Genomic DNA, 212,413 nt, shown 5'->3' on the forward strand with positions numbered 1-212,413 from the left:
CATTTTGCTGTATTACTTCCAATTACTTTCTTCTCAGAGGACAATAATTCAGGAAATATCTTACATCATCAATATCAAAGAACTTTTCAGCATAAAATACTTATTTTTAAGTAGACTATTTCATTGGTTCAGTCTAGCTTCCCACATACCTGTGATGAAAATGTTCCTGATGAGAACAGGCTTTAGCATTTTCGTACCCATTGAAAAGCCTGTTGTTCGCCAGTACAAAACATTATTTCCACGATTCAACTGTACCTGTGGAGAAAAAAAATTACCATTACAACACTTGGAAAGAATAGCAGCACAACTCTGAGGAAGTAAAAGCACAAGATTTATGCAGGTCAGATGGTAACAGGATGGATATTGCAATTTAAGAACTCTGCACAGGTGCAGATTTATCAATACATTGGTAAACTTTCAACCTCAGTTTGGATCAGCCTTCGATTATGAAAAATACAAATTTTGTTCCAATGCCACTTCTACTCTTACAAGTAAAATGAAAGTTAATCATGTAGATTAAAAGGATGCATTTAGTCCTGAGGCATGCTGTAAATTTGTTGTGGCTTTGTAGCAATGTTAAATTTACAGTGAAAGTCCGTGATGCGAAGGCTAACCCAATGTAGGAGCAGAGTGAAGTGATATTCCCTGTAGGCAGTAATTGCACAATAATTCAGTATGGCATTACATGGAGTGCAAATCTACTGAGATGGCAAAATTACTTTGCAATATGCTTAAATTCTTTTGACACCTGGGCTCTTTCTGACCTATATGATTCAAAAGTTCGCAGAAAAATCCTTCCCTTCCTAGTCTCTAATGTGTACCATCCTTGTATTAAATAGTGGCACTCTTGCATCTGGGTCACGAGGTTCTGAATTCATATCCCATATGAACTTGAGCACAAAAGCATCAAGGCTGACAGTCCAGTGCAGCACAGAGAGAGTGCTGCATTGTTGAAGTTGCTGTTTTTTGGGATGAGTTGCTATGCTTGCTCAGATGTATGTAAATTATCTTGTGGTACTACTTTGAAGAATTATTGGGGAACAATCCTCAGTGAACCGACTCGTAATTATTCTTCAACTGGATTTACTATATTCCTCCTGGCTGTGTGCAAATTAGCTGCTGCATTGCCCCTAGTCCTACAGTGTTAATTGGCTGTAAAATGTTTTAAGATATCTGATGGTTGTGAAAAGTGTTACATGATGAAGTCATTTTCTGCACATGCAGATATCCTGACAAACACAAAACTCACTCAGAAACAGGACAAATTAAGCTCCAGTCCCGAAAGAAATGACAGCAGATATAGTAATTCAGTCAATCACACTTGGGAAGGTCCTTCAGCTTCAACTGCTTACTCTAAACCCATTTCCCATTTGTTGTTAAGTCAACAAAAAATTTAAATTAACAAAAGGAGAAAGTGTAAAAAACAACAGATTCTGAAGTTAATCATTCAAAAGGAGATGTTGATGTAGCAGTAATGTTATCTGATTAATAATGCAGAGCCCAAGATAATACTCCCATTTAAAATCCCACCATGCCATAACATAAATTCAACTAATGAATCTGGTTTTGAAAGCTAGCTAATCATGAAATGATAGCTATAATCAATTGCTGTTCAAAAACCTATCTGGTTCATTATTGCCTGATTTGGGAAATAAATCTATTGTCCAGATCTGGTTTGGCTTGCCTCTGAAATGGACAAACAGGCCATTCTGTTCAAGGCCAATTAGAGATGACCATCAAATCCCCATGAATGAATATAAAAAAGGAATTTGTGCTTTTGTGCAAATGTGTTCTGACAATGACATATCTTTTTCAAGATTAAAACTAACTGTAAATAGGGAAATGGTTGTTGGAGGGCAGTCTTATAGTACCTCTATTGTTGTCCATGGATGAGATGGGGCCAGGAGTTGACATATCAGCCTTAAGATGCTGAAATGTGTTGGGTTTCCAGGTATATAAACACAAATCATGACAAGCGCAATAGTTCAGTCATTCCTTTTTGCTGCATTACTTTGCACACTATCACTTAATGATGCAACAGTAATACAATAATTATCACAAGCACAGCTTGGCAGTGGAATGGCAGCTGCCTGGATCAAAGATGGAGGCTGGCTATGTAAGCCTGGTGCACTGTGGGATCAAAGTCCTGAGCACCAGTTCACAGCAATCAATGGAGGTTTCATCTCCTGCCTCGACGACCATTGAAAACGCTTGATATAAAGTTTAAAACTTTGAAAAAGGTTCTTTCAATGTAGTTTGTGCCAAAAACATCTCCTGATTTGACTGAGGCTTTTTCAGGTGTCCCCGTCTGGAGATACAGAGTGGAAAGAATCTGTTTTCACACCACTAGCTGCTCATGTGAATGATCTCTTGTCAGATGGGTTTCCAAGGTCTGCGTGTTGAATAAAATATTTCCTGTCCAAAATGTCCCTGATCAAATTCAATATGCAAAAGGAACCTCCAAAAGGAAAAAAAACCTTCATAATACATGGAAAATCACCATAAACCCCAACAGACTTCCAAAAAGAAAACACCATGAGGAATATAATGGGCTGTCTGAGTCACTGGATGTGGGACACTTTTTTAATAGAAGGAAAACTCATCACTGCAACAGATAGGTCAACGACCTGTGCAGTGTACATATTTGTGCAAATGCATCCAAGCAAAGAAGGCTGCATCACAGTGAAATGATGTAACTGGCACTGCCAAATCAGCCATTTTGATGTTCAGAGTAATTCTTTTGGTTTCTCTGAACTCAAAGTGTATTAATAATGCCAATTAAAAGATCAATGCTTGATTAGATTAGATTCCCTACAGTAGGGAAACAAGTCCTTTGGCCCAACAAGTCCACACTAACCCTCCGAAGAGCAATCCACCCAGATAAGCCTCTACATTTATCCCTGACTAATGTACCTAACACTATAGGCAATTTAGCATGGCTAATTCACCTAACATTTCACTGGCTTCATCCAAACTTTGTCCCTCATTCCCATTACAGATTCTGACTTGAGCTTGATCATTGAAATCAATAGGTAAAGTAAAACCAAAAAAGCTGCCATCCTGAACTACACTCATTCCCTTCCTTGTGAAGGACTAAACAAGCCATATTCTCAGAGGTCAGTCTCCCCCTAGGCTTTATAAATTAGAAAACGGCTCATTACTTTAAAAAAAAAGGGAAAACAAATTCTAATAAATGAACTGGAAATAAAGTGAGGTCATGTGCAACATATATAAATTCTCTATCTTGGGATGTTTTCCAAAAATCAATAAAAACATTTATTACAATTTAGCACTATAAATATTGACTGCTATTCAACTTCTCCATTTTACACTCATTAATGTTAATAACCTTTGCCATTGAATACTAAGCATTCTCAATGAACACAGATTAAAACAACTCTTTGGTAATGAGCTTTCAAAACAACACGACTTATTTTGTACTAAGCTCAAAACAAAAAGCAGAATCAACATGTGCAGGAGTAAAAGCTCTGAAATTTTCTTTTATGTTTAAAATCCAATTACCCAGACTAGTGTGAAGATACCTATTTAGTTTAACTTCCATGTCCAGTGAGATAAGAAACATAATGTACAATGTTAACATCTTTATTTTTAAAGCAAATGGAAGGGAATTGGCAACAACATATATGAGATTTCTGCAAATTCCCCATCAATTTAAAAAAACACTGTACCTTTGCAGCATGAACTGTACTCTGCTTCTTCACAAAATTACCCTCACAACAGAATCCTGTCATAAAAAATGAAGAGACCACAACTGTTTGAACCAGTTGCATAAGCATAATGTTGATCAGGAACCATGGTAACAGGAGGGTGCATGCTCTGGTCTTGATGCAGTGTGTAGACAGCATGACATCATTTTCACCAATGCTGCTGCATATTTTGCATACAGATTGATTGCTGCAATTTCTCAGAGTTATGTTAACATATTCCATCTATGCAAATTGACTTTGGTGCAGGAAACTCACTGATTCCAGGAAAGGGAAATTTGACAAAACAGCACTTTCTGGAGATCTGCAAGTAAATCCTTACACAACAAGTGCTGGAACACAGGACTAGATTAATTTGGGATATCTGGTTGGCATGGACAAGTTGGAACGAAGGGTCTGTTTCTGCGCTGTATATCTCTGTGACTCTATGACAACGGTTTAATTGATGTTACAATGCAAAATTGCTTGCTGCGCAGTAAACAGGTGCGACTATTTCAGGAGAACACATTTGGGGTGCTGCTGCTGGATGTTGAGAAGGAAGGGAGCTCAAGGTCAGTTTCCCAGCAGGAAAAAGTGAAGAAACAACGACTGTGAAGGTGGCAGAGTTGATGAACAATGTCCCCCATATTTAAAAAATATGGGAGCAAATAACAAAGTATTTTCAAGACTTGTGAAAATCTGCTATGGTCGGACCATTCAGAGTTTCTTATTGAAATTATATCACCTTCACATGCAGGGCAGCAAACTCACCAAATTTAATAGTCCGTTCTGGCAGCAGAACATATAAGCTCGGAAAAACTGAAAGAACTGCGGATGCTAGAAATCTCTGGAAAAACTCAGCAGGTCTGGCAGCATCTGTGAAGTGAAAGCAGAGTTAACATTTCAGGTCCAGTAACCCTTCAGTGGAGCTATAAGTGAGAAATCTGGCATGAATGTGACCATAATTTACTCATCATAAAAATCAAGTCCAAACCTGAGGGGATTGCTTGATTTAGCACTCCATCTGCCCAGAAAGTATTAGCAAATGCTTTATGTATCTGCCCAGAGCAGCGATACACTTATCCAGCACATTCTAGTGATGCCTCTGTTGGGAGGTCTTGGATGTCAATATCCATGATCTGTGTGACAGTGGATCTAACAACAGCATTTAGAGCTTGGAACAACTGTGCCCATTCTATGGATTACCTAGAAATCTAAACATCAGGGAAGTGCTCATTCTAAAGCAGATTCATGCAAAGCCTCAGGCCTCTGTTCAAGGGGCCCCAATGTAGATGTCCCTGAATCTGTGTACATGCTGTGGTGTGACCTGCAGTAGAATGAATACATCCTTAATGCCTACACTGATCCAGTCTATACACATCCCCATCACAGCCATCAGCTGCACAATTATATATTATGATTCCAACCTGTTTGCCATTACCTCTGTTTTCACTGTTCCTTTGGAACATGTAATAACTCAGGAAGCCTGACTGGAAAGGAACATAATTTATTGTTGAACTCAAAATTGAGCTCTCCAGACCCACCCCTAGGTCTGCTTCTTTTTTATGTAACCTGTTTTTGAATCAACCTGCTCAGAGATGCTATTACACACCTCTGGAGCAAATGGAACTTGAACATGGGCCTCTTGGTCCAGGGGAAGGGACACTACCACTGAGCTACAAAAAGGCCCAGAAATATCAATCACTCTTTTTGTTGTTGAAGGGAGTAGAAACATGAAACACTTCATATGAGATGTGAACACACAAGCCCTGGTTTACAAAGGCAGTATTTGAACCACTGAGCTATAGAGTCTGAGCTTTTTAAGCTGGAATCGAACCTGACCGCTTGGTGCTATAAGACTGCAGTGCCAAACATTAAGTTACAGTGGTGCCTATGGGTTTCCTTTTCAAAAAAGTCTTTTTTAAATTAAGCTATTTTTCTAATGAACCTGTTCAGCAATGCTGTTACAAAGCTCTGGAACAGGAGTGACTTAGTTCCAAGTCGCTCAATCCAGGAGTACAGACACTACCACTGTGCCACAAGAGGGCATCCCTAGGTCTGCTTTACTGTTTTGTTTTATTTAACTTGTTTTTCTAATCAACCAGTTCAGAGATCTTATTACACACCTCTGTAGCACGTGGAACTTGAACCCAGATCTCTCAGTCCAGGGGGCAGGGAAATTAACTCTGCACGACAAGAAGACCTCTCAAAGGTGCAGGATCAAGAAAGATGGAAAATGTAGTTGATAGGGTTTGAATCAGTGGGGGGGCCTCAATCGATATCAAATCTATCGCCTTAATCACTCGGCCATGACTACGTGGCCTGGGTCTGCTTTACAAAGAGCTCTGGCATTCAGTTCCAGCTGGTAAGCCATTGCCTGTTACCAATGGAAATTATATCCAATGAACTCCATAGGGAGATTAATTTATGATTCCTCATGGCTCTTATCGGGGTTATCAAAGAACCATTGTTCATTTTAGCTGTACATTCTGCAACATTCCCTTTAAATCCTTTCATGTTTTATTATATCCTATGATAAATACGTACATTCATTTGACCACTTTTGACATCCTCAGCAGCTACAAAGTTGCTTCATTCACAATCTACATTCCATTCTTACAAATTAAGCTACATGAGAGACTGTTTTTCTTCATTCAGGGGATGAGAGCTTGACTGGACCAGAATTTACTGTCCATCTGTAGTGAGGTGTGAAGGTAGTAGTGAGCTGTCTTCTGGCTGCAGTCCATTTAGTGTAGGAGCACTCACAATGCAACTAGGGAGAAAGTTCCAGGATTTTGATCCAGGGGGCAGGGAAATTAAATCCAGGGGGCAGGGAAATTGAAGGAACGGTAATATGTTTCCAAGTTGGGATGGTGAGTGGCTTGGCGAGGGGAACTTGCAGGTGGTGATGTTCCTATGTTCCTGTCCTTCTAGATGACAATGACCATGGATTGGAAGATGCTGTCTAAGGAGCCTTGCTAAATTTCGGCAAAGCAGCCTTTAGTTGGTACATCTTGCTGCTGTTGTGCGTCAATACTGGAAGAACTGAAAACTTGTGGATCTAGCATCCATCAAACAGCTTGCCCTGCCTTGGATGATGTTAAGTTTCTTGAGCGTTGTCAGACCTATACTAATTGAAGAAATTTGGGAGTATTTACTATAACGCTGATTTGTGCCCTGTTAAATGCAATTAAACATCCTTAGTTTTCAGCAAGAATTAATCTGGAGCCTTTGCCAACTCTGATCAGAGGAAATAGAGTAAGCTGACATTAATACCAGTCTCCATATATCCAAACACCAATTCAACCCATCCATATCTCACTGAAATTTGATTTGCTGATTTTGTATGTGATTGTTTTGATCTGTTTGATCTCTTTCTAATCTTCTTCATTTATTTTTTTGGAGGTTTAGACAATGCTGTCCCACCAAACATATGTCTTATTAAACATCCATATCTGATAGCAATTTTTTTTTCTGAATACGCAACTGTGTTTTCTCTCGATACCTTTATATTCTGCAATTATGACACTTCAACAAGATGTCTGGCATGAACTGCTGAGTTATCAGAAAATATCCAAAATTCCATGAAACCACTGAGCCCAACGTTTACAATAATAGTTGCTCTGTCCTCAGAGTGAATATTTTGTGCTCAATACTGTGTATTTTTTCATGCACATTACAACAAAACCTTGTATTGTCCCAAGATGTTTTTTCAGCGGTTTAATCTAGCAGGAACTGGAACCAATCCTAAGACTATTAGGACAGTTGGCCAACTATTGACCAAAGAAGTAGTTTTTTTTGTAGCATCTGAAAGGAAGGTGTGGTGGAAAGACTAAAATATTGTAACAAGCAATTCAAAGTTTGGATGACTGAAGACATGTTTGCCAATGGTGACATGAAGGGGTGGGAAATGTGGAACAAGCCAGAGTTGAAAGAACACAGAGTTCTCATAAGTTTAGTGCAAGGGTTGATATTCCATTATATTAACAGATATTCCCTTTTCACTGGAGCAGAAAATCTTCCAGTATTGATTAACAGTCAGAGACGTAGAGCAGCAACACAATAACTAACAAGCAGATGTATAAATACAATCTGCCGCAGGTATAGAAATGTCACCATCCAACTCAATTATAATTTGATTACAATACAGGTAATTTCCCAGGTTACAAATGTTCTGGGGTCCATTGGGAAGTTGATTTCAATGCAAGTCAGAATATAATGCATTACGAACATTCCTAAGTTGGATGTTAGTAAATTGGGGAACCCCTGTACTGCTCTCATTGCTGATGGTCAGCTTGTTTGCATGAGAGCATTGTATCAAGATTCAATACTCAAAAAGTGTTTTTATAACAATGTAAAATCTACAGGGAAGTCAAAAAAAAGTATTGAAAATACTTCAAAACACTTCAGATTTCGACACCTACTGAATGATGATCCCATTCATTTCTTTCTGTTTTTCTTATCCATTTTGATTCACCATCCATTGCTTGACATTGGTCATTCTGAACCTGGGGAAGAAAGGGAAAACTGTATCTAACTAAAGCCACATTGTACAGAATGAACTCAAACTACAGTTAGTCAATTTAAAAACAAATTCTTTCATTTTTAAAATACCGGAATTGCTGAAGGGATACGATGCTAACTACAGTGGCATTCTGCTAGCAATATCCTCCATTTGTATTGACAAATATAATTTCCATTCCATTGTGATGAATTTTTAAAAATTTATTTGTAAGGGTTGCTGCCTGGCCAGCATTTATTGCCCATCCCAAATTGCCCTTGAGAAGGTGGGGATGACCTGCCTTCTTGAACCACTGCAATTCACCTGCTATGGGTTGACCCACAATGCTGTTCAAGAGGATTGGATATGATGGGCAGAATATCAGGAGTGAGGAGGTGTGTTATTTGTCACAGTATTCCTAGCTGACCTCTGACCTGCTGTTGTAGCCACTATGAGATGGATCCAGTTAAGTTTCTGGTCAATGGTAAGTCCAAGGATGTTGATAATGGGGGATTCACTGATGGTAACACCATCGAATTTCAAGGGATGGTGATTAGATTATTTCTTATTGGTGATGGTCATAGCCTGGCATTTGTGTGGCACCAAAGTTACTTGCCACTTGTCAGCCAAAGCCTGGATATTATCCAGATCGTTTTGCATTTGAACGTGGACTTCTTCAGTATCTGAGTCATCGTGTTTAACATTGTGCATCATCAGCGAACATCCCCACTTCTGACATTCTGATGAAGAGAAGATCGTTGATGAAACAGCTGAAGATAGTTGGGCCTACCCGGAGGAATCAGACTGTTTTGGGGATTTTTCAACTGATTGTTTTGACACTACATTAATTTTAAATCATTTTGGTTGCACTATTATGCATATATTGTGTATGTGAAGATTCAGGTAGCCTTAATTATCAATTTGCACTTGAAATGTATTCATAAGTTTACAAACTGGTGCTCATAAGTGGGTCAAATATTTATTTACCTGCAATTAGATATTTCCATTTCTTTATAGATGGCATCTTATTTCTATACAAAATAATTTTTTAAGCAGCATATTTAGCTGAATACTGTCTTGTGGAGCAATATCAGGTAGCAGAGTGCTGAAATTCATCGATTTTGTTGACTCACCTAATTTCTGGAGCATGCCATCCTTGCATCTGGATGGTATTAACATAAAATATATCAAACACTGCAGGTGCAAAGAGCTGCGGCAGACCTTGAAACAAAAGCAGAAAAATGCTGGAAACATTCAGCTTGTCAGTCGAAATCTGTGGCCCACACCTGAAACTTTAATCTATCAGTTACCTCCGCAGGTGCTGACTGATCCTCTGAATATTACTAACGTTTTTTGTTTCCGTTTTTCACACTTCTCCAACTGCAAATATGTAAGAAATTAATAAGTTGCTCTGAGAATGACGTAGAATGGAATAAGTTGTTAACTAAAAGGGCTTGTTTACAAGAATACCAGCCTTTTATTCAAAATCTCTTTAGTTTTGGAAAATATCATTCTTACAAAATCCCAAGCAAGGGCTGCATGTGCTTGGTGGAGTGGGAGGGGGAGTTGAAGTGTTGAGCCACGGGGGTTGGGAGGGGGGGGGAGTTTGGGTTGGTTGGTCCGGATGGCCCAGAGGTGTTCTCTGAAACATTCCGCAAGTAGGCGGATGGACTCCTCCATCGCCAGACCATAGCAACACGATGGCTGGAGGAAGAGCACCTCATCTTCCGCCAAGGAACCCTCCAACCACAAGGGATGAACTCAGATTTCTCCAGTTTCCTCATTTCCCCTGCCCCAACCTTGTCTCAGTCCCAATCCTCGAACTCAGCACCACCTTCCTAACCTGCAATCTTCTTCCTGACCTCTCCGCCCCCACCCCCACTCCGGCCTATCACCCTCACCTTAACCTCCTTTCACCTATCGCATTTCCAACGCCCCTCTCCCAAGTCTCTCCTCCCTACCTTTTATTTTAGCCTGCTTGGCACTTTTTCCTCATTCCTGAAGAAGGGCTCATGCCCGAAACATCGATTCTCCTGCTCCTTGGATGCTGTCTGACCTGCTGCACTTTTCTAGCAACACATTTTCAGCTATTATAGGACAAGCCAAACAGAGAACAGCCAGGGAATTCCTAGAGGCATGGCACTCATCCACAGATTCAATCAATAAGCACATCGGCCTGGACCCAACATACCGACCACTGCAATGGACAGCTGGAACTGACAACTGGAAGCAGCAGAGACAAACCACTATAAATGCCGGAGGAAACATCACAGAAGCGCTTCACAGGAGGCTCCTAAGCACTGAGGATGTCACCTAGACAGGGGACGAAATGTCTGCAACACAAATTCCCAGCTCGGCGAACAGAACCACAACATCATTCTTAGTGATGATTAATTGCTGGTTGCTCACCTGAACCAGCTAGTTAACCAAGTTTTGTGATGCTTGCAACTGATGAGCAGATCCCAGAGTTGATCTTCATTTGGAGCACTCCAGTTATGCAAACATTTAAATAATCCTGCACTTTTTTGTATCAGAAACTTACTTCTTGTAAATACCAGAAACTGTGCAGCAAAGTACATATCACCAGGCATATACAGTAAACAACGCTGAAAAATATGAACTACGGAAGGATGGGTTTGCTAGAGATATAAATGACAGTGACATGCTGAAAACCTTATCATTCATTCAGGGGTAAATCACATCTCAGCACAATGTTCCCTGTTTAACTGCTTTGATCCCAAAGACTGAGAAACATTCATTAAAGTCAGTATGTTATAACTCGGTAAAATTATTAACTTTTTTTCAGAAGTCATTGAAAGGATGTGGGAATCATTATCATGCCAAAATTTATTGCTCACCCCTAACTGATCCTTGAGGAAGTGGTAGTGAGCCACCTAATTGAAGGCAGCTCATTGCTTCTTTTGATTTTGGAGTCACACCTGTAGCAAACCAGGTAAGGTTAGCAGATTTCCTTCCCTAAAAGACATTTCTGAATCCAATGTTATGAACACCTAGTATGTTTATGACCCCAATTAACCTGAGTTTAAATTCCTCAGTCACAATAGTGCTTTTGAACTCATTACTCCAGATTATCTTTTCAGGCCTTTAGTCTACTAGTCCTATGCAATTGCCACTATCCTGCCCTACCAATCAGTGATGATCATTCTTGAATGATTTAGCATGCCAAGGGACAATTTAATGGGAAAATAAAACTGCACATTATTTGTTGAGTTGATTAGAATGATTTAAATCATTTTTTGGGAGTGGGCAATTTGCAATGTTTTAGGATAACTTGTGCCATTGAGATCTATTTCAACTGACAGCTTTGATTAATGATGCAGTTTTAAAAAAATCTTTGTTCGAGTCTTGTCATAAAGAATTTCAACCAGTCTTATATCATAAGTCCTTCCATTTCCTACCTTGTTGTGCTATTATACAAATTGGTCGCACATTGTGGGTTTATGTTAAAAAAAAATGTACTAAATGTTGCCAGTTAGGTTGTTTGGGAACCAATGATTTTGTTTTAGCGCAGCATTTGCTACATTTAGAAGTTTCTTCATTCTTTATTCTATAAAGTCTTAATTTGTAATAAATTAAATTTGATTATTTGTTGCTTATATCATAGTAACTGGTAATGCAGAGCCTTTCCTGTACACAGTATGTGAACTATGATGCACAGCCCAAGCCAATCACTACATGCTTGCACAATACCAGAAACATTTCAGTGTTTACCCTGCAACAAAACTGCTGCAGATACTGAGCACAGACTTCAGTCAGACTGGAAGAGCAGGTTCATCTATGGATTATAATTTTTCCAGAGCATAACGAGCATTGGGAACAAGCTCATATTGTAATAACTGATGGGAAGTGAAGTGGGATAAATATTATTCTACAGATCAAAATAGACCATACAAAGCTAAAAAATATCATCCAAAACAGGCAGAACTCAAATGGAGTAAGTGTCGTGACACAGAAAATGGGAATGAATGATTAGCTTGTTTGATTTTTTTGTAGTGTGTTTTCATTCATTATGGACTGTGATGTTGAAAGCTTCTTATTATTCACTGTGGTCCCAGAAGCATACTGCATGCACTCCCGCAGTGATATCTAGCGGCTGAGATGTTTGGCCTCCAACAACTATGTTAAGTACTATTCCAGCCCTGCCGAAATTTACCTTGAATCTTCACTAGCCACAGTTTTATCAAGATTTCTTTGTGCCACACAAATATGCTGTCCAGAAAGATGTGTGTTAAATAGAATATGTCTGACTTTCTGCATCAATTTGTTTAAAGTCAGCATTAACTGCTTAGGCAGGAGATTTAAAACAATATTGGGACAAACGTTGATGGGACAAATAAGCTTTACTCAACTTTAAATGTTCTTATATAATTAATGGCACCATTACTTTATTAGGGTAACAACATCCTTTTAAATGCTACAATTAAGTCACGCTTTATGGAACTCACACTAGCTAACCAAAACTTTTCTCTTTACTATTTTCTTGCATATTTCCTTTTATTTTCTTCTGAAGGGCAATGAAAATAGCGAAAGAGGTTCTGACACCACTGACTCTCATTTTCTATTCCAGACGTTACAACTTATTCTCAAAGAAGTCAGCGCTCTTCAAATAAAAAGCCTGTCATCACTTACAAAAAATTCAAAGTAAATGCTGGTATCTGGATATTGATATTCAAACGAGATGCTGCCTGATCGTTTCAGGTTCACTGCATACATCAGAGTGGCTGTGCATTCATCACTGTTGGATGCCACGAAATCACCTTTAAGGGTCCATTTTGACCTAGCAAAAATGCAGAGAATAGTACAAAGTACACAATACATTAACACAGGCATGTGTTAGTACACTAAAAATAATAACTGACAAATCTTTGAGCTGCAATAACTATGCATCAAACAACTGGTATTGACAAGTGTACAGATGTGTGGGGCTGTTAGTATTGACATGATTGCATAAATGACAACTGTAGCTGAAGATGCAAGAGTGCATAAGGAAAGTAACAAGTGTATTTATTCCTAAGGCAGGTGTAACTTTATTTTCTACACATGTCTGTTTTGAAATATAGTGGACTTTGTGTTGTATCAGGTTGATTTTTTGTTCCTTTCTCCGGACGTTTTTCCCTCCTCTCTGCCGCCAAGATACAGTTGACTATTGCTGTTGTATTATTGCACCAGTGTTAGTTACACATTAGTATCTTTCTAAAGCATTAGTCATGGGTGAGCTTCAATGAGTGAGTTCCTCAGTTACATGTGTCATCACACTGAAATCTTGGATTTCAGCAAAGGTCAGGACTGTGACTTCCTGAGCTGCTCTTCACATTTCAAGCCCAGAGCTATCAGTTTCAATTTGTCCTCTATTTTGATCAGATTAGCTAAAGAATTAAAGATCATGGTGAGTTTTTCATGCAATCTAAATCCATTCACCCAAGCTTAAAATTGATTCCCAAATCTAGGGAGAACTAGCTATTTGGATACAGAGCTGGCTTGAAGGTACAGAGGGTGGTGGTGGAGGGTTGCTTTTCAGACTGGAGGCCTGTGACCAGTGGTGTGCCACTAGGATTGGTGCTGGGTCCACTGCTTTTCATCAATTATATAAATGATTTGGATGGGAGCACAGGAAATATAGCTATTAAGATTGCAGATGACACCAAAGTTGGAGGTACAGTGGACAATGAAGAAGGTTACGTCAGACTATAGTGGGATGTTGATCAGATAAGCAACATCTGAGGAGTGGCAAATGGAGTTTAATTTAGATAAATGTAAGGTGCTGTATTTTGGAAAGGCAAATCAGCAGGACTTATACACCTAATGGTTAGGTCCTGGAGAGAGTTGCTGAACAAAAAGATCTTGGAGTGCAGATTCATAGTTCCTTAAAAGTGGAGTTTCAGGTAGATAGGATAGTGAAGATGATGTTTGGTATGCTTACCTTTATTGGGCCAAACATTGAGTGTACGAGTTCGGAGGTTATGTTGCGGCTGTACAGGACAATAGTTAGTCCGCTTTTGGAATATTGTGTGCAATTCTGGTCTCCCTCCTATCGGAAGGGTATTGTGAAATTTGAAAGGGTTCAGAAAAGATTTACAAGGATGTTTCCAGGGTTGGAGGATTTGAGCTACAGGGAGAGGCTGAAAAGGCTGGAACGGGTTTCCCTAGAGCATCAGAGGCTGAGGGGCGACCTTATAGAGGTTTATAAAATCATGAGGGGCAGGATAGGGTAAATAGACAATATCTTTTTCCTGGGTTGGGGGTAGTCAATAACTAGAAATCATAGGTTTAGAATGAGAGAGGAAAATTGTAAAAGAGACCTGAGGGGCAACCTTTTCACACAAAGGGTATGTGTGTATGGAATGAGTTGCCAGAGGAAGTCGTGGAGGCTCAACAATTACAACATTTAAAAGGCATCTGGATGGGTACATGGATAGGAAGGGTTAAGAGGGATATGGGCCAAGTGCTGGCAAATAGACTAGATTAGGTTAGGATATCTGGTCAGCATGGACAATTTGGACTGGAGTGTCTGTTTCCGTGCTGTACTGCTGGGTTTTAATGACAGTGTGTTTCTCAATCACTCATAGCCAATAATCGAGGAAGCTATAAGAATTACCCAGTGGAGACAGTTTACTTCTCCTTGGCTTTCTCAAAATGCTACATTTGCTGAGATTGGGAACTCAGCTGAATAAAGGAGCAAAGCATTACCCTGATTCCTTGGAATATATTGGATATACATAGGATACTAAAATGCAGAATTTGTTTCTGCCTCTTAAAGGATTAATAATTCCAGTTGTCTTGTTTTGACTACTCTTGCACAAGCTAAAGTTACGGTTATGTAGTCCTCACCTGATTCAACACATCCCGATTTACAAAATCAATTTAATCAGGTAACTTAAAACAATTTTGCATTCACTGTGTTTTTTGAGATGCTTTTCCTTTCTAATTTATGTGCAACTATGAACTACACAACCAAAATGCTTACAAAACAGCTTTACTCAACACCCTTAACCAGAGCATTTACTTGGAAAAAGGCTGTATTTCAAGAATAGGCTGCATTTTTGCATAATAAACTTTGCTCTAATTACATGCAACAGGCCACAAAGGCCTTGATTCTATAGTTGATCAGGAATTTTTTTCAATGGGGCAGATAAAGTGAAAAATTTAGTCTTAGCTATTGCCTTTTTGATTTTCTTTGCCGTTTTTGTGGGGTAAGGGGTTAAAGCATCTTCAATTATCACCACGGAGCATATGCATAGGGAACCATGTCATGATGTTTTCAGATCACATGGAACTCAGACCTGAGTATGTAGGATTTCCAGAGATGCCTTCTATTACCATCAGATGTACATAATGTATGTAACCAATAACGTTTGTTTCTGTTCACTGATATGGCTGTGGAGTACCTTTTTACAGCAATTTTGTCTGTTTCTGTATATTTATCACTCAGTACATGAAAGGGACGGGTTCTGGGTTTCACTGGCTAGGTCAATATCTATTACCTATCCTTAGTTGTTCTCTTTATTATTTACTCCTGAGACAAGGGTTGAAAAGTGGTGGTGAGCTGTCCTCTTGAACTGCTGCAATCCATTTAGTAGGGGAAACCCCACAACACTGTTTGGGAGGCAGTTCCAGGAATTTGACCCAAAGAAAGATTGGCAATGCATTTCTGAGTCAGGAACGCAAATGGCAAGGAATGGTAATTGCTGGTTGTGGTATTCCCATGTATCTGCCACCTTTGTTCTTCTAGACAATAGTGGTCATGGGTTTGAAAGGTGCTGTCTAAGGGATATGGGCCAAAAGCTGGCAAATGAGACTAGATTAATTTAGGATATCTGCTCGGCGTGGACAAGTTGGACCGAAGGGTCTGTTTCTGTGCTGTACATCTCTCTGACTCTGACTCTAAGGAGCCTTGATAAATTTCTACAGTCCATCTTGTAGATGTCACACGCTGCTGCTATTGACCATCAGTGGTGGGGTGTATGAATGCTTATGGATGTGGTACCAATCCAGTGGACTGGATGGTGTCAAGATTCTTGGAGCTGTACTCATCCAGACAAGTGGGAAGTATTTCATCAGATTCCTGACTTATGCTGGTAGACAGGCTTTGAAAAGTCAGAAACTGAGATATTTGTTGTGGTATTCCTGCTCTTGTAGCTCTGTTTCTGGCCAATGGTAACCACCCCCCCCCCCCCCCCCCCCCCAATATGTTGATGGTGGCAGAATCAGCAATGGCAATGCCATTGAATGTCAATGGAATTTGGTTGGAGATCATCATTGACTGGTACACATGTGATGCGAACATTACTTGCCACTTGCCAGCTCAAACCTGGATATTGTCTAGGTTTTGCTACATTTGGGTATAGACTGTTTCAGTACCTGAGGAGCCACGAGTACTGCTAAACTTTGTGCAGCAAACATTTCCACTTCTGACCTTATGATGGACAGAAGGCCACTGACGAAGCAACTGAAGGTGGTTGGGCTTAGAACACTACCCTGAGGGACAGCCTTGAAGTCAAGGACAGTCACTCTTGCCTCCCATCCGGAATTCAGCCCTTTTGTCACTGGCTATAATGAGGTCTATAGATTTCTAACTTTTTCCCAATTTTCTCAACAGATTTTCCATATTTCTTGAGGTTCTCACAATGGTAAAAACATGGCAAAAACTAGCTGAAACATTTAACCAATGGAAAATATTGAGGCTCATGTCTGAGATTTTCCAATATATGTCCTGAGTAGTTGAAGCTCCATTCTGGAAGCCTGCATTCACATAAACTGCTGCTGTCAAGTGTTAAAAGTGATCGAATATCTATCCCACAGGAACTTAGAATAATGGGTTTTGTTTGTTTCATGCACTGCACTGTTGCTGTCACATGGTAAAAGCATAGCGCACCTTGCCTACTGCACAATAAACTGTAAGAATGCAGTGATGATAATAAATCATAACAGCACAGATGGGAGTTACCAGTTCTCCCAGTAATTTGCTAAAGACTGTTGTTTGTCTATACGTTAATGTACCTACATGGTGCAATTCTCAGTTGACTCGTTGTCTGATGACTCTAGAGCCGTTCCTGTGTTGACAAATCCTGATGGTAGCTCATCCCACTCATTGAATTCAATGCCAGTGCCGAGAGAGTAAGTACCAGCAGCACATACTTTGCATGATTGGTTCTTCATGTCTAAGAACTGACCAGCTTCACAGGAAAACGCTACATAAATGTAGAAAGTCAGTATCAGAAACCTTGATAAGATGTGTGAAAGTCGTCAAAACTTGTGCAAATCTATATCATGTATTCTCAAATAACTTGAGTTTATCTGTAAGTTTCAGCAGGCATTTCCCATTTAGTGATTGCTACTGGAAGATACTTGGATCATTCCAGATCCAACTGTGAATCAAGAAAGGTGGAGGAACTCAAGATAATTACAATCACCAGGGAAATGCCACTGAGTAGGTTGTCGAAGCTGCAGGCTCTGATGGATTTCCAGGTCTTGATGGACTTCATCCCTGAAGCTTAAAAGAAATGGTTCGTGAGACAGTTGATGCATTGATTCTGGATTAGTGGTGCTGGAAGAGCGCAGCAGTTCAGGCAGCATCCGAGGAGCAGTAAAATCGACGTTTCGGGCAAAAGCCCTTCCTGATGAAGGGCTTTTGCCCGAAACGTCGATTTTACTGCTCCTCGGATGCTGCCTGAACTGCTGTGCTCCTCCAGCACCACTAATCCAGAATCTGGTTTCCAGCATCTGCAGTCATTGTTTTTACCTAGTTGATGCATTGATTCTAATTTTCCAAAATTCTCTAGATTCTGGAGTGGTTCCAAAAGTTGTGAAAAGAGAAAATAGAGACAAGGGAGGGGGGCAAAAAGCAGGCAGGTCAGGTTAATATCTGTCGCAGGGAAGATGTAAAAGCTGTTATTGAAGATTATAAAGTGGGGTACTACGAATAATTTGAGGTAATCAGGCAGAATTTTAGTGAAAGGCATAGGGGCCCGGTGGTTAGCACTGTTGCCGAATAGCACCAGGGACCCAGGTTCAATACCAGCCTCAAGCCACAGTCTGTGTGGAGTTTACACATTCTCCCCATGTCTGGGTGCTCCAGTTTCCTCCCACATTCTAATGATGTGCAGGTTAGGTGAACTGACCATGCTAAATTGCCCATAGTGTTCAGGGATATGCAAGTTAGGTGCACTAGTCAAGGGTAAATGTAAAGTAATAGGGTAGGGGGATGGGTCTGGGCGGGTTACTCTTCACAGGGTCGGTGTGGACTTGTTGGGCCTGTTTCCACACTGTAGTGATATATGAAAATCATGTTTAATCAACTTATTGGAGTTCTTTGAGAGAGAAACTTGTGCTGTACGCAATGGGAAAGTGGTGGATATATACTGTCCTTACATTTCTGGAAGGCACTTGACAAGGTCCAACCTCAAAGATTGCTGTGGAAAATGAAATCCAATAGTATAGGGGCTTACACATTGATATAGACAGAGATTGGTTAACTAATAGGAAATAGAGACCAGGCACAAATTGATCATTTTCTGGTTGGCAACTTGTAATGATTCGTGTGTTACAGGGATCATTGCTGGGGTCTCAAATTTTTACAATTTATGTCAAGGACTTGGAAGAAAGCATTGAATGTATGGTTGCTAAATATGCTGGCAATACAGGTAGAAAACTAAGTTGTGAAGAGGACCTCAGGGGGCTAGAAGACAACATAGATAGATTCAGTTACTGTGCAAAGATTTCAAAGATTTGGAAAATGAGTAAAAATTGGGAAAATGTGAAATTGTTCATTCTATAGTCATTGAATTATACAGCATGGAAACAGACCCTTCAGCCCGGCTAATCCACACCAACCATGTTCCCAAACTAAACTAATCCCATTTGCCTACTTTTGGCCCATATCCCTCCAAATCTTTCCTATGTATGTACTTATCCAAATGCCTTATAAATGTTGTAACTATACTTGCATCCACCACTTCCTCCAGCAGTTCATTGCAGACACCAACCACTCTCTGTGGAAAAAGGTTGCCATCACGTCCTTTTCAAAACTTCCTCCTCTCACTTTAAAAATATGTCCCCTAGTTTGAACTCCCCCACCCTAGGAAAAAGACCCATGCTATTCATCTTAACTGTGCCCCTCATGATTTGATAAACCTCTACAAGATCACCCTCCACTTCCTATGCTCCAGTGAAAAAAGAGCCAGCCTACCCAGCCTTCCCCAATAACTCAAGCCCACCATTCCTGGCAACATTCTGGTAAATCTTTTCTGAATCCTCTCCAATTTAATAATATCCTTCGTACTTCAGGGTGACCAGAACTGCACATTACTCCAGAGGAGGCCTCACCTACCTCAACATGACAATCCAACTCCTGTACTGAAAGGTCTGAGCAATAAGTTAAATGCCCTCTTAATCACCCTGATTACCTGTTTTCAAAGAATTATGTGTCTGAACCACTAGGTCTCTCTGTTCTACAATACTACCCAGGGTCCTATATTACTTGTATATCCTGCCCTTGTTTATTTTACCAAAATACAATACCTAACATTTAATCAAATTAACTCCATCTGCTACTCCTCAGCCCATTGACCCATTGATCAAGATCATTCTGTAATCTTAGATAACCTTCTTCACTGTCCACTATACCACCAATTATGGTGTCATCCGCAGGTTTATTGTCCACGTTACCTATATTCTCATCTAAATTGTTTACATAAATGACAACTAAAAGTGGACCCAATACCGACTCCTGTGGAACACCACTGGTCACAGGCTTCTAGACCCCCACCAGCACCCGGTCTCGCACAGTCGAGCCAAATTTGTATCCAATTAGCAAGCTCATGCTGACTCCCATGTGATCTAACTTTACTAATTAGCTTACCATGCAGAACCCTGTCAAACGCTTTACTCAAGTCCATGTACTCTCCATGCTTCAGGCTCACTGCCTTTATTCCTGATGAAGGGCTTTTGCCCGAAATGTCGATTTCGCTGCTCGTTGGATGCTGCCTGAACTGCTGTGCTCTTCCAGAACCACTAATCCATGTAAACAATATCTACTGCTCTGCTCTCACCAGTCTTCTCGGTTACTTTCTCAAAAAAACTCAATCAATTTTGTGAGGCACAAGTTCCCTCACACAAAACTATGCTGACTATGCTTAATCACTCCTGGGCTCTCCAAATGCATGTAAATCCGATCTTTCAGAATCACCTCCAACAACTTACCCATCAGCAATATCAGGTTCATAGGCCTATAGTTCCCAGGCTTCTCTTTACAGCCTTTCTTAAGTAAAGGCAAAACATTTGCCACCCTCCAATCCTCTGGCACCCCACAGGGTTATAGATGATACAAATATTTCAGCTAGGGACCCACAATATCCTAGGTAGACTTGATCAGGACCCAGAGATTTAAAAATCTTTATGTAACTCCAGCATTTCCTCTTCTGTAATGTCCACTGTTTTCAAAATATCAATACTTATTTCCCAGAGTTCTTTAGACCCTATTTCTTCCTCCACTGTAAAAATTGACACAAAATATTCATTTAAGATCACTCCCATCTCCTGAGGTTCAACACATACATGATCTCATTGATCTTTAAAGGGTCCTATTCTCTCTCTATTTGCTCTTTTTTCCCTTAATGTACCTGTTGAATTTCTTTGGATTATCTGTAACCTTATCTGCTATCTCATATCTCCTTTTTGCGCCAATTGATTTCCCTCTTAAGAGTACCCTTCAACTGATCCATTTGATCCTAGTTGTCTAAATCTAATGTATGATTCTTTCATATTCTCACCCTTTTGAAAGCCTCACTTGTCAGTCAACCATTTACCTGCAAACAGTCCGCTTCAATTAACTTTTGAAAGTTCTCGTCTCATACTATTAAAATTTGCTGTCCTCCAATTAAGAACATTAACTTTTATGGAAGGCTTATCCTTTTCCATAGCTATTTTAAAATTAATAGAATTATGATCACTAATCCCAAAATGTCTCCCTACTAACACTTCAGTCACTTACGCTCTCTATTTCCCAAGAGAAGGACAAGTTTTGCTCCTTCTCTAGTAGATACCTTTACATATTGATAAGGGAAGTTTTCTTGAACACATTTAACAAATACCTCACCATCCAAACTTTACACACTCTGGCAATCCCAGTCAACGTTTAGAATATTACAATTGTAATTTACTATTACAATCCTACTATTGTTACAAAATTCTGAGATCTCTCTACATATCTGTTTCTCAAATTCTTTCTGACTATTGGACGGCCTATAGTACAATCCCATCAAGATGATCATCCATTCTTATTTCTAATTTTTAGCCATATAGTTTCACTAGACAATCCTTCAGAAATATCCTCGCTAATTACAGCAATAATGCTTTCCTTAATCAAAGATGCCATCTCCCCACCATTTTTTCTATCCTTTCTATAGCATCCAAAACCCAGAACATTGAGCTGTCAGTCCCTCTTTCAGCCAAGTTTCTGTCATAGCTATGACATCCCAGTCCCATGTTCCAAAACATGCTGAATTCATCAGCCTTACCTGTGAGATCCATTGCAGTGAAATAAATGTAGTTTAATTCTTCAGATTTACCTCATTCTCTAACTTGCTCTTGCCAGTCTTTTGTAATTAACTTGCCTCTTTTCTGATTCAGAAACATCCTCATCTGTCTTTCTATTTTTACTGCTACTAAGGAATCCCACAACCCCCAACATTGGTTCCAAAATAGAACTAGCAAATCTCCCTGCCGAGATATTGGTCCTTTTCCAGTTCAGGTGAAAACTATCCCTTTTGAACAGGTCTTTTTTTGCCTCAGAAGAGAACCCAATGATCCAAAAATCTGAATCCTTGCATAATGCACCATCTCCTCAGCCACTGATTTACCCACCCTATTTTTTTATTCCTACTTTCATTGGGAATGAAGTCCTTTTAAATGATAGATACAACAAAGACAAACTCTACAAGTTTTTCTGTAACCCACTGACATGAATGATCACTCATGGAAATTCTATCTTCTTTGTGAGGCTATCGATTCTCTTTTGACAATCCGATTCTGCTTTATCTCAGACGCTTTCTCTCTTAGTGTTGGTTACAGAAAAATTTGTAGAGTTTGTCTTTGTTGTATCTATCATTTTAAATAAAGCGTTTTAATCTTCTATCTAGCCTCTTATATTCACTCTGCAAAACCTTAGCCCTTAGACTCTCCCTACTCTAAGTCTGCTGCATCTCCATTTCTGCCTCATCTGGTCTGACTTTGAGGAGTCCCAACAAACTCTAATTTACATATTAATGCACAAAATAAGGATCTGCACAGCTCCCTGGTACAATTTTTCCATTCTTCTCTTTGCATCTCGATAACATGTGACATGTTGGTACCAGAGTTACACCATCCTATCATAAATGTATGCATTCCAATTATACTAATGCTAGCAGCTATGGAAAGTAACCATTTTGTTGCCTGGAGGTTGTAACATTTAAATCACCAAATGTTTCAAGGTTGACACATTCAACTTTGCATGAGAACAAGGGTGGGGCCCTGTTATGAGGCTTCAATAGATTACTCAGGTCAGTTCAAGGGTCAGTGAACAGCAATTAGTCAGAGATTTAGTCAAGAGCAAAGGAAAACGAGTTGGCTAATTCCATACAGCTGAAATGCTGTTGTTAGCTCTGAGGGGTTTGGGGCTCATAAAGGGAACCTAGGAGTGGTTTGATGTTTCATGCATTTGGAGCTTTGGGAAGCCCTGAGGCACTTATCCACCCAAGGGAGCTGTAAGGAAACACTGCAACAGAAGGAAAACCTGCAAGCAATGATTATTTGTGCATAAAGCTAGTAGTTACCACAGGGATTGCCTATGAGTGGTGGGGCTCTCTTCAGAATGAATAGAGAGCTGGAATTGTGTTGGGGATGACATGCTGGAGGACAGCCTGATCTAGTAGAACACAGACTCAGGAGATGGGACTGAGGAACTGGGAAGTGATTAGTCATTGAGTCTGTCCGAGTTTGAGCAGCGTTTGAGAGAAATCAGAATCGGATTGTCAAAAGCCAAATGATAGCCTCGCAAGGAAGATAGAATTTTCATGCGTGATCATTCATGTCTGTATGGGTTACAGGAAAACTTGTAGAGTTTGTCTTTGTTGTATCTATCATTTTCCATGCAGCTTGTCATATGTTCTAGTATACTTTTCCTGTTCATATTTATCACATTTGTTGCCTAGGGAGAAGCAATGGTCCAGTGGTATTATCTAGAGACACAGATAATGTTCTGGGGAGCCAGGCTCAAATCCCACCACAGTAAATGGTGAAAATTTAATTCAATGAAAATCTGAAATTAAGAATCCATGGTTAATTGTCAGAAAAACGGATTTACTAATGCCCCTTAGAGAAGGAAACTACCATATATACCTGATCTGGCCTATGTGTAATTCCAGATCCACAACAATGTAGTTGACTCTTAACTGCTGGCCAAGTCAGTGACACCTTTATCCCATGAATGAATCAAAAAGTTCATTCTCAATGTATAAACTATTTTATTGATTGTTCCCTTTGCTGACATTTGCATAGTAAAAACTTCTTCAGTTGTTCAAAAATTGAAACATCTTGTGATTTGATTCTCCTAGTAAATAGCTGAGATTTTGAATGTTATTTATGTTAAGAAAAAAATGTTAGTGGTTCCTGTTGACCATAAATAATTTGAAAGTCTCCTTCAGGACTGTATTCAAATTGGGAGGTCTGGCCTGAGATGGTAACAACTTTCTAAAATCATCTGTCTAGTGAAATAAACTGTCAATTCATTTTGCCAATTAATTTCACAATTCTATCAGGTCACCAGAATCGCAAACATAAGGTGGAGTCTTTTGAGTTAGGCAGATATTATACACAACAGCTGCAAAGCACTGAAACACCTGAACTGACTATGCTTGAAACATCGATTCTCCTGCTCCTAGGATGCTGCCTGAGTGGCTGTGCTTTTCTAGAATCACAGTCTTTGTCATTGGCTTGTGTGCCCATCAAGCAACTAAGTGGAACAACAGTGGTCCATTCTCGTTACTAAGGACCTCAGGATAAGACATTCTAGCCTTTGCTCAGCAATGCCATAGAGGAGGCCATGACTGCTGCCAATACAGTATCAACCTGACTCGCAGAATGGGACAGAGTCAAATGTGGTTGGCCTGCATTTGTTTCCCAACCTTGATTGCCCTCAAACTGAGTGGATTACCAGGCTTATCCAGAGGGCAGTTAAGAGTCAACCATATTGTTGAGAATCTGGAGTCAAATATAGGTCATACCTGGTAAGGATGGCAGAATTTCTTCACCAAAGGATGTTAGTGAACCAGACAGGCTTTTTACAGCAATTGATAATATTTTCATGGTCACTGTTCTGAGACTAGCTTGCAATTCTAGAATTAGTTACTAATAGCTGCTCTGATGAGATTGGAAATCATATCCCCAGAAAATTATTGCAGGACTTTGGATTTCTTGTTCAATGATATGATTATTAGGTACCATCTCTTCTCGTATGACATTTTATAAAGTTGCACAGTTGAAAATTGACTTTTAAAACTTGTTTCAGTGAATACTGTCTTATTTTAGAAATGTTACTACATTGGAATGCCAGTTTGTTTTAATTCAGAATTCATCTGAATGTGCTGACTTATATCTTTGAATGTTAAGATGACAGGGCAGTCCATTGTAAGGTTTTTTTCCAGTTTGTCATTAAAATATATATATTCAAAATAAAGTTGGATTTAATAAGACCATATAGATATCAAATACTTTAAATTATAGACGATTATATTTGTCTTTTTTTTACTCCATTAAACAGATCAAACTCAAAACTTTGTCATTTGTTAATTCAGATACTTTAAACTTACGTACAAATTACCAAGCCAGAATTTGTTGCCTATCATGAAATGACCTTGTACTAAGTGTCTTGCTAGGTCATTTTAGAGAACAATTAAATAACAAGTAAATTGTTGTGGATCTGAACTCACATGTAAGGAGGTCAGATTTCCTACTGTAAAGGACAATAGTGAATTAGATGGGTCTTTTTTCACCACAATCAATGATGGTTTTATTGCCACCATTCCTGATTGACAGCTTTTCATTTCAGCTGCTGTGGTCAGATTTGAACCCTTGTCCTTGGGCTGTTATCTTGGACCTCTAGATAATAAACCCAGTCACATTACTATGATGCCCCTTTCAGCCCCGAATGCAAATAATAAAATACCAATGAATAGAAGTATTGCCACTTTAACACTTTTCAAATCCAGTCATGCTACTGTGAGGCTATGGCAAAAATGTGAAAAGTTTCTGTACTTCGAAAGTGAAACCCTATGTTAATTATCCTAAAGCTTGCAGAGATCTTCTTTGTAATGAGTAATTCGAATGTACCACAATCCAGGTCTCCATCAAGCTGCTGGAAGTTAAAATATACTTTTTGATCATGATTTGATTATTATTCTAAAGCTTCCATTACATCACTGACTAATACCTTAAAACTCAGATATGTGGACATCTTCCTCATGTGAAAATTGCAATATCCAAATGGAGATGAGTAAAAAGGAACATAGCATTGGTTCAGCTAGCATCCTAATAATCCTCATTAATTATATTTATCACATGTTAGTAATGTTTCTCACATATTTGGCAATTTATACAATCTTCTATTTGAGTATTAGACTTGCCAACATATTTGATGCAACAAATAACAAAATGCAAAATTGCTCTATCATGTTAGTTTTTTTAATATACAAAACACCAAACTCTGGATTAGAACTAAATTATGGAAAATACCACATATGCCTCTGGGTATTTTTCTTAAATACACAAATGATCAAACTACAATTTGAATTTTAGCAAGTAGCTTACAGCATTCTGTGCCTTTGACTGGGTCTGGCAGTCCTGTGCAGGTCCCTGGAGTGTGAGGCACAGCCACTCTCCACCTGGAGCCGACACTGTCACACTCTGTGTATTCATAGTAGTAATCTGACTGAAAAACATGAGAAACATTCCACATTAAAACACAGTCCATAAAAATACCTATATAGGTAAAAATGCTCAAGCCACATACAGATTAATATGCAATAAACACTTAAACAATGACTTTGTGGGTGGCACTCAAATCAAAAATGTCTAAATGCTAGAAATATGATAAGCAAATCAAATGCAAAATTATATGAAACGCATTAAGAATATGAGGTGAAGTAATTCTGAAGTAGCAAAAAAAAAGAACAATTTTCCATTTTGTAAACATAAAGCAATTACTTTGGTTCACCACCAATTTCACAATGTATCAATTGTCTTCTTAATTCAATGTTAGATTATGTCTCGAAGTTGGAATGTTTAGACATTCTTAACCATTAAACTGAGAAAGATTGCCCAATTTATCAATAAGTTTTGAAAAATAGGAATACAAATTGTTAAGAAGTACTGCTTGTCAGAGTGTATTGTTGACCAGTTAAGGTGGTCAGTAGCTGATTTACAACCATTACAAGAGTGGAAAAGTTGGGTTAGATGTTTAAGGTGTGCACTGCACTTCTCCTATTTCTGTTTTATGAGGTCTAGCCATTGGCAATGCACTGGCTTCAAAATCCAGTACAAGACTTATGCAAAACATCTATGATACTCTTCCATGCAGGACTGAGGGAGCGCTACATCATGAGAAAGTACTGGGCAACATCTTATCGGGGACTGAGAGACACGAGTTATGGCAGGATTTGTGGCAGAATTCGATGGGAGATACGGTGAAGCTAATCTCACTGCACCTTTTATGCATCTGCTGAGCAGCGCAGTGAATTCCTTAATTGTGAGGCCAATTAAAGCTGATTATTGGTGGTTAAATGCCTTGTTAGTGATCCATTTCACTTCAGTAACTTCCGTCTTTCTATCTTAACAAATGCACCAAGCATGATCGATATCAAGAAATCTCAGTGTGGAAAATAAATGCAGATACCTGACGAATTCAGCTCGCCATTTGGTCCAAATGACCTCCATGTTGGACACTGGGTACCAACATCTCAGGGCACATTCAATAGGCACTAACTGCGCACAAATCACATTGATGAACGTTAGCATCCAAAATATGCCAGTCTTTAAGAACCCTCATGGCACATCACTGTTCACTTACAGTGCCTGTCGATATTCCAATGTTGCATCTTGGGCTCCTTTTTTTATTCCTTCAGGGAAACTCTAGACTGACAGTGCTTGTGTGGGTACACAACAGGCACCAGTCTTATAGTGGAAATCTGCTGAGTGCTGAGTTGTTCTGGGACAGTGCATGGTAAGATCGGGATAGAATCAAAAGTGTAGGAAGCCATGGGTGGGGTAGGCAGTGAGTGAGGCAAATTTGGTAAGATACTGTGAAAAATGTCACTAGGCTTCGCAGCAAGATTCCCTCCAAAAAACTCTCACACAACTTGCACTTTGACAGAAAGGAAGAAAGAATCATCCTACTGTCCTTTCATGTACCTGTTCCTGTGGGTATAAAGCTTGGTTTCAGTATTTGAAGGTAAGCAGTGGTTTCTCAACTGTCACAAGCCATGGATTAGCTGGTCTTCGATCATATTTGCCATTTGGGATTCTAACTGCTGTTCACAATAGCTGTCAACCATGGGTTTGAAGCACAAGATAATAGGTTTAAACCCTTTCCACAACTACACCATAAAAATCAAGATCGATCTCCCAATGACAAGGTTCTACATTATCAAAGGTACTGTCTCTCAAAGGAGACATTATACTGGGAGCCACATTTTCGGTGAATGTAAATGATCCCACGGATCATTGGCCAGTATTTATCCTTGAATCAACAAATATAAGCTGCTTATTTGGTCAGTCAGATTTCAACAATGCTGTTGGCAGTGTTGTCTGCAAATTAGCTTCTGTCTTTATTTCTTTTAGTTTTGCACAAATTGAACTTTTAGTATTCAAATACTTCGGAGCAAGTGAGGACTGCAGATTCTGGAGATCAGAACTGAAAAATGTGTTGCTGGAAAAGCGCAGCAGGTCAGGCAGCATCCAAGGAACAGGAGAATCGACATTTCGGGCATAAGCCCTTCTTCAGGAATCTAAATTCCTGATTCCTGAAGAAGGGCTCATGCCTGAAACATCGATTCTCCTGCTCCTTGGATGCTGCCTGACCTGCTGCGCTTTTCCAGCAATACATTTTTCAGCAGTATTCAAATTCTTTACAACACTGGGGACTGCATGAGGCCCACTGCAGAAATGGCTAAGCATGGGGACCAGAAGCCCTAGAACCCTTACTGTTTGATTTGTCACTTCTGTTAGTAGTTACAATGCAATAGTTTGTAAGAACCTATTTCTGTCTTAAATTGATTTGGCAACATAATGACCCACTTGGCCTCCACAGCCTTCTACAGCAATGCATTCCACAGATTCATCACCTTCTGGTTAAAGAAATTCCTTTTCATCTCAGTTCTAAAGGGTCAACCCTTCAGTCTGAGGTTGTGTCCTTGGATCTTTGTCTCTCCTCCATCTTCTCCACATCCATTCTATCCAGGCCTCTCATTACTCTGTCAGCTTCAGTAAGATCTCCCCTCATCCTTCTAAATTCCATTGAGTATTGACGCAGAGTCCTCAACTGCTCCTCGTGATGACGAGCTCTTCATCCTGGCATCATTCTTATAAACCTACTCTGGACCCTCTCCAACACTCGCATCCTCAATTAGATAGGGGACCCAAAACTGCTCACAATATTACAAGTACTGCTCACAATATTCCAAAAAGTTCAACACATTGTACCACATATTCAGGTTGTATTGTAATTATGTGGCATTGTTTTACCAATTGGTCAGCAAATATAGTTGTGTCTAAATTTATTTTCTCATCTGAAGTAAATCTGCCAGTTTTTAGGCATAGTCAAATGTGGACAGAGATCATGCTCCTGCGCTTCAACATCTCCTGTTTCAAATATTTATTTTTGAACTTACATTCACCCTCCGCTAATTTCCATTCAAATGAAATGACAGCTGCTACCAGTGTTATCAATTTATCTTCAAACAAACAAGAAATTTATTCAACATTTGTAATAATTTATCAAAGATATTCTGATGTTATTAATTCCGTACATTATAAGTTATGCTGTAGATACATAGATTCATGGTCTGGGTGCTGATCTGACATCGTGGATTTCTATCCTTTACATATCCTAGCAGCTCTTCCATGACGGGGACACCAAGATACAATTGAAGAATTTGTTATTATCTTCAGCCAGAAATGCCAAAGGTGTGATCCAGCGTGCCTTCTCCTTAAGTCCCCAGCATCAAAGATGCCAATCTTCAATGAATTTGATTCAGTCCACATAACATTGAGAAACAACTTAAGGTGCTGGATACAGCAAATGTCATAAACCTTGACAATATTCCAGCAACAGTACTGAGGAGGTCTTGTGCCACATTTGGCAGCATTCCAACTCCAGGGTACAGCTCAGGTTTCAAGTCCTTCTATGATGTCCACAGACAGTGCGTCATTACGTTGCCAAATCAATTTGTTAGCAATTTTTAAATCCTTCTGATATGTTTATGACAGGTGATAAGAGCAGGAGAGTTTCCTGGTCAGTCAGAACCACGGTAGTAGTTACAGTGCACCAGTCTCCCCATGTTAAAAGTGTCAACACTACCTCCACTTGCCATAACCAAGTGTAATTCTTGCTCCAAGAAATTTTCCCAGGAATGACGACATGATCCCCAGAATACCTTCCCCACCAATGCCACCATACCACCACACCAACACCATCCCCCCCCCCAACCAACACCACCAACTCCCCCTGCTAGCACCGCTTCCCCCAATCAAACTGTAGTAATGCAGCTACAACTCTTACATATAATGTGGAAAATTGACTAGGTAAGTCCTATCTGCAAAAAAAAACTGGAAAAATATTCCTGCCCTGTCAGTCATCAGCATAGTAATGGAAAGTGTCATCATCATCGCAATCAGCAACATTTATAGAAATATAATCTATTCACCTCAGTTTGGATTTTGCAAGGGTCACTCACATTATTTCAATCTTCTTCCAAACAGTTAGAAAAGAGGTATGCTCAAGAGGTCACCTAAGAGGTCACTGACATCAAGGCAATATTTGACCAAGTGTAGCATCAATTGCCATTCCTCAGATTGTGAAGCAGTCACTGTCCGTATGCAGGAAGATGTTAAGGCTTGAGCTGATGAGTGACAAATAAATTTTATGTTGCACACAAGTGCCAGGCAATAACATTCCTGATGAAGAAATTATGCCCAAAAATGTGACTCTCCTGCTCCTCGGATGCTGCCTGACTTGCTGTGCTTTTCTAGCACCGGATTTTCAACTTTGATCTCCAGCATCTGCAGTCTTCACTTTCTCCCAAAAACCAATTCCAATCAGGGAGAGTCAAACCATCATCTCTTGACATTTAATGGCATTACCATTGTGGAATCTATAACTATAAAGTTCCAGGGTGGGCAGGGTTACCATTAACCAGAAACTGAATTGGACCAGCCATATAAATATTATATGAGACTACAAGAGCAGGTCAGATGCTGGGAATTCTGAGGGTATATCTCACCTTTCTACTATTTTAAAGATGAAAATAAAGTGCAAAACATACTCCACCCACCTGAATGTATGCACCTTTAACAAGATTCAAGAAGCTTCACACCAGTATCAAGCAGTCCACTTGATAGATGCAAATCTATCCATATAATTCTTCAGGCAGCATCTTACTTGTTAAGCAGGTAAATGTGACAACACAGCTGTTTCTGGACCGTAACTATAGCTGCCTTGTAGTGGATTCAACTATCTTCAAAGCTTATGGATAGGACTGCAACTTGTTATGATTTCCTCAAATGTGCACAGACATAACTAAGCAGAGAGGTCCAGCCCAACTAAATCTCATCTTTAAGCAAGTTCATAGAACATGCTCCCAAAGCAATTTTAAGAATTTGAACTTCAATATCTAGCTTTACATTAAGGAAATTCACATAGAATCTTTGAGGAGATCTGCACAGAATATTCACTTTTGTATTTACAATGATATGACCTGCTATATATGGGAGCGCTCTATTTGTGCAACTGTGCTGGAACTAAGCTTTCTCCAAACAGGCACAAGAAGGGAAACTCAGTGCAGAAACAAATTCAGTTCAGGGGCATACCAATTTTGTGAGATGGAGCACGTTTGATTACATTGCTTTTAAAACTAGCAGAAAATGATCTTTGGTGGAATGAAGTTGTGTTTGAAATTCCTTGGTCAATTCTATTGGTTTGGCTGATTTTAGGTAAAATGCACCTTCGCAATAGTCCACTCCAACTTTTGCCACATTAACATTGACTTTGAAGCTAAAATGTGATAACTTCCTTTAAAAATCATTTTTATTGTATTCTATAACTGAATAAACTATTTAGTAAGTCCATAAAAATAGGAATGAGTAGACTTTTCAGCCCCTTGGGCATTCTCCACCATTCAACTGACTGATCTAATGTTTCTCACATCTACTTTCCTGCAGTTTCCCCATTATCCTTGATCGCCCTACTAATCAAGAATCTATCTCAGCCTTAAAATATACACAAGACCCTGCCCCCACAGCTGTCTGTTGCAAGGAGTTCCAAAAACTATAACAGAAAAAGAAATTTCTCCTCATCTCAGTCTTAAATTGGTACCCTTTATTCTGAGACTATACCTTCTGGTCCTAGACTCTCCCATGAGGGAAAACATCCTACTTTATTCCTACATAAATAAAATCCTGAGAAGGAATAAGAATTGCAACGTACAAATTGTAGCCGATATGCGAAGATCAACTCCATAAATTGGACAAGACTTTGTTTCATTTATGCTCAGTGCACCCTGAACAAAAGTGTAGCTTATTGTTGTTTGCGAGCCTGGAAATGTAATTTAGGTTACATACGCTGGATAAATTAACCTCCTTGCAAAAGAAGTCATTTGTCAAATATCTATCAAGAGGTGGAGTAGTTGAACAATACCTGCTTTATTAACTCACATATATATGTACTAGTTTTGTCAAGTAAAGCTTGCAACTATATTGAGGTTGCAAATTATGAAGTAATTTTCTGGAAATGGAGAAATGCATCATGCTTGGAATATGAGTATAGTCTATTTGTTCAACAACTGAGTACTGTTTTCCCCTTAACAATTATCAGTTCCTTTTTTAAATATTCCTTTAATGTTTTGTAAGCATGAAATGCAATAGGTTTAACTATGGAAAGCAAATTGGGTTAATAATCTGTTCACAACAATGCTAGATCGTAGTTTTAAGTCCTTTTCTTTACAAGTATCAAAATGATGGTTTATAACATACTAACTGTAAAACTGCATTCTGTACAAATTTCAATATTAAATGACAACATTTCCTTATTGTCATTATGAATGGTGGTAGGAATGAAATGAATTTCTAAATCTGTTATAGAAAATGGCTTGTATGATATACAAGAGGTTAGAAGTGTCAATATAGAATTAACTTTGCATCACCTCACAACAATTCAATTTTACCCTGACAGAACAATGATCACAAATGGATATTTTACTAATTTTTTTGCTCCTAATGCAAAACATCTCCTGCCAGGAAGCATTTCAGGGATTAAGGGAGATCACTCCCACAACATACTTAATAAGAAAGTTGTAGGAGTGGTGCAAATTTGTAAAACTGGTCCAAATTCAAATGACAATGCCAAGTCCATATTGGAATCCAGGAGATGCTAGGGTAAAACATAGAGAAGGACTGTTCAGACTGAGTTTGACATTTTATTATTTGTCCATTGAACCATCTTGAGCACTTCAGAAATTTCAACACAGTTTTTTTTAGTGGTTTGAGAAAGTTTATCCTTCTAGCCAGACAGTATAAATCAGATGTTTTTAGATTAACTACAGTGTAGAAACATGCCCTTCAGCCCAACAAGTCCAAACCGACCCTCCAAAGAGTAACCCACCCAGTCCCACTTCCCTCACTATGAGCAATTTAGCATGGCCAATTCACCTGACCTGCACATCTTTGGACTGTGGGAGGAAACCGGAACACCTGGAGGAAACCCACGCAGACACAGGGAGAACGTGCAAACTCCACACAGACAGTTGCCCAAGGTTGGAATCAAACCTGGGACCCTGGTGCTGTGAGGCAGCAGTGATAACCACTGAGCCACCGTTACTGACTACAAAGTAGATTCTGCGGCAAAACTGCAGCCCATCTACCTTACATTGGGCACAGTTTTTGAAGTCTATTAGCATAATTATTAGGGAAAAAAATCCATTTTGTCAAACCTGGCAGATCTTCAGCTAACCATTTTAACCTAAGCGAATCATATATTTAATTCTACTCTATTATGTCTTGAAGAAAAACATGCATAATCTCAAATTGTGGAGCTGAACAACTACAAATAAAAATTCTACACAAAGGAATATTTCTGATCTTTACATTGTGATGTGAACTCAGCCAGATGCTAATGTTACAACACATAAAGCCTTTTAAAACCCAGCAGTATGTGTTTACTTCCTCAGAGATAGTCAATTATCTACACTGGGCCACCCTTTTGAATATCTGCTATTATTTCAGATAACATCTTCATTTCACATTAGGGAAAAATGCACTAGCAGCTGGTAAAATAGAAGATTTTACTCATTATTCTCATCTGCAAGATTTACTGATAAGTGCATAAAAGCAACAAATGTAATATTCAGGAATCTGGACATTATCTGAGAAATGCAATATGTTATTTAATAATTTAATTCAAAGTTCCATATCAGCCAATGAATGTTACCTTGATACAAATAGCTATGACCTTTGAATGACTAAACATTTACCCATCAAGTATATGAGGATAAAAATTGTGATTGTCTTTACTTAATGGCATACATATTCAGAAAGTTCTGCTTTGCATAATGCTATAACTGAGAATAAATCAAAAGGATATCTTAAAACTTTTAGTGAATTTGGCTTGATATCTCTCCTCTTATCATCATTAATGTCATGAAAATGCACTCTGAAAGTACACTGTTCAACCCTCATTAATTCTCTGAACCTTCTCAAGCAGTATTATAAAACTATCCAAAGATGATACATTGGACCTGTAAGAAATTATGGTTATTCTTATTGAGAAGCAAACATTTTATACAATATTAATACTTCTACGATATGTACATTGATGCTTTAATTCACAATATTGCTAGAACACGTGTGGCAATATTGATCCAAATAAAACTCTTCGGGCAAAATTTAGTGAAATCAAATTTCTCATAACATGCTGATTTTGGCAGGGAGGCTGCTTTGATGTCAGGAAAGGGGTAAATTTGGGACAGAAGCAGGCCAGGCATTCTCTTCTCAACAAAGCAGACATCACTATGACTATTAACCTCACCAATGCATTGCTATCATGCTGCAGGTCTTTCTGCTGATCACAGAGTTTGGATGAGTGAGATGATGACCAGCACCTTTGAATAAAAAGGCACTTTAGTTAAAAAATAAGGGCAGTGAGAATCTTATCTGATCTGGCCTACATGTGACTCCAGACCCACACCAATTGATTGATTCTTAACACATCACCTGACAATTAGGGATGGGCAATAAATGCTGGCCAAGCCATTGAGTTCACCCCATGAGTGAACTCAATGAAACCAACAAGCATGCTTGGAAGATGCCAATGAAATGAGCAGCAGTATTGTTGGCCCTCACAACTGCATTGTGGGTCATTGACCTCATGGGGCCAGGAGAGTGAAGTGGCAAACCACAATCAGATGCCAGCCTCCAAACTATGAATTGCTCATCATTCTTTCACACATCACACTTCAGTGCAACACCTCCACTCATTCCACTCTCTCAAGGCATTCCCTCGCATCCATATGTGTATAGCCAACAATGATTTTGCTCTCATCTTGTTGCTATCCCACATGCACCTCACACTGACCCTCCACAAATGTTGCATCCTTCCTCCTGTCAAAATGCCATCTTTTATTCCCAATACTTCCACCTCTGCTGCATCTATTTCCAGCAGGACCAATTCCACATCAGAAAGTCCCAGATGGCCTCCTTCTTCCACAATCACAACTTCCCTTCCCACATGGTTGACGATGCCCTCTAGTGCATCTCCTCCACTTCACACACAAACGCCCTTGAACCCCACCCCTCCCAACGGAACAAGGACAGAAACCCCCAGTCCTCACCTTCATCCCACTGACCTCCGCACACAAGGCATCATCTTCCACCACTTCTGGCATCTCCAAATGGACCCCACCACCAGAGATATATTTCCCTCCCCACCCCTATCAGTGTTCCAAAAAGACCACTCCCTCCGAGACCCCCTCGTCAGGTCCATACCCCCCACCAGCCCACACCCTACTTCTGGCACCATTGCCTGCCACTGCAGGAAGTTCAAATCCTGCGCCCACACCACTCCTCTCATCTCTGTCCAAGGCCCCAAGGGACCCTTCCACAACCATCAGAAATTTACCTGTACCTCTACCAGTGTCATTGACTGCATCCATTGCACCCGGTGTGATCTCCTCTTGCAGATCATCTCAGAGAGCATCTCTGGGACACCCACACCCACTGACCTCACCACCCCGTGGCTGAACACTTCAACTCCCCCTCTCACTCCGTCACTACTAAACCGTTACTAACTGACGCCTGGAGGAGGAATGCCTCATATTTCCCCTTGGGACCCTGCAACCACACAGAATAAATGTGGATTTCAACAGCTTCCTCATTTCTCCTCCCCCAACATTATCTCAGTCTGAAGCCTCCAACTCGGTACCGCCCTCTGGACCTATCCATCACTCCCCCTCTGACCTATCTCCTTCTCCCTCACCTTCATGCACCTATTGCTTTCCTAGCTACCTGCCCCCGAACCCAACCCCCTCCCATTTATCTCTCAGCCCTGACCCACAAGCCTCAATTCTGATAAAGGGCTTATGCCCGAACGTCGATTCTCCTGCTCTTCAGATGCTGCCTGACTTGCAGTACTTTTCCAGCATGACACTCACGACCCCCTCCTCTTCACACAGCTATCATATGCCTTCTCTCCCACAGGAGAAGTGAGTGCACAACTGAGAGGCAGAGAACTGAGAGAGCTCTGCAGGAGGAAGTTGGGAAGATCAGCAGGATGATCTATTGCAATGGAGAGATGGTGTCGCCCATATATCTGGTGATAATCATAATTAACTTTTATTTTGCTAGTAATCATTTTTATTTATTCCTGCGTATTTCAAAGATAAACAATTTTAGGTTTCTCTGAGCTTAAAACAGCCACCTATTTAACTGGATCAAGCCTGGAAAGTAACACTACTGACTGTATTTGGATTGGGCAGTGATCCAAGCTCTTCAGTGTATTTCCATATTCAGCCTGGTGCACAGTGCTTCAGGGCAAAGTGTCTTTCTGTGAGGTGCAAAAATAGTCCATTCAAAGTTGGACATCTGTGGAACTATGTCACAAACAAAACTATAGACAAATGTTTGCGGAGAGGGCTGGCAAGTGCTCAGGAAAGGACCAGCAAGGGGCAGTGAGAGTTAGAAGGCTATAGATAGACAATAGGTGAGCGGAGTGGTGCAGCAATGTTTGATTCTCAGAATAGTATCTGGACATTACTGGACCATATCATCATCCAGAGATCGGGGCCAGTGTGATGAAAGGTGTCCGATAAGTATACTCATATATAAATATTTTCAGAACTTTGATTTCAAACAGGCTCCATATGGGTGTTCCCCTGCAACCGCAAGAAGTGCAAAACTTGCGCCCACACCTCCCCCCTTACCTCCCTCCAAGGCCCCAAGGGACACTTCCATATCCGGCACAAATTCACCTGCACCTCCACACACATCATCTATTGCATCTGCTGCACCCGATGTGGCCTCCTCTATATTGGGGAGACAGGCCGCCTACTTGCGGAACGTTTCAGAGAACACCTCTGGGACACCCGGACCAACCAACCCAACCACCCCGTAGCCCAACACTTCAACTCCCCCTCCCACTCCACCAAGGACATGCAGGTCCTTGGACTCCTCCATCGCCAGACCATAGAAACACGACGGTTGGAGGAAGAGCGTCTCATCTTCCGCCTGGGAACCCTCCAACCACAAGGGATGAACTCAGATTTCTCCAGTTTCCTCATTTCCCCTCCACCCACCTTGTCTCAGTTAAATCCCTCGAACTCAGCACCGCCTTCCTAACCTGCAATCTTCTTCCTGACCTCTCTGCCCCCACCCCACTCCGGCCTATCACCCTCACCTTGACCTCCCTCCACCTATCGCATTCCCAACACCCCTCCCCCAAGTCCCTCCTCCCTTCCTTTTATCTTAGCCTGCTGGACGCACTTTCCTCATTCCTGAAGAAGGGCTAATGCCCGAAACGTCGATTCTCCTGCTCCTTGGATGCTGCCTGACCTGCTGCACTTTTCCAGCAACACACTTTCAGCTCCATATGGGTGTTAGTGAGGACTGCAGATGCTGGAGATCAGAGCTGAAATGTGTTGCTGGAAAAGCGCAGCAGGTCAGGCAGCATCGAAGGAGCAGGAGAAGGGCTCATGCCCGAAACGTCGATTCTCCTGCGCCTTGGATGCTGCCTGACCTGCTGCGCTTTTCCAACAACACATTTTCAGCTCCATATGGGTGTTGGTCACTTCTGTGAAGGGTTTAAAAATTAACTAGGTCAGTCAGTATTTCTAGAACCATAGCTAATTCCAGTATATGTCAGACAGTAGGGAACCCTGAAGTGTTTCAAGATTGTTAGTACTGTACTGGGTCTACATCCAAAAGTGTAAACATTAAGGGCCATTAACGTGTTTTTGGTTTGGGATAATCAAGTATTCATTTTGACAGAGAAATCAAGGGAACGGAAGTTTTTGAACACTTGTAGAGGATACCTGACTCGAGTCAAAAGTATGATATAGTTTCTCCACTAAAAAGGATATAATACAGTTCAGTAAATAAGTTAGCTCAGTAGAAATCTAGTTTGAGTAACTTCCAAGCCTGGATATTTGGTTAGATATCAGCAGATTGCTAAAAGTTTGAGAAAATCCTTTCAATTTGTGAGTGGTTATGCAAGAAGACTTCAAAGTTCACGTGAAAGATCTGGGAAGAGTTTTTAGATTAGATTACTATGGAAACAGGCCCTTCGGCCCAACAAGTCCACACCGACCCGCCACCCACCCAGACCCATTCCCCTACATGTAACACTACAGGCAATTTAGCATGGCCAATTCACCTAATCTGCACAGTTTTGGACTGTGGGAGGAAACCAGAGCAAACCCAGAGAGAATGTGCAAACTCCACAGGAATTGAACCGGGGTCTCTGGCGCTGTGAGGCTGCAGTGCTAACCACTGTGCCATTGTGGTGTTGAGCTAGTGGAGTTGAACTTAAAGATTTGAGTTAAAGGAGTAATCTCTCTGGATTTGACACCGTAAAGTGATGGTGTTGGGGAATGGATTAAAACTTTTGCATTGTTGTGTGTTGTAAGGTACATATTCTATGTTCTATATACAGGTAGCTTGGTTTGTCATATTTTCTTCTTTCCTATTATGTCATAAGCCTCTGTTTTATTGTCAATGAAAATCTGCAGCCTTGTGTGCTTATGCTTCAGAAACTGACCACCACATTGTAATAAAAACAAGTACAATCTGTCAAGCCAGGTTTCATTCAGAAGTCTGACTTTCCCAGGAGTAACATGTACTCGGATCATAACATTATGCCGCACAAATGCCTGATCCAATCTGTTTTTGTTTCCCCTGTTCTAAGTAGAATTTAAATGTCTATAAAACTGTTTTGTTATTTGTGAAGGGATGTTATTCCAGCCTTTTTAGGCATATAATGTGCATCAAGATGGAGGACGGGAAAAATTTCTGGCTGTAACAGCTGCTCCTTTTTTGAGGTATTTTAGGTGTTGGAGGTGGTTTCCTTGAAGTCCAGGACAAGCAATTACTGTTTTACATGCTGTTGCATTGTTTTGGAACTTTGGAAAAAAAAGTCAAAACAACAGCAGTTTTTAAAGGGAGAAGGACAGACAAAGGAAGCACATGATGAGGTCAGTGCAGGAGAGAGAGAGACAAAGAAACTGACACAGCAGTGAACATGCACAGTTACTACCTTTGCTGTTTGAACTCATGTATCGCTGAACATCGGAGTGCATCTGGGAAAATTAACAAACAGTGAAATTCACAACTGATCTTGGAGGAACTGTTTGGACAAAGTTCACAGTACAGAATCAGAAAAGTATATTGGTTTTAAGGGTGACCTACAGAACATCTTCAGCAGTAAGTAGAGTGTGTTCTTTCTTGATTATATGTTTTTGAGATATGTCTCTTCATTAAACTTAAAATATAAGCCATAACTACTAATTTAACCTGGGGCAGTGTTTTGGAGAGGAATAAAACAGTGTTATTTTCTGGGTCTGTAGATTGTGAAGGAGCAAAAATGGCCTTTAGTAGAGTGATATGCACTTCTTGTCAGATGTGGGAGTTTAAAGAGAGTTTAAGGGTTACTGTGGATTATATCTGCAATAAATGCTGTTGGTTGTGAATCTTATCAGATGAATGGATCGGTTGGAGAGACAGTTAGAAGCAATGAGGAATTTACAACAGCAACAGTGTGTGATGGATGGCAGTTATAGGAAGGGGGGGGAAAGTCTCAGACACAGTCACATAGACGGGTTAACTCCAAGAAAGGTATGAGAGGTAGGCAGCTAGTGCAGGAGACTTCTGTGGCTATACCCATTTCAAATAAGTATGCTGTTTTGGAAAATGTAGGGGGCAATGGATTCTCAGGGGAACGTAGCACGAACAGCCAAGTTTCTGGTATTGATACTGGCTCTAATGCAATCAGGAATAAGTTGGCTTCCAAGAGATCAATTGTGTTAGGGGACTCTCTAGTCCGAGGTATAGACAAACATTTCTGCGGCCAGCAGCAATAAATCAGAATGGAGTGTTGCTTCCCTGGTGCCAAGTTCAAGGATGTATCACAGAGGGTGTAGAATGTTCTCAAGAGGGAGAGGGCCAGCAAGAGGTCATCGTCCTCATTGGAACCAATTAGTTGAAAGGAAAAGGTTGAGATTCTGAAGGGAGATTACAAAGAGTTAGGCATGATTTTAAAAAGAAGATCCTCGCGAGTAGTAATATCTGGATTATTACCGGTGCTATGAGGTACTGAGGGCAGGAATAGGAGGATAGAGCAGATAAATTCAGGACTGAGGAGCTGGTGTATGGGAGAAGGATGCACATTTTTGGATCATTGGAATCTCTTTTGGGGTAGAAGTGACCTGTACAAGAAGGACGGATTGCACCTAAATTGGAAAGGGACTAATACATTGGCAGGGAGATTTGCGAGAACTGCTTGGGAGGATTTAAACTCGTAAGTCGGACCCAGGGAGATAGTGAGGAAAGAGATCAATCTGAGACTGGTACAAGTTGAAAAAAGAAGTGAGTCAAACAGTCAGGGCAGACAGGGTAAGGTAGGACTGATAAATTAAACTGCATTTATTTCAATGCAAGGGGCCTAACAGGGAAGGCAGATGAACTCAGGGCATGGTTAGGAACATGGGACTGGAATATCATAGCAATTACAGAAATATGGCTCAGGGATGGGCAGGACTGGCAGATTAAAGTTCCAGGATACAAATGCTACAGGAAGGATAGAAAGGGAGGCAAGAAAGGAGGGGGAGTGGTGTTTTTGATAAGGGATAGCATTACAGCTGTGCTGAGGGAGGATATTCTTGGAAATATATCCAGGGAAGTTTTTTGGGTGGAACTGAGAAATAAGAAAGGAATGATCACCTTATTGGGATTGCATTATAGACCCCTGATCTCAGCTATCTGTAAGAATTATAGGGTAAATATGGTAGGGGAACTTAACTTTCCAAACATCAACTGGGACTGCAATAGTGTTAAAGGTTTAGATGGAGAGGAATTTCTTAAGTGTGTACAAGACAATCTTCTGATTCAGTATGTGGATGTACCGACTAGAGAAGGTGCAAAACTTGACCTACTCTTGGGAAATAAGGCATGGCAGGTGACTGAGGTGTCAGTGGGGGAGCACTTTGGGGCCAGCGACCATAATTCTATTCATTTTAAAATCGTGATGGAAAAGGATAGACCTGATCTAAAAGTTGAAGTTCTAAATTGGAGAAAGGCCAAGTTTAGATGGTATTAGGCAAAAACTTTCGAAAGCTGATTGGGGGCAGATGTTCGCAGGTAAAGGGATGGCTAGAAAATGGGAAGCCTTCAGAAATGAGATAACCAAAATCTAGAGAAAGTATATTCCTGTCAGGGTGAAAGGGAAGGCTGGATGACGAAAGAAATTAAGGGTTTGGTTAAGAAAAAGAAGGAAGCATATTTCAGGTACAGACAGGATAGATCGAGTGAATCCTTAGAAGAGTATAAAGGCAGTAGGAGTATACTTAAGAGGGAAATCAGGAGGGCAAAACGGGGACATGAGATAGCTTTGGCAAATAGAATTAAGGAGAATCCAAAGGGTTTTTACAAATATATTAAGGACAAAAGGGTAACTAGGGAGAGAATAGGGCCCCTCAAAGACCAGCAAGGCGGCATTTGTGTGGAGCCACAGAAAATGGGGGAGATACTAAATGAATATTTTGCATCAGTATTTACTGTGGAAAAGAATATGGAAGATATAGACTGTAGGGAAATAGATGATGACATCTTGCAAAATGTCCAGATTACAGAGGAGGAAGTGTTGGATGTCTTGAGATGGTTAAAGGTGGATAAATCCCCAAGACCTGATCAGGTGTACCCCAGAACTCTGTGGGAAGCGAGAGAAGTGATTGTTGGGCCTCTTGCTGAGATATTTGTATCATCAATAGTCACAGGTGAGGTGCCAGAAGACTGGAGGTTGGCAAATGTGGTGCCACTTTTTAAGAAGGGTGGTAAGGACAAGCCAGGGAATTATAGGCCAGTGAGCCTGACCTCGGTGGTGGGCAAGTTGTTGGAGGGAATCCTGAGGGACAGGATGTACATGTATTTGGAAAGGCAAGGACTGATTCGGGATAGTCAACATGGCTTTGTGCGTGGGAAATCATGTCTCACAAACTTGATTGAGTTTTTTGATGAAGTAACAAAGAAGATTGATGAGGGCAGAGCAGTAAATGTGATCTATATGGACTTCAGTAAGGTGTTCGACAAGGTTCCCCATGGAAGACTGATTAGCAAGGTTAGATCTCATGGAATACAGGGAGAACTAGCCATTTGGATACAGAACTGACTCAAAGGTAGAAGACAAAGGGTAGTGGTGGAGGGTTGTTTTTCAGACTGGAGGCCTGTGCCCAGTGGAGTGCCACAAGGATCGGTGCTGGGTCCTCTACTTTTTGTCATTTACATAAATGATTTGGATGCAAACATAAAAGGTATAGTTAGTAAGTTTGCAGATGACACCAAAATTGGAGGTGTAGTGGTCAGCGAAGATGGTTACCTCAGATTACAACAGGATTTCAATCAGATGGGCCAATGGGCCGAGAAGTGCCAGATGGAGTTTAATTTAGATAAATGCGAGGTACTGCATTTTGGGAAAGCAAATCCTAGCAAGACTTAATGGTAAGGTCCTAGGGAGTGTTGCTGAATAAAGAGACCTTGGAGCACAGGTTCATAGCTCCTTGAAAGTGGAGTCACAATAGATAGGATAGTGAAGAAGGTGTTTAGAATGCTTTTTTTTATTGGTCAGAGTATTGAGTCCAGGAGTCGGGAGGTCATATTGCGGCTCTACAAGACATTGGTTAGGCCACTGTTGGAATATTGCATGCAATCCTGGTCTTCTTATCGTAAAGATGTTGTGAAACTTGAAAGTGTTCAGAAAAGATTTACAAGGGTGTTGCCAGGGTTGGAGGATTTGAGCTATGGGGAGAGGCTAAACAGTGTCAGAGGCTGAGGGGTGACCTTATAGAGGTTTACAAAATTATGAGGGGCATGGATAGGATAAATAGACAAAGTCTTTTCCCTGGGGTCGGGGAGTCCAGAACTAGAAGGCATAGGTTTAGGGTGAGAGGGGAAAGGTATAAAAGGGACCGAAGGGGCAACGTTTTCATGCAGTGGGTGGTATGTGTATGGAATGAGCTGCCAGAGGAAGTGGTGGAGGCTTGTACAATTGCAACATTTAAAAGGAATTTGGATAGGTATATGAATGGGAAGGGTTTGGAGGGATATGGTCCGGGTGCTAGTAGGTGGGACTAGATTGGGTTGGGTTATCTGGTCGGCATGGACGGGTTGGACCGAAGGGTCTGTTTCCATGCTGTATATCTCTATGACTCCATAACTATAGAGGCATGCTTGTTTGCAACATTGAAGATGACTGCTTGTTTAAACATTTGGTGGAATATCAATAGCCTTTGTTATTGTTTCAGGGATCAAGCCAGTCTAGGAGGAGCTACACTGGAGAGAACAGCTGAGTGAGCAGTGTTACAACTTGCACAGTCACAAACCACCACTGGCAGCAACAGAGTGTGCATGCCAATTTCTTGATGAGGGCAAAGATGACCACTTGTTAGCCACACAACTGCAACCAAGCCTTCTTCACCAGAATACATTCACACATGTGCAAAAGACATCAGAAATTATTCTCTAGTTCAGATATATATTGCCTACTCAAGTTTACACTCAAAAGTCAGCAGTTGGGTTGTGACAGATTTGAAGATTTCATCACTTAAAATTAAGTCAAGTATGACCACTGAGATATCACTTTCAGATGAATTGACTGAATAAGTTGGAACCATACAGGTGTAGAAAAGATAAGTGCCTAAAATTAATAAGTGTGATTATGCCCATCATTTAAAAACTGGAATATTATGGAAGTTCAATTTGTTAAGGAAAGATGAAAAATTACAGTAGGCACTAGAAATACACAGTCTACATTAGAGTGGTGCTGGAAAAGCACAGCAGGTCAGGCAGCATCTGAGGAGCAGGAAAATCAAGGCCTCATTCCTGATGAAGGGCTTTTGCCCAAAACGTCGATTTTCCTGCATCCGGATGCTGCCTGACCTGTGCTTTTCCAGCACCACTCTAATCTAGACTCTGGTTTCCAACATCTGCAGTCCTTATTTTTAACTAGAAATACACAGCATTACAAAGTAGCAAGGAGCCCTTCCAGAGTTTTAGTTGAAGGTTTTTCTATGTTCCAACTTGGTAGTTTGATTTTTATTATCAACAGAAAGTAAACTACTAGCATTCACATGATTTTTTTTAGAAAATGTTCACAAAAAAAATGTACATTACCACAGAATTCTAAAATTATCATATTTTCACTGTATAATAAATACTTACTTATTTGACTCCAATAAGATATTTGCTTTTTTTTTGGTTAACATTCCATTTTTATATTCCTGGCTAATTTACTCTTGCAGCAGCACTCTGTAACGATGTGTTCGAAAATTGATTGCAGTGAACTGAAGCTGGAGACTGACTCTACCCTGCAGTATGATTCTATGGGCAGCACTATTTTTGTTCTTGACAGCTGCTCTTCTGTCACTGTTGCTGTGATAAAGCATTGCAAACCTGTGTTTCTGCATGTGTGTGGTTGTAATGTCACATCATGATGGAGGTGACAAAAATCGCAGCTGCAGAACAATGATACTATAATGGATATGTCGGAGGATCTAGTGTGAGCTGCATGGGAATGCGCAACTATCCCTGATGCCTGTTCAGTTGGCAACCAGCATTGTATTATTGAATATAGCAGCAAGCTACCAAATTGCATGTTATTTGCAGTCCATGACATAACAGCAATAAGGACTGCAACATTCACATCTAAAATAGCAGTTATCTTTAAAAAAGGTTTTAGCAAGGTCATTAGATAGGCTGGAATTAATTGGTTGCCTATTCTACTCAACATTGCACCTCCCCAACTGCATCAAAATCTACTATCCCATATTCCTCTTTGACTCAGGGATACACATTGATAGTAATATTTGTTGTGTTATGTCTGTCTTCATACCTTTTAACATGTACATGATATTATCACTGTAACGCAGCAAGTGACTTGTATGTATGAGTCTTGAACTCCATCTTAACTTGGGCCTTGAAGCAGGAAATACTGGTTGAAGCATGTAACTGAATGGCTTGATACTAGACCAGACATATCTGTCTCTTTGAGTATCATGTTTGCAATTAAAAATGAGATGCAATAATTTTCTTCTGGATTGTTCAGAACAGAGAAAGGGTAGTGGTAAATCATCCAATTTTTTCCCAACCTATCTGGTATCAGAAATCAGCTGCAATTCATTATTAAAAGGTGTAGTTTACCGTTACCTATTTATCATGGTGAAATTATTTTGTTAAAGTGACAATGTTTAACTGAGATTAATTGTGGAGCTCTTTGATGGTATCATTATAGTTACTGAGAAAGGACAATTCAGAAAGCTTTTCCCACATTCTGCATTCTGAAATTTGGATAAGATTTGTAGCACAGGTTGTGAATCAGATTGTTGGTTTCCTCGCTGAACTGGCGGGTTTGTTTTCAGAAGTTTCAGCACTGTGTTAGGTAACATTATCAGTGAGCCTCCTGTGCAGTGCTGATGTTCTGTCCTGCTTGCTGTTTTTGTGTCTTGGTCTGTTGTGGTGGGTGATATCATTTCCAGTTCTGTTTCTAAGAGGTTGGTAAATGAGGTCCAAGCATGCATGTTTGTTAATGTAGTTTTGGTTTGAATGCCAGGCCTCTAGGAATTCCCATGCATATCTTCGTTTGGCTTGTCCCAGGATGGATGTATTGTCCCAGTCTAACAGGTGTCCCTCTTCATCTGAGTTTATGGATACTAGTGATAGTTGGTCATGTGTTTTGGTGGCTAATTGGTGCTCACGTATCCTGGTGGCTATTTTCCTGCCAGTTTGTCCAATGTAATGTTTGTGAACTACCATGATACCTAGGGGCTGGAGTAGTCTGGTGGTCATCTCTGAAATCTCTTTGATGTCTGGAGTTTGTGGGTGTGTTGTGTCTTCCTGGTTAGGTCTATCATGCAGGAATTGGCAGACTGTGATTATCAGGTAACCATTGTCCCTAAATGCATTGTATAGGTGTTTCTCCTCAGGCTCCTCATCGTTCCAACGTGCTGCAGTGTGTTGTGGTTTGTTTAAATACTGTCCTGATGCAGCTCTGTTTGTGGTATTGGGATGGTTGCTTCTGTAGTTGAGTATCTGGTCAGTGTGTGGCTCTCCTGTAAATGCTGGCCTGCAGTTCTCCATTGGCTTTGTGTTCTACCATGAAGTCCAAGAACCTCCAGTTTTCCTAGGCATCATGGGAGCTCATAAACGTTCAACTACACTAAAACAACTACTGATGAATTTAAAGGACCCCATACCCACAGCCAGCAGAACAAACGCAATACACAAAATACCCTGCAAGGACTACAATAAACATTATATTGGACAAGCTGGCAGGAAACAGCCACGAGGTTACATGAGCTCTAACTAGCCACCAACACACATGACCCACTATCACCAGTATCCATAAAATCAGACGAAGAGGGACACCAGTTCGAATGGGACAATACATCCATCCTGGGACAAGCCAAACGAAGACATGCATGGGAATTCCTAGTGGCCTGGCATTCAAACCGGAACTCCATTAACAAACATATAGGTCTGGACCCCATTTACCAATCTCTCAGAAATAGAACTGGAAATCATACCACTCACCACAATAGACCAAGACATATAAATAGCAAGCAGGCCAGAACACCAACACTGCACAGGAGGCTCATTGATAATGTTATCGAGCATGGTAATGAAACATCTGAAAACAAACCCACTAGCTCAGGGAGGAAACTGACAACTTGATTCTACATTCTATTTCAATACAACTATTGTATTAGGATCAGATGGTGACACAACAGACCTCCATGTGGATTTCCACTTTACATGATCTATGTGCTGAAACTGCAGTAACAGAGAGTTCTAAACAAATTAAGATTAATCAAAGAGCATCAAAGGAGAGCCAGCACATCCCAGCACTAGTCACCCTGGGGCACACTCTAAGACTTTTGCAGGAGTTTGAGTTTCTATAATAAAGGCTTGGAGGAATAAGCTCCTCTTCATTGCAGTATCTCCAGCTGTAACCAGGGTCACCAACATACATAGAAAGTGGCTATAACCCTCAATCTTCACATCATTTCAGTGACTAACTTATTTAATGTGCACTTACCTAAAAGAGAGGTCTACGGTGTTTCTTTTGCCAGGTCAGCTGAACTTATAAAACTTGCCAGTGTTGTCACATTGTTCTTTCAATCTTCTTTCAGTGTTCAGAACTCTCTTGAGTTGTCAAGAAAATTGCTGACATTTATGCAACATTGTACATCCAATGTAAATCAATGGATGCCTTACATTAAGACCATAAGCCAATAAAAAATAGTTGAGTAGGCCATTTGGGCCCTCGAGCCTGATTCGCTACTCAATGGGATCATGGCTGATTTCATGCTCCTCACATTCACTTTCTTGTGTTTTCTCCATAATCCTTGTTTCCTCTACTGATCATGAATCTAACTATCATAGCCTGAAATATAGACCTGGATTTTGCCACCATTGCTGTCTGTGATATAGAGTTCCAACGGTTCACAACCTTCTGAGAGACGGCAGTGCTACTCATCTCAGTCTTAAATTGGCATCCCTTTCTTCTGAGCTATGCCTTCTGGTCCGAGACTCTTCCATGAAGGGAAACATCCACTTAACACTGGTCCTGTTTTGCCCCTTAGGAATCTTTCATGTTTCAATCAGATCACTTCTCATTTTTCTAAACTCTAATGAGTAGACTGCCAACTTGCTTAGCCTTTGCTCATAAGATAAACCCTCCAAACTTTGGATTATCCTTCTTTGACATGCCTCCATCCTGAGATAAGGGGCCCAAATCGAAACTGTTAACTGTACTCCAGACGTGGTCTCACCAGCACTTACTACAGTTGCAGTGAGACCCCCCCATTCTTATATTCCAACCTCCTTCAATAATAGTCAACATTCCATTAGCCTTCCTGATACAGTCATAGAGTCATAGATTTCTACAGCATGGATATAGACCCTTCAGCCCAAACTGGTCCAAGCCGACCAAAATGTCCATCGATATTAACCCCATTTTCCCTGCACTTAGCCCATATCCTGCTAATCCTTTCCAATCCAAATTTTTGTTCAAATGCCTTTTATATGTTGTTAATGTACTCGCCTCAACTACTTCTACCAGCAGCTCATTCCATATGCGTTCCACCCTCTTTGTAAAAAGTTGCCTCTCAGCTTCCCTTTTATTCTTTCCCCTTTAACCTTAAACTGTGATGCCTTCTAGTTTTCGATTCCCCAACCCTGGGAAAAAGACTGAGTACATTCACCCTATCCATGCTTCTCATGAACTTATACACTTCTATAAGATCCACCCCCTTCAGTCTTCTACACACCACAGAAAAAAAGTCTTAGCTCATCCAACCTCTCTCTGTAATTCAGACCCTCGGGTCCAGGCAACACCCCTGCAAATTTCTTTTGCAACCTTTCCAGTTTAATAACATAATTCCTATAGCAAGGTGACCAAATCTGAACACAATACTCCAAGTGCAGCCTCACCAACATCCTGCAACATAACTTCTCAACTTCTGTATTCAATATCCTGACTGATGAAGGCCAATGTGCCAAAAACCTTCTTCACTGCCATATCAACCTGTGACTCCACTTTCAGAGAACAGTGCACCTGAACTCCAAGGTCCCTCTGTTCCACTACACTCCTTAGGGCCCTACCATTCACCATGAAACTCCTGATGGAGAGCTTATTGCTTAAAACATCGACTCTCCTGTTTCTCGGACCTAACTGGCTATGCTTTTCCAGCACCACACTCTTCGACCCTGATCTACAGCATCTGCAGTCCTCACTTTCCCCACCATGAAACTTCTACCTTGATTTGACTTTCCAAAATGTAAGATCTCACAGTTATCTACATCAAACTCCATTTGCCATTTCTCGGCCCACTTCCCCAGCTGATCAAGGTCCTGCTGCAATTTCTGATAACCTTTCTCACTATCCATTTTTAGTGTCATCTGCAAACTTACTTATCATGCCTTGTACATGCTCATCCAAATCATTGATATAGATAACAAACAGTAAAGGACCCAGCACCGACTCCTGAGGCACTCCACTAGTCACAGGCCTCCAATCCGACAAGCATCATTCACTATTACCCTTTGCTTCCTACCATCAAGCCAACTGTGTTACCAATTTTTCAGCTCGCCCTAGATTCCATGGCATCTAACCTTCTAGAGCAGCCTACCATGTAGAACCTTATCAAAGATCTTACTGAAATCCATATAGACTGTATCTACCGCCCTGCCCTCATCAACCTTCCCGGTCACTTCATCAAAGAATTCTAACAAATTTGTGAGGCATAATCTCCCACGCACAAAGCATGCGGACTACTCCTAATCAAGTCCTGTCTTTCCAAATGCCTATATACCTTATCCCTCAGAATCTTCTCAAGTAACTAACCTACCACAGATGTTAGGCTTACCGATCTATAGTTGCCAGGTTTTTCTTTGCATCCCTTCTTGAATAAGAACACATTTGTTACCCTTTAGTCTTCCAGGACCTCATGCATGGCAAATGATGTTGCAAAAATATCAGCCAGGGTCCCCGCAGTATTATCTCTAGCCTCTTGCTTTGTTCTTGGATATACCTGGTCAGGGCCAGGACATTTATCCACCTTCATAGATTCTAATATGTCCAATACCTCCTTGATTGTGATATGGACTGACCCCAAGATATCACCACTAACTTCCCCAAGTTCCCAAGTCTTCATTTCTTTCTCCATGGTAAACACATAGGAGAAATATTCATTGAGGATCTTGCCCATCCCCTGTGGTTCCACACATACGTGTCCACTATAGTTCTTGAGGGCTCCTATTCTCTTTCTAAATATATTAAAGGATAATGAATAACTAAAGATCACCTGCTTCACCTGTGTGCTAGCTGTTATGTACCAGATCAAACTCCCTCAAATTAGATGCAACTCGACTGGTCAAACTACTCAATGTTAAGCAAAATACAATTTATTGAAACACTATAGTTAAAACACAATAAAAGAAACAAGAACTTTGAATAACCTAACTCCAGTGGAAAACTTAACAGAATAATAGATACAGTAACTATTACAAACTAACTGTTCCAATATAGTTATATCCCATAAACATACCCTTGACAAAAAGGCAAATACAGAAAACAGATTGTCTCTCTAATCCAGGAGGAAAGAACATCAAAGACTGAGAGAGAGGGCATAGCAGCAGGGAGAGATTCACTGCTTTCCAACCATGCTGAGATCTCAGCCTCAACAACGAAGAACTAACTAAAATCCTGGATCTGTGAGAGTTTGACTACACCCATTCAGGCTGCTTCTATTGTTCCAACTTAAAAAAAAAACAAGGCCTCATAAGTTTCTCAGACTGCTTGGTACCTGTACCCCAATCTCTGTCTAAACAAACCAGAACAAAACACACCTCTTAAAGCCACAGCATCATCAGGTAGCTTTCTGTGTTTCATATACAAGTAAACCCAAGTCCCCTTGTGTTGTAGTTTTTTGAAGTTTTTTTTTCATTGAAATAATGCTCTGTTCTTTTGTTCCCCCTTCCAAAATGAACAATTTCACATTTTCCCACATTATACTCCATTTGCCAAGTGTTCACCCACTTACTATACCATTCAGTAGCTCTCTGTTTTCTTTATCACTCTTCCAATTTCTGTGCCCTGTGCACATCATGAGCTGCGGTAGCAAGCTGTGTGCTCACAACTTTGCACATGTTCTAGATGATGCCAGAAGAGCTTAATGTTAACACTGTTTTTGTTGAAGATCTAGCCAAAGCAAACAAGAAGCATATTTATGACCTTTTAAAAGTTCCTTCCATGAATGTGGGCACTGCTGACCAGATCAACATTTAATGTCCATCTTTAACTGCCCAGAGGAAAACTAAGGGTTACCCACATTGTTCTGGGCCTGGCGTCATATGTAGGCCAGACTAGGAAAGGATGGCAGATTTCCATCTACAAAGGACATTAGTGAACCACATGGGTGAATTTAACAATTGATTATTAGGCAAACATTTTATTCCAGATTATTATTAGATACAAATTCCACCATCTGCCATGGTGGTATACAAAACCGTGTCCTAGAACATTAGTCTGGATTGCTAGTCTAGTGAGGTTATCATTACTCCATGGCATTTCCCCTAGATAACTAACAGATAGACAGATTTAGCATTGCCATCAAGATGAACTGGTACTACTATTTGGACATATCACCCCATCAAATATCTTCTTCCTTTCATTATCCTCTCAGCAATCCATCCTCTTCAGTCTCTTCAATGAATCTTGAATCCACAACTTTCTAACTTAACAGTCAAAACACTGAACCCTGACTAATACATGGCAGATTTGTAAGTATGCATGGCTCTTTCTGCTGTTGTTATGATGAGTTCCTTACAGGCTGAGAAGATGTTGGGTACTTCAACAGTGAATGTTTCTATCCTCATCCCCAGTCCCTGTTCTGGAGATGCACAAATAAAGGGTTGAAGCAGTTACAACTAGACTTCTGGCAAAACCTTTTGGAAGAATACAATCTCCCTCTTGAGTTATAGCTGAAGACCTCGAAGAAATTTTAATTAAAAATAATCTTTCCTCATATTTTAGAATAACATCTGTCGCTATGTCAATGAGCAGTTTCTCCTTGGAAACGAAAGTCTATTCTATTAAAATTTAATCCATCAAAGTTTTATTTTAACTGTCCAAAACAAACAATGAAACAAAACTACTCACAGCTCAATTTGAGGAACATGAACTCTTCCCCCAAGGCAATGCAACAAATCTAATGAATAAAGACATTGCTCCCCTTCCCCTGGGGAGACTTGTCAACTTCAGCTGTTTAAAAAAGAGAATCCTTGCATGTGGAAATCAAAGATTTTACTGTTAAATGATTCTTTGCTAAATATAGTAACCCCCTCAATGCCGCATGTTTACCATGTGTAGTTGAAGTACCATTTCTGCTGTATCAATATGAAAGTCACTAATTAACTTGATACTGGGGTGGACAAAGTTAAAAGTCACACAACACCAAGTTATGTCAACAGGTTTATTTGGAAGCACTAGCTTTCGGAGCGCAGCTCCTTCATCAGATGATTGTGGAATTGAAGATCATAAGACACAGAATTCAAAGTAAAAGTTTACAATGTGATGTAACTGAAATTATATATTATCTTTTTCAATCCAGATCTTTTTCAATATATAATTTCAGTTACATCACACTGTAAACCTTTGCTATAAATTCTGTGTCTTATGATCTTATACTCCACAACCACCTGATGAAGGAGCAGAGCTCCGAAGGTTAGTGCTTCCAAATAAACCTGTTGGATTATAACCTGCTTCTGTGTGATTTTTAACGGAAGAGGGATAACATTTTGCTTCCAGATCTTACAGATTTTAGCTAATTGGTCCAATGGAGATCAGTTATTGTGACCTCAAGGTAACGATAATGGAGGTTAAAGGTTGAGAAAGCTTATCAGGTTGGAGATCCAGTTAAAGGTGAAGGTGCTTAAAGTTACACTTGGCTCCAATCCTATCATAGAGTCATGGAGATGTACAGCATGGAAGTAGACCCTTCGGTCCAACCCCTCCATGCCTCTACCCAAATAACTTCCCTGGATGTATTTCTGGGAATATCTTCCCTCAGCACAGCTGTAATGCTATCCCTTATCAAATATGCCACTCCCCCTCCTCTCTTGCCTCCCTTTCTATCCTTCCTGTAGCATTTGTATCCTGGAATATTAAGCTGCCAGTCCTGCCCATCCCTGAGCCATGTTTCTGTAATTGCTATTATATTCCAGTCCCATGTTCTTAACCATGCCCTGAGTTCATCTGCCTTCCCTGTTAGGCCCCTCGCATTGAAATTAATGCAGTTTAATTTATTAGTCCTACCTTGTCCCTGCCTGCCCTGACTGTTTGACTCGCTTCTGTTCTCAACTGTACCAGTCTCAGATTAATCTCTTTCCTCACTATCTCCCCAACTCACTAGTTTAAATCCTGAGCAGCTCTAGCAAATTTCCCTGCCAATGTACTAGTCCCCTTCCAATTTAGGTGCAATCCGTCCTTATTGTACAGGTCACTTCTACCCCAAAAGAGATCCCAATGATCCAAAAATGTGAATCCTTCTCCCATACACCAGCTCCTCAGCCATGCATTTATCTATTCTATCCTCCTTTTCCTGCCCTCACTAGCTCATAGCACCGGGAGTAATCCAGATATTACTACTATCAAATGGAGCCTCAAGCATATGTACAATCCTTTCAGAACCAATTAATGGAGAATTTCTCATTGGTGTGAGGACATAAATTCTCACTACTAAAACAGTCTGCCTTAAACTCCTTCTGTGAATTTTCCACACAATATGAACAGGTTTTGTGAGTTGCTTCTGTAAATTCTCCACTCTATCACTCTTGTCCTCAGTCTGGACAGGAGGCATTCTGACCTGCCATCTGGTCAGAGTGGGGATCCACAAGCGAGTAAACACATTGCTGATTCTTGGCTGCTCGTTGTGGAAGGCAAGGTGGAAGATCTCTTCACTGGATTGGCACTAGGCCTGGTTAAGGTACACATCCACCATTTCAGGAAGTGTGCAGTCAAAGCTTTACGGTCCTGAATTGCTTTGGTAGCTTTATCTGTGCCCAAGTTTCAATTAAGAGGGTATGAACAATTTCTACTGAAAACTTAGAGACATTCTGCAATTAGTGGCACTTGTCAGACAAGGTTGTATGATCAACTGCAGAAACCACATCAGGTTTTATTTTGAATTTGGAAGTAAATGGCTGTATCCCTTTAAAGAGGGAGAACTTTTATTAATTTGAATTTGACAGCTGTGACTTTCTTAGCTTAAAGAAGATTGTCAATTAATTCAATCAGTTGAAAGCATTTTCATTGAGAGCATATCCTGTTCTCCAAAGAGAGATACACCAAAGGGCACAGTTGAAAAGTATAGGGGAAATAAGTTTACACACAGGTGCATTGGATAAGGAGCAGTACGGCAAAACCTGGGTGTGTCAGGAACTGAAATAAATTGTCCAGCTTACTTGGTCTGCAGCTCATTACATATAGCCCAATTGTCCTCAATCACTCATTGTAACAACCCATATTTAAAGTTCACATTATTAACTTACTTTATGAATATTATAAAGTACATGTGCAAATGATTAAACATTCAAACCAACTTCATTTTGTTTAACCCTATTTTGAGCAAAAAAGAAAGAACTCTCACCAAAAGGTTCTTATTACATTTATGTACCAACACATCCACACAAAATTAGAATTTTGATGGCATCTCCAGGTCTCCAAAATTAGATATGATGCAAAGTATGCACATTATGGTCAATAAAGTACTTTTGAAGTGTACATTGTTTTGTAACTGATATTGGGAGAAATGAGTACAAAATTCCTCCCTTTGCTGAATTCACTGAAAAGAGAAATATTTGTTGAAATGAAAAATTGGCAGCTACAAAAAAGATTTATTTGTTAGTATTTAATGCTTTTGGAATGACTGCTGACATTCCAAAAATGGATGAACAAATATTAGTAGTAGGGTGGAAACCTACTTGTTAAAGCAATCAAGGGAAATTTATGCAGGACTATAAAGCTTTGGGCATTCCTGAAAATGTGAGCACTTAATGACACGTCATGCCTGGCAGCAGCTTCGCAATCTGAAGAGTTGAAAACTGGCTCAGAGGCACAGAAATGAAAATCAGCTCACAAATGTGCTGGGGTTAATCTGAAATGAAGAATGCTACATCTCCTGGAGAGGGGTTTCACAGTGAGATACTAACAGAAGCAATTGTTAAAATATAGAGACAAAAACAGAAGTTCTGGAAAAGCTCAGCAGGTCTGGCAACATCTGTGCAGAGAAATCAGAGTTAATGTTTCTGGAATGGTGACCCTCAGAACTGAAGAAGGATCACTGGACCTGAAAGGTTAACTTTGATTTCTCTTCACAGATGCTGCCAGACCTGCTGAGCTTTTCCAGCAACTTCTGTTTGTGTTTCTGATTTACAGCATCTGTAGTTCTTTTGGTCTTTAATTGATAAAATATGTTAATAAGTTAGTTGACAAATTACCGTTACTTACTCAAACTCCACTAATGATATCTTAATTTTTTTCTCAAAAAATATATATGCTGTAAATTTGAAATTTGTTTATTTTCGCAAAATTTTAGAATTAGTTGCTCCAAAAAAATTTGCTCAATAGCTGCCTTTTCAGGACCTGGAGGGGATTATACATCCTCGTTATGGTTTACTCTCCAACTTCACAGCTCTGAAACAACAACTTCTGGTCACCTTTCTATAAGAAGGATGTTGTTAAACTTGAGAGGCTGCAGAAATAATTTACAAGGATGTTACTGGAACTGGAGCATTTGAGTTACAGGGATAAGCTGAATAGGCTGGAACTTCTTTCCTTGGAGTGCCAGAGGCTGAGGGGTGACATTTTAGAGGTTTATAAAATTATGAGGGGCACAGATACGGTGAATAACCAAGGTCTTTAATAAAGCTTGGAGAAGCCTATAACTAGGAAACATAGGTTTAAAATGAGAGGGAAAAGAGTTAAAAAGGTCCTGAAGGGTAAATCTTTCACACAAGAGGCTGGGGCACATATGGAATAAGCTGCCAGAGGAAGTGCTGGAAACTGGTACAATTTTAACATGTAAAACACATCTGGATGGGTATATGAATAGGAATGTTTCAGAGGGATACGGGTCAAACATTGGTAAACTCGTGTAAGATGGCCACAGAGTTGGGTTCCTGAGCTGAAGCTCATCCACTCAGACCACTTTTCTTTTTTTCCCTCCCTTTTCTTGTGTTTTTTTTGTCTCTCACCCTTTTATTTAGCTTTTGTCCTGAGCTCAGAGATGGTGAGAGCCCAGCACAGACCTCGAGCAAGCCCAGCTTGGATGAGCGTTGGCCCAGCATGGACTTCGAATTACCTTTCTGGAGTGAGCACAGAACCTGGCATCAGAATAAGCAGCTGCTACATCAGCAAAGGTGACATCAGTGAGGTATACCCAGCAGCAAAAGATAGCACTAGAGGATCGGCGACTTTGTCATTGATTGGGTCTGGCACTGGTGAAAAGGCATCATAGCGGCATTGGCAAGGTTGGGGGTGGGGTGGGGGGAGTGGAAAAGCAAGAGACGTGACTCTTGGTCTAATACAGGCAGAAGTGAAAAGGTGATGTCGGAGTATCAACCAAGCAGTGAAAGATGTGCCTGAGGATCAGCAACTTCAACATTGATTGGGTGCAGTTATTATGAAAAGGATGGTGGTTGGCTACGTTTCCCCCATTTTTCTATCTCCTGCTGCACAGACCTCAGAGGTTGCAATAACTTCAGGAAGTCAATTTGTTGACAGGCTGATCCTCCAAGCAGCTGCATGACTAAATTGCAATGCTGGGCTGGGGAGGAAAATGTTGGGAGATGAAGCCATGAAGTTGTGATTCAGAGGTGTGTGGGAAGATGGGGAAGCTCATTACTGTTGGGCTTGAGATAGAGTGCATGGGAGAAAGGAACAAGGAGTTTCAGAGTTGGGGAGGCAGGATTCTTGATTATCGGGTGAGGCTGTGACTCACTGTGCTAAGCTTGACCTGCGAATTGTCCATGTGCACTGGAAAAGGAAAATGGCTACAATCTTACCTGGTGTGGGCAGAGTGTTTTTTTCTTTCTGATCTTGGAGTGATAGGGAACCCTTCAATGGGCAATTGCATTAACCAGCCATTTTCGCCATATAAGTTGAAGTCATCTGTTATGGTAAATACCTAAACAGCAGACTTCTGAGGAAGAAGCTGAGGATATTGAGCAGGCACAACATCATACCCTGCATGTTACAGCACAGCAGCATCAGGCATATCAATCCAGATAGGACCTAATTAACATCCAGTTATAATAGAGAGGATAAATGGGAGGTGTTTTTACCCTTGAATGGTGGATTTCAAGACTAGGCGCATATGTTTGAGGTGAGAGGACAGAGATTTTAAAAAAATGAGAGGTAAATATGAATCCGTTACTGTTGCAAAAAGTGAATATCTTAAACCATTTGAAGGCTGTCCAGCATGTGATGGCCCCACATTGAACAATGAGATGACGTTAGGTGATTGGGGCATCAAAAAAAAAGTAACACTCCCTTAGACAGGGTTCTAAGATGAGGTGACGCTAAGTACCTGCAACCTGTGTATTTTATTTCTTAAACAGAAATACAGAAATACATTTACAATTTGTACTTGTGTTTGCATTGCCATGTCATCCATGCCACTAACATGTCCTGAGAAGCGTTTCTCTTTGGTTCCCCTCCCAGTATGTGCTTAATAAAGGGGAACTCCTGGCTGGCAGTGCTTGACTGAGTGCACAGCTGGGTCTAAAGAATGGCACTGTGCCAGAACCCGAAAGGTCCCAGCAGTGCTGAGTACTTCGCCTCTGGCGTGAGACAAGCTAGAAGAGTGGGGTGCTAGCGAGATATGGTGCATAGGTAATGAAGCCAGTTTCAGAGAATAGTGAGAAAACCTACTAGGACTCATGGGGAAAAATTTTCTATGAAATTTGCAAATTAAGCTAGTAAGATTGAGTCAATTGTTATTATCCAGCCATATTCCAATTCAATTTACACTCAGAACACCTTTCATCCTGTTTATATATTAATTGCACTTACCATGCTCAATCCTTAATGTAGACAGATTTCAAAGCCAGTTCTTGTGAAACTGTCAACTGAAACCAGTTGCAACTGATCTTTATCACAGCCACCCAATAAGAATAAAGCAGGTGAAGGTCATTCACTTCCTTAAGATCCGAGCATTTTAATTGTTTATTCACCTCCAGCCTTTTCCAAAATTTCCCTCCTCTTTTTCTGTATTTGCATGATAGCAAGATATAACCTTTTTTACTTGACTTCCCACAATGGATTTGTGTTCCTTATTCCAGCTGCTATTGGCATACTGCTGCACCTGTCAGGTTTAATCTCACTAGCTGGCCTTCACTAACAAGTACCTGAAACAGGTGGCAATGTGCCATTTTTCTGGCGTGGCTAATGTGGAGTCAGAGATCAATACCATAGCATTTCAAATCTCAAGATATTTTTCAGGGCTTCATGACCTTAACAATGGCACAAACAGGTTGCTAGTTCCAAGTTAAATCCTGACTGTCTGCTCTTTTGTTTAATGTCTACAAGAAATTCTCCCCTTGTTCTTATTTCCAACAATGACTAACAGTGACAGACTGAACTGACTAGAAAAGTTAGGGAGATGTCAGTATGGAGGACTTGAGACATGGTATGATTTGGCAGAAGTATAACATTACAGAAAGATAATCTGCACATTCTGAAACTCCAACCTTCCACTCTGTGACATGACTATGGCCCTTTAATCTAAGAAACCTTTGGACAAGAAGCTGCTATGATTTGTTGACCTGTATTATATGCCTGTTCGCTTTCACTCTATATTGACTTTAATGGAATATTATATTTGTGTTGTAAAATGGTCGGTGTTGCTAAAGATTGCCTATTTCTGACTGTGAGGATTCAGTTCATATCTCCTTCTTTATGTCGCTAGTGCATGGCTCCACATTGCATTCCAAATTATACACATAGATGTGACATGAACATTGTAACACAACAGATAATTGTATCATGCATTCCCTGTAATTTGTTGATTGCTGCACATCTTTTATCTAAATCTTGTAGTTGTATTTTTTTTACTCCATCCGTCTCATTATCTTTCCTTACTGCAACATAATTTGGTTCAACAAAGAAAAATATTTGTTCTTAGTATTTTGTTAAGGCAAACAATACACTCCCTTTTATATGCTTATATATTGGAAAGTTATTCAACACAGGAGCTGAAATGTGGAGTTTGCTTCACATACAAAATACCTCTAACTCACAAGCACCCATGGAAGTGAAATATGAATGCATTAGAAAATTACCAATGTCCACACATTTCGATTGTAATGGTATCTTTCATGACATGCCTTGTATTCTCAATATTAAAAACTTCTGAGTGGACCTTGTCATGCAAGAACACTGATCTAGTTTGTTGAGTAACAAAAGCTGTTTTGGAAAAGTACGGGCTGTGCTGTGCAACAGAGACACTGGGGTTTTCATCTTTATAGACTGTTCTAGGACGATGGGCTTGAAGCAAAACTATTACAGACATTTATTAACCCTTAATTCCAAAGTGTGTTGTTTAAAAGGGAATTGCTGCAGAGATAGAATAACTGTGACTGTAACTAAAGTGATTGGCAGGCAACATTTCTGTATGACACTGATATTTCAAAGCAACTTCAATTAGACTGGACTATGTTCTCTTGTGAATACAAAGACAATGAGAGGTTGACAAACCCCTGCTCTAAAGTAAACCACCCCCATGGATTATTTACCAAATAGCAGACACATTTCAGACTGAATCTTATTTTGTTTGGCTAAGTCTAAGTTGGATCATGTTTTTTGGAAGGTTATTTGCATTTGAACTAACAAGTTCTCTCACTGTATCTCAGCAAACTCGCTTCAGTCATGACCAACAACACCCCTACGGTGTCACTTATGTTTGATTTCCACCACATTTTACTAAGTGCCATTTCGATAACAACTCTCCACTCTCCACGATATTAACCAAAACACCATCTGCACCACCTTTAAAAAGGGCACTGTGCACCTGGATGAGCACTGTCTATCAGGAATCTCACTACACTGCTTATGAAAACATAACAGGTTTCACAAATTGTTCTTGACATCAAGATGGGCCTCTCTGCACTTCTCTTCCAACTCTATCACATATCTCACCATGGTCCATATTGCTCAAATTTCTATAAGATTCCACCCTTTGTATCTTTTTCTTTGAGCAATACACAAGCATACACAAGCAAAGTCATGATGTTGCTGGACTTGTAATCCAGAACCTAAGGCTAATGTTCTGGGGATATAGGTTTGAATGCCACCATACCAGATTGGTGAATGTTGATTTAATTGCAACCACCTAATCACTGTTGATTGTTCCAAAAACCATCTGGTTCACTAATGTCTTTTAGAGAAGGAAACTCTGCTATTTTTACCTGGTCTGGCCAACATGTGACTCCAGATCCACAGCAATGTGGTTGACTCTGAACTGCCATCTAGGCAATTAGGGATGGCCAATACATTGCTGGCCTTGTCAGTAACATCACAGCCCATGACTGAGTGAAAAAAAAATCAGTGTCTGGTCATAACAATATAGAGGTTTGTGCCAAGATGTGAACCCATGGACAAAAGAAAAAAAAACACAGTGAGTAAAGTGTCACACTGATACCAGTATTTTTAAAGCCAAAGAAAACCTGCAACATATTTTCTTGAGTTTGTCTTTCTCCAGTATAGAAATGTACATATTTGATACCAGCCATGGTTTGGAGGTGCTGGTGTTGAATTGGAGAGTACAAAGTTAAAAATCACACAACACCAGGTGAAAATCCAACAGGTTTATTTGGAAGTACTAACTTTCAGAATGCTGCTTCTTCATCAGGTGGTTGTGGAACATAAGATCGTAGGACACAGAATTTATAGCAAAAGTTTACAGTGTGATGTAACTGAAATTATATATTAAGAAAGGCCTGGATTGTTTGTTAAGTGTCTCATCTTTTAGAATGGACATGTTGGTATCAGTTCTTTAATATATAAATTCCAGAACTTTCTTAAAGTTACATTCTCAAGTGGACTTTAACAATAGGTGCCATATTGGCCCAGATAATGCATTGAAGGTGTGAGGTGCCCTGTGTGAGGCTATCTGTGCCCCAACGTACAGACTGATTCTAATCTAAAAAAGGGATTTACAGAATCTTAGATGGATTCATGCAGTTTTTGAGTCAAATAAAATGTAATTCTACAAGTACAAATTCACCCCACAAACTTATGTGTGCATGTGGGTGTTTGTGTATGTGAGGGGGTATGAGTGTCTGTGAGTATATGTGTATGTGTGTGAGTGTGAGTGTAAAGGGGTATTAGTCAGTGAGAGGATGCGTGTGTGAGTGTATGAGAGAGAGTCTGCGTGTGTGTGTATATAGTGCACTGGGGTCATCTGTAGTGTGACATGAACCCAAGGTCCCGGTTGGAACTATCCCCTTGGGTACCGAACTTGGCTATCAGCCTCTGCTCAGCCACTTTTCATTGTTGCCTGTCTCGCAATCCGCTTTGGAGATTGGTCACCCTAAGTTCTGAGGTCAAATGTTCCAGACTGCTGAGGTGATCTCCGACTGGGAGGGAACACTCCTGTCTGTTGATTGTTGTGCAGTGTCCATTCATCTGTTGCCATTGCCTCTGCTTGGTCTCACCAATATACCATGCCTCAGGGCATCCTTGCCTGCAGCGTATGAGATGGACAATGTTGGCCAAGTCACATGAGTACTGCCATATACATGGTGGGTGGTGTCCCCATGTGTAGTGACACTGACATGTCTTGCAGCATCTGCCGTGACTGGCTTTCAGGACAACACTATACAACCTTACATTGACTTAACAAAATATCTAGGTCTTTTTCAATATATAATTTCAGTTACATCACCATGTAAAATTTTGCTATAAATTCTGTGTCTGAGGATCTTATATTCCACAACCACCTGATGAAGGAAGAGCACTCCGAAAGCTACTACTTCCAAATAAACCTGTTGGACTTTCACCTGGTGTTGTGTGATTTTTACCTTTGACACAAGCATGCTTTAGCAGAATTAAGGAAAATTACATTTGAGGATCTTAAAGATTTAAATTGTTTGTAGAGCTTTTAGGAGTAGAATTTCAGCAGAAAGCCAGAAAGCCCACACTTTTGAAAGGGGTAGTCAGCAGTTAAATTGGAGCAAGAACTCAGAATGTCAAGCACAAGAGAAGGTTTGGGAAATACAGAGGCAGAAGAAAAGAGCAAGGAGACAAGAGAGAAAGTTTCCAGGTAAAACTGCAAGAAAGGATTTCAAACTAAGCAAGCTTGAGCAGAGGGACAGGAATGCTACAGCCTTTGAAAATACTCCTTGATCAGAATTGGGACTGGGGGCAATTTGGCTTGCTCATTGACCTCCTAAGTTTGTGGAGACTTTCTTTTATTTCTTTTGAGTGGATGGAATGGCAGTTAAAGTGGCCAATCCAATATTACTCCTTAGTACTGCAGGGTAAACCTTGAGGGAAGATTATACCATTTTGTCTGAGGCTGCTGATTATGAGGCAGTATGAAAGGCTTTCTTAAATGTGTATTAGCTGGTGTCAGAGGCATACCATCAGAAATTCTGTACCCTCAAGAAAACACCTGACCCAGGCCTTGAAACACTGAGTGACTTGATTTTGAAATTGGATATGGGCATTTAAAACAGGAGACATCTACAAAAGGGTCAATGAGATACACTCCTTGAAGAATTTATGAACTTCATTTCCCTCCCAATAAGAATTCACCATGAGGAACAGGCAGTGACTGGGTCCAGGGAGGCAGCCACATTGGCTAATGGTTACGAGCTGATCCGAAAACTCCTGTTCCAGAAGAAACCTTTCTCTCGGCACCTCAACCAAATGGAAAAGATGGGAAGAGTGGTAGGAAGATTGAGCATCCATGGGAGAGCAGGAAGTGCAGGACTGAAAGGGTGGTGCTGTGATGAAAGGGTAGGCCAAGAAACGTGTATTTTAACTGCTGAGAGTTGGGGCATGTCTGGGCCAACTGTTAGACATTACAGGAGAAACCAATGGGATGCACTGGAGCACAATCACCCATTCAGAGAATGAGAGTCAGTCAGAAAGTTTTGCAAACCAAACTATGACTCTAACTTCAGCTGTGAATCCATGGAAAGGCACTCCTGAGAGTATACATGCGGTTAAACAAATGAGGTTAAACAAATCCCTGAGAGTTAGTGGAATTTTATGTTCACAGGAGGTGTGGCCACATTTCCCTAGTGTGAGGCAAGAAATCCTGTAATAATACTTAGGGATACCAGGGCCAGTGAAATGCTACTGCTGAGAAAAAGCATGACCTTCCTAATTGAGAGCACAGCAAGTGCCAAGGTGCTGGTAAAAAGGACTAAAAGAGAGTACAGAGGAACCTCAAATATCTGGTATTATATTATCCAAATACTGGAATACCCAAGATTGCAAGGTCCTGATGTTTGGCTAAACTATATTATCTGGCATTCGATTACCCGGAGTTCGACTAACTGAATGAAATACTCCCTGCCTGTGTCCTTCAGATAATCAAGGTTCCTTTGTATACACCTATTCCCCATTACCAGGTGCATTTGGATTGTAACCTTGTCATTGGGACTAGTGACCATGAAAGCTGACTCTGACTGTCAGACAATCATAGAATCCCTACAGTATGGGAGCAGGCTACTCAGCCCATTGAGTCCACACCACTCCTCTGAAGAGCATCCCTGTAACTCTGCATTTCCCATGGCTAATCCACCTAGCCTGCAACTGTTGATAGGATCAACCTGCTCCTCATCAATGACTCACATAATAGCATTCTCGCTGGCTTCCAAGAAAACTACTGAGGAGGGAGACCAATCAGCTGCAAGAGAACATGCCTGTTGTTTTCCCTGACTGAATGGTCACACAGTCTAAGATCAGACATGTTCATCCAGTGGAAGCTAAGGTGGCATTGCAAACCTCCTGTTTAATTAACAGAACCTTTTCTTTTGGAGTTTAGAGCACTCCAAGAAGGCAATAAATAGAACTTTCTGGGTAGCAGCCTAAAAAACTGAGCCACTCTCAAAATCAGTAGCTTAGGCTGCTTACACTGGGGCCCCAGTAAAAGCAGTCCCCGGATGCTCTTATATTAAAAATGAAATGCTAGTGAGAAAATGGAGACTTCTTCACAGATCTGGAAAAGAAGAGTGGACAGTGGTTCATCAGGTAGTGGGGCCAGCAAGGTACTGTAGGCAATACTGTGGCTAACTCATGAAATTCCAAAGGCATGTCAGTATATGCAAAACTCAAGCCCATAATCAGGTATCATATCTACTGGTCACACCTTCATAGGGATGTATAATGGTTTTCAGAATCTACCGCAATTTCAATTTGTAGGGAAACCTGCATCTAATTTCCATGTCAGTTTTTGGGGATGTATTGAACAAGGTGTTAAGGTTCTGTGTGGTACTCCAGCACAAAAGGAGGGCTACCAGTATATCCTTACCATCACAGATGTGGCTATTCCCCTGAGAACCACTATCCAGTGGTGAGGGAACTGACCCAATTCTTTACCCTGTATGGCCTGCCCCATTGCCTCAAATCAATTTTACAAGTCTCATCTTTGTGTTCCAATCTAGCTGTGGTCATGTGCCTCCCTATTTCTATCACCTTATCCTCCACTACAACATCCTGAGGTCCCTACACTCCTCCAATTCTGACCGAATGTGCTCCTTTGTTCCACCATCGGTGGATGTGCACTTAGCTAGTTACCTAGGCTCTAACTTGAAAATTATGTCCTTGTGCAAAACACCTCTTATGTGAATATAGGCCGCAGAATGCCAACTGGATATATTCTCACCATTGTTTAAATCATTTCACATCAAAGGTTGCCTGTCTCCCCCATGACATGAAACGAAGGACAGGGGGAGAATTTGCCAAAAACTGTTAGTCCAATGACCTTTTCAGTCAAACAAATGTCACTGTAATCTTGAGTTAAACATTCAAATGTCTCTCTCCCTGTTACCATTTTAACATGCATCAATTTTCCCATAAGCTGAGTTCAAGTTTAAAAGTTATATTAAATAAATTTAACAATCAAGGCTACTACATCATTGCCTTAACAACAAAACTGACTGATGCTCCTTTAGTTATTATGCAAAGCAGACTGAGAAAGATTGTCAAACACTTCAAGGATTTTACATGTCACGTCTATTGCCTTTGTTCATGGAATTATTGCGGTTTATAATTGGGACTCGGTTGGGTGAGGTGGCCAGATGGCTGTGAGTTCAAATCCCCCACAGGCTAAGATTACCATAAAAGACCCTCCTTCTCAACCTCTCCCTTTGCCTAAGGCATGGTGACCCTCAGGTTAAACCACCACCAGTAATCTCTCCCTCTACTGAGAGAGCAGCACTCTGGTCTGGTAGAGTTAAGGCAAAGTTTGTGATCTTGTTTCAGAGGTTTCACATTTTTTACAAATTAAAGGCATACTTCTGAATTTTCAGAACAGGTAAGGAAATGCGTTTCTGCTGCAGACATTTTAATATTCAACGTTAAAAATATGGATTAAATATTTGATCATAAATCACATTTATATGTCATGAATAATTTGCATCCAGATGCATATAGTCTGAAAATGTCAACAACTATTATTAGTGACCATCTGAAGAAAACGCTATTATTGTTTCATCATTGAGATGGACGAGATCACGATCTCAAACTTCTCACCAGTCTCTCTACTAAGTAAAAAGTACAGTAAGAGTTTTTTTTCTCGGAAAAAAAACTTCGAAGAATAGTTTTGTGCAGGTTTATAATACAGTATTGTCTTGCTGATGGTATAAAACCTGTACTTGGACTGTCAATTTCCCACAGTATTTCACACACCACCTAGTGGTACACACTGTCCAGCGCCTGCACTTTGCCACTGACACGGACTTTTTAACAGGTGCCAACAGGAACCTTTACTGAATCCTTCAGAGGCTGACATCTACCAACACACCAACAGATTGATCACCAAACGGTGGGTTTTGCCGCGAATATTTTCAGGTCACGCTGACAGAATGAGATGTAACTCAAAGGAGTCAAAAGAAGTTTTGTGTCAGTAACATTTCGTGGCTGTCAATTAAGAGGCAATAATAACAAACACTTCACACCTTCATTAAACAAACACTTGTCAACTTCAGGATCTGTGGTGAACGCAATCGGGAGCTTACAGCAACAACTCTAATAATTAAATATCCTTAATGTGCCGTGCGACAGCTACTAAATCAAAATTAAATATTCCATATGGACACAATCTAATAAACAAGTAAAATGCCTCATTTAAACGACTTGTGCACGACAATCTTTATAACTTAATACTTATGCACACTTGTCTACGTTTTGGTCAAAAATAGTAAATATCGCGAAGAAATTCTACAACTTACTTTCAATCAATGATGCATTATTACAAATAGCTAGAATACAGTCACAGAGTGCACCTTACCTCTTTGCAAATTGGAAGGTTTTCTCCAGACTGGTCCCGCAGGCTTGTTATTTGCTGAGGGAATAATAGAAAACCTGTTGAGAAAAACAAAACACAAAAGAACAAACGAGAAAACGAGGTGTTCCCTTTCATGCCGAGTCAGCTTGAGGGATAAATGTTGTGGACAATGAAATTGCAGAGGGTCTGGTGGATGGCAGACTCTCTCTCTCTCTCTTCTCCTCTTGGTTGCCACGCCGTGCTTCTCTAGCTTGTCAAAGTGCGGGCACGATGGAACTGAATTAGTGTCGCTGGGTCGCGTCTGTTCGTCAGCTGGCGGAAATTCGCGGAAATTGCCGAGACCCACAAAACAAGTGGCAGCTGCGCCGCCTTCTCAAGGCGGACAGAAAGAGCAGTCGAGGCGGTCTGTCTTTCCCATGGGCTCGCCACACCAGGCAACAAATGCAGCAAAGTTCGGGTTCATTCTCGAAATGACCGTGCAACGCCTGAGTTTGGCGTACAACATTGTTACACTACATCATTCCAATATTGTGCTGTAATAGCAGACAAGGGGGAAATGACAAGTGAATGCTTGGAGTCTTGAAAATAGGAATTCGACATTCTGTCCTTTAAATAATTCACATTCTGAGCACTGAATCTAAACGGGTCACCTTTAAAATTCTATTTCGATTCCAAAAAAGCAGAATGTAAAACTAAACAACTGATAGAATGATAAAATAGAATGTTCTATAATCTGGTTAAACTGCCCCGAAAATACATGTCCTCATTGTCCAAAAAATGATCATTTTGAGCTAAGCACGTGCATCACCGGTGGGATTCAGTGGCTAAAAGTATAGAGTCATAGAGATGTACAGCACAGAAACAGACCCTTCGGTCCAACCCATCCATACCGACCAGATATCCCAACTCAATCTAGTCCCACCTGCCAGCACCCGGCCCATATCCCTCCAAACCCTTCGTATTCATATACCCATCCAAATGCCCCTGAAATGTTGCAATTGTACCAGCCTCCACCACATCCTCTGGCAGCTCATTCCATACACGTACCACCCTCTGTGTGAAAAAGTTGCCCCGTAGGTCTCTTATATTTTTCCCCTCTCATCTTAAACCTATGCCCTCTAGTTCTGGACTCCCTGACCCCAGGGAAAAGACTTTGCCTATTTACCCTATCCATACCCCTCATAATTTTGTAAACCTCTATAAGGTCACCCCTCAGCCTCCGATGCTCCAGGGAAAACAGCCCCAGCCTGTTCAGCCTCTCCATATAGCTCAAATCCTCCAACCCTGGCAACAGCCTTGTAAATCAGTATGCTTCAAGTTTGGCTTGGTATTTTTTTAGCAGCATGTTGATTGGACACCTTTCAGCTGTAAAAATGCTTCTTTCAAATCAATCTAATTTTCAGGGGCAGACACAAAATTAGAGTAGGAGCAGGCTGTACTCAACTGGATTAGAACTTTCTGCCTCAATTATTTTCCTCAACTAATCCCATGCCCCTGAAATATTGTCTAAGTAGAAAGCTATCCACGTCTGACTTGAATACACTCAGTGACAGAGCCACATTCATCTGGAATGGAGAGTGGTGAAAATTCACCATCCTCCTTCACACAAACCATCTGGGCTGTGGCTTGGAATGTGGCATTAGGAGTACAAACAGATCACCTATAATCTTACTGAATGGCACAGCAGTATCAAGGGGATGAATGGTCTACTTCTGCTTATATTCTGCACGTTGGTTGTAATATTTGGAATAGTGTTCCAGGTAGGTGATGGCACCAAAGTCTCTGGAGACATACAAGATAAAGTTTAATATTGTCAGTGGAGGAAATATCTATAAAAATATGAGCTCAACAGTCTAAGTGACCTACCTCACATCTGTAACATATATGGAATCAACTATGCTGTCACACACTGGAGAGGTAAGTTTATTTGTTTTTCAAATTTCAGTGTTCGGGCTGAATTGACTTTATATTAGCTTCATCTGCTTTTCATGTGGATGTAATGATTACATTCATTTTTGTCATTTCATCTGCCCAATTTAATATCTTATTGTATCAACAAATTAGTTACTGTGTTTTCCCATGTTTCAATAATGACTGCACTTGAAATAGATCAGAGTGGTGCTGGAAAAGCACAGCAGGTGAGGCAGCATCCGAGGAGCAGGAAAATTAACGTTTCGGGCAAAAACCCTTCATCAGGAATGTGGACACATAGAACATTACAGTGCAGTACAGGCCCTTTGGCACTTGATGTTGCGCCGACCTGTCATACCGATCTGAAGCCCATCTAACCTACACTATTCCATATATGTCCATATGCTTGTCCAATGACGACCTTAATGTACGTAAAGTTGGCGAATCTACTACCGTTGCAGGCAAAGCATTCCATACTCTTACTACTCTCTGAATAAAGAAACTACCTCTGACATCTGTCCTGTATCTATCACCCCTCAATTTAAAGCTATGCCCCCTCGTGCTCGCCGTCACCATACTTGGAAAATGACTCTCCCTGTCCACCCTGTCTAACCCTCTGATTACCTTATATGTCTCTATTAAGTCACCTCTCAACCTTCTTCTCTCCAATGAAAACAGCCTCAAGTCCCTCAGCCTTTCCTCGTAAGACCTTCCCTCCATACTAGAGACCTTCCCTCCATACCAGAAAATCTTAATTGCAGAAAGACAGATATTTACATTTTTGGTAACATGTTTTGATAGATTGCTCAATTTAGTTTGAAATATCAACATGCTCTGGGGTTTTGACACTTAAGCCCTGATACATGGGGAGGAATATGGCATTTTAAACACCTACTGTCCTCCAGCGCATCCCTTCAAATCTTTGATTAGTGCTTTCTCTAAGCTGACTGCTTTTGGAACATGGCACATTATTATAGGGGGGGATTTTTATTGTCTTTTGTATCCGACAGTGGACACGATGCCTTGTGGGCCTCCAACTATTTCTTCACAGGCCAAGCAGGTTTTTGAATTATGCAGGGAGTTGGTGTTGGTGGGTATTTGGAGACTTCTGAGGGACTTCACCTTTTTTTCAAACCCACACAAATGTCACATGAGGATCGATCTTTTTCTGGCTCCCTTAGCCCTTCTGGATTTGATTATGCATTGTAAAATTGGGAATATAGCTGTCTCTGATCGCACGGCGGTATATTTGGAGGTTAAGGCCAAGAGTGAGGGGTTTGCGGCACTGGTGTTTGGATCCTTTTGTCCTTAAGGATTCCAAATTTGTGGAATACTTTTTGAAGGAGTTTCAGGAATTCTTGACTATCAACTCAGGCACGGCTAGTAGTCCATCTCTGCTATGGGAGACTGCTAAGGCCTTTGCTAGGGGATTAGCTATTTCCTATTCGGCCAGCTGGAAATGACAGAAGGAGGAATAGCAGCGTCTACTTGAGACGCGGTTGAAAGCCGAGGCGGCACATTTTGCACGGCCTTCGGTGACTAAGCTACAGCGGATCACGGCCCTCCGGGCTGCCTTGAATTCAGTACTGACACAAAAAGCAAAGAAAGAACTTGCTTTTGCAAGACAAAGGCTGCTCGAATATTTCGAATAGGAAATAGGCCAGGGAAGTATTTAGCGTATCTGACTAGGAAAGAGCGTGCTCCTCAATCCATTGCTGCAATCAGAGATAGCACTGGGGTCCTGACATAAAATGCTAAAAAGATTAAAGAGGTTTTTCAGAGCTTTTACTCTGAATTGTATCAGCCTAAGATTGCGAGGACAGGAGGGCTAAAATGGAGACCTTTTTTAAGAACGTGGACCTCCCAGGTGTAACCTTGGAACAGGCCTCTCTCCTTAATGGCCCCTTGACAGTTCAGGAAATACAGGACGCAACTAAGCAACGTCAGATTGGGAAAGCACCTGGCCCTGATGGTCTCCTGGGTGAGTTTTATAAGGAGTTTATAGGGATTCTGTCAGGCCCGATGTTGGAGATGGACAATCACTCTTATATGCATGAATGTCGACCACCATCTTTGAGAGAAGCTAATATTTCCTTAATTCTTAAGAAGGGGAAGGTTCCTGAGGATTGTGCCTCATACAGGCCATCTCTCTATTAAATTCAGATTTCAAGATTCTGTCCAAGATCGTGGCGCTGAGATTGGAAAAGTGTTGCCCCATATTGTTAAAAAGGACCAGACAGGCTTTATAAGGGGCCGTAGTCCTCTAATAATATTAGAAGGTTGCTGAATATGGTCCAAGTTTGTCAGTAACAATCAATTCAGGGATTAGTGATTTCCTTAGATGCAGAGAAAACATTTGAACTGGTGGAATGGCCATATCTTTTTTATGTGTTAGACCAGTTTGGATTGAGTGGGGTCTTTGCTAAGTGGGTGGAGGTTTTATATCACCACCCTCTGGCCAAGGTCATCACCAACGGGTTGAGCTCTGGGAATTTTAGGATTGGTAGGGGTGGTCGGCAAGGCTGCCCCTCTCACCGTTGTTGTTTACGTTGGTGATAGAGCTGCTGACAGAGGCCATTCGTCAGAACATCCACATAACCCCTCCGGAAGTGGGATCGAGGGCAGACAAGATTACACTGTATGCGGATGATGTCCTTCTGTTTTTATTGAACCCGAAGACCTCTGTATCCCATTTGATACAATGTATCAATTCATTTGGGACTATTTCAGGATATAAGATTAACTTTCTGGAACCTTAAGGATGTGCCAAAGTTGAAGGTGGCCCTAAGTTCCCTTTTAAGTGGTCACAGGCAGGGTTCCAATACCTAGGCATTTTTATTACCCCCAATTTTGATCTGTTATTTTGGACTAACTTTGCTTACATGCTCGACAATATTAGGCAAGATCTCCAGAGATGGGAGGCTCTACCAATTTCATGGCTGGGCCGAATATCTCGCATTAAGATGAATGTTCTTCCTCATTTGCTTTATCCCATGCGTATGCTCCCTATAATGTTTCCCAGGTCAATGCTGCAGAAGCTTATGGGGTGGTTTGGTTCCTTTGTCAGGCATCGTGGGCGGCCCCACATCAAACTTACTAAATTGCAGTTGCCTCAAGGAGGGGAGGATTTCCCAGACATCAGAAAGTATCAATTGAGTTCCCTACTGTCCTTTGTCTGTGATTAGGTAGGTAATGATCCAAACTCAATATGGCTGGATATTGAGGCCTCCCAGGCAAAGTGCCCTCTTATTAACCTGTTGTTCCTGGATAAGATGAGGACAGTTATGGACCACTGTCGGAACCCCATTGTTATTAGTACAGTCAAGGCATGGAGGGCGATCCATCTGAATGAGGGTTTATCCAAGACTTCGCCACTTACACCTATACTTGGCATGCAGGGTTCCGAACAGGGATGATGGACTCAGGGTTCAAACTATGGGCAGCGAGAGGAATTTCTAGTTTGGGAGATTTGTTTGAGGGGGAGGTTATAATGTCTTTTGAGCAACTGAGCCGCAAATACAGGTTGCCCAGCAGAGATCTTTTCTGTTTTTTTCAGGTTAGGGATTTCACCCAGAAGAAGACTACGCTTCTCACTAAGCCCAATACAGAGAGGTTGTTGCTACGTTCCACAAGCACCCTTTCGGTTAGTGCCCTCTATCGCCTGCTGGGTGGCACGGCCTGGCAGGATATTAACGGGTTATGTGAGATCTGGGAGCAAGAGCTAGGAGTGGAGGTTTCTTCTGGAACATGGGAGAACATATGGGAGAATGCTTGAAAGATCTCAATCTGTAATAGGACATGTGCTACGCAGTTAACGTTCTGTACAGGGTTCATCTGGCACCAGACTGTCTGGCGAAGTTTAAAAAAGGGGCATCTTCAGTGTGCCCCAAATGTAAAATAAGTGTAGATACTCTTACCCATTGCTTCTGGACATGCCACAGGCTCCGTGTTTATTGGAGCGCCGTGGAGGGAGAGATAGGGAGGGTATTGAAGACTGAAGTCAAAGTAGACGCGATATCTCTCCTCTTAGGTCTACCGAATTTACCATCTTTAGATGGGAATGGGAAGAAACTATTTAATATTCTTGCATACTGTGCACGGAAGAATATTCTGGTGAACTGGGTGTCTGAGAACCCGCTGGGCTTGTTGGGATGGCAGAAATTAATTATGGAGCACATTCCCTTGGACATTTTTACAAACATGATGCACCACACAACAAATCATTTTTATAAGACATGGCAGCCCTACTTTAGTTATTTGGATATAGATTTGTCAGTTATCTTAACAAGGGCATTTGTTTAACCAAGATGGTTAGGTTTGTCGAACCCTGGGCCCTGGATGGGGGGTCTCCTGAGTTAATATGGTTCCTTTGTTTGGGAGCTTTGCGCCGAGCATAGCTGTTCTGTATTCTGTTTTTTGGGGGTTTGTTTTGCTTTTCTTTCGCTTTTTGATCTATTTGTTATTTACTTAGTTATTGGTGTCGCTTTGCACAGTGTTAGGGTTTATTTTGTATTATAGGGTAGATTAGTAGTTAATAGATAGTAGTTGTATTGTAATTTGTGTTCTTTTTCTTTTTATTATACTGATATTTGTTATTGATCGTATTTTTCAATAACTTTATATGTTCGTAAAGTTAAAAAAATTTGCTAATAAATATTTTGACAGGCAGTGTTGATAACTATAAGTATGGCCTCACAACAAATATTTGTTGTTTTGCCATCAGAATTCATTTATATGAAGCCTCATGCTTACGATATAAATCACTTATTATGTAATTGTGTAGGTTTCAACATAATTTAAGAATATAAATTGATGGCTGGGTAAGTATTTGTCCAAAAATAAACAAATTAATGATTGAAAATGTGAGTAAATATCCATGATTAATATATCATGTTTTAACATAAAGATGATTACACTGATTGGAACATTATGATTCTGGCCCTGATGGGACAATGGGTACATGTTGTACAAGCAACTATTCCAGAGATTCTAAAGTGAAATTTGATATCTTGAAGTCTTTCACAAAAGTTTTTGTTGGATTTTGAAATTTGACCTTTAATTAGTCACCCTTCTCAAACCACTAAATAAGTTAAATGGAATTTCGGATAATATAAAATACACACAGATTATTTGTAGGAACAAATCAAATGTATTGAAAGGCGTTTTGTCAAGCAAACTTTATTGGCCTGAATTGTGCAAGCAGAAATGAAAACATAGTATGCAACATTCCTTAAGTTTACAGTTTCCTGCAAAGTTGTAATGAGTTTTTGAGCAACAGTTTACCCTTATTAGAGATTCCTTTCAGTTCAGCACCCTCTACAGGAATTCTAGGACATGTATGAACAGTAGCTGTAACAACATGCTTCTTTAACCAATCAGATTCAGGCAAGTGTATGTACAATGGGTTAGGATCATGTGGTAACATTGTGATGATTAGATTAGATTAGATTACAGTGTGGAAACAGGCCCTTCGGCCTAACAAGTCCACACCAACCCACCCATACCCCTACATTTACCCCTTACCTAACACTACGGGAAATTGATCATGGCCAATTCACCTGACCTGCACATCTTTGGACTGTGGGAGGAAACCTTCATGGAGTTGTACATCACTGAATATAAATACCACAGTGTGGACAGAGTTAGAATACGCTGGAAGAAACAGAACCAGAAGGACCACTCTGGTGGACACATTTTAGTGAAACACTCTGGAAGAAACAGAGAGATCACATGAACTTGAACACACAAATAAATAGATTAATCTGTACCTAATGTTGCTATAACTTAAATATTACCATGTGTCACAAAATTTAGTAAATATGTATAATACTCTGAAGTCTAGGCCTGAAAATAGTCCTTGACTTTGCGTTCTCCTCAATTAGTTTGTAAAGAATCCAAGCTTATAGTGTGGCATCAAAGCACATGATAAACCATGATGGCAGCTAGGAATTTACCACTTAGAAAATTGCGATGGTAGCAAAGGTCATGAAACTAGACTAATCAAGAGACCAGCTGGAGAAGAAACTATTTCAAAAAAATAGCAATACAACTTTAAGACTAACAACAGCCTAAAAAAAAGCCACAATGTTGATTAGCTCTATGAAGGAAATATCTTTGAGTAGAAACTCCTCAAAGTAACCACTAGAACAACTTAAGTTTAAAAAAATGTCTTTTACAGCCAGTAATAGGGGTGAGATCAGTAAAAGGTCATGAGCTGCTAAAAGAAATCTGAATTATGTACCCGAGAAAAGATGCTGATAATCAGACACCCAAAGGACTTTCAATCTATTTGAGGAAAAGGCCATAAAAGTCAATTTTTGCTTGAAACAGTCGGCCAAGGAACACAGTTAAGACTTCTAAATGCAATTAATAAAAATTCTGAATTATTTACTCAACAAAATAGTTAACAACAGCCAGTTAAGAAAATCCTCCATTCACGAGCTGAAAGTAAATCGATTGAAAAAAAGAAAAAAAGGAATAAAAGTCATTATTGTAATTTGAATGATCAGAATCTTAACTATGAAATTTCTGAAATACTATGATTTCCATTTTTTGAATGATAAATTCAAACATTGGACAAATAAGGAGCTTTAATATACAAAAAAAGGTATTAAATGATCTTCAGTAAGGTGTTCGACAAGATTCCTCAAGATAGACTGGTTAGCAAAGTCAGATCGTATGGATTACAGGGGGAACTAGACGTTTGGTTACAGAACTGGCTTAAAGGTAGAAGACAGAGAATGGTGGTGGAGGGTTGTTTTTCAGACTGGAGTCCTGTGACCATTGGTGTGTCACAAGGATTGGTGCTGGGTCCACAGCTTTTCATTATTTATATAAGTGATTTGGATGTGGACATAGGAGGCCTAGTTAGTAAGTTTGCAGATTATTACCAAAATTGGAGGTGTAGTGGACAGTGAAGAAGATTACTTCAGAGTACAGTGGGATCTTGATCAGATGGGCCAATGGGCCGAGGAGTGGCAGATGGAAATTAATTTAGATAAATATGATGTGATGCATTATGGAAAGGCAAATCAGGGCAGGACTTATACACTTAATGGTAAGGTCCTGGGGAGTGTTGCTGAACAAAGAGGCCTTGGAGTGCAGGTTCATAGTTCCTTGAAAATGGAGTCGCATGTAAATAAGATAGTGAGAAAGGCGTTTGGTGTGCTTTCCTTTATTGGTCAGAGTACTGAGTGTAAGAGTTGGGAGGTCATGATACGGCTGTACAGGACATTGGTTATGCCACTTTTGGTGTGCAAATTGAATTGTGTGCAAATCTGGTCTCCTTCCTCTTGAAAGGATGTTGTGAAACTTCAGGTTTCAGAAAAGATTTATAAGGATTTTGCTCGGGTTGGAGGGTTTGAGCTATTGGGAGAGGCTGAATAGGCTACGGCAGTTTTCCCTGGAGTGTTGGAGGCTGAGGAATGACAAAATAGAGGTTTATAAAACCGTGAGGGCCATGGATAAGGTAAATAGTATTTTCCCTGGGGTGGGGGAGTCCAAAACTAGAGGGCATGGGTTTGAGTTTGAGTTCGAGGGGAAAGATTTAAAAGGGACCTAAGGGGCAACCTTTTCATGCAAATGGTGGTACAGTATGCAATGAGCTGTCTGATGAAGTGGTGGAGGCTAGTACAGTTACAACATTTAAAAGGCATCTGGATGGGTATATGAATAGGAAGGGTTTAGAGGGATATGGGCCAAGTGCTGGCAAATGGGACTAGTTTAATTTATGATATTTTGTTGGCATGGACGAGTTGAACCAAAGGTTCTGTTTCTGTGCTGTACATCTCTATAAAACTCAGAAAGAGCACAGAGCTGTTTATGGGCTGAGGAATTCAGTGTGAAAATATCTCACATGTAGAAAACAAAATTGGATTCAGACATCTTGGAAAAGGAATCTTCAATTCATCCTTATGAAGATGTCACATTGGCAAAGGAAAATTAATTTTAATGAATGAATTAGCTTTATTAATGAATATTACATTACAAATAGCATTTAAAACAATGGAAACTTAAAATCTTTCAAAACCCTTAAGATTCAATAACAATAACAAATACAGTATTGAGTTTAGAAGATTGAGGGGAGATCTAATAGAAACTTACAAGATAATGCATGGCTTAGAAAGGGTGGATGCTGGGAATTTGTTTCCGTTAGGTGGGGAGACTAGAACCCATGGGCACAGCCTTAGAATTAGAGGGGGTCAATGAGGAGACATTTCTTCAGCCAGAGGGTGATGGGCCTGTGGAATTCGTTGCAATGGAAGCCGGGACGTTAAATGTCTTCAAGGCAGAGATTGATAAATGTTTGATCTCACAAGGAATTAAGGGCTACGGGGAGAGTGCAGGCAAGTTGAAATGCCCATCAGTCATGATTGAATGGCAGAGTGGACTCGATAGGTTGAATGGCCTTCCTTCCATTCCTATGTCTTATGGTCTACAACAACATTAATCAACCAAGAATACCACAAGACAGCAAAATAATTATTATGCCAACCAAAACGATAATAAACAACTTTAAGTGCCTATCAAAATTAAACTACGTAATTTAGTTTGTGTTTACCAATCTTTCCACAACATTAATCAACCAAGAATACCACAAGACAGCAAAATAATTATTATGCCAACCAAAACGATAGTAAACAACTTTAAGTGCCTATCAAAATTAAACTACGTAATTTAGTTTGTGTTTACCAATCTTTCCACCAGAAAAATTTAAACTTTTAGATCCTTCTGATTAATCAGTAAATTGGCAGACATAGAAAGCAGAATTCTAAAGATTTGAGCAACTTCAATATTTGATAATAAATCAAATGAACAATAAATGCTACACAAATAACAGATCACTGAGAAGTACATTGCATTTGATAACCTCCAAACAGTTTTTGATCAATATTTCACTTCAAGAACAAATAAGGTACTGGTGAGATCATGCTTCATTTGGCAATACCAGTTTTGAGAAGCATGTTTAGATGTCTTCATTAATAACCTGTATGCACTACCTGAACCATGTAGCTATGGAAAATTACAACAAAAGCTAACTTGTGACAGAGATGTTATTAGCTTCTCAGAAAAATCAGGCACTAAATCTTTTCAATCAAAAGAGGATCTAGAATGAGCAATCCAAACAGTAGCAGATTCCTGATGAAGGGCTTTTGCCCGGAACGTTGATTTCGCTGCTCGTTGGATGCTGCCTGAACTGCTGTGCTCTTCTAGCACCACTAATCCAGTATTTGATTTTCAGCATCTGCAGTCATTGTTTTTACCCAGTAGCAGATTCGTAGTCAGGACAACTGTTCAAGGAACACTATACCTCAAAAGTTTAATTGAGTGCAAATATCCTCAGGGTGTGTGGACTTCCTAAGGGACAATAAATGTCCTGGTCTGAAGAAACAGAGTCTCATCTGAACACGATAGTGCATGTAAGTGCCACATCCTTAAAAGAATCTAATGCTAAGTATCTTGTCACAGATGTGATTCCAAAACCCCATATCAATAAAAAAAATCCTTCCAGCCTCTGCCAACAGCATTCCCATTACAGCAAAATATATCAGTTTTTGAAGATGTGCTGCAATCTGAACAACATACCAAGTGACAAATTAAAATGTTCTGAATGCAACACGCACATTTGGGGCGGCACGGTAGCTCAGTGGTTAGCACTGCTACCTCACAGCACCAGGGACCCAGGTTCAATTCTCATCTCGGGCAACTGTCTGTGTGGAGTTTGCACATTCTCCCCGTGTCTGTGTGGGTTTCCTCAGGGTGCTCCAGTTTCCTTCCACAGTCCAAAGATGTGCAGATTAGGTGAATTGGCCGTGCTAAATTGCCCATAGTGTTAGGTGCACTAGTCAGGGGTAAATGTAGTGGAATGGGTCTGGGTGGGTTGCTCTTTGGAGGGTCGGTGTGGACTTGTTGGGCCGACTGTTTCCACACTGTAGGGAATCTAATCTAATTCATGCTTTGGAATTGGACCATAAAGAACAAGTCAGTAACAAAAAGGAACAAGCTTCACATGAAGAGCTACAATGCATGAATGGATTACTTCATTACTTCTAAGGAAACTACAAATTGTATTCAGCATTAATACTAAGCTAGTCCTTCTCCTTGACCAATCTGTAAAGTAGCCAAACTTGTAATATAGCATCAATCTGCATGATGAGAGAGCATTCAGGGTCTACACTAGGATGTATAAATTTGAATATTTAATTCATCATGAATCATGCAAAAGAAGTGAAACAAAGAGAAAGAAAGTTGGGAAAAGATTTTCTGTTCTCAACTCAGAAGGTACTGAGGTGAAAACTAATATCTGTGATGTTAGCTCAGCTCAACCATATCAACACAGCCCACAAATCAAGCCTAATACTAATGTGTTTTGTCTAGTTTATTACCATACTGTGTTGTACATTTCTCCATTGCATTATCACAAGGAGCACAGCATGGTAAAAACATGGATATCAGGATTTAAACAATGCAATATCATTGAAGCAAAACTGAATTTTTAAATATTTAAAAGTAAGCTGTTATTAATTAGACCATCAAAGTTCAAGTAAATCGATATTTTCGATGTGTGTGCATTTTCAACACTCCAGTGAACTAGCTAGGTTGATAGTTGAAAGATTGCAAAATCATTGAGTACCAAAAATCTGAACTGAAATGAAGAACAATATCAAGAAAATCCAGCGTTAATGCATTCCAATCCAGTCCTTTGTGATGAAATTTAATTTTCAAAAATTACTTTCAATGTTCCTCAAATTCCATGTAAACCAATTACTCTAATACCAGCTATATAACAACAAAAAAATGTTCTTATAAATAATCAGTCTGTCATTTTATTCCAAAAAGATGGACAGTAATTTTAAGATAGTCATAAATAAATTCAGCAAAGAATTCAGAAGAAAACCACTTTAACAAACAAGTGTTAAGAATGCAAAACATCCATTCGGAGCATTAGAGTGCTGAGGTAAATAGAACAGATGACTTTCAAGGGAAGCTGAGTAAGTATGTGAGGGAGAATGGGCTGCACCAATATGTAGATAGTATTAAGTAGTATAATGTGGGAGGAGGCATTTGGAGCATAAACAGCAGTATATACCAGTTAGGTTGAAGTGTCTGTTTTTGTGCTGCGCATAGTTTAGTAACACATTGAGATGCATTTATCCACTGAGTCATTACATAGTAAAAATATATGTCTTAGGATTTATACATAGCAAAATTATAAAATCAAATCTATAAATGCTACACAATTGCACTTAATTTAATATAAGTAACTATTTTATTAAATGAATCAAACCCACGTTCAAAGCATTTCTACCTGCACCCAATACTTTATCATTTTGATGCATGCTACATATTAATGAGTAATCACATAAAATAGTGAAGTTTTGCAAGCTCTACTTTTTGAAAGGTTGATCTATATTCTGTATTCACGTTATTGATATTAACCATGGTGTACGGAATAACAAGAGATTCCCACCTCCACTTGGATATTTGCACATTCAACAAATTAGGTAATGCTGACATTTTAGGTGGTATGTATCAACATAAAGTTAAACCAGTAGGTATTAACCCGTTGAGTACTAAATTTCAGTTAACTTTCAATGGCACTACTACTAAAATATAGGTACATTTAACAACTATGACTTGATAAAATTGATGATATTAAGTCAGTCATTTTGAAATGTTTCTGTGCACACAGAATGAGTGCAACATTGGCTCTGTCAGTAACCCTCTGTTGTAAAGTCTGGATCCTAAAATCAGCCACCAAAATAAGCTGCACTATAGTTGCATTTTTTTTAACAGATGAGAAGAAATAAAGAAATAAATTATAGAAAATATCTAATTCAGAATTCTTGAAACATTGTGTATGAAGACACAGCAGTGTAAAATGGACAAAAATTAGACCCCACAAAACTTCTGAGTCCCATTATGGATCCTAAAGGTTTTTATGTTCCAGAATGCAGCATGTCAAACTTTTAGCTAAAAGGGCAAGACAGATTAATGTTTACAGCTAAGAGCCATTTGTTAAGTTGTTTTATGTTGCACTGAAATACTAATACAGCTATTGTTTCAGATACTGCCAGAACTGCTGTGAATCTGTGGAACATTATGTTTCCTCACAAGTTTTCTTCAGCAGTATAACAGTCTTTCCAATTACACCATGGAACTCCTTAACTTCTTGACATTATATTCATACATTGAACTTACACTTGTTTAAAATTAGTTATTTCAGTTTAAAGGTCTACTCACTACATCCAGGAAGCTTCTGTCTTCGTGTCAGGGAACCCAATTCAAAAACAAAGCATTCCATCATCAAAATCAAATAAGCATTCTTTAAAATGAATTAATAATTCGTTTGCATAAAGGAATTATTACTGCCACTTCCCAGCTGGAGATACCTCTGCATTCTTTAGGTTGTGTGCCTAGAGTTGTCGTTCATGTCAGTGTATATATTAACATGATACAGCACATATGTTCCATGAAATACTTGTCATGTTTCCTCGAAATAAGAATGTCAGTATTTTGAATAAAACTATTTTCTTTGAAACTCCATTCAAATAGATTTAAAATAAAGAGTCATTCCCTTCTTTTATTTCTATGAAAACTACGGTGACAAAACCGAAGCATTTTATTAATAACATATTACTGTAGTAGCTTTCAGTCTTTGAATGTATGAAGTTAACGAGAACATCTTCACAATAGAAAATGAATTGGGTTGTTTAATATGAAACAGCACCAGAACTGACATTATGAAGGAGGAAGTATTTTGGATCCAGGCACTAAGGATCTCGCAAGCACTGAAGCAAGAGGTCTGAGAATTGATGGAAATTGAATTTTGGGCCTCATCTGAATAATTGACATAGGCCTCAATGGGCAGCTCATTTGATGGGGGATGTCTGTTTTCAGCAATTTGCACACTGGAGCTGCCTCTCAGGTATGTTTTGATGAAGGGATTGATAGAATTCCAAGAAGCAGGCATTCACAAACAATGAACTAATTAATGCCAAGATAATTATTTATTTGTCAATACTATTTCCATACAACTTACTAACTTTGGTTCAAAGTGGTGGGGGAAGAGACAATTCCTTATTTTACTCTTATTTTAGTAATTTTAGACTTCAGTTACCAATTAGAAATGAATATTGAAAAGGACATCAGGAAACCTTTTGGACAAGATCTTGTCCACTTAGTTCCTGTTTGTATTATTTACAACAATCAAAAGGATGGGTATGGGGTACTGACTATACTTCAAAGTAACAATGTCTTAATTGTAAATTGAAACTATTCGATTCAACAAGCAGTAGTACAAAATTGTAAATTTTTAAATTTGCAGATCGAATATGGCATGAGGTGTATAAGATGGGTGAGTGCTGTGTCCCATGCCAAATGGGATGCCCAGCAATGCTGTAAGAAGTTTAATAATCTTTTAATGATCTTTGACAGTCTGCAAGGGTTAGTGTCACCATCTCTTTGTTAACTCACAGGCACAGAGCCAGCACTCAGTTGAACCCTGCCACTGCACATGCATCTCATTAAGGCTATGATGCAGAGGTGCTGGTGTTGGATTGGGATGGACAAAGTTAAAAATTACAGAACACTAGGTTATAGTCCAACAGGTTTATTTGGAAGCACTAGCTTTTAGAGCCCTGCTCCTTCATCAAGTAGCTGTGGAACAGGATCATAAGACGCAGACTTTAAAGCAACAGATTACAGTCATGCAACTGAAAGGATATATTGATCAAATGATATATTGCACACACACATAGGTCTATGGAGTAACTTTGCATTTGCAGAATTATATTTGCAGATACCTTCTATTTTGCTCAAAAAGCGCACAATCTGCAGGCAGTCAATCCATATTTTATAAATTCCTGCTTTGGAAATAGAAGCAGTCTGACTCAAGATTAGGATGCATAGAGACTCTACTCTCACACCTTTAATACATTGTTTGAACTGAGATGTCACCTTTTTAAATAAAACCTTAAGTTATCTCAAGAATGGAACTTAAAAGAAGTTCTGGGATTTGCAAGTTCATGAACCAAAACCTGCAACTCATTCTAAAAGATGAAAGACTTAACAGCAATCAAAGTTTATTCAATACATCATTCCATTTGCATGATACGATAATCTGTTGCTATAAAGTCTGTGTGTTCTGGTCCTGTTCCACAGCCACCTGATGAAGGAGCAGCACTTTAAAAGCTAATGCTTCCAAATAAACCTGTTGGACTATAACCTGGTATTGTGTGATTTTTAGCCTTGTTATAGCTGGTAGACTAAAACCCCTCCATACTGCAAGAATCATGTTCCCTTAAGCTCACAGTCACCTTATCCATCCAAACTACTAACCTTTCCTGCACTCTACACTTCTTACTCTTTCAATTGGACATCACACTACCTCTCCACTAAACTGGTCTTGTCTAAATCCATCATACTCATTCCATTCTGTTGTCTCATTGCAGGTTGAACTGGCTAACTCACTAGGCTGATGTCTCAATAATACCCTGACTGACCTATTTGTAATATCTGGACTTGTACTTGACTTGTCAGACAGGTCATGGTCAATAGCCTTTTGTGTGGTTGTATGAGCCCTTTCACTGAATGTGTTGGAAACCCTGACTGAGTAGAGCCTCTCTTCACCCCAGTGAAGATTTTACCCTTTAAATTTGGACACATGGTCAATTGCTTGAAGCACATGCAGTGTATTTGCTGTGATATAGTCACCACAACTCTACAGGGTAGGGAATTCCAGACATTCATTGCCCTATGGGAGAAGAAATGCATCTCCCCTTATTCTTTAACCAGGTCCCTTAATTTGATATTCTCCACTATTGGAAACATCTTCTCAGATCCAGCCTTTCAAGCCTCCTCAGCATCTTGTATGTTTAGATTACCTCTCCTTCTTCTAAATGGTAATTAATAAAGGTCTAACCTGTTTTGCCATTCTTGATACGTCAATCTCTTCACCCCAGGAGTCAGCCTAGTGAATTAAAACAGAGAACAGCAGATGCTCGAGACTGAAATGAAAACAGAAAATGCTGGAAAAACTCAACTGATCTGGCATCATTTGTGGTGAGAAAAATATAGATTTAACATTTCAGAACTGACGAAGGCTCACTGGACTTGAAATATTAACTGTGGAATTCCTTTTACAATTGCTGCCAATCCTTCTCCAGCACTTTCTGTTTTTGTATCATCCTATTGAAACTCTTTTGAACAGACTTCAACACCAGTACATAGTTTGTAAATTACAGGGCCTTAAACTGTACACAGTGTTTTAGGTACAGCCTCACCAATGTCTGTATAATTGCAACAAGACTTCCTCATTTTAACCTCCAATCCCTTAGCAATAAAGATGAAAGTTCGATTTGCCTTCCTTTACTTGCTGCAACTGCATGATAACATTTCGAGTTTCATGCGCATGAACATCCAGAGCTCTCTGCTGCATCTTTTGGTGTTTCTCTCCATTTAGATAATACTCTGCCTTCCCTACAATAAACTCCATCTGCTAATTTTTTTGCCCACTCAACTGATCCAAATCCCCTTGCAGATTCCTTATGTCCTTATCACAATGTGCCCTTACACCTATTTTTGTGTATCATCAGCAAACCTGGATACGTTATTTTCTGATCACGCCTCCAAACCATTAATAAAATTTGGAAATAACTGAGGCCCTAGGCATGAGAAAGATCCGTTATTCCCAACTCTCTGCCTTCGGTGTTAACGAAACTTCAATCTATGTTAATACATTAACCCCAATACTGTAAGCTCCTATTTTGTGCAATAACCTTTTACGTGGCACCATATTGGATCCCTTCCAAAACTCCAAATACCTCCAAGGTCCCACACTTAGTTCAGCTACTCACTTGCTTTTTATATACCAACAAAAGCTCTTGCTGTTTGTTTCTTGTTTTACAATTTATTTTCATCATAAATTGTCTTCCTCTTTATTAGCGTTTTAGTCATCGACTGTTCATCCCTAAAAAGAACTTGCAATCCTGCAACCTAACAATATTTTTTTGGCTCTTTATATGTCATAACTTTTGACTGGATACTCTCCTTGACCTCTTTTATTAACCACAGATGGATCATCTTTCTCAGTGAGGAGAAAGTAAGGACTGCAGATGCGGGAGATCAGAGTCAAGACGGTGGTGCTGGAATTCCTAATGAAGGGCTTATGCGCGAAACGTTGATTTTCCTGATCCTTGGATGCTGCCTGACCTGCTGTGGTTTTCCAGCACCACACTCTCTACATCTTTCTCAGTGAGTTCTCTTCAATTGGAATAAATGTTTGCTGAGCAGTATGAAATACCTATTTGAATATCTGCCGTTGCTCATCCATCGACTCTCCCATTAATCTATTTTTCCATCCTAATTTAAATAACTCTTTCTTCTTCCTTTTGAAATTGCCCTAATTTATGTTGACGATACTGGTCTAAGACCCAAGTTGATTACCCCAAAACTGAACTTGAAGTTCAACCTTAGAACATAGAACATTACAGCGCAATGAAGGCTCTTTGGCCCTCAATGTTGTGCCGACCTGTGGAACCAATCTGAAGCCCATTGAACCTACACTATTCCATTTTTATCCATATGTTTATCCAATGACCATTAAATGCTTTTAAAGCTGGTGAGCCTACTACTGTTGCAGGCAGTGCATTCCATGCCCCTACTACTCTCTGAGTAAATAAACTACCCCTGACATCTGTCCTATATCTATTACCCCTCAATTTAAAGCTATGTCCCCTCATGCTAGCCATCACCATCCGAGGAAAAAGGCTCTCACTGCCCACCTGATCTAACCCTCTGATTATCTTATATATCTCAATTATGTCATCTCACAACCTTCTTCTCTCCAATAAAAACTGCCTCAAGTCCCTCAGCCTTCCTCATAAGATCTTCCCTCCATAGCAGTCAACATCCTAGTAAATCTCCTCTGAACCCTTTCCAAAGCTTCCACATCCTTCCTATATTCTGGTGACCAGAACTGTACGCAATACTCCAAGTGCGGCCGCACTCAAGTTTTGTACAGCTGTAACATGACCTTATAGCTCCCAAACTCAACCCTCTACCAATAAAAGCTAACACACCGTATGCCTACCTAATAACCCTATCAACCTGGATGGCAACTCTCAAGGATCTATGTACATGGACACCGAGATGTGATGGACAACCTTGTTGTCATTGCTACCCTCATGGCACAAGATGTCTTATTAATCCTATTATTAATCACTTATTATGCACTACTAGATATAAAAGGTTCTAGGGTAGTTACTGCTCTAAGAAGCAATCCCTGACAAACTCTAAAAAATGGTCTTTCATATCATCCTTATCCATCTGATTTGTCTAATCAATATGCATATTGAAATCATCCATGACAACTGTAGTGCTCTTCTTATATACCTCAATGATTTCCCAATTTATACATTGTGCTTACAGAGAGGCAACTTTTCAGGGGCTTATAGATAACTCCTCCCTTTGACTTTTCCCCTTGACTATCCCACCTCCTTTTGCAGTTTGCTAATTTTTCTGTGAAGTTGAACACCTTTTGAAAATTGAGTTCCCAGTCTTGGTTACTCTGTAACTATGTCTCCATAATAGTTATCAAATTTTAAAGCTGTCCAATCATCTATCTTACTACAAATACTATGTGCATTCAGATCAAGAGACTTAAGCTTTGACATTTTACCATTGTTAATCTATCTGGTTCTAATTTCCACTGCATTCTTCTCTGTATATTTTATACTCTTTCCTGTCACACTTGATCACTCTTCTCTTCACTACCTCGCCCCTTTGCTTTCCTGTTGCTTTATTGATTTTTTTTTACATTTTCTTCAATTGAACTCAGCACACTGCCCCTCCCCGCTGCCATGCCCCACCCCCAACCACCACCAATTGGTTTAACCCCCGGGTACAGCCCGAGTTATACAATTCCCCGCCAGGATAGTGGTCCCAGCCTGAACCAAGTGAAGCCTATCCCAATGAGCAATCCTTTCTCCCACTTTACTGGTGCCAGTGCCCCATGAATTGGAACCAATACCAATCTTTCAGCCATGCATTTATCTTGATAATTCTCGGTACTCGACTCCTTGGGATCATTCATCGAGGAAATAAGAAAAAGCTCTTGGGCATTATCGTCAGACAGATGTTTAAAAGCATTAGAGGTTCCGCCACACGAAATAAGAGGGGGCAAAAAGCCATTATATCGCTGAAGGAAATAACGGATAAATACCGTAAACGGAGGAGGATACGGGGACAGAACAGTATTTTTGGTTTGATTCACTGTGTGGTTGATAAGATACAAGATTCTATAGATTTACAGTGGTATTTTCTGGTCCTTTAGTGTCCAAAATTACGGTCAGAAATTCCTCGCAGCATTCACTAGAAGGCAGCAAAGACAATATCAGCGTGGTAACCATAGAGATTCTGAAACATGATCACCTAGCAACGATTGTACCACGATACACAAATCTCATCGCAACTGCACGAAGTCAGGGAGATTTGTTGCCCTCAGAACGCAGACGCTACCTCGCTGAAGAAAAAAATGCCAGAAACGCGAGACCCATTCCCTTTTCCCAGATATGAAAATGATGATGATTTCAGAGGTCAGAAAAAGGACACGCAGGTATTGCAACAACATTGGCGTTGACATCATTGACTCGCACTTTGCAATTTTGCTCCTCACGCCTGATTTCGGATTTCTCAGTTTTCTGACATAATTGGAGCATTTTACTAATTCCGTTGAAATAACTTAAACATTTTATCAACTTCTTGTGTTTTTGATTACAGCACGAAATAGGCGTGGTTGCTACACTACAGATATCTGTAAAATTTGCGCCACATTTCGTTTTGTTTTCTCTGGAGATTCCCACATGGTTGCAGTCCATTGATACTTGCCTGTTTATTAACTTCTGTAATGTGCAGCAGTGCACCGAATAAAAGAACATGACTTAACGCGGAAAATGCATGCAGAGGCCTGACATTTTTAATCAATTTACGGACTGGAAAACAGTTTATCGAACAGTTCCCGAGCATCAAGGTTGAACTCAGGATTTACATTTTAAGCAAATCCTTCCGGAGCTATTCCAGGAGTTCAGCAAATATTTAGTGGGTGGCACTCTTGCTTATGAATCAAGACGTTCTGGATGCAAGGCCTGCTCCAGGATTTGTGTACAAATGTCAATGCTGTAGTACCGTACAGCATTCCGTTGTCCTACTGAGGTAGTGTTGCCTCTTGGATGAGACAATAAATGGTGGTCCCATCTGACTGCTTAGCTGGATGCAAAAGATTGCATGGCACTTTTTTGAAGAAGAGCAGGGGATTTATCTGGGTGTTATTGCTAATATTTATTCCTTAATCCAAAACTAATTACCGCGTCATGATCAGCCTACTGTAGAGAGAGTTATTTGGCTACTTCATTTCCTACCTTACAACAGCAACTACACTTAGAAAGTGCTTCATTGACGAATAGATGCGTTGAGATGTCTGATGTCTGCAAAACATGTTATATAAACATGAATCTTTCCTTTTTATTTCTAACAGTTTCAGCCATTTTACTTCAGTTTGATGACAACAGTTTCTGCTTCGTTTCCATACCAAGTATGAATTGGTGTTTCCTCTCAAAATTTGTTTTCTTGTGTACCAATCCTGAAGATGCAAGACAAAAATCTTCAACTTCATGTCTCCTTTTAAACTATATTCCTATGTTTGTTTGACATCACATTCTATTATTTTTCTTGGTTTTATTAAAAAAAATCTTGCCTTTCATTTATGGACAGAGGTTGGCAATGGCTCCTTCATTTTGAACTGGGGAACTGCATTTTAATTGAGCTATGATAGAGTCAATGTCAGAAAAACTCAAAATTTTTATTGTGCCAACTAGTTGAATAAAGGGGAGCCACTCCACATCTAGTTGTGACTGCCTCTTCTTCTAAACTCCGATGAATACACGCCCAACTTGCTTGAACTTTTCCCATAACTGCTTCACTACAGTAATCAGTCAAGTGGACTTTCTGCTTTAAATACCAGTACATACTTGCTCAATTAAGCGGACCTAATTGTACACAATTCGCCAGATGTGTAATACTCAATGCAATTGTCACAAAACTTCCTCACCTTTATGTTACGTTCTCCTTGCGATAAACAGCATTTCCATTTCCCTTCCTGATCACTTATTGTAGCTGCATTCTAATCTTTTTGGGATTCAAGTAGAAAGGCAGCCAGCTCCCTCTGTACCATTGAATTTTGCAGTCTTTCACTATTTAAATAATATACCAATTTTACACCTTGTCTAAATTTACTGGAGTTCTTTGAAGAGATAGGAGCCATTTCAGGAAAAGAATGAAACATAATATTAAAAATCATACAAATAAAGTCCTGCCATTATTTTAAACCTGTTATAAATAAATACAAACAAACACTTGAATCAGGGTCAGGCTACTCAGTCCCTCAAGCCTGATCTGCCATTCAAGAAGATCGTGGTTGATCTGATTTTAAGCTCAAATCTGCATTCCTACCTTTTCCTGATTACCAATCCACCCCTTTCTGAACAAGCATCAATCTACCTCTGCCTCAATGTATTCAAGGAATGTATTTTAAATCTTATTGCAGTAATTTTACGTATTTAGTTAGAATGAATACAGTACAGGTGGATAAATCCCCAGGACCTGATCAGGTGTACCCTAGAACTCTGTGGGAAGCTAGAAAAGTGATTGCTGGGCCTCTGGCTGAGATATTTGTATCATCGGTAGTCATAGGTGAGGTGCCGGAAGACTGGAGGTTGGCAAATGTGGTGCCACTGTTTAAGAAGGGTGGTAAGGACAAGCGAGGGAACTATAGACCAGTGAGCCTGACATCAGTGGTGGGCAAGTTGTTGGAAGGAATCCTGAGGGACAGGTTGTACATATATTTGGAAAGGCAAGGACTGATTAGGGATAGTCAACATGGCTTTGTGCATGGGAAATCATATCTCACAAACTTGATTGAGTTTTTTGAGGAAGTAACAAAGAGGATTGATGAGGGCAGAGTGGTGGATGTGATCTACATGGACTTCAGTATGGCGTTTTGACAAGGTTCCCCATGGGAGACTGATTAGCAAGGTGAGATCTCACGGAATACAGGGAGAACTAGGCATTTTAGATACAGAACTGGCTCAAAGGTAGAAGACAGAGGGTGGTGGTGGAGGGTTGTTTTTCAGAATGGAGGCCTGTGACCAGTGGAGTGCCACAAGGATCGGTGCTAGGTCCTCTACTTTTTGTCATTTACGTAAATGATTTGTATGCGAGCATAAGAGGTACAGTTAGTAAGTTTGCAGATGACACCAAAATTGGAGGTGTAGTGGACAGCGAAGAGGGTTACCTCAGATTACAACAGGATCTTGATCAGATGTGCCAATGGGCTGAGAAGTGACAGATGGAGTTTAATTGAGATAAATGCGAGGTGCTGCATTTTGGGAAAGCAAATCTTAGCAGGACTTATACACTTAGTGGTAAGGTCCGAGGGAGTGTTACTGAACAAAGAGACCTTGGAGTGCAGGTTCATAGCTCCTTGAAAATGGAGTCACAGGTAGATAGGATAGTGAAGGCGGTGTTTGGTATGCTTTCATTTATAGGTCAGAGTATTGAGTACAGGAATTGGGAGGTCATGTTGCGGCTGTACAGGACATTGGTTAGGCCACTGTTGGAATATTGCATGCAATCCTGGTCTCTTGTCGGAAAGATGTTGTGAAACTTGAAAGTGTTCAGAAAAGATTTACAATGATGTTGCCAGGGTTGGAGGATTTGAGCTATAGGGGGAGGCTAAACAGGCTGGGGCTATTTTCCCTGCAGCGTCGGAGGATGAGGGGTGACCTCATAGAATTACAAAATTATGAGGGGCATGGATAGGGTAAATAGGCAAACTCTTTTCCCTGAGGTCAGGGAGTCCAGAACTGGAGGGCATAGGTTTAGGGTGAGAGGGGAAAGATATAAAATAGACCTGCGGGGAAACTTTTTCACACAGAGGGTGGTACCTGTATGGAATGAGCTACCAGAGGAAGTGGTGGAGGCTGGTACAATTGCAACATTTAAAAGGCATTTGGATGGCTATATGAATAGAAAGGGTTTGGAGGGATATGGGCTGGGTTCTGGCAGGTGGGACTAGATTGGGTTGGGATAACTGGTCGGCATGGAGGGGTTGGACCAAAAGGTCTGTTTCTGTGCTGTACATCTCTATGACTCTATGACCTGCCCTATCTAACCAATTCAGTTTGAACTGTTCATGTACGACTTTGGTATGTATTTTAAAATGTGCATGCAGTTTGTTTAGTGTGAAAGGATCAGTATTCTGCCAGCTATAGTCCATCATGCTGGACAAGTATAATTAGATTTACTGATGAAAATACAATCATCTTAATTCAATTCATTTTTCTCATAATTTAGGTTAATTAAAAGACCTTTGGCTAAGAATTGGTTAAATTGCCAAAAGTCATTTTACTTATAAAATTTAGATTTTGCTGGAGGCATTTTACTTGACAGGTGGCATTTAATCCAGCAAACTGAGCTGGTTTCAAACCCGTTTCTAATTCTGAAAGGAAAGTGCATCCACCCACCTCAATAAAAACCCCTATGGTTCCTAAATCAGCAAACATATTAAAGGGTAATGTTCTGATCTTCCTTTGGTTTTGCGTTCTCATTTTAATACAGGTTCCTCAGTATCTCAAACCAACTCATTTAGCACAACAGCAAGATCCATGGAATCGACTCAACGCAACAGTGACTGTGGCAAGTGCAAACAAAGGAATTTTCCTCTATAATCCCAAGGTATAAGATTATAGAATACATTAACTATACAGTAATACAACATAACAGCCATGTAGCATGATATTGTGAGAATATGCATTAATAATCCAGAGTTCCAGACTAATGTCCTGGGGAGAAAGTGAAGACTGCAGATGCTGGAGATGAGAGCTGAAAATGTGTTGCTGGAAAAGCGCAGCCGGTCAGCCAGCATCCAAGGAGCAGGAGAGTCGACGTTTCGGGCATGAGCCCTTCTTCAGGTTCCTGAAGAAGGGCTCATGCCCGAAACGTTGATTCTCCTGCTCCTTGGATGGTGCCTGACCTGCTGCGCTTTTCCAGCAACACATTTTCAGTAAAGTTCTGGGGGGCTGGGTTCAGATTTGAAATTTGAATTCAACAAAGTCTGGAATTAAAAGCTGATCTGCGGAAACCATGTAGTCATTGTTGTAAAATCCAATCTGGTTTATTAGTGTCATTAGCACATATTCATTCTTTCGGTAAAGAAAACTGCCATCCTTCTCTGATCTGGCCGATGTGTGACTCCAGACTCACAATAATGTATGTGACTCATAACTATCCTTGAAATGACCAACTGAGATTATTAATTGAAGAGCAACCAGGGATGGGCAACAAATGCTGGTCTTGCCAACAATACCCAACATCCCATATGAGAATAAAAAAAGACAGGTGATTCTCTATTTGTCAGTGACTTGCTGCCATCTGTAAAGTTAATCTCATCTGGAAGATTGCTCATAACACCAATTTGTATTCAGTCCATTGAAAGTCATCCACTCAGTATCCTGTAATGTAAGGGAACAGTCTTGTCCTATTTAATAAAACACCTCCACATCTTGAATAGTTTGGTGACCAAACTACAAATAAGAATAAGTAATAAACACTGGACTAGCCAATGCCATACACATCCCATGAACAAATTAAAGTATATATCTTTGAGTGCCATGGTGGTGCTGGCTGTCTATCCAAGCCACTGTGGCCAAGAAATAGACATTTCTCTGGGTTTTAAGACCATAAGACCATAAGACAAAGGAGTGGAAGTAAGGCCATTCGGCCCATCGAGTCCACTCCGCCATTCAATCATGGCTGCTGAGCACTTCAACTCCACTTACCCGCATTCTCCCCGTAGCCCTTAATTCCCCGAGACAACAAGAATCTATCAATCTCTGCCTTGAAGACATTTAGCGTCCCGGCCTCCACTGCACTCTGCGGCAATGAATTCCACAGGCCCACCACTCTCTGGCTGAAGAAATGTCTCCGCATTTCTGTTCTGAATTTACCCCCTCTAATTCTAAGGCTGTGTCCACGGGTCGTAGTCTCCTCACCTAACGGAAACAATTTCCTAGCATCCACCCTTTCCAAGCCATGTATTATCTTGTACGTCTCTATTAAGTCTCCCCTTAATCTTCTAAACTCCAATGAATACAATCCCAAGATCCTCAGCCGTTCCTGATATGTTAGACCTACCATTCCAGGGATCATCCGTGTGAATCTCCGCTGGACACGTTCCAGTGCCTGTATGTCCTTCCTAAGGTGTGGGGACCAAAACTGGACACAGTACTCCAAATGGGGCCTAACCAGAGCTTTATAAAGTCTCAGTAGCACAATGGTGTTTTTATATTCCAACCCTCTTGAGATAAGTGACAACATCGCATTCGCTTTCTTAATCACAGACTCAACCTGCATGTTGACCTTTAGAGAATCCTCGACTAGCACTCCCAGATCCCTTTGTACTTTGGCTTTACGAATTTTCTCACCGTTTAGAAAGTAGTCTGTGCTTTTATTCTTTTTGCCAAAGTGCAAGACCTCGCATTTGTTCATGTTGAATTCCATCAGCCATTTCCTGGACCACTCTCCCAAACTGTCTAGATCCTTCTGCAGCTTCCCCACTTCCTCAGTACTACCTGCCTGTCCACCTGTCTTCATATCATTGGCAAACTTCGCTAGAATGCCCCCAGTCCCTTCATCCAGATCATTAATATATAATGCGAACAGCTGTGGCCTCAACACTGAACCCTGTGGGACACCGCTCGTCACCGGCTTCCATTCTGAAAAAGAACCTTTTATCCCAACTCTCTGCCTTCTGTCAGACAGCCAATCCTCAATCCATCCCAGTAACTCACCTCGAACACCATGGGCCCTCACCTTGCTCAGCAGCCTCCCGTGTGGCATCTTATCAAAGGCCTTTTGGAAGTCTAGATAGACCACATCCACTGGGTTTCCCTGGTCTAACCTGCTTGTCACCTCTTCAAAGAATACCAACAGGTTTGTCAGGCATGACCTCCCCTTAGTAAATCCATGTTGACTTGTTCTAATCAGACTCTGCTCTTCTAAGAATTTAGAAACCTCATCCTTAATGATGGATTCTAGAATTTTACCAACAACCGAGGTTAGGCTAATTGGCCTATAATTTTCCATCTTTTGTCTTGATCCTTTCTTGAACAATGGGGTTACAACTGCGATCTTCCAATCATCCGGGACTTTCCGTGCCTCCAGTGACTCTTGAAAGATCTCAACCAATGCCTCCGCTATTTCCTCAGCCACCTCTCTCAGAACTCTAGGATGTATCCCATCGGGGCCAGGAGATTTATCAATTTTAAGACTTTTTAGCTTTTCTAGCACTATCTCTTTTGTAATGACAACCATACTCAACTCAGCCTCCTGACTCCCTTTAATTGTTGGGATATTACTCCTGTCTTCCACTGTGAAAACTGACACACAGTACTTGTTAAGTTCTCCTGCTATTTCCTTATCTCCCATCACTAGGCTTCCAGCATCAGTTTGAAGTGGCCCAATGTCTACTTTTGTCTGTCGTTTGTCGTTTTGACAGTCACTTGAATACCATTTGTTTTCCTGAAAATCAGCAACTTTGCAGAGTTGCTACTTGATACCAGATATGGATTTCCAGAATATTGCTGTATCTCATGTGGTGAGGACTCCAAAAGCTTAGGCAGACAGTGTACTGCGCTGTTGCATCCTCTAACTCAGACTTCTGTAGAACCTTAAAACTGCGAGGTGAGAGTTTTGAATCCTAAGTCATGAATGCAGTGCCAGAATAGATCCCAGCTCAACAAACTGGACTTGGGAATTATTCTGCTGGAGGTTTAGATTTTCATTTTGTGAGGGTTCATAAGGCATGGGATTTATATGGATGGATGAAAATAACAGTCAAGGTCAGCTGGCCTACAAATAGTTTGGACGAGCCTCAGGGATTGCCAAGTGCCCAGATGTATTCCTGGTTACCCATTAAATTTGTAGATATATTACTGATTGTTTTATATTTTTGGGCTTATAATTTTGAATCAAATGAAACCAATTTCTGTGGATCCTTCTTATCTGTATCGCTATTATGAGAAAATGCAGCTTTACCATATTGGCAATCATGAAATGTCTTTTTGGTTGAATATCTTACCTTTAAAAGATCTTAATGCCTGCCAAGTAGAAAATCATGTTAGCACTTCAGAGAACTGAACATTCTTCTGTTATTGGGTTTATGATTGAATATCAAGGAGAAATATCTTCCAATTGCCCATTCACATGCACACAAGTGAGCAGAGGACAGTCGAGGTGAGGTGAGAGCGACTACCATTGACATAAGGCCGCATGTGACCGGGTGTGCCATCAAGGGGCCCTGTCAGAATTAGAATCAGAGAGAAATCTTGCCACTGTTTCGAGTCATACCTAGTGTAAAGGCTGCATTTGTTGGAGATCAGTCATCAGAACTCCAGGTCACCCTTGCAGGAGTTTGTCAGGGCAGTGCCCTATGTCTAATCATCTTCAGCTACTTCATCAGTGATCTTCCAGCAGTCCTAAGTTTAAAAGTGGAGATGTTTGGTAATGATGTACAATGTTCAGTACCATTGATGACTCCTCAGATATTGAAGCAGTTTACGGTTAAATTCAGAAATATCTGGATGATAGCTAGGCCAGATTCATAACTGTCAAGTAACATTTATGCGATACAAGTGCCAGGAAATGACCTTCTACTACAAGAAAGAATCTAACCATTGTCACTTAACATTCAGTCATATTACCATTTTTGAATCCCTGACTATGAACGTCCCAGAGATTACCATTGCCCAGAAACTTAACCGAGCAAGAGGAGGTCAAAGGTTAGGCATTGGGAGCGAGTAACTCACCTCCTGACTCCCCAAGGCTCATTCACCATCTACAAGACACAAGTCAGGAGTGTGCTTGAATACTCCCTACTTGATGGAGGAATGCAGCTCCAACAATAGTCAAGCAACTTGATTTCATTCATGGCAAAGATATGTGTTTGATTAGTATCATATCCCCAAATATGTGGCTGTGGGCATGTTTGCCAAGCTGGGAAGTTGATTTGCAGATGTTTCATCCCCTGTCTAGGTGACATCTTCAATGCTTTGTAGCCTCCTGTGAAGCGCTGTTGTACTGTGTCTTCTGGAATATATTTGGTTCTGTTCCTGCTGCTTCCAGTTGCCGGTTCTGGTAGCTCATTTTAGCAGCTGGAATATTGGGTCTAGGTCGATGTGACCTACCACAACAAACGATTTAAACCGGCAACTGGAATCAGCAGGAATGGAACCAAATAAATTCCAGAAAACACGGTATAGCAGCACATCACAAGAGGCTCCAAAACACTGAAGATGTCACCTACTCAAGGGATGAAACATCTGCAAATCAACTTCCCAGCTTGGCAAACATGCCCACAGCCACATATTTGGGGATATGATACTAATCAAACACACATCTTTGTCATGGATGAAGTCAAGTTGCTTGACTATTGTTGGAGCTGCAAAACACTGAAGATGTTATCTAGACAGGGGACAAAACATCTGCAAATCAACTTCCCAGCTCAGCAAGCATACCCATAACCACGGCAACTGACACCCGGGCTACAAATCTCTACACAAACCTTGAACACCCAAACATGTATTCTATCCAGCACTGATACACAGCAGCAGCAATGTGTACCATCTACAAGATGTGCCCTAAAAATTCAACAAGCCTGCAAGACAGCATCTTCCAAACTCATGATCACTAATTGGAAGGACATGGGTAGCAAATAATGGTAACACCACCATCTCCAAGTTCCCCTCTAAGTCACTTATCTAACGCTATTCCTTCACAGTTTGTTGGCCAAACTCCTGGAACTCTGTAACAGTACTATGCATATACCTACTGTAAATGGACTGCAGCAGTTCAGGAAGGCTGCTTGCCACCATCGGCTCAAGGGCAACTAGTGATGAGCAATGAATGCTGCCAGATCCTCTGAATATATAAACAAAATGAAGTCTGCTTGACCAAAACTGAAAACTCTCCTGTATTTGTAAATTTAAACCATTTAAATCAGCTCATGTATCTGAGAGGCTGGCAGCTTAAGGCCTTGTACCTGGTACAGAGAGAGAAGTCTGATAGCTGTAGTAGTAGCAACAATTATAATAGATTAGCCATCTGCTGTTTACTGTTTAATGGATGCCTACCCAGTACAAAGAAAGAAAAGGCATGCCAGAGCTGAAATCATATTACTCCCACATCCTTTTCAAATTAGCTTAATACTTGCGTGTTATAGTTGCAATCTGGCATGCTGGAAGCAACAGAAGTCTTGAGAGAATGCATGAGGACAGGGTCTTGACACAATAAGATTTTAATTATTTTATTCTCTGCTTTGTTTGAAGAGGATAAATGGTACTTGCAGTCAGTTAAGATAACCCCCTGAATATCTCCAAATAATTATGAAGCAGAGTAATAGGGTAATTAGCCTAATGAGGCAGAAAATGCCTTAAACAAAATTGAAGTAAAAGCTTTTTTTAAAAAAACTCAACACTTCTAAAGTTTGGAGTCAAGCTACTGATTTAATTTGTGTGTTTATTGTTCTAAAAGGCACCGAAAGACAGTCTGGATCTCCATCTTAGTTCTGTTTATAATCATTCAGGGGATTTCTTGAAACATAAGAATGAGGTACTTCTGCAAAAAGTAACCTGTGATCCTCAGAGGTGAGTACAATTTACATTAGTTTGTAATTCAAACATTAACCAAAAGAAACAAAAATTGTAATTGCAACATAGGGATTTGTAATCAGGTTAACAATGGTATTAGATTAACTCTTACACTTTTGTATCTATTATTCCAGGAAAAATAGAATTTGCAACACTTTATGAAGGTCCTTAAAAAAATCTTGAAAGTCAGTGCCACTTTGCCAAGTTACTGCATAAACAAAACTGTTCTTCACAATAATGAATGTAAAGATAAATCTGGTTAATTTGCACTGCAAACTAACCAAAAGAAATACATAGATTAACCTCAGCATCACTGTTATGGTGCAAAGAGAGTTCATTTGGCTTGTCATGTCTATACTGGTTCTCTGATTTTGATTTATTGCCATTCTCCTGTCATTCCCATAAATCTGCACACTTTTTATTTTTAAATTAATATCAAATTTTGTTTCAAGTTCCTCAATTGAACTCTCCTAACCATGCTTCCAGGCAATGTATTCTATCTCCAAAGAATTCACCATGTGAAAATGTTTTCTTGCACCTTACACTTACTTCTTTTGCAAATCACCTTAAATCTATGACCCTGGGGTCTCAATTCTCTGAAGGGCAGGAACAGTTTCTCCCTGTCTGCTCCGTCCAGGCTGTTATACACGAGAAGATGAATGTTTTTGAACAGAGTCCAAGGCCATACTTTTAATGAAAGCTGTACTTCAATTAACCACACTCTACTGATCACTATCTATTCACAAAAGTGCCATATCAATTGCCTAACTGAAAGTTTTTTTAAACTACTTTTTACTGCTTGTATGATCTTTTAGCTTCCCAAGCTAAATGCCAACATATAACTCCTTTCCCCACAAGAAAATTTATAATCCCTCCTGTGCATAATAACCCAACACAGAGACTTGCTCAAGAAACATTCACAAAATCAATAAATTTCATGTTCCTGGATCTACCAATGGTGGGAATTTCAAAACATTGTGTGTTTTTAAAAATTGTTTTCAAACCTTTGTTCACCTGAACAATATCTTTCACTTTCGGATTTTTCACAGTTGTACTTAACTCTCATATTTTAAAACTGATATCATCATTCCTCTATTTCAGGTTTGGAAGTAATTGAATTTTTTTTTGAGGCCCTACTTTGATAAATAGCCATGGGACTAATATTTTCCAAATAAGATTGCTGATGCAAAGTGATATTTTATCCATTTGGCCTGATTTCAATCCAATGAATTTAAAAGCCTGACTTCCAATTTTGAATTCTGTTTTACATTCATTTATGACAACATTTTCAAACTCACTGCTTCCACTCCAGAAAAAAACATCCATGTACATCATATGAATGCCTGAAAGATGCCTCTCATGGTGTTAGTACAATTTGGCATAGTCTACTTTTAACTAAGGGTAGACTAACATTAATATGATAGACTTTACTGAGAAGTAATAAACTCCTGCTGCATCTTATAGGCCACATCCACATCCTCTATCTTGCTTTCCGTTTGTTTCTGGACTAGTTCTGTTTGACTTTCCTCTAGTATTAATAAGATTCCTTTCAATGGTTTGTGATCTTTTTCGAGGGATATATTTACTCCCAGACCCACTGTTTAAGCCTATCTTGCATTTTCTTGTCTTTAATCTTCACGCTACCAAACAATGGACCAAACCTCCTGCCCTTCGTGCTCTGTATTCATCCAGTTTTTATATTTTCCAGTGGCCTTCCTTGCTCTACTTATAACAGTCACATTTATCCTTTGGCTAGCCCCTTCTGGTAAACATTTGACTCTAGTACCCACTTTTGGAAATTGCCTTTTGGGACCAATGGCCTCATTCTCATTATTGGAACTGATCAGTCCATTTTCAGACAGTTGCCAATTGTGGCAGCTTGGTTCTCATAGCTGTGCAACATTTCGGTATGAGAGGTACCTGGCTCCTCATTATTTTCTAAAACTCCTTCAGAAACTGAACATTTGTAGTTCATACCAACCAGCCTTGAAGAGTGTAACCAAACAGTCTGGTCCCATGCAATATAACTGTTACATTTTTCTATTTGTACTAATAACCTTCTTCAAGTCTTAATATCCTTTAACCTCACTCTCTCAGAATAAAGCATATCTTCCAGACTGAAATGAATTTTCAATGACCTTGCCCTATAATCTCAAGACACAATGAGTTCTTTCTGAGACTTAAACGTCAGTGAGAGCCTTTCTGCTTGCCTGAAAATGCATTCAAATGCTCTGGTAAATTGGAGCTAAGTGAAGCTCTGTCCCAGTCCAGGGCTGGTCACTTATTACCAATGGAGCTTTAGCATTCTATCACAAACTAACAATATGCATTGTATCCTCCAGACACCTGGAGCTAATTCTTAGTATGGACAGCCAACACTCAAGCAGATGAGAATTTATAGCTTTACTAATCTTCCAAAATTTTGTGCATCATTTTCTATATTACTGCATGGTTCCTTTCACATACTCAATACTAAAAGGGCTATCTGCTGCCACTGTCATAACTATTATCTTCCTAATTGCACTCCCATTATTAGTGAGAATTTGGCTGTTGGTCTAAATCTGGTCACTGTGCACTGTTTCTCCCCCCTTTCATAATTATTTTGTTATCTTTACTATGTATTACTGTTGCCGGACAAAATTTGGTTGGCAAATTTGCAAAAATATAGGACAATGAGAGGATCTAGTAGAACTACTTAGAAAGTAAAAGGTAACCTGTAGAGATGCACCTGGATATATTACATTAGCAAGGCACGATATGGGTATAGGACAGTCAGAACCAATAAAGCAGCATTCTTATTGGATGAGCCCAGAGAAACAAGTGCAAATGGAATTAGAGATTCAATGCATACTGTAAAAGCACATGATTGAACCTATTCAAAGCACTAGTAAAAACCCTACAAGGAACAGTCTCAGTTCTGTTCATGCGCAAGTGACTTACACTAGTACAAGATTCCTCAGACCCAGTCCCAGTGTGACAGAAATCTGAAGACCTTTCTTTTGCACCTTCTTTCCAACCATACATTCATTTATTGTATCTTATTTTTGTACTCACTTGGAGTAACCTGAAAATTACTACTTTAGAGGTTTATCTTGTTAATTTTATACCTAAATCCCTAAATTTTGATTGCACGACCACATCTCACATCCAATCTCAGTCATTAATAGCAATGTGGACCATGAAATAACTCCATAGAGACTGGCATCCCGTCACCTTTGTTTCCATATGGAGAGTCATTGGCACTGATCCAGCTCCCTCAGAGCCAGCTGTCAGAATGAACAGAATGTCCAACACTCCTGTTAATATCGATCAGCCAGGGCTCCCTGACTGGATCAGATTAACAGCCCCAATCAGGGATCTCATATTCTATGAAGTGCACTTAGGTGATTTCATCACAATCAATACAGAACACATCCTCTGGCTGTTTGCCCTCACCAAGAAGAATATTGGACAGCCATTTTGTGATGTTTTTAACTCTTAAGACCAGGGCAACATGCCATTATGGAGTCACATTGATGGTCCATGTAATGCCTGGCTATTCTGCTAACTAAAGAATCCCTAATTAGTGCTTCACTTCAACACTTCTTTTTTCCGTCTTGTACTCTTGGGGCATCTGCAACATCATGGGCTTTGCTCTTGTTCCACTATTCCCAGGAACTGTTGCTATCCCCAGCATCTAGAAGGAAAAAAAACGGTTTAATAAGCAGGAACCCTGGACAATCCTGAAGTACCTGCTTTTAGCTATGGTGAATAGGAGAGTGGGGCTAGCATCAGAGGGGTGTGATACATAGTTAATAAAGCACATAAAATACTGGGAAAACGTGCTAAACGTTAGTGAGAGACACACTCAATGAAACTCAACAAAAGTAGTGGATAAATAAATTTCTGGTAAGATTCAGGCCAGATTCGCCATACCCTGTGAGAAAAGTTACCCCAATGAACAAAACTAACTTTTCATTGCAATAGTTCATTGCAATTATTGCACAATAAACCAATCTTCAAGATCGATATCAACAACAAATTGTCCAAAATGTAAATTATATTTTGGCTCAGTGCCAATTTGTTTGAAGGAGATTTCATCCAAGACAGTAGAACCACACACACATTGTGATTCTGATGTAAATATTGATAGCAATATAGACAAAAATACCTTCAGCACCATATTATTATCGAAACAGAACTCAAATATGTTTTGCAAGGTCATTTTAAATCCATTTTTAAAGTTTTACCACACAGAGCAGCCTGCACTTTTCTTCTTTCTATGTTTTAACTTCCTCAATCTATGTTTACCACATTTTCCTTTTTCTCACTTTGTTTTAGTTTGTACCTATACCAAAAATATTCACATAGACGTTTGCAAATAAAAAGAAGACAAGTATCATTGTGCACCTGTTACTAAAGGATACAATTGAAATATCGAACTTTAAACATTTTCAATGTAGGAGGCCCACTATCCCATGTTGGCCCTTAGAAAAGAGCAATCACGCTTAGTACCATATACACACTTTTTGTTTCTTTGTCCAGTACCCTTCTAAAATTATCTGTGCAATCAGCTTTCACCATCTTTTATGTTGATAATTTTAGATCCCAGCAACTCTAAGCAAACAAAAAAGTTTTTTTTGGGGTGGTATGGTGGCTTAGTGGTGAGCACTGCTGCTTCACAGCACCAGGGACCCAGGTTCGATTTTAGCCTCGGTTGATGGTCTGTGTGGAGTTTGCATATTCTCTCCATGTCTTTGTGGGTTTCCTATGGGTGCTCCAGTTTCCTCCCACAATCCAAAGATGTGCTGGTCAGGTGAATTGGCCATGTCAAATTGTCCTTATGTTAGGTGCATTAGTCAGAGGGAAATAGGTCTGGGTGAGTTACTCTTTGGAGGCTTGGTGTGGACTTGTTGGGCCAAAGGGCCTGTTTCCACACTGTAGGGAATCCAATCTTCATCTCCCCACAGATGTTTTTTACTAATGATTTTGAAACAAAACCCTTGACATTGATCTGCTCACCAATAATATTTCTCCATCTATACCAAAGCCTCTCATGATCTTGAAAACATTAATTGGCCATTCTATAACCTTGGTTAAAGTGAGGACTGCAGATGTTGCAGAGTCACAGTCGGAAAGTGTGGTGTTGGAAGAGCACAGCAGGTCAGGCAGCATCCGAGGAGCAGATGAGTTGACGCTTTGTGCATTCCTGATTAAGGGCTTCTGCCAAAAACGTCAACTCTCCTGCTCCTTGGATGCTGCCTGACATGCTGTGCTTTTCCAGTGCCACACTTTTCAATCCATTTTATAACCTTTCAAATTCTGGAGAGAACAGTCCAATTTTTACAATCCCTGCTTATAACAGGAATGTTTAATTCCTGGTAACAATCCGGTAGACCTATTCCATACCATTGTAATAGCCTTTCCTGTTGTGTTAACTGGAAAACTGTGGAGAATATGGCAATTTTAGGTTGTATTAATAGAAGCATTCAGAATAAATTATACTATAATATTCTGTTATTTTATAGGTTGCAGGTTTGACTGCACTGAAGTCCCGTACAGCTTTGTTTCCCTAATATGGTTAATGATGCTCTAGCCTTGGAAAAGGCCTAGAGGAGATCTACAGCAATCCTTAATACTCTTGCCTACTTAGAAATGCTTAAGGAGCTGGTTGTCCTAACTTCTTGGACAGATGTGACTTGATAAAGATCTATCAAATAATTAAAGAGTTGGTCAAGGTGACAATGAATACACTCTTGTGGTTTAAGATATTGGTGAGAAGAGGGGGATATAAATTTAAACAAAGCAAGAGTGGAACAGACTGGATATTATGCAATCTGTTTCCAGGGAGTCAGGAGTCTTTGGAATCACTATTGGCTGGAGTGATGTTGCTGACTCTAGAAATGCTCCAACTAATCAAAAATATTTAAGGGAATGATAAATAACCTATGTGAACATATAACTTAATTACTTGCTGCATTTTCTAAATTATTTACAGGGGCTGTTGGCTGGGCATGGATGACCAACTTCCAGAAGATATCTTTCGCCGGAAAATGGCAAAGGATTCAGTGCAGAAAGATATTTGTGGCTGTGCACCTGAAGAGCCAGACACCAGAGCTAACTATTTATGTGAAAGACCTCCACCGAAACAATGGATGTCACCGGAAAAATTACCCATTCATAGCATTCATGGAACAATAAGTAAGAAATCAGTTCTGCAATGCACGATCAGACTTTAATTAAAATAAATATGCATGCACTTTTTGCTGCAATGTGTACCAACTGCAAGTTTAACTGCTCGTGTTGGACTTCATTGTGCCTGGAATTTCCAAACCTTTAATACTTATTTATTTGAAATGGAACTAGAAATTGGATGCATATCGAATTTCAGTATGCAAAGGTTGATTTCATTCTGATTGGGCGGGGGGGGGGAGGGGGGTGGTGGTGTTGGTGGTGAAACAAATCAAATGAGCGTTGTCATGTACTCTGCATATATAAAGTGGTATTAACAAATATCAGGAAATGGTACACTTCTATGTGATGCTTCGTTGTTTTGGGCCTTTTATGTAAAGTTTTTTAATATTGCCTAGTAAGAAGCATTTCTAAGTACCTAAAGCAAGAGGAAGTGACAATAACTCTAAATTTTAACATTTAATTTTATTAAGTAAACCTAAGATAATCCAATATTATCTTATGCCATCCCACATCAAATCATGGGATTATTAGAGACTTTAATTTGTAGCCATTGGCATTAGTGCAAGAAAATTTGGACTGAACTCAAAATGGAAGCTGTGGGTTTAACCCTGACCATTTGGTGGAAACCAGATGCACAGATATATTCACCAATTAGACATTACCTCCAAATGTCACACTTCCTTTTCACAACTCTTCATTTCACTGTGTTCTTCTAAGGGGAGCGAAAGGACACCCAAGTTGTATCTGGTGGGCCTTTTATTTAAAGATGTGGATTGGGCATTGAGGCTAACAGGTGAGGATAAGACCCCCCCCCCACCATGTTGTGGCACTTTAGTATTAACTGTGAAGTTTTGTCACTATCTTGTTCTGGGAACCTATCTCAATGCTGGGATTATTCCTTTACTAGGAGCTTCATGGGATTTATGCATTCGAATCCTGTCCACCAGCCTCTTGTTGCTTCTCCTAATTTAGATACAGATCCAGTCTCACTGCTGAGGTCTGGATGACTTAACACTTTGCCTCAGATTTGCCTTGACTCATTTCTACTCTACTCTTCCAACAAACTTCTTTACTGCACCAGCTAGTAAAGATGTCTAGTAAGTTAATGTACCAAGTGATAGAAGATTAACCATGATCTTCTTCAATGTTAGAGCAAATGGCCTACTCCTGCTCTTATGTTCACCAAAAACTTGTTGAATGCCTCATTTTTGTTTCATTTCCAGTGAAGTTATGGCAATGCAGCAACAAGGGATCCAAAGAATACAAAAGCTTTCCTTATTGTATTACTGAATAACATATGCTAGGAAGCTCTGACTTTCATTGCTGCTCAAAACTAAGCCAGAATGGAATATGATTCTGCCATTCACTGCTGAGACTCACACTTATGTCCTAGAGATGAACAGTACTGAGCCTTTAGAGTCATGACCTTCAAAAGAGAACAGAAAAAAAATGGTTTGGGAAAGATACTGTGTTCTTTACACTGAATGTAACAAATTTTGTTTACTTCTCTTCACAGGAAGCCAACACACAGCTGCTACCAACCGAGGATATTCTAGAAAATTTGATGGTGGCTTCTATATGAACTGAATTGGTTGACATTTCTCCATTAAGATTCTGATTGACTCTGTTTTCCATCTTCAACAAGACCCTGAGAGATAAGGAAGATGCAGCACTGATATTGTGAAGTTGCACCTGAAATAAGGTCTTTTCAAGATAAGAGAATTAAATAATTGCAATAAGAAAGCTCAAACTGTTGTGTTGTATAATCTTTACCTTAATGTGTTTGAGGATGCGATTCATAGCATAGTTTTGGTTCACAATGGGGACGAATAACTTAGTACAGATGTAATATCGGACATAACTATCTTCACAGGTTTCAACCATGACATCACTCCTGTTGCATTTCCCCATGCTCTTTAATTCTTCATACAAAACACACATCAACTGCAGAGTGCACCTATTTACATATGTTACCAACAGGCCATTCTGTGTTTCATTGTTTTTGCTTATAGAGAAATTAAAATCTATGGCTATATAATTGAAGAGGTTTTGAACTTTAAGAGTTCCCAATCCATATTCAGAGTCAGCACTTCGCAGAGGTAGTTATGACAATCTCTCTCTGTGTATGATGTCATAATGGCACTGGAAAAGGAGAAAATGATTTAGGCTAAAGTCAGGTAATATTTAAGGGGAAACTTAGCCATCCACAAATTAGCTCCATCCCAACAACATATTCAAGCAGAGCAGCTAATAGGAATGTTAGTGATATAATGCCTAGAGGAATAGTATGCTTCACCAGAGAAGCTACAGGGCTGCCTTTGACCTACTGCAAGTGGATCTGCAGTTTTGCTCATTTGTTTGCTATGCACTCTTTGTGGTTATCGACACCATCATCTTTTGCAGAAAAGCAACAGTGGTGATCTTTGGAATATCAGCTAGGGTTATAGAAGAGATATGCTTTCATCACCTGGCTAAATCTGAAAGGACAGATGGGGAATTCATCATCTTCGGCATCACAGCAAGACAGGGCATTCAGTTTCATGAAGTGGTTGGCTTTCTAAGACCTAAATTGCAAGTTATGAAGCTAAGTTTAATTTGCATTAATCCACAGAAAATCTCTATCTCAGCAGGAAAATATTTCTGATTTGGAATAATTCCTTAATATGCAATTACAGAGGATTCAGTATGTCGGCATCTAATGTGATGAAAGCTATAAAAATAGTTTTATGTTTGGAGATTTATTCCTTTCTGATCATACCAAGGAAGAACATCAGGTAAAAATAAAGTTTATTGATGATGTAATGCAAGGTCAAAAGGTCAAAACTGCAGAATAGCAATACTCATTAAAAAAAATCTGATTATCAGAGGCACATTTTCAGACCTGTACAAATCAGATGCACTCTGTATTATAGATCTGGATTTTATGGACTGCTGATCCCAGCACCCCACTTGTCATAAGTGGGTGAAGACTGGTAAACCACCATGATGACTACCTCAGAGCATTTTGACACTCAGGGTAATGTTAACTTCTCAAGGCAGGATGTCCAAACTTTTTGTGTAAGACTTCATATTTCAATTCATTTTTACTCAAGCAGTCAGAGCAAATTTCAGAAATATAATGTTTGGCATAATATTAACAATAAAATTCAAAGAAAAGGTATGAAGAAAACAAACCTGTTGAGCAAAACCAAACGTAAGGCAATTAATTGACAATTTTTAAAAAATTGCTAAAAGATGACAATTAAAAAGTAATGAGCAATAAAGTTATTTAAGAAAATATTTTTTTGGCTTTTTGCTTAAGAAGAACTGGAAAAAGACAGACTAGGCCATAAATCTTGGACAGCACGGTGGCTCAGTGGTTGGCACTGCTGCCTCATAGCACCAGGAATGTGCATTCAATTCCAACCTCGGGTTACTGTGCAGAGTTTGCACATTCCCCCCGTGTCTGCATGGGTTTCTTCTGGGTGCTCCCGTGTCCTCCCACAATTCAAAGATGTGCAGGCCAGGTGAATTGGCTGTGCTAAATCCACAGTGTTTAGGGATGTGTAGGTTGGGTGCATTAGTCAGGAGTTAAATGTAAGGGAATGGGTCTGGGTTGGTTGCTCTTTGGAGGATCGGTGTGGACTTATTAGGCCAAAGGGCCTGTTTCCATTCTATAGGGATTCTATGAAAAGGGAACGAGGTTGAATTACGGAGTTTGGTTTAATATTCTATTTACCTCTGGTGATGAATATTACAAGCTGGCCTTTGGCAGAATATACCCAAAACTGGGGTTTTGAAGGAGGTGGCCTTTCAGCCAGGGATTTGCCCTCCTGATGAAGTATGTGGATAGGTTTTTGGGAATGAAGGAACGTGGGGAGGTTATGTGCATGTGTCTGGCTCACTCCCAATCTCAGGATTCACACATATTTGCTACTGCTTACTCATTCACTAACACAGCTGGATGTGACCATAAAATCCAGCATGTGACCAAAGTTGTGTGTGAAACTGGATGTAAAAGACATGGGTTTTCTCACTGGTTAGAGATCTGGCAGTACCCTATATTCAGGTCACAGACCTCGTGGGGTTGAAACTGAACATTTTGCAAGATAAGACCTTCATTGCTCAGTATCACCACTGGGCTGGTAGTGCTGTTGGTGGTAATGCACCCACACAAGACCAAAGAATATTGCTAGACAAGGCCACAGGTGACAGGAGGTGAATGATGGGATAGTGATCTTGGAAGATCAGCAGCAATTATAGTGTGTTACACTCAACACCCCAGCCGATCTTCCTGATATTGGGTTTCTTGATCAGGCAATAACTGTCTTTGAATGAAGTACACTCACCCCTGGAGCTTTGTACATTCTTGAATCGGTTTGTTGTTTGGGTTTCCTGCTCAGTGAGTCCCCACCTGCCACTATGTGAACGACAGCAGCAGTTAGACGAGGCCGATAAATCATCCACTGTAATTGGCTTCAGAACATAATGAACATGGGGTACAACCATAAACAGGGCAGAGGCAGAAAGGTAACAAGTACCCACCCAATTAAATGTCCCTACTACCAAACATTCCATGGGAGGGATTATATTCTGCGCCTGTGCATGTATATTTGTAGTTCACTATGTTCTTCACAATTCCAACACTCAAAAAGAGCTGGTTTCTTGCCATTGCTGCATTGCAACAATAACTGAAAATCTTGCATTCACAGGACTCTTCAATACCTGTTGCAAACAAAATTTTGCCACTGAAGTCCTTTATCTGTGTTAAGTAATCTATCTTTATAATAAGGCTTTAACACCAGAGCCTTCAAATGACGCTTTCAATAAGGCAATATTTCCTCAATCGATTGCCCATTCTATAAATTAGCATAATGTCAACATTTTATCTAACATAACGCCGACAACAATCAGTATCTGAATGAATGCATTACTACTTACCAAATAAACATATGTTTTCTCATATCGCTTTAACATCTAAGACTAACAAGTTATATAGCTGTTGTATGTCTTTATTGTTGAGACAATGTCCAAATGGAACACAAGTTATTTACTTAACCCAATACAATGCTAAACCCTATGATTACATTTCCTATATTTATTCTAGTATATTTTTCTTCTGTCATTCATGGGATCTGGGTATCACTAGCTGGGCAATTTCAAAGCACAGTTAAGAGTCAACCACATTTTCTTTGCTTGGAGTCACAGACAGACCAGTCCAGGTCAAGATTGCTGATTTCCATAGAATCCCTAGTGTGGAAATAGGCCCTTTCGCTCAAGAAGTCCACACTGACCCTCCGAAAAGCAATCCACCCAGACATATTCCCCTACTTTACTCCTGACTAATGTACCTAACACTATGGGCAATTTAGAATGGCCAATTCACCTGACATGCACATATTTGGATTGTGGGAAAAACTAGAGCACTCTGAGGAAACACACAGACTCAGGGTGAATCTGCAAACTCCACACAGACGGTCGCCTGAGGCTGGAATCGAAAATGCTGTGAGGTAACAGTGCTAACCACTGAGCCACTGCGCCACCCAGGACATGAGTGAACCAAATGGAGTTTGAAAACAATCAATAAGGCTAGCTTTATTTTCCAAATTTTATTTTTCAATTCAATTTCCAATAATCACCCCGGTGGGAGCTGAACTCCCCCAGACAGTATCCTAGGAGTTTGTATAACAAGTGCAGTGACATTATCACTGTTCCACTATCTCCTGCAAATACTTCTAGATGCACATTGATGACACGTACTTGAAGAAACAGTTGGCTGCTTTTGCTTAATAATAAAATCACAGGATTAAGATGCCCATTTCAAACATGGTAGATTAGCCTTGAATAAGAACAATTCTTGGCTGTATCTCAGTATCATCCTGGGCAGATTGTTATCTATTATCCATATTCAACTAAAAAGCTATGATCAGAATCTCGGCTTGTGCTGATGTGCTGAAAAATAGCAGTATCAGGCAGGTTGGTTCCACCAATCAGCATTCTGCTGACCCATATGTCCCACATGATCAGCCGATAGCTGATCCATCATAAAATTGCTGAGAGATGAAGACACGATGCAGACTTTTTAAAAAGTTATCTTCTCAAATGTCACCTTCGGTTCAAAAAGATCTGGCTGCTTCTTGAATTTGGATCTGCTGGAGACACCCATGAAGCTGCTACATGCTTCATAGATGGCTGTAGGAGGGCAACACTTCATTGATATTGCTGCAAAAGAAGGCTCTTGTTTTGGGAGACTCACTTGGCAATGGTTGTAGAAAGCCAGTCAGTTGTATCAAACTGCTACAGCAGTGCTAAAAGAAGACCATCATTATGCGATTGCCACAAGAAAGTATGTATTTATGCACAATATGTATTTATTGCTGGGATATTGGTATATGGTTTGCGACCTTTACCATTTTCTATATTCACTGCTTGAACAACTCAAAATAGGATAATTTACTGTTGGAAGAGGTTGATCGTTCACATAAAGCCACTGTAAACTCTGTTCCTTTTTCAAATTCTGTTTTGGGTCAGAAGATATTTGATGTGATTATGATGATCACGGTTGACCATGACAGTCCTAATTTTAATATACTTGTTCCAGTATCTGGACCAGCTGTTTTGGGACAGCTTGTGACAGATCTACTGCTGTTTAAGTTATGTTTCCATTAATAGGCCTGTCCCATTTTCACAAATCGGGTCATCTTGGATATGGTATTATAACATCTTGGATCAAAGATATATGAAAATTGTTTCACTTGTTAGACGTGCTAATAATATTCTGAGAGGCAATCAATTCCTGTGGATCAATAGAATAAAAGCAAAATACTGTGAATGTTGGAAATCTGAAATGAAAACTGAAAGTATTGGAGAAACTCAGCTGGTCTGGCAGCATCTATGGAGGAAGCAAAACTGAGTTAATGTTTCAAGTCCACTGTTACTTTTCTGAACTGGAAATATACATGAAATATAGACACAAAGGTATATGTTTTCTGAAGAATAAACATACTCAAATCCTAGCATTAACTCTATTTCTCTTTCCATTGATGCTGGCAAAATCTGCTGTGTATTTCATGAACTTTCTATTTGTTTCCTGAAGAGCACTATATGAATTGATAACACTTCCAGAACTGCTACCACAATTAGGTAAACTACTATTCATTCTCTCTTTATGATTAAGTCATAATGTTTAGCTTGTTGACCAATATTTCTATGCCTCACTTTGTCTCTGCTACAAAACCATTGATATTCCCTAAACATTTCTATGCCCTAGTAGGTCAATATTATCTTCTTCAAACATGTTGTTGATGCCTTACAATGTAATTCCCACAGTCAAATACAGGAATAAGTCTCCTTTAGTATATTGGTAGATTTAGATGACTTGGGTCATTATGCTGCCAAATGATTGTGTCCAATCTGTGCCCCACCCCTGGCTACACTCCACACCACATACCTTGTGTTCAGAAAGGATAACTTGCACAATTTCTTGTCCATAACCTATGGAAATCATAATTTGAAGATTACATTTTTCTAATTAGGTGTAAGCCTATCTAGAAATACAGAGAAAACACTTTGAGCTTTAATTCTACATTTAATTCTGAAATCAGCCTTTTAATGAAACATTGTTTTAAAACAATTGCTTCAGAAATGACTCTGCTTGGGTGTTCACTTATTGGGTAGAGAATAGAGAACTTAAAGGCTTCAGCAGTTTAAAGAATCAGGTATGGTATTTTTGTGTCTGAGCAAGTTCCTCATTACTGCATTGTGTAATGCAAGCTGCAGATAAGAGTGATCCAACTCCAACAGTGGTGAAAATGCTACTAATATGATCATGCGAATAAAGGAGACCCTGTTCAGAATTGAGTACATCAGGGTCATTATTAAACTTAGTCAGGATGGCTCTTATGACACAGTAGTAGTGTTCCCACTATTAGAAACCTCGCTGATTTTTCATTTATCATTTTTTATTTGGAGCTTTGTACTATGAGTTGAGAGCTGAAGAGGACATTTGGACTTTGGATTGTTTAAAATAAAACAAAGTTTTTTTTATCAAGCTGGGCCTGAAAGTTAATTGCAGACAGCTCCTTGTTAAAAAGCACCCTAGAGATGTTTCAACTCAAGACTCTAAGTTACATCTCATTTATTTTTTCATATTGATTTATCCCTTAACTGTGCATGTTTATCTGCCTGTCTTTAAGAATAGGAGCTGACATTAAACAGGATTGGGTTTAAATCAGTGGCGTTATAGATTACCTTGCTGTTTAACTTTGCTCTGCAAATTTTGTTACATTTTTTGGGTGTTTAACTATAAACCCGGTGTCTGGTGTCAACTATTTACAAAGTTTGGTATTAGTTAATCAAAAGTCTGGTTAAGAGCCACTGGGGTCAATTTTAAGGGTCATTGAGTATTTTAAGTCTGTGATGTGAATACAGGGATAGGGGAGGCTAATTTGCTTTGGCTGTTTGTCTCCATGTTGTAACACTACCTCTGAGCCAGGCAGCCCAGGTTCACTTCTCACCTGCTCCAAAAAAGTGTAATAACATACCTGAACAGGTTGATAAGAAAATATGTTAAATTTAGTTAAGGCTTGTTGATAGTGAGTTTCAATTCCAACTCTAACTCACAGCTAACTGAAAAAAGTGTAATCACTCAATTTAAGATTGCATTGCACTAAGTATGTTTTCAATTATCTGCTCAAGCAGAATTAAATTGCTTTCATTACATAACATCATTGTCAATAAGATTGTACTATATTCTCTGCACTTCTAAAATGACCAATACTTCAGATACATCCATATGTTCTTTCAATTCAATAAAAAAGAATATATGGTATGTAGCTGCAGTGCATTGCCCAATACAACTGTTTTGGACTGCATTCTGAAAACAATGTATTACTGCTTGTCAGGGTAACAAAAGATAATTTGTCCATTTTTGCTTTCTTTTTCAAGGACAAGATAAGAACAATGAATGGCAACAGCAAAAACATTCAGATTTTTGTAACACTTTTAAATGAACAAATATGTCCAAAGACATTTTTATAAAAGTGTTATGAAAAATGAAATTAAGTAAATGTTAGGAAGTGTGAAGAAAAACTTGGCCAAAGAGTAAGATTTAAAGAGGGGTTTGAAGGAGAGAAATGTGGAAAGGCAAAGGGGTTGAGGGAAAGAATTCTGCAGTGTTGGAGTTGAGCAACTGCAGACCTGACTGTCAATAGTAGTGTGCAAAGCTAGTTGATGCATAAAGGGCTGGACTGAGTACTTTGGAAAGTCTGGGGATAGATTGTTGACAAAAAAAATGGTTATACAGCAAGGAAGGGGCAAAATGACAGCTGGTCTTAAACATAAACATCGTAATTTTAAATTTGAAGCACTGGTGGAATCTGTCAGCAAGATAGAATGGGGATTGAGTAGTTTCAGGGTTAGGATACAGGCGGCATAGCTGTTGTAGAGTTTGAATGACACAATTATCCAGAAGAGTTGAGTGCAGAAGTGACAAAAACTATATAAGCAAATGTGCCAAATAGGGCAGAGATAATCAGAAGGAGAAGATATGTGATTGGAAAAGCTGAAGGGATTGGACAGGATGCCAAGGTCATGAACAGTTTGTTTCAACTTAAACCTATACAGGTAGTCAGAGAGGAGAATGAAGTAGGTATCATGGATATGGACTTTTTTTGACAGCTTGATGTTTTCCCAGTGTTTAGCTAGTAGAGGTAATAACACATCTAAGACTGAATGTCAGACAAGCAAACTGATAGCACAGAAAATGAGGAATGGAGACATGTAGATGAGGGCAAGATGAAGAAGTCATAACTAAAGTTGATGGCCCTGAGATGATTCCATAGAGATGTTATAGGAATGGCAAGAGACATCATTGCTCAAGGCAAGGAGTCTTTATAGGTCCCCATTCAATCAGTCACAACAAATATATAAATACACAACAAATATATTTTTGTTTGGTTTCCCTTTTAGCATCTAGCCATGACAGTTTAATTAAACTTAGTTAACCAGATATAAAACAAAGGAGAGCTATTCCGAGTGGTTTCTTGAGTGAAGGAGTGTGGTGTTTTAGTGCGCCAAAAAATAACAACAAGTGACAACAAATACATTAACAAAAACTTACAAAGAAGGTTGGGGTTGGTTCTGTATCTAATATAGGCTGGGAAATAAAAGTAGTTGTAAGGTACAGCTTTCTACAGTCTTCAAATTGCATGAAGGCAGTACAACTGAGATGTCATTGGAGAAATCCCCCATGTCGTATATTGCAGAAGTCGGGCGAGTTAACAGATTACACAACATGCATGGATTAATTAGTGAGTTTGTGCTGTTGGGGTAGTTTCATTCCTGCAGAAGGGTAGAAATCTGTACATCCACAGGTCTTAAGGCATTTAGATTTTATTGTCATGTATAATCATAACTCAGTCACTTGCCCTACCTTATTTCCCAAGAGTAGGTCAAGTTTTGCACTTTTTCTAGTCAGTACATCCACATAATAAATAAGAAGATTTTCTTGTACACACTTAATAAATTCCTCTCCATCTAAACCTTAACACTATGGCAGTCTCAGTCTATGTTTGGAAAGTGAAAATCCCCTACCATAACCACCCTATTGTCCTTACAGGTAACTGAGATCTCCTTACAAATTTGTTTCTTAATTTCCCGCTGACTACCTGAGGGTGAGCATTTTGGGGTCAGTGACCATAATCCTATTAGTTTTAAAACAGTGATGGAAAAGGATAGACAGGATCCAAAAGTTAAAGTTCTAAATTGGAGGAAGACCAAATTTGACGGTATTAGTCAAGAACTTTCAAAAGTTGATTGGGGGCAGATATTCACAGGTATAGGAATGGCTGCAAAATGGGAAGCTTTCAAAAATGAGGGTCTAGAACATAGAACATTACAGCGCAATACAGGCCCTTCTACCCTTGACGTTGCGCTGACCTGTGAAAACAATCTGAAGCCCATCAAACCTACACTATCCCGTTCTCAACCATATGCCTATCCAATGACCATTTAAATGTCCTTAAAGTTGGTGAGTCTACTACTGTTGCAGGCAGTGTGTTCCATACCCCTACTACTCTGAGTAAAGAAACTACCTGTGATATCTGTCTTATATCTATCACCCCTCAATTTAAAGCAATGCCCCCTCGTGCTAGCCATCACCATCCGAGGAAAAAGGCTCTCATTGTCCAACCTATCTAATCCTCTGATTATCTTGTATGTCTCAATTAAGTCACCTTTCAACCTTCTTCTAATGAAAACAACGTCAAGTCCCTCAGCCTTTCCTTGTAAGAGCTTCCCTCCATACCAGGCAACATCTTAGTAAATCTCCTCTGAACCCTTTCCAAAACTTCCACATCCTTCCTATAATGCGGTGACCAGAATTGTATGCCATACTCCACATGTGGCTACACCAGAATTTTGTACAGCTGCATGATCACATGGTTCCAAAACTCAATCCCTCGACCAATAAAACCTTACACACCATATGCCTTCTTAACAACCCTATCGACCTGGGTGGCAACTTTTAAGGATCTATGTACTTGGACATTGAGATCTCTCTGCTCATCTACACAACCAAGAATCTTACCATTAGGCCAGTACTCTGCATTCCTTTTACTCTTTCCAAAGTGAATCACCTTACACTTTTCTGCATTAAACTCCATTTGCCGCCTCTCAGCCCAACGCCTGCAGCTTATCTATGTCTCCCTGTAACCTACAACATCCTCCCTCACTATCCACAACTCTACTAACCTTACTGTCATCACCAAATTTACTAACCTCTCCTTCTATATCCTCATTCAGGTCATTTATAAAAATGTCAAACAACAGTGGACCCAAAATAGATCCTTGCGGTACCCCATGAGTAACTGAACTCCAGGAAGAAATATTTCCCATCAACCACCACCCTCTGTCTTCTTTCAGCTAGCCAATTTCTGATCCAAACTGCTAAATTACCCTCAATCCCATGCCTCCGTATTTTGTGCAATAGCCTATCGTGGGGAACCATATCAAATGTCTTACTGCAATCCATATACATCAACGGCTTTACCCTCATCCACCTGTTTGGTCACTTTCTCAAAGAGCTCAATAAGGTTTGTGAGGCACTATCTACCCTTCACACAACCATGTTGACTATCCCTAATCAACTAATTGCTTTCTAGATGATTATAAATCCTATCTCTTATGAACCTTTCCACTACTTTATCCACAACCAAAGTAAGGCTTCAAGGTCTATAATTTCTAGGGTTGTCTCTACTCCCCTTCTTGAACAAGTTGCTAAAACCTACTCCTTGAGATTGATCTCGTCTTGTCTAGTAGCCTGTATCTCAGTATTCTCCTTACCGCATTGTCTTTTTCTAGTGGGCGGCATGGTGGCACAGTGGTTAGCACTGCTGCCTCACAGCGCCAGAGACCCGGGTTCAATTCCCGCCTCAGGCGACTGACTGTGTGGAGTTTGCACATTCTCCCCGTGTCTGCGTGGGTTTCCTCCGGGTGCTCCGGTTTCCTCCCACAGTCACAAAGATGTGCACGTCAGGTGAATTGGTCATGCTAAATTGCCCCTAGTGTTAGGTAAGGGGTAAATGTATGGGTATGGGTGGGTTGCGCTTCGGCGGGGCGGTGTGGACTTGTTGGGCCGAAGGGCCTGTTTCCACACTGTAAGTAATCTAATCTAGTGTGAATACTGATGAAATCTATTCATTTAGCACTTTCTCTATCTCCTCTGACTTCATGCACAACTTCCCACTACCACACTTGATTGGCCCTAATCTTACTCTTGTCATTCTTTTATTCCTGATATATACCTACAGAAATCCTTAGGGTTTTCCTTGGTCCTATCCTTGAATGACTTCTCACGTCACCTCCTGGCTCTTCCTAGCTCTCACTTTAGGCCTTTCCTGGCTAACTTGTAACTCTCAAGCACCCTGAGCCATCACATCTCATCCTAATGTAAGCCACCTTCTTCCTCTTGACAAGAGATTCAACTCCCTGAGTAAACCATGGCTCCTGCGCTCGACAACTTCCCCCCTGCCTGACCAGTGCACACTTATCAAGGAACCGCAGTAGATGGTCCTTGAATAAGCTCCACATTTCAACTGTATCTATCCCCTACAGTTTCCTTCCCTTGCCTAAACACATTGTAATTGCCTTTCCCCCAGCAATAACGTTTGCCCTGTGGTATATGCCTATCCCTTTCCATCACTAAACATAACCAAATTGTGGTCACTATCACCAAAGTGCTCATCTACCTCCAAATCTAACACCTGGCTAGGTTCATAACTCAGTACCAAATCTAATATGATCTCGCCCCTTGTTGGCCTGTCTATACACTGTATCAGTGAACCCTCCTGCACACTTTGGATAAAAACTGACTCATCTAAAGTACTTTAACTATAGTATTCCCAGTCAATATTTGGAAACTTAAAGTCCCCATAACAACTACCCTATCACTCTCGCGCCTATGAGGATCATCTTTGCTAACCTTACTTCTACATCTCTGGAACTATTTGCAGGCCTATAGAAAATTCCTGACAGGGTAACCTCTCCTTTTCTGTTTCTAATCTGAGCCCATACTACCTCAGTAGACGAGTCCTCAAAAGTCCATTCTGCAACCGTAATACTGTCCTTGACTAACAGTGCCACACCACCCCCTCTTTTACCATTTCTCTGTTCTTACTGAAACATTTAAATCCTGGAATCTGCAATAACCATTCCTGTTCCTGCCCGACACATGTCTGTGAAATGGCCACAACATCGAAATCCCAGGTACCAACCCATGCTGCAAGTTCACCCACTTTATTCCGTATGCTCCTGGCATTGAAGTAGACTCAGTTCAAACCAACTTCTTGCTTGTTGGTGCCTTCTTGTGATCTTGAAATCTTAGTTCTGACTTCACTACTCTCAACCCCCTGTATACTTGAACTACAATTTCGGTTCCCATCCCACTGCTGAATTAGTTTAAACCTACCAGAAGAGCATTAGCAAATTTCCTCCCCAAGATATTGGTACCCCTTTGGTTCAGGTGAAGACCATCCTGTTTGTAGAGGTCTCATCTACCCCAGAAAGAATCCCAATTATCCAGGAATCCAAAACCCTCCCTTCTGCACCATCCCTGTAGCCATGTATTCAACTCTTCTGTCTCTCTATTATTTCCCTCACTAGCACGTGGCATGGACAACAGAGACAACAACTGTTTGTTCTAGCTCTGAGCTTCCACCCTAGCTCCTTGAATTTCTGCCTTAAATTTCCATCTCTCTTCATACCTATGTTGTTGGTGCCTATGCAGACCATGCCTCTGGATTCAGAATTGGCTGGCTGACAGAAGGCAAAGAGTGGTTATAGATGGGAAGTATTCTGTCTGGAGGTCAGTGTTGAGTGAGGTCACGCAGGGCTCTGTTCTTGGGCCTCTGCTCTTTGTAGTTTTTAAAAATGACTTGGTTGAGGATGTTGAGGGGTGGGTTAGTAAATTTGCAGATGATACTAAGGTTAGAGGTGTTGTCGATAGTATAGAGGGCTACTGCAGGCTGCAGAGCTGGGCTGATTAATGGCAGATGGAGTTCAACCTGGATAAATGCGAAGTGAGCATTTTGGAAGGTCGACCTCGAATGCTGAATATAGGATTAAAGACAGCATTCTTAGCAGTGTGGAGGAACAGAGGGATCTGAGTGTGCAAGTACATAGATCCCTCAAAGTTGCCACCCAAGCGGATAGGGTTGTTAAGAAACCATATGGTGCTTTGGCTTTCATTAAGAGAGGGAGTCGAGTTTAAGAGCTGTGAGGTTTTGCTGCAGCTCTACAAGTCCCTGGTGAGACCACAACTGGAATGTTATGTCCAGTTCTGGTTGCCCTACTTTAGGAAAGATACAGAGTGCAAAGAAGGTTTACTAGGATGCTGCCTGGACTGGGATCTTGCCTTATGAAGAAAGGTTGAATAAGCTTGGACTTTTCTCTCTGGAGAGGAGGAGGAAGAGAGGAGACCTGATAGAGGTATACAAAATAATGAGAGAAATAGATAGAATCAATAGCCAGAGACTTTTCCCCAGGGAAGATTGACTGGTATGAGAAGTCATAGTTTGAAGTTTTTAGGAGGAAGGTATAAAGGAGACATCAGAGGTAGATTTGTTACGCAGAGTTGTGAATGCATGGAATGCGTTGCCAGCTGTGGAGGTGTAAGCAGAGTCATTGGGGATATTTAAGCGACTGCTGGACATGCACATGGATAACAGTGAGTTGAGGGGTGCATAGGTTAAGCTACTATATGACATTAGGATCAAATCTCAGCACAACATCATGGGCCAAAGGGCCTGTTCTGCGCTGTACTTTTCTATGTTCTCTATGTTCTATGACTTGGGGGCTGCTCCCCCTCCCCCTCAAGGATCCTGAAAACACAATCAGAGACATCATGAACCCTGGTACCTGCGAGGCAAGACACCAACCGTGAGTCTCTCTTGTTCCCACAGAACCTCCTCCCTGTCCCCCTAACTATGGAGTCCCCAATGACTAATGCTCTGCTCCTCTTCCCCCTTCCCTTCTGAGCAATGTGGTGATGGAGGAGATACTAAACGAGTCTACGGACAGTATATTCCTGTTAGGGTGAAAGGCAAGGCTGGTAGGTGTAGGGAATGCTGGATGACTCGAGAAATTGAGGTTTTGGTTAAGAAAGAGTAAGCAGATGTCAGGAATAAATAACAGAGATTGAATAGAAGAGTATAAAGGCAGTAGGAGTATACTGAAGAGGGAAATCAGGAGGGCAAAAAAGGACATGTTCGAGCTTTGGCAAATATGGATAAGGATTCATTTTATAAATACATTAGGACAAAAGGCTAACTAGGGAGAGAATAGGTTACCTGAAGGATCATTCCTGAAGAAGGGCTTATGCCCGAAACGTCGATTCTCATGCTCCTTGGATGCTGCCTGACCTGTTGCGCTTTTTCAGGAACACATTTTTCAGCTCGTACCTGAAGGATCAGCAAGGCAGCCTATGTATGGAACTTCAGAAGATGGGGTAGATACTAAATGAGTATCTTGCATCAGTGTTTACTGTGAAGGACATGAAAGGTATAGAATATGAGGAAATAGATGGTGATGTCTTGAAAAATGTGCATAATATAGAGGTGGTGGCGCTGGATGTCTTAAAATGCATAAGGGTGGATAAGTCCCCTGGACCAGATTAGGAGAACTCTAGAACTCAGTGGGAAGCTAGGGAAGTGATTGCTGGGTCCCTTGTTGAAATCTTTGGATTATCGAGAATCATTGGTGAGGTGCTCGAGATTGAAGACTGGTTGGCTAAAGTGGTGCCACAATTTCACAGAGGTGGGAAGGAAAAGCCAGGGAACTATAGACCGGTGAGCCTGGTATCAGTGGTGGACAACTTATTGGAGGGAATCCTGAGAGATAGGATTTACATTTGAAAGGCAAGGACTGATTAGGGATAGTCAACATGGCTTTGTGAATGGGAAATCATATCTCACAAACATGATTGAGCTTTTTGAAGAAGAGGATTTATGAGAGCAGAGTAGTTGACATGATCTATATGGACCTCAGTAAGATATTTGACAAGATTCCTCATGATACACTGGTTAGCAAGGTAGGATTGCATGGAATACAGGGAGAACTAGCCATTTGGATACAGAACTTGCTCAAAGGCAGAGGGTTCTGGTGAAGGGGTTGCCTTTCAGACTGGAGGCCTGTGACCAGTGGTGTGCCACAAGAATTGGTGCTGGGACCACTGCTTTTCACCATTTGTATAAATGATTTGGATGTGAACATAGGTGGTATAGTTGGTAAGTTTGAAGATGACACCATAATTGGAGGTGTAGTGGACAGCGAATGTTACCTCAGAGTAAAACAGGATCTTGATCAGATAGGCCAATTGGCCAAGGAGTGGCAGATGGAGTTTAATTTAGATAAATATGAGGTGCTGCACTTTGGAAACGTAAATCAGGGCAAGATTTATATACTTAGTGGTAACTGGGGAGTGTTGCTGAACAAAGAGCCTTGGAATGCAGATTCATAGCTCCTTCAAAGTGGAGTCTCAGATAGATAGGGTAGTGAAGAAGGCATTTGGTATGCTTTCCTTTACTAGTCAGAGTATTGAGTATAGGAGTTTGGAGGTCATGTTGTGGCTGTACAGGACATTGGTTAGGTGACTTTTGGAGTATTGTGTACAATTCTGGTCTCCTTCCTAAAGGATGCTGTGAAATTTGAAAAGGTTCAAAAATGATTTACAACAATGTTGCCAGGATTGAATGGTTTGAGTGATTGAGAGAGGCAGAATAAGGTGGAGTTGTTTTCCCTGGAGTGTCAGAGGCTGAAGGGTGACTTACAGAGGTTTATAAAATCATGAGGGCATGGATGGGATAAGTAGACAAGGTCTTTTCCCTGGGTTCCGGGAATCCAGAAGTAGAGAGCAAAGGTTTAGGGTGAGAAAGAAAAGATTTAAAAGGTATGCAAGGAGCAACTTGTTCATGCAAAGGGTGGTCTGCATATTGACTGAGCTGCCAGAGGAAGTGGTGGAGGCTGGTATAATTACAGCATTTAAAAGGCGTTTGGATGGGTAGATGATAAAGTGTTTAGAGGGATATGGGCCAATTGCTGGCAAATGGGACTTGATTAATTTAGGATATCTGGTCATCATGGACAAGTTGAACCAAAGGATATTTCTGTGCTGTACATCTCTATGACTCTGTACTCAAGTACAGGAGCACATTGAAAAGTGTACATTGTCGCCACGGATAGCACCATCTTAGATACCAAAGTTCCTCGGTACAAAAAAAGCTTAGGCACAAAATAATAAGAGAAACAAGAATTAAAACGTTAAGCATTACTTCATAGAATGGTAGAAAAATAAAGAAATAGATAGTTTACATTAAGTTTTTCATAGTTTAAACTGGGAAAAGAAAGGAATCAGTTAAAAGTTTAACAGTCTTTGATGGATTCTCCATTAATCTCGCTCTGTTGTTGACACCGCTACAGCAGATACCATCAATGTTGCTGAAACTGTAGTCTCTCCTTTCTCTCGGAAACATGCATGTGCAGGATCCAGTTGCACACTGAGCCGAGACACCACTGTGAGCTGGTGAGAAGCCAGGCTGAGAGCCATCACAAGTTGCAGGGTAGATACAAAAAGATTGTTTCTCCTTGTATGAGAGTCTTGGAACAAAGCACATAATCTCAGAAAGAGGGTCAAGTATTTAAAGGACATAACGAGGAATTTCTTCTTTCTGAGGTTTGTGAATCTGTGCAATTATTTATTTCAGAGGGCTGTCGAGGCTGGGTTGTTTGGTATATTCAAAACAAAGACAGATATAATTTTAATCAGCAAGGGAATCAAGGGATCAGCCATGATCGCATTGAATGGTGGAGCAGGCTTTATATGCTAACTGGCCTACTTCTGCTCCGTGTCTTATAGCCTGTAACTTGTGTGGCGCAAATATTACTTGCCACTTGTCTGCCTATGCCTGAATATCTTCCATGTCTTGCTGCATTTGGACATGTTCTGTTTCAGGATGTGAGGAGCCACAAACGATACTGAACATTGTGCAATTAGCAGTGATCATCCTCAATTCTAATACTGTACAATCTTAATTATACAAACATCAACTTATCCGAATTTTGGATTATTCAAACAAGATCGCAAGGTCCCAATGCTTAGGTAAACTGTGTTTTCCGAACATTCGATTATCCACACAAACTACTCCCCGCCCATGTCATTCAGATAATCGAAGTTGCGTTGTATTATGATGAAGGGAAAGCCATTGATGAAGAAGGTAAAGATGGTTGTGTCTTTTCCCAGCTCAGGTGAAAGATCATTTACCTGAAACATTAACTCTGTGTTTGCTTCACAGAATTACAGAATTGTTACTGTGCAGAATGAAATCATTCATTCCTACAGTGGGTCTCCAAGACAGCATTTAATTTAGAGCCTCTTCCATGCATTCTCACCAAAATCCTACACATCGTTCCTTTTCAATATTATGCCTAATTCATTTTTTCAACATCTACATTGAACCCATCTCTATCATTATCTGGTGTATTCTTAACCTTAACCACTCATTGCTTGACTCATATCATTTTTGTTTTTTTTTACTAGTTACTTTAAATCTATGCCTTCTCGTTCTCAATACTTTCATGAATGGAAACATTTTCTCCCTACTTACACTGTCCATTACTCTCACGATCTTGAGTACTTCAATTTGACCTCCTCTCAGCCTTCTCTTTTTGAAGGGAAGTAGTCCAATAGTCTCCCATCTATCTTCATAACTGAAATTCCTCATCTAAGGAACAATTCTCATAAATAGCATCAGTGATTCCTCCAATGCCTTCACATTTTTTGTGATGTGTGCCCAAAACTGACCCAGTACTTCAGCTGAAATTGAATTCAAGTTCAACATATCCTACCTGTTCTTATACTCTAATACCCCTATTAATAAAGGTGTATTTTAATAACTGGTCACTTTTTATTAGTTATGTACATACACACTCAGGTACATCCACTTCTGCACTCCTTTTATAATTGTATCCTTCATTTCAAGGTGCCTTCAGGATCTTCCTTCAAATATGCATTACCTAGACTCCTCCATTTTAAATTTGCCTGTATCCCCTCCAAGGTTAGTGGTGCTGAAAAGCACAGCAGGTCAGGCAGCATCCGAGGCCTAGGAAAATCGACGTTTCAGGCAGGAACCCTTCACCATTCCTGATGAAGGTCAATTTTCCTGCTCCTCGGATGCTGCCTGACCTGCTGTGCTTTTCCAGCACAGACTCTGATCTGCAGTACTCACTTTTGTCTATTTCCCCTCCATAGTATTCCACCACTCTCTTCTTCCATTATAATGTTTCCAGGCTTTGTATGATTTGCAAATATTGAAATTATGCTCTTGACAGCACAGTCTTTCTCATTAACACATACCATGACAACTCACAACTGCTCCTTGTAACTTGTCATCAAACAAGATAAGTCCCCTGGGCCTGATGGCATTTATCCTAGGATTCTCTGGGAAGCAAGGGAGGAGATTGCAGAGCCATTGGCCTTGATTTTTGTGTCCTCTTTGTCTACAGGAGTAGTGCCGGAGGACTGGAGGCTAGCAAACGTGGTTCCCTTGTTCAAGAAGGGGAGTAGGGATAATCCTAGTAACTATAGGTCAGTGAGTCTCACTTCTGTTGTGGGCAAAGTCTTAGAGAGAATTGTAAGGGATAGGATTTATGCACATCTGGATAAGAATGATGTGATCAAGGATAGTCAGCATGGTTTTGTGAAGGGCAGGTCGTGCCTCACAAACCTTATTGAATTCTTTGAGAAGGTGACTAAGGAGGTAGATGAGGGGAAAGCGGTAGATGTGGTATATATGGATTTTAGTAAGGCGTTTGATAAGGTCCCCCATGGTAGGCTACTGCAGAAAATACAGAGATATGGCATTGAGGGTGAGTTGGAGGTTTGGATTAGGAATTGGCTGGCTGGAAGAAGACAGAGGGTAGTAGTTGATGGCAAAGGTTCATCTTGGAGTGCCGTCACTAGCGGTGTTCCGCAAGGATCTGTTTTGGGACCATTGCTGTTTGTCATTTTTATAAATGACCTGGAGGATGGGTTAGAAGGTTGGGTGAGCAAGTTTGCGGATGAAACGAAAGTCGGAGGAGTTGTAGACAGTGAGGAAGGATGTGGCAGGTTACAGCGGGATACAGAGAAGCTGCAGAGCTGGGCAGAAAGGTGGCAAATGGAGTTCAATGTAGCTAAGTGTGAGGTGATTCACTTTGGTAAGAGTAATAAAAAGATGGATTACTGGGCTAATGGTAGACTACTTGGTAGTGTGGAAGAGCAGAGGGATCTTGGTGTCCATGTACACAGATCTCTGAAAGTTGCCACCCAGGTAAATAGTGCTGTGACGAAGGCATATGACGTACTGGCTTTTATTGGTAGAGGAATTGAGTTCCGGAGTCCTGAGGTCATGCTGCAGTTGTATAAGACTCTGGTGCGGCCGCATCTGGAATATTGTGTGCAGTTTTGGTCGCCATACTATAGGAAGGATGTGGAGGCACTGGAACGGGTGCAGAGGAAGTTTACCAGGATGTTGCCTGGTATGGTAGGAAGATCCTATGAGGAAAGGCTGAGGCACTTGGGGCTGTTTTCATTGCAGAAAAGAAGGTTTAGGGGTGACTTGATAGAGGTGTACAAGATGATTAGGAGGTTAGATAGGGTTGACAGTGAGAACCTTTTTCCACGTATGGAGTCAGTTATTACAAGGGGGCATAGCTTTAAATTAAGGGGGGGTAGATATAGGACTGATGTTAGGGGTAGGTTCTTCACTCAGCGAGTCGTAAGTTCATGGAATGCCCTGTTAGTAGCAGTAGTGGACTCTCCCTCTTTATGGGTATTTAAGCGGGCATTGGATAGGTATATGGAGGATAGTGGGTTAGTGTAGGTTAGGTGGGCTTTGATCGGCGCAACATCGAGGGCCGAAGGGCCTGTACTGCACTGTATTCTTCTATGTTCTATGTTAAGCCAAGGGCCCAACATGACAAGTCTTACCCTGATGTGGAAAAAAACTCCATTGACCATTACTTGATGTTTCCTGCCACTCAGCCAATTTTGGAACCGTATTATTACTGTACCTATTATTCCATAAAGTCTAATACTACCTGAACCGTTGAATATTTCCCAAAATGGTCAAAACATTTGGAGACTTAATGTGAGCAAAAGCATGGGCACAAAGAACAAAACCTCACATGGCTCCAGTGACGTCAACAGAGCACAGTGTTGCTAGGAGGTTTGCCACCACCTGGCGGTTGGAGGTCGGAACAGAAGCCGGGGCGTGAGCGGCCCCCACCTGGCGGCTGGAGGTCGGAATAGCAGTTATGGGTGGTACTGCAGGGGGGGTGGGTTGAGAGAACGGTGGTTAGAAAACGCCGTGGGTGTGCGCTTGCGCGGTGGTGGTTGTGCGGGGACCGCTTCCAACATGAGCTCCCGAAAAGGTTAGGGAGGTTTTCAACCGGCTCGGCCTGGCCGCTGGAGGGGGAGAAATATCCGCTTTGTAGGCTCCTCAATCTCCGCTCTAACCTTCTTCCTTCTCTCCCTCCCTCCCCTGTTGTTTTGTTTCCCAGTTCTGGCTCTGCAGGCGCGCAAGAAACGAAGCCGAATCAAAAAGGAGAAGATTCTGAAGAAGTGAGTGGGGATGGTTTTGGAGCCGGGGGCCGCTCGCTCCCTCCCTCTCGCCGGCCTACAGGCAGCGCCAGGCCGAGGCTTAGGCTGCGGCCCAGGCCTTGTGAGCTGATTCTAGACCCCCTTCTGATCCCCCCATTGAGACCATCTGGTCGGTCCTTGAATTTTGTTTGCTGTTGCAGCTTCTGGTTTGGGGATCTAGTGTGTGGTTGGGAATTTTGGGGAGTGGGGTTGGGAATGGGGGTAGCTGCCTAGACAGCGTGTGCTTTTTTAAAAAAAACGTGTTGAGCCCACAAAGAGCCTTTTCATCCACGCAAAGCGATTGACTTTTGTTTTCATTTTGAAAGTTTTATTACATTCCATTTACAAATAGCGTTAGTGATATTTGAACGTGGATTGAGTTGCTCCAATCTGTATACACTCTGAGACTAATTCTTGCTCTTTTTCCTGTAGTTGAGTTGTTTAACACGTTAATTTCAGCTGAATCCACTTGGAGGACATGAGCTTTTCGAGATGTGAGCTGGTCAAGGCTGTAATTTGAATAAACCTCTTCAGTTTAGTTATGTTTTTACAATTGACTCCCAAGCTTCTGTCGTTTGAAGACCATGTGTTTGTTTGTCAATGAGCCATCACAAATGTTTGGGGTTTTGAAAGTTCCAGAGTGTATGGTTGAAATGGCTGCATATGGACTGAAATGAAGAGGTTGGGGATGGAGATTTGTAGGAAACTCATTAACCAGTTCAGAGGAGAATTCTAAGGTGCCAGTGATAGCTTGATGAGCTGATGCCATAGAATGATGGTTGACTGTACCAAGTATTTTAAATTTGATTGTCTTTGCAGTTAGATGAGCCTGAGCAATCTTTTTATGGGAATGGAATTTAGTGAAGGGTGTTAGTTTTGATGTTGGCAAAGAGAACATTGAAAAAAATAAGTCTGGAGTTGATCCAGATTTAGACCCAATTTTCTATAGCAGGTAGGGTAAGGTAGAGCAGAGGTTAATGGTATGGAGCTCAAAATTATTAGTATATTAGAATTTTGGCATGCTACTTTTGGTTATATAGTGTTAGCTGAAGCAATTGTCTTTTCAACAAGTTAGCTCTGTAAGTCATGATCGTCTAATCACTTAAGTAACTGTGCTGTCATCTTTTAGGGAATTGCTTTTGTTTATGATCATTTTTTGCAGTCTGGTAACCATGAAAACAATTTGCTTCTATGATGTGGGATTGCTTTGTGATGTAACTGACATTTTCAACTGAATCATTTTCTTAAAGGGGTTTTTAAACTGGGCTCTAAAATAATTGTTCTTTCTTGGAATACTGTTAGATTGTATAAATAATTAGTGATATTTCTAAATATGTCTTGACATATTATTGAAGTTTAAAAAAATCGCAATACCAGGTCATAAGTCCAATAGGTTTATTTGGAAGCATTAGCTTTTGAAGTGCTGCCTCTTCATCAGGTGGAACAGGGTCATAAGACACAGAACTTATGGCAAAAGGGTTACAGTATAATGGAGCTGTAATGATACATTAAACATGTAGATTAAATCTTTCATCTTTTAGAATGAGATATGCTAGTTTTGGTTCTTTAATATGTAATTATCAGCATATAATATTGAAAGGCAACTTGCCACTCTTGTCAATTCATTATCTCAAGTTATTTAGACTTTGGGTGGTTTTGAGCACTTAGCAACTACTGGAACTTAAACCATTTCTACTCTATTCCAATGAAGTGCTGCAGGATATTTATTTACATGTACTAAAAGACCTTCTGCCCCACTTCAACCAAAATAATGCCAATGGGTTTGGCCTTTTGATTTCACCTTATTATGTTACTCAAGCTGTATCTGGCCTCCTTGAGTACAAATTTTGAACTGCTGAAATGGTAGGTATGTGCAATTTATAGGGCTACATAAAGTTTTTATTCCTCATTTGGTGTTTATAAAAGAAATTAAATATAAAAAATTAAAAAGCTAAAATTCAAATTAAGTGCTCGTGTGTTAGGATTTTTGCTTTATCACATTTGAATGGTGATCTGAAGGCAATATCATATTTTGGGGAACAGTGAAACAAGGAACAAGTATGACTTTAGATGCGAAGAATTAAAATATTAAATAAAGCATCCCAATATTTTCTTTTTAAGGAATAGAAAAGTTCTCTTTGAGGTCAAAATCTTTTTGTTAGGATATTTCTAACTGTTCTCAGTGTGGAATCCTTTGTCACGAGTGGTTGAGGCATTTGCCGCTTCAAAGAAAATTAGATAAACTGATTGGATTGGTCTGACAAGGAGCTAGTAGAGATACAAGAGCTTGAATTCTTTGAAGCATGGTTCCAAATACTCTATACATGTGATTCCCTCCGTGTTTGTCCAAAACGGGTAGAAGACCTCAAATCTCTCAACCTCCAGGCAGAATCCATATTGGCTTTTGGATCTTGGCTATTTTTGGATTGTTCGTATTGGACGCAGACTGTGAATATCTTTTTGTTCTAAAGAATGCAAAGGGTAGTTTTGTAGGAAATAGAAAGATTGCAAGATAACCCAGGAATTCCTTTGGAGTTGCTCCAAATCCATTGGCATAACTTTATTGGAAGTGGAGCAGAAGGTCAGCTTGTACATGTAAAAAAAAGTTCCTGCTGCACTTTATTGAAGTGGTGGAATGGAAATAGCTCCAAGGACATTCCCAACCAAACAGTTAGATCAAAGATGTCAGTAAGGAGATTAAGTTGAGTGATAGTTTAAAAAATGTCCAGTTTTCAGCTTGAGCTGAGACACTATAGGAATTACTCATGGAAATGAAAGGGTCTCACTACTTTTGTGATGTTGGAAAACACAGTGGAATGTTTTCACTTACAACTAAAGACTTAAATGGCACCAGTAATTTCAGTATTTTAATCTACCATTTTAAGTCAGTTGCTTTATGACTATATTACAGACTAAGTGGATTTCAGGAAATTGTATTACTTTCTGGTTATACCTGCTGGGCAGGGTAAAACCAGTGCTTTCGATGATTGTTTAATTTGAACATGGGTATATGAAAGTCATGTGGGGAAAAAGAATGCGAGCAGGAAATCTATAAAATACATGCTTTCCATTTCTGTGCCAAGTTACTATGCTCATGGAAAGGATGTTTGAACCAGGGAAAAAAACTCTGAAAAACTTAATTTCTTTTGTCCCAACTGGATGTGGATTAACTTCCACTTGTTGAATATTTAGAGCAGGAAAGGGTTCTGTTGATTTTGAATTACTACTAATTGTATGTAATGTTTATGAATTGTTTTAAAATGACTAATCTTCAGGTGCGGTTAGAAAATTGAGGGAGCTGGCAGATTATAATTATTCAGACAACAAATGCCCAGTACTTTGCCAATTTAGTTATAGCACAGTTCGGAGCAGAGCAAAACTTGATTTGACTTATTATTGTTGCATGTACTGAAGAACAGTGAAAACTTATGTTTTGCCTGCAATAAAGGCAGATCATAACGTACAAAGCTCATAGGATGTTTGAACAGAATGAGGAATGCAAAGTTATGACTGCAAACAACGTGCATAAGCAAGAACAGTATTAGATTTGAAACTTGAGGGGTCCATTTAGAAGTTAAATAACAGTGGGGAAGAACTTTTTTTTTTAACCTGTTAATACATGTATTTAAACTTTTTGCATCTTCTGCCTGACTGAAGAGGTTGGAAGAGATTGTAACTAGAGTGGGAGGAGTCTTTGCTGTTGGCTGCCTTTCCAAGGTATCGAGAAGTGTCGATAGAAGGTTGGCTTATGTGATGGACTGGACAATGTTCACAACTTCCTGTATTTTCTTGCAGTCCAAGGCAGAGCAGTTGCTTTATCGTGCAATGATGCATCCATATAGAATGCTTAAGTGAGAGTCCTTATGGACATGCTGATTTCCTTGGCCTCCTGAGGAAGAAAAGGCATTGTTGACTGACACACAAATTTAGGTGGTCTGGGGCAGATTGTTGGTGATTCTCACTCCTAGGAACCTGATGCTTTCACCCATCTCCACCTCGGCTACACTGATGTAGATAGTGTGTTGTCCTTCTGGCTTCCTGGAGTTGATGATCGGCTCTTAATAGTTTTGCTGATGTTGACGGAGAGATTGTAATCTTTACATCATGCTACCAAGTGCACTCTCTCTCCAGTATTCTGTATTGTTATTGTTTGATATCCAACCTAAACTTGGTGTTTTGCCCTTGTTTAAGAGTCATGTTCTTTCCTGCACCAATGCAACACTTGCATTTTACACCAGCCACCCTGTGACTCCTTAGAGTGACAATGTGTATTAGTTCTAAATTAGGGATCATTTTGTGCTGTAGGCTGATCATGTCTGAGGAATAGGCAGACACTGTTACAACTTTGTTTCACATTACATTGCATCTTGGTTGGCTTTCAGTGGAAAAGAAAATCTAGCCCTGGACGTTTAGTCCATGAGAGACGGGCTGAAAGGTGAGAAACATTGTAAGAAGGTGATGGAAGGCATCAGTATCTCCATGACTACACATGGGTGGCCACCTTGGAATAACACTGCACCCAGCCTTGCAGACTAAGTATCTTGGGGCTTGCACCAAATTTGAGAGAGTTGTCAAGCAACAGCCTTTGACTGTCATACTCAATCGTACCTTACAGCTAATATCCTTGGCATGCCATCACCATCCATTGATATCCCCTCTCTCACTATCTTAGTACTACCACTGACAGAATTGCCTGAGATTTGAAGATAATGACCATCAGATTGGCTCTATGGCAAGTGGTGAGGTAACCAACAAGAAGGAAGAACTGACTGCAGTTTCTCCTTGCCTGTCTATTTGTTGAAGATGCATCTGTCTGTGACTGTATAGGTAGGAGTGACTGCCACATACTACTTGTGAGAAAGATTTCCTATCTTGGTACTGAAAATAGCCTTCAAGTTGTGTGGTACTGTTACCTTGCAAAATTATATAAATTCAAAGGTAGTTGACACTGGCAACTGTGGGCACCTACATATGTGTACTCATTGGAGAATGCATTGTTCTAAGTGCTGATATGCTGAAATGCTGTCAACGTCACATGTCATGTTAAGCACAGATGCGTTACTGCGCATGGGCAGGGAACTGAGCACAATTTTGAACTGGACTTAAGATTGGAGAGATTAATGTGGGGCGGGGGTACCCGTGGAATGGGAAGGGAAGAAGTACCTTCTGCTCTACCACTGACTCCGTTCTGGTCTCATTCTAGCTTCAACCAACCCCCCCACGCCCAAACATAAGGTCACAAAATCTGCTGGTCCTCCCAAATCACGCCCTCTCCCAGCTCTCTCTCTCCTTTCTTGTGCACTCGCACACTCTTGTTTGCTCCCCTACCCCGCACTTGCAGTGGCCTAGCATTTCCCTTTGCTGTATGTTTTCATCAAGTCAGATGATTAACCCTGGTTCATGGAGTGCCAGCTGGAGAAGCAACTGGGCATAATTATGAGCTGTTAACCTCTTAAAGCGACAACTCAGCATTACTTGCATGACCTATAGAATGTGACAGAATTAAATGATCCCACTGTCAACTGACCAGATCAAGATTCTGATGTCCTACCAGACCCATTTGTAAATGTTGCTGGGCAATCAAGCAATTAACAGGAGACAATAGTTGCTCCACAGATATCCTCATCCGAGAAGGCCATCACCATAAATATAAAAGACAAGATTGAAGCATTTGCAATCATCTTCAGCTAGAAGTGCTAAGTGATGATCTGTCTTTTCCCTGATTTTCCAGCACTACAGATACTATGTTTCAACCAATTTGACTCACTCTATGTAATATCATGCAACAACCAAAAGCACTTGATACTATAAAAGCTACTGGATCTGACAGCATTCCAGAAATGCGTTTGCCTTGTGTGCCAGAACTAGCTGTGCCCAAAGTCACGCTGTTAGAGTACAGCTATGTTAGTGGCACCTACCTGACAATAGAAAGCAGAATGAATCCAATTTGCCAAATACTGCCACTTCAGCATCTTTATTATTAGCAAATTGATGAACACTATTAACAGCAGTGCCACCATGCAGCACTTCACTGATGCTCAGTCTGAATTTCTGCTGGTTCTAGATCTCATTACAAACTTTGTCCAAACTTGGGTCAAAAGAGCTGAGTTTGAAAGGAGGTGAAGGTAACTGTCCTTGACGTCAAGGCAGCATTTGACTGAGAATTGGAGTTGATGGGACTCATGAATTACTCTCCACTGTTGGAGTCATATGTACTGCAAAGGAACGTTGTGATATTTGTTGGAAACTAATCATCTCTGCTCGAGGACATCACTGCAAAAATTCTTTAGGATGGTGTTCTAGATCTTGAGATGGTTGGTCAGTGACTTTCCCTCCATCCTGAGGTCAAAAAGGGAAATGCTTCCTAAATGATTGCTGATTGTGCATTCACGACTCCTCAGGCACCAGGGTAGTCTATGACCATATACAGTAAGAGCTAGACAACAGTCGCACTTGGGTTGACAAGGCATGTAGGATTCGCATTACATAGGTATTGGACAATGACCATCACCAAGAAGGAAGAATCTACTGGTTTCCTGTTGAAATTCAATGGCATTACCATAATTGAATCCCCCGTTATTAATATTGTAGGAGTTCCCATTGCCCAAAAACTGAACTGAGCAAGATGTAAAAGTGCTGGGCTATGAGGAAGTAGTGGATGTGGCTACTGTTAGTGTTTAAAAGACATTTAGATAAGTGCATGAATAAGAAGTGTTTGGAGGCATATGGGCCAAGTGCAGGCAGGTGAAACAAGTTTTTAGTTTGGGATTGTGGTCGGCATGGACTGGTTAGACTGACGGGTCTATTTCCATGCTGTATGACTCTATAATCACCTAACTGTTCTATGGATAAAGAAAACATGGTGGCTTAGCAGTTAGCACTGCTACCTCAGCACCAGTGACCCAGGTGGGATTCCAGCCTCTGGTAACTGTCTGTGTGGAGTTTGCACATTCTTCCCATGTCTGCATGGGTTTGCTCCAGGTGCTCAGGTTTCCCCCAAAGTCCAAAGATGTGCAGGTTCTGTGGGTTGGCCATGGGAAATGCAGGGTTGCAAGGATAGGATATGGGGTGGGTTTAGATGAGATGCTCCTTGGAAGGTCAGTGTGGACTTGATGTACTGAATGACTTGCTTCCGCACTGTAGGGATTCTGTGATCTATCGTCTTTGCATGGCTCCATTTTGCTGTGAAGTTGCAAGAGTGAGCACATAATCATGTGATACTGCATTATTTCTTGTCATTAGTTGGAGTTGAACATTTTACTGTGTCTGCAACCTCAGTACTACCTATCTTGATGGCCACCACAAGGGAGTTGGCGACTCTAGAAATTTGGTTGCCGTCCTTAATTGGCTAGCAGTTCTGCTCGATGCCTCTTAATTTACTGCCACTGGTAATTCCTTGCCCTTGCCAGGAAAATTGTGCGCTAGTGCCAGATTGCACCACCTCAATTGCTGTTTGAGTCCTAAGTGGGTAGAAGCATGGATAGGTAATGGGAATTGCGCAAAAGGATGACATTTGAGAAATGCAGAGTCCTCCTTGGTCCTTAGAGCATGAACCTCAGACTTTCCAGTTGTCCAGATTTGAATTTTCTTCCAGTTTGTTTGAATGATAGTGAGGTAGATTAACTGACCAAGACTGTATTGTACAAGAAATCATTTTTAAAGAGGAATCAGGCGAGGGGTATGAAAGAAACAGTTGTAGTAGAGGGCAGTATAATGAGGGGATTAACATTGTTCTGTGCAGCAAAAAGTGCAAGTCTGATGATTTTATTTGCCTGATACCAGGGTTTGTTATGTCTGTTCCAGGCTAGAGAAGAGCTTGCGGTGGGAAGATGATCTAGTGATTGTGGCCCATGTCCATACCAATGATACGGGTAGAACTCTGGGAAAAGCTTCTGAGTGAATGTGAAAAGTTAGGAATAGACAAGACATACTTAACATGGCTTTCACCATGTCGCCTGCATTCCAGGAAAGAACAAAATACCACCATGCACCATACTTCAGGATGAAGTGTTCAGGTTGAGGTGCCACAATATGCACAATTACATTGAAACCTGGCCATAAATTTCAAACTGGTATTTTATAAACATGGATCTGCATATGTGAAAGATTGATGTGATATTGTTAATGCAGTACTTGCACTTTGATTTGTTGGATTGATTTTCATTTCTCAGATCTCACTCGGTTTTTGGGCATAAACCTTGCTGGGGTGGCTGGCTTTCTTTGGTAGCAGCACAGCCTGGATACTGGGCAACTGTCTCTTTTGTGAAGTAGTTCTGTGAGGCAGAAGCACAAACAACAGCAAGTTCTACAGTATGCACAGCATTTCAGTCCACAAAGCTTTGTATTTTGAATGTTTTTATGCTGTCATTTTATATTGGAACATTCTTATGAAGGCAGTAATTCTTCAGTTCACTGCCTGAAGGCAGGCCAAACCATGGCTAAGTGCCATCATTTGTTTTTAATGCAAAATAGGATGAAGAGACAGTCTTTTGAGTGAATCTCAGCTATAGCTAGGATCAAACCCAGTGCTGTTTTTTGTTAATTTGATCCAAATCTCAGTCTAGCCAACTGAGCTCATCCCAAGCCGCCACAAAACACTTAAGGTGTAGATTTTATGTGAACAGTTAGTGCTGTGAAATAGTTTCTTAACCAGAGTTTCATGACAGTTTCAAAGCGTTGAAAGTTATGATATGGTAACAGCAAAGAAGGGGGTCCATTGAGTGATTATACCAGTGCCAGCTCTCCAAAGGAACTGATCAGTTAGTCCACACTCCTCCCTTTTCCTCTGAAATTGTCCTGTTCTCCTTCAAATAATAATCTATTTCCCTTTTAGAAGCTGCAAAAAAGGATCTGAGCTTGGTGGTGATCTGCGAGCTAATTGCAGCTCCAACAATTAGACTGTGCCAATTTATTGCAGGCAGCAGTCTGTTTCTAGGCGGAAGTGAGGACTGCAAGTGCTGGAGATCAAAGTTGAGTGTGTGGTGCTGGAAAAGCACAGCAGGTCAGGCAGCATCCGAGGAGCAGTAAAATCAATGTTTCAGGCAAAGGCCCTTCATTAGGAGTGAGGCTGGGAGCCTTGGGGGTGAAGAGTTGAGTGGGGTGGGGCTGGAGGAAAGTAGTTGAGAGTGCAGTATGTGGTTGGAAGTGGGGGGGGTGTAATGGTGATAGGTCGAAGGAGCGGGTGGAGCAATTAGGTGGGATGGAAGGTGGGCAGGTGGGACAGGTCATGATGGTGCTGAGTTGGAAGGTTAAGATGGGGAGGGGAAATGAAGAAACTGGTGAAATCTACGTTGATGCCATGGGGTTGGAGGATCCTGAGGCAGAAGATGAGCTGTTCTTCCTCCAGCTGTTGGGTGGTAAGGGAGTGGCGATGGAGGAGGCCCAGAACCTGCATGTCCTTGGCGGAGGGGGAGTTGAAGTGTTCGGCCACGGGGCGGTGGGGTTGGTTGTTGCAGGTGACCCGGAGGTGTTCTCTGAAGCGCTCTGCTAGTAGGCGTCCTGCCTCCTCAGTGTAGAGGAGACCACATCGGGAGTGATGGATACAGTAAATGACATGTGGAAGTGCAGGTGAAACTTTGGATGTGGAAGGCTCCTTTGGGGCCTTGGTCGGAGGTGTGGGCGCAGGTTTTGCAATCCCTGCAATGGCAGGGGAAAGTACCGGGAGGGGAGGATGAGTTGTTGGGGGACGTGGAACTGATGAAGTAGTGGCAGAGGGAACAGTCTTTACGGCAAGTGGAGGGGGTGGCGAGGGAAATATATCTCTAGTGGTGGGGTCTGTTTGTAGGTGGCGGGAATGGCAGAGGATGATGCGATGTGTCCGGAGGTTGGTGGGGTGGAAGGTGAGGACAGGGGGTTATGTTCTGGCGGTTGGAGGGCAGAGGTGCGGGAAGGGGATGAGATGCACTGGAGGGCATCATCAACCGTGTGTGAAGGGAAATTGCGGCCTTTAAAGAAGGAGGCCATCTGGAGTGTTCTGTGGTGGAACTGGTCCTCCTGGGAGCAGATGCGGTGGAGGAATTGGAAATAAGGGATAGCATTTTTACAGGAGGCACGGTGGGAGGAAGTGTAATCCAGGTAGCTGTGGGAGTCTGTGGATTTGTAGAAAATGTCAGTGTTGAGTTGGTCACTGTTGATGGGGAGGGAGGTGTCAGAGATGGTCCAGGTGAATTTAAGGTTGGGGTGGAATGTGTTGCTCAACCTCCTTGTGGGTGCACGAGGTGGCGTCGATGCAGTCATCAATGTAATGGAGGAAAAGATGGGGAGTGTTGCTGGTGTAACTGCGGAAGATAGACTGTTCCACGTAGCTGACAAAGACACAGGCATAGCTGGGGCTCATGTGGGGGTCCACGGCTACCTCTTTTTGTCTGGAGGAACTGGGAGGATTGGAAGGTGAAATTGAGGGTGAGGACCAGTTCAGTCAAATGAATAAGTATCAGTGGAAGGGTAGTGGTGGGTATGTCAGGAGAGGAAGAAACGGAGGACTTGGAGGTCCTGGTCATGGCGGATGGAGATATATAGGGACTGGATGTTCATAGTGAAGATGAGGCATTGGGGGCAAGGGAAACAAAAGTTTTGGAGGAAGTGGAGAGTGTGGGTGGTGTCCTGAACATATGTGGGAAGTTCCTGGACTGGGGGGTGGACAGGGTAGTATTAAGGTATGTGGAGATAAATGTGGAGCAGGAGTAGTTTGTTTCTGGTGAGTGGTACTATCACATTTCACCAATACCATTGTTATTGATTTTAATGGCACTGCCTAACCTCCACTAAGTCAGTCCGGCAACTGCACAAACCTCAAAATTGTGATTATTCATTAGTTATTCAACTTCTGGCAACTGAGCATCCTGAAATCCACCCCTCTTGTCCATCCTGCTTTAGTGAGTAAAACTGGAAGATGTGAATATGATTAATTCATGGTTCGTTTGTGACACATTTAGTGCTTGGTGGATTGTATAAATTGATTGTCTGAGACTTTGCTGGAATTGATCTGTGTGGATTATGAAGCACACAACTCCAGCTGCATTGGATAGTTCACTTGATGAAACTTCTGTATATATAGTCTGTACTGTTTGAACAATGGGTTGCTAATTTGAATACTGTGCCAGATTTATGAACTGCTACCAAGGCAAGAAGGACATGTTAAATCAAATGCCTGGAATGTATGTGATACAGAAATTAGGAAACAAGATTAGTTGAGTGAACTTAAGGGTAAATGTAATAATGAGAAAAAATATAAACCCTGAGCTTTGTAAAGATTTTGCCAAGCATGCAAGTAACAACTTAGATTGAGGAACTAATAGGGTAAACTACCATATTGAAGAATTCACTGCCGACTGAACCATTTAGAAAGTTCATGGCAAAAAAAAGTCTTCTTACTGGTGTAAGATGACAGTGTTGTTACCTCTTCAATCTTGTGTTGTATTCATGTGGAGAACGTGATGAGTTATCAGACAGAAAAGGATTAGCTGATCTGTTAAATCTGACTAATAGTTAGGTTGCAGCCATGTAATTTGCAAGAAGCCCAGTTGACCCGTACCTAGGGTAAAAGAGCCTGCATGAATGTTTTGTTTCAACATTTCCAAATGTTTGATACCTGAAGAAGATCAGAGTTCTGTAAGAACACACTGAAATATACAAGACCATTATTCTACTTGTAATTTTTTTTTGCTTTATTAATCAAAATACTTAGATATTAAAAATCCTTTTGTCTCCAAAGCTTATTTTTGAATAACATGGTCAGGATTTAATGGTTAGTATTGATGATGGCAGTTGTCTATTTCATTAAGGACAGCCTGTTGCAGTTCATATCCAGATTTCTGTGTCACCATTCGCATCCTTCAGTTATTTTGATGCTAACCTTACTCTGTTTGCAACCATTGCTTGCCCTAAGACAAGTTTTTATTAGCATTATCCTCTCTAGAAATGCCCACTCATTCTACCCTCTACTTTTCAATGAGAACATGGCAATTCTCATTCTAGTTTTCAGTTTACCATGCTCCTCTCATTGTAGGAGAAAATGAGGACTGCAGATGCTGGACATCAGAGTTGAAAAGTGTGGCACTGGAAAAGCACAGCAGGTCAGGCAGCATCCGAGGAGCAGGAAAATTGATGTTTTGGGCATAAGCCCTTCATCAGGAATGTGGTGGGGGGAGATGGAGGCTGAGAGATAAATGTGGGGTGGGCCTGGGTGGGGGAGGTAGTTTGGAAGGTGATAGATGCAGGTGGGGGGGTAATGGTGATAGCTCAGGGTGGAGTGGATAGGTGGGAAGGAAGATGGACAAGTGGAACAGTTCAAAAGGGAGGTCCTGAGTTGGAGGGTTGGATCTGGGATTAAGGTGGGGGTGGGAGATGAGCAAATTGACTAAGCTGTGATGCTGTGTGGTTGGAGGGTCCTAAGTGGACGATGAGGCACGCTTTCTCCAGATGTCAGGTGGCTAGGATTTGGTGGTGGAGGACCCACAGTCAGACCCCACCACCAGAGATATATTTCCTTCGCCACCCCTATCAACATTCCGCAGACACCATTCTCTTTGCGACTTCCTTGTTCGGTCCATACTCCCCACCAATCCACCCTTCACTCCCAGCACCTTCCCTTGCTGCTGCAAGAGGTGAAAACCTGCGCCCACATCTTCGCCCTCACCTCTATCCAATGCCCGAAAGGATCCTTCCACATCCAGCAGAGATTTTCCTGTACATCCTAAATCCTAGCCACCCGACGTCTGGAGGAAGAACGCTTCATCTTCCGCCTTGGGTCCTTCCAACTACAAGGCATCAACGTTGATTTCACCAGTTTCCTCCTACCCCTCCCCTGCCTCCCCCCTCAATCCCAGATCCCACGCTCAAACTGTATTGCCCTCTTGAATTGCCCCATCTGTCCAATTTCCTTCCCACCTATCCACTCCAATCTTTCACCATCACCCTTCACCTGCATATACCTATCCAATCTACCTACACCACAGCTGCCGCAAACAATGCCTCCCCGCCCAATTCCTAGTGAAGGGTTTATGCTCAAAACGTTGATTCTCCTGCTGCCTGACCTGCTATGAGTCATAATCATAGACATATACAGCACAGAAACAGACTCTTTGGTCCAACCCGTCCATGCCGACCAAATGTCCCACCTGCCAGCACCCGGCCCATATCCCTCCAAACCCTTCCGATTCAAATACCCATCCAAATGCCTCTTAAATGTTGCAATTGTACCAGCCTCCACCACTTCCTCTGGTAGCTCATTCCATATACGTCCCACCCTCTTTGTGGAAAAAGGTTGCCCCATAGGTCTCTTTTATATCTTTGCACTCTCACCCTAAATCTATGCCCTCTAGTTCTGGCCTGCCCGACCCCAGGGAAAAGACTTTGCCTATTTACCCTATCCATGCCCCTCATAATTTTATAAACCTCTATAAGGTCACCCCTCAACCTCCGACGCTCCAGGGAAAACAGCCCCAGCCTGTTAAGCTTCTCCCGATAGCTCAAATCCTCCAACCCTGGCAACAACTTTGTAAATCTTTTCTGAGCCCTTTCAAGTTTCACAACATCTTTCCGATAGGATGGAGACCAGCATTGCATGCGATATTCCAACAGTGGCTTAACCAAAGTCCTGTACAGCCGCAACATGACCTCCTAACTCCTGTACTCAGTACTCTGACCAATAAAGGAAAGCATACCAAATGCCGCCTTCACTATCCTATCTACCTGCGACTCCACTTTCAAGGAGCTATGAACCCACACTCCAAGGTCTCTTTGTTCAGCAACACTCCCTAGGACCTTACCATTAAGTGTATAAGTCCTGCTAAGATTTGCTTTCCCAAAATGTAGCACCTCGCATTGATCTGAATTAAACTCCATCTGTCAGTTCTCAGCCCATTGGCCCATCTGGTCCAGATCCTGTTGTAATCTGAGGTAACCCTCTTCACTGTCCACTCCACCTCCAATTTTGGTGTCATCTGCAAACTTACTAACTGTACCTCTTATGCTCGCATCCAAATCATTTAAGTAAATGACAAAAAGTAGAGGACCCAGCACCGATCCTTGTGGCACTCCACTGGTCACAGTCCTCCAGTCTGTAAAACAACCCTCCACCACCACCCTCTGTCTTCTACATTTGAGCCAGTTCTGTATCCAAATGGCTAGTTCTCCCTTTATTCTGTGTGATCTAACCTTGCTAATCAGTCTCCCCATGGAGAACCTTGCTGCACGCCTTACTGAATTCCATACAGATCATATCTACCTCTCTGCCCTCCTCAATCCTCTTTGTTACTTCCTAAAAAATCTCAATCAAGATTGTGAGACATGATTTCCCATGCACAAAACCAGTCCTTGCCTTTCCAAATACATGTACATAGTGTCCCTCAGGATTCCCTCGAACAACTTGCCCACCACTGGGCTCACTGGTCTGTAGTTCCCTGGCTTGTCCTTGCCACCCTTCTTTAACAGTGGCACCACGTTAGCCAACCTCCAGTCTTCCGGCACCTCACCTGTGACTCTTGAAGATACAGATATCTCAGCAAGAGGCCCAGCAATCACTTCTCTCGCTTCCCACAGAGTTCTCGGGTTCACCTTTACCCGTTTCAAGACATCCAGCACTTCCTCCTTTCCAGAATTGCACTTTTCAACTCCTTTCATGGTAGGCCTCGTAAACCTGTTTTCTGTCCTGAACCTTTGATTAAGCCATTCTGTCGCCTCACTGACATGATACAATTGCAAGTTGTGACAAGTTGGTAAACATGGACAAGAGAATTTATAGCTGGAATATAAAATGAGGACCATGTATACTTGAAAAAATATGACTTTCAAATGTACGTTGACATAGGAGATTGACCTGTATTGATCCATCAAAATATGGCCTGAATTTTGCTGCAACAATCATAAAATTTAATTTTGATCTTACGTTTGTGCATTTATCAGTGTAAACGTGCTAATCTATAAAATTCTGTAAATAGCAACCTCAGGAGATTGATTGTCCTATTGATGGAATCTAGAACAGTTCATGCTTTACTCTAATTCAAATGAACACTGCTTGGCAGTGTTTAAAAACTGATGGCCAATTAAAATGTGTATTTGTGAGTATTCAAGAGTTAGGTTGGGAATTGATTTTAGTTAGACATATATCATGTAGAATGTTTTCAGATGGGGGAGCCATGTGTTTACATCTGTAACTGCATCATAAGACTCTACAATGTTGAATAGTGTGCTTGAAAAAAAATCCTTATCCAGAATGAGAATACTTACGTGGATCAATGCAACTTGCAATTAGTTTAGTTTTTTTCACAGCTGAGTATGAATTGTTTTGTGGAGGTGTTTTCAGTTTAACTCTGCATTGAGCTTCTTGGATCACTCCTTGTACCAATTCATATTGATATTATTTCTAAAAATAGTCTTTCTTTGGAACAGAAAAGTATTACTCCTGATGGCTTTTTCTCGAGTTTTATTTGCCATTGAATGGGAAGGTCTACACATTTAAGTAAGGTTTTTCAAAATGCCACCATGCTGCTTGCATCTTGACTGGCAAAGTATCTTGGTAAGAATAACCAACCCCCTACACTGCTTTATTTACAACAAATTTAGGGGAGGTACTGCCGATACTGTACTAGGTAGAGATTGAAGTCTAGTAAAGTTCAGATCTGATTCTGTTTATACCACATTGGAATTTGAATAAGATTAGAAGAAGCTGAGGCAATGTAACTTGGAGTGGGCGTATTTAATTTGGAAGAAAAGAAATATTGTAAAACACACGATGAAATCAATTTGGATGTCCCATTCTGTAATGATGTGGAGGTGCTGGAATTGGAATGAAGTGAACAAAGTTAAAAATCACAACACCAGGTTAGAGTTGAACGGGTTTACTTGGAAACACTCGCTTTCGGAGCATTGCTCCTTCATCAAGTCGCAGCACTCCGAAAGCTCGTGCTTCCAAGTAAACCTGTTGGACTATAACCTGGTATTGTGATTTTTAACTTTATCCATTCTGTAATGTTTTGGAAGTATGGAGTAGTGTGCTTTAATCTCATTAGACTAATGATCCTTGGGACACATTGTGATGGGTACAATTTTGATAAAATGTTTCTTAGGTTCATGAATGATGTTTGCTGTTCAGATTATATAAAATAAACGTTTATTAGCAGCAGTGAATGTCTGTCTTTTCCTTTGAAATGGCATTTTCCATTTACATTTTCTGGCTAATTAAAGTTGTGGAATTTTATAGAAACCCATCCAAGTATTAGCTGAATGGCTTTTAGCATAGCCAGAGTTGGATAAAACATGGATCAGGACAATCTTGCAGGAAGTTTAGTGGAGAAACAGTTTAGGCATCTAAAATACTAATCAGCAAAACAACAGCTTTGGATGGAAAATTAGTCCAGACTTGACACGTTTTAAACATAGAAATACCAAATTGTTTCAAAACCTGAAGCGATAGCAGCAAGGTCTGTTCGTAACCTTCGTTTCTGGGTTGAATGGCTGCATGTGAAATAAGTTGTGGTAGGTTGGAAGGCCAAGGGAGGATTGAATGACATATTGTTGAGAATTTGTAATACTTCTTGTGTGATGTCAGTGCGGCAGGTTACAGCAGCATTTGTTATCCATCTCTGATTTGTGCTTGAGAAGCTAGTGGTGAGGTTCCTCCTTAAACCACCTGGTGCAGTAGAGCTGAGATGCTGCAAGGAAAAAAGTCCCAGGATCAAAGTCATGGGACAGTAAATGAAAATTATAATAGTTCCAAATCAGGATGATGTGTAGCTTAGAGAGGCAGCTTGCTGCTGGTGGTGTACGCATGTGTGTTATTTTTGTCCTTCTCCATGTTAGAGGAAGAGGGTTTTGAAGGTGCTGTTGCAGGAAATTTGGCAAGTTCCCGCAGTATGTCTTGGATTTGGTATCCACTACTAACCACTATGTGTCAGTGATCAATAAGCCTGGAAACAACTGGAAACGATTCCATCATATTCCTGGCTTGCACATTGCATGTAGTGACAGGCTTTGGAGAGACCAGGTGAGTTATTCACCAAAGAATTTCTAGCCCTCTGTCTCATTCTTGTGCTTATTGACTTTTTTTATGACTAGTCTAGTTTTTGGTTCAGTGTTAATGCTCCGAATGTTGCAAATGGTAATTGTGAGGAAAATGCCTTTTAAATGTCATGAAAAGATGGTGAGATTCTCTTGTTGGATGTGAGCATTGTCTGGTACTTGAGTGGCATGAATGTTATTTGTGACTAATTAGCCCAACCTTGAATATTGTCTCCATTTGTTGTACATAAACATAACTTCTTGGGTACTGAAATAGTTTATGATTAACAGTCAACATAGCGCAGTTGGCAGTGAACACTTCATATCTGACTTTATGGAGTAAAGACTATTGCTGACGCAGCTGAAGATGATCAAGTTTCCAGTAAGATCCTGCTGAACATCTGCAGTGATATACTGGGACTGAGATGATTGGTCTCCAGCGCTATAATCATCATGCCAGGTGCTACAGTAATCTGTGGAAAATTTTGTTCCTGTTCTCCCATTAAGTTCAGTTTTGCCAGAACTCCCTTATTCCCTGTAAGCCAAATGCTGCCCGAGTCAAGGGTAGTCTTATTTCTCAAGTATGGAATTCAGCATTTTTTGTCCATGTTTGAACCAAGGTTATAAGAATGTCAAGAATCAAGAGCCCTGGCAGAACCAAAGCTGAGCATCAATGAGGAAGTGTCTGCTGTGTAAGTACCACGCTGTAGCACTGTCATCATCAGCAACCAGTGGATGTTGTTGAAATTGGTTTGAGGAAGCAGTCATTGACCAAATGAATTCATCCTGTTATTTTTTTGTGGAGAGGGCAAACGTGGGCAATTTTTCAAATTGCCGAATAATTTTGCCAAGTAGTATCAGTAGTATGGAGCTGTACTTGACCAGCTTGGCTTGGGCGACAGCTGGTTCCGTACATAAAATATTGTCAGGATTCATACTGTTTGTCGATATCAAATGAAGTGAATTGATTTGAATGAAAAGTACTATCTGTGGTGCTACTGATCTTAGAAAGAGGGCAAGATGGAACATTCACTTAGTACTTAAGGAATCATAAAATCATACAGTACAGTTAAAGGCCCCTTAGCCATTTGAGTCTGTACCATTGGAAATATACCAAGACCTATACTAGTCCCACTTCCCCACACAAGGGGATATGTCGTTTCAAGTGAGCATCCAAGTACTATGTAAAGGTTGTGAGGTCTCCTGCCTCAACTGCTGTCCCAGGCAGTGCATTCCAGACCCCTACTATCCTCTGGATGCAAAGGTTTGTCTTTTAAAACTCACTTATAACTCCTGCCTTTCACTTTAAAATGATGCTGTCTTGTTATTCCTCTTTCAACTAATGGGCGTAGCTGCTTTCTATTCATCCTGCCCATGCCACTCATAATATTATACACCTCTGTTAGGTACCCCCTGCTGCCCAAATCTTCTCTGCTCCAAAGAAGGCGACTCAAGTTTATTCAATCTCTTTTCATAGTTGAAATGCTCTATGTCAGGCAACATCCTGGTGAATCTGCTTCGTACTCCCTCCACTGCAATTGCATCTTTTGTACAGTGTTGTGACCAGAACTGCGTGCAGTACTCCAGCTGTGGCCTAAACAAAGTTCTGTATAGTTCCAACATCCCTGCATGTTCTGTGCCATGACTGCTATAGGCAAGCGTCCCGTATGCTTCCTTAACTTCACTCTTAACCTGTCTTGCCACCTTTCAGAATCTGTGGACAACAGGATTCTGGGTAATCCAAGATGGAGGACGGGAAAAATTTCTGGCTGTAAGAGCTGTTTCTTTTTTTTTGAGGTATCTTAGGTGTTTGAAGGTGATTTCCTCGAATTCCAGGAGCTGCAAATACTGTTTTGTATGCTGTTGCATTGTTTTGGAACTTTGGGAAAAAAAGTCAAAACAACAGTAGTTTAAAAGGGAGAAGAGCAGACAAAGGAAGCACATGGTGAGGACAGTGCAGGCGAGAGAGAGAGAGAAAGAAAGAGAGTACCTGCACAGTTGCTACCTTTGCTATTTGAATTTGTATATCGCTGGACATCGGAGTGCATCTGGGAAAATTAACAAACAGTGAAATTCACAACTAATCTTGGAGGAACTGTTGGGCGAAGTTCACAGCACTGAATCAGATAAGTTAATTGTTGTTTTAAGTCTGTCCAAGAGAGAGGTTGCAGTAGTGAGTATAGTGGATTCTTTCTTGATTATATGTTTTTTGGAGCTAGGTCTCTTGATTAAATTTTAAAATATAAGCCATAGCTATTAATTTAATCTAACCTGGGGCAGTGTTTGTAGGGGAATAAGATGGTGTTATTTTCTGGGTCTGTAGATTGTGAAGGAGCAAAAATGGCCTTTTGTAATGATATGTACTATTTGTCAGATGTGGGAGTTTAAAGAGAGTTTAAGGGTTACTGCGGATTATATCTGCATTAAATGCTGTTGGATGCAAATCTTACCAGATTGAGTGGATTGGTTGGAGAGACAGACAGAAGCGATGAGGAATTTGCAACAGCAACAAGTATGTGATGGATGGCAGATATAGGAGGGGGGGGGGGAGAAACGTCTCTGATACAGTCACATAGATGGGTTAACTCCAGGAAGGGTAAGAGAGGTAGGCAGCTAGTGCAGGAGTCTTTTGTGGATATACCCATTTCAAACAGGTATGCTGTTTTGGAAAATGTAGGGGGTGATGGATTCTCAGGGGAACGTAGCATGAACAGCCAAGTTTCTGGTATTGAGACTGGCTCTAATGCAACGAGGCGTACATCGGCTTCCAAGAGATCAATTGTGTTAGGGGATTCTGTAGTCAGAGGTACAGACAGACGTTTCTGTGGCCAGCAGAGAAAAAGCAGAATGGTGTTGTTTCCCTGGTGCGAGGGTCAAGGATGTCCCAGAGAGGGTGCAGAATGTTCTCACGGGGGAGAGGGGCCAGCAGGAGGTCATTGTCCACATTGGAACCAACGACGTTGGAAGGGAAAAGGCTGAGACTCTGAAGGGAGATTAGAGAGAGGTAGAATTTTAAAAAGGAGGTCCTCAAGGGTAGTAATATCTGGATTGCTCCCAGTGCTATGAGCTAGTGAGGGCAGGAATAGGAGGATAAAGTAGATGAATGCATGGCTGAGGAGCTGGTGTATGGGAGAAGAATTCACATTTTTGGATCATTGGAATCTCTTTTGGGGTAGAAGTGACCTGTACAATAAGGACGGATTGCACCTAAAATGGAAGGGGACTAGTACATTGGCAGGGAGATTTGCAAGAGCTGCTTGGAGGATTTAAACTAGTAGGGTGGTGGGGGGTTGGACTCAGGGAGATAGTGAGGAAAGAGATCGATCTGAGATGGGTACAGCTGAGAACAGAAGTGAGTCAAACAGTCAGGGCAGGCAGGGACAAGGTAGGACTAATAAACCAAACTGCATTTATTTCAATGCAAGGGGCCTAACAGGGAAGGCAGATGAACTCAGGGCATGACTAGGAACATGGGATTGGGAGATCATAGCAATTACGGAAACATGGTTCAGGGATGGGCAAGACTGGCAGCTTAATGTTCCAGGATACAAATGCTACAGGAAGGATAGAAGGGGAGGCAAGAGAGGAGAGGGAGTGGCATTTTTGATAAGGGATAGCATTACAGCTGTGCTGAGGGAATATATTCCCAGAAATACATCCAGGGAAGTTATTTGGGTGGAACTGAGAAATAAGAAAGGGATGATCACCTTATTGGGATTGTATTATAGACCCCCCCCAATAGTCAGAGGGAAATTGAGAAACAAACTTGTAAGGAGATCTCAGCTATCTGTAAGAATAATAGGGTGGTTATGGTAGGGGGTTTTAACTTTCCAGACATCGACTGGGACTGCCATAGTGTTAAAGGTTTAGATGGAGAGGAATTTCTTAAGTGTGTACAAGACCATTTCTGATTCAGTATGTGGATGAATCTATTCGAGAAGGTACAAAACTTGACCTACTCTTGGGAAATAAGGCAGGGCAGGTGACTGAGGTGTCAGTGGGGGAGCACTTTGGGGCCAGCGACCATAATTCTATTCATTTTAAAATAGTGATGGAAAAGGATAGACCAGATCTAAAAGTTGAAATTTAAATTAGTGAAAGGCCAATTTAGAAGGTATTAGGCAAGAACTTTCGAAAGTTGATTGGAGGCAGATGTTTGCAGGTAAAGGGATGGGTGGAAAATGGGAAGCCTTCAGAAATGAGATATCAAGAATCCAGAGGAAGTAAATTCCTGTCAGGGTGAAAGGGAAGGCTGGTAGGCATAAGGAATGCTGGATGACTAAAGAAACTGAGGATTTGGTTAAGAAAAAGAAGGAAGTAGGAGTATACTTAAGAGGGAAATCAGGAGGGCAAAAAGGGGTCATGAGAGAGCTTTGGCAAACAGAATTAAGGAGAATCCTAAGGGTTTTTACAAATATATTAAGGACAAAAGGGTAACCAGGGAGAGAATAGGGCCCCTCAAAGATCAGTAAGACGGCATTTGTGTGGAGCCACAGAAAATGGGGGTGATACTAAATGAATATTTTGCATCAGTATTTACTGTGGAAAAGGATATGGAAGATGTAGACTGTCGGGAAATAGATGGTGACATCTTGCAAAAGGTCCATATTACAGAGGAGCAAGTGCTGGATGTCTTGAAACGGTTAAAGGTGGATAAATCCCCAGGACCTGATCAGGTGTACTCGAGAACTCTGTAGGAAGGTAGCGAAGTGATTGCTGGGCCTCTTGCTGAGATATTTGTATCATCGGTAGTCACAGGTGAGGTGCCAGAAGACTGGAGGTTGGCAAATGTGGTGCCACTGTTTCAGAAGGGCGGTAAAGTCAAGCCAGGGAACTATAGACTAGTGAGCCTGACCTCGGTGGTGGGCAAGTTGTTGGAGGGAATCCTGAGGGACAGGATGTACATGTATTTGGAAAGGCAAGGACTGATTCAGGATAGTCAGCATGGCTTTGTGCATGGGAAATCATGTCTCACAAACTTGATTGGGTTTTTTTGAAGAAGTAACAAAGAAGATTGATGAGGGCAGAGCAGTAGATGTGATCTATATGGACTTCAGTAAGGCATTCGACAAGGTTCCCCATGGGTGACTGATTAGCAAGGTTTGATCTCACGGAATACAGGGAGAACTAGCCATTTGGATACAGAACTGGCTGGAAGGGGGAAGACAGAGGGTGGTGGTGGAGGGTTGTTTTTCAGACTGGAGGCCTGTGCCCAGTGGAGTGCCACAAGGATCGGTGCTGGGTCCTCTACGTTTTGTCATTTACATAAATGATTTGGATGCAAACATAAAAGGTATAGTTAGTAAGTTTGCAGATGACACCAAAATTGGAGGTATAGTGGACAGCAAAGAGGGTTAGGAGAAAATGAGGACTGCAGATGCTGAAGATCAGAGCTTAAAAATGTGTTGCTGGAAAAGCGCAGCAGGTCAGGCAGCATCAAAGGAGCAGGAGAATCGACGTTTCGGGCATAATAGATGGCATAAAAATGGCAGATATAATCCACAGTAACCCTTAAACTCTTTTTAAACTCCCAAATCTAACAAGAAGTACATATCATTACAAAAGCCCTTCAGGATTGCCTGACATGCTGCACTTTTCCAGCAACACATTACAACAGGATCTGGGCCAGATGGGCCAATGGGCTGAGAAGTGGCAGATGGAGTTTAATTCAGATAAATGCGAGGTGCTGCATTTTGGGAAAGCTAATCTTAGCAGGACTTATACACTTATTGGTAAGGTCCTAGGGAGTGTTGCTGAACAAAGAGACCTTGGAGTGCAGGTTCCTAGCTCCTTGAAAGTGGAGTCACAGGTAGAAAGGATAGTGAAGAAGGCATTTGGTATGCTTTCCTTTATTGGTCAGAGTACTGAGTACAGGAGTTGAGAGGTCATGTTGTGGCTGTACAGGACATTGGTTAGGCCTCTGTTGGAATATTGCATGCAATTCTGGTCTCCTTCCTATCGGAAAGATGTTGTGAAACGTGAAAGGATTCAAAAAAGATTGACAAGGATGTTGCCAGGATTGGAGGATCTGAGCTACAGGGAGAGGCTGAACAGGCTGGGGTTGTTTACCCTGGAGTGTCGGAGGCTGAGGGGGTGACCTTATGGAGGTTTATAAAATTGAGGGGCATGGATAGGATAAATAGGCAAAGTTTTCCCTGGGGTCGGGGAGTCTAGAATTAGAGGGCATAGGTTTAGGGTGAGAGGGGAAAGATATAAAAGAGACCTCAGGGGCAACATTTTCACGGAGGGGGTGGTACGTGTATGGAATGAGCTGCCAGAGGAAGTGGTGGAGGCTAGTACAATTGCAACATTTAAGAGGCATTTGGATGGGTATTTGAATAGGAAGGGTTTGGAGGGATATGGGCTGGGTCCTGGCAAGTGGGACTAGATTGGGTTGGGATATCTGGTCGGCATGAACAGGTTGGACCGAAGGGTCTATTTCAATGCTGTACATCTCTGACACTAAGTACCCCAAGATCTGTTTCACTGAGCTTCTTCGTGTCTTGCTGCTCATTGAGTGCTCCCTTATCTTTTTTCTTCCGCAAAGTTCATCGCCCTGCATATATTAGGGTTAAATTCCATTGATCTGACCAATCTGTTTATATCGTGTAACCTAATACCATCCTCTTCACTGTCAACCACCTTGCCAATCTTTGTGTCATTCACAAACCTACTTGTCACCACCACCATTCTGATTTTGAAGGCTTAAATTTTTTGTTGATGGTATTACTGTCTATATTTCTTGTAAGATTCAGTTTAACGTCTAGTAAAGTGGTTAAAGAATTCAGATGGTTTCTGTTTGTGACAGTTATATGAAATTGGCTAAGTTAAATAGATCTCTCGAAGAAATATGCACCAAGAAGTATTCATATTTATATTTGCTTGTATAATTTTCAGTGAAAACAAGGTTGGCGAAATGCTGAGAATTTCTGGTTGAAGAGAAGTGAGGGGCTAAAATATTTTTCATTTCATTGAACATTTTAAATTTCTGCAATTTTAAAAATAAAACCTACTTTGGGCACAAATTCTAATGCAGTAATTTATTAACATCACTGTTTTGCAAAATTTTAACTTATTTTTCTTGATTTCTGTGTGGATTTAAATCGCTTTTTGGTTCACTGCTTTTCTTAAGTGTTGTATCTGCAAACTGATCAAAGATAGTGCAAGTGAATAAATGAACAAGCTTGCATTCAAGCAACAAGGAAATGTTTGGTGACAAAATAGAGGTGTGTCCTGATGCTGAAACGAAATTGCTTCAAAGGAAATGGCAGCATTGCTAGTCAGATTGAGACATTCGTTGTTGTGTGAAAATCCTACCTCACTGACTGCGTTTAGGTTTAAAATTAGAAAGTGCACACTCATGGTATTATAAAATCAAAGGAGATCCTTGGCACATATGCTACCACCTTGAGATTGCTATCCAGTTTATTCCATTCACATTTCCCTTGTCATCAATTTGAGTGTACTATTCCGCATCCAAACAAACTACTGCGTGTTTTAAAAGCAACTTTTAACCTTTGTTCCAGTTGATGATTTTAAATTTGTGCCCTTTGAATATTACTAATTAAACATCGGCACAGTCTGAACAGCTTGATCATCATTGGACACACTACACTGTATCCTAAAACAGTTTTCTTTTGATCTTTGTATACTGAGCCCCTCTTTTATAATATCGTAGAGGCCTTGTTTTTATTTTGCATCTTTACTGGCTAGATCATTTTGTGTGCATTCCAAATTAAGAACTGACCACATTGCTTGCATCTGGATTCACAGGTAGGTCAGGCCAGGTAAGGATGCATTTCCTTCCCTAAAGGGCATTCGCAAACCAGGTAGGTTTTTATACCAATTGACAGTAGTTGATGGTTGTATTTAGGCTAGATTTTTATTGAATTCAAATTTATTCAGTTTGTTATTTACACTCCCCTCTATGTATGTAAAGTTCAGAGTCCATCCTTTACTGCTTTCAAAACTATACAATTTTTATTTCTCATTCTTCCTCTTTCCTTGTCTATCACTCTTACCCCTTTCCCATACCTTCCCGACTCTCTCTCTCTCTCTCTCTCTCTCTCTCTCTCTTTTCAACTCCACTTCCCGCCCAATCCGTCCTTCATTTATCAATCAATTGTCATCCATTGTTTCTCTACCTAATTTACTTGTCGATGTCCTTAAGTTATTTCTCTGCAGTCAAGTGCTTTTTTATGTAAATTGCAGTGAAGTAAATATTGGGCTGGAATTTCCTTCATATATGCAGGATTTCTTTCTGAAGTGAAGCTATTGTCAGTATATTTCAGAAAGGAGTTTTGAAGGGCTTCAGCATATCTATTTCTTCGAATGCAGCAAAATAATTCTATGCAATGACCAGGACTCTACAGCAATGCCAATTTTATTGGTTAGTATGTATTCATTGGATCTCTTTAAACTTTTGAACCAATTTGGCATGAAATACCAGTGACTGGAATGATTAAAAACTCTTAAAGAAGACTTGCATTCACGCAGCACTTTTCCATGACAGTTGAGATGTCTCAAATCATTTTCTGAATTCTGTAGTTCTTTTTGAAATATAATCACTGCTAGGACATAGGAAGTGTGACAGTCAATTTGCACACAGCAGACTTTCTATGAGCAGTGTGATAAATTGACTGGATAGTCTGACTTTTGTGGAATTGATTTCGACGATGAGTATTGTCCAAGATGCAATTGACAGCAAACCTGATCTTCCTAGAAATAGGATGTGGAATCTTTTTTCATCTACGTGAGCAGGCAGAACTTCATTTTAACATCTCATCTGAATGACAGTACCTTCAGCAATGAAGTCAAGACTAGAGTGGTGCTGGAAAAGCACAGCAGGTCACGCAGTATCCGAGGAGCAGGAAAATTGACATTTTGGGCAAAAGCCCTTAATGTGCTGCCTGACCTGCTGTGTTTTTCCAGTACCCACTCTACTCTTGACTCTGATCTCCAGCATCTGCAGTCCTCACTTTCTCCTTCAGCAATGAAGTCCACTTGGAGTTTTGCACCAGAATGTCCATCTTGATTTATGTTCAAGCTCTAGAGTTGTACTTGAACACTCAACCCTGTGACTTGGAGGCAAGGATGATACTCACTGAACCATCACTCTATTGGTTAGTTAATAGGTGCCATAGATTTGGACAGACACAGGTAAAATTAAATGTCAAATCTTATATTTTGATGAGAAGAATGAGGCAAAACACAAACTCTTTCGATTTTAAATCTTCTGCAAAGTAGAAACATAGTGTATCAACACAAATATTTGAATGTGACGTAAGTTGATACAGCTGTTGAAGCCTTTTGGAACCTTTGCTTTATTGGTAGATGTGAAGAGTAAAACGGAAGTAAATTATGTCAACTATATAAATCATCAAGTAGACCTCATGTGAAGTATTACATTCCAACACTTACTCTCAGACTTGAAGGATGTTGAGGCCTTAGAAGGTCGGTTACATGGAATCACAGAAAAAGCCAATGTCCTTTATTCTTTGAACAGACAAGGTTAAGAGAACAGTATTGAAGGTCTAGCAGCATCTGTAGAGAGAAATATTTCGAGGTCTATATGACCAGAGCAGTTCTGCACAGTCCCATTGAACTCATTTTAACTGTTTCCCTCTCCATGGATGCTGCAAGACCTGTTGAGTTTCATGGCCACTATTATTTTAATTTCAGATCTCCAACATCCACAGTTTTTTTTGTGATTTAAGGAGAAGTGGATATTTGGGTTGTGAAAAATCAAAACTTCCTATGCTGAAAGAGAAATGATTTACAGTTACTGAAGAGTCTCTAACAAGAAGATGCAGATTTAAGATGATTGGTGTAAGAAGCTGACATGACATGAGAACATTTTTCTGAACTGAATGAGTTGTGATCTGTACTGCATTGTTTGATAGTGTGGTGGAAGTAGTTTCAAACAGTAACATGCAAAAGACTAGAAGGCTATAAGACATAGGAGCAGGGGAACTGAATAAATATTTGAAGGAAAAATGTAGGACTACATGTGAAGAGATCGGGGGCGGGGGAGATGAAATAACTTGAATATAGAGCAGAATAACATCTTTTGCATTGTATAATTTTAAGCTTCTGTCACTTGTATTCCAAATTTTTAAAAAAACTGCGTAGGCAAGCCTTTTGTTATTTGTAAGCCTTTTGAAAGATTCTGTGGACTGCTGGCTGTTAGATGTTGTTTTACAAGAGATTACTGCTGTGATCCAGATATTCACTTTTTAAAATTGTCTACTGGATTCAAGATTTTTAATATTGTAGGTCTGTTCTCTGCTATTTTGGCAGTTAAGGAAGTGACTAGAATATTTCAGTTTCTACCATAGTAAACCCAATATTTTGTGTAAAGCAATAAAAGCAGCGATTTGGGTGTTGCATTAACTTTTGTTTCTGCTGCAAACCAGTGGATTTTATCTACAATTTTTGTATGCTGTGTAATATCCTTACACTTGTTTCGATATAATAGGTGTGAGATTCTACTTCATCATGTGACTTCCATGAATTGTATCTTGCTTATATATTATAGAGGAACAAAGGCAAATCATTAGAGGTAATAAAAGTTTGGCTCCAGTTTCATTTTTTGAAAGTTTTTACCTGGAAGCAATTGAATAAATATCATTGGCACAGCAATCAATTACTTTTCGTCAGAATATAAAATAGAGATTCAGATTTTTGGTTGCAATTAACTACAGTTATTTTTGTCTGACTGAGGCCGGTAGATAACTGGCATTGAATTTAGCCTGAAAATGTGTTGCTGGAAAAGCGCAGCAGGTCAGGCAGCATCCAAGGAACAGGAGAATCGACGTTTCGGGCATAAGCCCTTCCCCTGAAGAAGGGCTTATGCCCGAAACGTCGAATCTCCTGTTCCTTGGATGCTGCCTGACCTGCTGCGCTTATCCAGCAACACGTTTTCAGCTCTGATCTCCAGCATCTGCAGTCCTCACTTTCTCATTGAATTTAGCCTGCACATATTAGGTTAGCTATCTTAGTTGAGGTTGAGAAAGAGAAATAAATTGCTTGCAATTCAGTAGCATATTTCATTTCTTTCAGAATGTCTCAAAGCATTGATATGTTTTTGAAGTATAGTCAAAATGTTATAATGCAGAGAAACAATGGAGACAATTTTGGTGTCTCGGACAACACTAAATGATCTGTGAAAAGTGCTTTTTGAGGGGAGAATGCTGGAGGGAGTCATCTTGCTGATCTTTAAAGTGCAGTGTGATGATCCCAGCTGATAAAATTGGATAGTAACACTTTACTCCCAGAATGAAACCTAGCTTGCTTGATGTAGCAAATATTTTATCTTTGCAGTTGATTTCAGTGGTAATCAGATACTGGACATGTTTACTAGAGACTACCAATATTTTCTTTAAACTCTGGAACCGAAGTTTATTTCATGGGAGGCGGGAAACAACCATAGCTACATACGTAAAAAAGTAAATTTGAAAGTATCTTAACACAAAACACATTCAACCTTTTTCCCAACAATGTGCTTTAACAGTCAGTCCCAGAGAAATGCCACTTATTTTAACGGAATAATTTTAGTTTACCTTCTTGGATTAGTGAAACAGTTATAGGAGCTTACAGTTTTGATGGCCTGAGTGTCCTTTCAGTTCTGATGACCTAAATCTCTCTTTTGTTTGAACAGCTTGAAACTTCTCCAGAAACATACTCAACCTGGAATTTCTACAAACAAACTACCTTAGGATAAAAACTGCTCTTCTCAACTGAAAAATGTATTTTTCTGCTTTTGTGAAATTGAAACCCAATTTTTCTAAACCGTGTTCAAACTTAACTACTGGAGTCCTCTGATTTTTGTTGTTTTTTTCTGTCATAAGCTCAGTAGTATGGATAGTTCATCTGTTAATACCAAAGGTAGCTGACTAGGCAATTAATAAGTTGTATTTTTGTTTTTGGATATGATGTATTTAGGTCTTTTTTTTCCAAATTACTTTCTGACCTCCAAAGTTAACTTTTGCAGGATGGAGGCCAAAATCTTTCCGCCTGTTTTTGGAAAAAATCAAATTCCCAAATGATATGTACACCTTTCATCACAGCGGTCGGGTTTGTTAGTCACATTTGACAGGATTTCGTTTTTTTTTGTCACCTCCAAAAGATTGCACTTCCAAAATGTAGCAGTCCATCAGTACTGCACTAGAATGTCAGTTTGAATTGTGTGAAGTGTTTGAAATGGTGCTTGAATACACATCATTCCTATTCTGCAGTGTTTGATATCGGTAGGGGAGTCCTGCCAGAAAGGAGTACTTTTCGAGTACATTTCTATGGTTTGGCACCTGCTTGTCATGGTTGGTTGTTTAACTTAACTTTTAAGGTGACGATTAGTTGATAGATGGTCATGCTCCAAAAAATGTTTTAATGTTTGTCGGATCTGGAAAAAGGAGGCATATACTGACATAGGATTGCTTGTTATACACCCTTGGGTTCCTCTGTTACTATAAATAGTTTTTGCTATGTTCATGCTTCTGTTGTATTGAAAATTGTTGCTTGCATTCACTATCTGAGCCACCATCAAGATGAACAAAAATGTACTTGTGTTTTAAGAATTTCTTCAAATTATGCCTTGTCATTAAGTGTATATTATAGTACAAGTTATTTTTTACATGGGCCTCTGAGTTCAGTGAACACAAATATCTATGTTGCAAGTGCAACATTGAATATAAGCACAGCAAATGTGTACCCAGAATTTCTTTGAGAAGCGTAGTTATTTTTAAATTTGAATTTATAGAATCATAGAATCCCGACAGGCCATTCGGCCCTGCAAGTCCACACCGACCCTCGGAAGAGTACTTGCTAATTAAATGTTCATTAAAATGAGAACATTGGAATTTTGATTGCCAATGACCTGAATATTTGTGATCACTGCCATAGATTTTTGTAATTTTGTAAGATTAATTGTATTTGATAAGATCACAATGCATAGGAATTATAAATGAACATTGCAGTGTTGAAGTAAAATATGTTGCAGTTATTGCAAATTTGCCATTACATTTGAGCAAGAATTCCTTCCAATTATTACTTTAAAACAGCAAAAACTGTTTAATACTCTAACTGAATTCCTTAAAAACTAGGTCAGGTTATATATTTAGCTTCATGACAAGAATCTGAAGCCTTTATTTTGAGATATGGGTTTCTCAAAGAAACTTGGTTCTTCATTTATGTATTGAAACTTAATCTCCATATCTAAAACCTTTTTTATTTTTGAATGATTTCTTATCCTCTTCAGAAGTCAAGTACACAGACTTTTAGGTTTCTGCAAAAATGTTCTTGAGTTAAATGCTGGAATTGATTAACTGTTTATATGCAATGGCTCAGGGTAATTACTTTGAGGAAAGTGGCTCATCTCAATTTGACGTGGTTAGTTCAAGGTAGGTGGAGCAGTACACTTGCCTTCTGTGATTACTGTTTTTTCAAAGGAGGAAGATTTGATCAGGTTTTTTGAATATTTTGTTCAGTTACTCTAAGCTGCTTTTTAAGAAAAATAATCCTCTACACTTGCTTTTCAAAGTCAATAGCCTACAATTTCTTTTTGATCTGTCTTTCTTTTAAAGAAAAAAAGGTGCTAAGGACAAGCCAGGACCTATAGACTTGGTGAGCCTGACATCAGTGGTGGGCAAGTTGTTGGAAGGCATCCTGAAAGATACTATGTACATGTATTTGGAAAGGCAAGGACTGATTAGGGATAGTCAACATGGCTTTGTGCGTGGGAAATCATGTCTCACAAACTTGATTTTTTTTTGAAGAAGTAACAAAGGGTATTGATGAGGGTAGAGTGGGAGATGTGATCTATATGAAATTCAGTAAGGCATTTGACAAGGTTCCCCATGGGAGACTGGTTAGCAAGGTGAGATCTCATGGAATACAGGGAGAACTAGCCATTTGGATTCAGAACTGGCTCAAAGGTTGAAGACAAAGGGTGGTGGTGGAGGGTTGTTTTTCAGACTGGAGGCCTGTGATCAGTGGAGTGCCACAAGGATTGCTGCTGGGTTCACTACTTTTTGTCAGTTATATAAATGATTTGGATGCGAGCATAAGAGGAATAGTTAGTAAGTTTGCAGATGACACCAAAATTGGAGATGTAGTGGACAGCGAAGAAGGTTACCTCCGATTACAACGTGATCTTGATTAGATGGGCCAATGGGCTGAGAAGTGGCAGATGGAGTTTAATTCAGATAAATGTGAGGTCTGCATTTTGGGAAAGCACATCTTATACACTTAATAGTAAAGTTCTGGAGTGTGTTGCTGAACAAAGAGACCTTGGAGTGCAGGTTCACAGTTCCTTGCAAGTAGAGAGAGTCGCAGGTAGATAGGATAGTGAAGAAGGCGTTTGGTATGCTTTCTTTTATTGGTCAGGATATTGAGTACAGGAGTTGGGAGGTCATGTTCCGGCTGTACAGGACATTGGTTAGGCCACTGTTGGAATATTGTGCGCAATTCTAGTCTCCTTACTATCCGAAGGATATTGTGAGACTTGAAAGAGTTCAGAAAAGATTTACAAGGATGTTGCCAGGGTTGGAGGATTTGAGCTATAGGGAGAGGCTGAACAGACTGGGGCTTTTTTCTTTTGAGTCTCTGAGGCTGAGAGGTGATCTTATAGAGGTTTATAAAATCATGAGGCATGGATAGGATAAATAGACATGGCCTTTTCCCTGGGGTGGGGGAGTCCAGAACTAGACGGCATAGGTTTTGGGTGAAAGGGGAAATATATAAAAGAGGCCTATGAGGCAACATTTTCATGCAGAGGATGGTATGTGTATGGAATGAGCTGCCAGAGGAAGTGGTGGAGACTAGTACAATTGCAACATTTAAAAGGCATCTGGATGGGTATATGAATACGAAAGGTTTGGAGGGATATGAGCTGGGTGCTGGCAAGTGAGACTAGATTAGTTTTGGATATCTGGTTGGCATGGATTAGTTCGACCAAAGGGTCTGCTTGTATGCTGTACATGTCTATGAATCTATGACTAATTGACACACACACTCTTGCAAGGTCAGGAGGGGTGTTGGAACTAAGGGAATTCTTTTGTCCTGGGATTTGGTGGCTCTTCATTTTGAAAAATGAGTTACCACCCACTTTCAGAAACATACAACAAAAATGTTTGTTCAATTCTAAAATATACCCTCGTGTTCTTTTTTCCCCTTTACCCTGTCCATTGGACAGATGCTTTGCTGTACATTAGGAAGGCTAGAGATGAGTTTTTCTAACCCTCTTTCACTGTCCTGAACCCATAAACCCAAGGCGCGAATGCTGCTAACACAGATAATCTGAAGCTCAGTATGAGCATGAAGGCATCCAATTAAACAGGCAGAAAATACAAAGCTGTATCAAAACACTATTCCAACGAGCCACCACACACTGCAGCACAGATAAACTTCGAAAAACTGAGGAGAACCACGTATACGACGTATTCAAGAAGAACGGATACTCAAAAAATACAGTGTGCAGATTCCTCAAGAACAAACCACGACAAGCAGACAAAACACAACCAGAAACCCTAACCACCTTACCATATATCAGAAATGACAGCCAGACTACTGAGACCCCTCGGAATCCTAGTAGCACACAAACCCACCAACAGTCTCAAACAAAAACTAACAAAAGACCCAGTACAACCCATGGACAAAACCAACATCATCTACAAAATTCCATGCAAGGACTGCCACAAACACTACGTAGGACAAACAGGAAGAAAGTTAGCCACCAGGATACATGAACACCAGCTAACCACAAAAAGACACGACCCCCTCTCCCTCATAGCCCTACACACGGATGAAAAAAACCACCATTTCGACTGGGACAACACATCTATCCTGGGACAGGCTAAGCAAAGACGTGCCAGAGAATTCCTAGAGGCCTGGCACTCCAACCACAATGCCATAAACAAGCATATAGATCTACATACCATCTATCAACCCCTCTGAAAACGAACAGGAAATAACATCACCACAAACCCCAGGAACCCCATCCAGGAGAAAGATATAAATAGAAAGCAGGAGACAACGGCTTTGCTTCACTTGGAGGTCGCCACTGATGATGTTGCCTAGTCAGGTAACGAAATGTCTGGATATCAAACCTACAGCTCAGCGAGCAAACCTACACCCTAGAAAATATGATAGTTTCATTTTAAACAAATAATTGTTCAAGAATAGTGATCAGTCACAGCAAAAAGACATTAGGTTTTTCTTTAGTTAATAGTTCATTGGTTGAGGAACTGGTTTATTGTTTTATTATGTTTTTGTTTCGGAACTGTATGTTTTGAATCTACAGATTATTTTCCCTTGCTTTGCATCTCACTATAGTTATTCTCATCATTAAATAAATTGTTGGATATAATGTAAGTGTGCAGGTCTTGTGCTTAGAAATTTTACTGTGAGACACTGCTTTGGTAGCAGAACCATGCTTTGTCTCAAAGAAGTGCTGGTCTTCAATAGTGCTTGTTACCACTTGCTTGGAGACATGTATGACCCTCCAATACTGCAAGGTTTTGATAATTTTAAAGATGGAGGTAGCTCACTGTCTTACAGATATGTATATGCACAGGCACTTTCACTCAAAGTAGTTTCCAGTCCAATTTCAGAAGTACAATACACTGCAATACCCATCTCAGGACTTTTATTTGTCCATCTTTCATATTATAGAATGATGACAGCATGGAAAGTGATCATTGAGCCCATGGAGTTGAACACCCTTTCCTTTTACTTATAACCCTACAAGTTTGTATTTTAAATTCTGATAATTATACAGTTATCTTTTGAAAGCCTTTATTGAATTTTTCTCCACCAGCCTTATGGCTACAAATTCTACATCCTAACCGCTCACTATATTTAAAAGGGGAGGTTGCCTTCAGAGGAGGGAGCAGATGCCAAGTTGTGGCAAAATGGGAGTTGGGACTGATCCAACTGCAGCTTCAGGAGGGCACTAGATTCAAGAGAAATCTAACTGTGGCATGCAGGAAGCTTGACAGTTTATGACGTGGATGGTGGTTGGATGCTTCCTTTTCTGGAACAGACTAGAACTAGGGTACACAGTTTTTAAGAAAAATTGAGTGTCTGATTTAGGATGGAAATGAAGAGATTTTTTTTCCCTGAGGGATGTCACTGTGGAATGTTCTTTTCCCTAGAAAACATTGGATGCTGAGCTATTGATTATTTTTAAGGCAGAGAGAGATTGGCTTGCTTGTTAATTGAGAAGTGAAGGTTTTAGGCAGCACACATGATTGTAGGCTTGATGTGTGTCATGAGTCTTGATGAATGGTGGAAGAAATTCAAGAGGCAGAAAGGGACACATGTAAGCCAAAACCATATGTTTAGAATCCTGCTTAGGGACTTTGTAAGTAGCCAGACGTTTAAAAATGTAAGAAATAGTAACTTAACTATTAGTCTATTTTGTAATTCGTACATGTTCTAATATCACAAGCAAGAGGGCTCTATTAAGTACCGGTAAGGTTTTTTAGTATTAGCAATGGCGTAGTGGTATTATTGCTCGACTGTTAATCCAGAAACTCTGTTAATATTCTGGGGAACCAGGTTCAAATTCTGCCATGGCAGATGGTAGAATTTGAATTTAATGAAGAATCGGGATTTAAGGGTCTCATGATGGCCGAGCAACCATTATCATTTGTCAGAAAAACGCACTTGCCTCACTAAATACCTTTTAGGGAAGGAAATCTGTCATCCTTATCTGGTCTGGCCGACATGTGACTCAGACCCAGAACAATGTGGTTGCCTCTTAACTGCCCTCTGGGCAATTGGAGATTGGCAAGATATGCTATACTGGAATGGTCAGAGAAGCCTGCATTCTATGAGTTCGAATTTTAATAAAAGGGGTTTGTTGATAGCAAGATTTTAGTTTTCTGGTATTGGTAAAGTTGATTGGTGTTAGTAATGCTTATTAGCAGTAACAAAGTTTTTAATTAAATAACAAAATGACAATGTGGCTCCAATCTTCAGTGCTTATCTTGTGGCATGTGGGTATTCTAGGATTCTTAAGGACAAAATGGAAACTTTATTAGTTCAAGTTTGAATAGGGGTTGTGGTATGGTGCAGGGGGTTGTGGTATGGTGCAGGGGGTTGTGGTATGGTGCAGGGGGTGTACAAAAGAGTTAAGTTATAACCCAACTTGCACATCTTTGGTCTGTGGTAGGAATCTGGGTGCTCTGGTTTCCCCCCTCCATCCAAACATGTAAAAGTTAGGTGGGTTGGCCATACTAAATTGCCCATAGTATCTGGGGGCGTGCAGGCTAGGTGGATTAGCCATAGGAAATGCAGGGTTACATAGGTAGGGAGACTGCGTCTAGGTAGGATGTTCTTCGGAGAGTCAGTGACGACTCTATGGGCCAATGGCTGCTTCCGCACTCTGGAGTCTGACTCTGCGCACATGATTATTTTGTTTAGGTTTTATGCAGTACTGGAACATTGGCACCATGGGGAAAAATTGGATAGACTGAGGAGGCTGAGAGGAAATTTGATTGCAATGTATAAAATCGCAAGGAGCTGTATAGAGTAGCTGGGACTGACCTATTTCCCTGTGCAGAGGGATCAGTGATTAGGAGGCATGGATTTAAAGTGGTTGGGTGAAAAATCTTTCTTCTTCCTTTTGCCTGAGGTTTCAACCAGCGGGTGGTAGGTATCTGGAACTTGCAAGCTAAAAGGTTGGTAGAGACAGACATCCTCAACTTCATTAAAAGGGTGTCTGGCTATGCATCCTGAAGATAAAGTAAGCATTGCTCAGGAAAAATTGCTTTAATTAAGGAAATTTAGCACATTTAAGACCAAATCATGTTAAACTAACACTCAATTTTTCTGTTAAGATGACAGAGAGATTGATGAGGGTAATGTGATTGATGTGCAAATAGACTTCCAAAAAAAATTTGATTAAGTGATATCTCACAGGCTGTTCAGCAAAGTTATCCATGTCCTGTAATTCCAGTGGTACAGACTAGCTGCTGGAAAAATGGCTTCGAGATGGAAGCCGTTTTTTTTCAGCTGGCACAGAAGCAATGGGCGGAGTGACCTCCGGTGCTGCAAAATTTTCTAAATACGCTATCAGTATCTGAATGGAAGGGATGTGGGTCAAGGAACGTGGAGGATGTGAATTACTCCGTCAGATAACCAGTGTGAACACTGTACAATGGCCTCCTACTGATTCTGTGATTCACAACACAATTGCTCCTTTTGCCTATCGCATTAAATCAATATCATCTGGTTCTTGATTAGAGTCATAGAGACAGCATGGAACCAGGCCCTTTGGTCATCCATGCCGACCAGATATCCCAGCCAACGGTTTCTCTCCATCTACTCTGCCCAAATCCCTTATTTTGTGCTCGTCTGTCAAATTTCTTCGGATTTCTGTTCTACAAAAGAACCGTCCCACTTACTATATCCACATTACTGAAGGTGCTAATTCATTTTTCCATTTTCAAATATCTTTACATCTTCCTGTAATGCCTTCATACTCTTGTTGACAATGTGGTTGCATGAAGTGAGCACAAAACATTTCAGTTGAAGTCAAACTAGTGTTTTATACTTATTTATTGCTATGCCTTTGTGCTGTCGACCTCTCTTAACGAAGCCCAGGATAGCAGTGCTTTATTAGTTGTCTTCTTGCCCTGCCACCTTTAAATTTTTTGTATGTATACTTCTGTTCCTGTATCCCCTTTGGAATTCTGTTTTTTTTAACCTCTATTTATTCTTCCTATCAAAATGAATCATTTGTACTGACTGCATTAAACTTAACTGTTACTGGTCCACTCATTCCACCATTACGTGTCCAGTTCAAGTTTATCACTAAACTCTTTAGTTTATGATGTTTACAAGTTTTGTCATCTGCAAATTTTGAAATTGTACTCTGCATACCCAAGTGAAAGTTCTTAATCTATATTAAGAAAAGGTCAGAGTCCTAGCTTCGGACCTCAGTGGAACCCCTGTGTAACTTCCATTCTGAAAAACTGTTGTTCATCTGTTATCATTCAGCCAAATTCATGTCCATCTGCAGCTAAAGCTTTTTATTCACTAAGCTCTAACTTTGCTGGCACTTGTCTATCAGATGTCTTTTGGAAGTCCAGGTATGACATGTCAACCACATTATCATCCTCAACCACTGGTGCCTTGTCCGAAAACTAGTGTCCGTTTAACATGATTTGGTCTTGTATTTGTGCTGGGTTTACTTAATTAATCCACTTTTATCCATATAACAGTTAGCTTTATCATGAATGATTGCTTCTAAAAGCTTTCCCACCACTGAGATTTAACTGACCTAGATCTGTTGGACTTGTCTTTCCATCTGCATTTACAGCAAAGGTGTAATGCATGCAGTTTTTCAGTTCTCTGGCTGCATTCTGGGGTACAGAGATTGTGGCAAGTGTGTCAACAATTTCCACTCTTCACTTCTTCCTCAGAATTCTCAGCATTTTAATTTTCTTGGTGACTTGCCAGCTTTAAATAGCCAACCTATCAATGCTTTATCTATATTATATTGGTTTGTTGCATCTCAGTGACAGGATGTTTTTTCAATCATGTAACGTTTGCATCCGAAATAAATAGCAAGGAAATGGTTATTAAAGTTTGAGGGTGTTCACCTGCAATGCAGTATAGTCTTTCTGCAGCTAGGTGGAGGAGTATTTGTTGCTTGTGCTTTTAGAAGACTGTTAGCTCAGAAGCTGATCACTGCCTGCAGTGCACCCTTGCAAAGGCAGCTGAAATTTTTGTCGATGGCTTTACAGAAAATCTGTGAACTGTCTTCTGGGCTGCCACCGTCAATGGGTATCAGAGCTTCATGCAGGTATTGTAAATTGTATGTATTTTAAAATGCCATAAAGTCAAGGGCTTTCCAACCTACAGTTACTTTAAAATGGTATGAAATTGGGCAGGACCTTCTGATTGCTTGCATTCATTTTTTTTTCAAATATTACAAATTGATTTTGTGATTTCCTAGGCAATATGAAGTAAGATGGGAATGCAGGTGCATCTGATCATCTAGCTCTTTTTTAATGCTGGCTTTTTTAAAAGCAGTCACCAGGTAATTGATATTCAGATCAGGTATACTGTAGTGAAACCAATGTCTTGACAAAATATTTATATTTTATGTAAGTATCAGCCTTGGTGCTCACAAGCAGGTAAGCCAGGCTCTTAAACCTGTGTATACTTGTTGGAAAAATGACTGAGCTTGCTTTATTGTGTTTGTTTCTGGAAAGGAAGAATGCAGCCTTGATATGCATGCTTGCTTTTTTAGTCAGTTAATTCTCTTGAAATGTATTAATTTATTCTGGCTCCCTGATTATTGGTATTTTGTTGGTTTTTTAGTATTGCGTTTATTTTTAGCTGTGTTGCAGGCTTTTCAATTTGTTCCTGTAGGAGTGGATATGCATGGGCGTTTGTGTGGATTGTCAATGTAGAGATGCATGCCGTGTGTCTTGTTTTCTTTTCTGTGCCACAAAAGGGAATACTAATTCTAAGTGGATTATAATGCACATTATTGAGCATTTGTTTAATGTGCTTTGACATTAGTTACATGCAGCATTTGACTAAACATAAAATATTTGTGATGCTGAAAGCGTAAATTGTATTTGAAGTGGCAACAGTGTGGTTAACACAATTAACACACACATTTTAAAGGTGTTTATTTTGGGGGTTAAGGTGGACCTGTGTTTAGTTGAAAATATCAGACTTTGATCATTTGGAGCTCAAGACCATGAGACTGAATAGCTAATTAGACAATTGTGACAGGAATTTAGATGATGGTAAAAATGATAAAGTTTCAAAACCTTGATGAATGTTATCTTTTTGTTTGCAGTTATAACTTCAGTCTAGAAATATTAGTTCTTGATTTGCAATGGTGGTTTTTCTAGGTAATGAAGTAAGTTGCAAAAATTTTAAAAGCTCTTTTGATAGCCTATCTGATTATCAGATAATTTGTAATGGAAGAGGTAACAAATTAATCACTGATATTTTTAGTTTAGTGTTTCCGGACATTTACTTTTTAAATGGATTTTGCATTTTTCTTAGTTGCATTGCAGTTCTATTTAATGTTTGTACTTGTTGTAATTGTTCTTCGTAAAATTAGGTTAAAAATCTCACTTGATATAGTGGTTATGACCAGATCAGGGACTGTGAAATGATGGCAAATTGTTTACTTCAGGGTCAAATATGACCCCAAAATTTCTTCAACAGTAGATTCTTGAACTCCCAAATCTTGCAAAATAGAAAGTTTCTTGGACCACTTATTGACTTGCTCAAGTGGATGTCAAAATGATTTTTTTTGTCTGGGACTCAAATGTGTCACCTGTGCAACGAAGCAATTTGTATTTCACACTCTTGCATTGGACATGGGATTAGTTCTACACTCACTCATTAATTCAGATCATAACTTGGCTACACCATCCACTGTAAGATGACTTTCTGGATCAACTGTAATCATGAAAGACCCAAATTTTGCTTGGGTCTTCTGCCATGGTGATAGTGATAGGATTCCTCTCCTGACCCCACCTGTTGCTATGAAGGTAAATGTATTGACAAACAGAAGGTAAGATGGTGTTAGGTTGTTGTTTCTTTCTTTCAAAGCAAACAATGATTTAATCGTGCAAATAAATGTTTGGTATAATCTTATAGACGTCAGGGAGGTATTGTTGCAAGGAGGTCAAAGCTGCAAATTAAGTATTTGTGTGTATTAATTTTAAAAGAACATGCAGGAAGGCAAAGGTGGAGCGGTAACTTTCTTAGGATGACATGAAATAAATGTAATAGCAAAAAATTATCTTGGATCGGAAAATGTAGAATCCATAAGGGTAAAGGTAAGAAATAACAAATTGATGAAGACATTGAGGGGAGTAGTTTATAGACTCCTAACATTAGCTATGTTGTCAAACAGAGAATGAATTTGGAGGTAATGAGGGCATGTTAGTTTAAAAAGAAGTATATTGATCATGGATGACTTTAATCTTGTTAATAGGCAAAATCAAATTGGCAGAGGTAGGCAAGGGGTTGCATTCATAATACATTTCGGGCAGTTTTCTGGTACATTACCTTGTGGACCCAACAAAAGATAAGGCTATTTTGGATCTTGATAATATGTACTTAGACAATTTTAATAAAATGACCTGAGTAAACAATCCTGTAGGAAACAGTAATCATAATATGGTAGAATCTGGTATTCAGTTTGACAGAGAAATTTTGATCAAAAACAACTGCTAAACTTAAATAAGGGTAGTCACTAAAGAATGAGGCCAGAATTAGTGGACAGTGAAAGGAGTTTAGCAGAAAAGACAGTTGATGAACCATGGCAACCATTTTCATATACATGCACATATAAATAAATATAAAGTGTGGAAGATGGACTTTTGAAAGGAGATAAAGTAACCATGATTAACCATGGGAATTGAAAATAAATTATATTGATATATTAAAATCAAATCAATTTAAAAGAGAATTGTACTGCTAGAGGATTTGGAACATTTTCAAAATCTAGGGAAGATGACCAAAACAGAAATAGTGGGAGAATATAAATTTTGAAGCTAAGCTAGCATGTAATTTCAAGATGGACAGTGGGAGTTTTTTGTCGTACATATTAAAAGGGAAAGAGAAGCCATCGTAAACATAGCACAGTTAGAGATTGAGGCTGGGAAGCAGTGTAAAGTCAGAGCAAGTTTAATAAATACCTTGCATCAGAGTTCACAGTATAAAACACACAATTTCAAAAATACAAAATGATCAAAGGGCAAAAGGGGGAGAAGAAATTGGCTCAGTGGTTAGCACTGCTGCCTCACAGCACTAGGGACCAGGGTTCAATTCCCGCCTCGGGCAACTACTTGTGTGGAGTTTGCACATTCTCCCCATGTCTGTGTGAGTTTCTTCCGGGTGTTCCGATTTCCTCCCACAATCCAAAGATGTACAGGTTAGGTGAAATGGCCGTGTTAAATTTCCATAGTCGGAGGTAAATATAGGGTAGGGGAATGGCTCTGGGTGGGTTACTCTTCGGAGGACCGGTGTGGACTTATTGGGACCAAGGGCCTGTTTCCATACTGTAGGGAAGCTAATCTTAAAAAAAATACAATAACTCATAAGTGAAAAGGTACTCTGGGAAACCAAAGGGGCTAAAGGCTGTTGTGTTCCCTGGACCTGAGAGGTTGTACACTAGGGTATTAAAGGTAGTAGTTACAGAAATTGTGGATTTGCTGATAGTAATCGTGAAGCAAATCTTGCATTCTGGAAGGTGAGGGTTGAAAATCTTCCAATGTATGACTCCTTATTAAAAAAGGAAAGGCCACAAATGAAATAACTACGTGCTAGTTACCCCTCCCTGTCCTAGGGAAAGTTTTGGAATTGATTATAAAGAGCATTTAGAAATACATGGTTTAATCAAACCGAATCAGCATAGCCTCATGAAGGGAAAAGCATGCCTGACAAATTAATTAGATTTTTTTTTTTCTAAGAGGCTAACAAGCAGAATAGATGTTATTTTTGGATTTTCAAATAGATGTACGTAAAACCTCTTAACACTCGTGGTGTTGGAGGTGTGAGGAAGGGAGGCTGTCATATATGGACAGAGGATTGGTTAAATTAAAGAAGACAAGATTGGGATAAAGTGGGCTGTAATTGGTGAAGTTCCGGGATTCTGGACTGAGACCACAATTCATTACAATATATATTAATGACTTGGATGAGATTAGTGGGGAGGCAGTGGCCTATTGGTATTATTGCTAGACTATTAATTCAGAGACCTCGGTAACTTTTGCAGGCATGGATTCAAATCCCACCTGGCAGATGGTTGAATTTGAATTAAATAATCTGGAATTAAAAATCTAATGATGACCATAAAGCTCCAGTCAGAAAAAGTACTGTTAAGGAAAGCAATCTGCCATCCTTACCTGGTCTGGCCTGTATGTGACTTGGACCCATGGCAATGTGGTTGACTCTTCACTGCCCTCTGGGCAAATAGGGGTGGGCAAGAAATGCTGGTTCAACTAGTGACTCCCATGATGAATATTTTTTTTAAAAAAGCGACCACGAAGTAAAATAGGTTGGAAGAGAGAGGTAGCAAGGGGTTTGTAGAGGGATATAGCCATAAGTGGGCAAACTCATAGTTGGTTGGAATATAATGTGAAAAAAAGAGGTTACGCACTTCAGTAAGAAGAATACAGGAATTTAATTTTTTTAAATAGTGAAAGCCTGCAGAAAAGTGTAGCACAGAGATTTGGGATGCACAAGTCATTAAAAGCTAGCAAACAAGTTCAGGTGGTGGAGAAGACAAATTTTCAAAGGGAATGGACTATTAAAATACAAGTCTTATGCAAAGTTTACAAGAGGCTGTTAGATCACATTGAGAATAGCGAACTGTTTTGGTTCGCTCATCTAAAGATTTTTTTATGAGGGAGGTTAAGTAGATTTGGGCCCACATTCAGGATTTTTGGGGGACTTGACAGGGTAAATGTGAAGAGGTTGTTTCCCCTTTTATGGGAGAGCCTAGGACCAGAGGGTATAATCTGAGTTAGGGGTTCACCCAATTTGGAGGAAGTTCTTCTGAGGGTAGAGATCTAGGGAATTCTTTACCACCGAGGGTTGCAAGAGGTTGGGTAATTAAATATATTCAGGACTGACAAATATTTAATCGGGTAAGAGAATCAGTGAGGTGGGGGGGGAAGCCAGGACGGCACAGAATTCGGGTCAGCCATGATCTCCATTCCGCTGGGCTGAATGGTCTGCTTCTGCTGCTGTGTCTTATGGTCATGATTCATTTTCCACAATTTTGAATAGCCCATTGGCACTATAATGTAATTTGAATCCAGCAATATGTTCTAGCTTGAGTAGCTATCCTCAGGAAATGAAAAAGCATACTTGAAGCATTTGAGGGGTTTAGTAGAATGCGCACCTGTAATACACTGTTAATATTTTTACAAATCTGGCAGCCCTTCAGGTTTTTCCCTACCTGGTTAGGGTGGGATGGGGTGAGGGGGTGGTGAGGATAAAAGAAACCTTGAGGAGACATTAGTAAGTCATATCGCAAACACAACTCTTTTTTTTCTTCAAATAAGGTCAGTTTATCCCCATCTCTAAATGTTGACAGATCCTTTTTTTAAAAAAAAAAGTCCCGTATCTGAATGCTAAAATCTGATCAGTTTTTCCATGGGCTATGCCCTATCTAGATATTAATTTTGAGAGGTACTGTCTACAGACAGCAGCGATGAACACTCTTACTACTTAACTTCAGTGAGCTGAATGGCCTGTTCCTCCTGTGTTCCTAAATGCAGTGATAATTCTGTTTTTACAATATCCAGGTTTGTTGAATGCTTCAGAATAAAAACTTGAACATCTGAGGGAAAAAAAACTAAGAACACATACTTCAACTGGTTTAGAAAGCAGTTGCCAAGCCTGATTTCCAGTACTTTTTGTGCATACGTCGAAGACAGTCAACTTTCACGAAGATGTAGTGTGCTTTGGATGGCAAAGTAACTAGTTTGGTTGATCCTCATGATTTCTGTCTCTATTCCAAACAAAAGTTACCTCATACATCTTGCTTGAAGGAGTTGGATCGTATACCATTTCAACTAAAAATAACTTTTCAGCAGCAGGTCTTGATGAGATGCAATAATGTCAAATAGCTTGTTTTCCCCCTCAGTGGTTTTACATTATGTCCTTTCGGAAATAAAAATGATGCAAAGCCAGTAATACAGGGCTGTTGTGGTGCAGTGGTTATTTCCCTTGCTGTGAGCCAAATGTTCGGGTTTCAGGTCCCACCTGCTCCATAGGTCTGTCATTATGTGTCTGAACAGGTTGATGAAAAATGTATCAAAGCTAGTATGGCATTCATAACCAAATGCATTGCCTTTTTATAATGACAAACACAACTTGAAGCATTAGGTAACAATTAAAGCTTTGGTTAAAATCTAAATTCAGATTACTAGTGTATTTTTTAAAAATATTTTTAAACGTGCAATTGCTTGGAAAATTTCATTATTTAAATTGCTGCTGTAAACATTACTAACTCATGATACTTTATGGTCTGAATATTTTTATTCTATCTTGTGCAATCTATACTGAGTATGAAGAACAATCTGTAGAAGATAATTTGTGAAATTTTGCAACCTTTTGTTTTCTTTTAACTATTGTGGATTGTTTCTGGTTTACCTAAATGTGGGCCATGCCTGCAAGTCATTAATTTTGCAGTCCTTGTGCATTTCTCTAATGGATGGCTCTGCAGTAGCTGTATCATTTTTGTAAAATGGTGCTTTTTACCTCGGCTGAAATGACATTTCAATGGAAGGCATTTTCTTAGTAATTTCATGCAGTTTTGCCTTTTCTTTCTTTCAGTCCTTTTGATGACACAAGGATTGAACATTTTCTTGTGAATTAAATTGTGGATCTGGTTCTACTTTGCGAAACTGCTGTGAATACAATTTGAGACATTTCACCTCTAATATTGTTTGACTTTTCGTATTTTTTTCCCTGTCAGTTTTCTTCTTTATTTGCTAATTCATCTATAAATGAATTAATTGGCCTACCTTGCAGAAGATGTGTATTTACACCAATTTTGCTACGCTGGATGATGTAAATATACTCTGAAATAAGAACTCAGATAGAAGCAGATGTTGGCCAACAACCCCCTTGAGCCTGTTGTGCCATTCATAAAGATCATAAACTGATCTGACCCTGATCTCAAATCTGTTTTGCTGTCTGTGGCCATAACTTTTTTGATTCCATCTCTGCCTGAAGCATTTTCAAAATTTCAGTCTCCACAACCCTTGGAGAATTCCAAAGATTCACAATATTGAGAAGAAATTCTTCTTCATAGCCATCTTAAGTATGAGGTGCCACATGCATAAGCTTTACCTCTAGTTCCTGATTCCCATGAAAAGAAACATCTGACAGCATCTAGCCTATTAAGGCCCCTCAGAAATTTGTTTTAGCAAGATTAACACTCATTCTTTTAAACCTGTACCGGTATAATTCCCAGCTTTTTAACTTTTGATCTAAGATAACCCCTTCATCCCAGTTATCAAATCAGAAAACTTTGTATGCATTGTCTGAGTGCACATCCCTGGATAAGGAAGCACAGACTTTCTCGTGATCTGGCCACGGTTTTGCCAACTCTCTGCACAGTTGTTGCAAGACTCCTTTCTCTTTATGCATTCTTTTTCCCTTAAAATGAAAGGCAACATTTTATTTGCTGTACTTGCATTTCAGGTTTTGTGTTTCATGTAAGAATGTGCTCAGAATCCTCTATCACAGCTCTCTGCAGTATGTCTCTGAAAAGTAGAATGTTACTTAATAATCTTCACACAAAAGCAGATAAACTCACATTTTTCTACATGATATGCCATCTGTCAATTTTATTTTGCCCAGTCAGTTGACTGCAGGGGGTATAGGCCAATGCTACACTTTCTCTCTCCTTTTGTAAGAATTACATTTCATCCCAGGAATCGATCTCGAGAACATTTGTGCACCACTTCTCATATCAGGTACAGTTGAATAAAACTGTACGCTAAACATTAGGCGTGATCTCACCGAGCTTTCCTGTTGCATTGCAGTGCCTTGCAGTAAAGATTAACTTAAGATTTGCCTGCCTATTTACTGGCTGTACCTGCATGTAGGTTTTATGTAATTTCTAAGCGTCTTCAAATGCATATAAATGCCATCATGTTCCAGATGCTCCTTTTTTAAAATGGTGGTGCTATTCAAGGAAGAAATTATTTTAGGGGAAGCAAATCCAAGATTAGAAATATAACATTTGGACAGTGAAGGGCACTTTGGTAATTTAAAACAGTTCTAGCTGTAGAAATAGTTTTTCACGAGTAATTTGAAAATAAATTCTTGGCTAATATTTTCAGACCTGAACCTCAGCGAAGAGCCCATCCTGCAACAACAGAATCTGAGGTGCAAGAGCCAGAGGATGAAATTTTGGGATCTGATGATGAAGAACAAGAAGACCCAAGTGACTATTGTAAAGGTGAGTTTGTTTCAATCCGAATTGTTCTTTTTTATATTTTCTGTTTTTGATATGACCACGTCACTGACAAAGCTAACACTTGTTGCCTTTGAACTGAGTAGCTCGCTGAATCGTTTCAGAGGCAGCTAAGAGTGAACCACAATGTGGGTTTGTAGGGAAAGTGATGACCCACAGATTGGTGGAAATTAACTTCTTCAAAAATCTGAAATTAAAAGTCTGATTTTTGAATGTACTTGCTGTCCAGATCCACAGCCATGTAGTTCATTCTTCACTCTTGGCAATCAGAAATGGGCAATAGTTGCTGCCCTACCTAGTGACTCCTACATTCTATGTATGAATTTTTAAAAATATCTAAAGAGCATTATTCAACCAAAAGAATTTTGACAGTCAGTTAGTATATAATTCTGTCAGATTATAAGGTCTATTGGTATCACCAGCTTGAGATCACCAGTGGGCTGGTGAAAGTCATGGTGACAAAATCTTTTAATTTATCTCTGCTCTTTATCTATCATGTGTTTCCATCTTGAATGTTAGATCAAAGGTTCTTCTTGGTGTCAAAGCTCTTTGTCATTTCCCAGTTTTTGCTTACAATAAACTTTGTTTCAACTGTCACCTCATGAAATGGCATTCTTGGTAGATTGGCAAAGGTTATATACCTCCAATTCTGCAAAGTTGACTTTATTCTAATTGTTCTAATTATTAAAGTTCTTTTTAATATATTTAACTCAATGGAAATATATTTGTTCAATCAAATGGCCACATGAAATATCAACAATTTATTCAATTTTGAGTAAATTTCTCCTCAAATACTGCGATCGACTACGATGTCCCAGTAGTCATTAGAGGGTGTGATTGAGAAGGCTATCTGCTGCTAAGTCTTAATTTAAGGCAAAGTTCTATTACTAATTTGGTGATTTATACTGTAAATAAAGTATAACAGTATGTATGCACTTGCAATATATTTCTATTACTTAGTATATGTTTTTTCCATTGATTATGTGGACCTCTTGATTATTTTGAATATTTGATCAATTGACCCACTCCTGGTTCCATAGATGCTGGATAATAAAATGTTTACCGTATCCCTCTCTGCTTGAAGTGTCCTTCATCTCCGAATAGTATATCCAATTAAGCATTTCCATTCCACGTGATGTTTTGTGAATCTCTAAAGTGTCCCATTAAATATTTCCATTCAAAAGGAATGGCTGTTTTTTTTCAATAAATAAGCAATTATTTATTATCTCTGATCTAGAATTCTGAGTAAAGCAATAAGGAGAATAAGAAAAGTGTACCAGAGAATTGGAGAGTTTCCGTTATAATCTTATTCAAAAGAGTGGAGCTTATGGCTTAATTGCAGATAATTCAGCTTGGCATTAACTAAAGTGACAGAGACATCACTTATTAATGAATGCTTTGGAGTAATCAAAATTAACCACTCTATTGGTGAACCCATATGCATTTAGCACATATGGTATGGACTTGGTAGCGCAATATCTGAGTTTGCAAACGACCTCTTGAGTACCTTTAGGATGATGATGGATAGTTTGTTTACATGTGGAAAATGTTATAAAATATTTAATTTAAAGGAACGGAGGTGATGTATAAAAATGAAAAACAACAATAAAACAAAAGCGGAGAGGAAGAACTGGGAAATATAATGATTAGGATGCACAAATCTTTAAAAATAAGATTCCATCAAAACTTGGATGATTTATGGTACAAATGGTGGTCAGTATGTCTTTCACAGCAAGAAATGCTATCCCTGAAAGTTAGAGCATGTCATTGCATGTTGTGTTGCAATTGTTTTGAGGGTTTCTGCATTTACTGTCTTTTCAGACACTCATCAATATTCCTTAAATCTGTCTGCTAATTACTTGAAATCTATGCTCCTGTTTATTGACTATGGGTCCGTTGCATCCACACTCATAGCTGATGTATACTTTTACTTTAATGGTATCCTCATTGCATTGATGTGCAGACTTCTTCATCACTGTAAATGAACCACCTATGGTCAATTCAGGTGCTGGAGATACAACTGCTAAGTGACTCATAATGTTGCAGCATAATGTAGTAATAGAACTGCTTTGTGCTTGACTGTATCAGCTTTTCAAATAAATGGCTGTTGCAATTAAGCTACCTGAAGAAATTAATTTTGTCCCATTCTGCTGAACTGTTTGATCATAGGTCAAATAACCAATTCACACAATCAAGTCTGTTATCTTGTTTGCTAGTGCCGGTGAGGAGGGTTTAACCTAGTATGGCAGAGTGTGGGAATAGGAGCAGTAGGTCAGCGTGTCAGGAGAAGGTACAGGTTAATAGGATGAACAAACAGGGCCGTCTGAATGAACAAAACAGGGCAAGAAGTGTACTGAGCAAGACAGGAGGGAGAAATAATGAAAAGGTGCTAAAGGACAGGATACAGTGCACAGCCAAAATTAGAGTTTTTAATACAGATGCAGAGAGTGTAAGGAACCAATTTAAATGGGCTTAAGGTATTCCATTTCATTCAAGTTGGAAACTATGATGTCATAGCTATTACAGAGTCATGGCTGCAGGATGGACAGGACTGGGAACTAAACATATAAGATTATAAAATAGAGGGATAGAGAAAATGGCAGAAGGGATGGAAAGCATTGCTGATCAGAAATATAATCATTTCTATGGTGAAGGAGAATGTAATAAGGGGAAAGCACCAGTGGAGAACTTTGGGTGGAACTGAGGAATCATTAAGGAACTAAAACCACAACAGGTGGCACATATAGACCACTAGTAGCAACTGAGAAATGCTGGGTTATATAAATGCTGAATTTTGAGAAGATTTGTAGCTGGGGTTGAGGTTCTGGGTATAGGTTTGCTCGCTGAGCTGGAAGGTTCGTTTTTGGACATTTTGTCTCCATACTAGGTAATAACATCAGTGAGCATCTGGTGAAGTGCTGGCGTTATGCCCCGCTCTCCACTTATGTGAAAGTGGGACAAAGCACCAGCAATTCCATTGGAGGCTCACTGGTGATATTACCTGATATGGTGTTGAAATGTCTGAAAACAAACCTTGCAGCTCAGTGAGTAAACTGAGATCCATAAATGCTGAATTTAGGCACCTGTGTAGCAAAAGCAGAGTAGTATTAAGGGGAGATTTTAATCCGAACATGGACTCGCAGAGACAGACAAGCACCTGCCCAGAAAGGCTATAAATGTCTAAAGTGTGTCTGGGAAAGTTACCTGTGGCAGTGGACCTTAGATGTGAGAAGAGGACAAGAAATATTGGATTTAATAATGAACAATGAGCCTGATTTAATTAGTGACCTAGTTGTTAGCATTTGTCAAACAGCGATAATAACATTGATAAACTAAGATTGGATACTAAAGTTTTAAGTAAGACAGTCTTTAATGGGATGAGGCAGAGACTCTTCACAGCATCTGGAAGGCTCTACTACTAGGTAAACAACTGAGGAGCAGTGGAGGGTGTTGAAAAGGAACAATTGACGCTATTCTGAAGTAGTTTGAACCTAATGAGGAGGAGAAAGGTCACCTTCCAAAAAATGCAGCCATGGACACCAAAAAGAAAGGGCTTATAAAAATGCGTTGATCCCACCAAATGAGACAAATACAAAGAGCAACAAAGGACCACAAGCGCCTTAAGAATGGCTTAAAAAAAAATTATGAAAGGAAACTTTCAAGAGAGATAAAAGACCACAAGAAGAGATTTTAGTTATGTAAAGGGAAAGCAGCTGCTTCAGAATACTATTCACCCTTTGAGAGTGGAAATATTGTCAGTGAAAATGGGGAAATGGTGGACTTGATGAGCTGTTTACATTGCTTGAGTATTTCCACCAGAAAAGGAGGATAGCTTGCCGAAAGTCCAAAATAACTTAACAATAAACGATCAGGGATAGGGCGCAGAAAATAGTCAAGAAGGCTAATAGAATGCTGGCCTTTTAAAGGTGTGGAGCATAGGGATGCAGATGTTGTACTACAATTACATAAAACCCTAGTTAGCCTGCGCTTGAATTCTGAGACCAGATCTGGCCACCTGTTAGGAAGGATATTGGACCTGGAGAGAGTTCAATACAGGTTTGCAAGGTTGATAACTGGACTTCAGGGGTTAAGTTGTGAGACAAATTAGGCCTTTAGTCTCTAGAATGTTGAAGGATAAGGGCTGATCTAATTGAGGCCTTTGGGATATCAACAGGAAAAGGCAGGATAAATAACAATTAAACTATTGCCATTGGTTGAAGATTCTACAACTTGGGCACATTCTAGGAATTGGGGCCAACCAACTCAAAAGAGATATTAGAATGGACTTCTACACTGAGAGTGATGGAGGTTTGGAACTCCTCTTCAAGCGACAGTTGATACTAATTCATGTGTTAAACCTAAATCTGAGGTAGACAAATTTTTATTAAGGAAGTTATCAAGGGATATGGATCCAATGCAGGCATATAGAGGTCGACCACAGATCAGCCATGAATGGTGAAGCAAGCTCAAAGCGCTGAATGGCCTACCCTTTTCCGAGAAACAAATGATTAATTCTCGGAAAAGGGTTGAATGTTGAAAGCACAGAAATTTGATTCTTAGGGAATAACTTTAGAGGTATCCAGACGACTTCTAATTGACAACTTCTAGTACATATTGCATGTTTGTTTTTGCAGTTCTTTTTTCAATTTTAAGTAAAACTTGCTTTTAGATTTCAGGAAAATGCACCTTCCCACTTGTCACTTGTTTCTCATCTCATGACTTTAAAATTGACCATTTTACAATGTTAGATTACTTTGGAAGAAAATACTTCATTAGCCAAATCATATACTCTATTCAAGTAGACATTTTGACTTTGCTCTGATCCTCAGTGATATTGTAATTTAGTCCATATATTTGACTGAAGACTTGCATGTAAGTTAAACCTACTTAGGCTTAATACACAGATTCACTGGACCATTTGTATTGTAGGAAATTCAACATTTTGTTCTTTCCTGTACCGGAACACTGCTGTGTAGGAGATAAAATCCACGCTATTTGAAATTTGATTTCATATTTAGATGGTTAGGAAGTTTCCTGTTGGTGTCCTGTTTGACTGTAAGCTTTTTGTGAATAATTCAGTTAATCCATGACTTTTTTTCAAATTAATTTGGGTCCTTACAAATAATATCAGTCCCTTGACTACTAAATGGCCAAAGCTGCAACCTGAATGTTCAAGGATATATGTCATTTGCAAAGGATAGGAAGTTAGGAAAAGACAGAATGGTAACAATTAATTGTGAAATTGGTATGAGACAGGAGAACTTCAATTTGGAAGTCGTGGTGCAGATTTGGTTTGAGTAGAGATGGGAAATAGCAAAAGCAAAAAAAAAAATCAGTGATTTGTAGGTCTCATAAAAGTAACCTAATATGCAAGGGTTTACAGGAAGAAATTATTCTGACATGAGAAAAATATGGTGATAATCATGGGTGATTTTAATCTACATGGAGATTGGAGAAATCAGAATAGTAAAGATAACCTGGGTGAAGAGTTCATGTTTTTAAGACAGTTTTGAGGGAAGGCATGTTGCAGAGCCAAGTAAAAATCAGGCTATACCAAATCTGGTAATGTGCAATGAGATAGAGAGCGATATGAATCCTATGAAGGTGTCCTTGAGTAGCAGCAACCTTAATTTAATAGAATTTCGTATGTTCAGTTTCAGAGAGGTAGAATCGAGGATTCAAAGCTTAAGAGGATTTATGAGGATATAAACTGGGAAATTAGATCATGGGTGACATCAGTAGAGATGCAGTGGCAAATATTTGAGGAGGTATTTCAGAATACTCAAAAGATGCATTCCAATGAGAGAAACTCCAAAGGAAGGATGCACCACTGGCTAACTAAGTAAGTTACAGATGCTATCAAATTGAAAATGCTTACAATTCCGAAGTTAAGTGACAGGTCAGAAAATTGTACAGAACATGAGAATCATTAAATAATGGCAAAAAGAATAAGGGGAAAAATTAGAATTTGAGAGAATGCTGGCTCGAACTTCAGAAAGAGTATCTGCCAGTATTTGGGTCAAATCAATATAGGTCGTCAAGTGAGAGTAGCAGAAATTTAAATTGGAAATCAAGAAAATTGCATCCTTACTATCATGATAACATCCCAAAAATAATTGAGGTGAACAAGAAGGATTAAATTAAAACAACAAAATTCTTCATAGTCATGCAGCACAGGAACAGACCTGTCTGCGCCAACCAGACATCCCAATCTGACCTAGACCCATTTGCCAGTATTTGGCCCACATCTCTCTAAACCCTTCCTACTTGTATACCTATCCAGATGTCTTGTAATTGTACCCACCTCCACCACTTCCTCTGGCAGCTTATTCCATGCATGCACACCTTCTGCATGACATAATTACCCATCAGGTCCTTTTTTTTAATCTTTCCCCTCTCTCACCTTAAAACTACACCCTTTAATTTTGGACTCCCCAAAGATAGTGGCTATTCACCCTATCCATGCCCCTTGTGATTTCATAAATGTCTGAAAGGTCACCACTGAACCTATGACACTCCAGGAGAAAAAAAGCCACAGCCCATTCAGCTTCTTCCTGTAAAACAAACCCTCCAGTCACTCAACATCCTTGTAAATCTTTTCTGCACCCCCTCAAGTTTAACAACATCTTTACTATGGAAGGGTGACCCAAAATGTCTGCAGTATTCTTAAAAGTGGCCTCACCAGTATCCTGTACAGTCGCAACATGACATCCCAACTCTTATACTCCATGCACTGACTAATGAAGGCAAGCATGCCAAACGCCACTTCCATAATCCTGTCTACTTGTGACTCCACTTTTCAGAACTATGCACTTGCACCCTTGGGCTCTTTATTCGATGCCACTTTCCAGGCCCCTATCATTAAATGTACAAGTCCTGCCCTGGTTTGCCTTACTAAAGTGCAACACCTCACATTTATTGAAATTAAACTTCATCCACCACTCTTTGGCCCATTCGCCCATATGGTCAAGATCCCGTTGTACTCTGTGATAATCTTCACAGTCCGCCCCACTATCTATTTTGGTGTCATCTGCAAACTTGCTAACCATATACATCCTATATTCCTATCCAAATCATTTATATAAAAGATGAAAAACCGCGGACTCGGCACTGATCTGTGTGGCATTCTGCTGATCTCAGACCTCTAGTCTGAAAAGCAGCCCTTTACCACCACCCTTTGTCTTCTCCTTTCAAGCCAATCTTACATCCAGTTGGCTAGCTCCCCTGGGTCCCATGTGATCTAACTTGATTAATCATCCTACCAAGCGGAACTTTGAGTGCTTTGTAGCCAGCATCTACTGCTCTGCCTTCATTAATCTTTGTCATCTCTTCAAAAAATTCAATCACGTTAGTAAGACTCCATTTTATCATCAGAGAAAGGATACTGAGGGAAGTATTTGACAGTAAAAGCTGACAGTTCCCAGACCCTGATCTACTTCATCCTGAGCTAATGAAGCATTGATTTTATTTTCTTAAAATTCTCTTGATTCGAAGAAGATAACATTTGACTAAAATATAATGAATGTAAGTCCTTTGTTCAAGGAAGTCTGGTGACAAAAACAGGAAACTACAGGCCAGTTAACTAAACATTTGTCAGAGGGGAAGTGTGATGAATTGATTCTTGACCAACGAGAGTTGAATGTTGGGAATAAGTAGGAATGTGGAGTTGGCACTATCTCAAGTTAGCCATGGTGCTATTGTATAGCAAAGCAGGCTCGAAGGACCAAATGGCCGCTTTATCTTAGTGGCTATGCCAATAAAAATGTCTGGATACTCCAGGGCAGTGCATACTATGCCATGGCCCAATAACTGGTTTCAGTGCTTTAACAGGCTGGCTGTGTTCTGGTTTGGGGCAGGCTTGTGACTGTGTCCCTTCTGATACTTGGATCAATGCAGTAATTACAAACCCTAATGTTTGTGATGAAATCAATTTTCAGCTGTTTAACTGTGCAAACTTATCACTCTTAAATGTATGGGCATACTTTTCCAAACTAGCCAATAAAATATCTTGTTTCATTTTGTGATCAGTGATATTCAAATAAATGAATAGAAACTTTGGGGGAAAAAAATCTCTAAACCAGGACTATTCATGTTAGGATTACTGCTGTGTCAGAATAATAAGTAATAGCCACCCAATTATTTCAGTTTGTCCTTAGGCCAGTATTAACGTAATGGCTCCAATTCATGGGTGTTATGAAATTTGGGTGAAAATAACAGACATGAAAGCAATACGTCTTTGTGTTAATAGGTGATTTTCCTTTGTTCCTCCAGAAGCACTGGGCAATCCCTAACATTTCCACAGTATTATTAGGGCATTAGGAATACAAAGTAAAATTGGATAATTGTAGTTAAGTCACAGATTTAGTTGAATTTGAAGGGTTGCATGATCTAGTCTATGAAATAAGGTTTCACATCTCGGGAATGTGAAAATTCATTTAACTTGGTAAATGGTGCTGGCCTGTTGAGTTAGTCAAGTCTGCCTTTCCTGAACTCTAACTTGGTTTATTTTGGAGAAATTCCTCTATTCTTGCATTTTATAAACCACTAGCAAAAAACAGTCCTGAAGTACTAATTTTCCTTTGCTCTCAACTAACAAATATATAATGTTCCTTTTTTGGATGTTTCAGGTGGATATCATCATGTAAAGATTGGTGATCTTTTTAATGGACGATACCATGTGATTCGAAAGCTGGGATGGGGCCATTTTTCCACAGTTTGGCTATGTTGGGATATTCAGTAAGTCACCTTGAACTCAATCATTTAAATCTCTGGTGAATTTTCTGTAATGGCTTCCATGATCGCAGTTTTAAGCACGACTACTGGCAAAGTTTATGGATTGGAGCTCAACTGGCATTAGATCAATGTATGAAAGGTTTCTTTTTAAAAACTAACTTGGATTGAAGCTATATTTAACTGTGGCAGGTCTGTACAACTGCATGGCTTCAATTTACTGTTGGTTTATTGCAAATACAGTGCTACAATTATGCCTTTTACAGAGCATGGCCTGGATCAAGCTGTTGTATGATTTGCAGGTAATTTGCAAATTCTTGTTTGAAGGCCTAGTATATTGTATTCTTTACCTTTTGTCTCTGGTTTTGTCTTGCTGAACCATTGAATCTAGAGTTATGTAAATATATCTTGTGTAAGTTGATGAAGAGAGTCTTGCCCATTATTCCCCCACCTGTACTACCACTAAAGTAATTGGTGCTCGATCAGTTGAAATAAATCAAGTTTGCACTGATGGAGTCAGTTGAAATTTAGTCAAAAGGAAGGTTCTGGTTTCTGGAGTGTGTTTGTATTTGAAATTGAAAAATGTGTCTTGTGTTTCTGTTTTAATTTAAAGAAAACTTTGCTTCAAGATATTCTTGATTAGCAAACTGCTAATTGTGTTAGTACGCAAGTGATGTTTGTGCATCCAAAGATGCAAGATAGTTTACACTGTGTGCTTATGTGAAAATGGGTATTAAACTATTCTTCTTGATTTAGAGGCAAAAGGTTTGTTGCCATGAAGGTTGTCAAAAGTGCAGAACATTATACAGAAACTGCTCTGGATGAAATAAAACTACTGAAAGCAGTAAGTCTGTGTTTTCATTTTGTACATATATCTACTGGCAGCAACATAAATAATAAAGGTTTCAAAATCTTATCACAAACTACCTTAATGTCGTTGCGGTTTGATATTCAGACTGGTTGCATTGTTGTGATGACTGCACTTCTGGTTTTATAGTGAACCTTATAATACGTCCCTTATTTAAACTAACATAGTCAGGCATATTATAAGTCCTGTAGACAGGATAGTGAAGGTGGTTAGTGCGCTTACCTTTATTGGTCAGTGCATGGACTATTGAAGTTAGGGGATCATGTTGCAATTCTATAGGATATTGGTTTGACCACTTTTGGATTCAGTTCTGGTCTCCCTGTTAGAGATAGGATGTTTTGAAACTTGAAAGGGTTCAGAGAAGATTTACAAGGATGTTGCCAGGGTTGGAGGATTTGAGCTATGGGAGAGGCTGAATAGGCTGGGGCTGTTTTCCCTGGAGTGTCGGAGGCTGAGGTGTGACCTTATGAGGTGTGTAAAACTGTAAAGGGTATGGATAGGGTGAATAGTCAAGGCCTATTCCCGGGGTAGGGGTGTCCAAAACTAGAGTGCATAGGTTTAAGGTGAGAGGGGAAAGATTTAAAAGAAACCTAACGGGCAACCATTCCATGCAGATGGTAGTGCATATTTGAAGTGAGCTGCCAGAGGTGGTGATGGAGGTTGGTACAATTACAGTGTTTAAAAGGCATCTGGATAGGTGTATGAATAGGAAGGGTTAGAAGGATCTGGGCCAAATTGAACTAGATTAATTTGAAATAGCTGTTCAGCGTGGATGAGTTCGACTGAAGGGTCTGTTTCCATGCTGTAAATCTGTCTCTGAGTCATCAGACGTGCTCTGTTCAGGTACAAGTGGAAACAACCATAACCAGAGAACTCGTACCACTTGAAATCCTGACAGTTGTGCATAAGGTCAAAAGAACATCTCAGGGCGCAAAAATTCTCTCTCTTTTTGTAGTGATTCTTAAATCCATATAACCATTGCCTCAAGAACTGGAGTTTCATCTGATATTGATCTTGGAGTTTGACTGTAAACAAAACGAGGGCAGGATTTGTTTTTGCCACGTTACCAGTTAGTTGTTATATCTTTGCAGGGCTGATTTAACTAAAAGTAGTCCCAACTGTTTGCAACCGATGTAAACTCATTACTCCTCTGTAAACACTTTATACAAAAAAACTTTGCCTCACTCTTGGATCTTGCTTGTGAAGTTTACTAACATAGCATAGCGTTACAGGTAAATGATGTATAAAGTATTGTTGCTGAAAGTGTAATGTTTTTACAGTTGTCATCGGACACTTGAATTCTGTATTTAGTGAATTTTGAGCACTGAAATTTGAAGGATATTTTGAGCTTAGAGTATGGAGCTCTTTTGCTAGAAAAGTAAAGGGTTTTTAATTACCTTTTTAAAATAGGCAAGGTAGAGTAGAAAAAGAAAATGCTTCTCTGAAGGGATCAAAAACAAGAGTGTTTACTCGTAAACTTGGGACCTAGGTAGTTAGGAACAAAATCACCTAACACGTCTTTATCCCTGAAACTTGTCCATCACAAAAGGCTGCTAGTGTAGTATCATGGAATTCCTACAGTATGGAAGCAGGGCATGCAGCCTCTGAAGAATATCCCACTCTTCACCCTATCCCTGTAACCTTGCATTTCCATTGGCTAACCCCCTGAGCCTGCACATTGCTGGTCAGTATATGGGCAATTTAGCAGGGCCATCGCACCTAGCTGCAGATCTTAAGACTGTGGGAGGAAACTGGAACATTCGGAGGAAACCTACACAGACACTGGGAGAATGTGCAAACTCCACACAGACAGACAGGAACCCGATTCCCTGGCGCTGTGAGCCAGCGGTGCAAACTACTGAGCCGCAGCATAGAAATGGATGCATTTCTTTTGTAAAAGCTATTAGCTTATGTTCCTTAGTTTCCGAAGACTGCCAAGAAATGGATTGAAGGACTTGAGGTATAAATTAAATTTAATGTAGTTCAAGTTTAGAATTGACTACTGCTATGAACATTGCAAGGTAATCAAGGTAATTTCTAGATTTGGGCATTTAATTTTTATTTTCTGGTAGTTAATACTTTTATTTCAAGTATCTATATTAAACTTTCACAAAAAATGAGTTTTAAGAAGAAGTTTAAGAAGCATGTTCCCAATCATTTTTGCCAACGATAGTGCAGTGTCTTAAAAGGATTTTTCACTTCTGTTGGCTGAAACCATTCCTCTTGAACTGGATATTAGGAAGTGATAGCCAACTCAGCAATGAAACTAGATCTGATCCAGTAGAGGTTCCCTGTGCTGAAAATCATTTCTTAAAAATGACTTGAATTTTTCACTGCATTAATAGATATTGAATCAAAGATGCAATGGGTCCAAAAGGCTCTATTAGTATTTAATTTTTATGCTTGTTCCACATTTTGTCATCTGGCCATGTGGGAATCTGCATGTACTGATGAGCATAGGCTCCGATGAACTGAAGTGACATTATGTATAAAATAATCTCAAGTAACAGGCAGTTGGGTGAGCACTAAGCATTTTTCTCAGTTGTGGTTTAAACTTCTACTTGTGTTCCTTTATTGTATTGTTTGCGAGAAAATTTAATTGTATGTGATCATTGTATTAAACCTATGCTAATATGGACACTGATAATTTGGTGAGAAAATATGATATCCATCCCCTTTTCCAGGTTCGCAATAGTGACCCCAATGACCCAAATAAAGAGAAGGTGGTTCAGTTATTGGATGACTTCAAGACTTCAGGAGTGAATGGATCTCGTATCCTTTGCTTTTTCTTCATTTTTAGCAATTTCACTGGAATGATGGGTGTATTGTTGATTAAACCTATGTGGTGTATCCACCATAGATATTAATCAATTACTGCACAGAACAGGGCCATTTTGAGCCATCAAGTTCATGCCATTTCCAGTGCAACGATCCAGTCAATTCCATCCACTCACTCACTCCTCTTCTACCCATCCAATTTTCCATTGAAATCTGTTATAGATTAGACTACACCACTCAAAACATTCTTAAGCAGGCAGCCCAGATTGTAACTTTGCAATTTGTCTCAGTAAGTATACAGTGAAAATTACCCGGAGTAAGTTAGCTCGGTTGAATTCCAGGTTTTAAAACAGACAAAAAAATTATTCACAAAATTACATAATGACACACAACGGAAAATAGAATACCACAGAACTCAGACTACCCAAACAAGACTTAATTATGCTGTTCTGAATATGCACAACAGTCCCAATAAACAAACTTCTTAAACAGAGCAAAACATGAAACAAAGGTTTACAGATTGAAGTTAGAAGGGCAGAGAGAGAGAGAGAGAGAGAGAGTTTAGCAGCCTGTTTCCGCACAGCTCCACAGCTGAACTCCGAACTCAAGTTCCGAACTGAACTGGAGAGCTGGCCACATCCCCTTGACTTATACAGGTTACTTCTAAAAAAACACAAAAGCTTTGGCTTAAAGTCTCCTCCCTTTACGTGTAAACAAAAGGTCTCTAATACCCTTTTATCTCTGTACCAAACCCAGCTATTTCGGAGTCCGGAGTGTTTTAGGACCCCTCGGGGCGTGGGGGGGGGGATAAAAAAAAAACAAGAACACAGTATCCTTGAGAAAAGGAAAGGCTTTTTGAAAAAAGGACCAACTTTGTGACAAATCAGATTGCAACTGCATGTGCCATCCTCTGTGCATTACACAGGTTGTTATTACTTAGTATCATAGAGATGTACAGCATGAAAATAGACCCTTCGGTCCAACCCGTCCATGATATCCCAACCCAATCTAGTCCCACCTTCCAGCATCCGGCCCATATCCCTCCAAACGCTTCCTATTTATATACCCATCCAAATGCCTCTTAAATGTTGCAATTGTACTAGCTTCCACCACATCCTCTAGCATCTCATTCCATACTTGTATCACCCTCTGTGTGAAAAAGTTGCCCCTTAGATCTCTTTTATATCTTTCCCCTCTCACCCTAAACCTATGCCGTCTAGTTCTGGGCTCCCCGACCCCAGGGAAAAGACTTTGCCTATTTACCCTATCCATGCCCCTCAAAATTTTGTAAATCTCGATATGATCACCCCTCAGCCTCTGGCGATGCAGGGAAAACAGCCCCAGCCTCCCCCTATAACTCAAATCCTCCAACCCTGGCAATGTCCTTCTAAATCTTTTTCTGAACGCTTTCAAGATTCACAACATCTTTCCAATAGGAAGGAGACCAGAATTGCATGCAATATTCCAACAGTGGCCTAACCAATGTCCTGTACAGCAGCAACATCACCTCCCAACTCCTGTACTCAATACTCTGACCTATAGAAGAAAGCATGCCTTCACTATCCTATTTACCTGCGACTCCACTTTCAAGGAGCTATGAACCTGCACTCCAAGGTCTCTTTGTCCAGCAACACTCCTTAGGACCTTACCGTTAAGTGTATAAGTCCTGCTAAGATTTGTTTTCCCAAAATGCAGCACCTCACATTTATCTGAATTAAACTCCATCTGCCACATCTCAGCCCGATGGCCCATCTGGTCAAGATCCTATTGTAATTTGAGGTAACCCTCTTTGCTGTTACCTCCAATTTTGCAGTCATCTGCGAACTTAATAACTGTACCTCTTATGTTCGCATCTAAATCATTTATGTAAATGGCAAAAAGTAGAGGATCCAGCACCGATCTTTGTGGCACTCCACTGGTCACAGGCCTCCAGTCTGAAAAACAACCCTCCACCACCACCCTCTGTCTTCTCCCTTTCAGCCAGTTCTGTATCCATATGGCTCGTTCTCCCTTTATTCTGTGAGATCTAATCTTGCTAATCAGTCTCCCACAGGGAACCTTGTCAAATGCCTTACTGAAGTCCATATAGGTCACATCTACCACTCTGCCCTCATCAATCCTCTTTGTTACTTCCTCAAAAAACTCAATCATGTTTGTGAGACATGATTTCCCACGCACAAAGCCATGTTGACTAACCCTAATCAGTCCTTGTCTTTCCAAATACATATACATCCTGTCCCTCAGGATTCCCTCCAACAACTTGCTATGTTTAAAAAGATAAAAAGTTATTTTACTAATTTTCCCCTTTTATATGTGTCCCGAGCGTTGTATCATCAGCTCATGGAAAGAGTTTGTCCTTGTTAACCTTATTTAAACGTGCATGTCCATTGTATCCAATCATGCTAATACAACTTCCTGCAAGGTGTCTCAGACATGTCTACCTTTCTCTTCAACCAAGAATTCTCCACTACTGTGATCCCCTCAACTGTGTCTGATCCATTTCCTGCATTTCTGCTTTCATCCCTTACCTTGCACAAGAATGATAGGGTCCATCATGAGTCCATTTTCTCTTCCGATAGCCTTGGCATCCAAAGAATCATAATCCACGTCTATTTGCGTCACCTCCAGTCGGATGCCACCACCAGACATATGTTCCCTTCCCTTCCCTTGTCAGCATTCTGCAGGAACCATTCCCACTGGGATAACTTGGTCACTCCTGTACTGAGCCTCCTACCCCTGCGTACACCGAACAGTTACCTCCTCCTTTCACGATACCCAAAGCTCTAGACACTTCGTCCAGTGTAGTAGTGATTTACTTCTGTTTCATTCAATCTGGTGTACTGTATCTGCTACTCATAATGTGGCCTCCTCGACAATGGGGCGATGAAATGCACTCGATCGTTTACCTGTAAAGATTACCTCGTGCTCCAGTTGCTTGCCACTTTAACTCACCATTGTATTATGATGCCAGCATTTCTTTCTCAGGTCTGCTGCAGCACTCTAATGAAACTGGGCACAAGCTGGAGGAACACCACCTCATCTTCTGCTAAGATATGTTACAGCTCTCTAAACTCATTGAATTCAGCAATTTCAGAGCGTGAACACCTCCCTTTTCTGATAAGATGTAGAAGCAAAATTAGGTCATTTGGCCCATGGAGTCTGCTCCACCATTCAATCATGGATGATATGTTTCTCAACCGTTTTCTCCTGCCTTCTCACCATATCCTTTGATCCCCTTACTAATCAAGAACCTATCTAAGTCTCCTAAATACACTGACCAAGATCTTCTGCAGCAGTGAATTTCACAAATTTACTACACTCTGGCAGAAAATATTCCTCCTCATCTCAGTTCTGAGAGAGTCATGCCATTCCTCTGAGGCTGTGCTATCGGGTCCTAGTCTTTTCTACTAGTGGAAACATATTGTCCATGTCCACTGTATCCAGGCCTCTCAGTATTCTGTACATTTCAGTGAGATACCCCCCCCCCCCCTTCTGAATTCCAGCGAGCACAGATCCTGTGTCCTTGTCTGTTCATCATATGACAAGCCGTTCATCCCTGGGATCATTCTTATGAACTTCCTCTGACTCCTTCCAAGACCGGTGTGTTTTTCCTTCAGTTATGGGACCCAAAACTGTTCACAGTATTCCAAATGTGGTCTAACCAGAGCCTTGTATAGCCTTGGAAGTACATCCCTGCTCTTGTATCCTAACCCTTTACTCAACCCCATACCCTCAAGTCCTGTTTTATCTGCGTTGCTGTAAATGTACTCAATCAGTTTTCAATTATCCTTCCTACTCTCCCCTCCCCCTTCAAGGGTCACCAGACTCAAAATGTTAATTCTGCTTTTCTCCAAATATAACCAGACCTGCTGAGTTTCTCCAGCACCTTTGAACAAAATGGCTGTATCCCTGGCTCTACTGACTGACAGTCTTGTTTATTCTATCAAAGCAGAAAAGTCATTGGATTTATTTTTTTATAAACTGTATGCTTACCAAGATTGGAGCACCATTTTATATCAGAAATTCAATGTTAAACACTCTTAGGTCACTTAATAACACAGCCAGATCCCACTTATATTTCTCCAACATCATATCTGAAAACAATCACCTTTTAGTCTCTAATCTGTAGGCATGTACATTAAGATCTAGATATGTGTTGCACAAACTCATCTGATATTTCAGACTACCGATTAATATATAGTTTTCTGTCCAAAGGAACATTCCTCTCATTATTTTGGGTTTCCATGAAGGAGTACTGATAACGTTTTGCAGGTGATGATGAATATGCCTCCTTTTTAAATCACATTCTTAAGGTTATTTTGGGACAATCTAATTCTTTGAGTAAGTGTGGGATCAGTGTATATCATTGCAATCAAAGTACCAAGACTAGCGAAGATATCCTTGACCGAGTTTAAGATGTCTGCATGGTGTTTGAGGTATTAGGGCATCATCTGTTAAAGTGGATCATCAAATCAAACTACCAGGGACTTCCTATCAATTCTGTCAAAAGTATCATTCGACAAGTAAGTATGAGCTTTATAATCCTTAAAGTAAATGAAATTGTGAAAAATCAGAATGGTGTGTTGCTTCCCTGGTGCTAGGATCAAGGATGTCTCAGAGGATGCTGAATGTTCTTAAGGGGGAGAGGGGGAAGCAAGAGGTCATTGCACACATTGGAGCCAACAACCTAGGAACGGCAAAGGTTGAAATTCTGAAGGGAGATTAGAGAGAGTTAGAAAAGAATTTAAAAAGGACATCCTTGAGAGTAGTAGTATCTGGATTACTCCCGATGCTACGAACTAGTGAGGGCAGGAAGAGGAGGATGGAGCAGATGAATGCACAGCTAAGGAGCTGATGTATGGGAGAATGATTCACATGTTTGGATCATTGGAATCTCTTTTGGAGTCAAAGTGACCTGGACAAGAACGACAGATTGCACCTAAATTGGAAGGGGACTGGCAGGGCGATTTGCTAGGGCTGCTTGGGAGGCTTTAAACTAGTAAGGTGGGGGGCGGAGGGGGTCTAAATGGGGGGATGTGAGACCCGCAACCGGGGACCCAGGGAGATAGTAAGGAAAGATTTCAATCTGAGACTGGTACAGTTAAGAGCAAAGGTGAGTCAAACAGTCAGAGCAGGCAGGAACAAAGCAGAGAACAAGGTAGGAGTGATAAACTGCATTTATTTCAATGCAAGAGGCCCAACTGGGGAGGCAGGTGAACTCAGGGCATGGTTAGGAGCGTGGGACTGGGATATCATAGCAATTATGGAAACATGGCTTAGGGATGGACAGGACTGGCAGCTTAATGTTCCAGGATACAAATGCTACAGGGATAGAAGGATAGAAAGGGAGGTAAGAGAGGAGGGGGAGTGGCCTCTTTGATAAGGGATAGCATTACAGCTATACTGAGGGAGGATATTCCCGGAAATACATCCAGGGATGTTATTTGGGTGGAACTGAGAAATAGGGATGATCACCTTATTGGGATTGTATTACAGACCCCCTAATAGTCAGAGGGAAATTGAGAAACAAATTTGTAAGGAGATCTGTTATCTGTAAGAATAATAGGGTGGTTATGGTCGGGGATTTTAACTTTCCAAACATAGACTGGGACTGCCATAGTGTTAAGGGGTTAGATGGAGAGGAATTTGTGCGTACAAGAAAATTTTCTGATTCAGTATGAGCATATACCTACTCGAGAAGGTACAAAACTTGACCTACTCTTGGGAAATAAGACAGGGCAGGTGATTGAGGTGTCAGTGGGGGAGCACTTTGGGGCCAGCGACCATAATTCTGTTAGATTTAAAATTAGTGCTGGAAAAGGATAGACCAGATGTAAAAGTTGGAGTTCTAACTTGGAGAAAGGCCAATTTTGATGGTATTGAGGAGGAACTTTTAAAAGCAGATTGGGCGCAGATGTTCGCAGGTAAAGGGCCGGCTCGAAAATGGGAAGTCTTCAAAAATGAGATAACGAGAGTCCTAGAGAAAGTGTATTCCTGTCAGGGTGAAAGGAAAGGCTGGTAGGTATAGGAATGCTCAATGACTAAAGAAGTTGAAGGTTTGGTTAAGAAAAAGAAGGAAGCATATGTTAGGTATACACAGGATGGATCGAGTGAATCCTTAGAGTATAGAGGCAGTAGGAGTATACTTAAGAGGGAAATCAGGAGGGCAAAAAAAGGGGACATGAGATTGCTTTGGCAAATTTAGTTAGAGAATCCAAAGGGTTTTTACAAATATATTAATGACAAAAGGGTAACTAGGGAGAGAATAAGGCCCCACAAAGATCAACAAGGCGGCCTGTGTGGAGCCGCAGGAGATACTAAACAAGTATTTCGCGTCAGTATTTACTGTGGAAAAGGATATGGAAGATATAGACTGTAGGAAAATAGATGGTGAGACCTTGCAAAATGTTCAAATTACAGAGGAGGAAGTGCTGGATGTCTTGAAACGCAAAAGTGGATAAATCACCAGGGCCTGCTCAGGTGTAGCCTAGAACACTGTGGGAAGCCAGGGAACTGATTTCTAGGCCTCTTACTGAGATATTTGTATAATCGATAGTCACAGGTGGGGTGCCGGATGACTCGAGGTTGGCTAATGTGGTGCCACTGTTTAAGAAGTGTGGTAAGGACAAGCCAGGGAACTATAGACCAGTGAGCCCGATGTCAGTGGTGGGCAAGTTGTTGGAGGGAATTCTGAGGGACAGGATTTTCATGTATTGGGAAAGGCAAGGACTGACTAGGGATAGTCATCGTGGCTTTATGCGTGGGAAATCACAAACTTGATTGAGTATTTTTGAAGAGGTTACAAAGAGGATTGATAAGGGCAGAGTGGTGGATGAGATCTATATGGACTTCAGTAAGGCATTCGAGAAGGTTCCCCTTGGGAGACTGGTTAGCAAGGTTAGATCTCACGGAAAAAAGGGAGAACTAGCCATTTGGATACAGAACTGGTTCAAAGGTAGAAGACAGAGGGTGGTGGTGGAGGGTTGTTTTACAGATTGGAGGATTGTGACCAGTGGAGTGCCACAAGGATTGGTGCTGGGTCCTCTACTTTTCGTCATTTATATAAATGATTTGGATGTGAGCATGAGGTATAGTTTGCAGATGACTCCAAAATTGGCGGTGTAGTGGACAGCGAAGAAGGTTAGCTCTGATTAGAACAGAATCTTGATCAAATGGGCTAGTGGGCTGAGAAGAGGCAGGTGGAGTTTAATTCTGATAATTCTAACAACTTGCCCACCACTGACATCGGGCTCACTGGTCTATAGTTCCCTGGCTTGTCCTTACCACTCTTCTTAAACAGTGGCACCACGTTAGCCAACCTCCAGTCATCCGGCACCCCACCTGTGACTATCGATTATACAAATATCTCAGTAAGAGGCCTAGAAATCAGTTCCCTGGCTTCCGAGAGTGTTCTAGGCTACACCTGAGCAGGCCCTGGTGATTTATCCACTTTTGCGTTTCAAGACATCCAGCACTTCCTCCTCTGTAATTTGAACATTTTGCAAGGTCTCACCATCTATTTTCCTACAGTCTATATCTTCCATATCCTTTTCCACAGTAAATACTGACGCAAAATACTCGTTTAGTATCTCCTGCGGCTCCACATTTTGGCATTTTGGGAAAGCAAATCTTAGCAGAACTTATACACTTAATGGTAAGATCCTAGGGAGTGTTGCTGGACAAAGAGACCTTGGAGTGCAGGTTCATAGCTCCTTGAAAGTAGAGTTGCAAGTAGGTAGGATAGTGAAATAAAGTGTTTGGAATGCTTTCCTTTATTGGTCAGGGTACTGAGTACAGGAGTTGGGAGGTCATGTTGCAGCTGTACAGGTCATTAGTTAGGCCACTGTTGGAATATTGCATGCAATTCTGGTCTCCTTCCTATTGAAAAGATGTTGAGAGACTTGAAAGGGTTCAGAAAAGATTTACAAGAATGTTGCCAGGGTTGGAGGATTTGAGCTAGTGGGAGAGGTTGAACAGGCTGGGGCTGTTTTCCCTGGAGCGCCGGAGGCTGAGGGGTTACCTTATAGAGGTTTATAAAATAATGAGGCACAGGGGTAGGGTAAATAGACATGGTCTTTTCCCTGGGGTGAGGGAGTCCAGAACTAGAGGGAATAGGTTTAGGGTGAGAGGAGAAAGATATCAAAGAGATGTAATGGGCAACTTTTTCATGCAGAGGGTGGTATGTGTATGGAATGAGCTGCCAGAGGAAGGGGTGGAGGCTAGTACACTTGCAACATTTTAAAAGGCATCTGGATGGGTATATGAATAGGAAGGATTTGGAGAGATGTGGGCCGGGTGCTGGCAGGTGGGACTTGATTTGGGTTGGGATATCTGGCCGGCATGGATGGGTTGGACGAAAGGTCTGTTTACGTGCTGTACATCTCTATGACTAAATTGATGGAAGGGTCTCATTGGAAGCTAATGGAATTAAACAAAATGCAAGTAGTTGATCCTGCTGTAATAATGCTCCATCTTGTGGTAATTTTGGTCAGTGTTTTCCTTCACAGTGAGCAATTTGTACTTTTTTTTTAGCTCTTGAAGTGGCTATGGGTTTTGTTCAGTCAATATAATTATTTTAGGTTTTTGTATTTTATAGAATGTAAAGGATATAATCAACTGTTTAATGTATGCATTGACTGCTTTGAATGTTTGCTTATTGCTGTTTCTAGCCGAAAGTGTTCCCATTTTTTTAATGAAGTCTTTTTTCATTTGTTTGTTGGTTATTGCACAGATGAGTGAAATGTGAAAAATGTGAATGGTTTGTAGTGCTGGTGAGGTTAATCTAGATAAATCCTTATTTTATAGTTGATCTTAAAATTGCAATATGGATGAAATGTCAGGACTTGCACAAAAATGAAGCATCTCCTTGTTTTTGGCGTTTTGTGGTTTGTTACATTATTAAATCTTTGAAATTTGAGGTTATTTCACAGATGTAGATGTGTCTGTTGGCTCTGGCTTAGGTTATAGCTGAAAGTTATGCGTGTGAGCCCTAGTCTTTGACCTGATTGCAGAAATTAAGGCTAATTCTCTAAGGCAGTACTGAACAAGTGCTATACTTTTGGAATGACATCTTTCAGATGCACTGTTAAACAGAGGCCATATCTAATTGTCTGGATAAAGATAAAAGATCTCAAGACACTAATTTTTTAAGGACAACAGTGGAATAATCAGTCATGCGAGGATTGTAAGAGCAGGGAGTTTATGCTGGAGCCCGATAGAACTTTGGTTAGCCCCTACTAGACTACTGTGTGGGGTTCTGGTCCCTACACTATGGGAAGGATACGATAGCATGGAGGGCTGCACAGGAGATTCACCAGGATGTTGCCTGGGATGGGGCATTTCAACTATGAAGAGAGGCTGGTTAAGCTTAGGTGGTTTTCTTTGGAGCGGAGAAGATTGAGAGGAGGAGGATCTGATAAAGGTGTATAAGATTGAGGGGCATGGACAGAGTGAATAGAAACAGCTGTTCCCCTTATTTGAATGGTCAATAACATGAGGGTATAATTTTAAAGTGAAAGACGGTGGGGGGGAGTTTTGTTTAAAGGGGATATGAGGAAAAACTTCACCCAGAGTTTGGGGTTTTGGAATTCACCTGGGAGAGTATTTTGCGACAGGAAATCTCACAACCTTCAAAGTACATGGTTGAGCTTTTGAAATGTCATAATATTCAAGGCTATGGACTTCGTGCTGGAGAATGGGACCAGTGTAGGTGGTAGTATATTTTTGGTGGATACGAACTCAGTGGGCTGAAGGGCTTCTTCTGCATTGTACAACTCTGATTCTCTGAATTATCCTTCGTGTCCTTGCCAAAATTTATCTCTTGGGCTCAGACTCTAATTATCTGATAATTCCCATCTGTGACCATTTTCTGGTGTGTAAATAGGCTGCTATGTTTTTGGCATTATAACAATGACCATATTTCAAGAATTACTTATTTGTGTTTGAGTGCTTTGAGACTGCTGGTGGTAAGTATTTCTTTTGTCAGTATTTGATTGCGCTGGGTAAACAGTTTGTAGTCAATTTTTCAGTATAAAACTTCATTCTGTTAGTAAATGTTCATGTATGTGATATGATAAATTGAAACATAAATTGCGAAACCCTACAGTAAGCTCAGATATTTGAAAATTTAAAAATAGGTGTCAACAAATTCACCCAAGGATAAAGATAGCTTCCAGTTTCAGGTTTTGCTTGATATTCAACTGGTGATTACAAGGGTGTAACCATAACAAAAATTCTCTGCATGCTTTTTCCATTCAGCTGATTACGGTTTACTTCTGAACATGTTTTGGTAGAGTATGACTTCTTTTTTTTTGAGCCCTTTTGAAACTTTTAAAAATAAATCTCTGCTAGGTCCTTCAGGGACTGGATTATTTACATTCCAAATGCAAGATTATCCACACAGACATTAAACCAGAAAACATTCTATTATGTGTGAATGAGGCTTATGTGCGCCGTCTGGCTGCAGAGGCGACAGAATGGCAAAAGGCTGGTGCTCCTCCACCATCTGGTTCTGCAGGTAAGTTTTTATGCAATGATACAAGTTTAATTTAGGAGAAGACAATTCTCTTTGTGGCAGTTATCCAAATTTTCAGTTTTTCTTTAATTTCTCTGGCCTTTTACTAATCTATTTTATGTTTCTGTTGAGCTGTTTATACAATTCCCTCTTAAATTTCATGAATAACTTTGCTTCAGTAGTCAAAGAGAAAAGAAAACTTGACTTCTTCCTTCATGCTTCTAATGTTAGTCTTCGATTTCATGCCTGTCTCAGATCACTGACTTGTGTCAATTGTCTTCCATTTCTTTCTTTCAACACTTCAATTAGAAATACTTCTACGTACAATTCTGTTAACTTTTTTTTTAACCTTGTGGCTAACCAGAATTTTTAAAAGCTCACAATGATCTTCAATCATTGGGATTATTTTAGAGTATCTGAATTATTCTGATTCTGCAATCTGGTTGCATGAAGCTGTACTTGATATTCCATCTCTATTGCTAGCAATCCCTCCACTTCAGATAGTGCTATTTCACTTTTCTATCCTTGTAGAAAAGGCAGACACCAAATTGGCTGCTCATTAGTCTGGAAGTTTTAACATTGTGCTATCTGGAAGAGGGAAGAAAGCCTTTACATCAAGAAGCATTGCAAATCCCAACTCTTTGCCTTTTTCTGCCTCTGCTTGGAAATTAACATAAGATACAAGACTTAGTAGTAATTGTTTAATTTATTTCTGTTACACATTTTCACATTAGCAAAAAGGACTATGCTTTTTAGTAGATCAAGCTATGATGTTAAAATATCTTCCGGGAAAACAGTCTGACTTTGCTGTATCAACTCAGTTTCCTCCGAAGTTTTGTGTAGAATGCATCCTTCCCAGAGAAGTTGATACCCGATTTGCCAATATTTTGGATTCATTATTTTTTTTGTTCTTTTCCTTATAGTGAGTACTGCGCCACAGCCAAAACCTGTAAGTGTTTAACTTGTAGATTCTGTTGCAGAATCTTAATTTTCTTATTCCTTAAATAAACATAACGTTTCCTGAGAAAACAATATGAAAGACTTGTCATTCTGTTGGTCCATGATTATGAATGCTTAAGTTCAATGATTTTCTTTAAATGCTGACAGAGTATTGAATAGGAGCTCTTGAACTTTTCAAAAACACAATAATGGAAACCAAATGTAAACAATGACATTTTTGTTTTATTTTGATTATAATCATCTGTTTTGTTGAAAATTAGCTGGGCATACTTATTTGTTTTTTGTTCCTTCGCATAAATGAGTTACAATCCTGGCATAACTTTGTGGAAAATTGTAATGGGGGCATTAAAAATGAACAAAATCTAATACCATCAATGTTTAGTCCCTTCACCATTGTACCTCGGCAGACTGTGCCATCTATAAAATGCACTGCAGTAGCTCATCAAGGCTTCTTTCACTACACTTCCAAACATCAAAGTCTGCCACCTAGAATAATAAGACCCAGCAGATGCACGAGAAAATCACCACCTGCAAATTCCTGTCCAAAGTTGCACGCCATCCTGCCTCAACTATATTGCTGTTCCTTCATAATCCATGGGTCAGAGGTTTGGAAGTCCCTCCCTAATAGGGTTGTACATTTACCTATCCAACATTAGATTTCAGTAATTTAGGAAAGCATCTCATCACCACCTTCACCAAGGTATTTGAGTATGGTGAATGAATGTTGGCTTAGTTGTCATCTCCTACATTGTGTGAATGAATATAAAAAGAAAACCAAACCAATGATTTCACAAATTCTGGCTTGATTGCAACTTTTTATTTAAGTAATGTGACATGACATTTAAAAATAATCCAGGCCTTTTGAATTCCATGGCAACTTGTGCTGATTTTTATAGCAAACTTAGTCAATTTCTGCAGCTTGGAATTGCACAGTATAGGTACAATTCTGTTCAAAGTTTGAATGGCTTCTGAATACATTTTGCAGCATGACATTTTTAACGAAAATCTAGCAAAAGAGCCTGTTCTGCTGACCGCTATGATGCCATTTCATACTTAGTTGCCTCCAGGTCAGAAATCTCCATCAGCTAAATTTAAGGATTTTTTGTTTAGAAGATCTGGTTTTTCAGCAAACTATCTTGTAGAGAAGTGTGTAGAGCCTCATCATTATAAAACAACTGTTCGAGTTGAGTTCACTTCAAAATCTACTGTAAGTTTAATACTGCTAAATCCTGCAACTGTTTAACTAGATACAAGACTCCATAATCAACAGATATGCTCAACTTGTGATCAGTTCAAAAATGTATTAAACATTAGGAGATTAATTTCTTACTTTTAAAGGTTCCAGAACTGTGCGATGGTTACCAAATGAGGAAACAGCTTTCCAGCACAGTACTTTGAACATAACACTTTCTACAAATCCAGTTGACAGAAGATAATAAACTAGATTTTGTGATTGACAGTGCAACTAACTAGTTAAGCATGCAAGCTACAAATAAATGAATGCTGGGAAATTGGTGTCAGTTGATATCGTTCGGATTGAAATGCTAATAGTATAATTATGAAGGACATGAATAGAAGTGGAAGATGACATGCAACCACAGAACTGCAGTGCTTGGTTATCAAAGGAATGTCCACTTAATTATGGATCTGTAAGGTTCTCTGGATAAGAGAAACTGAGAATTATGGAATAATAAACTATTAAAGCTATTTTTAAAAGGTATTTATTTCATGTTAATATAATTATTGCATTTTGTCTAGGTTGGAAAAATGTCTAGAAACAAAAAAAAGAAGCTGAAGAAAAAGCAAAAACGACAAGCAGAATTATTAGAGAAAAGAATGCAAGAAATTGAAGAGTTGGAACGAGGAGCGAGCAATATGCAGAAAGAGCAAGGACTGGAAGATTGTGAGGATGGAACACCAGAAAATGAAGAGACTCAACGCATTATAGAGCAGATGGAAAAAACAGTCGATAATATGGCCAATGAAGAAAAAGGTAGCTTATAGTATTACCAGACTAATTACTGATACATTAGAAGATTAAAAATGAAGGATTCTCTCTCTCTCTCCAAATTATCACAGTTCCCAGAAAGTTATAATTGGTGGTACAGAATGTAAATGTTTCTAAACATGATATCTAAAATGAAAGCTTTTTGTCTTGCACCCATCCAGACTGTCACAGGAAACTAGGCTCGGAAAGCGAACACTAATTTACACAGCATGTGACGAGGGTGTTGATTATTTGAACTGTGGTTGGGGTGGAGATGCAGCAGGCAGAAGTTGATAACTATTGGTCTTAGTTGAACAAGCTCGGCTAGCAGGTAAACTCTGCAGCAGGCATCGACAGTCTCCATAACCCTTTTCTTGATGCATACCCATGCAATGCATGGACAGGTGCCTTTTGCCGATGTAGAATAGGATCCTATATATTAGATGTAGCTTCAAATGCATCACACTACAAGCCTGACTGATAATCTTAAGTTGATTGTGGTGTAGATTGTTAGTAGAGTCAGGAGTATTTTGTAAATGTTGTCCAGCTTACAGAATCAGATCAAATGTTGTAAGTTACCTTCTGAGCTTTGCAAACAGGGCTGTTGAGCACGTTTGTTAAGCTGTCTACTGAACTGTCAGTGATGTGTAGTTTGGAATGGGACACCAGTCTTCAGTGCCCTGGCTTACATACCTGGAATATACCAGTACTGAAACTCAGATCACAAGACTCATTTGTTGGTAGGCAGTGTCTTTTTGATTTTATGACAACGTTCTGTTAGTGTGAAAAAGAAATTGTGGTGGTCACTGAAAAGTAGCAGCTTCAAACAGCTGGCTACACCCATTGCTCACATTTTTGAGACCTGTTCCCCTTTCGGGACAGTTTCAAGTAGACTGAACTTTGTTCAGGGTGAAAAATGTACTGTTAATGTATGTAGGGGTGGTATGCTGGGTAGGAGAGACCAATCTTGGAGAAGTTGTCCCTGTAAGTAGATTGGAAAAAAATTTGAGGGGTTGCTCCTTCACTCACAGGCTGGTTCTCTAATGTGTTTGCTGATATGTTTATCGTTAGCAGCAAAATTTGGAGAGAACCAGCCTGTGATTGGAGGAGCAAAATGAATGGCCACAATAAAACTGGCACAATAATGTTTGCATCCATTTGGTGAAACTACATTTTTAGGTAAATGGTAGTATTTTATCGAATATTCACTTGTACTTTGCTTTATTTTGTGCTATATTTCTAGATGAAAATGAGCCACAAGTAAAAGAGCAAGAACATTTAGAAGATACTACTACTGCTGAAAAAATAAGGACAGAGTCAATAAACTGCAATGGACATGTAGAGGTTGGTCCTCTTTCTGATCAAGTTAATAATGGAGCAGAAGAAAATAAGGAAGATATTAATCAAAACACAGATGATTGTAAAGCTAAGGAACTCTACAGAGCTGGAGACTTCTCCTTCCCTTGTGCTTATGACATGTTAAATGGACTTCTGCAAAATGGGACAGGCAAGAACCAAAATAACCAGAATAACTTTTCAGAAACACGTGGACCTTTAATAACTGGAATGTTGGAATCTATGACCAATAATTTGAACTCTGATGGAAACACGTTGGATGAGAATGAGACCAAGCAGAACAGAAGCAGGGAGGATTCTGTTTGCAGCTCTGGAGACAACGGTTGGTTCTATTTCATATCTGTAAAATGCATGTAATAATTGGTATGTGCAGCCTTTGGGAGTTAGTCTTACAAACCCTCAAACTGTTAGCAAAACATTTACCACCTCCTGTAAATAAGATACGGTTTCTCAATGTCATGTGTCCCTATTTTTATATTCCAGTTTCTTCACAATACACCATAGCATTCTATTGACTTCTTTAATTACTGCAGTACCTACATACTGATTAAATTATACACTGATGATTACATGCTAATAAAGTATATGCAGCAAAATTTATCTATCTTTACAGATCTGCCTGCCATTTGACAATTCTCTTCCACTGTTCAAATATTTCAAATTTTGTAAATATTAATTACCATCGTTCTTGACCATGTCTTCTGCTTTAGTGAGGAAAAAACACAATTTTTTGAACTTGTTACCATCAGTAATGTTGGAATGTTTTCTAAAATCCTTCTTTGCGTGTTTGGAACTGCATTAAAAAACCTTCTTCCAATTTAACTTCACTTAACATTCAGAAGTGCAGGTTTACTTTTATTATTTTATTCATTTTTCCTTGATTTATTTTCTGTTAATTACTTTTTTTACTCTCTCTATTCATTCACACATTAAGCATTTACTATTAAAAGTTATATTGCCATACTTCATGTTTCTCTTTATTGAATGGTATCAGTCATTCTACTAAACTTGTCTGTCCTGTTACATTCCTGGAATTTGTTGTTTTTCCTAACTTTGTCAATAAATTTTATTACTGCTTGTACATCTTTCTCCGTCATTACCTTTATGTATGGGAAAAAAAACCTCTGTACAAATGACTGGGACTAATTGAAAGAAGCAAGATGCCACACCCATTTTTCAAGGCTTGTAATTTCAAGATGAACCTAAGCTTGGTCTTGCATTTGCAAAAGTTTCTGGCCAACAGTTTCTGTTACTGCTTGCTTTTTAGTTGGTTTTGAATAAATGTTAATTAACATACATTATCATCCCTTTGAAATCGGTAGACATGTATGCTTTCTAAGAAGGGAGAAAATAGGATCTGAATTTATTTAGCTGAAGCGGGTTTTGTCTTGCAGGCTGATTCTAGTTTGTAAGTTGCTTTTTTGTGTATGTATGTGATTTCTGCTTGGCTATAACTTAATTCAGCTACTGATGCATGCACAGCTAGGTTTGGCTCTTCACTGGTAAATTTTGAACTTTGAGTACAGGTAAGAGATGTATACTTCATAAATAATCTCAGCTTTGATTTATAAAATGTCAGCAAGTTAAGTGGAACACCTGGCAAACCTGACACCACATTGGTTCAACATAGTCAGAATAATTTGTTTCATGTTTTTCACACAAATGTGTTGACTCTCTTCAAGGTATTAAGTATTGAACTCAAAAGCAGTTACACGTGAAGTTGAGAGTGGACGAGTATCTGCCAACATAAATGAGAACTTGCATCTGTTTCTGTATAGTATTTTCCAAAAGCCGTACTGAAGCCCAACCTTTCAGTTAAAATATTTTGTATGAATATGTTTCCAAGAATTTAATTGATGGGTTGCTTACTTCACAGGAAAGCTGGATGCTGCCAGTCTGCTTATCAATCCTCTTGACCCGTTGAATGCAGATGGTATCCAAGTTAAGATTGCAGATCTTGGAAATGCTTGCTGGGTTGTAAGTGTGTAATTTACTTCATTTTTTAAGAATCAGAATCACTTCACATTTGTTTCAGATATTTTTCTTTTAGATCAGTAAAGTAATTATCTAATAATATGAAACTTCTGAATTGTTTTCTGAACTTTGGGGCAATTGAATTGGAAACCCATTGAAACACCCTAGACCTTGCTTATGGTGAATGTTAATGTACTTGTTTAGCATAAACACTTTACAGAAGATATTCAGACGAGACAGTATCGGTCATTGGAGGTTCTAATTGGTGCTGGATACAGTACACCTGCAGACATCTGGAGCACAGCTTGCATGGTACGTTAAATGGAATATTGGGAATTCAGTACAAATAAAGCTGCTTGTTTGCATTTAATTATAAACATTTTTGTGTGTATTGCATTTGTGAATGGAAAACTGTCTTCTGTCAAAAGAAATTTCCCACTAAAATGGTGGGTAAACGTTAATTGTTTTAATTTTCAGGATTTATCATATCGTAACAATCTAAAATCACTAGCTAGATGTTTTCTAAATCTATTTGTCTCAAATTTTTGTTTAAATAAAAGACATTCAACATGTGCCATTAAGTATCTAAACAGAGAATATATTTTTTATCAGTCCATTTCTTGTCTGTTTGATCCAGGATTATTTTAATAGCTTTGCATTTATTATTCCCTTGGCATAATTAAAGCATACCTTTTCCATTTCTTCTTTCCAAAGGCTTTTGAACTTGCAACTGGAGATTATTTGTTTGAACCACATTCTGGAGAAGATTATTCCAGAGATGAAGGTGATTATTGTTTAAATCATACTTTTCCTTCCAAATTTCAAAGATAATGAACATTTGTAGTTCTTCTCTACTTAAGTCTTCAAGATAATTTGAGAGTAGATAGCTACTGCTGAGGATAGTTGGGATTGTAGTTTGGCCAAGTATATTTGCTTTTTCTTGTGAACCTTTTAGGTATACTAATGAAGTTCATCCTTTGATACTTGAACAAATAAATCAATTACTGACACTGACATTTCCCTTGCCAGTGCCATTTCAGATTTCATTTTTTTAAATTATGCAACACATTTTGAATATTCTATTTTAGGTTTGGTGTTTCCCTGAAATGTTTTGCTTAAATTCATCATGTCTCTCAAGATTATTTGCATCCAGTCATAGTCATATTTATTAAGATGTTATAATTATACTAAAAATGTGCATGTCGCACAATTAGTTTGCAGCCAGTAAACTTAGGTTATTTTCTGTTCATTAAACTTTGTTTATATTTAAAAATTTACATTGTTGGCAAGTTACCATAAGATACTTTTAATTTGGCTACTTTTTAAGAAATCTCTCAGCCAATCAAATACTGAAACAGATGTTTAAACTTTGTTGCATATAGCAACCAAAAAACACCCTTTAAGTAAGCAAGTTAAGCCTCACAACTCAACTTTGCTATTAGCTGATTCATGATGAAATTTAGCTACCATTCCAACCTAAAGTGTCTGTCTCTGGATAGCCAGGGTTTGGTCCTTGTGTGGTATTGTTCTCTGGAATCTGTTCCTGAGGAATCCTGGACTTGAATTCTTGAATTTTTGTCCTTCAAGTTTGTAGTGTGACATTATGGATTATTCTTTAGATTCTTTCACCCATATATTGCATGTCTGCAGCTTGCTGTCTTATCAGAAGTACCTTCCCCCTTCCTCGTTACCTTTTGACTTTAACTGTCTGTTTGAAGACTGCTTTTCTGTAATTAACTGCTTAAATCCTTCTGTTGGGTAATCGTTTGTCCTGTGTCAAGCAGATGGTGATACAGTTTATGTAATTTCGATGACTCTTTCTTTCTCCCAGATAAAGCTGATTGCTTTCAATTTGTATAAGTTTGTTCTTGTCCCTTTAATAGTTATATTCCAGACAGAATTATTGCTGTTGCTTTCAATCTATTAAAATTCAACCGTTATTAAAATTCTGAAGATTACACTATTAAAGATGATTAATAATAAATTCAGAAAAGCCATGTCACCTTTACAGAAAATAATGATTGTGTGAAAGATCAAGTTCTTCTGTTTTGGTATGTTGAGGGCTTGACAGGGAAGTTCTCCAGACTCTCAATGAGGGGGATTATTCTCAGGGTGAAGGCATGATCATTTGAAGCTGAGATGAGAAATTTCTTCACCAGAAAAGCTATGAATCCTTATTTGTCATAATTTGGATATGTTTTTACACAGAATGAGACCTTTATCACAAATATACATCTTGCTGGAAGTCTGCAAATGATTTAACTGTGTACTTGCACACTTGTATTAACTCCATCAATGAGTACATTCAAAACTCTGGTTTTTGGGAGCTAGGGGATTTGAAGAATATGAGCTTCTGGTGGGAATGTGGAGTTGAAATATTTTTACTGAATGGCAGAACATGCTACAAAAGCAATTTAGCCCATCTTTATTATGCAAGTTTTTGTGTCCTTCCTGTCTCTCGTATTGTTCACATTGTGTTAGTATATTTTCTCAATAAATATTTTGAAGCTTTCTCTCTGTCCAGTTTCAGCAAAATTGTTTGTGATGGCTCATGATGTCAATGTAATTTATTTTGGTCATTTTTAGATCATTTGTCATAGATACCAAAAGGAAATGGTCTTTCTTCATTCTTCATCCAAGCCACCAAAGGTTTGGAAATCTAATAGGTTTTAAATACCTCAGTAAGGTTCCTCAACTACTCCATTTGTTCAGTGTAGACCTCCTTAGTACCTCTGAACCTTAAGTGCCCAATCCACATACCAACTTTAAATCTTGGTGTTCTCTTCAAATCTGGTGTTCTCTGTTTTCCAGGACTGTACACCTGAGTATTCATGGTGAGGCAGACCAGTATGTAGTACAAACTATTTATAACTTTGTGTCTTACTCTGTACTATGAGATAAACAGTGTCAATCCTTTTTCCCTCTTTCACAACCACTGCATGGTGTGCTAATGATTTTAATGATGCTTCCTAATAAGAATGAGCTATGAACTGAAAGGGGGTGTCTCTAATAGTTGAGATAGACAAAAAATAAAAACACTTGAGGGTAAAGAATGAAGAGACAACTATATTTATAAACAGATCGTTCAGGTAATTGACCTGGTTAGAGAGTGACCTGATTTCTTCTTTTGAGCCCTCCGAGTATACTGGAAGGCCATATTCTTTTATATGGCTATTTTGTCTACATCAAAATTGCAATTCACATGAGCTTTCTTGATCTAAATAGGTCCTAATTTTTTTGTGGAGTTCTGTTAAGTCATGCATTTTTTTGCTAGGCGATGATCAAAATGCTATTCTGTTTAAATTGAGACACCTGGTGTTCCAAGATGCAGGAAATTGTGATCACTATTATCATAACTCAGCAGGCTGTCTTGTCTTGGAGAAAGTGAGGACTGCAGATGCTGGAGATCAGGAATTCTGATCCTGATGAATGGCTTATGCCTAAAATGTAAATTCTCCTGCTCCTTGGCTGCTGCCTGACTTGCTGTGCTTTTCCAAAACCACACTTGAGGCTGTCTAACTTGCCCAGTAAAATTCCAGATCCCATGTTTCCGCGGCAAGGTTTCATCTTTTTTTTTATTCCATCATTTGCTTTTCTTTTGCGGCTCAACAACTACTTTTTTTTCTGAACAAAATCTCACTTGCTTTTAACCAATCTGAGTTGTCTCCTTACGTTTGCATCTTTCTAGCTTAGTAACATGCATAACTTATTGGATTTGCTGGTTTTTCTATTAAGATCTATCCAAATTAAAACTTAACAATAAACAATTGCTGTAATTGACTCCATGGTCAGTACTAGATTGATGCTACTCAGTAACTACCTATTTTATTCTGCAACTTGATAAATTAGCCATTTCAGAATTTTACTGTCACCTCAGAGCCTTGCTCTTTGCCAATACGATTGTTAGAATGCTAGTTCCAGTCAATTGCTACGTGTTTGTACAGTATAAACCTGTTTCTGCACAGGACATTGCATTCAATTCCAATCAACCTTTTGAGTATTTCCTTTTTTCTTTAATAACAGCAGGCAAACATCTAAGTTAGTTTGACTCTTTTATGCTTTTGTTTTCCAGTTGTCATGTACACATTACTCTCTTTCCTGTGATTCCAAAAGGTATTTCCTTTCTCCCTTCTTTCTCGCACCATATCATGCACCTGGAAAGAAGCACTTGTCTTTAGTGTCCCGGGGCATCCTGAAGCATAAGAACGTAAGAAATAGGAACAGGACTAGACTATGTGGCCTGACCCTTTATCATTTGCTGTGATCACATTTGATCTTTGACTTCAATTCTACTTTTCTCCATGTTCCCCATATCCTTTGATTACCCAAGAAACAAAGCACTTTGCAGTCAACAGGAGACTTCTAAAGTGCAGTCACTCTTGCAGCATTGGAAATGTCGTAGTGAATTTGAACCCTGCAAGCTCCCCATTAATAAACTAAATGGCCCAGATAATCTGTGTTTTGGGATCACTAAAGAATACTTCATTCTGTGAAGCAACACCACTTCTTTGCAGTGCTTTATCTTATGCATACACAGATTAACATTTAATGACACTAACACTGGGAAACATTGGGAATGTCTGCAATATTGATGTTTTGCAAGTTTTGTTTTATTTGCTAAAGAGCTTTAATATTCACCTGATCACTTGCTTGCATTACATATTCAATCATTTCATGTAAATTGTTCCTCTCTCAGCCTGTTTAGTTCCCCCTTCTTTTAAACATGGAGTCAGCTGTATTCTGTCTCCTTTGGGGGAAATTCTGAGGTAAGGATTTGCAGTCTTCTGATCCCATGATAAAATTAGCAATTTTGGTGCCAAATTCAGACTTGATTCAGCATGAGTCCTCTGCTACGGAAAAGGTTTGCATCTTTTCCATCTAGTAAACGAGGTAACATTTATCAATAAGATGGTGCTCATTCTGAAACCAATAATTTTACTTCTGATAAAAATTAAATTTGCCCTCTAAGATAAATTCTACCACCTGCTTTGTTAAAAAATCTATTTCCATGCACTCTTTTATTATATTATGACATAGACCTGATTGAAAGTGCATAAATGATGAGGAAAATCTCATAAAACGTTCCCAATTCCAGTATAGCCAGAAAGGCTTAATTTTTCTTCGGAATTCTTAAATTCTGAGTTTTTTATTTAAGCATTTAACATTTTAATTTTGTTCAAAACAAGTTGGAAATGAATTTACCCCAGATTTTCTTAGCAGTCTGTATGTAACATATTGAATTCATTGTATTGCTCATCCTATTGCTTTGCTTTTGATCCTCTATGAAGATCACATTGCTTTGATTATTGAATTGCTGGGGAAAATGCCTCGGAAGCTTATTCTCGCGGGGAAATATTCCAAGGAATTTTTCACCAAAAAAGGTAATGTATTCAAGAATATAATGGTAAGATTTGTAAGCATGCTTTTAACTTGTTCTGAATTTGTCAGATTAATGTTTGTATGCATGTTATATAAAAAAAGTGGCAAGCACTTCTTTGCCTCCACCCAAGCCATGATTACAGAATCTGTTTTGCTTTGTAATAATAAGCTATTAAGTACTGCTAACTTATAGTCACTGTGCTTTTTAGCAAAGTTTCAATATGTTGTAGATCTTGTAAATCAAATAGGTAATCAATACCTGAACTGCATAATGTGGTTTAGGACTAGTGTAGGTTATGACCAGTTAAATATTAATGGAAGCAATTAAGACTGAGCTGTTTTCAGTTGAATTGTGTGTAGCTAACACTTATGAAGTGGTGCTTCATATCTAACCTCACAGCTCCTCATAATTAATATTATCATCCAAGTTTACATTTTATTAATTGTCACAAATAGCTTTTAAAATTATTCAATTCATATTAAAATTTAATATTAACTTGAATTAAACAGTTTGCAGCCCACAACTCAATCTTCAGAGATTCATGTAGGCAGCTTACCACAACATATTCTAGGGAAACCAGGGAAGGGCAATAAATGCTAGCCAGCCAGCAACTGTCATGTCACACAAGTAAATAAGAAAACTTTATAATTTTGCTTGCTTTCAGTTAAGATAGTGCTGCTGTTGTATTTCTAGAATTAAATAAAACCATAATGCTACATACTAAAGATTTCTCACACTTCTCTACTACCACCAACTTTGCAGAATTTACGTTCTAACAGTTGTGCTAAGGATTGTTGATCTATTAGTATAAGAAACTAAGTGAACTTGAATGATCCAAAGTATGTTTTAATTTTTACAATCCATCCCTTGGTCTGTAAGTTGTGCAGAGGACTTTTAGATTCTATAACATTGTCTTCTCCATCGTAAAGATTGCTTACTCTTGTTTGCAGCTACACGGGAGAAAATGGTACAACGTGGGATGAATATAGATACATATAGAAATATGCTAAATGTCCAAATAAAAAAGAATCTCTAAGAAATCCTAACTGTACCTCCAAATATCGGGAGAGGCTGAATAGGCTGGGGCTATTTTCCCTGGAGTATCAGAGGCTGAGGGGTGACCTTATAGGAGTTTATAAAATCATGAGGGACATGGAAACCAAGGTCTTGACCCCAGGATGGAGGAGTCCAAAACTAGAGGGTATAGGTTTACGGTGAGAGAGGCAAGATTTAAAAGGGATCTAAGGGGCAATTGTTTGACACTGGGGGTAGTGAGTGTGTGGAATGAGCTGCCAGAGGAGGTGGTGGAGGCTGGTACCGTTTCAACATTTTAGAGGCATCTGAATTGTTATATGAAAAGGAAATGTTTAGGGGGATATGGGCCAAATGTTGGCAATGAGACTAGATCAGATTAGGATATCTGGTCAGCATGGATGAGTTGGACTGAATGCGATGTATCTCTGACTGTAAAAACTTAAGGAATTTGCAGACAAACTATTTTAAATTTCAAAGCTTGAAACTTCGGGGAATATCAGGTAGGGATAAGGAATTGGTTGAAGAGTGGAAAGTTTGTTGCAAGTTGAACAGTATGCTGCAAAACATAGGTTTAACCAGAGCTATTACATTAAATGTGTAATGTGAGACACAAGACCCATGTAAATTGATTACATTTTCAGATAATTCCAATATAGAAGGGCATAAGGAGTTGACCCAACTTCAAAATATTAGGCTGGATATTATACAGAATTTGTAGTATAAAACAGACCATTACGCCCAGACTGGTCCTTGTTGTTCTCCACCAGCCTTCATCCACCCCCTTTCTTTCAGCCCCACATGTAAAAACTTGTTTTCTCACATTCTTCCTCAATAATGAATAACTACCCACAAATTGAGTGCAAACTGTTTAAGTTTACATTGGTTATATTAACTATACTGCACTGGTTGAGCTATGCAGTAAATAATTTTTGTTGGTTGAGGGGGCAAGGATGATAATGTACTGGGGTAGTGCAGAAAAGAACAATAAAGCTAATTCCTAATATTAAGGGTTGAAATAACTGGAGAAATATGAACATTCAATTGCAAAGGCTTTATCTATTGACATAGTGAGGTGAGGCAACTAAGAGAATGGATAGCTCAATCTTAGAACATGGAACAATACAGCATAGAACAGGTCTTCAGCCCACGACATTGTGCCGAACATTTGTCCTAGCTTAAGCACCTATCCAGTTGCCGCTTCAAGGTCACCAATGATTCTGACTCTGCCACTCCCAAAGGCAGCACATTCCATGCCCCCACCACTCTCTGGGTAAAGAACCTACCCCTTACATCCCCCCCATACCTTCCAACCTTCACCTTAAATTTATGTCCCCTTGTAACACTCTGTTGTACCCGGGGAAAAGGTCTCTGACTGTCTACTCTATCTATTCCTCTGATCATCTTATAAATCTTTATCAAGTCACCCCTCATCCTTCGCCGTTCCAATGAGAAAAGGCCTAGCACTCTCAACCTATCCTCGTACGACCTATTCTCCATTCCAGGCAACATCCTGGTAAATCTCCTCTGCACCCTCTCCAAAGCTTCCACATCTTTCCTAAAATGAGGCGACCAGAACTGTACACAGTACTCCAAATGTGGCCTTACCAAGGTCCTGTACAGCTGCAACATCACCTCATGACTCTTGAATTCAATCTCTCTGCTAATGAACGCTAATACACCATAGGCCTCCTTACAAGCTCTATCCACCTGAGTGGCAACTTTCAAAGATCTATGAACATAGACCCCAAGATCCCTCTGCTTCTCTACCTTACTAAGAACCCTCCCGTTAACCCTGTATTCCGCATTCTTATTTGTCCTTCCAAAATGGACAACCTCACACTTGACAGGGTTGAACTCCATCTGCCACTCCTCAGCACAGCTCTGCATCATATCTAAGTCCCTTTGCAGTAGACAACAGCCCTCCTCACTATCCACAACTCCACCAATCTTTGTATCGTCTGCAAATTTACTGACCCACCCTTCGACTCCCTCTTCCAAGTCATTAACAAAAATTACAAACAGCAGAGGACCCAGAACTGATCCCTGCGGAACTCCACTTATAACTGGGCTCCAGGCTGAATATTTACCATCTACCACCACTGTCTGACTTCGACCTGTTAGCCAGTTCTCTATCCAACTGGCCAAAGTTCCCACTATCCCATGCCTCCTGACTTTCCGCATAAGTCAACCATGGGGAACCTTAGCAAATGCCTTACTAAAATCCATGTACACTACATCCACTGCTGTACCCTCATCCACATGCTTGGTCACCTCCTTAAAGAATTCAATAAGACTTGTAAGGTAAGACCTACCCCTCACAAATCCGTGCTGGCTGTCCCTAATCAAGCAGTGTCTTTCCAGATACTCATAAATCTTATCCCTCAGTACCCTTTCCATTACTTTGCCTACCACCGAAGTAAGACTAACTGGCCTGTAATTCCCGGGGTTATCCCTATTCCCTTTTTTGAACAGGGGCACAACATTCGTCACTCTCCAGTCCCCTGGCACCACCCCCATTGACAGTGAAGACGAAAAGATCATTGCCAACGGTTCTGCAATTTCCTCTCTTGCTTCCCACATAATCCTAGGATATATCCCGTCAGGCCCGGGGGACTTGTCTATCCTCAAGTTTTTCAAAATGCCCAACACATCTTCCTTCCTAACAAGTATCTCCTCTAGCTTACCAGTCCGTTTCATACTCTCCTCTTCAACAATACGGTCCCTCTCATTTGTAAATACTGAAGAAAAGTATTCATTCAAGACCTCTCCTATCTTTTCCGACTCAATACACATTCTCCCACTACTGTCCTTGATCGGACCTACCCTCGTTCTCGTCATTCTCATGTTTCTCACATACGCATAAAAGGCCTTGGGGTTATCCTTGATCCTACCCGCCAAAGATTTTTCATGCCCTCTCTTAGCTCTCCTAATCCCTTTCTTCAGCTCCCTCCTGCCTATCCTGTATCCCTCCCACGCTCTGTCTGAACCTTGTTCCTCAACCTTAGGTAAGCCTCCTTCCTCCTCCTTACAAGACATTCAACCTCCCTCGTTAAATTCAACCTCCCTCATTCAACCCTCCAGATGCAGCATTCGTACTGGCTTTGCAACACCATTCAGGCCCTGACCACTCTCTGTAACACTCACCGCCTCCAGCACCTTCACCTCTCCCTGTTCCTATCGTGTCATTAAACCCTTAACAATGATTCCCCTTCCCACTGCCCCCCTCCTGCTAGCAGACAGTACACAATCCTCTAACAGTTACTGCATAAACATTCTCTCACTTTAGAATTGTTAGTACTTTTTGGAGATCTTCTTAGCCTGATAATCTAATATGGTACATTTTGTCCTGAGTGAGGGACAGGTGGGAATTTCTTGCTGAGGTTTTGACTGTTTCAATGGAATGTCCTTTTGTTGAGTGTTTTACACTGTTCTTGAAGTTGTGTGTCATAGTTATGCTGACTGCTTCAGACCAAATGGACCCTCCTCTAGGCTGTACTTGTACAATTTGAGATATGAGCAAGTATGGCAATGAAACTTTAAAAATGGGAAGAACCAATTAACAATATTTTGTAGTTCATCTCATCATCCTCAAGGGATTAAGACGCTAATCAAAATGTTTATATCTTTAGGTGAGCTGAGGCACATCACTAAACTGAAACCTTGGGGACTGTATGAAGTGCTGCTGGAAAAGTATGAATGGCCACAGGAAGAAGCTGCAACATTCACAGAGTTCCTGTTACCTATGCTGGAACTAATACCAGAGAAACGTGCTACTGCGGCAGAATGTCTCCGACACCCTTGGCTTAATTCATAGCAACCAAATCCATATTTGTTCTGTCCATAACTTAGTGTGGCACCTGGTTCATTGTCTTACAGATACAAATATATCTGTATAGACTCCTCCAATCTTTAGTCAAATTTTACACATTTAGTTGAAAAAATATACAGGATAAGGGATTATGCAGGGGTTTGGATTACAAAGAAATATGTATCGTCATTAATAGTTGCAGATTGTTAGCTGCTAATGAACAGTAATTTAGTCTACCTTCACCAGTTGTGCTGTTCATAACACGTATGATGAGTGCGAGTATAAATGAGTAGTTCAAAATTTACTCCCAAGTCTTTTGCCAAGGAACTGTAAAATCTACAAATATCCGCATATATGGAACTAGAGGCCAGTTGAAATCTTATACTCGTACCAAAGAGATAGCTAGCTATGTTTTACACATAGGACATTGACCATTGAATTGGAGATTAAGGTATCTTAGTAAATTAACTGCTTTTGCTTTGGAATGACTTGTGGCCAGTCTGCATGCTTTCAAGTCAGCCTGTTTTAAGATCCAGGCTAAGCAGTGGCCTTTCGACCATGTTTTTTCTGGTAGGTTGATGGCTGAGTAACTCATGCAGTTGAGTGTTTAAGATATATCCATATGTACCAGCTTCCCAACTGCCATTCCTAGAACAGCACTTTAGAAGAAACATTCTGTCAGTGACTGTTGAAGTTCCAAAGTACTTATAAGTACTTGAAATCTCGAGTTTATTATTGGAAAAACTATAAGTTATATAGAAGGAAATTGATCCTTTCCATTTGTCCCGTCTGTGTTTATATTTACTGCAGATCTTAGAAATGATAACATTGTATTTAAATATTACTGTTTTCTAATGAAGGTTTCTCCATTTTGTGTTTTGTGTAGTATCTGTCCAGAAAATGTTTTTAAATTTTGCTTCACTGCATAGTCCAGAAAAACCAACTGGAATTAATCATTAATTTGGTCGTGTTCTACTGCATTGCAATGTGGCTTGTTTACCTAAACAGACTATATTTCAAAAAATAAAGTGATCTTTTTGCATATGATTTATGTGAATATTGTACATGAAAAGAAATTGTATTTTCTCTATTTTTGAAGGAAGTGATTCTCAACCAGTGCCACAAGGAAGGACATACCAACACTCCAGTAAAGTTCTTCCTTTCTAAAGAAATTTAAAATCCTTTGGACTGTTAAGAGTTCACTACAGTCTGCTTTCAGTTAGTGCTATATCCAAAGTCTGCAGGAAAAGTGATTTTCTTTTTCTCTCCTCTTGGCAAATGTGCTTTGGAACATGTGAATTAGTCATATTTGACCAAAGCAGTTAGATAACCTTGATTTGTTTTTGACAAGATTTGAGTTTAATGAATATGTAGTATATCTAAAGTCCAGGAATAAGTCCTACTCTTTTGTGACATGTATCCTTATATAGCAGAGCAGTATTACATATGGCTTTACTACCAAGTGAGCCTTAAAATGGTATATCAAAAGTCAAACTTTTACAGCTCTATTCTTTACTTTGTTTAGGATAGTTTATTAATTTTCTCAAATATTCTGCTAAAGATGCTTTATATATTGTCCCAGTATAATTTGTATAAAGCACAGTAACCTTTTGCCTCTTATTTTGGAACAGCAATTCTGATATAAAGCATCTGACACTTAAGTTGAATTGACTCCTGCAGGTAGGCAAATTCCTGCTTACAGTAAGAATCCAACTGTGCAGGTTTTAATGTAAAATGGGTCAGGTGCAATT

The 212,413-nt window shown here is 40.0% G+C and overlaps 3 protein-coding genes across 5 annotated transcripts in view; 2 read left to right on the top strand and 1 right to left on the bottom strand.

The window, feature by feature from the left end:
• Nucleotides 1-66,612, bottom strand: part of elapor1 (endosome-lysosome associated apoptosis and autophagy regulator 1) — a 133,153-nt gene extending 66,541 nt beyond the window's left edge. Inside the window, exons 1-6 of one of the 2 annotated variants that reach the window (XM_072563591.1) lie at nucleotides 66,303-66,612; nucleotides 26,068-26,188; nucleotides 17,228-17,414; nucleotides 12,856-13,003; nucleotides 8,129-8,212; nucleotides 150-255 (exon numbers count right to left, since the gene is read on the bottom strand). In XM_072563591.1, the coding sequence (XP_072419692.1) occupies nucleotides 150-255; nucleotides 8,129-8,212; nucleotides 12,856-13,003; nucleotides 17,228-17,414; nucleotides 26,068-26,188; nucleotides 66,303-66,434 (778 nt within the window). In that variant the 5' untranslated portion in view covers nucleotides 66,435-66,612. Of the gene's footprint in view, nucleotides 1-149; nucleotides 256-4,475; nucleotides 4,556-8,128; nucleotides 8,213-12,855; nucleotides 13,004-17,227; nucleotides 17,415-26,067; nucleotides 26,189-66,302 lie in introns of those variants that run through there. The other variant, XM_072563592.1, reaches the window with a different exon arrangement.
• Nucleotides 66,613-86,642: 20,030 nt separating this feature from the next.
• On the top strand, nucleotides 86,643-104,871 carry cfap276 (cilia and flagella associated protein 276). Its single transcript, XM_072563165.1, has 5 exons — nucleotides 86,643-86,826; nucleotides 90,885-91,001; nucleotides 96,855-96,967; nucleotides 102,948-103,150; nucleotides 104,661-104,871. The coding sequence occupies exons 1-5, from the start codon at nucleotides 86,746-86,748 to the stop codon at nucleotides 104,729-104,731; spliced, it is 585 nt and encodes a 194-aa protein (XP_072419266.1). The 5' UTR covers nucleotides 86,643-86,745; the 3' UTR covers nucleotides 104,732-104,871.
• Nucleotides 104,872-124,985: 20,114 nt separating this feature from the next.
• Nucleotides 124,986-211,709, top strand: LOC140467314 (SRSF protein kinase 1-like). 2 transcript variants are annotated; one of them, XM_072563593.1, is made up of 16 exons: nucleotides 124,986-125,086; nucleotides 125,216-125,276; nucleotides 171,140-171,258; nucleotides 179,901-180,009; nucleotides 180,760-180,847; nucleotides 183,556-183,643; nucleotides 188,066-188,172; nucleotides 194,000-194,165; nucleotides 195,086-195,111; nucleotides 196,881-197,115; nucleotides 198,353-198,787; nucleotides 200,342-200,442; nucleotides 200,644-200,751; nucleotides 201,154-201,223; nucleotides 205,728-205,820; nucleotides 210,484-211,709. In XM_072563593.1, the coding sequence occupies exons 1-16, from the start codon at nucleotides 125,071-125,073 to the stop codon at nucleotides 210,666-210,668; spliced, it is 2,007 nt and encodes a 668-aa protein (XP_072419694.1). In that variant the 5' UTR covers nucleotides 124,986-125,070; the 3' UTR covers nucleotides 210,669-211,709. The 2 variants fall into 2 exon arrangements, with proteins under 2 accessions (XP_072419694.1, XP_072419695.1); XM_072563594.1 differs by lacking the exons at nucleotides 124,986-125,086; nucleotides 125,216-125,276 and adding an exon at nucleotides 162,990-163,101.
• The last annotated feature ends 704 nt before the right edge of the window (nucleotides 211,710-212,413 follow it).

This window comes from Chiloscyllium punctatum, chromosome 45, assembly GCF_047496795.1.
Source record: "Chiloscyllium punctatum isolate Juve2018m chromosome 45, sChiPun1.3, whole genome shotgun sequence".
In the NCBI taxonomy this organism is placed as follows: domain Eukaryota; kingdom Metazoa; phylum Chordata; class Chondrichthyes; order Orectolobiformes; family Hemiscylliidae; genus Chiloscyllium; species Chiloscyllium punctatum.

Bases quoted from the DNA above. Each gene is read 5' to 3' on its own strand.
- cfap276 (XM_072563165.1), top strand. From the start codon at position 86,746: ATGCCAGAAACGCGAGACCCATTCCCTTTTCCCAGATATGAAAATGAT. The intron at 91,002-96,854 runs GTATAAGATTAT...TTGTTCTAAAAG, and splicing joins TTTTCCTCTATAATCCCAAG to GCACCGAAAGACAGTCTGGA. The intron at 96,968-102,947 runs GTGAGTACAATT...AATTATTTACAG, and splicing joins GTAACCTGTGATCCTCAGAG to GGGCTGTTGGCTGGGCATGG.
- LOC140467314 (XM_072563593.1), top strand. The intron at 200,443-200,643 runs GTAAGTGTGTAA...GTACTTGTTTAG, and splicing joins TTGGAAATGCTTGCTGGGTT to CATAAACACTTTACAGAAGA. The intron at 201,224-205,727 runs GTGATTATTGTT...TCCTCTATGAAG, and splicing joins AGATTATTCCAGAGATGAAG to ATCACATTGCTTTGATTATT.